This window comes from Canis lupus, chromosome 11 (assembly GCF_048164855.1).
Source record: "Canis lupus baileyi chromosome 11, mCanLup2.hap1, whole genome shotgun sequence".
Classification (NCBI taxonomy): domain Eukaryota; kingdom Metazoa; phylum Chordata; class Mammalia; order Carnivora; family Canidae; genus Canis; species Canis lupus.
This window is the reverse complement of record NC_132848.1, coordinates 34361098-34649455: the sequence shown is the minus strand read 5'-3', so window position 1 is coordinate 34649455 and position 288358 is coordinate 34361098. Positions and strand designations below refer to the sequence as shown.

General features: G+C 39.1%; 5 protein-coding genes, 3 long non-coding RNA genes and 1 pseudogene across 28 annotated transcripts in view; 5 read left to right on the top strand and 4 right to left on the bottom strand.

Moving 5' to 3' along the window:
• The window catches only part of RIC8B (RIC8 guanine nucleotide exchange factor B), a 99595-nt gene extending 41315 nt beyond the window's left edge, over positions 1–58280 (top strand). The window contains exons 4-13 of one of the 7 annotated variants that reach the window (XR_012039350.1): positions 8039–8133; positions 17793–18021; positions 18761–18856; positions 24879–25023; positions 34968–35112; positions 42802–42921; positions 44576–44724; positions 46024–46107; positions 49865–50003; positions 56888–58280. Coding sequence is in view for 3 of the 7 variants with exons in the window: in XM_072844232.1 (XP_072700333.1) it covers positions 8039–8133; positions 17793–18021; positions 18761–18856; positions 24879–25023; positions 34968–35112; positions 42802–42921; positions 56888–56999 (942 nt within the window). In the remaining 4 variants the exon portion in view is untranslated. Of the gene's footprint in view, positions 1–8038; positions 8134–17792; positions 18022–18760; positions 18857–24878; positions 25024–34967; positions 35113–42801; positions 42922–44575; positions 44725–46023; positions 46108–49864; positions 50004–50666; positions 50844–56887 lie in introns of all 7 variants that reach the window. The other 6 variants (XR_012039352.1, XR_012039349.1, XR_012039351.1 and 3 more) reach the window with 6 other exon arrangements.
• Positions 4495–13945, bottom strand: LOC140642969 (uncharacterized). Its single transcript, XR_012039353.1, has 2 exons — positions 13828–13945; positions 4495–4947 (listed from the first exon to the last, which is right to left on the bottom strand). It is a non-coding gene; the product is annotated as an uncharacterized lncRNA (long non-coding RNA).
• A 5970-nt stretch (positions 58281–64250) lies between the features above and the next one.
• LOC140600555 (U4 spliceosomal RNA) lies at positions 64251–64363 on the top strand (annotated as a pseudogene).
• A 1830-nt stretch (positions 64364–66193) lies between these two features.
• On the top strand, positions 66194–74125 carry LOC140642967 (uncharacterized). Of its 2 annotated transcripts, XR_012039347.1 has the most exons (4): positions 66194–66317; positions 66863–67395; positions 70561–71431; positions 73697–74125. It is a non-coding gene; the product is annotated as an uncharacterized lncRNA (long non-coding RNA). The 2 variants fall into 2 exon arrangements; XR_012039348.1 differs by lacking the exon at positions 70561–71431.
• Positions 74126–127007: 52882 nt separating this feature from the next.
• LOC140642195 (uncharacterized) lies at positions 127008–128744 on the bottom strand. Its single transcript, XM_072842671.1, has 5 exons — positions 128557–128744; positions 127819–128479; positions 127582–127720; positions 127370–127438; positions 127008–127149 (listed from the first exon to the last, which is right to left on the bottom strand). Exons 1-5 carry the CDS (start codon positions 128742–128744, stop codon positions 127091–127093), a joined length of 1116 nt encoding a protein of 371 aa, XP_072698772.1. The 3' UTR covers positions 127008–127090.
• TMEM263 (transmembrane protein 263) lies at positions 128704–148148 on the top strand. 10 transcript variants are annotated; one of them, XR_012039341.1, is made up of 7 exons: positions 128704–128926; positions 137462–137528; positions 140362–140860; positions 143481–143647; positions 146109–146155; positions 146488–146640; positions 148007–148148. XR_012039341.1 is itself a non-coding variant. In XM_072844229.1 (3 exons), the coding sequence occupies exons 2-3, from the start codon at positions 137468–137470 to the stop codon at positions 140646–140648; spliced, it is 348 nt and encodes a 115-aa protein (XP_072700330.1). In that variant the 5' UTR covers positions 128704–128926; positions 137462–137467; the 3' UTR covers positions 140649–143278. The 10 variants fall into 10 exon arrangements, 2 of the variants coding, with proteins under 2 accessions (XP_072700330.1, XP_072700331.1); XR_012039345.1 differs by lacking the exon at positions 146488–146640 and adding an exon at positions 146277–146432; XR_012039339.1 differs by having other exon boundaries at positions 146109–146159.
• Positions 146990–148371, bottom strand: MTERF2 (mitochondrial transcription termination factor 2). The gene has a single exon (XM_072844228.1). The coding sequence runs from the start codon at positions 148369–148371 to the stop codon at positions 147214–147216; it is 1158 nt and encodes a 385-aa protein (XP_072700329.1). The 3' UTR covers positions 146990–147213.
• CRY1 (cryptochrome circadian regulator 1) lies at positions 148210–261602 on the bottom strand. 5 transcript variants are annotated; one of them, XM_072844224.1, is made up of 13 exons: positions 259274–261602; positions 194742–194850; positions 177040–177182; positions 171173–171357; positions 170707–170795; positions 170003–170143; positions 169610–169921; positions 167883–168034; positions 167444–167646; positions 167243–167338; positions 161156–161227; positions 160978–161081; positions 148210–148429 (listed from the first exon to the last, which is right to left on the bottom strand). In XM_072844224.1, the coding sequence occupies exons 1-12, from the start codon at positions 259429–259431 to the stop codon at positions 160978–160980; spliced, it is 1764 nt and encodes a 587-aa protein (XP_072700325.1). In that variant the 5' UTR covers positions 259432–261602; the 3' UTR covers positions 148210–148429. The 5 variants fall into 5 exon arrangements, with proteins under 5 accessions (XP_072700325.1, XP_072700326.1, XP_072700327.1 ...); XM_072844225.1 differs by lacking the exon at positions 148210–148429 and adding an exon at positions 153428–153550; XM_072844226.1 differs by lacking the exon at positions 148210–148429 and adding an exon at positions 153428–153527.
• Positions 258741–263331, top strand: LOC140642966 (uncharacterized). Its single transcript, XR_012039346.1, has 2 exons — positions 258741–261330; positions 262523–263331. It is a non-coding gene; the product is annotated as an uncharacterized lncRNA (long non-coding RNA).
• Positions 263332–288358: the final 25027 nt, after the last annotated feature.

The window sequence follows — 288358 nt, the reverse complement described above, 5'->3', positions numbered from 1 at the left end:
AAAAGAATTCTGCAACCAAAAATAACTTAACAGCTGATTTATTTTCCTCTTTGCCAAAGGTTGATAAATCCTTATGAAGAAATAATCTCCAGAAGTCATTTTATTATACTTAGGGAATACTTGAATATTCCTTCATAAGGATCTGTCAACTTTTAACAAATTCCCTATGTGTAGGCATTTAGATTGTTTGCAGTTGTTTGCTATTTTACAAAGTAGTACGGTGAATTTCCTTATTGTAATATTTTGTAGATAAATTCCTGAAATTGTTGAGCTAGAGTATTTTTTAAAACTAAGCGTTTTTGATATATATTGCCAAATTGCCCTTCAGAAGAAAAATGCTAGTTTATACCTTTGCAGACTCGGGGCATATCACCTTTATCTAACTGTTAACAGAGATAGAGATGTTTGGTTTTGGTTTTAATTGTTCTAGTAGGTATTATTTATCACTGTTCATTTATAATTCATCAAAAAGAGAAAATCAATGTCCATTTTAGGTTCATATCTCAGTGTTACATTCCTGCCTGCCTGCTGATATCATCAGCAGATTAATTTGGAGATTCCTTTCCATTCAGTAGGAAATGGAGCTGGCCTTATTTCCACATGGTGCCCTTCTGTCTCCCTCACTTTCTCCTTCCCTCCCTGTCTCATTTTCTCTCTTTCCTAAAGGTAGTAAAAAGTGTGAGATGGTCAAAAAGCTACTTTAGCAGGGCCTGAAGTCAATTCTAGAAAAGTTCACTGAAATGGTCTTGTCTTCCTCCTGCTTTAACAGTTTGCTAAATCTCTTTGTTGATGGAGGAAAGCACATCATTCTCGAAATCCCTTGCCTAGCACACATTCCCTTCTGCTTCCCAGGTTATCAGTGCAGTTTAATGAGAAAACACAAGGACCAACAGACATTTTAGAGTTAGACAACCAAGTGCGAACAGAGCAGTAAGTACAAGTTTCTGAGTAGTCAAAAGATGAATTTGAGTCAGATAAAAAAGTGAATATCCAATATGAGACATTAATTGGGAATGTCACAGTGTAACAGAAAAGGTTAGTTTCATAGTTTCATGATTACTTTAGAGATATTAAAGGAAATTGGGAAGAGGACATGGTATTAAACAAAATAAATCTTCAAGCTGTGCCATGTTTTTTTGCTGAATCATCTTTTTAATAAGCATTGAGTGCCCAATATGTGCCAAGTTCTACATTAGACATACAAGATACAAGATGAAGAAAACATCACTGCCCTCAAAAAACAGTCTAATAGGAAAATCAGACATGTGAACACAGATAGATATACACGTGTTTGTTACATTATTTATTATTCTTCTCTATATTTTCTATATGTTTAGAAATAAGAATCACCTCAGTAATGCATAGATTCTTTAAATACAATATGTTCTAGATCTTTAGGGGTATGTCTAACCTCACTGCATAGTCTTTCTGCTAAGCAACAGAACCCAGGACAGAATAGACAATCAATAAATATTTGTTGGGATCCCTGGGTGGCTCAGCGGGTTAGAGCCTACCTTTGGCCCAGGGCGTGATCCTGGAGTCCCGGGATCGAGTCCCACATCAGGCTCCCTGCATGGAGCCTGCTTAAAATAATAAATAAATAAATAAATAAATAAATAAATAAATAAATAAATAAATATTTGTTTAATGAGAAATAAAATGTTATATACAGAAATATATGGTAGAAAAAGTCCAGAGTTAGCAGAGAGGAAGGAAAAGTTTATGAAACCTTTTAAAATGCCAAAGCTGTTGGGGCATGTGGGTGGCTAAGTTGGTTAAGCATCTGCCTTCATCTTAGGTCATAATCTCAGGGTCCTGGGATCGAGCCCTGAGTTTGGCTCCCCCCTCAGTAGGGAGTCTGCTTCTCCCTCTCCCTCTGCCCCTCCCCTCTCTTCTCATTCACTTTATTTCTTTCTGTCTCTCAGATAAATAAAAATCTTAAAAAAAAATTCAAAGCTATTAAAAAATTCTCTAGAAGCCTAAACCTTTAATAACACTGTTTAGAGCAGCAGATTTCTAGCCATTTTAAAGTTATAGCACTCTACTTTATAACATTTATATCTCCCCTTGTAAATAATTCAAAAAAGCATTTATTACTCTCTGCCCAGAATCACGTTAGATGCAAAAGATGCAGAGCTAAAGTATATTATCTTTGCCTCAAAGGAGGCAGAGGTTTTTGAACATAAACAATTTGGTAGGACAAATAATCATGGTAAAGGTAAGCAAAAGGACCAGGGTGAAACATATGATGAAATGCTACCTGAGATATAGCTGTATTTCTAGGTAATTGTGCATAAATTTGTGTGTATGTATATTTCTGTGTCTGAGTGTCTTTCACTTTATATAGAATTGAAATTACATTTTCATAAGACAAGTTTCCTAAACCTTCTTGAAGAAATTAGAACTACCCTGGGGTAACAATACCCTATTAGGACTCATTGCTGTGCAGTATTCTCCCTTTCTCAGGCATTGACACTTTGAATGAAAAGATGTGAGGAAATTGATACCTTTACCAAACAAAAGTGTAATCTTCCACAGTTTGCACAGGAGAAAAAAAGCAACAGGACAATAGTAGATTTGTAATTAAGAAGTAAGGGCTAAATTGAACACCAATAAAAAATAAATTTATTATTAAAAAAAAAAAGAAGTAAGGGCTATATATAAAGATATCCCAAAGAATTTCCTTTTTTTTTTTTTTAAAGATTTTATTTATTCATGAGAGACAGAGAGAGAGAGAGGCAGAGACACAGGCAGAGGGAGAAACAAGCTCCATGCAGGGAGCCTGACGTGGGACTCGATCCTGGGTCCCCAGGATCAGGCCCTGGGCTGAAGTCGGCCCTAAACCGCTGTGCCACTGGGGCTGCCCGAGATCTCAAAGAATTTCCTGAGTTTTTAATCTCCGTTTTAATTGAATGTTATCTCATTTTGGATTTCCACTGTCACAGCAAGCCTGTTTGCTTTCTTTTTCTCCTCCCTTCATCTTTGATGACTTTTTTTCTTCTCAACCTTTGGAGATAATATAATTTCAGAGGAGTGAATATTGATATCTTAAAGATATCAAAGCTAAGATGAAACAAGTAAATTATAGTTATATAAACTGTATTTGTATAATGTTTTATAAAGAACAATTATATTTAATCTTTCCAGCATCCTTGTGCTACAAGAGCATTCACCCCATTTGACAAATGAGGATACGAAAGATCAGACAGAATGAATTACTTATGGAAGGTCATACAGCAGAATAGCCAATGCTAGGAAATAGTATTCAGGCCAGACTTCTTGAATGGGAGCACTCATTCAACAAATTTTGACTGAGACATAGACTAGTGGAATAGAGTCGAGTCTGGAAATAAACCTATACATATGTAGTCAACTGGATTATGCCACAGGTAGTGTGGGAATGCAGTTGGGGAAAAAATGGACTTTTTAATAAGTTGCACTGAATCAATTTTATGGCTGTATGGAAGAAAAATGAATTTGAATTCCTATCTTATACCATATGCAAAAAATTAATTTGAGATGGATGAGAACCTAAATATGAAAGGTAAAACAATAAAGCTTTTAAAAGGAAACAGATTATCTTCATGACTTTAAGTCATACATTTCTTAAGTAGGCAAAGATTTCTAAAACAGGACAGAATAAAAATCAAATCTTAAAGGAAAAGTTGACAGCTTGGTCTTCATTAAAATGAGCTCATCAAGAGAAGGAAGTAAAAAAGCAGACCACCAAATGGGAGAAGATTTTTTAAGACATCTATAAATAAATGACTCTATCCAGAATATTCTATCAAGAATATCCAGAAAAAGTTATAAAGTCAGCCAACCTAATAGAAGAATTGACAAAAGGCTTGAACAGGTAATTCACAAAAGAGGTATTCAAATGACCAGTAGTTGTATGAAACTTCATTAGTCATCAGGAAAATGCAAAATAAAATCAAGAGACCATTGCACACCCACAAGAATGACTAAATTTTAAAAGGCTGACAATACCAAGTGTTAACCACAACTGTAGAGCAAGTAGTGAGAGTATAAGTTGGTATAAACACTTTGAAATGCTTTTTGGGAACATATTCTAAAGCTTGGCATATGTATATGCCCTATGACACAGCAAATGAGATGTAAGAAAGTATACTCACAGCAGTTTTCATGAATATAGCCCCAAACTGGAAACATCACGAGTAGGATAGATAAGTAAATTGTAATATATTCATTATATTCAGCAGTGCTTTCTTCACCTAACTAGAATTTTTTTGCATTAGCTATCAGAATAAAACTTTCATATAGTACAATATTACACACAGTGTCAAACTGGAAAAGTCTTTAAGTGTTCATGCACACCTTTGGCACTTGTGGCACTGCAGGTCATTAGCAAATGGTGTGGACCAGCCCAGCGCTGGTCCATAGACTGCACCTCGAATAGCACTGCTCTCAAGTGATGAAAATGAAGAGACTGTGGGTACACATAACAACCTGAATGAATCTCACAACCAGACACAAAAGAGTCTGTATTTTATTATTTCATTCAAGTAAAGTTCAATGACAACAAAAATCACTAATCTGCAATGTTAGAAGTTAGGATTACCCTTGAGGAGCAGGAGACTATCATTCTAAGAGGCCATGAAGAGATTTCTGGAGTTCTTGATCTTGGCTTTGGATCATTTTTATGCTGGTTATATGGATATGCTCATTTTTGTAAAAATGTATCTAACTGCCCACTGATGACTGGGTCGCTTTTTGTTTTACTTATAATTTACATTAAAAATGCTCAAACACGGGGGCACCTGAGTGGCTCTGTCAGTTGAGCATTGGACTCTTGGCTTCTGTTGAGTCATGGTCTCAGGGCTGTGGGCTCCATGTGGACTCCACACTGGGTATGGAACCTTCTTGGGATTCTCTTTCTCTCTCGTTCTGTGTCTTTCTCTCTCTCGTTTCTCTCTCTCTCCCTCTCTAAAATAAAGAAATAAATAATTATTGAACACCTATTAAACACATGCACTCTAAACTTGTGAAGGTAATAGATCAGTACAGAAAACAATGTGGGGATCCCTGGGTGGTGCAGCGGTTTGGCACCTGCCTTTGGCCCAGGGCGCGATCCTGGAGACCCGGGATTGAATCCCACGTCAGGCTCCCGGTGCATGGACCTGCTTCTCCCTCTGCCTGTGTCTCTGCCTCTCTCTCTCTCTCTCTCTCTCTCTCTCTCTGTGACTATCATAAATAAATAAAAATTTTTAAAAAATTAAAAACAATGGGTATGCAAGTATATAAATGAATGTGTCATTACAAATTATGATTTTATGAAAGGAATGGTAGTAACAAGATACAGTGATAGAAAATAATGAAGGAAGAAACCTACTTAGATAAAGTGGTCAAGGAAGGGGCTTCTCTAATAAAATATTTTAGCTGGGACCTGAAAGATGAAAAGGAATTGGTGATTGCCAGTAGTGGAGGAAACAATCCAGGGATTTTAGCAGTTGTTTTGGGTAGAAAAATAAAGAGAATTTAGTGGATTTATGGTAAAGAGGGCATCACAGACATAGGTATAACTTGGGAATTGGTGTTGTAAAAGTTGGGACAGAAGGAAGTAGGATTTTTGGTTTACAGCTGCAAGTAAAGAGCAAAATGGATAGTTTTGCTTGTCAATATCAGCATGAGAAGAGAACAATTGTGATATCTAGAATAAAGGAAAACCTAGGTTTTTGTTTTGTTTTGTTTTGAGAGAGAGCGTGTGCATGCGAGTGAGTACGTGGAGATGGGAAGGGGCAGAGAGATGGCGAGAGAGAATACCAAGCAGACTCCCTGCTCAGTGCAGAGCCCAACATAGGGCTCTGTCTCACGACCCTGAGGTTGTAACCTGAGGTAAAATCAAGAGTCGGCACTTAACTGAGCCACCCAGATGCCTCAGAAAAATCTAGTTTAAAAGGAAGTGCATTACCACTTAATTTTCAAAACCAAGGAAAATATATTCTAAGAGTTAAGAAATTGAAGGAGTGCCTAGGTAACACAGTCAGTTGGGCATCGGACTCTTGGTTTCAACTGTGGTCGCGATCTCAGGGTCATGGATTGGGCCCCACCTGGGGCTCTGGCTGGGTGCAGAGTCTGCTTAGGTTTCTCTCTCCCTCTCCCTCTCCTTCTCCCTGTCCCCCTCTCCACTGTTCACACTTGCTCACTCTCTAAAATGAATGGATGAATCTTTAAAAAAAAAAAAAAAGGGTTGGGGCCACCTGGGTGGCTCAGCAGTTGAGCATCTGCCTTTAGCTCAGGGCGTGATCCTGGGGTCCAGGATCGAGTCCTGTATCAGGCTCCTTGTGGGGAGCCTGCTTCTCCCTCTGCCTGTGTCTCTGCCTCTCTCTCTGTCTCTCATGAATAAATAAAATCTTTTTTTTAAAAAAAGAATTAAGAAGTGGAAGAATTTCATATGTGTTTCAGTGTGCTTCATGTAATTTGGGGAAAGTAAAAGTGTATTTGCATATTAGAGAATTTTGTTTCAGGCATTTAGAAATGGATGGCAAATGGGATGGTGTCCAGGTCAACCCTGCCAGTCTTTGTGTCTCTGGCATTCCACCGATTCCTTGTTCCCTTTTCTCTCTTCCTTCCACAACACTCGATTATTTCATGATCACTCATTTTAGCTCTATCTTCTGTTTCCTTCCTCCCTCATCCTTCCCCCTCACCTTCAAATGTTCCATTGCAAGTGCTAAGCACTTCCTTGTATAGCATCCTCTTTAATTCTTCTATAACCCTAACAGTCATGTATGTGTGGAGATGCGTGGGGAAACTGGCTCAGAGTAGCTATATGACTTGTCTAGGGTCACAACCTAGACTCTAGACTCCCAAGTGCGGTGCTTTTTCCATTATGCCACTGAGGCTTCTGTCTCTTCCAAATTGAACATATGACAGTTTTATGCTTGAAATACTGTCATCTGCATTATGAGTAATGAAATTAGGCTCTATTGTTTGTTAGATTTTATAAGACATATCTTCTCAGAGGGCTGAGTTATATATGTGAATATAAGAACATCTATGAATATATGTATATGAGTATATTTTACTTTATACAGACTTGAGATAAATTATATGCTAAACTTTTTAAGTTTTTTATAAAGATTTTTAAATTTTCAAATAGTTTTTGAAGTAATTCGTGACTTCCTGAAGTATAGCATGTGCAGGATCTCTATTATAATGATCATTCATTTTATCTGTCTTCTTAATTACTAAAAATCTGGAAGAAGAGAGATATGACCTTGATGCAGGTGATTAAGGAAATGTTAGTAGTGCAAGATCTTGCTAAAAAAGAGGAGGTAAACTAAGTGGTTATTCATAAGTTAGCTTATTTCCTACTGCTTGTGTTTGTCCCTCTGACTCTTTATGTGTCTTTAATACCAATGAGTAAACGTTGGGAAATAGGAGATTAAACTCACATCATTATTTTTTCATCACTTGCTGCTAATTCTGAAAGAATTAACAAGATTTGGGGGACCTAGGAGATTAAGAAGACTTATTAAAATGAAGTTGATAGATTATAGATTTTAATTTATTGATTTTGAAAATCCAGAAATGAGGCATTAAAGATATACAACCCACTATTAAGATATCTGATAGCACTACATCTATTTGAACTTTTATAACAATTAATAGACTGGAACAGTATACTATCAAAAGAATCTAGGCTTTCTGGAAATGGCAAAGATCCTCAGATGAATCAAATCTTAAGGTTAAACAATGGGAAATACCTAGATATTGATCATGCATCTCTTTGTCTGACATGCCATAAGGAATGCTAGCTAGATCACCACCTTCTGTTTTTAACCATTTCTGGAGGTGACTGTAGCTCTTCATATGAGACAGTAACTATTCACTAAGTACTGAGAACTTTTTCTACAATACCCTGACTTCTATTACGTATGCTAGAAGAATGACTGTTCAGGGGGACAGGTGGACCATATGATGACTCTCAGGGATGTAAGGGATGTAGTGATACCCCAAACTCCCTCATTAAGGCATTCAATCCCCAATTTTTCCTCTTTTTTATTTGCTGTAGAGTGATTCTCATCAGTTCCGTGTCATGGCAGCTGTCCTTCGCCATTGTTTACTAATCGTAGGTCCAACTGAAGACAAAACAGAAGAGCTGCACAGGTAGGTAACCTCTGTGTTGATACCTTAGTGAAGGACATCATCAATTCTTGTTTTTATGCATGTAATTTTAGTTGTCGTAAGCACAAGAAAGTGAAAATATTACAGCAAATCAGGTAACTGGTGAGAAATCATTACTGTGTCCTCATGAGAAATTTTCATTCTATCCCTTTTGACTTTATTGAGTCCCAACAAAAGAAGACAATTTGGCATTTGTTGCATTCAACAATAAAACCCAGAGCAACAATAATAATAGCACAATTCAGTAGTTATTGAATACTGTGTAGTGACATGATGCTGAGTGCTTTATATTAACTTATTTTAATCAGCACACCCACTTTATGAGGTAAGTACTGCTATTTTCCCCTTTTGACAGGTGATGAAATTGGGGCATAGAAAGATGAAGCAATTTCTCTGAGATCACATAGCCCTAGTAAGTGACAGGGCTTGGATTTGAATCCTGCTTTTCATTACTACACTCAAACTAATACTGTCACTGATTTCATTTTGAGTATTTACCGGGATGCCTTAGTATCTCAGCCGTTGAGCATCTGCCTTCCGCTCAGGGCAAGATCCCTGAGTCCCACATCTGGCTCTCTGTGGGGAGCCTGCTTTTCCCTCTGCCCATGTCTCCACCTCTCTCTGTGTGTCTCTCATGAACAAATAAAATCTTTTAAAAAAAAATACTGAAAAGTATACCTTAAGCAATATGTATTAATTAAATTTTTAAAACTTGCTATAAGAATTTGGTCAGTCTCAAGTATTTAAAAAGTAGTTCAGGTGTTGGTGACTTGCCTGTTGGAGCTGTTGATGAACTACTGTTGAAATATATCATTCTTTGAGAACTGAGTTCATGCATTTTTCTAGTTCTCTTTCTATTCTAGATCAGACTTGCAGGAACAACAGTTAAGACTGCATATGGTGCTCTAGTCTCTGAAAATACAAATGGTATTTTTTAAAGATTTTATTTATTTATTTATTTATTTATTTATTTATTTATTTATTTGAGAGAGAGAGAGAGCCATGAGCAGGGGGATGGGCAGAGGGAGAGGGAGAAGCAGACTCCCCACTGAGCAGGGAGCCCCACTTGTGGGCTCAATCCCAGGGTCCTAGAATCTTTTTTTTAAGATATTATTTATTCATGAGAAATACAGAGAGACAAAGACACAGGCAAAGGGAGAAGCAGGCTCCCCACTGGGGAGCCCAATACAGGACTCAGTCTGGAACCCTGGACCACGCCTTGAGCTGAAGGCAGACTCTCAACCACTGAGCCACCCAGGCATCCCCCAAGGTCCTAGAATCTTGATCTGAGCTGACAGCAAACACTGAACCAAGTGAACCATCCAGGCACCCTAAATACAAATGGTATTTTAAACACTGCAAATAAATTCAAATCTTCAATTAACTTTGGCATTAACTCTGCTTTACAAATAAAATTGGGTTCTTCTTAATAGTAGAAAGTGCCTTTTGAGCATTTATAATATTCTGTTTTCCAAAATATGGCTTATGTAAAACTTCATAGGAACACAACCAGAGTGTAAAATGAAACATAACCTTAATTGTTATTTTTCAATCAAATCCTTATTATTTTAGTTAGGATCAGCAATTTATTATTTGATACTGTACAGAGTTTGTTGGTAGGTTATCTTTACATACTCTGGTAGGCAAACATTCAAAACTTATTTTTTTCACATGTAAAAAGTATGACTTTTTTCTTCAGCTACAGATCAAAAGTTCCTTTGATTTTCTTGAGACTGTCCCTTTAAAAAATAATCAGATTAAGTGCAATAAATTATAGCCTCTAAAAAGACTTAAACATTTTGATTCACTGTAATTTTTTTCATAATCAAGAGACACTAGAAATACAGATACTAAAACTTTAAAGAAATGGATTCATAATAAGCCCAAGAGTAAATTGATGGCTTTTTTTTGTTTGTTATTTTGGAAACCAGATATCATAAGTTAAATGGCATTCATACAAGAATGTAATGAGAAAGTGTTTTGGGAATTGTTATACTAGCTACAAAAAACATTGCTAAGGATTTCTCTGATAAATTTAATATTTTTTTGTTTTGTTTTATTTTTTTAATTTAATATTTTAACACAGCACCCAGTATTTATCAAAAAGAGAATAAGAAGAGACATTTTAAAAATCAGATTTTTTAAAAAGTAATCAGATTTCTTTCTTTTCCTTCTGATAATATTTACTTTTTCTTAAATTTTAAAGATATTTTTCTTTAAATTTGCTTTTATCTTAAAAGTTGGTCTGATAAAATATCTATTAGCTACACTGTAAATAAGAAGGGATATCCGTAAAGCCACAAACAGGATATAGGCGTATTTCTCAAAGGCTTTCCTAGGAGATTGAGGTTGCTGCTGACTTGACAGTTTATCTGGAATGGCCCTGCATGTCCCTTTAATCAGAATTAAACTGATTAGTGCCATTTGAGAGTAGTGACACTAGGCTAAGCCATTTAAATACAGAGAAAACTGCATTAACCTCAAAGGGCTATATTAGGAAACTTACTAAAATTGTAACACCCATTAAATTCTGCATATTTATAGTGGCCTGAAAATCAGGTGTGTGTGTGTCTAAGGCAAAGTTAGAACAACAACAACAAAAAAATCAGAATATTTTCAAAGTAACATTTTGTTCCATTTTTTTAAAGTTATTTTCTAAGTTTTTTTTCTTCTTGACACTTTGATTTAGAGAAAATGTAATGAAATAGGTAAACCTGGATAGTGTATGATAATGCATTATCCTCAAATTCAAAGAGTTGTAGTAATGATTAAATGAGACATTAATAAAACACCCTGTCTCTGGCACTGAGGAAACACTCAACAACTGAGAGATCTGCCCCTGCTTCTGCCATCACACTACTGTCACCGCCACTTCTGTTATTCTTATTACAATAAGCACGCTGGCTTTTTGATCCAATACTGAGTTCCAGATCTCTTTTGAAAAGTTGTTTTTGATTTTGATATTTTGTGTAGGAACTTCTGTGTACATCCTATGATCATGTAGAGAAGTCTATTTTCCACTCATCTAAGTTTTTCTCAAGCTAGATATATTTTATGATACATGCATGACAGGAACATTCTAGGCTCCTCCAGGAGATGAGTGAGTAAAAACATGGCTTGGCAACAGCTTTTGTTGATGTGCTGTCTTTGTACGACAGTGTCCTTTTGTCCCCGCCCCCAGAGCAATCAAGAGGACAGGGACGTAGAGATAAAATGAGTTAGCTCACATAGACAGCTGACCTTAACCTTTATTTCCACTAATCAGTATCTTAGATAGTTTTTAAAATCTATTTATTTCATTTCCTTTTGTCTGTACTTAAAGTAACAAGTAAAGTGTTGGTTTGAGCCACCTTTTTTGATACATTAAAGGGCATCCTAAATCTGTTCATCTCTGCTGTCTTCCTGAAAGTATTTTCAGCCCTCTTGTCCATAATCAGTAAGCTTATGCATAAATAGCCACATGTGGATGTGGATGTGGTTGTGGTTTTGTTTTATTCTAGAGAGAAGGGGGAAGATGGGAATGGCCTAAATGCTGGAGAGGTGAGGGGAGAGATGGACCAGATCTGATTTAATTCCTTTTAGCCTCTCAGTCTAATTTCTTTCACTTAGCATATTGGCATCTACAAAACACTTTCTCTTTTTTTTTTTTTTTTCCTGCACTCAAAGAGCCAGTATGTCTTTAAAAAGTACTTACCTCCTTGCCTTTTTTATTCTTAGCTTAGACGAACTTTTTTTATCTCATATATTGAATGAGACAATTTAGTACTTAATAATACCTCATTACAGTCCTAAGAAATGTCTTTTTTTTCCAGCTTTATTGAGATACAACGGATGTATATTGTTTCAGTTTAAGGTGTACAATGGTGTTGATTTGACAGACTTACATATTGCAAAATGATTACTACCACAGCATTAGGTAGGCATAATGTCTTAAACATGGCCGACTTTTAATTAATGTTTGAAAACTGAGGGGAGAAGAGATGGGGAAATGGGTAAAATAGATGAAGGAGATTAAGAGTATGTATAAACTTTGTATCATAAAATAATTAAGTCATAGGAATGAAAAGTACAACATAGGGAATGAAGTCAATAATATTGTAATAATGTTTAGTGACAGTTGGTAACTGCTCTTAACATGGTGAAAACTTCAATAAAATTTTTTTTGCAGAAGTTTGAAAACTGGATGATTTCATTTGGCTTATATTTATTAACTGAGCACTTAACTATATATTAGGCACTATGCTGAGCTCAAGGACAACAAAGATGAATATAGTCCAATCTCTGTTCTCCAGGGCTCACCAGCTAAGGGACATAACAGACATGTGAATAAATAAGTGCAGTTATTTTGATGAGTGTTGTTTAAGACACAAACAAGCTTATACAGGCATACAGAAAACAAGAGAGTTTACTTTGTCTGGAGAGATTGAAGAAAGGGAGTCTTATTTTATTTTTTTGTTATCATTAAAGCTCCTAGCTCTTTAACCTGATTCTTACTGTGAGTAACAGTTATCTAGGTGAACAGATATTTTTTGAACTATCATTGAGCACCATACTAGGTCCTTGAAGGGCTCCACAGTACATACTCTACAGGAACATAATGTCTAAATGAGGAGACAAGACATAAATTTTATGAAAAGTTAGAAACCAATTCAAGACCATAGTAGAAGAGCTGTCAAAAGATAGTTTTTGAGTAGTTCCCCAGTGACTTAATTGTCCAAATAATAATTGCTAATAAAATTTAAAGGACAAGCTCACTGTGTTCTAACATGATGAGGAAAGTCTTTCTTACTCATATTGCACCTGTTCTCCATCCTCATCCAAACCTCTGGTCTCCTGATGATTCCTATTTCTCCTACCTATAAGCTCCCTATGGGTTTACATTCTTACCTCTCTATTCTAAAGCACTGGTTCATGATTTCAACCTATGTATACACCCTCATTTGTTCTGTCCTGCCAGTTTTGAAGCACCCAACCCCAGAGCTGTCAGACCATCTTCCTTCTCCACTTCTAAACACTGAGGCTGCTCTGGCTTGTAGGACATTTTACCTAACCCAACAGGTTGGTCCATCCTCTCCACTGCATGCATGCAGAGTTGTTTCTCAAAAAGCATATCTCTGCTTAGAATCCTCATGGCTTCCCTCTGTCTTTATGTTTAAGAGTAAATTTCTGTTGTCCTTTTGCACTTATTAATAATCTGCAGCCTCATTGGGGAAATCTGTTTCCCTGGCTTCTGTACCTTCTTCTTTGCCAGAATAACTCTGGTTTGAGGTCATCAGTAACCCATCTGGCCATAATCTACATCTCATCATGGCAATCCCCTTTGTAATACCCCTACCCCACTCCACACACACATACATGTACTTTTTTGGTCTCATTGTCTACTAAGGCCCCTCCATTAGAGGCCTTGTCCTTTGCTTTATACTGTATACTTAGCACCTAGCACAAGGCAGAGTAAGTATTTATTGAGAATGAAGTAAGGTTTAAGCTAGTCTTAAAGAATGAGAACATTCTAGGCAGGAGAACACATGGCTAAATACAGAAAACAGTATGTGTGTATGGCACATTTAGAGAACAATGATCAGGTTGCTGTGGGTTAAAAAGATATGCTTTGCTGAGAGCAGCATTCAGCAGTCTTTCCATCCATATCTTATCCAAAGTTTTCTTGAAACTTCTCACCTGCAGCTCCTCCAGTCTTCTCTTGCTGTTTACAGAAAAACTCCTCTAGCTGTTGACTGTCTGGTTCTTCTGCTGTTCTCTCTTGAGTTTGATATGCTTGGGCTTTAGAGCCATTGCTGCACCAGAATGACTATTATTGAGGTCACAAGTGACTTTCATGTTGCTAAACCCAGTGGACATTTCTCACCTGTAACATGATTTACTTGATCTGTCCACATCATTTGACAAGGTGATCACTCCATTTTTGTGTATATACATTTTTTCAGGATACCATACTATCTTGGTTTTCCTCCTACTTCATAGTTGTAATTTCTTCTTCAGTTCCTCAGCCTCTAGACATAGAGTGCCTCAGGTTCAGCCTTCATAGTCTTTCAGTCCATCTCATTCCCTCACTGATCTAATCCAGTCTTTTTTTTTTTTCTAATCCAGTCTTTTACCTTCAAACACCATCTACATGCTAATGACTCCTCAGTTTTGTCTCTAATCCAGATTTCCCTCCCTGAACTCCAGACTCTTATAGTTAACTTCCGGCTAACATCTCCAGTTAGAAATCTAATAGATGTCCCAAACTTAACATATTCAAAGTTAAGCTTTTAGTCTTCCCCTAAAAAGTTGCTTCTCCTGCAGCATTTCGCATTTCAGTTTATGGGAACTCTAGCTTTCCACTTGCTAAGGCTACAACCTTGGTCTCACACGTCACAACTACCTATCAAGAAATATCCTTCAAAATGTATCCAGATACAATCACTTCACTGTTACCATCATGATCAGTCACCTGAATTATTATAGTAACATCTTCATTCTTCTCACCTTTGATGTCTTACCATCAGTTCTCAATACAGTAGAGTGACCCTTTTAAAGTAAATTAGAGTATATCACCATCTAGAACCCTACAGTGGCTCCCATTTCATTGAGATTAAAATTAAATTATAATAGCCTGCAAAACCAATCTGCCCCCCCTATACCTATCTGATATCCTATCCTACTCCTTTTTCTGTATTTGTGGTTCAGCAAGATTAACTTCTTTACAGTTCTTCAGTCATACCACTACTTCTACCTTGGAGTCTTTGCTCTTCCTCTTCTATGTGAAATGTTCTTTCCCCACTTAGGCACATGGTTCACTCCCTTACTTCCTTTCAGACTTTGCTTAAAAGACACCATTTTAGTGAGGACTACCCTAACTACTCTATTCAAAATTATAACTCACATGTTCGGTCTTACCGTCCTGGGTTTCCTTGCCAGGCCATTTTACCACCTTCAATCGTGCTATTCAGTCATCTTATTTGTTTTTACTTTTCATTGACTGTTCTCTTCGTGCTGGAACATAAGTTCCATAAAGGCAGGGATTTGTCTCTTTTCTTCATAAAACAATGCCTGACACAAATAATTAATAAATAATTACTGAATTGAGCTAGATTAAATTTAGGAATTTAATCTTTTAGAGATCTTAAGGTTTAAGTAAACTCAAGCCATAAAAAAAAAAAAGATATGTGAGCCCCAAATATAAAGAAGATACATTTGAACCAGAAAGATTTGTTAATGGCTATAGGTCTACATGTACCATTATCATGTTCCTCGTTGTTATTTGATATTAAGTTATGTTAGGCCAATGATACAGGACTAGATTTTAGATTGCCTTCCCTCTCTCACAAATAAAAAGGCTTTAATCAGAGCATTAAGGAGTTCTAAATAGGCATTGCTTTTGAATCTGCATATCAGGAGGGGGCTGGGAGCATGAGTGGGAGGATGTCATGTCCCAGTGATTAATGATCTCTAGGAAGCTGAAAAGGGGAGAGTAATATACACAGTATTTCTACCCCCTGGAGTAGGAATGCAAACACCATTGTGCGGATCTGTGCATAGTCACTGACTTCCTGGTAGCTGGAGAATTTCATACACCCTTCTACCACAAATAAAACTGTCAGAGAAGTGACAGAGCTCAAAAAGCGGGCCTTCCTTACTTAAAAAGAATAGCTCAAACACAGTGAGCCAGAAAATTAATTTTGCGTTGTTTGGAAACCTGGTTGTTTAATAAGAAATGAGAAAATGGGAACTTTTCTTGAAAAGTCTATAAAACCTCCAAACATTTGTTGAATCAAACTCTACATTTTGTTTCTTAAATTTACCAGATTCTTGGAAACTGCTTATTTTAAATGAATTTAACGGGAAACATTCCTTTATAATGAAATGCATTATCTTAAACTTTTCAGTATGGTCTCTATGGTAGATTTAGAGAATCATACTATCAATGGACTCCAGTGCCTATTGCCCTATGTGTTGAAAAAAACCCTAACATTTCAAAATGGTTTATACAGTTTTAGAAAGTAATTCTATGGCAGGGTTCTTTCGTTTTGTTTTCATCCTCAGTGAATCTATATTTAATAACAGTTTCCAAATGCTTAAGTCAGAAGCAAAACATTTTTAACTCTAGATAAGGAACTACAGATATTTGCAAAAATTTTTGAAAGAAAGTTTGTGGGAAAAGTGTTGTATTTCAACCATTTGTGATTTTTTTTTTAAATAATCAAAATTAAGACCTTTGTTTAACAGTAGCGAGTAGTAATCACAGCAGCAGCAACAGATTTTTCATGGGGACCACCAAATAACTTGTATTTTAACCAGAAACTGTATATTCATAGGACTTGTTATTTTTTTCTTGGTTCATATTTTTTAGATACCCTTTACATTACTATTCATTGTTCTGCATTATCTAATTTTTAAACTTTGATCTCTTATGAATATTTTTTCCATAATGTAAAAAGAAGGAAGGAAATAATCTTGGGGAAATGAGAGCTACACTTCAAATTGAAAGAAAGAAAAAAATGTGTATTTTATTTCTGTTTTGTTGTTTACTTTATCTTTGAGAGTGTCACTATAATCTAAATTAAAAGGAATTACTATGTTCTAAATTAAGGCAGCATCGGATAGATTAAGCCCTGAGTTTGGTTTCCAAGTGGTTAGACTTTCTGATTGCATTTGCAAGAGTTTATTTTTAGTCAGGATGTGGTTATTTTTAGATCTGCTTCTCTGTCACTAGGAAATGTAATGCCTGTCTTTCCATTGTTGTTTATCAGGAAGTTCTGAGGCACAGGCTTAGAAGATCCAGTTAGCAGAGAATACTGCCTCCTTTTAGATGAAAGACTGTGAAATAATGCCTGAAGGAAAATCTGTTAATTGAGAACATGTCTAATTTTTAAATTATTAATGTCACTTTAATCTCTTATACACTAACAACAGAACAAGATTTTTATGTAATACCAAAAACACAAGGTTTGGGTTCCCCCTACTGGTGTGCATTCCAGGTGCGTGTATTCATTAATGCATAGTAGAAGGACCTACAGGATAGAAATTTGAAATGGCTATGCTGGCTTCTTTAAAGAGACCTGGTGATGAAAAAAAGATAAAAAGTACCATTACCCATTTTCTCCTAATGTCTTTTAAAAAATAGGATGATCTAAAAATTGTATTTTTTATGTCTAGAAAGAACAAAACTTAATCCTATAATATTTGGTTTTTAATGCTGTTGCCTCTGTGATAAGCTGCTTATATACAGCTTCTCAGATGCTTTATGTTATAATCTAAGGAATAATAAAATACCAGTGGCTCCACAAAAGGATTTAAAATCCCAAGGAAAAAATATAAAGCTAGCATTGTGTTGTAATAAAATTAAAGAGCTGTATTAAAGCTCACTAATTCCTATTTTAGCATTTCAGAATGTGACATGACATTATGTGATTGTGTCCATTTAACATCTGTTCTTTCTAATTTGTCATATGTGAACTTTAAACAGTTCTCTTTATTTTCTGTCTCTTAGTCAGTAAATGCCAGGTAATATTAAAGGCTTGTTTTGAAAAAGAAAAATTTTAATTGACTCCTGGAAGTCATTTCTGAACTTCTTATTATGTTTGCATTTTAAAGGACTATTCAGTAAAATTAAAATATTGTATTTTTAAATTGCTTTTCAGCAATGCAGTCAACCTTTTAAGCAATGTTCCGGTCTCTTGTTTGGATGTTCTCATTTGTCCATTAACCCACGAAGAAACGGCCCAAGAGGCAACGACACTAGATGAACTGCCCAGTGATAAAACGTCTGAGAAAGAAACTGTTTTGAAAAACAATACCATGGTATACAATGGTATGAATATGGAAGCCATTCATGTTTTACTCAGTTTTATGGAGAAGAGAATAGACAAGGTAAGGCTGATAAAATGGTGGCCTTGGAAAGATGTTTCTAATGTAAATGTGTGCCATATATGCAAACATCACAGGACATGATTTTTAAATTTCAGTTTTTTTTTAATAGCTGACATATTGCATAATTATACCCTGGAAATCATTTTATTACAATATATGATTAGTTACAAAAACCAGTGAATTTAATTGTTTAAAGCCAAGAATTTTGTTGATGCAATACCAAAATTGTGACTCGTGCCTGAAGGTGAAGGAAAAATTAATTACTTATCCATGTAGTTATTTTATAAGACATAGAAATAAAAATTATCCCCCAAAACACTTGATGATAAACACTTTCCATAATACCTAAAAGCTATCTTTTAAAAAAAATCATCAATATTTCATTTGGTGTGAGCTGCTTATTTTCTTTTGTATGTCATTTGCTTTGTCAGGTATATTAAAAGGCAGCAAGGTAATGTGGGTGGGCTTTCAAAACCTTTGCCTCATTTATGCCCATGGGCTGAGCCATTGAGGACCCCACAAAATGTAGAAAGATCCAGGGAGAATAAAAACAGACATTATAAACATGAACATAATTGATGGAATGGAAACATCGTTAGGAAGATAACTTCTTAAGTAGTTTGTAAAGCTTTGGTAACATAAAATGCCTCTCCCTCAAAAAGGAGTATTAATGTGCTCGGTTATATAGAGGAAAATAATGCTGTCAGAAACTAATATATATGTCTGGTTTTCTTTCTAGGGAAGTAGCTATAGAGAAGGTCTAACTCCAGTTCTCAGCTTACTAACAGAATGTTCCCGAGCCCATCGAAATATCAGAAAATTTCTCAAAGATCAGGTAAGTGCTTAATGCATATTATACCTCATAGTTAATCTTCTTATATGTCATTTTTAAAAATAAAATTAAAAAAAAAAAAAAATAAATAAAATTAATAAGTGGTATTCTTTCATGATGGTTTTATTTCATAAAATCAGAAACTCGGAAAATTTGTCTGAATCTTTGAAATCTTCCTAATCCAGAAAAAAGTGACCCTCTGTATTTCTCTGAGTCATTCAATCATTTATTCAGCAAACAGTTGAGATCTACTTTGTGCTGTGTTCTAAGCACTGAAAGACAGGTGAAGTCTTTACCTTGTGGAGTTTTCCTTACAGTGGGGAAACAAGAGTAAATGAATAAAGACATGTTATGATGGCAAGTAGTGATGTGCTCTAAAGAAAGACAGCAGGGGATGGGGAGGCTGAGGTGAATGGAGAGGGCCTCTCAGAGAAAGTGACATTGAGTAGAAACTTAGGTAAGTAAGAAAAAGATCTCTGAGAAAATCTGGAAGAGGAATGTGGAAAGAACAAGGTCAAAGTCCCTGAGATGACAGGATGCTTTGGTATGCTTATGGAAGAGCAAGGAGACTAGACCAAGTTAGTAAGAAGAAGAATGGTAGATGAAGTAAAAAAAAAAAAAAAAGGTAAGCAAAAACCAGATGGCCTAAGGTTGTATAGGACTTTTGATTCTCTTCTAAGTGAGATGGCATCGGACCATTTTGTGAGTTAAATTAAGGGGACCTCATTTATATTTTAAAATACTCTGGCTACTACATCTACTACATGTAGAAGAGACTAGGGCAATCTGAGTAGATGCAAGGAGGCCAGCTGAAAAGAGGTCTGATGGTGAAGGTTTGGAGTAGGATGTTAGTAGAGTTCACGGGAAGAATTCTTTCCACCACTGGTCTTCTGTCCATTTGCCCCTATCATATATCCTTTGTGTCTCCCCTTCTATCATGATGGGTGGATTGTCACAACTTTCTTCTTTGGCCAGCCTCTACACTTGTGTCCTGGATTCCTTTCCTTCTTATCTTCTCAGGAACTTTGCTCCTGAATTTATCTCCTTTCTTACATTAACCTTTATATATATATATATATATATATATATTTTCTAGGTCATTTCTGTCTTCACTCAAAAACATCTTTCATCTTAAAAACAAAAACACCTTCCCTCAATTCCACTTCTCCAGCTGCCTCCCCATGACTCTGCTCTTCATAGTGCACTCTTCCTCAGAAGAGTTTTCTGCACTCACTTTTTTCTATTCACCTTACTCATCTTTTTCTCCTGAACCCACTGTAATTAGGCTTTCATGCTTTCTACACCACTGCAAAGGTACTCATCAAAAGTCACCAACCCAACATTGCCTCATCTAATAGTTCTCAATCTTTTTTTTTAAATGTATTCCCCAGTGCATTTTAAGGTGACTGAGTATTCTGTCCTTCTTGAAATACTTTCTTCACTTGATTTCTAGGACACAATAGGGAACCTCTTTGCAATTTCTGAGTGCCCAGAGTCAATATCCATGCCAGTGATTTAAATATGCCTCTGGCTCCTGAATTTATATCTCTGGCCCTGACCTGTCCCCTCAGCATCAGACTGGTAACAGACTACCTACTCATCTCATCCCCTGGGATGTATAGTAGGTGTCTTAAGTTTAACATATCCTAACCTAAGCTCTTGATTTCCTGTTGCTTCATATTTCTTTCCTTCTGTCCACATTTTAGTACATGGTACCACCATTCACCCCACTGCCTTTTTTTGCCATATAGAGTTTCCCTTATTAAGTGAACCAGCTTCATTTTCCCCCTTTATGTGTATGATCAAGATTTAGTAAGCACCTTACTACATGATGAAGCACATTAGTAGATATTGCTGCTAAGGAGAGATTAGATAGTAGAGACTCTGTCTTTGAGGAATTTATAGTCCATTGGAAGAAAAAAGTAATACCACGAAAGCATGAATACTCATTTAAATCAAATAAAATAGTTAATTAATGAATTAAGGTCATTTCCAATTTGATTATTTTAAGATATTCTACTTAAAATAATAGGACTTGGTGAAGAATAATAAATGAAAAATATTTTAAGTTTTCTCTATTTTAGCTTTTTCACATAAGATTCAGTTTCAACTGAACTGTTTAGATTTTGCCATCTCTAAACAGGATAGCCAGAAAGCCTATTTGTTAAACAATATCTTTATATGAAAGCCTTGGGTCACCTATCATGTGGATACAAAGATTATGAAACCCACTTTTTGTTTTTGTTTTTGTTTTTTAAAGATTGATTGATTGATTTATTGATTCATGAGAAACACACACAGAGGGAGAGATAGGCAGAGACAGAGGGAGAAGCAGGCTCCATGCAAGGAGCCCGACATGGGACTCGATCCCGGGTCTCCAGGATCATACCCTGGGCTGCAGGCGGCGCTAAACCGCTGCGCCACTGGGGCTGCCCTGAAACCCACTTTTTGTCCTTAAAGAAGCACTACAGTATAAAGAGATGAGACCTGACAAGTAAAGATGATTAAAGACACAAGACACACACAAAAAAATCAGCTTTCCTTCTGAGAAAGATGCAGTCTAAACTATGATGATTAAGAAAGGCAGAATATAAAGTAACAGATGATTAGTTTTCATAATAGTATAAATGAAACAATGGCTAATTAATTATTATTATGCCCTGTAGTTAATATCTGATTAAATCCAACTCATGCATACCCAAAGGAAATTGGTATTTAGGCAGGTAGAAAGAGAACAGATGGTAGAAATTACTGACCAAGGTTGGTTTAGTCTGGAGAGACTTACAGAAGAGACAAGGATTCTGTGGATTGGACAGAATAAGGAAATGGACAAGATCTGTCAAGGAAAAGACAGATGGAGGGTGGTATTTGGGAAGAAATAGAATGAGTCCATATGAATACAATTTGTCTGGGAGTGATACATTACAATAAAAGCAACAAACTTCTGTTTTAAAAACTTGTTTTAAGAAACCCAAAACATAGCTAACAAAATTTGGGGGTGATAACCTTTGTTTATAGAGTCTTCACTCTAGAACAGTAGGCACATACTACATGAAATTACTCGTTAGACGTCTCATTCATTTCAATTCATTCAGTATATAGAGACCATATAAAACTCAGTATGGTTAGTGAATCAAATAATAAGGGTTTACTGTGCAATGACTTTGTGCCTATAGAGCACAGAAATTCTGGTGCTGTACACTATCAGAAATATTGAAATATGGCTTCTGTAAACACTTTGGGTAGATTATTCAATTTTCTGAGACTCAGTTACCATTTGTATTCACAGCCATATCTCCAGTGCCTCCAGTATTTCCTGATACATGGTAGGAACTCAATATAGAAAGAGAAGGGAAAGAAGAAAGTCAGTTGAATAGATTAAATAAAATGATATACACATGAAGGGTCTAGCAGAGTTCATTATTATTTGACTTTGTTTTTATCCTCATTTCCTCCTATAGTGTCCAGCTTATAGAAGGCGTTTTTAAAAAGATATCTGAAGGGTGCCTGGCTGGCTCAGTTGGTAGAGCATATGACTCTTGACTTCAGGGTTGTAAACTGACTCCCATGTTGGGTATAGAAGATAACTTAAAAATAAAATCTTTTTTAAAAAAGAAAAAATAAATGAAATCTTTTTAAGAAAGATATTCAAATTAATTCATTCTTCCATCAGCAAATATTTATTGAACATCTGTAATATGCCACGCACTGAGAGCAGTAAATAAAACAGAAAAAATTCCCTGCCCCTATGGCTTTGACTCTTGTGGAAAAAGGCCAATAGTAAAGAAATAAATACATACCATATCAGGTGGTGATGAGTGCTGTGAGGAAGATTAAGGTTGGGAGAGGGAGCACAAAAAAAAAAAAAATGCACAAGGTTAGTCATATAGAGTGATCAGGAAATGTCTTCCTATAAGCAACATTTGAACACAGATTCTGAAATAAGGGAAATGAGCCATGAAAGTTTCTAGAGAAAGGATTTCTGGGCAGAGGGAACAACAAATGCAAAGACCATGAGACGGGAAAGTCCATGGTGTATATAAGGAGTTCCATGGAGGTCTGTGCAGCTATAGCAGTGTAGGCCAGGAGTACAGTAGAAATGAAGTTAGAAAAATAGCAGGAAGATGGATTATGTTAAACCTATGTTGTGAGGACGTTGTTTTTCACTATGAGTAAAATGAGAACCCCTAGGAACTGGAAGACATTGAGAACAAGAATGATGTGATCTGACTTTCAGAGGATCCCTAGCTGCTTTGTGGAGGATAAATCACAGAAGGACCAGGGTGGAAGCAGAGGCCACTAGGAGGTTGTGATAATAACCAGTTCAGGTGAGACGTACCAGTAACTTGGTACGTCTAATATTAGAGGGTTTGGGGCAGCCTGGGTGGCTCAGCGTTTAGCGCCGCCTTTGGCCCAGGGCGTGATCCTGGAGACCCAAGATCGAGTCCCACATCAGGCTCCCTACAGGGAGCCTGCTTCTGCCTGTGTCTCTGCCTCTCTTTCTCTCTGTGTCTCTCATGAATAAATAAGTAACAAACAAATGAAGCAATTTTAAAAAATAAATAAAAGTTCCAGCAAAGCTGATTTTAAAAATAATAATAATAATAATAATAATAATAATATTAGAGGGTTTGCTAATATTAGAGGGGGTAGTAAGTTTGTCTGGATTATGGATATATTTCAGAGGTATAAACAATATAATTTGCTGGTAGATTGGATGTGGGATGTGAAAGAGAAGAAGCTATTTCTAAGGTGTTTGTACTAAGCAGTTGGAAAAATAGACTTACCATTTAATGAAGTGGATGGAAAACTAAGAAGAAACAGCTGTGGTGGAAGCATCAAGAGTTCTGTTTAGGACATGCTAAATTTGAGAGGCCTAAAACTCTAGAAGTCAGTAAAGAAATTAAGATAGAAATATAATTTAGGGAGCTCTCAGTATATGGAGACCATATAAAGCTATAAAACTGGATGAGATCACCAGTAGATTAAATGAAAATAGTGAAGAATGTTGCCCAAGAGCTCAACCCTTGAATGTTCCAATACTTAGAAAACAAGAAGAAAAAAGAGAATTGACAAAAGAGGCTAGGGTGGAGCAGCCAGTTGAGATAGGAGGAGACCCTGAAGAGGGAAGAGTCTGGGTGGATGAATAGGTGAGTGAGTGAGCAAACAGACAAACCAGGACATTTCCTAGGCCCTCTGCAAATCAATCAATAAAATAGGGATGGTGGTGATGTTACTACCTCCTTTGCAAAGTTATTGTGGAGATTGATTATAGAAAATATATCTATAGCCTCTATTATAGCATCTACCTAGAAAGCATTCAATAATTAATAGCCATTTTTATTATAAAATAAAACCCAAGTTCAGATTATTTATTTATTTATTTATTTATTTATTTATTTATTTATTTATTTATTTTAGTTAAATGCTGCAGGAATTACAGGAAGGGAAAAATCAGTAGGAATCAGAGTATTTATTCTCCCTGTGGAAGAAAGAGAAACTTGAACCTGACTTTTTTTTATTTATTTATGATAGTCACACAGAGAGAGAGAGAGAGAGGCAGAGACACAGGCAGAGGGAGAAGCAGGCCCCATGCACCGGGAGCCCGATGTGGGACTCGATCCCGGGTCTCCAGGATTGCGCCCTGGGCCAAAGGCAGGTGCTAAACCGCTGCGCCACCCAGGGATCCCTGAACCTGACTTTAAAATGGATTTTGATAGAGGCAGGCAAAGGCACCGCAGATGCTTAGATGATTAAAAACTCAGAAATGAATTAAAGTATTTCATGGTGGTACAGTGAAGAGATGTTTCTCTTCAAATGAAATTTCATTATAAGCATGAAATCATTTGAGGGGGTTTCTTTGTTTAGTTTTATTTGGAAGCAAACCTCTATTTTTTTTTTAAAGCTTTTTCCACTCTTAAAAAACTGAGCTCATAGACATCATAAGACTGACCAGTTGCATGGTACCATCCTTACTTACTCTAGTACCCACAACTGATGATGGTTTTTGCATTTCTGCCATTAGGTATTACCACCATTGAGGGATGTGACAAATCGACCTGAAGTTGGCTCAACTGTGAGAAATAAGCTGGTGCGCCTCATGACACATGTTGACCTTGGAGTCAAGCAAATTGCTGCTGAATTCCTTTTTGTCCTTTGCAAAGAGAGAGGTAGGTTAAACTCTCTTTGCTCTCTACTGTTTTATTTTTTCAGAGGGAATTTAAGAAATCTTTGTGTTAGTAGTGGCCACCTCATTCCACTCTTTTCAGAGCTTACTCCTATCTTCTATTAAAGGGCCTGAGGAGATATTAAAAATAATTTGAACACATTTTCTATGTGCTTCTGAATTCATTGAGATGTGTAAACATACTCAAATTAAACTTTGCCTTCTGTATCCTTAACCCACACTTCTTAATCTTGATGAGTCAGGACCTAGAGCCATTATGAAAAATCTGTTTAAGTAATTCAGGTGCTACTTTTTTTTTTTTTAAGATTTTATTTTTTTAAGTAATCTCTTCACTCAGTTTGGGGCTCAAAGTCACAATCCTGAGACCGAGAGTTGCAAGCTCTACTGATTGAACCAGCCAGGTCCCTCAAGGTGCTACTATTTTGATAACCAGATGAAGGCCTGGGTTAATTCTCCTTTTTAATTCCTCTTAGAATTAAAGCTATAGGAGTCTTGGTTTCTTCACTAAGCTATTTTATCAATAAATAATAATTCAGTGTGAGCTACGTAGCATACTATGGAAGTATAAAATAGAAGATGGAAAGTACAAAAAAATGCTTGATATACCCCTTACTCTTAAAGAAGATAGAGGTAGAGAGAAATTTTAAAATAACTATACTACAATGTAATAAACACCATTCTGTAAGTATATATAAAGTGATTGTCTTCTGAGGTAACAGCTAATAATTTTATTTTATTTTTTTAATAATAAATTTATTTTTTATTGGTGTTCAATTTGCTAACATACAGGATAACACCCGGTGCTCATCCCATCAAGTACCCCCTCAGTGCCTGCATCCAGTCATTCCCACCCCCCGCCCTCCTCCCCTTCCACCACCCCTAGTTCGTTTCCCAGAGTTAGGAGTCTTCCATGTTCTGTCTCCCTTTCTGATATTTCGTACCCATTTCTTCTCCCTTCCCCTCTATTCCCTTTCACTATTATTTATATTCCCCAAATGAATGAGACCATATAATGTTTGTCCTTCTCCGATTGACTTATTTCACTCAGCATAATACCCTCCAGTTCCATCCACATTGAAGCAAATGGTGGGTATTTGTCATTTCTAATGGCTGAGTAATATTCCATTGTATACATAAACCACATCTTCTTTATCCATTCCTCTTTTGATGGACACTGAGGCTCCTTCCCCAGTTTGGCTATTGTGGACATTGCTGCTAGAAACATTGGGGTGCAGATGTCCCGGCGTTTCAGATATTTCCTGAAATTATATGGATTATTTGCTCTTCAAAAGCAAGTTCCTCAAACAAAGAACTTTAAGATATCCAGATTTTTTTACCTATTTCTTTCTTTAGCTCCTGGTTTTATAAATGTGCTAGTATAAAATTCCCATCTAAGCTGATTTTATATTCCACTTTTATAAAGTATTTCAGTTTTGTAAGATATAATTTGAAGATAGAAAACTTAACTCACTTCTCTCAAAATCTTTAGTTCAATCCTTTTTTATTACCCAGCTTTATTGAGGTATAATTGACAAGTAAAGTTGTATATATTTAAAGTATATTATACAACATGATGATTTGGTACATATTTACATTGTGAAGTGATTTATTTTTTATTTTTTTATTGGAACATTGTGAAATGATTAACATGGGTTAATTAAAATATCTGCCACCTCACATAGTTACTTTTTGGGGTTTTGTGTGTGGTGAGAATGCTTAAGACTTAGTCTTTTATTAAAAAAAGACTCTTTTAGCAAATTTCAAGTGTACAATACAATAGTATTAACTGTAGTCACCATGCTGTATATTGGATCCTCAGAACTTATAATTGAAGGCTTATAGCCTTTTATCAGCATCTCATTTCCCCTATCCCCAACTACCATTCTACTCTCTGCTTCTAGGAGTTTGATTTTTTTTTTTTTTAATATTCTCCATATAAGTAAAATCATACAGTATTTGTCTTTCTCTGGCTTATTCACTTAGTATAATGTTCTCTAGATTCATACTTGTCACAAATAGGATTTCATTCTTTATCACAGCTGAAATAAATACACACACACATAATCTCCTTTATCCATTCATCTGACAATGGACACCACTTGTTTCCATATCTTAGCTGTTGTGAATAATGCTGCAGTGAACTTGGGAGTGTAGATATATCTCTTGGGGATAATAATTTCATTTGCTTCAGATATAAAAGTGAGTGATGGATCATGTGGTAGTTCGTTTTTTTGTTTGTTTTTTGTTTTTTGTTTTTAATTTTTTGAATAACCTCTGTACTGTTCTCCATAGTAGCTGCACTAATTTGCATTCCCACCAGTAGTGTGTAAGGGTTCCCTTTTTGCCACATCCTTGCCAATACTTATCATCTCTTATCTTTTTGGTAAAAGCCATCCTAACAAATATGAGATGATCTTTCATTGTAGTTTTGATTTGCATTTTCCTAATGATTAGTAATGTTGAGTATCTTTTCACAAAAATACCTGTTGGCCATTTGTATGTCTTTTTTGGAAAAATGTCTTTACAGGCTTTTTGCCCATTTTTTAATATAATTATTTGGGGTTTTTGCTTGTTGAGTTGTATCCATTGACTTCTTAAACTTTATTTCTGACTGACCCAGCCACCTTCAGTTCCTGTTAAGATGGTATATTAATAACACTATTTGATCAATATAATAATGATAATAAACATAACTATTATGTATGGGGGTATCATGTTCCAAACATTCTATGCCATAATCTCATCTAATTCTCATAAGAACCCTCCAGTGTCATAAATGAGTTAACCTGGCACTTGCAGTAATTTTTTCAAGGTCACACAGTTGCTGAGTGCTAAAGCAAATTTGAGTCCTCTTTCCATTCTGCCACATTTCCTCTTATAGTAATTATCTTCAACTTTCTCACATCTGCTCTTTTAAACAATTCAGTCCCTTCATGACTTTGAAAAAAGATTGATGTAGCATCTTGGAATTAAGTGACTGGTATAGTGCCTTGCATATGGTAGTCTGTAAATACTGGCTGAATTGAATCAGTTTTTCCAAAATCGGAAATGAGCTGTTTTTTAAAGTATAATTATGTATGTATACGTAAATCTAAATCACACATCTGTATCTCAATCAAAAGAGGTTTACCACAATATAACATTTTATGCATTGTTACCTCTGAGTAGTAGGATGACTGGTGACTTTTTTTTTAGTTCTGTGTATATTATAATTTTTCTGCACTGAGCATGCATTTCTTATTTACTTTTAAAAAATTTTTAAAGAGGAAGCTGAAGTTTTATTTCTTCTATAATTACATATCTAAATACATAAATTATAGATTTAAATATAATCACCTTACTAATGTGTTAGTGTGATAGCAGATATGGTATATGCATTTATAAATGAATTTGTTGTTTTTAATTTGAAAGGATTAACTTTGAAAAGCCAACCCATATTAGCAAAAGTGTATCATTTTCATTTGACTTTTAACAATTCCAGATATAACCATCAGCTTTTCCTTCCAATTTGATTTAATATGTAGTAGATATATTCTTCTGGAATAAAAATTTACCTGTTCAAAAAAAACCTTTTCAGCTAGAGCCAGGGAGTACAGAGGTATAAAGATAAACAAAATCTCTGCTTTCATGTTACTTACTTTCTTACCAAGGGTTACAAACTCACATGTCTGCAAATGCCAGGCTGGTAATAAACATGAACTGGACGTAAGATGATAAATGAAAACTGACAATTCATTGCTGGGAAGGCGGTGGGTTGGAATAGGGGAACAAGGGGATGGTGCAGGATTGGAGAGAGGACACTGCTGCTACTTAGCTCCATCTCATTGTTACCATGAAGGAACATATGGCTAACGTTACCACATCTTCCAGATTTTTCAAGAGAAACCAGGACTCTGGATTTTTACATAAAATCTCCCAGTTTTTAAGTGCTGTCAACTAATTCTAATTTAAAAGCATCTAGCCAAAAAAAAAGTTTGTAGTCTGCATTCAACTTGTAAGTCATCAGATTTTGGAGTTTGGGTTGGGAATGGAGGCATACTATATTAAAGTGAGATAAATTTCAAATAATTCATCAGTGTTTAACATTCTTCTTAAGGACATTCAAAGCTAAGTTTGAAGGTGAACGTACAACAATTAAGGCTTAAAAGTCACACCACTAAGTGGAAACAGCAAGCAGCAGTCAAATTGGGTTAGGAACACAGAGACTAAATTAAGAATGAAAATTGAAATGGGAGAGACACAAAGGGCAGGCTTGCCACAGAAAGAGTCATCCCAGTGTCTTAAATACCCATCGGTACCAGGCTAAAACTGTGTCCCCAGTGGACAGTGGCCCATAGGTTAACTTGTGCTCCTTCCTACCAACTTCTGTTAAGCCAAATCTAAACTTGTATTACCTGCTCTGCAAATTGTGTACTTTATCCAGGGGACTAAAGAGAGGCCTTATATCATATATTAAAAGAAAATAATTTATAATACAACCCTCCCCCTGTTAACACATTCATTAATTCCCAGTGTGTGCTAGGCACTGTGGTAGGGGCTGCATTACACAGAGAAATAAGGCTGGGACACCCTCAGCACATAGTGCCACAACTACAAGCTTACTTTGATCTCCTTTATTTCAGTCTCTGAGGAAGAAATCTGTTTAGCTTGAAGCTGAATCTCCCTTTCCTGCTGATCTTTTTGTCTTGGAAAGTAGTTACCCTCTATTCCTTTTTTAATTGTCTCTAGGTGTTGTACTCAACCTATACACATCTCCATGTCACTGTCCTTCACATCTTAGCATCTTGAAAGACTAATCTGTTTTTCCTCTTAGTATCCTTACTATCCACTCAGGCTTCAACTTTCTGCAAGGTAGGCTTCCCATTGCCATTCCCTACCTCCCAGATTCCATTGGAAGTGTTCTCAACAAACTCATAAGATAACTTAAGTTCAAAAGCAGTGGATATTTTTTAGCCTTTATCTTATTATTGACCACTCTCTGCTTCTGTGCTCCCATACACTCCTAGATTTCCTCTGACCTTTCTTTTCAGTCTTGACAATTGTCTTGGCCTGCACTTAATTGCCAGTGTTCCCTAGAGTTCTCTTCTGATCCATGTTCTCACTTAACATTGCTTCCTGAATGATCTCATCCTCTCCCTTGACATTCAGCCTGTTTGCTGGGGATTCCCAATCTGTATGTCTCTTAAACTATTGAAATTGTCATATCCCTCTGTTTCTGGTCAAGTTTTCTTCAATCTGTGTTCCACATGGCTAACAGAATGATTCTTCTAAAATATAATCTTGTCATTACTACCTTGTAAAACTTTCTAATTTAAAAGCATCTAGATAAATACATACATACATACATACATACATACATACATCTAGCTGACACCGAGTAAAATCCAAATTTTATTAGATGCCTCCATGGCCTAACATATATTCTAAATTCAGTTTGCTCTTATCTTATACTTTCTGCTTAGTCGTGCTAAATTTTTTATTCTTTCCTGATTATACTGTACTGTTTCTTGGCATTATCATCATGACTTGGCAGATACCGTTCCTTTGCATGGAATGTCTTTGCTAGTATAGTGAGCTTTATTTATCCTAGAAGATCAGTTTAAGTATCATCTCTGTGAAGACTTGTCTGATCATGGAGGCAGAGTTAATCATTCTCTCTTCTTTTACCATTTTTACTTTCTTCTGTTTTTAGTACTTTTGATATTTGCTATGTTCTCTTAATTTGTTGAACTTACATTCTAGACATTGAGTTTCTTTAGGTCAGAGATCATGTTTTCTTCATCTCTGGATCCCCAGTTTTAACATAGTACCTTACAGATAGTTATAAGAGTAAACATTTCTGCTGTCTGAATGCAGTGTATTGAATATGGTCCTGTGGATCTCTCCATATAAAGAAATAATTTCAGTACACTAAGAGAGAGGCATGTGCCAGGTATTGTGACAGCCTGAAAGAGGGAATGATAGGATAGTGTGGAGACAGAGAAAATCTTTGCAGAGAAATGGGAAACAGCCTTGGTATGTTTATGAAAGAGACTAGTTCAAGATGTGAGGAATGCACGATGTGCAGGAATAATAGGAGACAAGTTTGGAAAAGAAGGCAGGGGCCAGAAAATGAAGAACGCTTAGCCTTTATGGCTGATCTTAGAGGTTTTATCCAGGAAAGTGATAACACCATATTTCTGCTTTACAAATATCTATGAGGCAATTGTATGGAACAAGAATAGAGGGATATGAGGTTGGAAATAGGGAAAATAGTTAGAGGAAGCTACTAGTGTAAAATTTCTAGAAGTTGCAGCATTTGGAAGGAAAAGGATTATAAAACCTTCTCTACATAACAGAGAAGGGGAGAATGGTCTCTGGGTAGAATCTGGCTCTGCCATTCTTCCTCCTCAGAAAGAGCAGGACTTTTTGATTTCATGATAGAGTGTGATAAAGCCCACATTTGTATAAGCAATGATGTCATTACCACCAGTGCAGGTCTAACTGCAGGGTGCTACTGTCAGTTTTCCTCTGTTTATAGTGCCTTCTAACATCTTGATAAAATAATGGTGAAATATTTTTTACAACTTTCTGACTGAATGCTGATTTGTCTCATTTCTGCTGCAGTTTTACCTGATGATGTCATTGATTACTAGGACAAAAAAAATATTTTTATATTGTTCCTTTTTATTTTAAGGGCCACACAGAAAATCTTTCCTTGCCCTTAGCAGCTCACTTTTTCCTTTTACTACCTTCCCAGTACTGAATAGGCTATTATACAATGTATTTGAAAATAGCTCGAAACATTCCACCAAATAATGTCAATCAGAACTTCACAAAGAAAATATTTCTCACTATGAAGATTTTATAGTCCATTTGTCTCCCTTCCCCAACCCTCATTTTTAAAGTATTTTATCCTAGTAACAAAAGTTCATTTGATTTTAAAACTATTGACTATAGCCTTATCTGTTTTGAAGGCAAGGTGTGTCTTAAGTACCCTTTGTAACCCAAACTGTCAGAGTTGACGCATTTGTTGCCATGAATGAACAGTAAGCAGCATTTTCATAAAAGTGCTAGGTGTTTTTTACTACCAACTAGCTTCCAGGAGGATTTTCTGCTTAAGAAAGCAGATTAATGTTCTGTTTACTTCTTTTTAACCTATTTTGGCCTTTCATAAATTCTGCATTCTTAAACTGTTTTAATGTTTAGTCATTGTAGGTGGTTATCTATATTTTATGTCTTTTCTATTGTTATTTTTTTAAGTATATTCATATCTCAACTTAGACTTTTACAATTTTAGTGATTTTTTTTTCCTGGAACTACTAAACCTCTTTGTTAAAAAATAAGCCTTGTCAAAAACGCTTCCAGTGAGAGTATTAGGGCCATGTGGGTTCAGATTTATGATCCTTCACCTCATTGACCTTGAGTCTGACCGTGTCATTAAAGTCATGTCTGACCTCCATGAATATTAAGAATATCTGTATGCACTGAATATTCACTTCCCTAATAATCTATTAAGAATTAATTAACTTATCTAAACCATCCCAGTCTCGCAGAGGCACTGATAGCAAGAGGGAACATGTTCAGATTTATTCAGAGGGCTTTCAAATTAAAACACCACAATAAATTCTAATATGATTCTATTTAGAACTTATTGAGAATTATTATCAAAGAGACAACAATTACCAATAGGTTTTAAGACAAAAAATGGTTGAAAGAGAATAGTGTAAACTTTAATCTACTTATATTTTTTTCTACTTATATTATTAATCCATGGTTCCTTTTGCACAGATGTCACCAGTTTAATAAATCCTATGATGTTGTAGGACTTTCTTTTATTTGTCCCCAAAGTACCTATTTTCAGTGTGAAGGAAGGCATCCTCTAGTTAAAACATTTAAAAATTTAATGAGCCCATCCTGTACTATTCATCCTATCCATCCATGTCTTTAATGATTTCATACTCTGATCACATATAGTCCTTTCCTTACCTACATACTTCCTATCCACTGCCCCTTTCAGATCCCAAAGTCATTTTAATTCCTCTTCTCTGAATCTTCTCCAGCTTTATTTTGTCTTTTTTGAGGTAAGTAATCTGAATTACAATAGTATTTCAGATGTAGGTTTTACTAAAGCTTTGTATGTGAAAAAGATAGTGTTGGGTTTGTTTCCTATAGTTGTCTTTAGTATTACACTTTATTGAAAACCTTAAATAAAATTTTTATCTTTAATTTGAATTTTTCTTAAAAGATATATTTATTTCAGAGAGAGAGAGAGAGAGAGAAAGAGCAGGGGGTGGAGGGACACAGAGAGATTATGCTGGAGCCAACTCCCTCACTAAGCTCGGAGCTGAGCCTGACATGGGGCTTGCTCCCAGGACCTGAGATCATGACCTGAGCTGAAACCAAGAGCCAGCCACTTAACTGACTGAGCCACCCACGTGCCCCTAGAGTGAATATTTTAGTGTTCATTTTAAAATTATATGTGAATGGGGATCCCTGGGTGGCTCGGCGGTTTAGCGCCTGCCTTTGGCCCAGGGTGTGGTCCTGGAGTCCCGGGATTCAGTCCCGGCGTGAAGCCTGCTTCTCCCTCTGCCTGTGTCTCTGCCTCTCTCTCTCTTTCTCTATGTCTATCATGAGTAAATAAATAAAATCTTTTAAAAAATAAAATAAAATTATACGTGAAGTAAAGAAAGTACTATTAAGGGACACCTGGGTGGCTCAGTGGTTGAGCGTCTGCCTTCTATTCAGGTCATGATACCAGGGTCCTAGGATCGAGGCCTGCATTGGGCTCCCCACAGGGAGCCTCTTCTCCCTCTGCCTATGTCTGCCTCTTTCTGTGTCTCTCTCATGAATAAATAAATAAAAATCTTTTTTTTTTTTTTAAAAAAAAAAGGCCTGCTAAATAAAGCTGCTAATGATTGTTTAGTATCTTTGTTAAAGGTTCTTATAAATTACCAAAAAAAAAAAAAAAAAATCCTTGAACTGTGGTTCAAGGTTCCCTGCAAAAGTTTTATGTGTCTGTTTATCTTAGAGTTAAAGTTATCACCTTGCACTGATGACAAGGTAATACTGACCTGCACCCAGTGGTTCATTGAGCCGTTGCTGCTGTGGTTCACTAAGAGAAGCCTAACATGCTCATTGTACCTGATATTACCAGGGGAAAAGAAAGAGTATTGACTTTGTGCCAGATACTTTTCTAAGCACTTTGCATGTATTAACCTGTGAAGTAGATTATTATTCCAGTTCTCCAGATTAGAAAAAGTAGGGTACACGGATATAGGATAACTTCCCACTAAGTCAACCAGCTAGTAAATGGTAGAGCCATTTTTAAAATCCAGCCAGTGCTCGCTTCAGCAGCACATATACTAAAATCCAGCCAGTCTAGCCCCTGGGCCTGTCTTCTCAGGGCATATCATGTCCTTATGTATTGTCACTGACTTTTTGAAAAAATAGTAACTTAGCTATCCTTTTTGCAAACATCCTTAAGTTTTGTGATTTCTTTTACTCTTTACCCACCATTCCCTATAAAGAGTACGCGAAAGATTTTAGATAATGACTGTGTTGGTAAAATTCTAATCTGGCTTTCATTAATTCTAGTTTCTAGTCATCGTTTTCTAAAACTGGATAAATAATAAGATTTGTGACCAGAAATTTAAAACACCACCCTTACCGATGACCCTGTGGTCACAGAGGCTCCACTTTTGCCACAAAGTATATTCTAAACAGCTCCACTTGAATTTCTGATACCTTAAAAAAGGCTTTTGGCATTCAGAGCATGTCAGAGAATTTGTAGGTAGTCAGTATAACCACTACCACACTTTGAAAATCTCTCAATTTTAAGGTTTAGTGCTGAGATACGTATCTCCAGCTTCCCTGTGCTGGTGAATAGTCGGTAATGACAGTGAGCACTGACGGATTCCTGTCTAAAAACCTCTTCTGTTTTTGCAGTGGATAGCCTGCTGAAATACACTGGCTATGGGAATGCTGCAGGACTGTTGGCGGCCAGGGGCCTTTTGGCTGGAGGAAGAGGAGATAATTGGTACTCAGAGGACGAGGACACAGACACTGAAGAATACAAAAATGCAAAACCAAAGTATAGTATCAAGTTTCTTTTCACCTAACTATGTCTGTGCCTTTGATTTGGTTAGTTGCCTTTCACTTCCGTCGTCTCTCATTTTCCAAGTGTTTCTTTTCTTTTGTGGATTTGGAAGCTTTCCATTTAATAGTGTTTTTAGATGTGATTTAATAGCTAGTGGCTTACAGAGTGACTTCAAGTAATTGAGGAAGGATTATATTGTAAGAAATGTTCTGCTGCATGCTCATTACCCTCTCCTAAGTATTTGGAGATATGGTATTTTTAGACACCTACCGTCATATACTTAAAAGGTATTATTGCCTAGTTTTTGCTTTCTTTTCCATAAGGTTGAGTAAGGTATAATCAAAACGAAGTATATAAGTTGATTATTTGATGCTTCAGTCTTTCTCAGAAATCTAAACATAGGTTCAGTTCCATGAATTCTGATCTTCCTTCTTGCACAAAAGCCATTATGAGTCAATAAAATGGTACATTACTAGCAAAAGGAAAGGATAGCGCTGCAGCAAATTTTAATAAAAAATTTGGGTAATTGTCTTTTAATAGATGTATTATTGCACTGAGTAGACAAACCAGAGAATCTGTCAAGTCTTCCCTGAATCAGTGCTTAGAAATCAAAGACACTAATTCTTCTTTTATCCCAGAACAGACCACCTCTACTTCCTTCTGTTTCTTCCCCATCCTGTTCATCCCTTTCTTAACCCACATCCCAGGTAAATTTCTTAATTCCACTTATTAGAAGTTATTTGAGCTCAATTTTCTGGTTTCTATTATTGAATATTAAAAGGGTATGCCCTTCCTTTTTGGCATTATCAATGATGTTGACGTTCTAGGTTTTCTACTGACAGTTTCTAGAATGTAATGAGGATCATGTGGTAGTTGATAAAGGATAGAAAATCATTATCTGCAAAGTTAGGTGCTTTTTTTAAGGGATAGATTGTGCCCTGTTAACATGAAAGTACTATGTTATCAGAAGGTAAAAGTAAAGATCATTCCCTCATTAGACAAGACTTATATGACGTGTATTCCTTGGCAAATCAGGCCTGGGTAGGTAGCATTATTAGTATCTCCAGTGCTTTCAGCCTCAGGAGGATCTTATAGAGTGTGACCTAGAAAAAAAGACTTTTGGGGAAGCTAGCAGTGACTCTAAGCAGTACATTCTTAAGACTGCCACCATTTAGATGTTATAAATCAGGCATCTCCATTGTGTAATTGAAGCTTAGATAGAGGAATCATACTTTAATCTTTCCCTAATTATAGAAGTCATCATTCTAAATTAGTCCTGCTAGCTCTTGATTTTTCTATTCCATAAACTGTGCTTTCATATTTAATCTCTCTCCATTTTAATATTTATCTCTCTCCATTTGAGACATTAAAGTTTACTACTTGAGGTACACTTTCATATTTTTAAATGAAAGTAGAAATTATGTTAGGCATTCATTGTGTCCCAAATTATGTGGACAAGTCAACTAAGATTAAAAAAAACTTTTAAATGCTCACAGATGGTTGATGTCATTATATCACAGAGTATATTGCTGATTTTGTTTGGTAGATGACTTCTGTAATGGTGATGATCACATGTCTCACAAGCACCAGAATGCTTGGAGAAAATACAAGAACTCTGGGTCTCTCCTAATAGAATGGGAAATAGAGATGTGTTAGATTATGAAAATGATTTTAGATTTCAGGGGAACACCTCTTCTTTAAATCAAGGACCATCATGATGTTTGGTATTGTTATTGTCTTGGCTAGGAAGATTCTATACTTAGGCCTTATTACCTCCCTAGTTGGAATCTTCTTCAACTTTTGGACCTGGCCGATACTATTCATAGGAATGGTGCGTTAGTGTGATCAGAATAGTCACCATTGTGAAATCTTGTGTTTCTTTCTTTTTTTTTTATTTAAATCTTGTGTTTCTTAAACATTGCTTGTTTACAAATATAAATAGGTGTTTCTCACCTAGCATTACATCTTTCCCCTTCAGATAGATTTGCATCTGCTTTTTTCTTATATCTTCCCTCTTGTAGGTAAAACACTGTGGTGCGAATTTTGTTCATTTAAAATATTTATTCATGGGGCACCTGGCTGGTTAAGTTGGTAGAGCATGTGACTCTTGATTTCAGGGTTGTGAGTTCAAGCCCCATGTTGGGCGTGGAGCCTACCTAAAAACAAATAAAATACTTATTCAAATGATCCTTGTGAAACAAAGTACTGTGCAAGTAAGAGAACCCTCTATACTCTGGAAAGTGATCTACTGTGCTCAAAGAACCTAAAAATTATGAAAACTTATTACCAATCTAGTCAAGCTTATAAAGTCAGCCTCTAAAAAGATTGCTCTCTCCCCTACACTCTGATTACCCTTCACCAATCAGTATTCCCAAGAACACAGTGTGCTTTCCTTATGATGCATTTATTCACAACAGTTGCTAGTATTGGCAGAAGCAGAGAAATTACCCTTTATCCAATTGGCCCTTAGTCCTGTTGTCAAAAATATAAGTGGATTCTGATTGTTGCACCAAGGTAACCTATAATCCTTTAATGGAATCTGAAACCAAGAATTGTGTGGAGCTTACACTCAGGCTATGGAACATCATTAATTTCACAACAATCTTTTTTTGTGTCAAAGTAAGTGTATTTAATGGACTGGAAATGGCTTTCTGCAATTAGCAGAAATATACTCATAGAATCAAGTTACATGCCACACAGGTTTTTGGTATATGTCTAGCCATGTTTGTTATAAGTTTTCAGATAAACTTTGGTCCTGTATCGAAGAGAAAAATTTCTAAATTCTTAATTTTATACCTGTTTCTTTTATGTCTCGGAACATAGAGACCCCTTGACTCTACAGGTGGCATAAGAAACTGACTAATGTGGTTTGTACATCATTCCAAACGTCAATTCAAAGATGTGTTCCTAATGACATTTGGCTCATTTTAGACCAGTGGCGTTCAAGCTGGATATATAGGAGCCTGGGGGTCGTTAAAGGGCTGCTAAATGGAGGGCAGAAGGAAGGGCTGGCCAAAGTGGGTAGAACTCTAAGATACTTCCTTATACTCTTCGTACCCTACACTACTTCAAAATCACATCCAGAAGCTTAAAATCATTGTACTAAGCAACTGAGGGGTGTTTCCTTCTTGACTATATTTCTCTCAGAAGTAGCTGTGGTAGCAGCTGTATAATTTTTCCAGCATGAAACGAGAGACTTTTTTTCTTTGTCAAGATTTGTTTTGTTGCTTTAAGTCCCATTGTAATTGTCACCATATATTGAGGCTATACAAAAAAAAAAAAACAAACAAAAAAACAAACTTTATTTTTACTATTTACTGAAGGATATAGTAAATTTCCACTCTGTTCTTTTTATTATTTTGTTGGGGGGGGCAAGTATTCTGGGGAGTTTTTCCTGGAAAGACATGTCTAGCCTTATTTGCATATAATTTCTCCTTCCTACCCAATCTCCCCCTCCTTTCCTGCTCTGGGCTTGCAAATGCCTTTTCCTGAAAACCCTGATCCCTTTTCTAGAGGTTGCAAATTCTCTGTGGATAGGCTCGATTTAGCCCAAAGTTAGGTTCTGCTTGCCTCCTTGATGTTGCATTCACTGGTTATTTAATTTTGTGTTTTTATTTTCTGTTTCACATAGTGCTTCTTAATTCCTTGCCAACATTTAGAATTCAGATATTTCAGATGGAAATTTGGATTTCTGACTTCTTTTGAATAAGTTCTGATAACAACATTAAGCCTGCATTTTCACACAGCAACTGGCTGATGGAGTTGCATGGTGGTGGTCCCCATCATACCAGGCATTAGCTCCTCTGGTTTAACGGCAGATCCTTTTCATTCATCTTACCTGCTTAGCCCCTGTAAGGATTTGTCCTTAAAGCCCCTTTTTTAACCAGAATACTTTGAGTAAAATTTAATCCCCCACTTTTTAGAGATTAAAGATAACTTTCATATAGCTCAGAGAAATTTTAGTGGCTTTTTTGTTAAATGACCTAGTACTATTGATGTTAGCCAGATGTAGCAACAAATCAAAAGCAAAAGTCTTGAAATATATTTCAGCTTTTACATATATATTCATATGCTCTTACCTTTTTATGTCTTAATCCCTTTATCACCAGGCCCATAACTGGTCAGTTCATATAATGACTTTATGTGATACAAAATGCTCGATAATATACTACAAGGGAGTTTAAATAATTCTTGTCACCTAATTGAAAGACATATATAATCATAGAATTGGAGTACTGGGGGAAGCCTGAGTGGCTCAATGGTTGAGCATTCGCCTTCAGCTCAGGTCCAAAATCCTGGGATCAAGGCCACATCAGGCTCCCTGCTCAACAGAGTCCTTCTTCTCCCTCTGCCTGCCACTCCCCCTGCTTGTACTCTCTATCAAATAAAAGTATATAAAATCTTAAAAAAAAAAAAAAAAAAAAAAAAAAAAAAACAAAGAATCGGAGTACTGGAAAGATGGGGGAGGGGAACAGACAAGGTAGAACAAAATCATACCATAAAATTACCCAATACATATCTACCACAGTTAGTGTACTTATAGCATCTTAAGACTCAGAGTCTTTTTTTTTTTAAGGTTATTTATTTATTTATTTATTTATGAGAGAGAGAGAGAGAGAGAGAGGCAGAGACACAGGCAGAGGGAGAAGCAGGCTCCATGCCAGGAGCCTGATGCGGGACCGGATCCCGGGACTCCAGGATCATGCCCTGGGCCAAAGGCAGGCGCCAAACTGCTGAGCCACTCAGGGATCCCCAAGACTCAGAGTCTTAGAACAAGATAAAAACTAACCCCAGAATTTCAGTGTTAAGATCCTGAAACCTAGAATGTTAAGTCTTAAACTATACTATTTGAGGTTATAAAGGTGGCAAGTGATTTTTTAAATGAAAATAATCTATTTTATGAAATCTCACTTTGTTGTTACAGTGACTATTTGTTTTCTCTTCCTCTCTGGGTAGGGAAACCACAGGAGTCTGTTTTGAAGTGGGGAGCAAGAGGGCGGACAGTGTCCATGTCTGCCTCCTGACCCCAAGTACATTGGCATTTTTCCCATAAGAGAGGGGCACAGTTTGATGCCTCAACTTGTGTTTTATGTGATATAGTGTACATTCTTCTGGGGACTGGAGGTACTGCATGAGTAAAGGATGGTAAATTCTCACTCTGTAAGAATGAATTTCTGGCCACTGCTTTTATGCTTAGTGAGCAAAGGATTTTGTGACTTTAGTAGCTAATTTCAGAGCAAGCCATCAAATCATTTTAGCAGCAGGAGACTTGAGGTCAGCTTGTGGAAAATGGACATCATTTCTATTAAGCCTTTAAAGAACCAAGAAGAGAATCCAATGTGCCCTGATTTAGGAATTCATGTCCTGACTTTATATTGTGGATACTACAGTGCTTACTAGTATATCCTCCTAGCACATTTTTCCCCTGAAAATGATGGATCTGATTTCTTAAGTCACCCCTCCATTGAACTTGAGAATAAAAGCCTTCTCTCAAGAGGCAAATCAAACATGTTTTACATAGTTAATATATCTGTCTTCCCTTGTACTTTCTTCTAAGACCTGATTTCCCTTGTCTGCTTGGGAAGTAGTATGTGCCTATAATAAGTACCTTCACTAATTTATTTATAAGACTCGTTGTTTTTCTAATTTAGAAGGTGGCAGAAAGGAAACCAGTGAAAACATTCTGTTGTTACAACCTAAGCAAATAATAAATGGGTGGAATTACATTTTCATTGTGGCATCTGGATACATCTTAAAAACACTGTAGTTCTCTGAAACCTTGTCTGGGGCCCGTTTGTCCTTGACTTTTAGGGACTATGATGACCCCATTTAGTACTTTTTCCCATTTATTATGAGATCAGAAAAAAAAAAAGAATAGTAGCAAACAATGAGTCTCTGAAGTGGGCACCCTAACCCTGTGGTTCTTAACCTCATTGTGTATCAATCACCAGGAAAATAAAACTCATAGATTTAGTTGGTCTCAGGTGAGCCCTAAGCCTTTTCTTTAAAGTTTATCAAGTGATTATAATGTGCAGCCAAAACTAAGACTCACTGACAGGCTACAGTTTTCAGACTATCTCCCAGGGATCCTAAAAGTGCCTCAGGGGCAACCTTAAGGGGAAGCAAGTAAGTATAGACAAACAGAAGGGGCTTTAGGCCTCCACTCTGCTTGACCACCCCAACCCTCTTCTACCTGAGCAGTTCCACTTTGTCTATTTTATATATGGGCTTTCTGTGTTGATATCATTTGTTTAAAAAAAGGCGGGGAGGTGGGTGGTCGATCCACTGCTTTGAAGGAAAAAAAAAACTTTTTTAATAATGGCTGTAGACATAGGTCTTACAAGACCATTAAAAAAAAATGTTTTAGGTCTGGTTTGTGAGGATACTGAGCTCAGAGTCCTTCCCAAGAATCTGAATATCATGTACCCTCCAAGGAATGTCTAAGAAGAGTAGGAAATCTTTTAGTAATAGATAATACCTAGTGACCTAACCCTTTTATTACTCAGATGAGAAATCCCTGGTCAGTAAAGAAACTTAACCTGCTCAAGTCAAAGTCTAAAGCAGGGCTTGCAAGGTAGTCTCCAGAGGATCCGATTGATCACAGGGTCTTTGATTTGGCCCATAGGATTCTATCTCCTGCCATATTAGACTAGCACTGCCCTCAAATTTATCCCAGTCCCCAGCATTCCACACTATTTACAGTTGACCAGTTCATTCATTTGCTTATCCTGCAGACCTGCCCACTGAAAGCATTTGGGTTAGTAGACCCTAGAAAGCACTTTATTAGCAATTTGCTGTTTGATTTTAATGATCAAATGAAATATCCCTGCAAACTGTCCATACATGGCTGAAACAAAAATGCCGTAACCTCGTCTGCTTTTCCAGAAAGATGTTTACATTATAGATGTTTAGCAGCCACTGAAGAATTTTCTTTCATCTCCTTTCTAAAAAAAAAAAAAAAAGCACGGCTTTCATCTAAGAGGATAGCTTGTTTGGTATTAGAACTTCATACAAAGTTTATGGAACATATTCATTTTAAGTACTTTATTAAATTATTTCCAGAAAGCCAGATGGTATACCTGTCTCTTGGTAGGCTAGATTTCATTCCTTTTTTTTTTTAATCTAGGTCAGATCAAATCTAATTAAAATTGTTCTTCTGCTTTATCTTTTATTATTTGAACACTCACTGCCTTCTGTGGTCTCACTAATGGACTAATTTCCTGAGATGATAAATTGGCATGCTTTCATTTTCAGATTTCAGCCTCTCTGCCATCATTTTTCCAGTTTTTTTGACACATTTATTTTATGCTGTATCACAATATGGATTTCTCCTACTCTGAAATCATTTGTCCCCTTAAATTAATAAACTATGCATCCAAGGATATTTATCCTAACGGCACCAACCAAATTTCATATTTTTAAAAAGCAGCCATCCCTTAAAAAAAAGTTGGCAAGTTAGCTATTTTTTTAAAGAAAGCTAAACTATCACCCATTTCCCAAAGCAAATTAGTAGAAAAAGTAAACTTTTAAAAATTGCTATAGCAGTTCTATACTACAAAATTGCTATTATTGCCAATTTTTGGCTATTATACTCTTTCTTATTATAACTTACAACTTGGACCAGAAAGTATAGAAAGAGCATAATTTTAAAACATACAGCATAACTTTTTTTTCTTTTTGTAGCATTAATCTTATCACTGGTCATTTAGAGGAACCAATGCCAAACCCCATAGATGAAATGACAGAAGAACAAAAAGAATATGAAGCCATGAAACTTGTCAACATGCTTGATAAACTTTCCAGGTATTGTATTCCCATCCATTTTCTGCTTGGTTTCTAAAAATGTTCTATTTCTTTGTCTCTCTTACTGAGAGTTATCATGGAACAGCAACTCTGGAAATCCATGTTAATTGGAACAGGGTGGCCCGGGCAGCAGTAGTTCAGATCTCTCTTGGCTACCATGGTTTTTCTACATGTGCCGCTTCTGGATGTGCATTCTTAAACATTTAAACTCTCAAAGCTAGGATAATAACAACTAGATCACTGTGATATTTAACCAACTAACCTCCCTGTCTTCAAAAAGATGCTGTGAGTTAGGTTCAGTGATTTTGCTGCTTCTTGTATTTTTTGTTTTAGTCTGTTTTGGTTTTTGTTCCAAATCATTATGCTTTTTTTCCCCCTCATTTTTGATGTGCAAGTTGGCAATTCTGTCTTTTTGGGTTGCTGCTGAAACCAAGAATTCTAAAATGTCATGTACCCAACAGGAAAAAGTGAAAAGGAATAGCTCAAATTAAGGGTTTTCTGAAAGCAAGTGCTTGTATTAATTAGGGGTTCTAAAGACAATCTCCCCTTCCTTTCTTGCTTCACACTGCCTTCCCTTCCCAAAATAGCCAGTTTTGAAAATACCTAAGTCAAATATATGCTAATCAGCAACTCATCATCTTAGAAGAGTTACTAGAAAATATTAATTCCTTTCACACTTACCTAAATTGCTCTGTTTTCTAGTCATACATTGAGTCACTGTCTCTTTTAAGCCATCTTGAGTGAGTGCTTCTGTGTGTTGGTGGCAGCTGCCACTAAAGGTGTATTTCTTCTGATCATCTCCTTTTTCACAGTAACTATGTAAAGGCTAGTATCCTTCAGTCATGAGAAGTAGCAGCTGGAATCCAAGGAAAGCCAGAAAGCCAAACATTATAGGGAAAGGTATAACAAAGAAACAAGTAGAGGCTAAAAGCACAGCAGGAGGCTGACTCACATGGGGAGTGTGACAAGTATGTGGACACTGCAGAGTCTAAGCTTGTTTCAAATGATGCTGGTCGTGTGGTACAAGTTATATAGAAATAAACAGCTTCTTCATCTACAAAGCTCATATGACTAGAATTTAGTGACTTCCAGATAGTCCTTTGAAATTTTTATCTTTTTCCAAAAAGGTTAGAATATGCTCATAGTCTTCAAATGACCTTTGTTTGCAGACAACATTCTCCATACCTTTATATAGAACTGACATGTTCCTTTACTGAAGGAATTCTGGTCAAATACGTATAGGGTAAACTTACAAGAAGCAGACAATAAGCTCTGAATGAATATAGAAACATAAGTATTGTGCTTGGCTACTTCTGAAAGGACCTGATGTAGCGAGTGAAACAGTAGAAGCTGGAGAGGGAAGTGTTAAAAGGACCTATGTGGAGCATATCAGTGTGTCAGGATAGTAAACAAGTTTCATAATTTTCACTCCAATAATACAAGTTCTTAAAAGAGAACCCAGATGCTGTTCAACTACCAATACCCTAGATGAGTAAACTCCAAATTAGGAAAGTGGGAGATGGGGAAAAAACTGCCTAAAATAATACAGTATAATTAAGGTACTTGACTTACTAAAAGAGATAAGACCCTTTCACAAGGCATCCTTGTACAAGGGACAGAATATGGTGCTAGGTCCTTCTCCTTTTAATCCCAGGGGAATCCACATATTCTAGAAGCTGCCAACAAATAAATACAAAAATGTCAAGTCTGAAATATCCAAGCTTCCACTTGATTTAAACTATGCCTCAAAGAAGATGCCTACTCACCCAGAAACACCCAGCAGATGCCCAACTCAATCTAAAGGTGATACTGATTTTTGCATGTATAAAACAGAGCAAATATGTCTTGTGTTGGCTTTGATGGTACCAATTTTGCCATTAAAATTGAAGCTAAAGGCAACTTTAAAAACAGTCCTAAATCACAGACTTTTTGCATGACGTGTGATGGGTTTTTTATATTGTCTGCCTTTGTTTGTGTGCTTTCTAACATTTGCTCTCACTAATAATGACAAAACTGTATGGAGATCAGCAGTGGGCATTCCAAAGCAGGAATGCAAAGAATGAACCCATTCTTTATGCATCTTATGTGTTTGTCTTAAGTTTCTTCTCTCTCTTCACTGTTGATTTTTGGTTTTTGGTTTTTTGAGGTAGAAGAGACGGCATAGATCCAAAGTAAACTAAGTTCAGTACAATTCAGGGAACATTTATTAAGCAGCTACTCTGTGCAAGGCACTGTGCTAGGAAGATGAGGGAGATTCAGAGAACGTGACAGGCTCTGCCTTTGGAATGCACATTCTAGTGAGAATAATGGCTATAATCTGTTCTAAAATACAAGGTAGATGGAAATAATGACAAAATAAGGTCTATGTTGAACTGTAAATACCCAGGAAAAGGAGCAGTTCATTCTGTCTGGATGAATCAAGGACGATTTCACAGGGAAGATAGCATTTGTGCTGATTCTTGAAGTTAAAAGGTATTTAATAGATAAGTGGAGAAATGACCATTCATTCCAGGTAGAGGGAAATCTATTCTTATCAATAATAGAAACCTTTGGTATTCACAGACTGCATCTTTCTTTCACAAAGCTCAGGTTGTTTTATTATTATTTGATTAATATAATCTGTTATCAGATTTATAACTGGGGGAAGCAAGAACCCAAAGAATTGCCCAGAATATTTCCAAGCTACTGATGTGATAATCCATTTCCTTTTAACAGTTACAAAACACTTCCACATACATTCTCTTTCTAGCTTCGTGACAAAGTGAGGCTAGGAACTTCATTTTCCAGAACTCAAGGCCTTTGCTCTGTCCACTGTGCTACTGTGTCTGTCTGTTAGAGTCAGTGTTTGCCAGAACACTTCTTAATCATCCTCTTCAGCATCGTGCTACTGGTTCCCTCAACTGTCACTCTGAGGATGTTCTTCATCCCACCAAGTCTTTATTGTGCTAAGAGTGTACTGTAGCTTTGTCTGATTAACTTTCCTTCTCAAAAATGAAATCATTTTCTCCTGGGCCTGAATTGAAAGGCATGTGAGTAAAGGCTAGGTTGGAGGTGACGTGGCCAATGAATGGACACTAGACACTTCCTTTTTTCCATCCATAGGAGAGCAGATGTGAAGGACCTGCACCAGGATGGTGGTTAGCAACAGTGGCCCGTGCCAAAGCACTTACCAAAGTGATGACTAAGGTTGGTCATGCCAAGTACTGTTACTGAGCCTGGTGTAGGGTATAGATGTCATCCACTACCAAAACTATAAAACCACCAATGCAAAAATTAAAGTTAATTTCCGCTTTGCCCCCATGCTGGACATAGTAACTGCCACAAGGAGCTCACGCCCTCAGCAGCTTTATCATAGCTATATTTCCAAGGACAGTGGAGAGATTCATGCTCAAACATTTTCTTCCCACTGCTTACCAACTGATGTAGTAGTATTCCTCGTGATTTTGTCTGTGTATATAAGGATTGTATTTGCAACAGATGTAGGTAAGGGGATTGGCAGTGGACCTGGAGATCTTAAGAGTTTGAAAATAATCTGAACCCTGTAAATCCCATCATGTCTAGCTAGTACAGTGCCTTGTACCCTGTGGTTCCCCTAGTGTATGATGATGAAATAATGAGCACAGCTGATCCCCAAATCTGTAGGCCGGTTTTTTGCTCTATCAAATAGCCTATGTGGTTTAAGACTTTATACCTTTGTCAGTTCCATTTCTTAGCCAGATATGATAAAATTCAGGGCTGGAAAGGAATTCCATAAAGGTACTTCGGCCCATGACTGACTAATTTAAATATTGGGGTATATAATTTATTTAAAATGATCATTGTAATGTATATCAAACATAAAGACCTGAGGCATGAGATTAAAAATGTCAAATGAAGCTTTCTTTGTGAAAGCAGAGGTAAAAAAGGGTAAAAATTCCTTCTCTGAATTGGAAAAAAAATAAGCCCCTGCAACCTAAGTGGGAGATCAGAATGGGGACTGTGTGGTTAAGCAAGTCCAGTGCAGCTAATACAATTGCATTCACCTTAGCTACAGCACACAGCTCATGTATAATAACACAGCCTCCTCCAGAAGAAGGGAGAGAGGATTGATTGGCTTAAGCTTAAACTAACCAAAGGAAATAATATTTCAAGTTTAAGCTTTGTTTTGACTTTTCTAATCCCCTTTAGTTCCTTAATTGGAACCAGGCACTGATTAATCACCACCACCACCCCACACCATCCCACCCCACCCCGGTCACATTTAACAAGGTACATTGCCATTTTGCTTATATATTCTATCAAAATCTAAATTTTACATTTAAATCATTGTTTCCCATTTCTTCCTTATCTATTCCTTATTTTATATGTATATAAATAATGTGTGTAGTATTTGGGACATGGCTTTCTTAGTAAATGCAGATTCCAAGTATGGGACTAGTTCCCTTTAATCCAGAGATTATTTTTAGACTTATTAAAGTTGGGATTATTTTTAGACTTATTAAAGCTGGCTGACTGAAAAGTAATATGTAATTTTTCCCCTATGAATAAGTTACTGTGCTTAATCAACAACTGTTGATTACACCCACCTTTATGATAAGTTAGTCAAGGACATGTTTTTCAGGTATGTTTCTGAAACATCCAATTTTTGAAGCATCATGAGATCTATTGTGGGTACAAAAGTATAAAGATTTTAAATGTGAAGGGGCAATTAATTTGAGAAACTTGATATTGTGTGTATTTAGGTCATCAAGGGCCCTTCCACTGGCTAGACATCTCTAAGTAGGATGTCCTGCTACCTTTGTATTGTCTGTTGGTAGTCATTGTCCTTTAAACCTCTGTGGTACGAATGACTACTTTGAGCTCTTAGCTTAAGCACTAGCTGAAATGGCTTCTATTAGAGAAACATCAAATAAGAATAATGTCCCCTGGCTGTTTGTGCTCTTAGATACCCTCCTTCAACTTTTACATCTTTCTAATTGGGGAGAGCATGTAGGAACTTCTATATCTACTGTTTTACTCAACAGTGTCACTGGGCAGGCTGACCCCCTTATTGATAATTATTTTGCTAATTTGAACAACAGGATAGAAACATTCTGTAGAGAAATTGCCAAGAAATAGATGACTTCCACTTCAGGATAAAACTGAATTTGATTCTTAGCACTGTCTCTAACCTCTTTCTCCATATTTTTTTTAACCATGCTGTTTAATGTGAGGTAGGTAACAAACTTTTAGAAGCTTTGCATGTGATCTTCTAACAGAAATGAGGATACAAGACTAATATTTCTACAGTGCTTTAAAGTTGAAAAAGTGCTTCCATATATATGATCTCCAATGATCAGTAAAACAACCATCTGAATTAGATAGGGCAAGGAGTATTTCACTGAGAAATAAGTGGGACCAATCATTAAGTGACTGACCCAAGATTGGGCATCTGGTTAATGACATAGCCAAGATTCAGTTCTTAGTCTTAAGACCCCAGATCTTACATTATTTTGAAAAATGACCAACAGCTCTCAAAAATGTGTCAGTCTGACTTTAAATAAGATGGTCTAAATTTTAAGTAAATGCAAAGCACAAAGATAGATAGTCAGCATATTTACCTGAGAAGAGAATTAAGATCTGGAAGACACGTATTCCTGCTTTTTCATTCCATAGTAGAGGTCTTCTCAAAGATCAGGTGAGATGTTAAAATAAATAGTTTATATCAAACATACACACACACATACCTTTATATGAAGGAAACCAGTGAAATTGCTATGACTCTGTGTTAATATAAGTTCTTTTAATTACTTTAAAAAGACAATAATTATAAGTATTCTAACAAATTCTTAAATTTAATGCAATCACATTAAGAAAATCTAACTTTAAAAAGGCTTCCCAATGGGACTGTTTAGTCAGCTCCCAATTACCTTTACAAAGTAGAAAGTAGACCAAAGTAGTGGACAATATGCTATATCCGTTTGTCATGGAAATGATATTTTTATGCTACATATTTACCTTCCTAATTGTACCCAGTCCCAAAACACAATGGTAAGGTCTGAGGGAAGATCTCAGAATTGCTTTGGAAGAGGCAGGTTAGAGACTTTAAATTTGCTATGGTAAAGCCACCATACCTCTCCAGATATACTGGGTTAGTGGCTTAGTTAAAGATCAGTGTACCCAGTCAGCACTAGGAGGCCATTAGATGCAAAATCATGAAGGATAAAGGGTTAGGGTCCAAGCCCAAAGGACATTCTTGCCCAGTATGTAACTGAACATGTTAAGCAATGGCCAAGGTTATACTTTTCTATGAGAAAAAGGGGTTATAAACACTTATAAGCAAATCAACAAGTTATTAGGCAGTCCACAGTACTTCAGTGTATTATGGACTGTTCCAGCGATGCTGAAATCTTGAAATAAGATGCACTTTCAGACTTGGAATTAGAGCAAAGATTACAGAGCTGCTTTCTCTGGGCTAGCACCGGCTCCATTCTAGCAGGCATTTTTGGAAAAGCTCTGTGTTCATTAAAAATGTTTTATTTACTTACCAGCTTCTCATCCTATCTTTCAAATGTGAAAAGGAATTAAATATGAAATGGCTAATTTAAAATGTCAGGGTTCTTTTTTTCCAAGCCAACCTTACATTAAGAGCAGGAATCCCTGTGCCACAGAAATGGTTCCCAATTATCCCGTCTTGGGTTTTGTTATACATTGTACAGAAGTCAACAAAACAAGTATGTAACAGAACCTGCCTAAATAGCAGCCACCCTCATTAGAAACAGAGAATTAATCAGGGGGCGATTGAAGGAAGCAGTGCCTCACAGGTTTCCCCCTTTCTTCTTTTCTAATCATAGAACAAAATATATTACATAAAAGGAACGGAACTATTATGCAGTACTCAATTAGAGGGAGGTGAATAGGTCTCTAACATGCTGTTTTATCAAAAGAGCAGACTGGTGTTTGCATGACTGTTGTTTCATTACAGACCCTGTCATTAATTCCATGTGTCAATACTGCCCTGTAGTACACAGAGCAGACAAGAAAGAAGAGCCCTTGAAAACAAGGGAATGATTTTTGAGTCGTTATCAAGCTAAGTGGCAAGCGGGAAGCTGAAACTCGTATAGGTAAATTCGAAGGGACTCTTGGGAGATCTGCAAGTGGGAAACAAGAATGCATTTTACCAACTGCTTAATTATGTCCTGTTTTTCAACAAGTACTCTTGAATTGAATGCTTTGTTTGTATTGCACAAAAACATGTGCTGTGGGCAAGAGTATTCTCTTGCTTCCAGGTCAAGTAAAGTGTTTTATACACGCATACATCTGGCCTATTCTGTAATGTGCGATTGGGTATGTTAGTATCTGAGCCCCAATATTGCACTGTCATTTCTGCCCCAATATTGCACTTACATAGGAACCAGAAGCCCTAAGAAATGGAACCTTATCTAAGGTTCTGAGAAATTATAAGCCCAGGCATCCCAGAGGACCATCCTTATAGGAAAATGGTGGCTCAGGAAAATGTTAAAATATATCTGGGGGCAAAAAAAAAAAAAAAAAAAAAGACCATAAAAATTTAAATATGGTATAAATCCCATAATCTCCCACCCCCTAAATCTTTAAGAAAGTATTTTTTGGTTTCCATTAGTAGTCCCAAGGGTTAGGCTGGGGCAAAATAGGGTTTCCTTTCTTGGACGTGCTTTATCTATGTCCTCGTGCCTGGCCAAGCCCTTATAGATTATGGTTCCTTATCGTTTAGTAAGATCAAATTTCTAAATGATGTTTCGTTCCAGTTGAACATTCTTGGAGGCTTATCTCTTCCCTGGCCAGATGCCTGATCAGATGAGAAGCCCGCCATGATACTGTCACAGTGCCTAGAATGGGCTCTTTATCCAGTAGACATCACTGTACTTTTTGATGATAACGAGGGCAGTCTTAACTTGTGTTAAGGCCTGTGTATAGCATTGAAGGTAAGTATGAAGGAGTTGTTGCTATGTGAATATCTTAATCCTGATGCACATTTCAATATACAGTATATCCGTTTAACTATGATGTACATATTACCTGACACCTAGCCATCCTTTTTAGATATGACCTTCATATTTAGGGCAATAACTCTTCATGAAATGGCCTATTTTTTGAGGGCCATGATTGAATTTAGATCCTTTCTTGTAACACTTGCCATTGCTTTGATTTACTTTCGTAACCATTCTAATCATCTGCCAGTAGTTTTGCAGAAAGGATTTCTGGTCTTGGTGTCAGTCAGTTATAGGTAGGATGCTGTGTTTGACTCTTAGGCTTTGAATATATATCTTGATTAGAAACAAAGGCTCAGCATTATTGAATTTTAGTGTCTTAAAAACCTTTCAGCTCTATAAAGGATGAAAATTATTTAGTAGCTAATATTTAGACTCATAGAATAGAATCTTGGGGATCATCTTGTCCAACCCCTTCATTTTATAGATGGGTAGACTCAAGCCCAGAGAAGAAAATGACTTGCCCAAGGACACCCAGCCAGTTAGAGGACGATCTGAGTCTAGAATCTAGACCTCCCAATGTCTGGATGTAAGAAGCTGAGTCTACACAGTTAGTGGTTGAGAATTCCAGGCTGTGTGGTACAAAGGGGGCCTGATTTCTGCTGCATTGTCAGAATGTCTAATGACATTGACTCATCAGGAAAATAATAATTAAAAATAATAAGAGGATTCTTGACAAATGGTTCTCTACCATTCTCCATTTATGTCACGACCCCTATAATATAGCCTCTTAACAAACATTTACTGAGCACCTACTATGTGCCCCCAGCCTATACTAGATACTGCAGATCATAGCCAGATAAGACATGGACTCTGCCCTCAAGTTGCTCACGGTCTACCAGAGAACAAGAAATCCCTGGAAAGCATTATTCAGAATTTCCTATAGAAGGCTAATACCTTTCCTAACTCTGTAGATCTTGATGATGAAAGTGAATCTTCCACTCAAAGATGTGGCTTTTCTCTTGATCATGGTTTATTTATTAAGAGTCCCATAAAACACTATACCTTCCCTTTTTGTGAAAGTACAAGATAATATCAACGGCAAATCAATTTAGGTCATAAACACTTACTGAGAACCTGTTGTTGGCAAGGCGCCTGTGCTAGACACATAGAGATATGAAAATTAAATACGTAAAGCATAGAACAGTTTCTTTTTAATGTCAGGGCAATACTGTTTCATGTCTTTCAAACTTTGTAATGAGAATTATTTTTAATAAATATTCTTAGATAGGGGACCCTTGAAATAGAAGACCAAAATACTTCTATAACTATAATCTAGACTTGTCAGCCTAGGATTTCAAAGTCTCCATTCAGATCCTGTTTTGTACCCCATATCTGTTTTGAGCTTTCTTTTTCCTTTATCTCAGCCAAACCAGCCTGCTTGCCAGTCTCTGCACACAACTAACCCTTGCTTCTGTGCCTTTGCTTGACTAATTCTTCTGTTCCTAGGATGCCTTTATCCCCATGAATCCATGTCCATCCCTGCCATTACAGTCTGGCCCTGAGTTGTCTCCTGCGAGGAGCCTGTGATCAGCATCCCCACCTCCTCCTGTGTCCCTCCCACATGTACATAGCCCAGATGATGGTGCAATAACATTTCTGTGGTATTCATTACTGCTTCCCATTCTCCATCCACATCTTGCTGATCTAGATATAATATCTTATTAAATAAAACAGTCTAGTATAACCAGGTCATTCATCAGACCTTTTAGGAGTGAGTCTCTATATCAAAGATTTCATTTGGGTATTTGTGGGCTGTTGTATGATAGAGAGCAAGATCAGAAACATTGAGATGGGAATGTGACAAGCCTGGAGTCCAGCAGAAAACACAGTCATAAAGCTGTGAGAGATCCTCTCTCTTTCCACTCCCAAACAGGACAAATTTCCTTTAAACATATTTTTTTTTTAATTTTTTTTATTTATTTATGATAGTCACACAGAGAGAAAGAGAGAGAGGCAGAGACACAGGCAGAGGGAGAAGCAGGCTCCATGCAGGGAGCCCGACGTGGGATTCGATCCCGGGTCTCCAGGATCGCGCCCCGGGCCAAAGGCAGGCGCCAAACCGCTGCGCCACCCAGGGATCCCTCCTTTAAACATATTTTGATTACAATAAGAGTATATTATTGATGAACTGTCAAGTTAGGGAAAGCAGGGCTCTGCCTGTTAATCATCTCAAGCTTGTTGATCTGCTGTTCTGTAATTCTTTTAATATTGTTTAATGTGTGTGTGTTTTATCTTCTGAACTGACTAAAAGCTTCTTGAGGACAGGGACCATGTCTTTTATTTGCTTCTGCATTTTCATCCCCCCACTTACTCCCAGAGTGCCCTATCAAGCTTGGGGAGGCCTCCCATAAGCACATAAAGACAGGAAATGCAACTTGTGGTTCCAGCTTCATTCCAGCCATTACACTACAGTTTATGTGTATAGTGGCCTTTTGCCTTCATGACAACTCGATGAGGTAGGTATTTCTATCCCAATTCTACAGATAAGGAAATTGAAATTCAGAGAGTTTAAGGTCTTACTGTTAGTGACTGTGGACTCAGGGTTAGAACCTAGGTCTGTCTGACTCCAAAACCTGTATGTGCTTTTCACTGTACCACAATAATAACTAATATTTAGGACCTTTGCAGTTCATAGAACTCTTTGATCTACATCATTGTTGTTATTGCTACCACCACTGGTTCTGTCATAGTTACTCCTTACATCATCACTAGGAAGTAGGTAGAGCTAGTATTAGCATTATCCCCATTTCACAGATAGGGAAACTGAGACTCAGACTTGCCCAAGATCACACAACTGGTAAGTGGAAGAGCCAAGGCTCCAAAAAGACTTCCTAACTCCAGATATTTTTGTTTTTTACACTGTATCACATTGATACCTTAATTAATTTGTATAAATGCATGATTTATGGCCAGTTACCACTGGCATCTCTCCAACTGAGGTGTCCTTAATAAGGCCAGGCATTCCATGGAGCCCTCAGAGGAGCTTTCATGTTAGTGGAAGGGTGATAAAAAGGACCTAAAAAATAAATGCTTGAGAAGCATACTTCACAAGTGAGAATTAAAATATGGGGCCCATTATCTCATAGACCAGTTCCTATAATCAGGCCATGAAATTAATGTTAATTATTTCCATCATGAAATTGGAATAGGGATGAAACTGATGGACTTGATTTGAAAATATTACTCCTAGATTTGAAGAAGGTGCTAACTGCTCTGTTACAGCCAGTAGCTTGCCCAGCATCATCCTGTTGTCACAGAAGTAGAGTCATGTTGATAGTGGGGGCAGATGGAGTGGGCAGGGGCCTATCTACCCAGCGTCTTATCACCAATCTCAGTAGAATTCCTCTAGTCCCATCCAGGGTCCTGCTTCTACCTATCCCGATCCTTGATTCCCTAGCCCATCTGACTACCCTCATCCACTGGGTTCCTTTAGACCTTTCAACTTTCTTACCCTCAGTGTTTTAGTCCCAGCCAATTATCCCTTTTTCCTTTTATGTCATTAGTAAGTAGTATCCAGTGTCACAAAATCCTTTAACATGAGCAGATAGAACTAGGGAACTAGGTTGTAAAACTATAGATATGTGGACTATATCAGTGCTAGAGGGAAGTTTTCATGGAACCAGGTTGTCTAGCTGGTTTTCTGCAAAGGCCTCAAGCTCTTCATGTCCTAAAAGGTGTCAGCATCTCCCCTCCAAAATCTGCTTCATCTGCTGTGTTCTTGCTCCAGTGAATTCTATCACCATCCTCTTAGTCATCTGAGCTGGAAGCCATAGGGACAGTCTATTCCCTACTCTATCCTTTACCAGCCCTCTCCCCTTCCAGCAGGCCACAGCCCACATACACTGTACAGTAACATCCTAATGACTGGTCTCTCTGCCGTCAGGATCCCCCTGGTCCAGTGCGCCTTCCACATTGCTGCCAGAGACACTGCCCTATGCAACAGATGGGATGTCCCTTACAGGGCAAAACCTAAGCTCCTTACCATAATATTTTAGACACTTACCCACTCAACCTCAGACTACCTTTGAGCCTTTCCTCCTGCTACTCCTTCATTGACCCTCACCACTCTCCAAACACTGGGCCCTTCCGAGCTTCATGGAAGCAAAGAGATAGAAAAGAAATGGACACAATCCAAAGAGGGATACAAAACACACAAGTAGATGGGACCATACAGAGCCCTTTACACAGTCTCCTATGCCTTCTTTGCCTGGCATTAGATAACTTACTTGTGATGCCATGCCTACCTTCCCCAGGCAGTACAGTCTGCGCTTCGTCTTAGGAGCTACCATGCTGTCAGATACTGTGACAGCATTTACCCCATTATGTACAGAGTTATTTTTCATATGTGTTTCACCTGCTCCTTAAGGACTGTTGTACCCACTCTTCCTTTCCCTGCCTGGCCTATGGCCTATGACCTAGCTCCTGGCCTGTAGGTGTTGAACAGACGTTAAACAACTGAACTTAGTGCGCTCCTGCAGTGCCATTAGGGCAGTTAATCCAGATGTGGTATACTGCAAAGAGCACAAGCCCAAGGTTCAGAAGACCTGTGTCCCAGGTCGAGCTTGGCACTAGGTGTGTGACCTTGGGTAAGTCACTTAGTCTCATTTAATAAACAAGGGGGTTGGACTAAATGATCTCTGAGGCCCCTTCAATTATAAGTTCTATGATTCTGACCCCATTTCTTGGACTAGGAACATCTCCTTTATAACTCAGGAGCCTCGGCATAGCCTTGCAGCCCCCCCATTACTCGGATCATCTTCTGGCGCTAGCCAGAGCTGCTTGATTAGGCTCCTATTGTCTGATCCAGGGAACACTGAGCTGTTCTTACCTCTCCCCAGGAGTTTCACTGTGCCTCTAACACCTCACAGTGCTGTGTGGCTGGCCCTCCCCAGGAGGGAGCCCTTCTTTGTGCTGTCCTCAAGGACAACAGCAAGGAGGCAGAGGGAAAGCAGCTTTTATTGTTCCCCTTCACTCCAGATCCTGCCAACATTGCAGCTGCTGCCATGTGGGTTCTTGGTTATAGACATGTTTTCAGGGGGTGATGCCCATTTCCTTGAGAAATAAATTTTATTTCTCATGTGCCTCTTTGAGGCTACTCTTAAAGTGCACTGCTGACATTTTTGGGGTGGGAGAAGGGCTAGAGTTAGTAACTCAACAGGTACATTTGCCATAATCTCCATGTAATAAATAAGAGCCTATGAAAAGATTAAATAAATCTTTCCTAATGCTTTTTGATTGACTTAATCAATAATTAATCATCTTTAGATGAGGCTGTAACTTGTGGAGTAGATATAATTGGATTAGCTGAAAAGAGGCAGTTGGGGAGCTTTGAAGAGATTAAAATGGCTGTCAATCCCATAATTAAACTGCCACAAACAAAAGCAATGGTGTTTTAAAAAAAAAAAAAAAAAAAAAAGAGGAAAGAGAGAGAGAAGGAAATAAAAGGGAGGGAGAAAGTTGGGGAAGGCCAGTTGACTTGGATTGAATCAAGAAGTACTTATGTCTCACTAGAGATTGGAGAGGCAAAATCAAATGTGACAGATTTATTCCGTTGAACAAAATCCATACGTATCAAATCATCCACTTGATTGTCTGCCTGGCCCACCGGGACCCGTGAAATTTTGGCAGCTTCAACTTCACTAAAACAATGATTCCACAAAAGGAAAAAAAGTTAATTATTAAAAACAGAAGAGACCTGCTCCTTGTCCTGAGCCCGTTTAGACCTTGACTTTTCATACTTTTAATTGGCTTAGTAGGTTTGGCCTGTGTGAATGAAGTCTTTTATCTCCCTCTTTTTCTTTCCATGCCCCTTTCATCTTTCCTGTTACAAACACACAGAGAGCTTGAGGAAAAATACTTTGGTTTTTAAAGACTCTTCTTTTTAAAAGGATGTGGATTGGGGTGGAGGGAAGGGGTGTGTGTGTGATGCTGGTGAATACTTTTTTTTTTCTCTCTCTTTTCTCTCGTTTTTCCAGAGAGGAGTTGCTTAAACCAATGGGACTGAAGCCCGACGGGACAATCACGCCTTTGGAGGAGGCCCTCAGCCAGTACTCTGTCATCGAAGAGACCAGCTCGGACACAGACTGAGAACGTCACTTGCCCAGCACTCAGTACTGCTTTTATTAGCATCTTTTCTCTGTAGCTCCAGGGGAGTCTTTTCTCTAAAACATTTATGCCCTTGCTTTGGCTAGAAACACATTAACTGGTTTACTCATTGAGAATCCAGCATATTTAAGAGGTGATCCTGTGTTTTTGCGATACCGAGGCATTCATCCAGAGCTGCAGGTAGATGGAGTGGCAGGGGCTAACCACAGGAAAGAGGAATTCCGTTTCATCAGGATGGAACTGCAGGACTTCATCCTGTAAAGCAGCCCCAGTTGAATCTGGCCGTTCTGTTTGCCAAGGTTCTTAGAAGATTGAGTCGTGGCCTTCCTCTCGCTTGTGAAAGCTGCCCCTTCTGAATCTCTCCAGCAGACGGAGGCGCGTCGGCAGCAGAGCAAGCTGCTAAGGGCTGAGGCAAGTGACCTATTAGATCAGAACCGACTACATGGAAGCCAAGCAGCTGCTCCATAAACCTGGCCCCACTCTTCATTTCAATTTTGTACAAATATGTGGAAATGCACACACAACATGCACACACACAGCCCCAGACTTACAAACAGATTACATTCTAAAAGTTTGTAAGTCCCTTATCGAGAACTTCAGAATACATTTCTCCCTATAAAGGGTTATAAATGATGGTTTAGTTCTGAGGCAGCTACAGATGCCTATTTATTCCCTTATGTACCTTAACACTAGTAGCATAGAACTGAACCCCCATCTGTATCATTGCATGGGAGCATGCATTCTGAGGTCTAACTCGGGGTGCCAGGAACACACATCCTCCAACCCAGCAGAGGGGATGGGGCCTCCCGGCACACTGGGAGTTCTCTCGTGGCCTCCACCAGGGATGGAGGAAGTCAGCAGCACCCATTTGTACATATAGGTCATTCATATGTCACAGGTTTTAAACTGGGGACTGTGTGTGCGCTTGTGTGTGTGTTCTACTTTCTACCGTATGTGATCAGTTTAATGGTAACTTTATTTATTTAAAAAAAAAAAGAAACACAGATAGTTACTGTTAAACTGATTAAGGCTGTTTATTTTTACTTTTAGAATTGGTCATATGAAGAAGTAGAATATGAATCCTGCAATAGACAGTGGGCCTAGCTAATCAGTGGCTAAAGCTGAAAGGGGTTGGTTTCCTTTTATATATGTATGTATGTATACATATACATACATATATACATATATACACATAGATAATGTGCTTAACCACTGCCTTTTAAAACTTTAAATTAAATAAAACATTGGGGTTGATTCAATTTAGCCATCTGTGTGTGTTTCTTTATAGATACATGGGGTAAACAATATTTCAGAGTTTATGCTTTTCTAAAGTGCTTTCACATCCATTACCTCCCTTACCACAGTAGCCCTTTTAAGGATAGGTAACATACACAGAGTATTAGTGGAAAATGTCATTTATTCAGAGATCCCTTCTCTGACAAAACAACTGTTCAAAGATGGACTTTTTAAAGGCCTTTGAGCTGCCAAAAGAGATCACCAGAGTCTCTTGCTCATAGGAGAGATCCTCAAGAATCTCTCTTTTCACCTCTTTACTAAAATTTGCATATGTTTCTAGCAGGTTATCTGGCTTTCAAGCCCATTAAAAAAAAAAAATGGCAGAGGAGACGGCTGCTTGATAGAAGGCAGGTCTACCAAGAGCCACTGAAGGCCAGCTGAAAACCAGATAGGAAGGTAGGGAGGAGGAGGAGATCTACACCAGGCATCGCAAATCTGGGACGGCCTGGTTCCCAGAGGACACTGGTTGGCCCAGAAGGATCTGTACCTACAATATGGCCCATTGACAAATTCTCAAAGAGAGAACCCAGAATTTATTTTTAAAAACCTAAGTAAATCCAAAATACTCCAGAATAAAAGGCTAGAAAGAATACAATACACTCCCTTTAGGATCTTCATCCAGATAGTTGGAAAAGTGGTAGGTTGCCCATTTTTAACAGTAAATAAAATGAAATTTGGCAATTCATAAATTTAGATTATGTGAAAAAAAGTTTAGACAAAGTATTTTTGTTACTTCATTCTACAAATGCATTTTAAAGTATTTTTATAATTTCTACAGTCCAATAGCTTTCTCATAAGTGTCAGCTTCCCTAAATGAAGATCTGTTTACTGGAATAGCATCTTGCCAGCTTATGCAGGCTAAGTGTTTGAACAGTCCTGGTTAAGTAGCTGTGTTCTTGTGCTTTCAAGAGTTTCACTTTGAGTTTCCCCTGCACTGGGTACTAAGCACTAAGCTTTGTTTTTGAAGAGAGCATTTGCAGGGGGAGTGGAAGGACCTCATTTTGCCCCTGGAAAGAGAACGAACATCTGCTAAGTGCTTTCTACCTGCTGGGCTTTTCAGGTCTCTAATGACATGTAACCTCATCTCATCTCTTGTTAGAGACCTTCTCTGGCAGGCCTCAGTTTCCCAGTGTCCTAGCAAACAGGAGTCCAAGTCTGGCACCTCCCTCCCTCCCCTCACCACCCTGACCACCTGGGTCCTCACCGTGCCTCCTAGGACCCTGGAGTGCTGGAGGGCAGGCATTCTCAGGCCATTTTAAGCAATAACCATTTCAGAAGAACCAGTTTAAGGAATTTTGTAAGCAGGGAGGTAACCTGGAATTGATCTGTGAGTGGAAGAGTTGCTCAGGGCTGGATTTCAAACAAGGACCTGGAATTCTTTAGGTGAGAGACCAGGACTGCAGACTTCCCCCAGACAGATGCTTGCCGAGGTGGCCCACAGTAGGGATGAGGAGAGTACAGTGGCCATCCGTGCTCTTTGGTCCCTCACGTCCACAGCCCTGCTGCTCCGGGGCATGTGAGCATGTACTAAAATAAGCTACTAGAGCTGCTGCTGTAGAGTAACAACTGCCAGATGCTTGGGGCCCCTTTCCCATACCCAGTGGTCCTGGGAGGGGGGAGACAGGTGTTTACTTCCCTCCTTTATAAACAGTGACACTGCCCGAGGCGGTACAAGTACAGTGTATCCCCTTACCACATCAGTCTCACTGCCTCCCAGTACTAGGTGTAAGGTGTCACCTGTATGGACTTCTCCCCACCACCACCTCTCCCATTATGAAAGTAATATATGTTCATTATGAAAAGTTTGGAAAATGCAGAAAATTAAAGTTAATTCACCCAAATCCCACCACCAAGATAATCACTGTTAATGTTTTAGTGTATTTCTGTCCTGTATATTTTCTATGCATATATAATTTATTTTATTACAAGACTGGGATCATACTGTATTTACAGATTTGTATCCTGCTTTCTTTAACATATTGTGAGCATTTTCCCATGTCAATAAATATTCTTCAAAAAGCAATGGCTATATGATATTCCATTATATGAATTGTGGTAGACACTGCTAACTGCCTACCCAATATTATTCCTTCTTGCTAACACACAAGATATCATGGCCCTCACCCCCCAAAAAGGTGCATGGTGCCTTCCTGGGAGATAGCATGAGCCCTGTCAACAGAAAATAGGAAGGACTCCAAGTGAGGCAGATTTGCTCAGCCCTACAGCACCCGTTTATAGAAGCCTCAGCAGCACAAATCATGACATGCTTAGATTAAGTGCCCAGATAATTCTAGGGTTTTTGTCATGGAGAGGCATTTGGCAGTTGCAAGGGACCCAGAGGACTTTTAGAGGTCTGCATATGAAAGAAAAAATGTCAAGGTTTACTGCTATAGAATCCAGTTAGGGACCTGTGTTTCTTGGCGATGCACTTCACAGCGATCCCAGAGGAAACGGGCACACAAGTTTCAGGAGACACAAGCTGTCCGTTCAAGAGAAGATGAAACCTGTCAGAACTACTGGGTGTGTGTCAGCACGATGTGGAGTAGGAACAGATGAATGGTGTTCCAGGAACAAATATGGGTGAGGGAGGGAGAGGTTTTTATCAGCTGTCCTTAGAAGGCTGGGGAAAATGAGCTTCCCAGGGAAGACAGGCAGCATTGTGCCAAGCCCAGCCCCAAGTCTTCCAAGAGGGGTTGGGTGGGGAGAGGCCGAAGCCTCAGCGTCCTCAATCAAGCACTGCATGTAGTCCGTCAGCCCTCCTGTGCATCTAGAATAATGCTAGTTATGTAGCATCCTCAGGGGCAAAAAAGAGTCACTGTGGCCATTTTGTGAGTTTTGTGGTTCATGTGAGCCACAGTTGAGAAAGGCTGTCCTGAAAAAAAGATTGAGATTCTTATCCATGGCTTCTGGAGTCAGATTTAAGTTTTCTTCTAATGCAACACAGTGAAGGTCCTGAGCCCAAGGCTCCAGCTGTATCCCTGGTCTCACAGAACTTTACCTTTTCTGCATGGACCATAATTTCAGCTGTGCACATTTATGGAGCAACTGTGTGCCGGATACTGTGCTAACCACTTTACATACACTTTCTAATGTCCTCTTCATGACACTCTTAGGGAGAACTATTCCAATGATCTCCATATTCAGGTGAGAGAACTAAGGTATACAGAGAGCAAGTACTGTGTATAAGCAACACAGCCACTGAGTAGCAAAATCTGACCTCAAGCCTGTGTGACATACATGTAAATCTTAGACCATGTGTTGCTTTTGCAATCAGAAAGAGGAAATAAAGTCTCACTTATTTGGGAGAAAAAAAATGTCAAGAGACTAAAATGGGAAAAAAAACAATCAGGAAAATAATTTTCACATATTTTTCTTGTTCCATTTCCATGGCTTTATAATAAAATACTTTGAATCCTACTCAGGAACTAGTCTTCAAGACTACTCATAAACAGACCAATCCACATCAATCTGTTCAGTAGACATTGATTGGGCCTCTAGCATGTACCAGGCCCTGTCTAAGGTGCTTGGAGAGATACAAACGTTCCTTTCCCCATGGTGTCCACCGTGTGATGTCCATCACCAACGCCTGCATCAAAGCGCTTACAGAAGACCAGGAACAGGTGCAGCTACCACTGAGCAGGAGGCTCCTGGGGATTGCTTAAAATCTCGTAGGTCATCTCTGAGTGGGGCATGAGCTTGCCATGTATAGGGAAAGCCAAAAGAACTGGTTCAAACAAAAGCTCATAAGCAAAAGGCACAGGACATGTTTGCAGGACGCGAACAGGTAAGTAGGACTGAAACAAAGGTATCCCAGCTGTTATGACGGGACACAGGAGTGGCAACCTGCTGGCAAGGGAAGGACACGATATGAAAAACCTGCCCTACCAAGTACATATCGGAGGGGAACAGACAGTAGAAGAGACCAGACAGACCGTCTGTTGCATCGGGGCCTGGGAGGGCAATCAGAGCCTGGACAGGTGCCGTGGCAGTAGGTGTAGAAGAGCAGGATGGAGTTAAGAGGTCCTTAGAAGCTGGAATAAATTTAATGTGGTCTTGGAGAAAGGCAAGAAGGAGCTCATTTCAGCTCCAATGGGAAGGGTTTTGGGGAGAAGGTAATCTAAAGCAGTGGTTGCCAACCTGCGAACGAAGCGTCTTTGGGTCTGGCAACAGGCAGGTGAAGCTCGGAGTTATTTCAAGGAATCTAAAAATGTGTATGGTCCCCAAGCATCATTTATACACTGAATAACCAGTGGCTTAGTCATGCAGGCACTCCTATTTTACAAATACTGTATATATACATGTTGATGCAATGAATAAAGTTCATTCATAAGCATTACTGAATTCATTATATCTTTTTGCCCATCTAGCTATTAGCTAGATTTTTCTCAGTCAAGATACTGCTAATAAAACAGCTATCCTGTGGAACGGAGACCCACAACGTTTAGGCTTTTTAAAAAAATTATCATAACTGAAAAGACTTAGAACTCTTAGAAACAAGTAACAAATTCCAACTAGACTCTTCATTCTGGAAAACAAACTGAGGGTCGCTGGAGGGGAGGTAGGCCGGGGATGAAGTAGCTGGGTGACGGGCATGAAGGAGGGTGCGTGATGGGATGAGCACTGGGTGTTAAACTATCTATTGGCAAATTGAATTAAAAAAAAAAAAAAAAAAAAAACTCAGGCAGCCCTGGTAGCTCAGCGGTTTAGCGCCGCCTTCAGCCCAGGGCCAGATCCTGGAGACGCGGGATGGGATCAAGTCCCATGTTGGGCTCCCTGCATGGAGCCTGCTTCTCCCTCTGCCTGTGTCTCTGCCTCTCTCTCTCTCCCTCTGTGTGTGTCTGTCATGAATAAATAAATAAAATCTTTTAAAAATAAAAAAATAAAAAGAAAACTCAAACTAGTTTAGTAGTGGAAGAACATGAGTATCTTTCTGTTAAAGGAAACAGGACATGAACAACCAAGCTGTGGAGAGGATGGAGATGTAATAGGGTCTCAATTACAATCGAAGTCCAAGTCTTGTTATAGTGCAGGAGGAGATAAAGGAATTGATGAAATCCTTTTTTCACAGTAAGTGACTTTTAAGCCTATTATTTTGTCTTCAAAGTGAAAAAAACCTCAACACGAATTTCCTTCTTTGCTGCTGTAACAATTCTAATTCCCTCCTCCTCTACCCTCTGCCTCAAGACAGATAAACTCGCTGGGAATAAAGACAAATTCAGGAAAATAAAACACATACGGATAGATTTTAAAAACCACTACCTCATTTTACCTAAAACACAGACCCTTGAAACTAAAACTTGACAATGGTTTAAGGTCTGACTTCTAGGCGGCTAAAAGAAAAGAGTTACTCCTGTGGTGTTAAAATGAAACCATTCTCACACCAAAACCACAGTAAAGCAATGGAAATTAATGAATTAAATTTCATACTAAAAGTTTACATGAGCCATATGAGGTTACCAACTGTTTAACAGTCAACAAAAAAGAGAGAAACCATATAAGCTAAATAATATAGTCAAAAGGTACATTTTTAAGTATGTGTGTCTAAGAAGTTCAAAGTGATTCTAACTGCAGACACTTCTAGTTAAACAGAACACTTTGCACACCTGCATTTACCTTGACCATCTTCTGGAAACCCATCAAAATGGAAGTAAATGGATGTTTTTAAAGAAGGCTTAAGCCTAATAGGACAGTGAGAATTAAGAGGACAAGCAGGAAAGAGCCATCAACAAAACTTTAGAAACTGGAAATTAGATGAAGCAGGAATAACTGACATAGAAAGAAAATACCAGATACCTAAAAATGAAAGCCTGCAAGAGGGAATCCAACAGCGAGAGGACACATGCTAGAACCGGCTGATAGCAGCCCACAAGAGCTGACGGTCAAATTTTTAGGAAAATTCCAAGCTGGTTAAAAAGAACCATTATTAAAAATTAGGTAAGCTTTGCGCAGTGGCAATATCATAGCCAATGAGGTTTATCTGAGGTACGATTATTGCTAATTGAAAAATTAGGTAAACCTCAATTAACTTATATTTAATAAAGCTAATAGCTGTTCAAAAGTCTTCACCTCCCTATTATGTAACTAGGTCTTATTATCTATGCTCTTGAAGTCAGTCACGTCTATTGCGTCCGGAAGGTGGAACACCAGGGGCCTCCTGCTCATTTCTTCCCAAGTCCTGTTCAGAGACGTCATGATGACAGCTTAAGCTCGGCTCCGGTGGGAGGACTTCCACCCCGGGAATGAGCCAACACTGCAAATCAGGGCTTTTCTCCCTGGCGAGCCAATTAAACAGTTACCAGCACATCCTTGTGATAAACCCTGCAGAACCCCAGAGGGCTCAGGAGTCAGAGGTGCAGGGTCCTTCTGAGCATAAGGGTGTGGGTGGGGTGACTGGCGGTCACCTGGTCTCCCCAGCCTGCTCTGCCTCCACAACCAGGAGATTGCTGGTCTACTCCCGGGATGAGTTCATCCAAAGGTCTCAGGTGCAGAAGACAGGGCTACTTTGCTGCATCCAAGAGAATCAGATAAAATACCTTCTCCCAGTCAATTCCAAGAACACTGGCAGCCAGGACTCCGTGGTTGAGGCAACTAACCCAAACGAAGGATCTAGACAGGCTGAAGGTTAGGGATCTGCCAATGAAGAGGCCAGATGCTGGCCCTTCCCCACCCAGTGAAGCCACCGCTCCTTTCTCCCTTCCTTCATCGAGCTTGCATTTAACACTAACGTGCCAGGCCTCAGGTACAGCAGGCGCATAGTGAGCAAAACAAAGACCCTGCTCACATGGCGCTGGGACTGCACAGCACAGCGGTGGACGTGACAGCGTGCCCTGCGAGACGCCTGTCAGGGGACCCACAGGCACTGAAGCCGAGGTGGGCTGGGGAGAAGCTTTACTGAGGGCACCAGGGAGGCCTCCATGGCCAAGTGTTATTTGAGCAGAGACATGAAAGAGGTGAAGGAGCAAAGGGAACCCCCGGGGCGGATTCTCTCCGGGCCACGGGAAGTGGGAAACGCAAGTGCAAAGCGGGGAAACAACAGACCCGGAGAGCCCGGGGGTGGTGGAGTCCAGCGGGTAGGAAGGAGACGGGACAGAGTGGCCACCAGGCTGGAACCGGCGGCCCCACACCATACACAAGCAGCTCCCAGAGAGCTTGCAGTTTGGGGGAGGGGGGTCACTGACTCGCTCTGAAATAGGAAGAGACACTCCGGGGTCAATAGATATTTGAGGAAACCCACACATGAAAACCACAATCCAAAACGAACAGAGAAGCAAAGAGCCAAAGAAATGGCCTACAAAACTGCGCTGAATTACAGACTTCAACTCCTTTATGAGAATAGAGAGGAAGCAAGGACCTAAAAGAAATCCATCCAGAGCAGAATACAATGCAGGAAAACCACCTGATGGCGGGAAGCTTGGTCACCAGACGCTTTGTTTTTAAGTATATGTGGGTAACTCAAAAGCCGAGGACACACGGTATCGGACCCAGGGTATAAATATGACAAATCCTGCAGGAGCCCGAGGAGGAAGCCCTGGCCTTTGGGCTTCCCGCACTTCCCGGGCCTGTTTACACGTGCTTTTCCCTGGTTTTTCAATACATGGTTGTTGTTGTTTTTTTTTTTTTTTTAAGTTCTCACCAGTCTTCACTGTACTAGGGGATCTCAGGAAGGGGATTTCCAAAGCTTGTGGGAAAGCCCAGCCCTCCCCCTGCGACGCCTTCACCCGCAGCCCTGCCACACCCTGGCCGGCCCCACAGTCTGTGCTCTGCAGGCGACGGCCACCAGCAGGTGAAGGGCTCCGACCGCAGGCTGCCCCGCCCCCACTTCGTCACAATGCTGGGTTGTCACCCGTGCGACCTCCCGGACCCTCCGATGACCCTGTCCCCTTGGGTGCTAGGAAGACCCTAGAGCAGCTCACAGGACCGAGATCTGTTTTACTTACTAGATCACCGGCCTGCTGGGAGAGGACACAAGTCACCACCAGCCAGGGGGAGGCGATGCGGGGCAAGGTGTGGGGCCCCGAGCTTCCACGCTCCCCCAGCCTCCGTGTGGTCACCAACCCCATCCTGGTGGGGTTTATGGAGGCTTCAGGCCACAGGCAGGATTCCATCGGTGGCCGTGGGTGACCAAGTCAACCTGAGGCCCCTCCCTGGAGGTCAGGGAGGTGGTGGGTCTGAAAGCTCCAACCCTCTAATCACCAGGACGGAGCCTCCTCTGTCCACCAGTCACCCCCTTAACATAACAAGAGACACCCCCAACTCTCATCCCTTAGGAAATTCCAAGGGTTTTAGGAGCTCTGTGAGCCAGGAACTGGGACAAAGGCCAAATACATATTTATCATAGATTATAATATCACAGCTGCCATTGTCCTCCGCATCCTTATCATCAGGCAAAGTGGTAACAGCAGGAACCACCGTGTGAGAAACACGGGGAAGGTCAGACCCCGCACAGCCTTCAGGCTCTTCAGCGGGCCCTCCTCCCGGGAGCCCCCCCTCCCCAGCGGTCCCCGCCCTCACCCCTACCTCCCCTCAGAATCCCCCTATGATCTCCACAGACACGTTCTCCAGGGTGAAATGCAAGGCAGGAAGGCCCCAAGGCCCCCGGAACGAAGGCAGAAGTACACATTACAGCTTCACCTCAACATACCAGCAGGTCGGGATTCGCACACCTTTTCGCCGATGAGAAAAATGAGGCTCGGAAAGATGAGGCAACGTGGCCAGTGTCACAAAGCTGCAATTGGCACAGCAGGGATTTCGTGTGTATGTGTGTGAGCCCCAGGTCATGTTTTACATTACTACACCACAACTGCGGCACAGGTGACCCCTAAACCTGCGCGGAACACTGGCTCTCTTCCCCGTGTCTGGGAGGCAGGAAGGAAGCAAAGAAGAGAGGGAAGGGAAGCCATCCTTTACCAGGCCCCGCTTGTCCCCTCAAAATGCTCAGGAATAATTAGACTAAGTGTAGTAAGTACTCACTTGATGATACTAAGGGCTTTGTATGATCACGTCAACGAACCAAACGAGAGTTTGCACACCCCGTTGCAGCAAGCCAACGAGAACAGACACCCAGCTTTTGCAGTGAAGAAAGGTAGGCTATTCACTGGTGGGCGCCGCCCAGGAGAACACGGGGTGCTAATGCTCAAGTCCCCAACGCCCTGAGGGCTTGCAAAGGAGGGCTTTTAAGGGCAAACTTTGGGGCAGGGGTCTCCTGAGAGGGTGTTCGTCCTTGACTGGAGGCCAGGCGCTCTGATGCCACTTGGTCTGGTCCCCCAGAGGCCTTTTCCATCTCAAGATGCTTGGAATCTGAAAAATATCTTCACTTGCAAGCTAGTGGGGTTGCATCCTACTGGGTCCTCCGTTGGTCCAGAATTCGGGGGGGGGGGCACATGACCTCTAGTGTTCATTCATCTGAGCTGACTTCAGTCATTCTCCCTGCGGTCCTCGGGGCACCCATCGCATAGCCGCTGTTATTTTTCCTAATTTACAGACAGGAAACGGGGATCAGACGGTTAGTCCCTCAGCGGGTTGGCTTCGGGCGGCGCGGACCGGGGCCACGCGCCCCGCGGGGCGGCCTCTCCCTACGCCGCATCTCACCCGGGGGCGCTTCCTGAGCTCCCCGGTTTCCGAAGGTCTTGGACCGGGCGCCACGTGGGGTGTCGGCGACGCGTGCCCGCGGAGACTGGCGAGGCGCCCCCCGCGCCCCCCGCGCCCCCTCGGCCCCGGCACCCCCAGCTCCCGCCCGCCGTCCCCGCAGGGCCGCGCCTCCGGGGCTGCACCCGCGCCCGCCGCCCTGCACGCCCCCCCCCCGCCCCGCCGCAGCCCTGCGCGCGCACCTCCGCGAGGCTCCCCGGCCTCCGCCCCCCCTTCCTAGTACCTCCCCAAACAGGAGCAAAACGTGGAGGGGCGCTCCCGGCCCGTGGGCCGCCACCCCCGGCCCGGCAAACACTTCCACGCTCCCCGCCCGGGAGAGGAGGGGGGGCGGGGGGCACACACACCCCGCCCCGCCCCGGTTTTCTTGGGGTCAAGTCACATAATCTAAGAGGGAGAAAACCCCCGCAGATCTGTGTGACGGCTTTGGGGCTTTGAACCTCTCCATCCTCTAGGGCTGATTATGGCCAAGCGACACTTATTTAAAAAGCATTTAGAATAAAATGATGCACTTTCTTTGTGCCATCGGCTCGCCTGACTTAAAGCACAAACGTCTGAAACTTGTCCCCTTTTTGCTGCAGGTCAGCCCGTCCCGTGGCGGCACCGAAGGGCGGGGCGCCGGGGCGCAGCTGGGGACTCTCTAGGGCCCGTTTGCGGGGAGGGGCGGGAGGCCCGAAGCGGATCGTCTGTGTCAACAATCCTCGCTGGGAAAGAGAGAGCTCTTGGAGGCCTCCGCGACGTGAAGTCCAGGATAAATGATGTTCCTGTTTGGAAAGGAAACAAAATGGAGGTGAAATTCAATAAAGGGCGGCTGAAGAGAGAGGCTCCCAAGGCCTTCTCAGCACAGCGCCCAGAGAAATGAGCAAGAGCGGCCCGAGGCGACGGTGCTGTGCGACCCAACAAAGGCCCCGGGCGCCACCGGCCACCGCCCTGCACAGGGCCAGGGGAGCTGGGCTCCAGGGAGGGGAGGGGGCGGGGTGGGGGTGGGGAGGTGGAGGGCTTGGGGGGAGGGGTGGGGGTGGGAGGGAGAGGTGGAGGCGTTGGGGGGAGGCTAGTTGAGAGAAATGCCCCAGGAAACAATGACCCAGCTCTACTCCAGGACCCTCTTAGGCCTTGCCTTTGGGGAAGAGGCAAAACCCATGAGGCGCCCCCTCGGGGAGGGGAGAGGCTGAGTCACTGAGGCCTCCCTCCAGTGCACCGGGGTCCGGAGGCCTGCCGGCTCCCCCCCTCTGGCGCCCCAGCTAGCTTCAGCCAGGGGCAGGTCTACCCGGAGTGGCAGCCCTGGCCTGTGCAGCCCCTGACTGCCTAGGACAGCTTTCCCTTCAAGAAGCTCCTTCCAACCCACACCCTGGGAGGCAAGCTGGGATTCCCAGTTCCTGATTTATCGACAAAAAAGAAAAAGAAAAGAAGAAAGAAAAGAAAGAAAGAAAGAGAAAGAAAGGAAGAAAGAAAGAAAGAAAGAAAGAAAGAAAGAAGAAAGAAAAAGAAAGGAAGAAAGAAAGAAAAAAGAAAAGAAAGGGAAAGGGGAGAAGAGAAGAGAAGAGAAGAGAAGAGAAGAGAAGAGAAGAGAAGAGAAGAGAAGAGAGAAAGAAAGAGAGAAAAGAGAAGAGAAGAAGAAAAGAAAGAAAAGAAAAGAAAAGAAAAGAAAGAAAAGAAAAAAAAAGAAAAGAAAAGAAAAGGAGGGGAGGGGAGGGGAGAACCAAAAAAACAGAAACTAAGGTTCATGGGGGTGAAGGCCTGGCGGAGGGTGGCGCTCCAGCAAGTGGAAGGGGCTTCAGCTCTGGGCCTCCGCAGCCCAGCCGGTCCTGTGTCCCTTCCTCTGCCCCCATCCCTCCGGAGCCACTTGCCTCAGTGGCTGCAGACACTTTCCCTGGACGGAATTCCTATGGACGGCCTCCCAGAAGAAGTAGCAGGGTTCTCAGCCCCAGCTCTGCACAGATGTCGGTGGGCACTAACCTGAAAATAAGTTGTATTGATTCAACGTACAGAAACTTTTACCTAATCTGACTTGAATAAGAAGGGATCAACCTTAAAAATAAATTAACCAGTTATTTTACTAACAAAACAAGTTTATTTGAGAATAGCGGAGGAATTGCTTTTGGGACAAGCAAGCTACAGTGACCCGCAGGCTATTCTGAAGAGAGGGAGAGAAGGTCAGCTTTTATTAGGTAGGAGGAAACCTGGTTGGGAGGAGACGTTGAATAAAAGTTTGTGGGAGAAGAGTCGCAGGTTGTGATTTCTCACTGGCTGCCAGCTGGTGGGTGATGTACTGTTCCTGTGCAGGGAGGCATCTTCCTTCTTTTTCTTAAAAGCACAAGATGGGGGCGCCTGGGGGTTCGGTCTCTTAAGCGTCTGCCTTCAGCTCAGGTAGTGATCTCAGGGTCCTAGGATGGAGCCCCTGAATTGGGTTCCCTCCTCAGCAGGGAGTCAGCTTCTCCCTCTTCTGCTCCTGCTCCTCTTGCTTGTGCTCTCCTTCTCACAAATGAATGAATGAATGAATGAATGAATGAATGAATGAAATCTTAAAAAAAAAAAGCAGAAGATGAAATCCCTATGTGAAAAATGTCCTCCCTTGTCAAAACAATTCTCATCTTCTTTCTTCCAGCTGGTGATGCAGGCTCTGCGGGGAGTATCTGCCTGCAAGCGCCCCCTTCAGAGCTCCGGTTCCATTTTAAATGAGGTTTCCTTTATTTTCACAAAGGGAATATTTTCTTGCACCCAAACTGAGGCCCAAAGCATGTGATTCAACAGCTCCATGATGTTAAAAAGCACATTGCTTCACCTCAAAGTTAGCAAGATGACAGAAGTCGCAGACGTCACACCCAGACCCGACAGTATCTAAGATCATCTATCCCTGTGCCTCCCTCTTAAGGGTAAGGGGACTTCCCAAATCCTCCTAATCAACCTGAAGATTCTTTGAATGGAATTGGATCACCTGTGCATCCCTGAACTGACATTATTAAGGGGAGAATAATTACCCTTCATTAATAAAGCCTACACATGTAACCAGGGCTGAGATCAGCTTCCCCTGAAGTCCAGGGTAAGAAGCGGAGACATGAGGGGGAAAAAATCAGATTCTTTTGGAAAGAAGGGGATAAAAGTGAATTCTGAGTAGGCAACCAGGAGTGACCACGAAACAAATGCATCCACTAAAGAGGTGTAAGAAATACATGGACTTTGGCTATAAAGCCACAAGAATGACTAAAATGAAAAAAGATGAACTGTGCCAAATTGTGACCAAGTGAGTTGGCAAAGGAGTAAAGCCACCAGAGCTCTCATACGCAGCTGATTCGAGCTAAAGAGCTAATCCACTCCAGGATCTACGGAAGCTGAATATACATGCTCTGTGTTATCTACCAATGCTACTCCTAGGAATGTACCCATATGTTCACCCTAAGACGTGTGCTAGAATGTTCACGTATTCATAAGCGCCTGAAACTGGGAAGGCACCCAAATGCCCATCCACACTAGATCAGGTAAGTAATTGTGGTATATTCACACAGCAATCAGAACAGACAATCTACACCACACGCAACAATATGCATGAATCTCACAACATAATGTGGAACAAGAGAAGCCAGGGAAGGTAGCACATCATAAAAATGGGAAGTCCAAGAGGCTTGATTCAGTAGTTGTACTATGATAAGAGAATATCTTGTGTTATATTCCCTTTATATAAAGTACAAACCCAGACAACTAATCTATCCGTGTAGACATGAAGCAGTGAGGCTAGAAATTACTCTCGCAGGGTTAGTGAATGGAAGGGAGCATGAAAAGGGCTGGAGGAGCAGTTGTACAATGATGAGATGTGCGCCTGCCTGTGTGTACATTGTATTCTCATGATTTCAAGATAAAGACTCTAGGGCAGCCCGGGTGGCTCAGCGGTTTGGCACTGCCTTCAGCCCAGGTGTGATCCTGGAGGCCTAGGATTGAGTCCCATGTCGGGCTCCTTGCATGGAGCCTGCTTCTCCCTCTGCCTGTGTCTCTACCTCTCTTTCTCTCTCTCTGTGTGTGTCTCTCATGAATAAATAAATAAAATCTTAAAAAAAAGATAAAGACTCTAGAGTCATACAAGCTTGGAACTGAATCCTTGATGCATCAGTTATTCGCAGTGTGACTTTGGGCAAGTGCCTTCACGTCTTGAACCTCATTTTTTCACCTAGTATATGGAGATAATTATGATACTCATGCCATGGGGCTTGAGAACATGAAATGAGGCTGTGCATATAAAATGCATAGCACTGGGGTGCCTGGGGGGCTCAGTTGGTTGGGCACCTGAGTCTTGATCCTAGCTCAGATCTTGATCTCAGGGTCATGAGTTCAAGCCCTGTGTTGGGGCCCAGCATGGAGCCTACTTTAAAAAATAAAATGCATAGCACAATACCAGGCACATAGTAATCAATAGATAGTATCTATTATTATTATCATCATCATTAATAACAACAAAGACGGGGCCTCCTCAGGCACAGCATTGACTCTGAAGGGCCTCAGCGGTAAAGTGAACAGTTTTAGGGCCATTTAGTGATAGGAATTCATTGCAATGAACCGGAGCAGGCAGAAAGGAAACATCAAGCTCCACAAAGTAACCCAGACCGGTGCTTTTCAAATGTTACTAGACATACAAATGCCCTAGGAACCCAGCTAAAATGCAGATTCTGATTCAGCGGGACTGGGTGAACTGATAGTGTGCATGTCTAACAAAGTCCCAGGTGAAGCCAATCAATGATACTGGTCCACAGACCAACTTTGAGTAGCAAAGCTCTAGGTCTTGGAGAATGCAAGAGTTGGAGGAATGTGAGAGACATGGCGGTGGCGGGGTTGGGGGAGGGGGGCTGTGCATGGGAGGTAGTTTTCCCACATGGGGCGGGGACAGATCTAGAGTTATAATGTGGTGCTTCTATAATAAATCCTGTCTCAAAAAATAAATAAATAAATAAATCCTGTCTCGTGTGACGTACCCAGTGCTTCTGCTCCCCCATTCAACTCTAACTGCCATATCTGCCATGAGGAAGTGTCTTCTTTTTTGTTTTGTTTTGTTTTCTTTTTAAATTGAATATATGAGACAGGCAAATTGTCTGAGAAAAGAAGGCAATTAGAAACTTCAGGAAATGAACAGCCATGCACAAAAGGAAATGTAATCACAAAAAAAAAAAAAAAAGGAAATGTAATCACAGGCAATGACTTGACTCAGATGAGGAATAGTTATTGATCCTAAATTTTTAGAATCAACACATAGACAAAGTAGAGAAGATGTGTCATTACCCAACAGAATTTAGATGTATCAATCTTGACAATATAAAAATAAAAGTTTGAAACGTGGAAGTGAGGAGAAAAGAGCTGAAGGGAAGGCGGGATCACTTAAAAACTCATTTTAAGAAGTGATGAGTCAAAACATCCTGCTTCGATTCTATTATGGTTTAGAGTTTACTAGAAAGAGGACAGACATTTGCCTTGTTCCCTATTTATCCCCAGTCTCCGGAATAGTGTTTGGCACAGAGAAAGTGCTCAACGAGTACTTGTTAAACGAAAGGGGAGCTGGGCGGGGGGTGGGGGTGACTGGGTGGTGGGCACTGAGGTGGGCACTTGACAGGATGGGCACTGGGTGTTATTCTGTATGTTGACAAATTGAACACCAATAAAAAATAAATTTATTAAAAAAAAAAAAGAAAGAAAGGCGAGCAGAGTGTCAAAGCCTAAAGGTACCTTGGAGACCACCTCAGTCCACTCCCTTTATTTTACAGATGATGAAACCAAGGTGAAGAGAGCTACAGGAAGTTGCCCAGATCCCACTGCTATTTTGTGGACAAACCAGGGATTAAATTTAGATTCTCTAACTCCCAAGTGCTGTGCCCTCTCCCTCAGGCTGCCACCCTTAGCATGAGCCTTCTTCTCAAAGAATCACACTGAGGTTTGGCGGAAGTCCCTTCCAGTCTCAAGAGTGCACCCGAGAGCTGACACACCGGCTACCCTGGGCCGCCTGAACTACACCATGGAGCCAAGACCAGGGATGGGAACATCGGTGGGCTGACCCGAGTGTCGCTGACCTACCCACCAAAGATAATCACAGCTAAGAATTTAGTGTCTTCCTCGTCTTTTTTTTTAAAACACATATTTTACTACTGTGATATTACATAGAATTTTATCTACTTTTTTCACTTATTATTAATAACATGAGCCTCTTCTCTGTGATATATTCTGAAACACTTGGTTTTTTAGTTATTTGCATCGTATTGCTTCACATGGTCGTACTGCCCTTAAGCATTCCTCCATTGCTGGCTGATTAGGTTGCTTACTATTTAAGTTTTTATTATTTGGGCCTTATAGTCATGGCATCTGTAAGAAAATCTTTGTATCTCTTATTACTTACTTAGTATGGATTCCTAGAAGTGGAATTACTTACTGGAAATGAGGAATAAGCATTCTTAAGGCTTTTGTTACATCCAGCCAAACTGCTTTCCAGTAAGTAACCCTATATTTTCTAAGGGACAGTTTGGTGCATCACATTTCTATGTGACTACATTTGAGGCTCTGACAATTTATTTCATCAAAAAATACCAGTCCTTTGATCCCATGGCCATTTCCCTACTGTGTCTTTCTCTTGTGTCTATACATGGTATCATTCGGGTCATACATGCATTGGATTGACATTGAATAAAAACTCCATAGTGTCTGTACTATGCACTAGATAGTCTAGGTACTAGTGTCTAATATATGGATATACGTATATTCTTTAATCCAACTAACAACTTTAAGAAACAGTATTGTTCTTTTCCTCACTTTATAGCTGAGGAAACTAAATACTTAGAAAAGCTGAGGATATTATCTAAGGTCCTACTACCGTAAGTGATAGAACTGGACTTCGAACCCAGGTCCATCGGACTTTTCACCATTAGCCAACAGTTACCGACCACATGTGTGGCTACCAGGGGGGCCCTGGGGCACTGACCGCTCAGAGTGTCTCTGTCCCCATCTCCCAATATCTGTTTAGTCTGATCTCTCATTATTCCCAGTGTGGATCCCACTCCATCCAATCCACCTCCTAAACCATTTATCAAGCAAATGCATTTTGAGCACTTACTGTATGCCAGGTCCTGGGCATAGAGTGGTAAACAAGAGACATGGTGCTGTCTCCATGGAGCTGACAGTCTAGCTGTCGGGAGGAGACAGACTGTATTTGCAAGTGAACAACTGTATCATCACAGATTGGAAGAGCACCAGGGAGAGAAGAATCGGACGGAGGGGTGGGAGGTAGATGTAGAAAGGCTGGTATGGGACAGCCTGTCACATGCAGAAGTAAGACTGAAGCTATGAATTTCAGTCCCTACCCTCTTGGACCAAGGCTTATTTTCTTCAAGAAAATTAGAGAGCTATAAGATCCCTTTTGATTTTCAGATGTTTTAAATTCTGAGACATCTCTGCCTAATCCCTTAGAGCTACACCAACTTTGCCGTTTTTCAGTACTTTGGTTCCAGCTCTATATTTAATTCTGCTCTCTGGACCAATGGTCTGTACACGGTTTTGATTGCATGTGCCACCAGTAACAACCTGAGCTGTACCTTTATGTTTTCTCATTTATGTATCAAATTAGGCACATAAACCCCAGTATTAATGCACACTAGAACCCTCACCATTCGACATAGTCGTCACTGACTACATGTGGCTATTTACACTTAGGGTACTTTAAATTTTTAAAAAATTAAAAATTCAGTTCCTTGGTCGTACACACTTCAAGTGCTGATATAACACATCTCCATCATCACGCAGAGTTCTATTGGACAGTGCTGTTCTCAACTTTTTACCAAAATAGAAATGTTTAAAGGGTAAGATAAAAAATTAAAATAGAAATTCCAATATTTTCTTCCCACACCTCCTGAGATCATCTAGCACATCCCTGGGAGGCACGCAAACCACCCTCTTCCTGAGAGATCACTGCTCTAGATGCCTGATGTATAGAGTGGATTAAAAAACAAAAGCAAAAAACAAAACCCCAAAACTGCCTTCTTAACAAGAATGCCTTATACCCAAGTAAGTGTTCCAATCCTAATATTTCTGTCCCGTCCTCACCTCCCACACATCCAGCCACATTGATCTAATTAGCATTCCTTGAATGCCTGAGGTGCTCCTTCATATCTGCCCAGGCCACCTTGGAATGATGAATCCCCACTTCTCTGCTTGGTGAACTCAGGCCTTCAAAATCCATCTGGAGGGGCCCCTGGGTGGCTCAGTGGTCAAAAGTCTGCCTTGGCTCAGGGCATGATCCCAGGGATCCAGGGGCAGGTCCCACATCCGGCTTCCAATGCGGGGAGCCTGCTTCTCCCTCTGTCTGTGTCTCTGTCTCTCATGAATAAATAACATCTTTTAAAAAAATCCATCTTGAAGTCACCTCCTCTGTGAAGCTTTCCAAGACTTTCCTTTCATTGTGCTTATTCACTTGATGCTTGTGTATATAGGGGTTACAATGAGCCAGAAATGAATGTATGTCAAGAGGTCAGAACCGTGCAGAGCACACTGAAAACACTGCCCCAGCGTTAGCTGTGATGATGGTGATGATGATGGTGGTAGAGATGCAGCTGCTGCTGGATGACAGAGATGGAACCACAATCCACCACTCAAGAAACCTAGAGTTTCTCTCTTATGTATAAATAAATAAATAAAATCTTTAAAAAAAAAAAAAAAGAAGAAGAAGAAGAAGCCTAAAGTTTCTGAGAGAGGCCCACAGGAAATTAGGAGTGGGTCTAACAAGTACTTTGTACTAATGCACAGGGCGCTGTGGGGTCGCCTTCAGCATTCCAACCCCTGGGAGAGGTGAAACAATACCTCCGAGGATGAAGTCTGAGTCTGTTCAGGCTGCTAGAACAGGGGATCCGTGGGTGGCTCAGCGGTTTAGCACCTGCCTTCAGCCCAGGTGTGATCCTGGAGACCCAGGATCAAGTCCCACATCAGGCTCCCTGCATGGAGCCTGCTTCTCCCTCTGCCTGTGTCTCTGCCCCCCCCCCCCTCTCTCTCTGTGTCTTTCATGAATGAATAATTAAATGAAATCTTAAAAAAAAAAAAAAAAAAAAGAACAAAACACCACAGACTGGATGGCTTATGAACAACAGAAATTTATTTCTCCCAGGTGTGGAGGCAGAAAGTCCAGAATCAGGTGGCGGCACCGGTAGGTGACCGCCCTCTTCCAGGCTGCACACTTACTTCCTGTACCCTCACCTGGCGGGAGGGACAAGGGCGCTAATCTCGTTGGTGACCGTTCTACCCTCAGGACGCAATCACCTCCCAAAGGCCCACCTCCTAAGTCCTCCAGGACCACCACGTTGGGCATTAGGATTTCAACTTCTGGATCTGGAGGTGGCTGCGTGGGGGGTGGGGACTCGCACTCAGACCACAGCATTGGGGGCCCAGAATGGAGCTCTATAAATAAATACACGTTCTGAGAAGCGGCCGGGACTCCCAGCCTTTCTGGACTACTCTTCGTAAGCTCCCGAGGGCAGTTTACACAGGGCTTTACAGTCAAGCCTCACTGCTGACCCTGGAGCCCACGGCCCAGCTCGCCCACCCAGCTTGTCGGCGGCCACGCAGGCAGAACTCGGGTCGAGATGCGAGAAGCTTCCGGAAGGAAGTCTACCCAGGTCCCGGGGAGACCCACAGTCCCCTGTTTTCTCCTTTCACAACTCTTCTCCCAACTTGTAATTACATGATTATATGCTTGTGAGTGTGTGTTTACCGTCTGTCTCCTGGGCGGTCAGCGTCCTGCTCACGCCGGTGTTCGCGGGCCCCGGGTCACGGGAGCCTCAGCGAGCCCCGCCCCCGCCCAGGCCACGCCCCCTCAGGCTCCGCCCAGGCCCGGCCCGCCCCGCCCCGCCCAGGCCACGCCCCCTCAGGCTCCGCCCAGGCCCGCCCCCGCCCAGGCCCCGCCCCCCGCTCGCTCCCGGGGAGGCTGCCCGGTCCCGCCCGCCCTCGCGGTCCCCGTCCCGTCCCCGTCGCGTCCCTGACCGGCCCCCTCTGCCACCTGCTGGCCGCGGAGGCCCAGGCCTGGCGCTTGCGCTCTGGGAAGAGCGGGAGGTCGGGGAGGGCCGGCCTGGGATCTCGGTTTACCCCTGCAAACCTCTGACCCCAGGCGGCTCCCCGGGGCTCACCCCCCTTCAGAGCAGACAGAGAAACCCACTCCCGGGCAAAATGAGGCAACGGCCACCCTGGAAGCAGCTCCCAAGCGAAAGGGCCCATCAGAGTCCGATGACCACAGAGCTCGGCTTCCTTAGCTGCTAGAGTGGCTGCTTTCCAGAAATCCGCCTAGTCTGGCGGGCCGGGGCTGTGAGGGCGCCTGGGCGTGCGGGTGTGGGCAGGTGGGCTCACAGCTGCATGGGCGCGGGTAGGACACTGCGGCTGGTGAACAGTCCCGCTCCGACAGGCCCCCTTCAACCGGCCCATCTTCCACCAGCTGGACACAGATTTCAAAGATGTGCATTCTAACCGTTGCAGTGACTCTGCTGCCTTCAGAGTGAAATCCGAATCTTAAACGTGAGCTTATAAGCACCTTTATTCAGTGTTGTTTCAAATCAACTTATGGTTACCTTGTAGTATTTTCTAAAAATAATTAAACAATTAAGAAACTTTAAAAAGCAACTCCCGGGACGCCTGGGTGGCTCAGCGGTTGAGCGTCTGCCTTCAGCCCAGGGCGTGATCCTGGAGACCCGGGATCGAGTCCCACATCGGGTTCCCTGCATGGAGCCTGCTTCTCCCTCTGCCTGTGTCTCTGCCTCTCTCTCTTTCTCTGTGTCTCTCATGAATAAATAAATAAAATATTTTTTAAAAAAGCAACTTCCATATATGTGACAAAATTGCATAGAGTTAAACACACACAAATGTCTGTAAAAGTGTGAACTCTATAAACTCAATGGATCCTATCAATATCAATTTCTTGATTGTGATATTATAGTTAGACAAGATGTCTTGTTTCTTATAACTACATGTGAATCTACAATTGCTTCAAAATAAAGTTTTTTTTTTTAAAGCAACTGATTGGATATGTAACAGGAAATGGTTTGTAATACACTATTTTTCAAGAGTATTTTTATGTATGACTTGTGTCCCTTGAAAGGTGCTCAAAGACAAGAATCAGGTCTAATTAATTTTTGCAATGATAATAGTAGATAGTAATTAGACCAGGACTTTGTACATGGTACAAATAAATGTCAGTGAATTCCCAGGCCACGCTATAGCACCTAACTTAATAAAGACAGCGTTGGGCTCTAGGGAAGCAAGGGTCCTGACCTTCAGGGACCTGGCAAGAGGACACAGAGGAGTAAATCCACAAATATTGCACCATGTGACTAATGCAGTGGGAGAGGGGAAAATGGGTTCACTGAGACCATTCAGAGAGGGCTTCTTGGAGGAGGTGGAGATGTAGCTGATACCAGAGAGAGAAGTGAGCTTGCCTTGAGTTCAATGAAGATTAAGTTTCTGAGCCCCTTTAAGGCTCTGGGAAAACCCCAGCAAAGGGCCACAGATCTTGAATCTATAAAAATTAAAGATTATGACTTAAAATCACTGTTTCTTTTTACTCCATCTTTTATCACACTTCCCTTCATCAGGTGGCATTGTCCTGGCTGAGGGCATTCTGGGGGTCTTGCTAAGAGTAGGCTGAGCTGGGCATGTTCTGTTCTAACCACAATATGAAAGATGCTTTGAGAACTTAAGAAAAAATGAGAAATTTCCAGACTCCTGAAGGGGATGCATCTTTAAATATATTTACGACGTATTTCCTCTAGAGGAAATTCATGTAAAATATGGCAAATGAAACAAAAAGAAATAAAGATGAGCAATGAAATAAAAGGAAATATTCTGACACTGAAAATAACAAAATCAATTTCAGATAAGATTTGATATACCTTTGCTTATTGAGAAGAAGAGACACATATCAAGTAGAAATAAAAATTAGGATTTTGGATTACAGATCTAGTTAATGAAGAAGAGTGAATCATGGAAATATATCGGGAATAGATTTGAATTTCTTACAGATGTGTCAAGAAATACTCTCAACTATGAAGAGAATATGATACAGACTACCACGAGACCATTAAAGACATTTTGGCTTCAGACAACTGGGTGGCTCAGCAGTCTGCTTTTGGCCAACTCAGTCCAGGGACTGAGTCCCACATCAGGCTCCCTGCAAGGAGCATGCTTCTCCCTCTGCCTGTGTATGTGTCTCTCTCTCTGTCTCATGAATAAATAAAATCTTTTTAAAAAAAAGACATTTTGGCAGCATCATTTCAATAAGTAATTGATATACTCATTGGCATCATCAATTCAATGAGTATCTAATAGCAGTCACTGTGCCAGAAAACTTTAAATGCCTTGAAATCTTATAGTTCCTTCATGACAGGAATTTTATATTTCTCCAAATTTGACAACAGTTCTAAAACACTTGTAAGACATTGCTGGTATATAAGTTTTGTTGTGGGATTGAAATAAATACTTCCAAACTATCCATATTAAAAATTTTGATCAGCCACACTACAGGAGAGGCTAGATTATTTTTCTGTCTAATTTGTCTACAGAAAATATAACAAAAATCATTTTCAATATGAAGAGGTGATCAAGAATATGCAGCTAATGTAGGACAATAATTATAATAGAGGATATCAAATAACTAATAAAAAACATGTATTTTTCTGAATTTTTTGATATTTGCAAACTATTAACATTTTGTATTTGTTGTGATTCTTTTCATCATTCTGACCAAATTTTACTTTCATGTCTAACTTTGTATTCATAACTTTGCGTCCTTTGCTTAGAATGAGCGACAAGAACTGTCTAATCATGAGCCCTCACAAACTTGGATCTGTATCTATGCAGCTGAGGGACATGCCTTGGCCTCTGCTGACCCTTTTACCCAGCACTCACTTGCCCCCAATCACATGAACAAACCCAGAGTCCTCTGAGCACCAGCACTGCACATATGTCACCTCAAGGAATATTCACACAAACCCTAGGTACTATCTGTATTCCTACCCCAAGGGACTAATGACAGAGCAGGGATTTGAACTCAAGTAATCAGGTTCCAACATCCACGGTCCTAACCATGACACTTGACTGCCTCTCAACACTGGTCACATCTATACCATATATCAAGAGCTTATGACTAACGGTGCTAGAGACATATAGACATTACTATTGAATCCTCATAACAATCCAAGGAGATAGGCCTATTACTGTCCCTAACTTATAGAAGGGGAAACTAAGGCCTGTCCAAAATAGCACATCACCTCGGCAGAGGGCCTGGGGAAGCCTCAGTGAATTATTTACTCTCCCCAGGAAATTCTGTCTGTCTTGCATGCAAACTTTTGCAGGTGCCTTTTCCTTTACCTGAGCCAGAATCCTCTCTCTCACCCCCACCTGGCTCATTGCTGCTGTCTCATAAAGCTCAGTTCAAGCACGAGCTCCTCTAAGAAAGCATCCTGTCGGTCTCTTCTTACTCTTCTAGGCTAAGGTAGGTGTCATTTTCCACATAGCATCTTGTGCTCACCTCCATCTGAGCAGCCCCAGGCAGGCTGCAGTGTAAGAGCAGGCTTCACCTTTGCCACATGATCACAAGTATCACAAGAGACTTGGAACAGATGTTGAGATAAACCTCGATGTTTTAAGGCACTGAGATTGTAGAGGATGTTTGTTTCTGCAGCATATCCTAGTTTGGTCCAACTGATACACCCCTAAAACTTTTTGAATGGAAGTAGGGAGAGAGACTCAATTTTTCTCTGACGAAAAAGACAGAAGCCACGCAGATTGCTAACAGCCATGGGTCCAGTCCACTGGAGAAAGCTGATCTGAGAAAATGAGAGAGAGGCAGGGATGGGCAAAGTGTGTTGATAAGCAGAAGTCCGTGGTTCTACGTGGCTCTGAGGTCTAACGGGGCCTCTCCCCTCCGCCCCCCGTTACTGTGAACCTATAAAATCCTGGGCTGCCTCTCCAAGAAAACTACATAGCATAGTCAAACTACCATCTACTGAGTTCCAGAAAAGCAGCAGATGTGGGGAGAATAAAACTGGAACAGATCTCAGAGAGCCAGCCCTGTGACAGAGAGGTGATCTGCCTGTAACCACTGCAGAAAAACCATCACAAGAACTCAAATGAGAAGCAACCAATGTCCTAGGCCTCGGGGACTACCACAACTCTGGTGCTCTCTGACAAGCTCACATTGAGAGACCAACTAGTAAAAACTCCACTTCTGAATTCTGAGTCTGAGTCTGAGTCTAATGATGAGGCTCTCAGGAGAGTGAGTGTGAATCAACCAGAGAGCCATATTTAATTAGAAGGAGTGGGGGAATGTGCCCTGGAAAAGTGGGCTGTGTGTGTTGGGAAAACAGCCTTCCAGCCCTCAGTGAGATAGAACCAAGGGGAAAAGAAGCTGCAAAGCCATATGTAAATGAGCCCTGGGGCGAGGTTGGGGAGGGTGCCCATGGGAATGGCCTGAGTGTTCCTGGGGTATGGGAGCTCTAACACTGGTCACCGATCACCGTGGGCTTCTGGATCGGTGATCCAATGAGTCCTTGTTTGACTCATTATGAAACTGAAATGAGTGTAGAGGGAGACCTGGGGAATGATTGGGAAGACCCCAGCTCAAAGATCAATCTCCTCCAACCCCAGGCCTTCTGGACTCTTCATAATTTCTCCCACTTGTAGCTGTAGCTGACACTTTTCTGGGTACCTGCCCAGCCCTCCCACCACTTGCTTCCCTGTGAGCTGCTCCCACCCACCCAGAGCCTTTTCCATTACCCTGTGCCTGCCAGCCCTGGCCCAACCTGGTGGCACAGGCCTAGGTAAAGTGCAGTCACAGTATGGTACAGACAGCAAAGATCCTGTGGCTCTAGAATGCCACAGGGAGTCACCCCAAAGCCCTGGACTTTCCAGGACCTTGCTCGAGGCCTGGGGCACTTCTATCCATTTGTTTGTTTAAGCCAGTTGAGAGGGTTCTAGCAGTGGTTCTTAACCTTTTGTGGGTCACAGATCACTCTAGGAACCCAAAGATGTTAGAACCACCCCTAGAAAAAAGTCACATGTACACACAATTTGACAAACAGCATCAGGGGAGTTGCAGACTCCCGAAATGGATGGGGGCCCCAGGTTAAGAAACCCTAGACTAGAGGCCAGGAAATTTAGGCCAAGAAGGCTAGACAGAGGGTCCCAAGCCCATGGCTGAATGCTAGAGTGGTGGAAGAATCAGGTAGATTCAGACTCAAATTCTAGTCCCGGTAATAGTCACGTATAAGAACGTGTGTGTCCTGGGGGTGTGAGGGGGCGGCAGGGCAGGGACAGGGGCCTAGCAGCATGCAGTCATAAAACCCAAAGGTACAGCTGCATGAAGTGTCCTTAAATGCATGCCTGTGAAACTCCAAGTCAGAAGATGAGAACATTGCCAGCACTTCAGACACTCCCCTACCTTTTTCCAGTTGTAAATCATCCCCCTTCCACCCCTCACCCAAGGGTAATCACTGACCTTGACCGTAATTTTCTCCATGTTCTTCTCTATTATTTTACTATCCCAGTGTGCATCCCTAAACAGAGTGACTTCCTGTTTGCTTATTTTTGAACTTCATATAAATGGAAGTTTAGGAATTCTTTTGGTTCTGACCTCTTTCCTTTAATGCTGTGACATTTATCCTCACTGTTCCATGTACCTGCGGGGTATAGAAGTCCATTCCATGACTACGACAATTTATCCCTTCCATTGTTAATGGACATTTGAATTCTTTCCAGATTATTACAAATAATGCTTTTAAGAATGCTCTTGTACAAGATCTCCTGATAGTTTTGGGCTTACTTCTTAGGTCACACACCTGAGTGAACATGCTGAACCATAGCATGTGAAGGTTTCCTAGCATGTGAGGACATATGGCAAATGGTTTTCCAAAGTGGATGCATTACACATACTCCTTACAGTGGTATCTGCAAGTTCTTGTTGTTCCTATCCTCTCTTCTGTTTTCCAGAGCTTCCAGTTAGGGTCATTGAGGTATCTGGACTTCATTTCAGATGATGCAGAAAGCGGGCAGCTGCTTGGGCCAAACCCTTGTGCTCCTGGTGACTCTTTTAGTGCCACAGGACGTGAGCTCTGTAACTCTGCTTTCCTAACAAGCATCAGAACCTTCCTGAAGACTGAGCATGAAGGGAGCTGTCTGGAGAGCTCAGGCTCTCATGGAGGGAGTGAGGGAAGGGGAAGATAGGATTGGCGGACTCAGGAAACTGGACCAGCATTTAGGACATCGGTATCCTCTCTCTGAAAGTCCATTAATTAGTTCTGTTCTCGAACTACCCATTAGACTCTCTGTGCACCCATTTCTTCCTCGGGAGGAAAAACCCACTAACACTTGCTCAGATAAGGACACTTCTGGACATCACAAAGTGATAGAGAAGAAGGTCATCAGAAAAGATTGCAGTGTTCATTGCTTCTTGATTTTGCTGATTAGAGTACCATACAAAACCACCTCTTCCCCTTGTTTCCTATATATAAAAATTGTGTGATGGATGTTTTACTTCATAGTTCTTCTGAAAGCCTCTCCAGGGCCTTTGGGGTTTCAAGCATGGGAAGAAAGCCAGTTGATGAAGAGGAGATAATATAGACTCCCACCCCGGGCAAGAGTTAATATTCAAAGAAAAGTAGTTGTCATCACCACTCGCAATGAACTGTTGGAACTCCCTAGTTTCAATCTCCAGGTCACCTCTGCAGTGTCACACATTGAGGGCTTCGATGTGATATAAACCCCAGGGGTTCTCTAGCAGATGCCACCTCCATCTTGTTAAGTGAAGGTGAGGAAGCAAAGTACATTTGATACCAAGCCAGGCACCGGGCCTCTTTGACACATTTGAAACGAGCTCGACTATCCTTATTTTCCAACGGGGGAAATGGAGCCTCAGAGCAACAGAGTTTTCCCAAGATAACTTAGCCAGGAAGTAGACTGCAGATTCTGATGGCAAACCCGAGTCTGCTCTGGCTCCAGGAGCCATGCACCTTCCCCGCCAGCTTGGTGTTGGAACCACACTTCTTGATTCTGTTTTACCAGACCAGGCGTCTCTACAAAGGAAATTTCACAAAGTCCTCAGTCAATCGTGAATTGGAAGATCTTCCCATGAAAACTCTATGCATCTATCAAACGCAGGGTAGGAGAGGGGCTAACACAGTTTCTAGTTCTGGTCCTTTCTGAGACTTGACTACATTTTTTGCCCTTGGAAACTGTGGGATGCCCCCCATATCCTTCCCTTACACTGACTTTTTTTTTTTTTTTTTTTTTTTTTCACTAAGCTGGGAGAATAGGTTTTTGTTTCTGGTAGTCATGTGCACCCTGATTAGGATAGAAATAAAACCATCTGGTCCTTTTACCTCTCCCTTTTCAAAACCTTTTCAGGAAGCCTCAACAATATTTATGAAGTCTCAGACACCAAAAATGTCTCCAGAGCTGGTCAAGGTGAGGAGCACAAACAAGTTCTTCTACTTTGTTTCCCTTTAGTATCAAGCTCTCTGTGTGCTCACCACACTTCTTCCCAGCTGCTCCCTAGGTTTACAGGAGGCATAGCTTAGTGGGAGAAGGTTGGGTTTGGTATTAGAGCAGAGTTTGAATCATGGCTCTACAGATTTGAACAAGCAGCTTCACTTCCCCAAACCTCAGCCATGAAATGGAAATATCTCCATCTATGATTGTTTGTCAGGGCGTTGTAATGGATACTGCAGGCTATGCAGCTTAAGCAACAGAAATGTATTTTCTCATGCCTCTGGAGGCTAGAGGTCCAAGGGCAAGGTGTCAGGAGAGTTGGTTCCTTCTGAGACCTCTCTTCTCCTCTTGTAAATGGCTGTCTTCTCCATGTGTCTTCACGCGGTTACCCCTCTGTCTGTGTGGTCTATGTCCTAATCTTGTCTCTTTAGGACACCAGTTGTATTAGATTAGGGCCCACTCTAATGACTTCATTTTAACTTAATTACCTCTTGAAAGGCCCTATTTCCAAATACAGACACATCCTGAGATATGGGGGGTTAGGGCTTAAAAAATTGGGGGACACACAATTCAGCCCATAACACCATTGCAGGCTATTGTTTAAGGGTCTTAGAAGATGAACCAGCACAGAGAAGGTATCAAGGGTGAAGGCTTCAAGGCCTAGCCCAGCCTTGTGTACCCGCCCTGGGAGCTCAGCAACCACCTGGTAGAGCAGCTCAAACCGGAGGCCAGGGTGGAGAGGTTCCGGGTCTCGGCAGCTGCAGAGCTGCACCAGTCAGTGCTGCATGCAGAATGCCTGCAAGGGTGCCCTGCTGGTGAGAAGTGCAGCCAGAAGCAACACGCTCCAGGAGCCTAGATCTTGGGCTTTGCTTTGGGGACTGTGAAGAAGTCCACCAAGGAATACTTTGAAGCACAAAGTGATGAATGCCTCCATGACTCAAGAAAACACTTTTCTCTAGCCAAATAACTTTAAGATATTTCAGATCTTTCTTGTGCCCTGGTATTACAGCCAAAATTCTGCAGAAATTGGGTGAGTCAATTCAAATAGGGAAATTGGGCAGAGGAGTAAACTTTTAAAGAATAATGGCCTGGTTCTTTTGGTGAAGTGCTTTATACTTGACAAACAAAGTCTTATCACCAAACATATCAAAATACATTTCTTTCGTAAGTCAACTAGTGGTGTTTCTATACCTGGAATATTATATATGTTTTATTTACTGCATGTTTACATTTTAGGAAGGAAAACATTTAAAAAAATTTTTAATTGAATATTTGCAATTTGTGGCCCTAAGATATACTGCAACAAAATTTGTTCTTTTCTCATGGTTTTATAATTTATAAATGCAGACGAGTATAAAATTAGGGGAAGAATAGGCTTTAGTAATCAAATTATATCTTGGTTTTTCTAAATGAGATGATTTATTTTTAAACACTAACTATGGGAGCTGTTTCTTAGCAGACTTGTTTGGAAAGATTAATGCTGTATTGTGTATTAGATTGCCCCATCCAGTATATTAATCCAGATTTGATCTTTGTCTTAAGTTCCTTTCCTTTATATTTGTGGTTGTCCTTTTTAAAAACAATACAGTACTTCATGCCTTTAAAAACTGCTTAAAATATGACCTAGAGAACATTGCAGGTGGTTAAAAACAAAGTAATGTGAAAATATTACAACCTAAAAGAACTCTCCACATCACAAATGTTTGATGATGTGCCTTTGATTTCATCTGGGACACTTTTTAAAAAGATACTTTACATTTGTAATAGTTTTTGAAGAGTTTGGAAATAAAATTCCTGCTTAATTCATTTTTAAAAAGTGGTAAATATGACTTTAACTCGAACCTCAAAGTCTCAGGGATGATCCTTATTACAGTATTCACTCCTGTTGTTCCCAGAAACCATTGGATTATCCTGGACATTCTGATATCTTGGCATCCAGTCTCCAGAACTGAGCCCTCACATCCCAGAATCTTGTGTGACATTTGTGGTCCTTGCATTTGAGAGAGATGTGGGCTCCAGGAGGGGTGGACAGGGGCAGCGGCAGCTTGCTGGTCCCTAACAGAAGGACGTTATTCCTTTGAGGCCTGAGAATCCTGCTCTACGGTGACGGTATTGTCCCTGCTGCCCCACAGAGCCGCGATTCAGCTCTGCCAAGCTCCCGGGGAGCTCTGGATCCAACCCGAGTGGTCATCGGCCTCCAGTGCCAGCCGTGTGAAAAGAGGCCACTCTACATTGGATACAAAGCGTCAGCCGGGCTCATTCACGGTGCCTGGAACATGCTAAGCTCCGGACGTAGGGCTGGAGAGTGGCACTTCAGCACAAATGCGCTTTCCTGCCTCCCCACCCACAAGGCTTTCACAGGCCGGGAGGAACACGCAGTGGCTTGTCTCTTCCACCCCTCGCCTCCCCAGATGTCAAGAGATGTGGTTCTGGGGAACAGCTTGAGAAAAGCCCTATTCTCGTTCTTCCTCACCTGCCAAGAAGCCCTGGCCTGCAGGTGCCTGGTGGCACCGAGGAGCTGCCAGGAAGTGTCAGGCCATTCACAAGGGCTGAGAAGTGGCTTCCCTTCTGCCAAGTCCCAACCTTGGCAGCTCTGTCCACAGGGTCTATTCTCACCAGCAGCACCTGTCCTAATTGCCCCACGCCACAAACTCCAGCTCCGGCCTGCTTGCTTTCCACAAACGCAGGTGACCTCGTGACCAAGGCCTCCCTCAGAGCCGTGGCTCCTCCCCCAACAACATCCTGCTTGTTTGAATCACTGAGTCTCAAGAGGGTCTCAAGTCCTGGAATGAAATGAGAGATGAAATCAGGAGACTGATAATATTGCCCTGAGTGCTTTTGACAGATGGAGACATTCAGGTGGAGGCAGGAGAGGGACCCTGGAGAGTATCATCAGGTCCAAGGGTTCTCAACCCTGGCTGCAGTTAGAATCGCCTGGAGGAGCTTTAAGAAACAAGATCCTGACTTAGATGGTCTGGAGTGGGGGTAGGGGTAGAGCCCTGAGAATACTAAAAATCCCTCATCTGGCTTAACCCACTTGTTTTACAGACAATACAGACAAGAAAAACTGAGGTTTTGACAGAAGGGATTTTTGAGACTGTTGTCTAATCCACTTGTTTTACAAATGGGGAAACGACCAGAAAGCTTAAGTAGAATCATCCAAGGCTCCATAGCTAGTAAGTGGTATTTTAGTATTTTGGCAGTCTAACTTTTAATGGTCTCAAAATGCTTCTACTTTTCTATCATGTCTAGTTTTACTATCATAAACTCTACTTTAAACTCATGTTCATTCCCTATAGCTCCTGAAATAAAGTCTGCTTTCCACAGCATGGCATTCAGGGCCCCTTCACAACTTGGCCCTGCTTACCTCTCTAAAGGTATCACCTTCGTACCCAAGCAAGAGGGGCCTCTGCCCTGCTTCCTTCACTCTGGAGAGCCCCACTCCAGCCTTTTTCTGGCTGTGTCACACAAAATGGAACACAGTCTGTGTGGTCAAGGAGACATGATCACCCAAGTACTCTGGACCTCAGATAGCCCAAGTTCATCGACAGGACCTGTGTAGGTCTCTGCGTAAGTTAAGTACTGCTGGGTCTGAGGGATGGCCCCACAGCAGCTGCTCATTGGGACTTGGACATGCAGGGTGAGTGTCCACACATGTACATTCAAGCCTCCTCCAGATACAGGCTGGAGTCCAGAGTGAGAAGAGCAGAGGGGGACGTTTTTAGGCCAAGAGCTGGCTCCTTTGGACTCTGAGGAATCCAAGAATTCGAATTTCAAATGTTGCCTTATAGACTGTCACAAAGGTACATTTGTTGAGGTAGGAGGATAGAACATGTTACATGGTTTGATTTGTAAATTTTAAACATTTGGACATTGTATGTAGGCCTCCATGTGTACCCTCGGCCTGATGCTCTATGTGCTAGGGAGGGCGGCTGATTCCTGAGGATGGTCAGCCTCGCTGCTGGAAGGTAAGTGGCCCAGCCCTTCAGTAGGTATGAGATCTGCCCTGGCAGTTCCTGGATCTGGATTGTAGGGTCCTCTTGGCCCTGGCTGATGAGTAATTCCTCCCTTTCTTCCTGCAGTGTAGTTTTTATAAAGTCCTGCCTTTAAATTCCTAGGCTGTGACCTTTTATCCACAATAGAATTTCTAGGGAGCATATAAATACTAGGAACAGGACTGCTCGGTCAGAGGATATTTCAGAAATTAAATTGCCTAAGGAATTCCAGATTGTTCTTAGAATGGCTGAATCTGCCTACCATCACCCCAGCTGGCTGTATATGAGGCTTCCACTGGTCCTGTGCCTCTGACAGCACTTGACATTATTCAGCTTTCTAAGTTTTGCCAGGTGGTTGGCAGAAAAGTTATACCTCACTGTTGCTCTAATCTGCAAACTTAAAAAATTGCTGTCTTGGTCTGTTCGGGCTGCGGTAACAGAATTCCATAGACTGGGTGGTTTATACACAATACAAATTTCTCAGTTCTGCAGTCTGGAAGTCTGAGATCATGGTGCCAGCCTGGTGGGGTTCTGTGTGGCAAATGGCCATTTTCTCACTGTGTCTTCCTTCACATGGCAGAGACACCAGAAAGCTCTCTGGGGCCCGTTTTATAAGGGCACTAATTCTATTCATGAAGGCTCTACCTTCATGATTAAAATACCTCCCAAAGGTCTCACCTCTCCTAAAATCATCACACTGGAAGTTAGGATTTCAATGTAGGAATTTTGAAGGGACATATTTCAACCTATAGCAATTACTAATGAATTTGAGTAGCTCATCATATGCTTGTTAGCTTCAATCAGCTGCAAATACTCCCACTGACTTTTCAGTCAGTCACCTTTCTCTAGGGTTCTCTGCAAAAGTAGCTTGAGAGGCCAGGAACCAGTCTACTGACATCTAGATTCACTGAGACACTAATTAATGGAGATGCCCATGATGCTGTAGCGTTTGCCATTCCTGTTCATTCTCAACTTTCAGGAACTTCATCATCTCCCTTCTTGCCCTCCTAGCTCCCTGGTCTCCAGATGCACTGGCCAGGAACATGCAAAGCCATTCCCACCTCAGACACTTTGGCTCCCCTATTCCCTCTGCCTGGACATTTTCAAGGCTTGTTGACCTCCTTCCCACAAGCTTCTATCCAAATGTCAAATCACTGTTGACAGCTTCTCTGTCCTTTGTATCTAAAAAAGTAGCTCTTTGAATTCTTTCTCTCCTTAAGTTTTTTTTTTTTTTAACTTTTTAAAAGTTTAAGTGATCTCTACACCCAACGTGGGATTTGAACTTACAACCCTGAGAACAAGAGTCGCATGTTCTTCCGAATGACCCCGCCAGGTGCCCCCTCCCTTCAGTTTTCTTCTTAGTATCCTCCACCACCTGGCATTCCCATTGCCTATTAGTCTATACTTATGGGTCTCTTTATTTAGTGTCTGTTTCCGAGGTGCCCCAATAGCAAAGGCCATGTCACTGCCATATCCCAAGTGCCTGGAAGGGGGCCTGGCACACAGTAGGCAGTCAGTGATCACTTGGTGAATTGAAAAAATTTCTTATTAGTTGCATATAACCCATATCTAATGGGTTAATGTAGGAAGAGCCATTATAGAATGACAAAACTCACAAACAGGAATAAACTATGAACTGAATAGATTTCCCTGTAGAAATTCAGTTAGCTCCCGGGGTCTCTGGTGCCTTTCCCAGACTGACCGAATCAGTGTATTTCCAGATCTGGCTTTGAGTAAAAAAAAAAACTTTTCTCCTAAATGTGAAAATGTTTCCTAGAGATCATGTGGCACAAATTACTTTGGTTGTCTTATGCTGCTTCTACGGACCCTACTCTGAATGTTAATTTCTTATTTACCAGAAATATATCTTTCCATAAAAAGCGATGGGCTTTTAGGCTTAAAATTTTAGTCCAACACAATTGACAGATCAGAAAAACACTTTGCCACAGTCGCAGAAACCCTTTCCCAAAAACTTAGCTCCACTTGCTTTCTCTGAAAGTTGGGGGGGAGGGGGAAGTGGTTAGGAAACACGGGCTATAATTCAGTCCCAGCCATGTCTTTCTTAAAAAAAAAAAAAAGAGTCAGTTGGAGTGCCAGTTGTATGGGGCTGTCCATTGTTTAAAAAAAAAAAAAGTTTTAACCCCAGGGTGGAAAAACTAACATTGTCACTAGGATATGAAGAAACCATGGTGAAGAACTAGCGACAGGGAGGCCCCGCAGAATGGCCGGTGGCATCTGCTCCTAGGGCCTTTATCAGCAGTCTTGTATGTTCTATTCAAGGCTCTCAGAACGATTGTTGGCATGATGTAGACAAATTGACGCAAATTAGTTTAGCACGGGCTATGCAAAGTTTAAGCTTGTTGAGCAACACACGTGGGCCACATAGCAACAGCTCCCAATCCCATGCAAAAGGTGTTGATGCAAAGTACTAACTACCCAGACTCTCCACTTCTGGATTGGAGAATTTGCAAATCACCAGTAGAGACTGGGAGAGAGCTTCAAAGCGGGGGAGGGCAGGAAGTTGGTAACAGAGGCTGGAGCTCCCACAGGGACCCTGAAGTCCAGGAATGACTGAAAACAGCTCCTGAAAGAGCAGCTTGCAGTGTCTAACACCCACTGCCTGTTAGAGCATGGCCACGAATCCTCAGAGGATTGGCCCCCAAGATTAAGGGGATTCCACCACTTTGCTCTTTACCTTTGTTTCAAATATCTCAAGACAATACTTTCTGGGCTGGTGTTGCACAGACCACCTAGAGGGGTCTTCTAATTGTATTTACAGTAATTTAATTACAGCAGGGAGAGCTTCAGAAGACAGGGTTTATAGAGATCTATGCGTGTCACTGGCAGAGTTTTAATCTGTTAAACTAACAGAGGAATGGTAAAAATAGAGCCACTCCAGAGTTTGGAAACCACTTCATGGACTTCCACCTCTGCTGCCTTTATTTATTTATTTATTTATTTATTTATTTATTTATTTATTTATTTATTTAAGGTTGGGAGGATGAAGGAAACATTTTCCTGAGGTCCACAGCTCTCCCACTTTTGTTCATATTATTTTATATTCCATACACATCTTATATCCATCTGAACACACACAAGCACACACACGCAAATTAGATATTATAAATGCACAATAGACGTATGGTGGGTGCATGTATGTGTATGTGTACACGTGTTTAATTAAATATATCTCTGGATGGTTGTCCAAGAACTTGGTAATAGTGGTGTTTCTGGAGTGAACATCTAGGAGAGTAAGGGGTTGGCGTGAGAGACAGACTAACTTTTAACCTATTCCTATGTATTATGGCTTTTTTTCCCCCAAAACATTTTTATAGCAAATAATTTAAAATAGTTCTTCAATGAATTCACAAGGAAACTTTTCCTGCAAATACTAAATCACAGAAGTCAGCAATCTGTATACAATTTTGATTATTTGGCGAACTACCTACCTAGCCTTGTAGATATCTTTCTCTTTGGAGGCCTCAGCTCTCCCAAGTAGCTATACAATGGGAGAGAATGGACCAGCTATTCCTGAAGGCCTCTTCCTTTCTGTGAGATTTATTAACCAGAATCTAAAAACAGCGTGTGCTACTACTGCCATCTAGCAGTCCAGCTGGGACCATGTGGGTTCAGATTTTCTTTGGCGGTTTAAAAAGAGGTCTGTGGGCTATTATGCAAAACACAAAGACTTCATTGGCTATGCAGACATCTTGCAGCCCCTAAGTGCTTTCTGGAGCATGAGAAAGTATAAAATACATAAACAAATCCTTAGACATTTAAAAAGTAATTGCCCATCAAAAAACTATTAGAACTAACATATGAATTCAGTAAAATTGCAAGATAAAAAATCAATACACAAAAGTCTGTTGTTTCTATACACTAATAACAAACTATCAGAAAAAGAAATTAGAAAATAATCCCATTTACAATTGAATAAAAGAGAATAAAATAACTAGGAATATATTTAACCAAGGAGGTGAAAGACCTGTACACTGAGAGCTATAAGACACTGGTGAGGGATCCCTGGGTGGCGCAGCGGTTTAGCGCCTGCCTTTGGCCCAGGGCGCGATCCTGGAGACCCGGGATCGAATCCCGCATCGGGCTCCTGGTGCATGGAGCCTGCTTCTCCCTCTGCCTATGTCTCTGCCTCTCTCTCTCTCTCTCTCTCTCTCTCTCTGTGACTATCATAAATAAATAAAAATTAAAAAAAAAAGACACTGGTGAACGAAATTGAAAAAGATGCAAATAAATGGAAATATATTCCATGCTCATTAATTAGAAGAATATTGTTAAAATGTTCATACCACCCAAAGCAATCTACAAATTCAATGCAATCCTTATCAAAATTCCAATGGTGTTTTTCACAGAAATAGAACAATCCTAAAATTTGTACAGAACCACAAAGGACCCGAATAGCCAAAGCAATCTGGAAAAAAAAGAACAAAACTGGAGGCATCACATGCTCCAATTTAAAATACATTACAAAGCTATAGCAATTAAAACAGTAAGGTACTGTCATAAATACAGCCACATAGATAAATGGAACAGAATAGAAAGCTCAGAAATAAGCCCACACATGTATAGTCCATTAATTTACTGTAAAAGAGCCAAGAATATACAATGGGGAAAGGATAGTATCTTGAATAAGTGGTGTTGGGAAAAATTAGACAGCCACACGTAAAAGAATGAAACTGGATCACTATCTCACACCGTACATAAAAATTAACTTGAATTAGATTAAAGAACATATGACCTGAAACCATAAAATCACTAGAAGAAATATAAGCAGTAAGCTCCTCAACCTAGGTCTTGCTGATAATTCTTAAAATTTGATTCCAAAAACAAAAATAAGCAAAAGGGACTACATAAAACTAGAAAGCTGCCGCACAGCCAAGGAGACTATTCAGCAGAATGAAAAGGCTACCTATTAAATGGGGGGAAATAATTGCAAATCATATACTGAGAAGGGGCTAATAGCCAAAATAAATCAAGAATTCATACAACTCAATAGCAAAAAAACTCAATCTGATTTAAAAATGGGCAGAATATCTGAATAGACATTTATATAAAGAAGACATACAGGTGTCCAAAAGGTACCTGAAAAGATGCTCAACATCACTTATTATCAGGGAAATGCAAATCAAAACAACAATGAGATATCACCTTATACCTCTTAGTATGGCTGTTATCAAGAAAACAAGAAGTAGCAAGTATTGGTAAGGATGTGGAGAGAAGGGAACCCTCGTGCACTGATGGTGGGAATATAAATTGGTGAAACCACTGTAGAAAACAGTATAGAGGCTCCTCAAAAAATTAAAAATAGAGCTACCAGGTGATTCAGCAATTCTACTTCTGGGTATTTATCCAAAGAAAATGGAGACAGTAATTTATGTCCATGGTAGCATTATGTCCAATAACCGAGATGTATGTCACAACAAACTAACTATCCATAGATGGATGAATGGACAAGGGAATTGTAATATGTCTACAGCAGAATATTACTCAGCCACAAAAAGGAATGAAATCTTGCCATTTGTGGTAACATGGATAGACCTGGAGGGCATTATGCTAAGTGAAATAAGTCAGGTAGAGAAAGAACAAATACCATATGATTTCTCTTATATGTGGAATCTAAAAAACAAAACAAAACACCAAGCTCATAAATACAAATTGGTGGTTACCAGAGATGGGGGGTAAGAGATGGGAGAAATGAGTGAAACTTTTTTTTTTAAGTCTAAACAGAATACAAATTAAAAAATAATAATTCTGAGCCTGTAATATTTGACCAACAATAAAACCCTCATTGCAGTTCAGTGGTCTCAAGGGCTTTTGGGGATGTTCCCAAGCTGCTCCGTGTAACTGTTGGGTACTATGTGTGTAGACCACTGTGCAGATGTGGCGGGGAAAAGCAGGAATTGGTTCTTTGCATTTTAGACACTGTAGCCCTGTTCTTTGCATTTTAGACACTGTAGCCCTGTTAGGATGAAATATATTCCTATTAGGAAATATATTTCTGATCTCTAGCAGCTGGCATAGCACTGGCACATACCAGGAACTTTGTAAATTCTTGCTTTCAATGAATGAACAAAGCAATGAATGAATGGCTTGGATTTGAATTTGTGTTCCCTGCGTTAAAAGGGTATTTTCTTCTCTGAACTTCTATCTCCTTGTCTGTAAAATAGAAAAAATAACCCTTAGCCCTGATTGTGAGGATCTATTGATATAACAAAGGGTGATGTTTTTGTCAACTGGAAAATATAAAAAAAAGAGGGGAAAGGAAATCTCTACATTTTAAGGCTCACCAACCATTTACTTTGCATAAATAAGAAATATATTCCTTTCTCCCCAAAGTTATATTTCCATTTGAGAACTAGAAAATATTTTCTGCTATATTTTCTAAGTTTACTTGATTAGCTAAAAGGAATATTGTGGAAATAACCCAAATTCAATGTGAAGTACAGACTGTTCTTCCCATTTCTTCTCCCAACCCCTCACTCTTTCCTGGCAAATGAATAGGTTGTTCTCTTTGCTTTTACTTTATTTGCAGGTTTCCTTATTTATCAATTGAAGGAGATAAATTAACTGAATTCTATAGCCTCTTCCTTTTAAAATAGATTATAACAGGGACAGTTGTCCAGCAAGGACACCATAGCAGGCCCAATGTTGTGGAAAGACTGTGACATGCTGCCACCTGTTGGTGATACATTGGATTATTTTTAATTTTTTTTGTCCACGTTGAAGTTTAGCATTTAAACATTATTAGCTACAACCTGAATTTACACACATATTTACAGTAGAAACTCACTACAGTGCCAAGGGAAAGAGTGCCCTCCAGTTAATAGTTAACACTTAAGAAGCATCCAGTACCAAATGCTACATGTATTTTCCCACTTAACTCCTCATCCCCATCTAATGCAGAGATTCTTGGATTATCTCCACTTTACAGATGAGGAAAAAGATGTAGATAATAACCTGCCCCAATTCACAAGGGTGGTAAATATCAGAGGCAGAACTCAAGGCCAGTCCTTTCTGACAAGGCCTCAGGCCAGACATTAATGTATACCCCCAGGAGGTATATTTTATATTATGATTTCCTTGCTTCTGATTAGAAAAGTAACATCTTTGTGGAAATTTTATAAATTGCAAAGAAAATAACTTGAAATCCTATGACTAAAATGAGATCAATGTTAACATTTTGTGTATATCTACGCAGTATTTTTAAGTTTATTTATTTTAAAATAATCTCCACACCCAACATGGAGCTCGAACTCATGACCCCGAGAGCAAGAGTCACATGCTCTTCTGACTGAGCCAGCCAGGCACCCCTCTATCCAGTATTTGTAATGCTTATATTGTGTATATATTTGTACTTTAATATATCATTTTTGTTAAAAGATCTCCTTTTCCTTTTAAAAATCCATTCACTTATCCAATTGAATTTAGCAAATGCTTACTTTGTGTCAGGTGGAGGTACAATGGATAAGATGAAAAAACAAAAATATGACCACCACCCTTGTGAAGCTAATAGTCTCAAAGAAGTGGGCAGATAATCACAATAAAATAAATACTTCAGAGTATTCCATTCTGAAAGCTGTCCCAGGAGAATAGGTGACAAGGGAAGCTAGACTACACTGCGAGAGCACAAAAAGCTTTTCTGAGGAGGTGTTTAGAAAAATATAGACATGGGCACCTGGGTGGCTCAGTCGGTTAAACATCTGCTTTCGTCTCAGGTCATAATCCCGGGGTCCTGGGATGGAGCCCCACATCAGGCTCCCTGCTCAGTGGAGAGTCTGCTTCTTCCTCTCCCTCTGCCTGCCACTCCCTCCGCTTGTGCTCTCTCTCTGTCAAATATATAAATAAAAATCCTTAAAAAAAAAAGATATGGACAGTTCACATACTTTTTGACCACCTTCATCCCCCTGCCCTTGCCCCCCACCACACACACACTGCCACAACCAACTTCCCAAGCAATTCTTGGCTTCACAGAGGGAAAACCTGGCCTCTCCATTCTCTTCCCACTGCTCAGGTAAGCACAGGGACAGACAGGTAAGCCCTTCTCTAAGCAGACGAAAGAGTGGGAATAAGGTATAATTCTCTTCCTCCAGGTACTCCGATATTTACAAGTGATTTTGGGGGGACCTTCCCTCTCTTGGCTTCAGGGAAAGAAACGCTTCTCCCACCAACTCCTCACTTCCACCTCCACCACTGATGGGATCTAGGTATCTAGGGCCCATGGTTGGTGCCTCTCTTGGGGGAGAGCTAGAGTCTACAGTCTGCAGCTGAGATCCTCATGTCCATTCCTGGGTGACAGGAAAAGGCTCCCTTCACAGTTACCCCACTGGCTCCCAATCCTAATTGCACATTAAAATCCCCTGAGCTGTGGTCCTTGGCCTCGGAGATTGAAGATTGATTTAAGTGTTTGTTCTGGGGGCAGTGCCTGGGGACTTTTTCTTTCTGTTTTGTTTTTTTTTGTTTTGTTTTGTTTTGTTTTGTTTTTTGTTTTTTGTTTTTTAAGCTATCAATGTGCAAAGTAAGCAGACAACTGTGTAATTTTTTGGTATTTCTGGAACATTTAAAATTGCTCTCTACTTCCTTCTCCCACATTCTTAAAACGTTGGTTCCTTGGTTCCTTGGTTTCTGATGTGGTATGGTTCTAATTGACACTTCCTTGACCACTCCACATTTTCGTACTTTGATGGCTCCTTTCTCCTCTTGGCCCCCAAATGTAGGTGTTCCTGTGTTTTTTTTCCTTCACCTCTATTTTTACATTTGTTTATTTGGCATCACATAAACTTCCAGAGCTTCAGCTATCTTTTTCTAGTTCTAGTTTCTTTCCCTAAACTTACTTACATTTTATTTTCATCCTCAACATTGATACCTGGACATCTGATAAGACCTACAGAATCATTACTTCTGGGATGCCTGGGTGGCTCTACGGTGAAGCGTCTACCTTTGGCTCAGGTCATGATCCTGAGGTCCTGGGATTGAGTCCCCCATTGAGCTGCCTGCAGGGAGCCTGCTTTCCCTCTGCCTGTGTCTCTGCCTTTCTCTCTGTGTGGCTCAAGAATTAAAAGAAAAAAAAAGAATCATTACTTCTATTAAATGTCTTTGCCACATTTTAGTTTCCCAATACTGATATAACAAACAACCATAAATTTTTGCCTAAAACAGTATTAATTTGTTATCTTACAGGGGTCAGTGGCCTCACTGAGTCAAAATTAAGATATGTCAGCAGGGCAGCCACATTCCTTGCAGAGGCTTTAGGAGAGGATTCGTTTTCTTTCCTTGTCTAGTTCCTAGAGCCTGTTAACACTCCTTGGCTTTTGGCTCCCTTCCATCGAAAGCTAGCAACGGCCTGTGGAATCTTCTGCTTCCCTCTTCCCCATTTAAGGATCCATGTGATTACATTGGTCTCACCCACGTAATCCAGGATAACCCCTTTAATTTAAGGTCAGCTGATTAGTATGTCAATTTCATCTGCAACTTTAACTCCCCCGGTCATGTAACAGAATATTCCGTTTCTGAGGTTTGGGATGTGGACGTATTTGGAGGCCTTGTTTTGCCTACCATAGTTGTCTCTTCACTACTTCCCAGCATTATTGCTTTCATTCAATTTTTGGTGGGGAGGGGGAGCAGAAGGAGACAGAATCTTAAGCAGGCTCCACTCTGGGCTCCATCTCATAATCCTGAGACCATGACCTGAACCAAAATCAAGAGTCAGACGTTTAACCCGACTGAACCACACAGACACTCCCATTGCTTTTATTCTAATGCAATCCTTCAACTTTTCTCATCTAAATTATGGATGTTAGCTTCCTAACTGGTCTCTCTTAGTTTCTCCTCACTTAATATATCCAATAGGGGGCTATGCAATCAGTCTTCAAAGACAGCCCAAATAATACTATTATCTTGTTCAGAAACGCTCAGCATATCCCTAAAGAGTTGCTTCAGTAATATTTTGTAAAACAATTAACACTCACTAATAACTTCCCTTTGTTTTCTTCAATTCCAATTTCTTCCCTTCCTTCCCAGGGATAGCCTCACCAAAAATTTTGTGTGACCTTTTGAGTGCATGAATTTATGTATTTCCCACACAAATACATAAATATTTTGGATATGTTTAAGATTTTTTTTACATAAATGATATCCCACTGTTTGTATTTTTCTGCAAGTTGCTTTCTTCACCTTGCTTTTGAGGTCTCCCTTGTTCATATGTATAGATCTAGTTAATTATTTCAACTGCTATGTAGACTCAATGGGATGAATATGCTACATTTTAGTTTTTGAATTCTTTGGAGTATATAATTCAGGTGCATGGTTCAGAATTCAAAATTATAGCAAATGGTACACACTGAGATCTTGTTCCGCCTTTGCTCCTGACTACCCATTTACACCCCATTACTTGTAAGTTTCTTGTGTATCATTCTAGCATTTCATTATGAAAATACAAGTATATGTTCTTATTTTCAACTTCTTTGTTTTACAAAAAGTCCGACATTATACTTACCTTTCTGCATTTTGCTTTTCACTTAACAGTATATTCTGGAATCACTATGAAGCTATGGGTCTTTAGCAGTATGGGAAGCAAAGGAATCCAAGCTCCTTCAGATAGAAGCCTCTGGAGCAGCAAGACCTTAACAGGAATGGTTGTGTACCCATCTTAAGAGCCTCAGCAGTGGTCCATATGGCCAATCTTGTCATGGTGAAATATGAACTATTTTCTAATGTAGCAAGGACCTTTTACATTTCTCTAGACTGTTGAATTTGAGAAACATTGTGCACAAGCAAGGAAAAAGACACAGAATAGCAAATAAAGGTCACATGTAGAAATGAACCATGTCTACACCTACTACTAGATGAAAGTAGTTCTGACAGCAGGCCTTCAAAGATCACCCCCCCAACACAAAAATAACATCTAGAATATTATTTATGTCAAAAATCAGAACCCCTACAAGAAAGATGTAGGAATCTTTCTTTACATGAATCAACCAATTTAGCCAACAAAGAATCCATGACATGTTTGAGAACTGGAGAAGAATATCTATGGTGTTATGATGAATAATCAGGAAAGATTTAATTCTGAATCAATGAATTGGTGACATCTAGTTTTGCCTCTTAGATAAAATGACTGCACACAATTTACTATATTCATGCTTCTGTGAATATCATCTAACAGCATGTGCTGTTAATAACAAAACAAAAAGAGGCCCAGCTATATGGATAATACAAAAACTCCTCCAGTGGACACATCAGCTTGTTAGAGCTTTATGATTTCCGGCTAGTTGCTTTTCTTGTTCTTTAATTCAACTGTAATTCAGTAGTCTTCGAACTTTTTTTCTTCTTTCTTTATGTTAACCTGTATCCACAAATTTGATACAGTATGCTCAAGAACTCTAAAGAAAGTTTAAATTCTATATAACTAATTATTAAAAAAAAAAAAGATTTTATTTATTCACAAGCAACACAGAGAGAGTCCCAGAGACACAGGCAGAGGGAGAAGCAGGCTCCCTGAGGGGAGCCCCATGCGGGACTTGATCCCAGGACGCCAGGATCACACCCTGAGCCGAGGCAGACACTTAAAGGCTGAGCCACCCAGGTGTCCTCTCATAGGATGTTTAATATTTGATAGGATTAGTTTCTTCTTATTGTTTTATTTTTTAGAGTTTTACTGGCAACTATTGCTTCTTTTTTGTGTGTTAACTTCAGATTCAACTTGCCTAGATTTTTAAAAATGGTTACTAATTTTTTTGGAATCGGGTTAAATGAATATATGAACAGTTATAACATTTTTGCTGTCCAAATTGTCCTATCTTTACCAGTGAAAATCATTTTAATTTGCCTTCAAGTGTTTTTTTAATTAAATAAAAATGGTTATAAAAGGGGATCCCTGGGTGGCTCAGCGGTTTAGTGCCTGCCTTTGGCCTAGGGCACGATCCTGGAGTCCCGGGATCGAGTCCCGCATCGGGCTCCCGGGATGGAGCCTGCTTCTCCCTCCTCCTGTGTCTTGCCTCTCTCTCTCTCTGTCTACCATAAATAAATAAATAAATAATCTTTAAAAAAATGGTTATAAAATTTTTTTAAATCCCCTTATGTACACATCCTCCAGGTTTAACTATTATCAATTGAAGGCCAGTCTTGTATCATCTATGATCCTCCTCACTCCCCCACGCACAGATCACTTTGAGGCAAATCCCAGACATTATATATATATTAGATAATTCATAAAATATGACAGTAGGTACTAAATTATAAGGACTCTTTTCCCCCAGCTTTTGAGATATAATTATTATATAACATTGTATAAGTTTAAAGGTGTACAATGTGATTATTTGATACACATATATATGAGAAATTATTAAGAACTCCTTTTTAGTTTTTATTTATTTTAAAGATTTTATTTATTTATTTGAAAGAGAGCGCATGAGCCGGGGTGGGGGGGTGGGGGAGGGTGCAGAGGGAGAGGGAGAAGCAGACTCACCGCTGAGCAGGGAGTGTGTTGGAGGGCTCAATCCTAGGACCCCAGGATCATGACCTGAGCTGAAGACAGATGCTTAACCAGTTGAGCCACCCAGGTGCCACAAGAGCTCTTTTTTCAAAAAGGTAGACATAATGTCACTATCACAACTAAAAATCAACAATAATTCCTTAGTGTTACTAAATATTCAGTCACTGTCTTACCTTTTTTTTTTTTAAATAGTGGTTAGTTTAAAATGGGACCCAAAGTCCATAACTTCATTTGATTGATACATCTTTTAAGTCTCCTAATCTAGAGGTCCTCCCTTGGTTTCTTTTTATCCCCTTGCAATTTATTTGTTGATGAAATGGATAATTTTTCCCACAGAACTACTTAGTCTGAATTTGTTGATTGCATCCATGTGCTGCTATTTAACATCTTTCTCTGTCCTTGTTCTTGAAAATCTCTGGGAAAACCTAGAGGTTGGATCAGAGTCCCAACTTGATTATATGAGAAAAAAATCCTTCATAGGTGGAGGTGTATAGGCATTTAATGCTTGCTTGTCTTTTTTTATAATGTTAGTAGCTAGTGATGACAATCATTAGTAGACTCATTATTTTGTTAATGGCTTGCAGAATGGTGATATTCTAATTTTATTAATTCTTCTTTTACTTAGCCAGGATACTTTCATAACAGAAGCTTTCTTCCACCATTTGGTTTGTCCTGAGTTACAGTTCATATAATAAAGGGCTTATTTCCCTTTATTAATTTTCAGAAAGATTAATGGGCTCTCTAGCAACCTTCAACAATGACTATGAGGGTTTTTTTTTTAGTTTGAATAACATAATAAACTCATGGATTCAATGATATTTGATGTTACCATTTTTATCGGTTTAAACAGTTACCTCTGTTTACCTCTGCAGTTACCATTTTTATCGGTTTAAACAGTCCCACCTTTAATCAGTGAAAAACTCATCAGTCTGGTGCTTGAGTTCCTTCTGATAAGGCTCTAGCAGTCTTTAGTAAATGTCTGATCTTATTCCTCTCTTAAATAACACATACTGAAGTGCACACTTTTCTCTACCTTGCTTTTTCATTTGATGGTATATTCTAGAAATCTCTCCACTGAAGTGTATAGGGATTGTCCTCATTCCTTTGCACAGATGCCTGTGATTCTAACGTGTGGATGTACCAAAGTTTATTCAACCAGTCTTCTATTGGTGGTTATTTGGATTGTTTCCAGCCTTTTTCTTTTTTTTCTTTTTTTTTATTTTTTTATTTATGATAGTCACACACAGAGAGAGAGAGAAAGGCAGAGACACAGGCAGAGGGAGAAGCAGGCTCCATGCACCGGGAGCCCGACGTGGGATTCGATCCCGGGTCTCCAGGATCGCGCCCTGGGCCAAAGGCAGGCACCAAACCGCTGAGCCACCCACGGATCCCTGTTTCCAGCCTTTTTCTATTGCAAATAGTGCTGCAGTGTACAAACTTGTACATACATCTTTTCATGTTTTTGCCAGTGAATTCTTGGGATAAATTCCTAGAAGTTGGATTTCTGGGTCAAAGAGCATTTGCATAGGTAATTTTGCTAGATATTGCTAAATTCTCCTCCATGATGCTTGTGCTATCTTTGCATTCCTAGTGGCAATATATGAAAGTGCCTATTAAACAGACTCCAAAAAAAAAACAAAAAACAGACTCCAGCAATATAATCTAATTGTCAAACTCTTGCATTTTTGCCAGTCTGAGAGGTGGACAATGGGATTTTATTTTGAGCCAGGTTGAGATATTTTCAAATGCCTTTGTATTTCTTTCCTGTGAAGAATCTACTCAATATCTCTTGTTCATTTTTCTATATGATTCTTGGTCTTTATCTTTTCTAGAAATTATATATTAAGGACATTAACCCTTTGTGATATCAGTTGCAAACATTTACCTGAGAATGTGACTATCTGCAGATATAGGTCCTGTAAAGTGGTTATTAAGGTAAAATGAGGTCGTATTGATGGGCCCTAATTCATTATGACTAATTTCCTTGTAAGGAGATTAGAACATAGACACTGGGGAAGACCATGTGAAGACAGAGAGAAGATGGTAATCTATAAACTAAGGAACAAGACCTCAGAAGAAACCAGCCTTGCTGACAGGTTGATCTCTTACCCCTAGACTGCATAATTGTGAGGAATTAAGTTTCTGTTGTTTAAACCACTAAGTTGAACTCTGTTATGGCAATTCTAGCAAACACAAATACACAAGAGTTTTCTAAAACCTTGCCAGATTTATCAGTCTTTTCTTTAGGGTGTCAAAGTCTTTTTTTTTTTTTTTTTTTTTTAAGATTTATTTATTCATGAGAGACACAGAGAAAGAGGCAGAGACATAGGCAGAGAGAAGCAGGTTCCATGCAGGGAGCCCGATGTGGGACACGTCCTGGGACTCCAGGATCATGCCCTGGGCAGGCACTCAACCACGGTGCCACCCAGGCCTCCCAGTGTGTCTAAGTCTTGAGGCAGTTAGTAAATGTCTTGCATTCCCAATAGAGAAATTCACCCTCGCCTTTTTTTTCTAATATTTGATCATTTCATTTGCCCATAAGTGTTTGATTTTAGAAGTTTTAGGTTTAAAGGAAAGTTGCAAAGATAGCAGAAAGCAGTCTTGTATAACCCTCACACAGTTTACCCTGCTGCTACCATCGTATATTACCATAGCATATTTGTCAAAACCAAGGAACCAATGTTGACACAGTGCTATTAAACTTCACACTCTGTTTGGATTTCATTAGATTTCTTCTGATGTTTATTCTTCTGTTTCAGGATCTCATCCAGGACAGCACATTAAACTTGTTGTGCCTCTTTAGGTACCTCCAGACTATGACATTTTCTCAGCTTTTCCTTGTTTTTCCAAGCCTTGACCTTGATCCCAGAAGTACTGTTCACCTATTGGGAGGAATATCCCTCCATTGGGGTTTGTCTGGTGTTTTTCTCATTGTAGACTGGGGTGTTGGGGCTACTGGAAGACCACATAAGTGGAGTGTCATTCTCATCACATCATATTAAGGGTACAAGATATCAACATGACTTATCATTGATGATGTTAACCTTGATCATCTGGTTGACATAGAGTTTGCTAGGTTGCTCCACTATAAAGTTACATTTTTTCCTCTCCTTTTGATACCTTACTTTTTAGAAACCAAGCACCCCCTCAAGTGTGATGAGGAGTTAAGCTCTTGTTAAGAAAAATGTCTGATGAATTCTTTTTAAAAGATTTTATTCATTTGGGAAAGAGAGCACATGTGCATACAGGAGGGAGAGAAAGAAGCAGACTCCCTGCTGGGCAGGGAGCTGACATGAGGCTCAGTCTCCCACTGCAGGGCGGGGGGGGGGGGGGGGGGGGGGGGGGGGGGGGGGGGGAAGGGGGGCTGTCCCTGCTCAGTGAGGAGTCTGCTTCTTTCTCTTTCTCTCTGTCTCTCTCTGTCTCTGTCTCTCTCTCTCTCTCTCTCTCTCTCTCTATCGGTTCCCACTCCTGCCCCTCCTGCTTGCACTTGCTTTCTCTCTATGTCAAATAAATAAATCTTAAAAAAAAAAGGAATTTGCAACTTCATTGGCAATTCAATTCAACCATTTTTCTATAATCACTATTTCCCTAAATAAACACTTTTGAAAACAATCACATTGCCATAATTTAAATAAATGATTAAAAAATAATAAATAAATAGATAAATGGTTGCTCTAAGTATAGAAAAGTAAATGTGGTCCTCTTGAGGTTATGTTTTGTAGTATTTATCAGTAGCTGAAATTGTCAGTAACTGCTGTCAGGTATTGAGCTCTTTAGCCAGTGTTTATTTTTATTCTTGAGCTTTGATCAGTAAATTTTTTTTGACTTAGTAAACTCTTTTTTGAATTCTACCTGATTTGTATTGTTTTTAGCCAAATGGGTCACACAGCTCTGAAACCTACTATTTATAGAAACTATATTTAAAAAAATCCTGGTACAGCCACTCTGGAAAACTGTGTGGAGGTTCCTCAAAGAGTTAAAAATAGAGCTACCCTACGACCCAGCAATTGCACTGCTAGGGATTTACCCCAAAGATACAGATGCAGTGAAATGGCAGGACACCTGCATCCCAATGTTTATAGCAACAATGTCCACAATAGCCAAACTGGGGAAGGAGCCTCGGTGTCCATCAAAAGAGGAATGGATAAAGAAGATGTGGTCTATGTATACAATGGGATATTACTCAGCCATTAGAAACGATGAACACCCACCATTTGCTTCAATGTGGATGGAACTGGAGGGTATTATGCTGAGTGAAGTAAGTCAATCAGAGAAGGACAAACATTATATGGTCTCATTCATTTGGGGAATATAAAAAATAGTGAAAGGGCATAGAGGGGAAAGGAGAGAAAATGAGTGAAAATATCAGTGAGGGAGACAGAACATGAGAGACTCCTAACTCTGGGAAATGAACAAGGGGTAGTGGAAGGGGAGGTGGGTGGGGGTTGGGGTGACTGGGTGATGAGCACTGAGGGGGGCAATTGACGGGATGAGCACTGGGTGATACGCTATATGTTGGCAAATGGAACTCCAATTAAAAAAAATTAAAAAAAAAATCCAGGCCAGGGACCCCTGAGTGGCTCAGCGGTTTAGCACCACCTTCAGCCCAGGGCATGATCCTGGAGACCTGGATTGAGTCCCACGTCGGGCTCCCTGCATGGAGCCTGCTTCTCCCTCTGTCTGTGTCTCTGCCTCTCTTTCTCTGCGTCTGTCATGAATAAATAAAATCTTAAAAAATAATAATAATAAATAAATAAGTCCAGGCCAATACATATGTAAGTCATGGTTGTCCCACATTGTGATAAGTTGTCAACTCTGCCTTGAGATGCAATATTGTTGCATTAAGTTTACTTACTGGCAACAAATCACTATGTGCTCTTCAGTGACAGGCAATGACAGCGTCTTTATCCTGGAAAACAGTGAGATGAAAACATTTCATTACTTGTACACTTACATAGTTTCAGTGATAAAGACTTCTGAAAAAATCAATTTTTTGCAAGTGAAACTTGACTTCTTTTTTTGATTTTTTTTGAAACTTGACTTCTACAATCTGATTTTTTCTTAAAATTGTGATTTTAATTAACTTTTTAATGAGAAACTTAATGTATGCAATTCTTTATGCATTTTAAGTTAAAATGCCTAAAATACAAATTGAGACACATCCATTTGTTTGCATTATAAACAGTAAGCAATCTGTTTGAGATGTTAGGTTTTATCACCCGCTGCTGTATTTGTAAACAAAGACAAATGTTGCTCTAAGATATAATTGTAATTGGCTATGGATGTGATACTTGATTCCTTAAAGATAAGCTTGTTTGCTCTTGCGTATTATACTTAAAAACTTTTTAAAAATGTATTTCCATAACTTTAAAAAAGGTAAGTTCCCCCTTTCTGGTTTTTTTTTTTTTCTTTCTCTTCCCCTTCTCCCTATTCTTTCTCTTTTCCTTCCCCATGTGACAATTCAGTCCAAGACCACTAGATGCCAGGGGGGCTTTCACAGCAGGGTAGGGACACAGGGCTGGGGGAAGATGTTGATGTGGGGTAGGAGCTGTATGGGATTTTACAGCCCCTGTGGAGTTAAGAAGATGTTCGTGGAGGAGAGTGGCCATTCCTGTGGTACAGAAGCCCAAGTGGAAGAGGAAAGTGCCAACATGGAAGATGGGCCCATGCTGGTGATGAGAGATTGATTACATAGAATGGGATTAATCAAATAAGTAAATACATTAAAGATAATGGGAACCAGGTGTCTCATTGTCAGAGAAAGGACAAATAAATATGGAAAGGGAGAAGGCAAAAAGTGAACCTTGAAGCATTAATTTCAAATCAGAGGTATTGGTGTAAACTTATGGTAGTCAATATGTAGGCATATAGAAATATAGATTTTATTAATATATCACTAAATGTGTCTTTGTACAACCTAACAGCAATGAGCCTACCCAGTGCCAGATCTTGGTTTCCACATACCACAGATAAAGTTGGAACATTTTGTTAGATGTTAGATGTTTCTGTTTCTAACAGAAAGTTAGAAACTGCTCAAGTTATAGGGACATGTCAAAAGGGCATGGAAGACAACCTAAAAGGGGTTCCCACTAGCCAAAACTAGGCCAATTTGAGCATCAAAATAATGATAAGCTATTGAATAAAATAGAAATCTATGAGTCCATAGTGATTTAGGTAAACAAATTAATTGAATGTTTGATGAGGAATGGGGATATTTACAAAGTGTCACGATACATCTGCACAAAATATTAATTACAAAGGAAGAGTAATGTTATAGTAGATACCCCTTAAACAAGTGATCAAAATGAACATCTTGAGTAATGAGACAGATTGAAATCATGAGCCAAATGATTGCTTGAAACGAGAACACAGTATCACTTCTATCATACGCTCGCTGTTCTGGTTACCTCTTGTGGCTTAACAAAGCACCCCAAGCCAGTGGTAGGCAACAAAACCATGTTACATGATCACAGATTCTACAGGGCAGGATTTGCATGAGGTGTAGCACAGATGAATTTTCTGTGTTCTGTGATGCTTCTGGTCTCAGTTGGGGAAAAGACTATAACTTTTGGTGGAGGGGGAGCACTGAAACAGCTGGGGGCTGGAATCATCTGGAGCTTTCTTTACTCAGTTTGGCACCTGGACTGGGATGGTTTGAAACCTGGGCTCAGCTGGGGCTGTCAACCAGAGTATCTCCATGTGGCTCTCCATGTGGTTTGGCTTCGCACAGCCTGGTACCTGGGTTCTTAAAGGAAGCATCCTGAGAGAGATTCTAGGAAGTGAGTATTGCAAGAGACCTATGCAGAAGCTGCAAGACTTCTTTTAACCTAGACTTGGAAGTCACCAACATCACTTCCACTTCATTCTCTTGGTTACAAGAGAGTCCCTAAGGCCATCCAGATTCAAAGGGGGAAAAATTAGACCCCACTTCTGCATGGAAGAGTGGCAAGGTCACACTGCAGAAGATCATGGGAGATGGGAAGTCAATACAATAATTTTGGCTACCCTTTCTTTCATTGTGTGTTTTGTAGTATTGCCTCATTGTCCTCTGCTGTTGAATGTTTCTGTGAGAAGTTGTATACTTCTGAGGAGAAGCTAATCTTTCTTCCTTTAAAAGTGATTTGATGTTTTTACCTGGTTGCCTAAATAATTCCTTATTTCTGCCTCTGGAATATTTACGTACCATAATATTTGCTCATTTTAAGTGTACAATATAATAATTTTTGGTAAATTTACATAATTCTGCAACCATTACCACAATCCAGAATTAGAACCTTTTCATCACCCCAGAAAGATCCCTTGTGCCCATTTGCAATAGATCCCTACAACTCCCAACCCCAACAACCACAGATCTGTTTTCTATCTTCATAAGATTTGCTATTTCTCTTATTTCAACATAGTGCTAGAAATCCTAACCAGATGAATTAGGAAACAAACAAACAAAAGTAGTAAAAGGCATTCAAATCAGAAAGGAAGAACTAAAACTATTTCTATTTGCAGATAACATATTATATATAGAAAACCCTAAAGGCTCCACCAAAAAACTGTTAGAACTAATAAATATGGTAAAGTTGCAAGATACAAAATCAGTAAGAAAAATCAGTTGCATTTTTATACATGAATAATAAACTATCACAAAGAGAAATTAAGAAAACAATCCCATTTACAATTGAATCACAGTGATTAAAATCCCTGGGAATAGGGGTACCTGGCTGGCTCAGTGAAGAGAGTATATGACTCTTAAACTTGGGGTCCTGAGCTCAAGCCCCACATTGGATGGAGAGATAACTGAGAAAATTTTTAAATTTTTAAAAATAAGTAAAATGGGGCAACCTGGGTGACTCAGTGATTTGGCTCAGGGCATGATCCTGGGATCCTGGGATCGAGTTCCACAGGGAGCCTGCTTCTCCCTCTGCCTATGTCTCTGCCTCTCTCTGTGTCTCATGAATAAATAAATAAATAAAATCTTAATAAAATAAAATAACTAGGAATAAATTTAACCAAGGAGGTGAAAGACCTATACACTGAATACTATAAGACAGTGGTGAAAGAAATTGAGAAATATGCAAATAGGTGGAAAGCTATTCCATGCTCATGAACTGGAAGAATTAATATTGGTTTTTTTGGGAGGAATTAATATTGTTAAAATGTCTAAACCACCCAAAGCAATCTACAGATTCAGTGCAATCCTTATCAAAATTCTAATGGTATTTTTCACAGAAATAGAACAAACAATTATAAAATTTGTATGGAACTACAGAAGACCCTACATAGGGTGATCTTGAGAAAAAGAACAAAGCTGGAAGCATCACATTTCCCAATTTCAAATTATGTTACAAAGCAAGAGTAATCAAAATAATATGGTATTAGCATAAAAACAGACACATAGATCAGTGGAACAGAATAAAGCCTAGAAATAAATCCATGCATATATGGTCAATTTACAACCAAGGAGCCAAAAATATATAATAAAGAAAGGACAGTATCTTTAATACACAAGGCTGGGAAAACCAGACAGCCACATGCAAGAGAATAAACCTGGATTGCTATCTTACACCATACACAAAAATTAACTCAAAATGGATCAAAGACTCAAACATAAGACCTGGAGCCTAGAAGAAATCATAGGCAGCAACCTCCTAGACATTGTTCTTGGCAATGACTTATGGATTTGACACCAAAAGCACAGACAACGAAAGCAAAAATAAGCAAGTGGGACTACATAAAACTGAAAAGCTTCTGTACAGCAAAGGAAACTGTCAACAAAATGAAAAGGCAACTTACAAATTGGGAGCAAATGTCTATAAATCATATGTTTGATAAGGAGTTAATATTTAAAAATATAAAGAATTCATACAACACAATTGAAAACGATCTTTTTTAATTTTTTAAAAAGATTATTTAATAGAGAGAGAGAGAAAATGAGAGAAAGAGAGCAGGAGCAGGGGGAGGGGCAGAGGGAGAGGGAAAAGCAGGCTGCCCACTGAGCAGGGAGCCACACAGGACCAAGGAGCCTGGGATCACAACCTGAACTGAAAGCAGAGACTTAGCCGAATGAGCCACCCAGGCACCCTTATTTTTTATTTTTTTTAAAGACACATTTATTTAGAGTCATGATCAGACTATTACATTTAGTCATCAATAGCAAGGATGCCAAAAAACAAAACAAAACAAAACAAAACATTAAAACCCTTTGGTGGAATGCTTTACACTTTCCACACAACAGAAACTAAAATAACCTGTTATACAATTTATCACAAATACTGTCCTTGGTTTTTGGTCCATGCACACGAGTATTATCTAAATCATGTCATCTTTGTGGCCGGTAGGTCCTGCCACCACTGTGCTTGGCTGAGTTCTCCAATCTGTTGTAACCTGAGCTTCCCTATCACTACCCTGGCTTTCCTCTCCTGCTAAGCTTTGTTTCCTGGCAGGAATTAATACCTTCTGCCACTGCCTTAGCTGCTACTGCTGCTGGAACCATCAGAGCCACCTCGGTTTCGTGGTTTGGCAAAGTATCGGCCTCCAACATGACAGGAGCTAGGAGCCTCTGCCTCCGAAATGTCCTCCTCTCATGGCTCCAAAATTTGAAGGTTGATTGTTGTCATTGCCAGAACCATTCTATTCTGACATTTCCATCGTTACCAAATCCATTATAGCCATTCCCACTGCTGCTATTTCAGCCACCACCTTGACTGCCATCAAAGTCTCATCACCCACGGAAGTTTCCTCCATGACCAAAGGTGTCATTTCCACCAAAACCACCTCCACAACCACCCCCAAAGTTTCCGGAACAACTTTGACTTCTTTGGCCGGATGAAGCTCTCGCCGCCTCTTGCTTAGAGGTCGCTCTTCTTACCTCACAGTTGTGGCCATTCACACAGTGTGGTATTTTTGAATGACAGTCTTGTCTGCAGAGTCACGGTCATCAAATGCTATAGAAGCAAAGCCTGTCTTCTTGCCACTGCCTTGGTTAGTCATGATCTCAATCACTTTAATTTCCCCATACTATTCAAAATAATCCCTTAGATGATGTTCTTCAATGTCTTCTTTCATGCCACCAACAAAAACTAGTATTTTTAGAGATTTTATTTATTTATTTATTTATTTATTTATTTATTTATTTATTTATTTATTCATGAGAGGCACAAACAGAGAGAGGCAGAAACATAGGCAGAGGGAGAAGCAGGATCCTTGTGGGGAGCCCAAAGTGGGACTCAATCCCAGGACCCTAGGATCATGACCTGAGCCAAAGGCAGACGCTCAACCACTGAACCACCCAGGTGCCCCTAAAACCCGTTTTCATACTGAAGTGGGCACCAGGTCTTTGAGAATCTTCTCTTTAAACAGCCCTCTTTAGTTCCACAACTCTTCCATCCACCTGGTTTGGCCTTGCATTCATAGCGTCATCCACTTCCTCCACAGTGGCATACATGATAAACCCAAAACCTCTGCAGTGCTTGGTGTTTGGATCTCTCATCACTACACAGTCTGGAAGCATTCCCCTTTGCTCAAAATGGCTCTGCAGATTATCATCTGTTGTTTCAGAGCTCAGCCCTCAATGAAGAGCTTCCACAGCTGTTCAGGGTCTTTGGGAGACCTTGACTTAGATGTGACAACCATGGGACGGGAGACTTTAACAATGCTCATTTGGTGGTGTCCACACGCAGCCATAATCTGGTTTTTTAAATGGGCAGAAAATCTGAAGAGACATTTTTATTTTTAAAAGGCATTTAGGGGGCAGCCTCAGTTTAGCGCCGCCTGCAGCCCGAGGTGGATCGAGTCCCACGTCGGGTTCCCTGCATGGAGCCTGCCTCTCCCTCTGCCTGTGTCTCTGCCTCTGTGTGTGTGTGTCTCATGAATAAATAAATACAAATCTTTTTAAAAAAATAAAAGGCATACAGATGGCCAACAGGTACCTGAAAAGATGCTCAATATCACTAATCATCAGGGAGATGCAAATCAAAACCACAATGAGATAATCACCTCACATCTGTTAGAACAGCTATTATCAAAAAGACAAGAACTAACAAGTATTGGCAATGATGTGGGAGAAAATGAACCCCTGAGCACTGTTAGTAGGGATATAAATTGGTGCAGCCATTATGGAAAACAGTACAGAGGTTATTCAAAAAATTGATAGAACCATCATGTGACTCTGCAACCCCACTATGTATATTTATCCAAAGAAAACAAAATAACTATCTCAAAAAGATATCTGCACCACTGTATTCAGTATAGCTTTATTTACAATAGCCAAGACATGGAAACAACCTAAGTGTCCATCAATGGATTAAAAAAATATTGTATACATACACAATGGAATACCATTCACCCATAAAAAGGGAAACTCTGTCATTTGGAACAATGTGGACAGAACTTGAGGGCATTACAATAAGCGAAATAAGTCACAAAGAAAAAGACAAATACCACATTATCTCACTTAAATGTGAAGTCTAAAGAAACAAACAAACATTTAAAGGAAAGCAACTCATAGATACAGAGAACAGATTAATGGTTGCCAGAGGTGGGGGGTATGGGGGCAGACAAAATAGGTGAAGGTGGTCAAAAGGCACAAACTTCCAGTTATAAGTAAGCCCTGGGGTGTAATGTACAGCACGGTGACCATGGTTAACAATACTGTATCACATACTGGAAAGTTGCTAAGAGAGCAGATCTTAAAAGGTCTCACAAGAAAAAAATGTAACTGTAAACTTACTGTAGGAATCACTTCACAATATACATATATATTGAAACATTATGTTGTACACCTAAAACTAATACAACAGTACATGTCAATTATATCTCAATTCTATTGCTTTTTATTTTTTAAAGATTTTATTTATTTGACAGAGAGAGAATGAGAGAGAGAGAGAGAGAGAGAGAGAACAAGCTGCGGGAGTGACAGAGGGAGAGAGAGATGCTGGGCATAATCCCAGGACCCTAAGATCATGGCCTGAGCTAAAGACAGACTCTTAACTGATGAGCCACCCAGGCACCCTTATGTCTCAATTTAAAAAAGGATTTGCCAGGGTGCCTGGCTGGATCAGTCGAGTGTGTGACTCTTGATTTTGGGGTTGTTTGAGCCCAATGTTGGGTATATAGATTACTTAAAAATAAAATCTTTGAAAAAATAAAAAAATTAAAAGGGAATTGCCTTTTCTGGAAATGTCACAAAAATGAGATCATGTAAAATGTAGTCTTTTGCATCTGTATTCTTTCACAAGTGGGAAGCATTACTGAGGAATGTTGAAACGTGTAACTAATCATGTGTACTAGCTGCACTGGCAGAGGCAACCATAGGGGGTACTGATAAAAATTATGAGGAACAGAATGTGAAAGTAAGCCTGATAAATTATGAAAATCAGAGTAAGCCTGATAAAAAATTACAAAATAGATGATGTCAGAGTAAGCTCAGTGTACCTAGTAATACAAATTGAAAAGCTGCTTCTATCAAAAGTAGGATGATGTATCACAACAATAGCTTTAGCTCCAGATAAATAAAACTAAAAATCCACTGTAGCTTTGTAGCCACTTGTAACTTGCATGCATTCTGGGTTTCTTTCTTTTTTTTTTTTTTTGGGGGGGGGGGTTCTTTTTTTTAACTGGAGTTCAATTTGCCAACATATAGCATAACACCCAGTGCTCATCCTGCCAAGTGCCCCCCTCAGTGCCCATCAACCAGTCACCCCACCCCACCCCATCCCAGCTCCCTTTCCACAACCCCTTGTTCATTTCCCAGAGTTAGGTGTCTCTCATGTTTTGCCACCCTCACTGATATTTTCACTCATTTTCTCTCCTTTCCCTTTACTCCCTTTCATTAATTTTTATATTGCCCAAATGAATGAGACCATATAATGTTTGTCCTTTGTCCTTCTCTGCTGTTTTTTTTTTTTTTGCTTAATAATAAAATTATCTAATTGTATACTTATGAACTGGCATGTTCCTTTGGGTCTCAATTTCTCATTTCTCTTACATCCATAGCGTGTTTATGTATGTTGTCACATCTATCAGTGGTTTGTTCCTTTTTACTACAGTCTATTCTCATTATTCCTGGTAGTTATGTTCTATAAAATCACTTCAAACACTGAATTTACTGAATATTGAATTACTGGTCCTAAGGGAAATGCATGGTTAAGTGCCTGCAACATGTCATTTTCATATATATATATATATATATATATATATATATATATATTCAACATATATGTTATATATATATTCATCAACATATATATTTATATATAAAACTTTGTTTTGTGTGTGTTTCTGTTTAAAGACATCATATTTACTATATATTGTTGATTTATTAACATTGAACTCATGGCAAACAGCACTATAACTCATGCCTGAATGAAGCTTCTCTAGCACGTGTATTTTTTCCACAAGGGACATCACAACCTTCTTGTGCTGAGGAATGCTAGATGGCACTTCAGCCCCAAGCTTGGATGATATTTTAAACAAAATCACCAACAAAAAGCACAAACAATGTGAAAAACATGGCACTAAATGGATTGCAAAAGGACAGTTCTGTACAGGAAGAGAGCTGAAACAAGAAGGCAGAGAGTGCTGCCTTGAGTGACCTCAGCTGGAAACACATTTATTGGGTGACTCAAATCTGCTGCTGCACATGTGTATATCCAAGAATGGCCAGGAAATTCCTATTGATTCTGAGGTTACAAATAAGTTTTAGCAAGTAGGCAAATTTGCAAATGTGGAATCCCTGAACAATGAGAACTGACTACTATATTTTATCTATTCACCAGTTGGTGAGCATTTTGATTATTTCTACATTTAGGCTCTTGTAAATAATACTGCTATGAACATTTGCAAAAAAGTCTTTGTAAAAATATTTTCCTTTTTTTTTCTCTCTAGGAGTGGAATTGCTAGGTCATGTGTGTTTACCTTTTTAAGAAACTATCAAACTGTTTTCCAAAGTGGTTGTACCATTTTATACCCTCACCAGCAATGTCTGAGAGTTCTAGTTTCTATATGGCTATAGTAAAATCACCATAGGTTGTAGCCTATCTTTTGATTATAGCCATTTTCGTGGGTATGAAGTGGTATTTCATTGTGGTTTTGATTTACACTTCCCTAATGACTAATGATATTGTGCATCTTCTCAGGTACTTATTAGTCATTCATATATCTTTTATAGGTAAAAATGCTTATTATTTTGCTTGGTGGTTTTTTATTTTTTAATATTTTATTTATTTATTATTGAGAAACACAGAGAGGAGAGAGAGAGGCAGAGACACAGGCAGAAGGAGAAGCAGGCTCCATGCAGGGAGCCCAATGTGGGACTCAATCCCGCGTCTCCAGGATCACGCCATGGGCCAAAGGCAGTGCTAAACCGCTGAGCCATCTGGGCTGCCTTGGTTTTTTCATTGGATTGTCTTTTTATTGTTAAGGTCTTTCTATATTCTGGGTACAGGTCCTTTATAAAATGTATGATTTGCAAATATTTTCTCTGTGGTTTGTCTTTTTATTTCAATGGTGTTTCATGAAGTACAAAAGTTTTAAATTTTGATTAAGTCTAGTTTATCAATTTTATCTTTTCTGGAAGTGATTTTGGTGTTGTACTTTGTCTAACCCAAGATCATGAGGATTTTATGCTATGTTTTCTTCTAGAAGTTACATTCTTTATCTTTTAATATCCAATGATTTTAGTAGAATATTGTGTGGGCCATTGTTGAGGAATTTTTTGTAAATTGTCAGGTATCAGTTAAAATGTAGATTTTAATTGGTTTCAGAAAAAAATATATTTTAAAATTTTGTCTTGCTTGTGCTTGTGATAACTTAGTCTTTTTTGGTAATGGTTTTGTTTTCTCTTGTTTCTCCTTTGATACCTACCACTTAATGCTTCACCCCCTCCTATTATCTAGCTAGTACCTCCTATTATCTGGCCATTTCTTTTGTGAGCTCTTTTACCTCTACCATGTGTTTTTCCCTTTCTAGAATCAACAGTTTCTGAGAGATCACATTGGGATAATTGGTAATTATTTTCTTTTGCTTTGGGTGAACATTTTTCTGTTAAGTTTCTTTGTCCTGCAAGGAAATTTTGTTGCCCTTTGTCATCATTTTTTTTTACAGTATTGTAACAATATTTTTCTAAAGTTATAGTTGATTTAAAGATTTATTAGTTATATATTTCTAAGGAAGTTAGATGAGGGTAACTTCTAGGTTTTGCATTACAAAATAGATTTGTCACAAACACACAAAAAAACCTCCCTAATAAAGTGACATTAGAGCGGATCTGAAGGAAGTGAGGTAGAAGCCAGAATCCCAAGCATTCTAGGGGAGAGAATAGCAAATATGAAGTCCATGAGGAAGGAGAATATTTGACAGGTTTGGGCAAAGCTGGCTGGAGTAGAGTGTTTAAGGGGTAAGAACAGAAGATGAAGTCAAGGTCAGGATGGGGGAAAGAGTACAGTTCCCACAAGGCCTTTGTAGGAAGTGAAAGAATTTTGGCTTTTACTCTGAATAAGATAGAAAGCCACTGGGAAATTCTGAGCGAAAAGCTGACATAATATGATTGACATTGTAAAAGGATCACTCTGAATACTCTGTTGAGAGCTGACTTTATAGGTGGAAGTGTGAGAATAGGGAGACTGGTTAGAAGACTATGCAATAATTCAGGCAAGAAATGATGGAAATCTGGACCACAGTGGTAGCAATGGAAAAGGGAAATGATTGGATTCAGGATATGTTTTGAAGGTATAGATAACAATTTCCCCAAAGACTGAATGTGAGCTATGAACAAGTTGCTCAAGATGACTCCAAAGCGTTTGAGCTGAGCAACTAGAAGGATGCAGTTGTCCTCAACTAAGTTGGGAATTTAGGTTCTGCTATATTGATCAACAATTCAATCAAAGACATCCATGTGTCTTAGCTCCTCTGAAGCTCTGATAGCCCCAGTGGATCCAATTTACTCCCAAGCCTCAACAGCTTGAAGGCAGAAGATGTTGTGCCTTCAATTCTATCACAATACAAACAGCTAATATATACTGAGAACTTACTCTGTGAGTAAGCAGTTTAATACGTTGTTACTTGATCATCATCACAATTTTAGGAGATGAGGACTATCAGTCTACATTTTAAAGATCAGGAAAAGAAGCCCAGACAAGTAACCTGACCAATGCAGCAGAGTCACGATTAAAACCCAAGTCTGGTTGCAGCACCTGGACTTTGATTTTCTATATCATATTGCCTAGTCACATCACCTCGAAACTTAGATTTATCTATTCAAGGCTCTAGGAATCTTGAGGGAAGTGTGGGGGGGGCATTATTAAGGCAACCCACTAGAGACCAACTGAGTTGAGGAGGTTGGAGGTCACGTCTTTCATAAGCGGAGAGGCACCAACAGATATATCTTGCTCAAATTTTGTCACCCCTATAATCTATCTTCCTAAAAAGCAATGGGCTGTGGGACTAGTGGTCTATTTTGGGACTATTAACTAGCACAGAGGCTCTGAAAAGCTAATTAATCTCTTGGCAAATAAATGATTAGACCCCATGTAAGGATGTGCCCTCAAAGCAATGCAGGAAAGTAGGTCAAGGAGTCAGTGATAACAAATTTTAGCTTGACAGTTTTAGATCTAGGGAGAGATTAATGTTGGCTCCTTCACACTTTGGTGAAGGATTTGTGGTTATTTCTCTCAAATTCTATGTTGCATATACATGACAGATTTCAAAAGTTGTTCTAAAACAGGGTCTCTTCTCCTGGAACTCATTTGCCTTCACATATTGTTTGATATTAGTATTTCATGGTATGAGAAATCCATCTTCCCTGGTTAACAGAGGACTTGACTTAAGATGCTAGAAATCCTCAGTTTTTCCTTCACCTGTAAAGGAAAGACCGTACCCTTTAAATTCATATAGTATTGCCTAAATCATAGATGGGAAATTGTTCCCAAACTGAGAGGCTTTCTTACTGTGGTTCACACAAATCCCAGAAAAATCATGCTGTGTTCTGGGGTCACATGGAAAATGTTAACTCAGTAAGTTTCCCACCTCAGGGTGAACATACATGTTCTTTCAAGGTGACTACTGCAGCTCTACTGTGTATATTTATTTATTTATTTATTTATTTATTTATTTATTTATTTTTAAATAAATTTATTTTTTATTGGTGTTCAATTTGCCAACATACAGAATAACACCCAGTGCTCATCCCGTCAAGTGCCTCCCTCAGTGCCCGTCACCCATTCACCCCCACCCCCCCGCCCTCCTCCCCTTCCACCACCCCTAGTTCGTTTTCCAGAGTTAGGAGTCTTTATGTTCTGTCTCCCTTTCTGATATTTCCCACACATTTCTTCTCCCTTCCCTTCTATTCCCTTTCACTATTACTTATATTCCCCAAATGAATGAGAACATATAATGTTTGTCCTCCAATTGACTTACTTCACTCAGCATAATACCCTCCAGTTCCATCCACGTTGAAGCAAATGGTGGGTATTTGTTGTTTCTAATGGCTGAGTAATATTCCATTTTATACATAAACCACATCTTCTTTATCCATTCATCCTTCGATGGACATGTGTATATTTTTTAAAGCTCCACTTTGCCCATTCTCACCAATTGCTACTAAACTCTTTATCCTTGAAAAACTTCCTATCAGGTAAACTCTGCTACCACTTTGGGTGCTTTGTCCCAAGATGAAGTTTTTATTACTAGTTCCCTTCATGGGTCTAACATCTATACTGGATGTGGGTGAAAAATAGTAATTATTCCACTCTGCCTATTTATAAGTATCCAGCCCCAGTCCTTAAAAGTAGGCACTTAATACTTATTAAAAGATGCCTTCCTTCCCCCTCTCTATCCTAGAAGCTCTCTGCAGGCCACATCCATATCTATTGTTTCTGTATTCATTCAGTCCTCATTGCCTGACCACTCATTTTGACATTTGTATTCTTCTTCAATGCTTTATAAATGGTTAATGTCCACATGTCTTGCCTTAAGAGTGAACTATCTAGGGGTAAGGTTTATGTCACCGATCTTCTAGTGCTAGATATATGGATGATATGTAAGAAATGCCCGATGCTTTGGTTAGATTCTCCAGGCTACAAGAAACAAAGGCTACAGCAGTTCCCTCAAATAATGAGAGAAACTATTCAAAGAGAAACCAAAAAAACCAAAACCAAACCAAACCAAAACAAACAAACAAACAAAAACAAAGAGAAACCAAAGCCAAACAGCCCATAGGAAGAGTAGGCCTGTAGCAGAGTCAGACTATAGGATACTTAGCATTCTATCATTCTAGGAGGCAGAGCCAGGAGTAGGAACCAGATTCAAACTGGGGTACATAGGCTGTTTTCCCTAGGCAGATAGACTTGAGTTCAAATAATTATAGTGGGAAAGCTGGTGTAAAGCAAATCTGGTAAGGGATATGGAAAGATAATAGTGGCTTCCTCAATCAGAGTCCACCAGTTCATGGTTAAAGACCTTCGTGAGGTCTGGTTACACTTACTGTTCTTGCCTTCCATGAGATGTCTACACAATCATCTTCCCAATTCCACCTCCTTTTTTTTTTACTCTAGCTCAAGTGGGTTTTTCTTTCTCACAAGAAAATGATCCCTTTCTGGAAACCAATTTCCTATAATAAAATGGTTCCTCACTAAGATCCCAATATAGCAGTAGTCTATGAAAGCACCTACATTATTTCAACTTTACCACAAATTTTATTAAAATTGTTTTCTGGGGTGCCTGGGTGGCTTAGTCAGTCAAGCATCCAACTCATGGTTTTGGCTCAGGTCATGATCTCAGAGTCTTGAGATCCAGCCCCGCATTGGCCTCTGTGTTCAGTGTAGAGTCTGCTTCAGACTTTTTTCCTCTCCCATCCCCTCTGCCCCACTTGTTTTCAAGCTCTCTCTAAAATAAATACATAAAATCTTTTTTAAAAACTGTTTTCTTTTCAATAATCGAATTCCCTCCTTTTGGGAAATATTGGGAAGAGAGAACATTACCTTCAATGTACACATTGTAGCCTGTGCTGTCTCTTCTGACCATGGAGGGGTTAGGGAAGAGACTAAAAATTGCAGACTACATTGGACTTGAGAAAATTCTAAGTCATAGGGAGAGATGAGCCAGACAAACCTTCAATGGCTAAAAGAAGAAGATCAAATTGCCAATTGACAGAAGAAATAAGAATCTTTAAACAATCTTTAAAAATCTTAAAATTAAATCTTAAAAATCTTTAAAATCTCTGTCCTAGGTCTAGATTAGGAGACTTGGAGAGAATTGCAGAACTGGAAAAAAAAATTGACAAATGCCAAAGAGGAATTTACATTCAGGGCTAGAAATGGGCGTAAGTCAGATGGAGATTTTTCTTTAAAATTCATGATTGCTGAGCAGAAGGAAGAGATACTAGGGAAATCTGCTGATATGTACTCCCTAACTAGGAATACACAAAGATGATTTTCTGAAAGATATGAAAGTACAAGTGGTTGACCCCAAAGACATACCAGATATGAAATGCTTAACTCCAAAATTTTTCTCCTTCAGGAAAAAAATGTCTTGAATCCCTGTCTGGAAAGTTCAGGAAAACAAAGACAATTGTAGCTACTGATATTTGAAGAGTTGGTAGATAAACCAATTTGGTGCATTGAGACACTTTAAGTAAAGAGCTCTATGGCAGTCTGATGAAGTTTCATGCTCACCCAGGGAACTATGAGTGAGACTGAATTCTGCAAGTGAAACTAGAAGGTTTCCAGGTACCGTGCAGTGCAGTCTTCTCTAACTGCTACTTAGAAGGGGTCTGTAGCACTTAAAGCAGAATGGAAACTCTGGCCACCACTGCCATAAAGAAATGGGAAACGAAAAAGTCCATCAAAAGGAGGCCTTCTGAGTACTAGTGGGTGACATCCAGGATGGGCCATTACCATGGACTGTGAAATTAATCTCAAATTAATCCATCTGTATCTCTGCTAGATCTCTATATCACATGATAGAGGTTATAAAAGTATTGGACCATTTTAAATCACTCTTAAATTAGATATTTACCCAAGAGAAATGACAGCATGTTTACACAAAAACCTGGACACATATTTTATAATGGCCCCAAACTGGAAATAATCTAAGTGCCGTTTAACTAATGAATAAGCAAATATTCTCATCTTCATTCCTTTTCCCTAGGTCCAAAGGAGAGCAGCCACTTATGCTCCTATAGGGTAGCACTTCATGGCATGCCCACTTCATAAGCATCCCATCAGTAACACAACCTGAGTTTGAAGATGCTCAATTTCTATGTTTTTAACCTACTTTTGCCTACTTGACCACTATTGGCTACTGGTAGGCTCTCAAATGTCTTTACCTCTACAGTACAGCATTAGTACTCATCTGTACAATAAACATGTTCCCACAAAGCTGTAAATAGAGTTTTTGAAATCCAAATATATTTTCCCAAAGTTCTTAATTTCAGACATGTTTTATCTTAATTTGTGACTGATAATCAGTTGGCAGTGACTTTCAACTCCAATTTTAAGTTACTCCACTATAAACCAAGTAGTTCGTTTGTACCAAAACATTTCTTTTTTAAAATATTTATTTATTTGAGAGAGAGTGTGTATGAGAGTGTGCTTGCGCTTAAGCGTAGGGGATGGGCATAGGGAGAGGGAGAGGAAGATAAGCAGACTCTCCACTGAGTGGGAGCCCAACACGGGCTCAATCCCAGGATCTTGAGATCATGACCTGAACTGAACTAAAAGTCAGATGCTTAACTGGCTGAGCTGCCCAGGCACCCTGGTACAAAAACATTTCAATGTACTATGAACTTACTCTACAAGAAAGAAAAAAAAGGACAAATTTTTTTATAATATGGATTATGCACTAAAAATTTATCTTTTTAAAATTTAGAATTTAATTATCAGGAGGGCTACTGTTGTTGTCTTTGTATATTCATGGTGCCCTGTGGCCCTACCTCATCTCAATTTTTTTTCCATTTCAACATTTTTCTCAATCAGGTTTATTGAGATGTAATTGACATGCAATAAAACTGCTCCTGAAATTGCTTCAAAATTTTGAGCTTTGAAAGATGCAATGTGTAACCCACATCACACTCAAGCTATAGAACTGTTACATCACCCCAAAAAGTCCCTTAGTCAACACTTCTAACTCCCATGCAACCACTAATCTGTTTTCTTCTTTTCCTATAGTTTTGGCTTTTACAGAATGTCACATACCTGGAAACATCAGTATTCAGATTTTTGAATTTGCTTCTTTCACTTAGAAGAATACATTTGAGATTTATGTTGTTATATCAATAGTTTGTTCCTTTTACTGATAACTAGATTCCATTGTATATATGTACCACTATTTGCTTATCTATTCACCAGTTAAAAGGAACTTAGATTGTTTCCAGTATTGGGCTATTATAAAATGGGTGTCCAGGTTTTTGTGTAAACACGTTTTCATTTCTCTTGGGTAAATATCTTGGAATGGTATTGCTGGGTCACATGGTACAGTTACACTTAGCTTTCTAAGAGACTGCCAAACTGTTTACTCAAGTGTCTCTCTACTATTCTGCAGTTCCACCCACAATGTCTGGGAGTTCTAGTTGCTCAAACATCCTCAACAGCAATTGGAATTATTTTTATTTTGGCCAAGGGGTGGTATTTCATTGTGATTTTGATTTGCATTCCCCTAATGATTAATGATGACATCATTTCTTTTGCCACCGATATATCTCCTGTGGTGCTCATTCAACTACCCCCAATGTTTTTTGGCTTTGTTTAAGATTTTATTTATGAGAGAGAGAGAGAGAGAATGAATGAATGAGTTAGGGAGGCAGAGGGAGAGGGACAATCAGACTCCCTGCTGTGGGAAGCTCGACACAGGGCTCAATCCAGGGACCCTGAGATCATGACCTGAGCTGAAGTCAGACACTTAACTTAGCCACTCAGGCACCGTAACTACCTCAATCTTAATTTGAGGCACCCTAACTACCTTTATCTTGTGATTGATAATCAGTTGGCAGTGACTTTCAACTCCAGTTTGAAGTTACTCCACTATAAACCAAGTAGTTCCTCATTTGTACAAAAACATTTCTTTTTTTTTTAAGATTTATCTTAATTTGTGATTGGTAATCAGTTGGCAGTTAAAAACTGGTTTGCTTGTCTTTTTTATTGAGTTGTGGTTCTTCATGTATTCTGAATACAGGCATTTATCAGATACATATTTTGCAAATATTTTCTCAGTCTGTTACTTGTTTTTTCATTTTCTAAACACTGTCAAAGAGAAGTTTTTATAAATTAATTTTTTAATGGATCATGCTTTGAGTGTTGTAAGAAATGTTTTGCCTAACCCAGAATCACAAAGACTTTCTCCTATGTTTTCTTCTAAAAGTTTTATAATTTTAGATTTATGATCCATTTTGAGTTATTTTGTATGTGGGGCAAGGTATGGGTTGACAGGTTGTTCTCTTTTTTTCTTGCAAAATAATGTTCAATTATTCCAACATTTTTTTTTTCTTTTCACTATCTTTTGGAGACTCCATCTATCAGACACTCTATATATGATCTACAAAAAGGACAACATTCTCTAGCTTTGGTGTGACAATCCTATGGCTAGAGATAAGGGGACGGTTCCCACTTTCTTTGGCACAAAATGCATAAGTAGTGTGCTTTCTGCTCCACAGATATGCATTGTATTGGACAGTCTAGAAAGAATTGTCAATGCTTTCTAGCCAGACATCACCAGGAACACCAGTGGTTGAACAAGGTGACCTTATAACTCATTTCAACAAGGGGAAGGACAAACCACGGGCAACAGTGAGGCATCTCAGTAAAAGGATGTTGGAAAGGACTTACATTAAGATATGAATTTGTGTTAGGTGATTTGAGGAATTTTGCTTTAAAGTGGATGCTGTTAGGGAGCAGGGGTAAGTCTATGATTGGGTATCTTAATAAATCTTATGTAAAAAGAGAGACTAGCCTGAGGCTTAAGGTGTAATTGGTAAAGAAGTAACAGTCACATTATTTTATATTTTCAGTTTGTGTATTCCATTTGGGGGCGTGGATAGGCTTATGTTTCTGTCTACATTCAGACATGGTTATGGAGTAGTCTTATTTTTGTCCTGATCCATCATGATCATGTGGTGGCCTTTTCTTATGCTGATGTTTTCTGAAACTGTTTATGTTCCACAGGAGACATTAAGGCCTCACTACGCCAGGCCAGCTCCTAGGAACACCAAGCCCTGGCTGACAGCACCAAGTCAGCCTCTTGATGTCAGAAAAAAAAGTGTTTGACTCCAGGATCTGCTCTTTACTGACTGTAAGCTCTTGGATAAATTATCTAACTTCTCTACGTGTTTCCTCATATGAATATTGCCTCACTGGATTATTGGGAGGAATGAGGTATGTGCCAAAAAATTGTGTAAATAAACCTTAGTTATATCACAGAAAAAGTTAAGGAAAACCAAGAATAGTCCAGGTAATTGTGCCAGGAAGTCAAAAAAGAGTAAGAAAGTGAGAATAGAAAAGCAAAATAATTTACATTATGTGATAATCTATATAAAGCTGGGGATCCCTGGGTGGCGCGGTGGTTTGGCGCCTGCCTTTGGCCCAGGGCGCAATCCTGGAGACCCGGGATCGAATCCCACGTCGGGCTCCCGGTGCATGGGGCCTGCTTCTCCCTCTGCCTGTGTCTCTGCCTCTCTCTCTCTCTCTGTGACTATCATAAATAAATAAAAATTAAAAAAAAAATCTATATAAAGCTGTTAACTGTCCAGCTCATTTCAAAATGCCAAGATGATGCACTACATTCATAAAGATATGATGGAACATTGGAAAATATGTGGACCTTATACCAAATGATTTGTCATTTAAATGAGTTCACATAGAAACACTAAGTGGTCAACAGTTCAACAATGAAAACTATTATTGTGCCTATGCTAGGAGGTAGACTCGTGGGATGGATAGACTTGGATTGGGATCTCTTTCAACTTCAATGCCTATAAATAACTTATTTCTTGCTTTCATGTTTCTGGTGTACAGCTTGCTTCCTTCTGGCACCTACTTTTTGGATGCCCCATCCTGTTAAGCATGTGATATCACATCTAATTTCTAATTTTTCAATAATGCAGAAAGCTCTCTGTGTGTAACCAACTAGAGGAAAACTTGGTGGTTTAAGAGACTGGATAATTAATATAGGTGCATTAAGAATTTGTTGTATTAAAAGACCGTTATTGCCTGAAGGCTCCGTGGACTCACCATTTTAAGACATTATACAGTCTTTCAAAATAACATCTAGAAATAGTTTCATTTTAATAATCTGAGAATGAGATTTCATGGAACAGGAATCAAGACCTGAGTGGATTCAGTCTATAAAATGAAGAGGGCCTGACTTCCTTGAGGCTCCTTCTGCTGCACCAATGTACATCAAATCAAGACAGCATCCTTCTGTAGAAACCATTCCATCATGATTATAATATTTATTTTCATTTTAGATCTAGGGGTGGGTGGGCACTGAGTGGTGATATTCATTTTTATAGGTTTGAATACTGTGGTAATAAAAAATGATAGCGTCAAACTTTTAAGAAATACTGGCAGTTTTATAAAGGTCTGGTGAACTCACAAACTTCCAAAGAGCTCCCCTACATTTTGGTTGGTTTATGTGATGGTTTTTAACCACTGCTGTGGATTATGACTGTAATAACTAAAAATGTACAATCTCCCAGGAGTGGCCTCAATTTTATTAATCATTTATACTTCAATAATGATTAAATTCTCCTGTGGAGAGAAAAAAGTGCAAGGGAAGAACAGTGCAATTTTGTACTTTGTCATTCTGCTTAGTGTTCACCCTAGAAGTCATGTATTGGGGCACCCGGGTGGCTCAGTTAAGCATCTGTCTTCAGCTCAGGTCATGATCTCAGGGTCCTGGGATGGAGTCTTCCATCAGGCTCTCTGCTCAGCAGGGAGCCTTCTTCTCCCTCTCCCTACCACTCCTCCTTCTTGTGTCCTCTATGTCAAATAAAATCTTTTTTAAAGATTCATGTATTAAGGACAGAGGCTTCTGTGATAAGATAGAGTACGTACCCAACTCTTCACATGTGATAAACACACAATCTGTAGAGCCTGCTAATCATCCAAATCATGTTATATTTTATTTATTTATTTATTTTTAGAGGGGCGGGGGAAGGACATAGAGGGAGAGAAAGAATTCTAAGCAGGCTTCAGAACCAGTGCAGAACCAGAGGTGGGCTCCATCATGAGATCATGACCTGATCAAAAACAAAGAGTCCCACATTTAAGCCACTGAGCCACCCGGGCACCCCCATCCGAATTATATTTTAAAGTGACAATATTATTTAATTTCTCCTTTAAGATCTGGAAAACTAAAATATCTTGATAGTTTCAAATCCATAGTTTAAGTGGATCTGATTTGCTGCTTTGATAAATCAATGGCTAGGCTGAAACCATAAACTATATTTAGTCCACTACATTTATGACGTGGATCAAAGTTAGCTTCTTCAGGGATGCTCTCCCCGGTTAGCGTGTCCTTGTCTGCGCCTGGTCAACAGTTAAGATTCGGTTGCATAAAAAAAAAAAAAAAAAAAAGATTCGGTTGCATCACCCGGATTATTTTTCATTGGGGCGGGGGTGGGGGTGGGGTGGGGAGGAGGGACATCTTTTTGAGTTTCCTGACTGGTTACTTCGCATGTTTTGTCTTGCTGCCTGGACCGTGAAGGAAGATCTCACACTTGTATAGGAATTCACCTTTTTGGAAAGCCCTTTCACACCCACCATCTCTTGATTCAAAGACAAACCTGTGATGGGCTTACAGTCCTCCTCCTGTTAAGGTGCGAAAGGAGAGGCAGAGAAAGGTCAGCGGGTCGCGTTTACCTAGTCGAGCATCAGCCTCTCGCCCCTCATCGCCTCCATCCCCACACCTGCACAGGGCTCAGGTGCACGCAGCATCCTCCCCGCACGGCTCGCTTGTCCACACCGTCCGGAACCGCGGGCAGAGCCTCCGCCACGGCGGGCAGCGGGTCAGCAGGAGCCGAGGGAGGGGCGCCGCGCCAGGTGTCTCGCTCCCGCCTCTCCTGAGTCCTACTACCAAGCCCACTCTCCCGGGCCCATTTCGAGTGCCTGGCGAGCCCCGAGCCCCGAGCCCCGAGCCCTGCGGGGCGCCGGGCGACCACCAACACAGCGGTTCTCCCGCCGGGGCCGGGGCCGGGGCAGGGCAGCTGTACAGTAACGACCACAGGCGTAAGCGGGCGGCGTCGCCGCGAAGGCCCAGCCCGCCTCTCCCCCGAGGGGCAGCAGGGGAGGGGAGAAGGTTCTGAAGCCCCCGGGCCACGGAAGGGCCCCACAGACTGGCGACCGTCCACCCCCCCGCAGGGCAAAGGTTCTGAGTTCCGACCGACCGTTACTCGCGGCGGAACCAGAGCTTCGCGAATCCGCGGGGCCGAGGCTGGAGGCCTGAGGGCCGCGGCCGGCGCGTTCCCGCGGCTCGGCGCCCCCCGGCCGAGCGGATTGGACGGCGCCGGGAAGGGGCGGGCGGCCCAGGCCCAGGCGCGCGCGCAGGCGGGCCCGGGGCGCCCGCGGAGGCTCCCGGAGGGCGGGGGGCGGGGGGCGGGGCGCGGGGCGCGGGAGCCGGGAGCCGGTCGCGGGGGCGCCGCGCGTGCGCACGCTCAGAGGCGGCCGGCGGGGGGCCGCTGGGGGGGCGGGGCGGCCCGAGACGCGGGTGGGCGTGTGCCGGGTGGGCGCGGGAGGGGCCTGGGGCGCGCGTGCGCGTCGGAGCCGAGGCGCGGGAGGAGGCGGGAGCGGAGGAGGCGGCGGAGGGGGCGGGTCGCGTCCGGCGCCACGTCCGCATCCAGAGGCCGCTAGAGCCGCCGTCGCCCGCGGAGTCTTCGGGTTCCAGAGCTTGAGGAGGCGCCTCCGGAGCCCGCGGCTGCCCGGGGCCGTGCCCGTCGCCCAGGCGCCCGCAGCCCCGCTCGGTGCGGCCCGCTCCCCCCGCCCAGCCCCGGCTCCAGGCGCCGACCCTCGACCCCGGAGGTGAGCGAGTGGGGCCGGGAGGGCGGGGGGCGCCGTGGCGGCTTCCTGTCCTCCTCCCGGCGCCTTCTTCCGTTAGCTCTCCTGCGCCTCACCGCCCCGGGCCTGGCTTCCCCGAGCGCAGCCTTTCGGGGGGACCGAGCGGGAAAGGGGGAGGGGCGGGACGACGCTGGGGGCGGACTGAGGTTCGTGGCGGCGTTGTTATTCCTGACGTGTCCCGGACTCCCCAGCCCTGCTTTGTGACCGGGGCTCCCCTTGGAAGCCGCGCGTCCGCGTCTCAGCTCTCGGCGTCAGGCTGGGGGGTGGGGGAGGGCGTCAGCGGCTTGGAGCCGAGCGGGATGCGGCCGGGGGCCGTGTGCTGGGCTTCCCCGCCGCGCTGACTCCCGACCTGTTGATGAAGCGCTCCTTGGGGCTCAGGCACGCAGCTTTGGGCCCCAGTGCTCTTCCAGGTAGAAAGGCGCGACTCTGACGCCCAGCCTCAAGCGGAGAGTGTGGAAGGGAGAGGCGCTGGCGGCGCCCGGGGGCCTGGGGACCGCGGCTGGAGCACCCGTCGGTGCCATCATTGCCTCCCGAGTCTGAGTAGAAACCGTCCTGCTGTGCACACGCAGCCTCGGGACTGGTCCCCAAGCTCCCACTTCCAATCAGATGCCCGCCTAAACACATCGCCTTTTCCGCGTGAGAAGACAGGAATTCTGGAACCCGATGGGAGTGGGGGTGTGCTGGGTGTACAACGTGGAGCAGAGGGAGGAGGTGCTGAGCTTAGCCCTAGTCACGGCTTCTCCAGGGTCATTTTCTGCCTCCCCTGCCACGTCACTCCCTCTGCCAAAGAAAAAAAGAAAAAGACTTGCTTGTGACTAAAGAGATCGGTGCGGGGAGAAGGAGCCGCTGGGAAAGGTTTAGAAACCCCTAAAGAGGAGCGTTCTTATTTGTTACACCTTTGTGAACACTTGTGCTAGTTCCAAGTGAAAATACATTATTTGCTATATGTGATTGTTTAACCTTTAGAACATTCACTGGTGTGGGTGCCCTTAAGGGTTCCCAGGAATATTGATACCACATCAACAGGTCTGTGTTTGCCTATGTGGCCATGCCTGCTTTTTTAAAAGAAATAGGGAGATAATCTTTAATAAACCTATATGCACTCTGTTTTGACTTTTTTTCCACTTTCTTCAGTCTGTTATGGCAGATGTACCAGAAACCAAGTTCAGTAAAAATATGTCCATATAGAAAGAAGAATATCATTAGAAAAGTTTCAGGATAGATGGAAAAGTTCCTCTGTGTGTGTGTGTGTGTGTGTTTTGTTAACTTTAGGAAAATCTTTACCCGTCTTTGTCTAAGTCATTGAGTACTTGCTGTTTTTTGCTACTTCCTGAAGGTATCTCACTGGATTACATATAAACCTTCAGAGTAGGGCCTTCACATGCTTGTTCTGGTTGTAACCTCAGTGCCTAACACAGTGTGTGACGTAAGAAGGACACAAATATCTGTGGAACTAATGAGGTATAATTTAGTGAAGATAATTGGTGTACTGGTTATCTGATTTGTTCTGCTTAATGTTTCATTTAAAGGCAACACTTAAAAATTGCCATTTTGATACTTTTAGTTGTTACTATCACTAAGGTGATCACTTAAAAGTTTACTGATGGATTACTTTTTCTTCCCTGCCAGATTCAATGCATTTCTTGTAGCCTGTGTGCTGTTGATTTAATGGGCGGGGGCCATGTTTAAAAGCAGCCTGTTCAGGAGAGTTGGTTAACTAGAGGAGCCTAAACACAGTAAGCTGGTGTTTTAATATACACTGCTTATTGGTGTATGTGTATTAAAGCTCTGTATAAACATATTTTTGAAACTCCTTGTAGTTACTTGGCAAAGAAGCTAAAATGGGAATGAGGATGTGGCAAAGTTCCTATATATAGAAGGTGTAGAAGAATTAAGCTAATTCATTTATAGTCTTTTTCCTACAGAAAATTGGCATTTACTATTTAATAACAGGTTTTTGAAGTGGCTTTGAAGGTAAGCTGTTGTGTACTGTATTTTGTAGTTAGGCTTCATATAGTATGTTAGTGCTGTTTAACTTCCTTAGGTACACAAAGGAGTGTTTAGCCACAGGGAAATTTGTGTACTATTTTCAGACTCTGTCCTCACCATTAATGAAAACTTTATGTATCAGATGTTATAGATTTCCACAAACAACATTGATTCATCTGTTTTCCTTTAAAAAAGGGACGGGGGGTTCCTAAGAGGCATTTGTTTACTTATTTCTATTATTGGAAGAAATTACCCTCTAGGGAATAGTGTTGTTATTAACCCTAGCTCAATATATTTACCAGCTGCTGTAATGCTATTGTACTGGACAAGAATTGCTTCTCCTTGGCCCAGAATGCCTAGATAACTACTGACAAGTTGTAGTCTACAGCAAAGAAGTCTTTCACATTTCACAATTTCTTAAAAAAATACACCGATAGCCAGTTTTAGTTGGTACTCTAAATTTGTTCACATGTTAGGAACAAGTGGTAAAACTGATTTATATCCAAGGATATGCACTTATTTGTCCTGATCTAAAGGCTGTTTTCTGTTTTTATTGCCTTCCTTAGGAAGGTACTTTTTTAAATAGAAACTTGTGTATATTATGAGTTCCTAGAGAGCATATCATTTTTTGGTTTTTGGATGAAATAAATTGATAAGTGCCAGGAAGTGTGTCCGCTTTGGGTAAACTGGTTTAGAGGAGTCCTGTGTGTGCTGAATCACACTGAAGTCTCAGTGCCTAACAGGGTGTCTGGCACATAGTAGGGACCCAAGTATATGTTGAACTAATGACTCACTGAGTTTTGGTTTGAATAGAGTTCAATAATTTTGTTTAATCTAAATGGTCATTTTGACATTTTGTCAATTGTTACTTGTCTCCATGTGTATACTTCTAAATTTTACATGCAGATTATTTACCTTTCCTAGTTTTAAGAGATTAGGAGTGTGTTTGTGTTTATAATTCTCAATTTAAAAGAAACAAGACTCATGTAATGATGGTGATAAAAAGAATAGTTCTCCTTAGTGATAAGGTGGGTCTGTAAAGAGGTAATATCACTAAAAGTTTGGGACATACATGTGTGTAGGGGTTGGGAATGATTTAGGTGAGTAAATAGTACAGGTGGCACTGCAGATAGTTAAGGATTTTAGCAAAAATACTTTTATAAGGTATTTTATGGCTTATGACCAAATTAGGAATTTAGAAAACAACAATATTCCAAATACTTGCAGCTTTTACACAATTTTTATTACCCTAAGAGTTCTAGAGGAATTTTAATACTACATGCTTGCGTTAACACCAGTGATGTACAAGAAACTCAAACATTAAAAAATATGTATACAAAACAAAAATCAATCTCTATGGACTCTTAGGACTTTCAAAGCCCTCTAATAGCCAGTTCCTCTGTTCTCAGTAGCCAGGCTTCTAACCTGGCAGGACTCCAGATTTTCAGATTTTCTATCTACATTTTAAATTCTTCTACCAAAAATAAATAAATAAATAAATAAATAAATAAATAAATAAATAAATAAATAAATCCATTCATTCATTCATTCATTCATTCATTCTTCTACCAAACATATATCTAACAGGAGCAGAGTAAATTCATGGGGGATGGGGGGTTGTCGTGGGTTGGGGAGAGAGCTGGTAAATCTGAGAGTATATCCTGAAGAAGTTCCAAGCAGGAATGAAATTTCTTGAGAGTCTAGTTATCCTAAAAATTCCCAAGCACTTTTCAATTATCTTTTTAATTAGTGTATATTTAAACACAAAAAGTATTTTAAATTACTGTGTAGTAAAATACATGCATCATATCTCTCTTGTGGTTCTTGAAGCCCCTGGCATACTGCTCTTAAAAGCACAATTCTAGCTTAAAGTATTCTCTTTCTTTTTAATGAAAAATTTGGGCCATATATTGGTATGTATTTTTTCTTGTGATGCCTAGAATTAATGTGGATAAGATAATTTTATCCCATTTATTCTGCAAATACTGTGTGTCAAGCTTACAAAAACATATACTAACAAAATGGTAAGGATATAAGAAATTGAAATTGCAAACCAACCCTGGACAACAGCGATAAGAGTGGAAGTCCTGAGGTGTGGAGTTGGGGGAAAATAGGACAACTACGCAGGCTACAGGAACCTACCCAGTTAAGTTGGGATTTTAGTTGTAAGTTTCCTGGAAGCCAAAGGAAAAAGGGAATTATCATCTTTCTTTGTATCTTTTAAATAGAAAAGTACGTAGGTCTCAAAGAGAAGAAAATGTTCTAAATATGTTGAGGAAACAAAAGTTTTTCTGAATTCCGCTAAAGAAATTTCTTATGTGGAGTTCTGTATCAGAGCTATCGAGTGATGTAGTAGGTAACTTCTTTACAGTGCAGTAGTCAGTGTACTAGTAGCCTGCATAAGACTCTTTCTTTGTCATGGTTTCCTTACCAAGGACAAAACCAAGAATTAAACTTGCTGATGTCATTTTCTTCAAATCAGCATTTTGTGATTTAAGTATGTTGTTTGTTAGATGATCAATTTGATTTAAGGATAAAAATCTAAAATAGTATAAAAACTAGGTAGATGAGCTGTGTAATCTTTGAAAATATCCTTTTTGAATATCACTGATTTCTAAGAATTAAAAATATGCAGTTTTCTTGAAGTACAAAAGCAATACATGTTTATGGTAAAAAATTAAAATACAGATTTTAAATATACATATGTATATCTATATATTAAAGGGGAGGATGGTATTTCTTTTTCTCTCTCTCGTCTCTATACAAATATTTCTACTCCCTTAGTGGCAGTATTTATCAACATTTTGGTATGCTTCCTTTCAGTCTTTTTATGTGCATTTAAAAAATTGGATTATATGCTATATATATGCCTTTTATATTCTCTAAATGTAACATTATCATTTCCCCATAGTATTTGGTCTCCATAAATTATATTAATGTCTGCATTGTATGTGTCTCTGGGAAGCTTATAAATTCATCTCTTGCCTTCCAGGAGGCTGTACTCATTTGTACACTTTCAGATGTATTTTATATTTTATTTGTTTTTGCTGGCTTCCCTTTCACTTACCTCTTAAATATGAGCAGTCTAATTAAGGTTATCGGTCTACTTCTCTATTACCATTCTTTTCCTTGATCGTATCATCAATCCCCAACATGTGTAGCTATCACTTCAAACCACTCTCAGGGCCTCAACTCTAACTCAAACTTCATGCTAAGTTTCAGACCCCTTAAGTCCAGTTGCCTGCTAATAAACATATCCGGTAGATGTCCTGAAGGCATTTCAAATCCAGCTGTTCAAAAACAAATCCTTCATCATACCTATAGTCAACAGTAATGTAGTATACACTTATATTTTAGAGGGCAGATCTCAGTTAAGTATTCTTAACACAATAAAATAAAAATTTTAAAAAGTCCGTCATCTTCTCTCAGAAGTAGTTTCTTGTCTCCTATACCTTGTCTTTATCTTTTTTGTCTACTTCATTGCTCAGACTAGAAATTTTACATCCTATATTTTCCTTTTCTCTCATATTAATACCCAAGCTCTTTTCCACTTCATACAAAAAATCCAAGTATTGTCTACCAAGCATCAGGCATTGAAAAAGGCTCTGGGGATGGAGCAGTGAATAAAACCAAGCCTCGTTCTCCTGGAGTTTACATTCAAATAGTGGAAGACATAAAGTATATATATTTTATATACATATATGTATACATATATGTATACATATATATGTATGTGTGTATTTATATGCATATATGTATGTATATATACATATATGTATATAAAATATATCTATATTTGATGCATATGATCAAGTGACAGAGCAATAAAGAAAATAGAGCAAGGTTAGGTGAAAATGATAGGGAGAGGAGTGGAGGGGGGTGCTAATCTATTGTCAGGTGGTCTGGGAAGATCTCTATTAAAGGAAAAATTTGCATAGAGACTTGAAGGACGTAAGGAAGCAAGCCATGCACATGTCTTGGGGAAGAGCCTCTCAGGAGAGGATGAGCAGGGAAACCCGTGTTTCTGGACTGCTACGAGTGAGAGGCAGAATGGTAGGAGACGCTATCAGAGTGTTAGATGTCAGGCCTCAACTCTAGATTTTATTCTGAGCAAAACAGGAAGCAGTTGTAGGGGTTTAAGCAGAGTATGGCAGGGCTAAACTGAAGAACAAAGGTAGAAGCTCAGAGGCCAGATAAGAGACTTTGTCGCAGCCCAAGCAAGAGCTACTATAGTTTAACTGAAAGTGGTAGCAGTAGAGGTGATGAGAAATGGTTGTATTCTGGATTGATTTAGGCAGCAGAATTTACTGATGATTAGATGGGAATGTAAAAATCAGAAAGTCGAGGGTTGACTCCTAGGTTTTTTGTTTTTTTTTTTAATTTTTATTTATTTATGATAGTCACAGAGAGCGAGAGAGAGAGAGAGAGGCAGAGACACAGGCAGAGGGAGAAGCAGGCTCCATGCACCGGGAGCCCGACATGGGATTCGATCCCGGGTCTCCAGGATCACGCCCTGGGCCAAAGGCAGGCGCCAAACCGCTGCGCCACCCAGGGATCCCGACTCCTAGGTTTTTGTTCAAACATTTATTTATACTGAAAAAACTGGCAGTTTAAACTTACTCCCATCTCACCAAACTTCTAAAGTAGCCACTTACGGTGTTTAATCTCTGTCCTTCATCTGTTCCTTTTAAAAATTTTATATTTATTTATTTGAAACCAAGAGAAAGCAAGCATGAGCAGGGGGATGGACAGAGGGAGAGGGAGAAAGAGAATCTCAAGCAGATGCAGTGAGTGTAGAGCCCCACCCCAAGACCATGACCTGAGCTGAAATCAAGTCAGCCACTTAACCAACTGAGCCACCCAGGTGCCCCACCTTCATCTGTTCTTGCTTCAGATAACTTCTTAAAGCACAGATCTGACGATGTTATCTTGCCGTGGCTCCTCATTGCCTACTCATAGGAGGATAAAGTTAATTCATATTATATAAATGAACTTGCGTATGTTTTTTTATAAAGCAGCTTTAATCTTTTAAAACGGTAGCCTTTTTCTTTTTTAAATTACAAGGTATATGTGGGAAAATTAAGAATTTTTTAAAAAGGGATTCTGGGGCAGCCCAGGTGGCTCAGTGGTTTGGCGCCTGCCTTCGGCCCAGGGTGTGATCCTGGAGACCTGGGATCGAGTCCCACATCGGGCTTCCTGCATGGAGCCTGCTTCTCCCTCTGCCTGTGTCTCTGCCACTCTTTCTCTCTGTGTCTCTTAAAAATTAATAATAATAAAAAAATAAAAAGGGATTCTGTATTAGGAAATGGAGTCTTTTAGTTGGGATTTGTGGAATATATACAGAAAGGCAGTTTTGAAATACATGCAATTACTGTCACACCTGTTGTTTAAATAAGCTTTATGCCTACTGTGTGCCTTGAACTCATGACGCTGAGATCAAGAGTCACAGACTGAGCCAGCCAGGCACCCTCCCCATTGCATCATACCTGTTTTTATACTCCAGTTCACTTGTGTCAGATGTATATGTGTATGTAATTTCCTCGTATTTCTGTACACAGCGTGGTAGCATCTGTTAACTGGTTGATCAGCCAGGTGATCTGGCTTGCACCTATATGATATACAGATCCTGGAAACAAGCTAAATAGTCTCTCCTCTTGGAATTAACAGCTCAGTGGGGAAGAAGGTGACTCCACAGTAGTTTTTCATCAGGAAGGGACACACATACTCTGCCAGAATTTCTGCATGTTTTGTTTTAAATTCTTTAAATAGTATTCTAATACTTGTAGTACTGGAATACTAGTATTCCAGTCCCGACTTGCTTTAATATTTTCTTGGTCAAATGACTATAAAAGCAAATATTTAAAGATAGTAAAGGAAATTGGCAAAAGAAAGTTTAACTGTTTTCGTCATTCCAGTGTAGCTTATTTTATTTCTTAGGTTCATTTCCTTTTCATAGTGAGATAATCGCATATATATTTTTTCATAGATCTTGAGTTCTTTTGCTACCTGTGTTTTTAAGAGCTCTAAAAACAATAAAAAAGTAATCAAAATCCATCTCTTAATGATTCAGATAGGTAATGCCACCTTTATAGAAGGATATCATGATTTTTAGAAAATTTTCAGGTAGAACATATTTTTTAGTATAGTATAGGTTTTCCTTAAGTCTGTTGTGAAATTACCGTTAACCAATACGGTTAATGGTTTCCTGTAGGAGGAAACACGATTTTTGTCTAATCCCCACCTTCCAACTTTGAATTAGTAAGCAACAGTAAAAATATAATACTATACTTGTTACTGTTTGGTTGGTGTTTGAGATAAGATTTGTATTGTACACTAGTGTAATTAAAAGTATTTCCTAAACACCACAAAGTAAGAGAGGAGTAAGATGAAGTTTTGCTACAAGTGTTTTAAAATGTTTATCTGAATAAAATGGATTGTCTTAATTTAGTATGTGATAGGAGGTCATCTCAGATTATTGAGGTTACAATGAAATGTGTATATGTTTTTTAGGAGATCATGAATCAGGCAGATAAAAATCAAGAACTCCCATCATACCTTAGTGATGAACCACCAGAAGGTAAGTATGCACCTGACACACTAAGAATGGAAACAAACATCCTACTGAATTAAAATTCCGATTGTTTTTGTTAAATTTAAAGTAACAATCTGTTTACCTTGTCAGTGAATATGTTCCAAAAATAGTTGAAGATCAGCATTTTTAGCTTTTAAGAAAGCACAGATATTGGTGAATGGGGACACCATGCAGCTGTTTTATTATGTAAGATCTTTTCTTTTGCTACTCTTATTAAGACCATTTCATAAGTTAGAGTATCCTTTCATTTGTTAAGAATAGGTGTAGGGTGCAGAGGAAGGATGGACTATATTTAATTTTAATGTCATGCATTACAAAAACTCAATTCAAGAGGCACTTGAGATTTGGAGATTTGTTATTAAGCTGTTATTTATAATTGGTAGCTCTTCTTTCTATATTAATACATGGTCTTAGGGTCTGATTAAATTCTCTTTTTGTTTGAAAATTGTGACATCATGAATCATTTTCTTACCTAAACTTCAAAAATCCTTGGAAACACTAACTGCAAATGTGAATGTCTTGACTATACACAGAAAAGGACTATAGGCATTTTCTACTTATGATTTTGCTGTAGAATATTATTATTATTTATTATTATTATTTATTTATTCATGAGAGACACACACAGAGACAGAGACACAGGCAGAGGGAGAAGCAGGCTCCATGCAGGGAGTCTGATGTGGGACTTGATCCTGGTTCTCCAGGATCACGCCCCGGGCTCAAGGTGGCGCTAAACCGCTAAGCCACTGGGGCTGCCCTAGAATATTATTAAACTAAACCAAATAGTGATTTTGTTTGACAGCTGTATGTTCGTACAGGACAGTCATAATAGGTAAGATAGAGAATCAAGGTAAAGAATAAAGGATGAGAGATCCCTGGGTGGCGCAGTGGTTTAGCGCCTGCCTTTGGCCCAGGGCGCGATCCTGGAGACCTGGGATCGAATCCCACGTTGGGCTCCCGGTGCATGGAGCCTGCTTCTCCCTCTGCCTGTGTCTCTGCCTCTCTCTCTCTCTCTCTCTCTCATGAATAAATAAATAAAATATTTAAGAAAATATTATCCGTTTCCCAGTGTTATCTTCCCTGATAATCATATTCTGCTAGGAGTTAGTAACTTTGATGGTCCTAGTTGGGCCTGTATACCCAAGAATTTGCTTTTCTTTGTGTCAGTGTACCTTTTCAGTGAATAAAGCCTGATCTGTTTCGTGACCAAGTGTTTTTCCGTGAAGTTTAGAAAAATATAGACATCATAGCTTACGTGTTGTTGGTATCTAAATCATTAGATTACAAAGGAGGAAAGACCTGTGTTTATTTGAGACTGACACAAGAAGATTTTTATGAAATCTTCCTGTTATTTTATTCCTGAGTTTGAGGTTCCATGCCAGTTTGGATGGCTCTATTCAAAACAAAGTGAAACAAACCAGATAACAATCTGATGACTTAAATAAATATGAATTTTCATATTGATACTACCCTTTCTGGAGTAAAGGAGTTTTTACAGACTAGATGTTTAAATCATATGCTCTCTCCTGTAAGAATTACTGAGGCAGTGAAAGTATTAAGCATAGCTGTAGTTTCTCAACATTACAAAAATGATTTTAGGTAAGTAACATTTTAAGAGATGAATAATTTTCCTATTTTTATGTATCATTAGCTCTTTAAATACATTATTAAAATGTAAATTATTATTAAAATAATACCCATATGTATTTAAATTAGTGGTTCTCAAGCTTTTTGGTTGCAAGATGCTTTTAAAAATTGAGGACCCCAAAAAGCTATCTTTGTTGATATTTGGCATATAAATAATAATGGAAATTAAATATTTTATTCATTAAAGACTCCAGTGGACTCATTACATAGTAACACGATTAACATAGATTTTGAAAAACACCTATCCAAATAAAAACAAAACAAAAAATGTGAAGAGGGTGGGTGACCTTGTTTTTTAAATTTTTACAAATCTCTTTAGTGTTAGGGCTAATAGAAGATGGCTAGTTTCTCAGCTGCTTCTATGTTTGGTCTCTTGAGTACTGCACATCATTTAGATTCTGGAAAATTCTGTAGACTTGTGAATGAATGTGAAAATAAAAGTGAAAGGATAGATGACATGTTATATTATTATGAAAATAATTTCTATCCTGCAGAGCCCCTGAAATGGTCTTGTTGGATCCCCAGCAGTTCCAGACAAAACTTTGAGAACCACTGCTTTAAATGGAGAAGGTTGTTTGACTAATGACTGAATTCTGTCAAGGAAATGAAGGCTAAATATATTTATCTTCTTATTTTTTCATGCTCCTTTTAGGATATAAAGATTTTTATTAATAACAACAAAACTGTAAATCAAGGAAACATTTAAATTTAGGTTTTAAAATATTTTATGATAGTCCCCAAAGCATTTTTTCTCAGATACCAAGACAGCATTGGACCAGGATATTTTTTTTTTCTTTTTTTAAATTTTTATTTATTTATGATAGAGAGAGAGAGAGAGGGAGAGGCAGAGACACAGGCAGAGGGAGAAGCAGGCTCTATGCACCGGGACCCCGATGTGGGATTCGATCCCAGGTCTCTAGGATCACGCCCTGGGCTAAAGGCAGGCGCCAAACCGCTGCGCCACCCAGGGATCTGGACCAGGATATTTTAAAAACATGCATGATTATAGCCTTGAGGGAAGAGCTCCTTAGTGTCTTGATCAGATTTGTATTTATGTGGTTCACCTTATCAAAACAACCTCCAGATTGTTAGGAAGTCTTAGGATACTTAATGATTTGTACTGCTCTTATAAAGACTTAATATTTGACTGTCTTCGTATTTCTCTCACTAGGTTCAATGAAAGATCACCCACAGCAGCAACCAGGCATGTTGTCCCGTGTGACTGGCGGTATCTTCAGTGTTACAAAGGGAGCCGTTGGTGCCACCATTGGTGGTGTGGCTTGGATTGGTGGGAAGAGTCTGGAGGTGACCAAGACAGCTGTTACAACTGTGCCTTCCATGGGAATAGGGCTGGTGAAAGGGGGCGTGTCTGCTGTGGCTGGAGGTGTTACAGCTGTTGGGTCTGCTGTTGTAAACAAAGTGCCCTTAACAGGAAAGAAGAAAGACAAATCTGACTAAAATATGGAGATACACTTGCTCTCCACAGCATTATGATGCCAGTGGCATTGAATTGCTAAATTATGGACTACAACCAAGTCACCTGTTTGGACGTTTATCTTCTAAACTGCTGTGTTGAAAGTATTGATGACTGGCTTTTGTCTAAAAAGAAGAGACCAATACTAGCACAGTGTATGAAGGTTTCTCATACTTAAATTCCAGCTTTTTATCTGGTAAAATGTTACACTTACTCAGTTGTAACTGAAGATATGGTATATTTGAATATTTACTAGAAGTCTTTCAGTTTAAACTAAAAAATGTGAAAGTTGAATTTAGTTGATGATCTTTACAGTTCCATATGTATAATGTGCCAGGTAACTCATTTGCCCCTTAAGAAGGGAACCTTGAACTACATAAACTGTACCTTTGATGTGCCTAATAGTTTCAGATGTCTTAGTTTTTTTTATAACCATAGTTGATTAGGCCAAGAGGCATTCTTTTCTTATTTAAGCTGGTAAAAGTAGCAGGAATTAGAGAAATTTAAAAGAAGAGTAAATGGTTTTATGATACTGAGTGTTAACCATCTTTTGTTAGATATGCATTACATTAATTTAATCATTGATGCCTTATAAAAGAAAACATCTTTTCTAATACCCTAAACATGTGCAGTTCTTAGAACTATATATGGATTATTTTTTAAATTGTTTGTGAAATTAGTTTTCCCTCTTAAGAATCTCAGGAGTAGTGGGGTAAAGGCATTTCTTGCGCTCAGTGATAAGGTAGTAAGTTAGTGCTTGTTAACGTTTTGTTAACCATCAGTGTAGTTACCAAACTGTATGCTTCAACCTGGTTTCATGCTCCATCTTAGTACACCTCACAGTGCCTAAGGAACATTTCTTTGCTGGTCATAAGCTGTTTTGGAAGTTTCATATTAAGGAGTAACAATTTTAAGTTCTTAATCACCTAAAGCATCTAAGATATAAAAAGAATTCTTCACACCAATTTTATCTCTAGGATGGCTTAAAATCCCCTTCTTAAAAACACAGTAAAAGCAGCCACAGATATTTGGGAACTGACTTTTAAATTGAATGAAATGGGCTCCATAGATTAGTTTTGAATGTAAAATATATATAAGTGCTTTCAGTGGTTTGCAGGCTTTTAAAATGTTATCTTATGATCCTTTGAGAAGTCGTAGACTTTGTACCATTTCCAAGTCAACTTCAGGCAGGGAATTGAAATTTTTGATTATGGATGATAAGTGTCATGTTTTGTTAAGATGTCTCATCATGTCTCATTCATTCTCAAAGAATATGACAGCTGGAATTCATCTTTTTATTTCATATTCTGTTTCATAAAAATTTTAAAAGTAGCACATACATTTGGCATTCCTCTTAACTAAGGGTTATAATCAAAGCCTGAAAAATCTTAGTTTTCCTTATACTGAAGTCTGGAAATTTGCCTCCATTTTGCAGAATTGTGTATGTGTGTGTGTGAGAGAGTGTGAGGGAGGGGAGGAAAGGAGGTGATGCTCTGGAGTAAATCAGAATACATCCTTGAGAACTTAAAACAGATCACTCCAACATGCAAGGCTTAAATGTTTGTTTCTAAACCACTAAGAGTTTTACATTAATAATGTAGAACAACAAATGGATAAGAACATAACTTTTAAAAGCTTTCATAAACACCAGTAGGGATCTTAAGCAAACCTACAAAGGTTCTTGAGCCCATCATTATATACAAAAAGTTGTTGAGTTTATCAGAAATTAAGTGGTTTATTTCATGTACTATGATTTAAGGTCTATTTGGTATATCTGGTCAAATGTTATAATCAGCAAAAGGGATTTTTAAAACAAACTCCAAAGTTAATAGATGAATACTAAACAGTGATCTAAAATAATGGTATTGGAGAACTTGTTTCCTGCTATTTGAAAGAAATTATTGCTTCATTGCTAGTTTATATTTCTAATTTATCTTCTACAGTCATAGGCTCTGCTGTGCTTTGTACCTGAATTTCTAAATATAGACCTTAGTTTACTGTGTGCTTGCATATTTATTTTCAACCTTGCTTGTCTTTAAAATTGCTTGAGGAAAAATGGTTGTAATTTCTGCCACAGAAAAGCCACCTGGTACGTTTTATCTTATCAAGTTTGCTTTAAACTCTGAACTATAACTTTATTCAGGGGAGGCTTTTGCAAGAATGGCAGAGAAGTGTACAAACGGACAGTCAGTTATAGAGGTTCTTGTAGCAATGAACTTGCCATTCAATATGTATAGCCGTACACTTGGGTCTTTTCCAGCTTATTTCTGTAGACTGGCAGTTTGACCTGTGAAACAGTCCTGGTTCACTTCAAGAAACTAAGGTTGATACATACACCTGGAGGCATCTGTAATTCAGTGTATCTTTTGAGTGGGTATTTGGCACAATGCCAATGAACTTGTGTGACCCACTTGAATGACTGATCTAATAATGTTGACATTATGAATCCTGTACTTAGTGAAATGTCAGATGAAGATGACTGGTGATTGAATAAAATTTTTTTTGTATTAAAGGAATGGGAAAAGAATACACAAGTCTGTTAATAAAGCACTATGATCTGCAAAAGATGAAATGTTTCATTAAGATCTAAGGAAATAAAGGAAATTTGAAAAACGGTAGTCTTAAAATTTTTAGTTACATAGCAGTTCAGTAAGTACTGTAGTCAGTTTTTAATTTTGGATACTAATGCACAAACATGAGTAAACATCTTCAAGTATGTATTTTGATACCAACACAATGAAATACAAATAGATTTTAGACAACTCTGATGAAGATTAAAAGTGCAGGTTTTTAGGTTTTTACCCCAACTTTCTCAGTTTCTGCAGGGTGGGGCCCAGGACTGCGGCTTAACAGCCTCCACAGGTGATTATTGTCTACAGTTTGGGATCTGATGAAGTAGGAGGCACCTTACTCTGTCCTAAGCAACTGTGGCACCAACTCGCACCTCTCACTGGACAGAAGTGACGCAAAAGATGGGAACCAGGTTGGAGGAAGGTAGAAAATTGGTAATACCCTGGGTATCTACTTACCTGCCAGGTGCTGTCCATATATTATCTGATTTAATCAGAACCAGAGAAGTATCTCTTTTTACAAATACGAAACAGGCTTTCAGTGTTAGTTTCCTATTACCACTTTTAAATTCGTGTAAGTCACAACCTCTCCAGCTTATTACCAGAAACAGAAATGGGGCTACTCAGTAACTAGTCCTTTATTCTTCGGTTGGCATTCAGTGCTGACTATATATGCTGGATTTACCAGGCTAACTTGAGTTCCCGGGAAATCTTACAGGTAATCCTATTTATTTTGGCAGCTAATTACATTCTGTCAGAGAAATGAATTTAGTATAATTATAAACTGTTTAAAGGAAATAATTGTTATTAGAGCCTTTTTCCATGGAGGAAGTAAAATTTGACTCTAGTGTTTTATGTAAGGCTGTTTCTTTGCTATGTTGTTGACTTTGAATATTTAAAATTTTATCTAGGAAGAAAGACCTGAATAAAAATGCAATTATGGAAAAAGGCAGAAAGGTTCAAGGACTAAAAACTATGGAATAGGATTTGGTCTAAGGGAAAATAAAGTCTGGATACTGCATGTTTGGCCATGAATGTGTATTTTCTAAAAAATTAATCTTGTTAAGTCAGAGTAAGCTACAAATATGTATCTATAACTGAAACTGCTTCTGGTTTTCCATACCTTCACCTGAGCACCTCAATTTTGCTGATGTATACTAAGCTTTTTTCAAATTAATGGCCACTCAACTCTGCCGAACTTTCTCATAGGCCCTCATGTATGTTCGTTTTCTTACTCAGAACCACCACCCGGTACCTTCCTTCCCAACCCTCCTGCAGTAACCGCCGCCCCCCCCCCCCCTTCTACTGCCCTGTGTAAAAAGAGGCAACCTAGCAGTAACTGTCCTCTCATGCCACTTACTCCATCAACCTGCCTGCATCCGTTCCCGTGTTCTGTGGACCAGTGCTCTGACCCAACATCCGTTCACTTTCACTCCCTGCAGGATATTAATCCGGCAGTTTTTCCATCTCTTCCATCGCTCTCCTGAGTCATACCTATCAGCATAGAAGCACTTTCTGGTGTTTGCTTTCTTTTAAGAAAAATTATGCCTAATCTTAAAACCTTCATTTTCTGGCTTCCCTTTGCAGTTCTTGAAAAGCTTTATATAGTCCCTGCCTCTTACCCATCTCCTGTCCTTGCAGTCCGCTCCAGTTGTCTTCTTAACATTCTCATTGCACCACAATCACTCCTAATAGGGCCAACCAATGATTTTCTTTTTTTTTTTTTTTTTTTTAAGATTTATTTATTCATGAGAGGCGCAGAGAAGCAGGCTCCTTGCAGGAAGCCCGAGGTGGGACTCGATCCCAGAACCCTGGGGTCACGCCCTGAGCCGAAGGCAGATGCTAAACCGCTGAGCCACCCAGGCACCGCCCTCCCCCTCCCCCCCAGTGATTTCCTTGTTGCCAAATCTATTGGTCACTTATCTGTATCTTAGTTGACCACTCTGTGGCATTCAATATTATTGACCATGCCCTCTTTTCTTGGCAGACCTCTTCTTTTGATCAACTCTTCCCTGGCATGGCCAGCCACTACTACAAATCTATAATCTATTTCTGGGCAACCCCATTTAGAATTGCAGCTTTAAATATCATAGATACACAGATGATCCCTGAATCTCTCTCTCTCGCCCTGACTTCTCACAGTTCCAGACTTGGCCATTTGCCTGTTTGACATGTCTGCTCAGTTATCTAGCAGGCATCTCAAAATAGAACTAAGGTAACCATTTAAATGTATAATGTATTCCAAACTAGGAGACTGACAGTGGAAGATAAAGTGCACCACTGATAATTATGTCAGGACAGCAACCAAAAGAAATTTTCCAAGGGTTTCCCATCACACTTAGAATGAGATGCTATTCCTCAGATGGACAGGTGACACTCTTAACCTGTGCCACTCTCCCTGACACTCCTTCCTGACCCAACTACTACTGGCTACCATTCTTTTTCTTGAACAAACATTCCTGTTTAACTTTGGGTAGGTAAGTAAGTGACCCTTTTTGTGCCTGTGTCTCCTCATCTGTAGAACAGTAAATGGTGGCATTCAACCCTTAGGGTTCTGAAGCACAATATGCCAGGCACTTAATAGTTGCTGCACAGGAGTATCTTTCACTACCCTAAGGAACCTAACAGATGTGGATAGTGAGGATTACTTGCATTTGCTTAATGAATAAAGGTCTTTCATTATTTAAGACCATGCACACATAGGACACAGATACTGGAGTGTTAAGGTCAACTGTATATTTGTTACAAAGTTCAAACTGCACAGCTGGAAGTGAGCCAGTCTTTATCTGGGTAATGTTTATCTTGGAACAAGATTTAGAAATAGAAACTTGGAACGCTACTAAAATCGGTACCATCACACTCTTTCCCTTTCAGAGCCAGACCTGGATTTTCAGTTTTCTAAAAAGCTGCTTACTTCAAATGTATGTAAGTTAGATCATTTCATATTTAAGGAATTTTGCATAAAAATCCCTAAGTTTGTAGCTGATACTCCTTTGGCATGTCATGTAAGGGTGTGGCTTTTTTTTTTTTTTTTTTTTAAAGATTCATTTACTTGAGAGAAAGCAAGCAAGAGAGGAGGAAGGGGCAGAGGGAGGGAATATCCAAGCAGACTCCCACTGAGCACGGAGCCATGAGATCAGGAGCCGACCTGAATCCAAGAGTTGAGGTCAACCTCCTGAGCCGCCCAGGCACCCCAGGGTATAACTTTTCTTAATTAATGCCAACTCTTAAGCAATCCTTTTTCTATTCACAGGTTTGAACAGAAGTCAGATCACAATAAATCTGGGCTCTATCACTTGGCAGGCCTCTCTAAGCTTGTTTCCTCATCTATAAAATGGGGAAAGTAATCAGTGCACATAAAGGAGTTCTATGAGAGGAGATGGTCAGTTTTAAACAAACCACACAAGTAAGCTCTGTTCTTTTTTGGATGAGAAATATTTGGTTCTCAAAGGTACTCCTTTATCACAACCAAGAGATAAAATCAGCTTTCTCGAAAAAAAATATTAGAAGTTTGCTAATTTCACTTAACACTAAGACACACAGGATTCAGACCACAGTAGAGTGATGTTTCAGAGCTGGTGGTGAGGAAGACAGACTGGATCTATGTCCCAGACGAAATGTGCTACACAAATAAAAATGTATCCATACCTGCATTAAGGGAGTGCACCTGGCAATTCTTAGAAAGGATTCTCTGATAAAGTTATCATTCTGATGTGCCACTTACTAGTACAGGAGTTTTTAAAAATAGCTCAAAATCAAAATTACCAACTTTATTTACCAAATTTATTTAAAATAAATGCAGTTTATAGTTTAAAATATAGCAAAGGAGTCAGATTGTCTGCTTTGGAATTAACTTAGACACAACTCAAAAGGTTAGTAGTTTCTTAAAAGTAGTAGTGCCTATAAACTGCCTGAATCACTTAAGTCTTTGCTACTCAGCTTCACTCTGCGATACTATAAAGCAGCAGCAGTCCCCAAGTTACTCTTCAACATTTAATGGTGCCACAGGGTTAAATAACGGCCTTCCTTTTTTGGCCTGAATTTTGCCAAAGTTAGCCTCAAACTCTTTTTTTGTTCCATTTAAATTTGCTAGATGTCCATCTTTTATTCTGTAGCCTAGGGAATTTAGTTTCCTTATCCTGTACTGCACTATCTGTGGTGTTAATTCAAGAACCATGGGAGTCTCTTTTATCTGAGCTATGGAAATCCCTTCTTTCAGTAATCCCTGAATTCTCTCTTCCAAAACTGGAACAGAGTAATATAAAATGGCAGGACATTTCAAAACTAATTGCTTCAGGTCATGATCTGTACATTTAAAAGCATTTTTAGAGAAGGAAATGCTATTCTGTATATTTCCTGGGCAAAGCTGAAAAAGAAATCCTTTGAGTTTGGATAAAAGCTGGAGAATTTCAAAGTTTGTGAAACCTTGCTCCTGGAGAAATTCTAGTGTTTTCTTTATAGCTGCAGAAGAATTTAGCAATATAAATGGATTCTGGCTTAATAATTTCAGTAACCAAACTTTCATGTTGGCCTCAGAGCCACCCAAATTTAGGTAACTCTCTTGGAGAATACTTATCATTTGCCTATTTTTCTCAATAGGGTTATGAAAAATATTAGATGCAGTTGTCAAAAATCTGCCAATGACCACATTTTTGAGTCCCAACTCTTGAAAGAACTGAATGTTCAGCTTCTGGGTTTCCTGGTCTTTAATAGTAAAGAAAGATTCTGGAAACTGTTCTATTAACTTAACTAACTCTTGCTCATTTTTGCAGACCAACTGCCAGACTTCTCTCTGAGTGTTAACAGTGGTTGGACTGCAGACAATTGCTTCTGGGCAACGTTCCAAAATACTGGCAACAGTAGCTTCATCGGCACCTAGTTGTTGTAAAACATCTGCAACTTCTTCAACATAGGTTTCATCTTCAAAAAGGACCCATTCTTTTAATCTGCGAATTTTCCTGATGTCAACTGAAAATTTATAGAGTTTTTCCACTGTTCTTTTATTTTCTTTGTTTGACTGATGATCAGTTGTATAGGTGAAGGACGCTAAAGAGGGTCTGTATTTTGAAGCCGACAGCATCTTTCTGAAGGAACACAGCCTGCACAGCTGGGATCTTATCAGCAATTTCCATAGCATGCTTGCACTCCATTGGTGGCTTCCCACTATCCTGGGACTCAGAATGTACTCATCATACCTGTAACAAAGAACACAGGTTTTAATATAAGGGGTCTGACTTTCAATGCAACCACATATTTGGGCTCTAAGCAATAAGCACAGAAATAACAGATTTAACTTAGAAAAACTGAATTTTGCCAAAGTTAGCCTCAAACTTTCTGTGAAATATTATATATATCCTCTTAAGTAATTTATAAAGTAACTAATACACCTCTTCACAACTTAAGACATTTGTTACAAACACATTGTCTATGTTGAGCTTTGCCACAACCTTGTGAATAATTTCCATTTTATAGCTCAGTAGCAAGTCCATAGAGTTCAAGGATTCAAAGACCTCAAATGTTATTCTGACACAAATCCCCTTTCCTACAACTGTTGTTTTTCTTTAGGAGACATATTTTACTTTTCACACACACATACACACACACACACACACAGGGTTTTCTTTTTTCCTAACATTTAGCTAGAGCAAATACTTATTGGGGAGTCATCTCTAATTTTATATTTTAGAGTAAGTATTTCTGCTGAATGATTAATACCCAATTTATTTAAAATTAACATTTTAATAATAGTAATAATAATGATAAAAGTATAAACTTTAAATATATAAAGTATAAACTTATTTTATGAGAATTATGTGAAAATCCTTTATAAATCCAAAATTAAAGTCCTAGCCAGATAAAGTGAGGAATGCTACGTAACTGCCTCAGAGGAGCAACGGGCAATCAAATTAAGTGGAATAGGGACCGTACTTCTTTACAGCAGTCTAACCAGCTGTCCCCACTTGACAGCCTTAGGTCCCTAGAGATGGCTATACTGTGCTTAATGCATTATGGACTTTGGCACGATTTCCTTATCAGCGTAATGTAAACATGTCTAGTTTGCTGTCTTAACTTTTTTTTTTAAGATTTTATTTATTTGAGAGAGAGCATGTACAAGGCAGGGAGGGGAGGAATGGCAGAGAAAGAGGAAGAAGCAGACACTCCGCTAAGCAGGGACACCTTCCCACCAAACGCAGGCTCCATCCCAGGACCCTGAGATCATGACCTGAGCTGAAGGCAGACTCTTAACCGACTGAGCCACCCACGGTGCATCTTAACTTTCAGTACCTTAGAGGGTTAAGTGTCACATCCCTGCCACGAAAGCATGAACTACTTACTTAGCTAGTTAATAACCTTCCTTTCCTATTTCTAGGTTTGAAGGAAAGTTGAAAAAAGCCATAATCCAACCCCTACCCTTAATAATGCCATTGCCATACATGCCAAGGACTTTTCACTTTCAAGCCTGTCCTAACTAAGGCAAATAAATCACTATTCTCTAAGGAAAAATAACAAGCAACAATGTTCTCAGTTTGGTTTACCAATTGTGATAATAGCTCATTGTGAGTGCCATGGTGTCCCAAATAATTATAAGCATAGTTTGTTTTACTTCTCATGGTTCAACCAGAGTATTTTTCATATAATTCCTATTACCAGTTTCCTTTAGATGACTCCAAACAACCAAAATGTAAATATTAAGCTATTTAAAAGTTTCTAAGAGAAAAAAAAATTTCTAAGAGGATCATGGATTTTAACAGGAAGCAGGAGATATACTACATAGTAAGGATGGGTACAAGCAGATCTAATCTGGAGTCCCACCCAGTCTTGGGCCTCACATCTGTACCACATGCTGGAAGAAGCACTGGCTCTGTGGCCACAATGTCCGAGCTCAGTCCTGGTTCTAATTTATGGGGTCATCTTGTTGGGACAGTTACTTAGCCTCAGATTAAGTAAGTAAACAAGTAGTGATTAGAACAGTGCCTCACAGTAAATGTTCAATAAGTACAACTACTAATAGTACCAACTATAAAAGGGAAACAAAGTACATAAACCTTTACAGTATACAGAGATACTGTGAGTCCAGTGCTTTTGCACAGAGCCTGGTACACAGTAAGCACTCAATAAATAGTAGCCATTGCTAGCAAACACCTGGAGCTAAAATTCTTATAGTAATAGGACTTTAAATTGTATTTTAGACAGAAGTGCATTATCTACAAAGAATAAGTGAAAATTGTGAAAACTAATTTTTAAGATTTTATTTATTCATGAGAGACACACACAGAGAGAGAGGCAGAGACACAGGCAGAGGGAGAAGCAGGCTCCACGCAGGGAGCCCGACGTGGGACTCGATCCCGGGTCTCCAGGATCATGCCCTGGGCTGAAGGTGGCAGTAAACCGCTGAGCCACCCGGGCTGCCCATGAAAACTATTTTAAATGCTTTAGTTGTCCCAAGTAATTGCTTATAAAAGCAAGATGTTCTCACCAAAGGGAATTTGCCAAAAGACTAAGGTGTGGGAAAGTCCTTCACAACTGTTCATAATTGACACACATCTGTTTTTTTCTGATTCTTGTCCCCTTTGTTATGATTTTTAAATACATAAAGCAAAGCTACCTTGTATATGAGAATTAGGGTCTAAGCTCATCCTACAATTTGAACTTGTGAAGACTCAGAATTTTTCTCAAAAATATCTTAAGCAGAAACCATACTAAATACAGACATGTCTTCTTGTAAGTCCAGTATAGCAAGGGGTTCCTCCTGCACTAGAAAATTCTGGTGTTTGGCCAAGCACCAGATGAAATATTTGGTTTAGTGAGAGGGTTGTACTATACAAAATGACAGATTAAACATTAGCACCATGCTGACCACACCAAGACGTTCCTGCCCAATGAGTCTGAGGGTAAAGCAGGCCGTCTCACATTTCCTGCTTACTTCAGGGTGAACTATTATGCGCTCAGTGAGTTGTCTCACAATTAAAGCCATCTTGCTCCTTCTCACTCTCTCTCTCTGATGAGCAAACAGTTGACTGCAAAAGTGAAGAACACAAATGTTGTGACTCCTCTATAATTAACACACATTATATATACAAATTATTTCTTCTTTTATTTTATCCACTCTAAGTAACCTTGGCATCAAAAACACTCCATAAACATTTAAAATGAGTACATGATATATGGGATAGATATATTGTAATTCTGTAATTCATCCCCTAACACTGAGTATTTGAGCTATTTGTAATACCTGTTATATGGTGACTGTTATCTGTCCACATTTCATCGTTTTTTCTTTTAGGATGAATTCCTAGGAGTAGAATTACTGAAGAGGAGATGTGGGAACATTTGAAAAGCTAGGTTGTTAACTTACTATCCAGAAAAATAACTCAGTTGACCAAGCAGTATGACTGATTCTTCAGTTTTTTTTAAAAATTTTTTTAAAGATTTTATTTATTTATTCAGGAGAGACACAGAGAGAGAGAGGCAGAGACATGGGCAGAGGGAGAAGCAGGCTCCATGCAGGGAGCCCGATGTGGGACTCGATCCCTAAACTGTAGGATCACACCCTGAGCCGAAGGCTCAACAGCTAAGCCACCTAGGTGTCCCCTGATTCATCATTTTTAATTTTAATGTCTGAAAAATGAACACAATACTAATTTAACTTCATTTTCTTCTATTAATGAGGCTGAGCTTAATGCATTATTTTGCCCATCTTTAATTCCTTTTGTGAATGAACTATTCCTGCCTTTTTAAACTGCAATGTTTTTGCTTTTTATTTTTTTTGAGCCTATTCTGTTTGTTTTTGCTTTTTAAAAAAAACTTATACAAACTCTTCATATATTAAAAAAAAAAACACAATCGTCTCTCTAAGTCACTTTCAGTTTTTTATGGTATATTCCAGAATTACCAAAGTGCTTACATTTTTTATTGTGGTAAGGTATAAACTTTACCACTGTAACCATTTTAAGTATAAAATCCAGTGGTAGTAAGTAAATTCATAATGTTGTACAACCTCTACCACTATTTCCAGAACTTTTTCATTACCCCAAACACAAACTCCTTTCACATTAAACAATTACTCCCCAATCCTTCCTCCTCTCAGCCCCTGGTAATTTCTTTTCTACTTTCTGTCTCTAGGAATTTGCCTATTCCTGGTACTTCACATAAATGGTATCAAACAGTATTTGTCCTGTTGCATTTGGTTTATGTCTTGCAATTGGCATAACATCTTCAAGGTTCATACACAGTAGAGCATGTGTCAGAACAGAGTGGTTAATTTTTAGTGGTCAAGGGTCACGGAGGTTTTCCTTTCCTGGATGATTTCTACTGCTTATATGTATGTGATCAGATAAAAATTCACCCATATGTCCTTCTATATTTTTGATTTTAAAAAGTGAGCTCCTTTAATTCACTTGACATTTCTGGTGTGAGCTGAAAGTCTAAACAGATTATCAAAAGGTTAGTTTGTCTCTAAGCACTGTTTTTGAACAATCTTTCCTTTCTTCATCTGTGAGACCTCCTTAACCCTATAGCCTGGGATTCTACCTGCCTCTGCCCTCCGCCCCCAGCTATCCTACAAGTCCCTGAATGAGCCCCGAGGCTAATTTCTTTGCTGCGCACTAGGCTACCTCTGCCACACCTTGTAAAACCACCTCTGGGTCAACGCACTCTTGCACATCCCCAACCAACGATGTCAAATCTCCTCAGCTCGGACCTCCAGCTTCCTCCGCCCTTTCCTACAGCTATACCTTTCAGTATGCCGGGTAATCCCTGCCGCTGTGCTGATCCCAACCTCCCTGCCCTGAAATCTCCAGAGCCCTTCTTTCTCAGACTCACTCCTTCAGCTCAATGGCTCTTCTCACTCCACTTCCACTAAACACCTTCCACTCCAGCTAAAACCCTATTTTCTCTTACCCTCAGTTAATTCTTGCAGATCTTTCTTTCCACTTCCTCTCCTCCTATTATATAGATCGCAGTAAAAACCTTCCATGAGATTAGAGCCGATGAGTCCTGTTCGTTCCTCTTTTGACCTCTGCAGCTTTCAGCAGGGTTGACTACTTTCTCCATGAAATTCTCTCACCTGATTTCCAGGACTTCCCCCTCTCTCAGCTTTCCTCCCCCTCCTTGCTACACTCTGACTTCCCTTTATCTCTCTCCTCTGCAGGCTCATCTTCAAGGCTTGATTCTAGACCTTCTCTTCTTCTTACCTTCCAGTTTCTCCTCAGAGATCCTGTCCTCATCCAGGGCTTCAGTTAATCACTTGGGCTTCTCTCCAACTTCTTCTCAAAATGTGATCTTGTCACCTCCCTGCAATAAACTTTTCAATGGCACTTTAGGATAAAGACAAACAAAATAAAAATGTCTTTACACCATGGTCTAAATGGCCTTTCTGTCTCGGTTCTGTTACCATCCAAATCTGTGCTCGCCCGCCTCATCCCCAACCCCACAGCCACCCAGTTCTTTCCAGTCCCTGGTACTGTACCGGTTCCTACCACCGGGGCTTTGAAGGCTTTGCCCATGCCCAAAGTGCCCCTGCCTAACTCCTAGGTCTGAGTGTCACTTTCTCAGGGAAACTTCCATCATAAATGGATGAAGCCTCCAGTCCCCATTATAGGCTTTGATGGCACCACAGACCTCTCCTTGTGCCACTGTCATAGCTGCAGCTGTTCATGTGTTTTTCTCTCACCCTCCATGAGGGCCATGTTCCAATGAATTGCTTCCCTACCCTTCACTTCATTGGCATTGCTGACTCTAGGGGGCATTCCTGGACAGGAGGACCTCATGTGTGCTCTCACACAGCACCCTCTTGACCCTACTGTAGTAGTGAAACTCCTGTAAAGTTCTTAATCCATTCAACCAGTGGTTTTCCTTTTTTTTTAAGCTCATGCTGTGTTGTCAGTCATTACATTACATTTGTCAGGTCTTCTGCCAAAATGTTTCTTCATATCTTTGGATCACAGACCCATTAGAGAACCTGGTAAGAGCCAGACTCTTCCCAAAAAGGGGCGGGGGGAAGACCTATACTCACATCTTGCAAAAGATTTTACCAGGATTCATGGGCACCCTGCAGCCCAGCTATAAACAACCTGCACTAGATTGCAAGCACTGGGAGGGCAGGGTCTGAGTGCTGTTTGTCTCTCTCTTGTTCCCAGCAAAGAACTTGGCCCACAGAGGAACAAAATCAGTTATTTGACAGCTGAGACTGAATGCACAAACCCACTCCATGAGGCAATCTAATATGGTATGTAAAACTGTGGTCTGCCAGAGCTTAATTCCTGGTCATTGGTTGTGTTGGGACTTGGGAAAAAGTCACATCACCTCTCTGTGCCTCAGTGTCAGAAAATGGGGACACTATATCCTGAGTGACTGTGAAGACTAAGTTAATACCATAAACCACTTACAGAGCATTTGGAAACGTTATTAAACCACCACAGCCCATTTTAAAGATGAGGAAACAGAGTATAGTAACCTTCCCAAGGCTGCTCAGCTAATAAAGGGCAGACCTTGGATTCAAACCCAACAACTTGGCTCCAGAGTACAGCTCTTAGCCTGTGCCCTACACAGTAATGCTCTTAGCAAATGTTAACTCATAACATGGTCTATCCCCAGGTACTTCATGTTTCTTAAGCATTCTTGAGGAGTTAAGTTCAATTCTGGAATGTGTGCAATTTTCATACTTAATACAGTTCGCTCCACAACATCAGTAATAATTAAGTTCTACTCTTATAACCTGTGTGATCTGCTGACAGTTCCAAATTAACCCCAATATTTGTTAGGAAGTAAAAATGAGAACCGAAGGAAGAGAATCTCCGGGAATGAGCGAAAGCCACACATCCATCGTGTGGGGCCTGCGCTTTTCCAGAGGAGCTTCTGACTTGCGGCGCCTGGGCATCCACCGCCAAGCAGCCCGAGCGCGCTGAGCGGCTGGCGGGGGGCGGGGGGGGTGAGGGGGGGGGTCCGGTTCCGCGGTGCGCGGCCCCCGACCCACGCCTGTCAGCCGGGGCGTGGCTAAGGCTCAACCCCGGGGGCGGAGAAAGGTGTGCGACTCACCTGTCCACTCCATGCAAGACGCAGTGAGTCCCGGGTCCCTCCGTCCTTCCTCCCTCCCCCCGCAGAGATTTCCCGTAGCCTGCAGTCTTCCCGAGGCCTGGGAACAGGGGGCAGGGGCCCGAGACTAGGGTCCCGAGAACGCCGCGAACTCCCCTCAGCACCGCCGTCCCGGCCACCTGCCCCTCTACCCGCAGCCAATCGGAGCCCGAGGGCGTAACCGCAGTCCCAACACAGCCAATCAAGGTGCGGGACACGGGCTACGTGACCCTCACGCAAGGCGTGCCTACGCGGCGGGGGCGGGGCTGCGCGGCGGGGGCGGGGCTGCGCGGCGGGGGCGGGGCTGCGCGGCGGGGGCCGGCCGGCGTGGGAATCCGCCTTCTTGGGAACGCAGCCAGGTGCCAGCAGTTATTGCGCCTGGCATTTTCACACCCTTTTCCTGCCAGCAATTAGAAACCCGGGAGTGCGGTACCTTGGGGAATGTCACCAGCCCATAAGAAGAAACGTAAAAGTAACTCAGAAACCGCTGTACCTCTAAGTTATAGCCATTCAGAGTTCCAAAAATAATTTGATAGGTAAAGAACTAATTTACAAAAGAAATGTAGATCAAAAAACAAACCAAAAAAACCTCTTTGGAACATATCTAGTCTTCCTGCTACCTCTCCCACCTGCCCCCAGTAGTGAGCGACTGTGTCTAACTCGTCTTTAAAAGCCTCCCTCAAAAAAAAAAAAAAAAAAAAGAAAAGAAAAAGAGAAAAAAAGCCTGCCACTTTGACCTAAATACTTGCCTTTTCTGATGAACTGCCCAGTGGCTTACATTCTAATTATTACCTGTGATGCTAACCTCATAAACTAATCTCTCCTTAAAGCCAGTCTCAATGTCTATCCCATTTATTTTCACATTTATCTATCAATCAACAAATCTTTATGGTATGCCTATTAAGTTCCAAGCATGTGAAACAGCTATGAGAAGACAAGACAAGAGGGAATAAAGTACATTCCCTGTCCTGATGAAGTTTACACGTAGAACAGTGGAGGACAAAGACATTCACAACCCATAACATTAATCCCAACAAGGTCAATTTCATTTCCAAAGACAGGGTGCCCCCACCCTGCCTAGTTGTCCTATAATCCTGTGTAGAGTTGGAGTGAGAAAACTGTGATTTTTCCTAGACTGGAGATCTCTCCCTTCATGTTTCACAGCACACCGTGCACAACTCTAACGTGGCCTGAACATACACCACTATAATTCTTCCAGACTGCCCTCTCATTTTGTGAACTCCTTGTGGATAATTATGAATTTATTTTCCTATGAACAGTATGTGACACATTATAGGAACCCAGTAATTGCTAACTGGAGTCTAGCCTTAATATAGTTTGTGCTCAGTAGGCTTTTTGAGAGGGACTGACATTTGTATTTTAATTACACAAAGTAGCAGCAAGAATTCTAGCTCCTTATCTCAAGATCAATTTTGATCTCCAGGACATTCTAGAATTAAATGAGTAGCTAATGTATGTGAGATCAGGGGGTGGTCTAGTAATCCTTCTCCTTCTGAGTTATCCTTATATAAAAATCCTATTAATTCATGGCTTTATTGAACATTTTTCTCCTGCAATACAAGGATCTGGGGTCTAGATAAACCAAAATGTTTCACTGCATTTAGTGTTTTTTTTTTTTAATTTTGTATTTATTTATGATAGTCACACACACACAGAGAGAGAGAGAGAGAGAGAGGCAGAGACAGAAGCAGAGGGAGAAGCAGGCTCCATGCACCGGGAGCCCGACATGGGACTCGATCCCGGGTCTCCAGGATCGCGCCCTGGGCCAAAGGCAGGCGCTAAACCGCTGCGTCACCCAGGGATCCCTTTCACTGCATTTAGTAAAAGGGAATTAGAGTAGGATACAGAGAAGAGAAGGAAATTAAGGAGTGTAAACTCAAGCACCTTAGAAGTACATGCTGCAATCACTGATCAGGAAGACGGGAGCAAACATGCACACTAGGCGCTGGCAGTTTAGCTTGTACCAGGGCTCCACATAATTGTGTTAAGAAATGGCAATACATATGACCCTGTGCATTGTGATCAAACTGAAATTGACCAAGTCAGCAATGTCAACTGTATTAAATAAATGCTACCTAAAATTTTTTCCATTCCAAGGATTCAGTGAATTTCTAGGACGCATGCAATCAGGGGAAAAAAAGCCCACTTGAATGGAGAAATGGAGGAAAGAAGCCAATATTATGGATATTACCTATAAGAATATTATAAACATGTTTGAAATTGTGGGCAGATCCTGAAGTGTCTAGTACTTAAGAGGTGCATTAAAAATATACTATTATTAGTCTTTTATATCCCAGGTTTATGAATTTATTTCAACTGAATGTAAAAACATAAAAACTTTGCAAAGGTTCTTTCAAAAGTTCATTTTCCTCAACTCAATTTTTCCAAGTTGCCAGAACAGAACAGGTTTTGTTAACAAGATTTCAAGATATATTTCCTGAATGAATACAAGTTCTTAAATCCCTCAACCACTAGCAGGGTTTTCAGAACACTAACCCTTCTTGCTTAGGGGAAAACACTATTCAAACACTTGCTCTACTGGAATACACTGATACCTGTCTTTCCCTTTCAGTGATTCTTTTTAGTTACAATTTAAACAAACTGAAAAAGCTTTCCAAAACCCTCCTAAAAAACAAAATCCCCTTCCATTTAAAAGTAAAATATAAGTGTCAATGCTGAAACAATGTTCTTTTACTTAAATATTTATTCATATTAAAACTGAATCTTTTAGGGGGGTACCCGGGTGGCTCAGTCTGTTAAGCATCTGACTCTTGATCTCTGCTCAGGTCTTGATCTCAGGCTTATGAGTTCAAGCCCAGTGTTGTGGAGCCTACTTAAAAAGAACAAAACAAAACAAAACAAAAAACAAAACAAAAAACGACACCGAATCTTTTATTCCCTTGGATGATGGCAAATCCCAGGTCTATGAATTTCTCAATGCTGTACAGTACAATCAAGTCCAAAGAGTAGTTTGTTAAATACAAGCCATCATGAAAAACCATTAAAATATCACTCTTTATTAACAGTGGTGAAAGAAAGGCATATTTTTTTCTTTTCTCAGTAATGAAACTTATTAATCAGTATTATCAATCAGTATTAATTCATTACTCAGGATGCTTTTTAAAATGCATATCATATAAAAATATAGATTACTGTTTTTGGATTTTATTTATTTTTTGTTTTTTTTGTTTTTGGATTTTAGACTCAAATTATTCTTAAGTTATCTTCAAGTACAATTATCACACTGAACATCTATCACAACTAAAGACTGGGAAAATAAAAAGCCACAATTCCAAAAGGCAAAAACTAGCCTACAATAGACAGGAATGAGATAATAATAGTAATGAAAATAACAACGGCCAACCACAGCTGCAGCTTACAGTAAGGCAGACTATATACACACTGCACAATCTAAGGAGCTATACAACACAGAGCAGGCCTGCAGCTAATGCCTATGGACCATCCTGCCACATGCCACATGCCAGGTGCTCTTATGAACATTTCATATGTAGGCACAGAAAGTTAATAAGTTAATAACTTGCCCAAGATCTCAAAGCGAGGGATGCCTGGGTGGCTCAGCAGTTGAGCGTCTGCCTTCAGCTCAGGTTGTCATCCCGGGGTCCGGGGGTGGAGTCCCACATTGGGCTCCCTGAGAGGAGCCTGCATCTCTGCCTCTCTATGTCTCTCATGAATAAATAAATAAAATCTTTTTTTTTAAAAAAGTGTCAAAGCTAATGAGTAGCAGAGCCAAGCCTTGGACTCCAGAGCCCACATTATTAACTGTTATGACTAACTCATGGTTACAAGCCCCATTACCTGAAATAACCTCTTTGATTTTAAATCTTTCTTCCAGATAGGTATTTTTTAAAGTATAAAGCATTTGGAAGATAGTAATCTTATTTGGAATAATTTTGAAAAATACTATACTACTAAATAAAAGGGAACTGTTCCTTCATCCAGAATGGTTACATGTGGTTTATAGACCCTCTAGTTTGTAATCACATCTCATGTAACAACGCTCTCCCACTTACCTAAAACAAAAACAAAAAAGAAGAAAAGAAAAAACAACCACCACCAAGTACACAAGATTCCATATATGCATATACTTTAATAACAAGGTCACTCAGCTGTAAATGAACAAAGGGAGACAGGGAGAACTTAACACATGATACTTCCACAGATTTGGGTCAAAACAGGCATACATGAAGCTTTAAAACATATATTGTCTGTGTTAACAGAGGCTCTAACTACCAATTTTGATTGCACACATTTTCTAAAACATTATTATCAAAGTGTAAAGTTAGATCAAACAATGATGTCAAGAAAATTTTGTCCTAAAATTTTAACAAAGTCTTTTAAGAAAATCTAAAAACCTCCTTATTTTCCCACATTGACTCTCAAAACTTTTTATATCAGAATATCAGTTTGTCACTGTAACTTTTACCATACATGAAAAATTATCAAAAATATATTGATGGGTCTATACTAATTGTGACTATTTATATTTACATTAAGCAAATTTTTTACCAAGTTCTTTATATACAAATTACCATTTGTCCTATGCGAAATTCATTAAAAAGTTTAAAACTACAGAAATGTCATTAGAAACAATGCATTTCAAAATGTAACTGCTTTCCATCAATGAAGAACATTTTAAATAATTTAACTAAAATAAGTACTGAACTCCCCACCAATTTCAGCTGCAACAGTATTCCTCCTGAATGTTTTCTGTGATTTAAGGGGGAAAAAAAAACTGGGTAAAGTTTGATTGCAAGGAATTAAATGATAAAAATTTGTTGAGTGTTTACTGATCTTATCTTCGAGAAATTTACAGTCTAATTAGAATTGATACTAAAAAAACAGCAATTTTTTTAAACTTACTTTTTATTACTGCTGTTCATATATATATTATTACTGAAGTATAACTAACATACAATATTATATTAAGTTTCAGGTGTACATCATATTGATTCAACAATTCCATACATAACTCAATGTTCACCATGATAAATATAGTTAGCAATAATTTTAAAAATGCAAACAGTTTAAGATAACTGAAGAAATAAGTCTTTAAAAACTGGCAAATATACTGCTATAGATGCTTTTCATATAAATTTAAATCATAAATAATATTCCACATGAATATAGCCATGGCTTTTTTATACCTCTAAGAAAAAGGACAGTATCTTAAAAAATTAAACTATTCTTGAACTGGAAAGAATTTAGATTTCAGCAGTATCACAATAGGAAAAAGAAACAAATATTTAAGAGACAAAGATTTGGGAAAAAGTTCATAAAAGAATTATATTAATACCACTAAAATAAAAAGTCACTAATTGTTTTAAATTTATGGTCACATAGTAAGGAAATGAAAAAGATATCTTTTTCTGAGAAATCACTTAAGCACAATATCAAAACTTTTCCAAATTTAAAGATCATCAATTAAGATGACCATAAAATCTAGTGCAACAATTTGAAAAGTAGAGATGCACTTCTCTTGTCTAAGAATTAAATGATTTTATAATAATCACTGAAAAATGTATGCCTCAGTCTCTCTAGTTTGAAAAAAATGATTAGCTCCATTTTGGAAATTGTCTTAATTTATGTTGATTACACACTAAAACAAGAAATCGAGCTCTAAAATATTTACCTAATTAGTGCTCTGTCGCTGGACTTTAGGACTGATAGTCTGTGTGTCCTCTTCCTCACTAGGACGTTTCCCACTGCTGAGACCAGTGCCCATGGAGCTTCTTCCTATATATTTAAAAAATGTATATTTAAGATAGGAAAGGTACAAAGAACAGTATGCTCAAATGCTTCATTCTTACCTTGCTTTAATAGGTGAGTTTGCTGACTGTCTCCATGAGCATAGTGTAAAATACCACTCCCTTGTGAGCAACCTGTTAGTATTTAAAACACAGTAAAATTACTTAAATTCCAAGTCATATGTATTAAGACTACAAATTCATTTTTAAATAATTGTATTAAGGGCATTTATGCTTTTTAGGACTAAACCTCAATCCTTCACAGGAACCAAAATCACACGCCCAAATTAGGAAAATTTAAACTTAGGATCATAGAAATGTTGACTTTTGGTTCAAAGGCAGTATCACTAAAAATCTTTGTCTAAAAAACATTTCTTTACTGAATGACAATTAGACACTTGACCATGGAAGCAAAATATAGGGCAACAGTGAGATATATATCCTTTCACTTCTTGTCCCTCGATTCCACATTCAGTGCCTGGCCAAAACATATGTCCTTGGAGATAAGTGAATAGGGTCTGCCAGATGAGAATTAAACAATTCAAAGCACACAAGGAGGAGGAAACACAATGTGGCAGTTACCTAGCCTAAGGAATTATATTAATCTTTCTAAAAAGAAATAATGTTATAGGAGAATGGGTTGACACAGATGGTAGGTGCTAGAGAAACATTTTTGTCAGTGTGTCTATATTATGGACAAATATGCACATTCTACCCACTAAGAAAAGTCACCTCATGGTTTGAACAAGGCAATCTACTTAATTTCATGCTCAAGTTCCTCTGGATAAAGGATTCAGCTTTTCAGGTACTCCAAATTGGGAAAGTGCATGCCCTGATCCGGGATGAGGTCTTTTACCACTGGAAAGGGATACCTCCATCATAAATAATTAGTATTCCCTGTTGATATTTTAAATCACGTGGTTTGTTTGTTTGTTTGTTTGTTTGTTTGTTTGTTTGTTTGAGGGGGAGGGGCAGAGGGAGAGAGAGAATCTTTTAAGCAGGCTCCATAACCAGGGTGGAGCAGATGTGGGGTTTGATCTAACTACCTTGAGATCATGACCTGAGCCAAATCAAGAGTCAGATGCTTAAGGTCACCTCTAATTAAACTAAAAACACTCAGTTCTTGGACTTGTAAGGTTGAAGGTCAGATTCTGGACTACAGCAAATTCACCACTGAATGGTGCTACTCCTAGTTTTATCATCAGACTTACCCTAATAGTGATACTTGCTGCCTTGCATTATTGTACAAGATTATTTAAAACTTCACATAACAGGGACACCTGGCTGGCTCAGCAGTTAAAGTGCCTGCCTTCAGCCCAGGGCGTGATCCTGGAGTCCCAGGATCGAGTCCCACGTCGGGCTCCCTGCATGGAGCCTGCTTCTCCCTCTGCCTGTGTCTCTGCCTCTCTCTCTCTTTGTTCTCTCATGAATAAATAAATAAAAATCTTTAAAAAAAATTAAAAACTTCACATAACAATGTGAATGTACTTAATTCCACTGAATTGTACATTTAAAATGGTTAAATGCTAAGTTTCATATTGCATATATTTTGCAATCACGGAAACTTCAACAGGGGTGCCTGGGTAGCTAAGTAGGTTGAGCACTGGACTCAGTTTCCGCTTGGGTCATGATCTCAGGATGGAGCCCTGAGTCAGGTTCCCCAATCAGCAGGGAGTCTGCTTGGGATTCTCTACCTCCTTCTCTCCCTCCCCCTGCTCTCTTTCTCTCTAAAATAAATAAATTTTTTAAAAAGATTTTATTTTTTTATTCATAAGACACACACACACACACACACACACACAGAGGCAGAAATGCAGGCAGAGGGAGAAGCAGGCTTCCTGCAGAGAGCCCGATGAGGGACTTGATCCCAGACCCTGGGATCACGACCTAAGCCAAAGGCAGAGGCTCAACCACTGAGCCACCAAAGCGTCCCATAAATAAATATTTTTTAAAAAAGAAAGGAAATCTCAACAAATACACCTTATACATTAGTCACACTTATACATTTGTCAAGTGCTCCTTTATGCTACAGATTATACCAGGTACTAGGGATACAAATATTACTAAGCTGGGGTGGAGGCTGCTATGGCATACAGTGGGGATACCAAGGAAAGAAAAGTCAATTTTACTGGAAGAATCACAGAGATAGGCTAAATCACGGACTAGTCACCTCATTTTCTCAACTTCATTAATTTTATTCCACTTCCAGTTCTAAGACAAATAAGAATAATCTCATAAACAAAAAATACTGAGTGAAAGCAGCCACATACAAAAAAAGAATACAAACAGCAGGACTCTATAAAGTTCAAAAACAGGCAAAAAAAATTATAGTATTAATCAGGAGTGATTAGTTTTGAAGATGAAAGGCAAATTAATAAGCTCAATAAATACATTCAGAATTTCCTTAAGATAGCATTTTATTCTTTACAGAGCTAAATAATAAGTACTCAGAATCTTCCTGTGTCTCTAAATTCATGAATATCTCAACTGCCTATTACTTTCCCATAAAAATACAATAAATTATATTTTCACAAGAATAACAGTATAAGAGACAATGAGTAAAGATCTTTGCTAGACCAACTGGCTTATGACTGGCTACTTAGAAAAATCAGAAATCCCCATATTCATTATGTCTTCAAAGACACTGCAGTAGTTAAATTTCAAATGCCAAGATTATATAAGATGGGAATTTTAGAATGAAAACAACTTTAAAAAACCCATATTTGTTGTTTTTAAAAAAATCCCACATTTTCTAAGGGCAAAAAGTTCATATGATCATACTCCTCTTATGTTACACTGTCCGTAGCACCAAGGGTTTTTCACTCATAAAATTCTAACTTAAAGATATTGTGGAGGGAAAACTGCACAGAAAAGATATTCAAAGGAAATATACCAAAATTTTTATAGTAACTGTCTTTACTGAATGGAATTGTGGGTGATTTTTTTCTTCTTTTCTATTTTTCTGAATTTCCGAAATTATATATAGTGAATAGTTTTTTTTAATTTTAATTTAATTTAATTTTTTTCTAAAGATTTTATTTATTTATTTATTTATTCTTGAGAGACCGAGAGAGAGAGAGAGAGAGACTGGCAGAGACACAGGCAGAGGAAGAAGCAGGCTCCATGCAGGGAGCCCGATGTGGGACTCGATCCCTGGACTCCAGGATCACACCCTGGACCGAAGGCAGGCACTAAACCGCTGAGCCACCCAGGGATTCCCGTGAATAGTTTTTTTTAAAAGCAGTTCTGAGGTACAATTTACATAACATAAAATTCCTGTTTTAAGTATACAATTCAATAATTTTTAGTAACTTTACAGAGTTCTGTAATCATCAGGACAATCCAATTTTAGAACATTTTCATCCCAATTTGCATTCATTCTCATTCCTACCCCTATATCTAAATTAACCATTAACTTCCTTGGTTTATTTTGAAGATACACCTTTTCTAGATAGTTCATATAAATGGAATTGTGCAGTATGTGGTCTTTTATGTCTGGATTCTTTAACTTAATATTTTTGAGGTTTATCCATGTTGTAGTATGTACCAACATTTTATTCCTTCTTATTAATGAATATTCCATTGTGTGGATGTGCCATATTTTGACTATTATAAATAAAACTATCATAAACATTCTTCTGATTCTTACGTCTTTGTGTAGACATATATTTTCATTTTTTTTGAATAGATACTTAGGAATGGAATTTCTGGATTGTATGTTAAATTAATGTTTAGCTTGTAAGAAACTGCCAACCTGTTTCCCAAAGTGGCTGTACGATTTTATAGCCCATCTCTCAACAACATATGAGGGTTCCAGTCTCTTCACGTCCTCCACAACACTTTTTACGGTCTATCATGTTTTAGGCACTGGAGTGAGTTCAGGGTAACCAATTCACTCCAGTTTATCTGGGATTTTTCAAGTGTTAGCACTGCAAGTCCCAGGTCTCAGGAAGCCCCTCAATCCCAGGTAATCAGTGATAGTTGGTTACCCTAAGTGGGTATGAAATATCATCTCTTAGGGGTTTTAATTTGCATTTCCCTAATGACTAATAATGCTAATTACTATTTTTATTTTTTTTAAAGATTTATTCATTTTATTCAGCGAGAGAGAGAGACTGAGAGGCAGACACAGGCAGAGGGAGAAGCAGGCTCCATGCAGGGAGCCCGACATGGGACTTGATCCCAGGTCCCCAGGATCACACCCCAGGCTGCAGGCGGCGCCAAACCGCTGCGCCACTGGGGCTGCCCCGCTAATTACTATTTTTAATAGAAAAAAATTTTAAATAAAAACTAAAACATATTACTATCATAGATTGCGTTTTATCATAAGAACAACAATACTTCAAGTCATCTGTGTACAAGTCATAAAGAACCTTGCCCTTTGAGATACTGTAAAATAAAAGCCTACAAACAGGGTAAGTAGAGGGCATAAAGAAATATGCTACAGAAGTATCTAAATGTCCTTTCAAATGGAACAGAAACCAGAAGGGAGAGAAATGTTTAATCGCATAGTCCAAACCCTCAGGATCTTTCCATAATCACTCTCATTTCCAGGTCCACAATGCTCTCTCCTTCAGCTGCCTACCCAAATGCTACCCAACCCACCATCTTGCAAGAAAACTTCTGTAGTTCCTTAAGTGCTCAATGATCTTTTTTTTCCCCTATTGTATGTGGAAGCAGCATCTTACAATTTATAACTTTTTTCGCCTCATAGCACCTAATACAAAGTGTGTTACAGCCAACTATTTACATGATTAGAGTACTTCAGGATTTATTAATCCTATTATATCATAAAATACATGTGTATTTGTAAAGCAAAATTATTTCAATTTAACTTCCTACCATAATTAGTTTTTATGGTTAATTCCAAATAATAAATACAGATTTGAGTGGAACAAGAGGCAGTCTGTACCATCACCACCCATTAGTTGGGCACCTGATGCCTGTTGCTTCCTACCCTTCTGTTACCTGCCTACTATTTATGTGCTTCACAGAACTTCTGTCCCTCAAATTCATGTATGGACAGAGGAAGCAAGCTGTGAAGTGAACAAGAGATCTGACAAAACTACTAAATTGATATCTTACTGAAGTTCAAATTGTAGGAGACTCTCAGAAGAACACTTCTGAAGTATACTGCCATCACTGACAACTACTAGACATTCCAGTAAAAAAATGCTTGATCTTATAAAAGTACATATGGCATTACATTTGCAGGGGAGGCCCAATAAGGACTTTAGGACTAGTCAGATCTGGATCTGAATTTTACTTACTGTGGAATCATAGTTAATTTACCTAACCTTTCTTGGCTTATTTCCAACACCACCTCCCAGGTTATTGTGACAATGTGGCAAAAATCCCCTTGTACTGTGCACAAAGTAGATAGTTAAAATGAATGTTTTGTTCCTTTCTCCTTAATCTAATTGTTAGAGAATAAATATATGCTCTCAAAAGGATGGAGTGTATTTCTGAATCAGAAAGGCTCAATTTTTAAAATAAGTTTTATTCTTAATATCAATTTTAAACGTGACCTTTTTGGAAAAAAAATAAGCATCCCTCAAATGCTGCCTTGTTTTTAATCAAATTAATTACCATGATGCTATTTTTGGTTAGAATCTTTGAAAACTGCCACAATGATTCAAATTACCAATAAATACTGGCTTCTTGACGTTATTAATACACACATTAAGAATATATGTGGCAACCAAATATTTATCATATAGAAAACCACTATCAATCAGACTGTAAGGAAAAACTCGTGTGCAAAAAGACTAAAGACTATGCGTGTGTATGATAAATCTTTTGGCCATATTCACAGGACCACTGACCTTAACTAATAACCTTATACCTGATATGCACCTAACAAACTAAAAAATAATGAGCCTTCAGAAAATATAAGTTTCATTTTACCCTTAAAATTGCCCTCTTCATTCAGTTTGCAAGATCTTTACCTTGAGCTAAATTCTACTACACATAATGTTTTCCATCTCCCAAATATCACTAATGGAATGAGGGAGGGCGTGTGTGTGTGTGTGTGTGTGTGTGTGTGTCTGTACACATGTATGCAGAAAAAACATTACAGTGAGACTCAATAAAAATATATTTGATTATTAATCTCTTTATGTTAAGTATAGAAATTTCCTTTTCACTTACTTCCACTGCTGCTACAACCTGGAATATTTTCTCCAGGAGAATACCCCATGAGGCCTCCATTCCCATTAGGATTAGAAGGCACTGATGCAAGAAGACCTAAAGGGAAAAAAAACTCCTATTAAAATATGATCAAGATCAAATTCAAGGATAGGTACATAAACACCTGCCAAAGAAACAAACCAAAGGTAATTACTGACATACCCAGTCCTCTATATCGTGAAAGCTGCTGGTAGATCTGCTTCATCCTCTCAATATTCAAACGGCTTGCCTCAGCATGATTCACCATTGGTTTAGGATAATTAACTCCTATCAAACATTTGGCTACCTTTTGGATACCTTCTGGTGCATTCCAGGGATCATAGATATATTTTGCAGGGAAACCTCTTAGGACAGGCAAATAACGCCTTTTGGGAGAAGGAAGAAAAACTATTAATAAAATAAACTACAAGCAAATTATAACAAACTTATTATTAGCTATGAATGACCAAAATCAAGTCAATACCATTTAATGATTTGTTTACCCATCTCCTCATCTCTGCTGCCCATGATGAGTGGAAAAAAACCTTAAGTGTTGCTTTAACATGAAACGTTCTTCCTGGATTAGTTATTCCAAACTGAGTAATAATCACCCTTGATTTACCTGATATAGTCTCCATTGGGATCTGTTCTCCTACCAAAACCAACAGGGCAATAGCAGTGAAAAAACTGTTGGAAAAAGGAACTACAAGACAGCCACATCCAACTTCCAGCATTTATGCTCCAATCTGCATCAAGCAATAATTCTTCAAATACCTTCAGAAGTAACAGTAACCAATTAGTTTGTACACATATAATTCTCAAAGCAAGCATTTTCCAGGACTCTGTAGATCAAAAGTCAAGGCAAAGAAAATCTAGCACAGAACTGTAAAATTGAACATTCCAATGTTAGCCTCCTTGTCAATGTTCTATTCTGTACTGAGTTATTTCAGGGAAAGAAAAATATCAGTAGTATAAGTGAATTTCTGAATAGAATTTATCTCTCTGGTCTTTGCAATGTTATTGGGAAGAGGATAAAATAATTACTCAAGCTACTGATTCAATTAAAAATGCAAGAAAAAAAGCAGTAAACACTTTCAAGAAAGCAAAGATGCTACCAAGTAAATAACTAACAAAAACTTAGAAGTTTGATATACTGGTCTACATACAGGGAGCACCCAAATATAAATGACCTTTAAAAATGCACTAGCGAAAAAAAAAAAAAATGCACTAGCAAAAAAGAAAAAAAAAAGGCACTAGCATTATAGAGTTTAAATTTGGAATTCCTTCAGCAAAAGGGAAACAGAATTAAAATGTCTTTTTATAAAGTCATTAAGTGTGTACTATATACATCTATCTACCTCATGTACAACTTTGTACTAAGAAATACAGGAGATGAAAAAAAAAAAAAGAGGATCAGAAATGGTCCTTGTGGGATGCCTGGGAGGCTCAGCGGTTGAGCATCTGCCTTTGGCTCAGGGCATGATCCCAGGTCCGGGGATCGAGTCCCACATCAGGCTCCCTGCAAGGAGCCTGCTTCTCTCTCGGCCTAGATTTCTGCCTGCCTCTCTCTCTCTCTCCTCTCTCTCTCTCTCTCTCTCGAATAAATAAATAAATCTTTAAAAAAAAAAAAAGGTCCCTGGATAGGGAAAATCTAATCCTATTATGTATGACCACAGGTTGATGTCACAAAATGCAGTATGCTTCACTTTACATAATAGATCACTAAAAAGTATAATGTTAAAGTGAGGCAAAATGTTACATAATTTTTATAATATAAATTCATTACTTCTAAGAATTCTTGGGCAAATCCATTTTTGTAACAGAAATGATCACTTATAAATATTTCATCTAATGAGTCCAGTGTGTTAAACCTTATAGTTCCCTTGATGGCCAGGCTGGTTCAGTCTCTGAAATGACTTTAGGTTCATCAAACCAGTTTTCTGGGGGTGCCTGGGTGGCTCAGTCAGTAAAATGTCTGCCTTCAGCTCATATCATGACCCTAGGGTCCTAGAATGGAGCCCACATCACGCTTCCTGCTCAGCAGGGAGCCTGCTTCTTTCTCTCCCTTTGCCACTCCCCCTGTTTATAGTTTCTTGCATTCCCTCTCAAATAAATAAATCAAATCTTAAAAAAAAAAAAAATAAAACCAGTTTTCACCATTTTTCCTGTCTGAATACACCATTCTGCTCTCCAAGAGTATGCCTGTGTTAGGGAATTAAAATCTTTACCTGCTGAAAAAATTAGACTATAAATGAATCTAAATAATAGACAACTTCCAGGAATTGTCTTAATAAGGTATAGAGTCCTTCAAAATAAGACTGTGCTAACATTAGTTAGAAGAATACTCACCTTCATTCCTTCTTCCCAACTAATCCACAGGTCACCTCGGGTCAGGAAGCAAGCTACTGCATGTCTGGCTAAATGGTGAATCCAACCCTCCTGACGAAGCTGTGTCATGATGGCATCAATCCATGGAAAGCCTGTCCGGCCTTCTGCCCATTTTGCTAAAGCCTCGGGATTTTTATCCCAAGGAATCTGAACACAGATGGGGTTTCCTTCCATTTTATCAAAGCGTGGATTATTTGTTGCTGCTGTATAGAAAAATTCACGCCATAACAGTTGCCCATAAAGGGAAAGGGGAGGGGAACTATTCTTCTTCACCTAAGGTTAAAAAGCAAAGTATTATTATCAGCAATTTTTAAAGAAGTATTTTGAAAAATAAGCTTCAGTTTTAGACAATACCTTTTTGTAGAGATCTGTGAGTTTGAAGTAAAATAGTCGACATGACAAACAACCAAATCGGAGATAAGGACTGAGTCCAGTAGGGCTAGCGAGCAGGGAATTTGCATTCATTCGAGGTCTTTCAAAGTTTGCCACCCAAGCCTGAAAATACACAGAGAAAATTATGCTAACTAACTGCCTTTTCCATTTTAAAAGAGTGTTTAAAACAGACATATTTTTTAAAGGTTACACAGTTCTTGGAGATAAAATTTTATTTTCCCAGTCACAAACATGTTTTAATAACAAAACACAACAGAATAAACGTGAGCATTCTTCTGTTTCAGCCATCCTCGTGTAGCACATACTCATATGAAATAAATTATATTCAAATTCCTAACACCAAGCTGAGAGGACTTTCAACCTGTCTCCTTGACATTGAGGTAAAGGTGAAATAGAAGAATAGCTTCAAAGTTATGGTCATCAGATACCAGCTTACACAGAAAGAATAGAAGAGGTAGTACTGGTAGTAGATAAAGAGGAAATTGTCAGCAGAGGAGGAAAAAATATTCAAACAAAGAGATGGTTGTTAATTTTCAAACAATTAGGTTTATGCTATTTTAACTATTTTAATTCTTCTGTTTAACAGTCTATATATTGCTTTTAAAAAAGAGTGAATTTTTTTTTAAATGCCAGTTTGGAAATATAAGCATGATCTATAATTATACTTTTCTTTCCAAATGCCTTTCCAAACGTGTAAGTGCTTCAGTTTCTCCGCCTGGCCATACTGCAGAGGGCAAACCATCTGTATCAAAACCTAAAAAAAAAAAAAAAGAAACAGAAAAAAGAAAAAATATTCTTCTAGAACTAAAATAATTTTTATTGAACCATAATAATTGGGAAAAACTACTTTGCAGAAAAATTATGACAGTAGCATAAAAATGAACTGAGGGCCCTGGATAGGTCCTCACATATAAGGATATAACATGGTCTCTATTCTTTTGGACAAACATCTTAAGGTGATAATAGATCATATTTATAAAACAAATAATGTACAAATTTATCACTTCTTTGCTTAAGAGTTTCTTTTAGACTTTTTTCTCCTTTCCCTTTTAAAGCAAAAACCTTATATGTTAAATTAGAAGTGAGATTTTCTGAGAGATTTATTAACTCTCAAACTTCATTTACACCTACCTAGTTCTTCCAGTGAAGGGACCCCATATTTCTCATCATGGTCATCAGACAGAGGAGTTGTGCACTTTTCTACTACTTCTGAAGTAATTGTCTCTACTGGTATCTCTAGTGGTTCCATTTTGCTGATGAGAGTCTGGAATCTTTTATATGTAAGAGGTGGTTGTCCACCATTGAGTTCGATGATCCTATTACAAAGTTAGTAAAATGCAAAAAAAACAAAAACAAAAACAAAAAACTTAGTAAAATGCAGTTAATATTAAAAAATGATAATATACTTTGTTGATAAGTTCTAAGAATGCTTAAGATCAGAAAACAAAATTAATTACTTAAGACTTCCAGGAGGATATAAACTTCTTATATGACCAGGAAACTTATTAAAATATCTAAAAATTATTCTCATTTTCTAGACATCTGTTGTGTGTCAAAAATATACAGCATGCGAATAACAAAACCTTAAGACAAAGGGTATTATTAAGCACCTATGAGTGATGGCTAAGTTAGCCTAAAGGCAATAACATAGAAGTTATATATATATATGAAAAGGTAAAAATATTACAACTCAGCTCAAAGAATCTCTTAATCATCAGTAAAAACTAAACCAGACCAATATTATACTGAAGGGCAATAAAGCAAGTATTACTAGGATTCTATAACTATAGAAATAATCAATTGCTACTTCCTGTTGTGCTCATCATGCCTTTGTTAAATTTGCCAGCATATATGTCTTATGAACATACTTTATATTTACTTCTGATCACTAAATGCCTCAATCAAGTCATACTAAAAAGAGGATTAGCTTTGCCAATCATAGTGTGCATTAGACACTACTCACAAATAACTAATTATTCTTTTTTACTATGGCCATTTTGCTTGGCATTTAGCCCTAACAAAGAATTACTGGTAAAATCCATGCCATCATTTTATGGTTCAGAAACTAAAGCCTACCAAAAGAGCTAAACGAATTAGTCAAGGTTGCATAATTAATAAATAGTAAATCAAGGTTTTCTTAATCCAAATATAGTACATTTCTTAAAAGTTTTAAATTCCAGTTAGTTAACATGCAGTGTAATATTAGTTTCAGGTGTACATTTAGTACAATTCAACACTTCCACACAACACGAGGTTGCTCATCATAAGTGTACTCCTTAATCCCCACCACTTATTTAACCCACTCCTCACCCACCTCCCCTCTGGTAACCATCAGTTTGTTCTCTATAGTTAAGAGTCTGTTTCTTGGATTGCCTCTCTTTTTTTTCCCCTATTCTTGTTTGTTTTGCTTCTTAAATTCTATTTTTCATTAATAGTGTATAGGAATGCAACAGCTCTTTATACATTGGTTTTGTATCTACATTTTTACTGAATTCCTTTATCAGTTCTAGTAGTTTTTTGGCAGAGTCTTCAGGGTTTTTATATACACAGTATCATGTCATCTGTAAATAGTGAGAGTTTTACTTTTTCCTTAACAATCTGGATCCCTTTTATTTCTTTATATTGTCTAACTGCTGTGGCTAGGACTTCTAGTACTATGTTGCATAAAAGTGGTGGGAGTGGACATCTTTGTCTTATTCCTGACTTTAGGGAGAAAGCTCTTAGTTTTTCATGTAAGGCCTTTATTATGTTGAAATATGTTTCCTCTAGACTCACCTGCAGAAGATTCTTATCATGAATGGATGTTGCACGCACTTTGTCAAATGCTTTTTCTGCATCTACTGAAATGATCATATGGGTTTTTAAAAAAGATTTGAGAGAGAGAGAGCACGCACACATGCGCATGTGAGCACCCAAATAGGGGTAGGCACAGAGGGAGAGGGAGACGCAAGGAGACTAATGTGGGGCTCAATTCCAGGATCATGACCTGAGCTGAAAGCAGACGTTTAACTGACTGAGCCACCCAGGGACCCAATGATCATATGATTTTTATCCTCTTACTGATGTAACATATCAGGTTGATTATTTTGCAAATATTGAGTCATGTTCACATGTTAGGAATAAATCCCACTTGATCATGGTGTATAATTTTTTAATGTACTGTCGGAATCTGTTTGCTAGTATTCTGCTGAAAATTTTTGCCTCTACATTCATGAGAGATATTGGCCTATCGATCCTTTTTATGGTGTCTTTATCTGGTTTGGTATCAGGCTAACACTGGCCTCACAGAATGAATTTGGAAGTGTAATTAAGAAAACAGTCTCATTTATAATTGCGCCAAAATAAATAAATAAAATATCAGGGAATCTGGGTGGCTTGGTCAGTTAAGCAACTGCTTTCGGGTCAGGTCATCATGATCCCAGGCTCCCTGCTCAGTGGGAGTCTGTTTCTCCCTCTTCTCCCCACATCTACTTGTGCTCACTCTCTCTCTCTCTCAAATAAATAAACAAAATCATTTAAAAAAATTTAATATATCTAGGAATAAAGTTAACCAAAGAGGTGAAAGACTTGTACTCCAAAAACTATAAAATGCTAACAAATTCTAGACAACACAAAGAAAGAGAAAGATACTCCATGCTCCTAGGTTGAAAGAACAAATACTAATGAGGCACCTGGCTGGCTCAGTCAAAAGAGCATGCAATTAATTCTTGATGTTGGGGTCATGACTTTGAGCCCCATGTTGGATGTAGAGATTACATAAACTTTAACTTTTGTTTAAAAATTAACAAAATTGTTAAAATGTCTACACTACTCAAAGCAATATACAGAGACACCTGGGTGGCTCAGTGGTTGAACATCTGTCTTTGGCTCAGGGCATGGTCCCAGAGTCCTGGGATCAAGTCCTGCATTGCGCTCCCCTTGAGAAGCCTGCTTCTTCCTCTGCCTATGTCTCTGCCTTTCTCTTTGTGTCTCTCATAAATAAATAAATAAAATCTTAAAAATAAAGCAACATACACATTTAATGCAATCCCTATCAAAATATCAACAGCATTTTTCACAGAGCTAGAACAAACAATTCTAAAGCTGGTGTGGAACCACAGAAGACCTGTAATTGCCAAAGCAATTGTGAAAAAGAAAAAAACTGGAGGTATCACAATTCCAAATTTTAAGTTATATTACAAAGTGGTAGTAATTAAAACAGTGTGGTACTGGCATAAAAAGAGACACACAGATCAGTGGAATAGAATAGAAAACCAGAAATAAACCCACAATTATAAATGGTCAGTTAACCTTTGACAAAGGAAGAATGAATATACAATGGGGAAATGTCTCTTTAACAAATGGTGTTAAGAAAACCTGATAGCTACATGGAAAAGAATGAAACTGGACCACTTTCTTGCACCATACACAAAAATAAACTCAAAATGGATTAAAGAACTAAGTGTAAGATCTGAAACCGTAACAATTCTTGAAGAGAGCACAGGCAGTAATTTCTCTGACATCAGCTATAGCAACATTCTTCTAGATATGCCTCCTCAGGCAAGGGAAATAAAAGCAAAAATAAACTATGGGGCTTCAACAAAATAAAAAGGTTCTGCAAAGGAAACAATCAACAAAACTAAAAGGCAACCTACCGAATGGGAGAAGATATTTACAAATGACATAGCTGATAAAAGGCTGGTATACAAAATAAATAACGAACTTATAAAACTCAACACCCCAAACCCAAATCATCCAATTAAAAATGGGCAGGATAGAGACGCCTGGGTAGCTCAGCGGTTGAGCATCTGCCTTAAGCTCAGGGTGTAATCCCAGTCTGGAGATCAAGTCCTGCATCAGACTCCCTGAAAGGAGCCTGCTTCTCCCTCTGCTGTGTCTGTCTCTTTCTCTCTGTGTCTCTCATCAATAATAAATAAATAAAATCTTTTTTTTTAAAGAGCAGAATATATGATCAGACATTTTTCCAAAGAAGACATCCAGATGGCCAAGAGATACATGAAAAGATGTTCAGTATCACTCATCAGGGAATTGCAAATCAAAACTACAAAATCACCTCACACCTGTCAGAACAGCTAAATTTAAAAACACAAGAAACAAGTGTTGGTGAGGATATGGAGAAAAGAGAACCTTCTTACACTCTCGGTGGGAATGCAAACTGATGCAGTCACTATGGAAAATGATATAGAAGTTCCCCCAAAAGTTAGAAATATAATTACCCTAAGATCCAGTAATTGTACTACTGGGTATTTACCCCCAACATACAAAAATTAGTATTAAAAGGGATACATGCATTCCTACATTTATAGCAGCATTATTTACAACAGCCAAACTATGGAAGCAGTCCAAGTGTCCATCAATGGATAAAAAAGACACACACACACACACACACACACACACACACACACGCATAGGAATATTATTCAGCCATAAAAAAGAACAAAACCTTGCCATTTGCAACAACATGGGATAGAGCTAGAGAATATAATGCTATGTGAAATAAGATCCCTGCCTGAAATCAAGCCATAGTTTTTTCATACATTTGGAAGAGGAGAATAAAATTAACTAGTTTGTCATGTAACACAGAATTAGCTTTATTAACTAGATAAAATGATTAAATAACTAAAAGTAAAATAATTTAAAAGGTACATAAATTATGAGATTTCAAGTTCAGGACTTACAAGGACAACAGTATGCCAAAACTTACTAACTTAATGAATCTTGTGAACCTTCAAGACTCAAACCATGTAATACTTCCTAAATTCAAACTTGACTACAGAATCTTTTTTGGACAAAGCATCACCAAGAAACGGTATTTCAAGAAATATACTTTGAGAAATAAGATATTATACCACTGTTCAGAGGGCCACAGTGATACATAGTAATATCACATACAATTTGCAACTGGACTTAAAATCCAGATAGACAAGATAAACACAAATGAAATAAAAAGAAAACCTTCAGACAATCAGACTAAATATATCACAGCATTTTGTGTCATCTAAACTATGAAAGTAATATTGCTAAGAGCCCAAAAAGGTAAGACCACAGGCCAAGTTAGAATAATCAAGGAAACTTTTGTGATGCTCTTAATAGTTTGTTTTTTTTTATGTCTCTGCCTCTCTCTCTCTCTCTGTGACTATCATAAATAAATAAAAATTTAAAAAAAAAAAAAAAAAAAGAAAATGTCAATTTAAAAAAAAAAAAAAAAAAAAAAAAAAGATTTTACTTATTTCCCCATGAGAGACACACACAGAGAGGCAGAGACACAGGCAGAGGGAGAAGCAGGCTCCATGCAGGGAGCCTGATGTGGGACTCAATCCCGGGACCCCAGGATCACGCCCTGGGCCGAAGGTGGCGCTAAACCGCTGAGCCATCCGAGCTGCCCACTCTTAATAGTTTGAAATTGAAATTCTAAGTATTTTTATCTTCTGCACTCATTTGTCTGGATTCTGGCATCTGTCACTGAGTAAGTAAAAAATCAGAGAAGTTCAATAAAATGCTAAGGGTCTGACATATATTCATTGAATTCTCCCACAATTCTATTATGTATATGTTGTTACTTCCATTTTAAAAAACTTAAGTCCTGTGGGTTAAAATTTACTTGTCCATGTATTTTTTTAAAAAGGATCCTGAGGGCAGCTCCGGTGGCGCAGCGGTTTGGCGCTGCCTGCAGCCTGGGGTGTGATGCCAGAGGCCCGGGATCAAGTCCCACATGGGGCTCCCTGCATGGAGCCTGCTTCTCCCTCTCCCTCTGCCTGTGTCTCTGCCTCTCTCTCTGTGTCTATGAATAAATAAATAAAATCTTAAAAAAATAAAAATAAAAGGATCCTGAGATTAAGACATGAGCTGAGATCAAGAGTCAGATGCTTAATTGACTGAGCCATCCAGGTGCCCCTTGTCCATGTACGTAACACCACTGATCTGTACACTTAAAAATGGTTGAGATAACAAATATTATGTGCATCTTATCAAAATAAACAAAAAGAAAAAAAACTTACTTGTCCAGGTCATATAATGTATGTGAAATTCGTACAATTACTTCTACTCCAGCTTCAGTAGCCAGTTTCTTAATAGCTGCATCTCGTTCCTTTCCAAAGGGCTCAGAATCATACTCAATTGAAAGTTTAGTAATGTTCCATTCCTAAAATAAGGAAAAGGGACAAAATGTACACAAATTTTAATTATTATTTTTCCATTATAACAATACATTCTGGTAAAAATGTGAAAAGCTCCAATTCTACATATAAAATGATCATACATAAACTTTGAATATGCAGGAAAAAACACACAATTTATAAATTTAGAATTATGTAACTAAGAAATGAACACTCACTAGATTTTAGGCACTGCAGTAGGCAGTAGACAATCTGGTAGTATGCTTAAGATCAGCTTCCTACAATAATTGTGTTTGTATAGCACTTTACTTTTCAAATAAATTACACTTCTATTATCTCATTTGCTCCTCAAAATAAACCTCAGTTTAGCAGGTTGATAACTCTGGTTGATAACTCCATTTGGCAGATAAGGTTATTTTAAAAATTTAGGGACCTGCCCAAGTTCAAAAAGAACAGGAATACTTAGAGGGTATTTTTGTCTGCTGATTCGAAGAATTGGTCTTTCACAAACCTTTTTTTTTTAACTTTATTTTTAAAGATTTTATTTATTTATTCGAGAGAGAGAGAGAGATCAGCAGAGACACAGGCAAAGAGAGAAGCAGGCTCCGTGCAGGGAGCCTGACGTGGGACTCAATCCCGGAACTGCAGAATCACGCCCTGGGCCAAAGGCAGATGCTCAACCACTGAGCCACCCAGGCATCCCTTTCACAAACCTTTGATAGTTAATATGGTACTTTGCAGAGGTACTCTGTTTTACAATTTTTTATTTCCGATTACCAAAAAATGTTAACTGTGGAGATACAGAGATAGTAATAATGTCAGATATTTATTGAGTATCAGGTGCTATATTGATAAGCTCTGTACACATTACCTTATAGTGATTTTCAATGTGGAGGCTGTGACTTAAAGCAATTGTAATTTCCGAAGGGGGTAGTAACTTTTTAAATTTATTATTTTTAAAGATTTTATTTATTTATTCATGAGAATACACAGAGAGGAGAGAGAGAGAGGCAGAGACACAGGCAGAGGGAGAAGCAGGCTTCATGCAGGGAGTCTGACATGGGACTCGATCTCAGATTTCCAGGATCACGCCCTGGGCCAAAGGCGGCGCTAAAACGCTGAGCCACCCAGGCTGCCCATGTAGTAACTTTTTCAATTCTTAAATGTACTCTGATATATCTTACAAGAAAAAAAAAATCAACTGTTAAGTCTACTATTATTTAACTAACTATATGGTAACACACTAATTCTCCAAATCTGTACAAATTAGACAAGGACTGTTCCCAATGGTAGGTTAAAAAAAATGCTAGTATAAACACTGCAGTGTATATCCTTATCTTTATGAATGCATCTTAAACATTTTGGGGGCCTTAGTTCTATTTTTCCTAGAAACAGTTCCTTGAAAAACAATGAATAGATAAGTGCATTTAAAATTTTGACATTGTCGGGATCCCTGGGTGGCGCAGCGGTTTGGCGCCTGCCTTTGGCCCAGGGCGCGATCCTGGAGACCCGGGATCAAATCCCACGTCGGGCTCCCGGTGCATGGAGCCTGCTTCTCCCTCTGCCTGTGTCTCTGCCTCTCTCTCTCTCTCTGTGTGACTATCAAATAAAAATTAAAAAAAAAAAAAAATTTTTGACATTGTCAAATTTTCCACCAGATATATTGTACCAATTCTCATTCTCATCAGTAGAATACCAATGTGTTTGGTCCCCATATACTTGCCAGTAGAGTGTGTTGAAGGTTTTTTGAAACTACTAACAAGGGATCCCTGGGGGGCGCAGCGGTTTGGCGCCTGCCTTTGGCCCAGGGCGCGATCCTGGAGACCTGGGATCGAATCCCACATCGGGCTCCCGGTGCATGGAGCCTGCTTCTCCCTCTGCCTGTGTCTCTGCCTCTCTCTCTCTCTCTGTGACTATCATAAATAAATAAAAAAAATAAAATAAACTACTAACAAATACACATGGTATAGACAGAAAAATAATATCTCATTTTAAACATTTTCCTTCCTTGAACATTTTGAAGAATGCATACCAAGTCATGGATAGCTGTTACCTTTGGATAGCTGTTAGCTTTGAAATTTCAGAGTGCAAAAGGGAATTATTTTTATTTTACACACTGTTGCACTGTTCACATTTGTTAGAACAATCATGTATTGTTTTTGAAATTTAGAAACAAAATTAAAATAAGGGTGGGAAAGCATTATATTACTTTGTTTCTATACTGCTAGTATAGAATAGTAGTTTAAATCACAGGATCTAAAGTCAGACCTGAGTTCAAAGACTGGCTCAACTATTTGCACAAATGGCTAAATTCTTTATGCCTGCTTCTTCACCTATAAAATGAGTAGAACGTGAGTAATGTGCTTAGAGAGTACCTACCACATAATAAACACTATGTGTTTGCTGCAGTAAAATGAAAAAAAATCATACAGGGTTGCTGAAAGATTAAATAATACATGTAAATTATTAAGGACATAGTACACAGTAAGTCCTCAATGAATGGCAGCTATTATTACTAGCCATTTGTATACTTCTTCTTTGGTGAGCTGCAACTTATGTTTGCTTGGTTTTCTAGCACAGTGAATTTTTCTCTTGCGGACTTGTAAGAGCTCTCTAAATTTTTTTTTAATTTATTCATTTATTTATTTATGATAGTCACAGGGGCGGGGGGGCAGAGACACAGGCAGAGGGAGAAGCAGGCTCCATGCACGGGAAGCCGGACATGGGATTCGATCCCAGGTCTCCAGGATCACGCCCTGGGCCAAAGGCAGGCGCCAAACCGCGGCGCCACCCAGGGATCCCCGAGCGCTCTAAATTTTAATGAATTCAACCTTTCTCTGCCATATATGCTACAACTTTTTTCCTAAATAGTTTGTAATTTTATGATTTTTTTTATAAATTTTTTTTTTAGTTTTTAGATAAATGGTAGAGTTTAAAATAAGTCAATAACACTTTTGAAAAGGAAGGGAATCAAAATATAGACAACATTACTAGTAAAGATAAATTGGAGAAAACATAATAGGTTTACGGGCAGGTAAGCTTGCTAATATTTCACCCCAGAATTAAAGAGATTAACCCATCCAATGATAAGCAGCACCTTCCCTGCAGTATATACTACCCCCATAAAACTTATCACACAGGAGAAAAGAAGAGGATGTGTGCTCTCAGCCACTGAGAAGAAAAGGTACAATCTGAGCTATACTCATCTAGCTCCTTTTACTAAACTGATCAATGAAATCTTTTACTTCTTCCTTGGGGATAAATTAGTGAACATCTCTCCATAAGAAAAACGAAAAGCAAAAAAAAAAAAAAAAAAAAGCCCACGCGCGCACAAAAAAAAAAGAAAAAGAAAAAAGAAAAACGAAAAGCTAGGGAAGAGAAGGTTCCCCAAACATTAAATGTATTAATTCATACATGAATATTATAGTTCTTATTACAGGGGGATACAATGCTAGGTCCCTCCCTCTTGGAGCTTACAGGAAGACTGGCAACACAAAGGTAAATTTAAGAAGTAAATACATAATAACTATTAGAAAAAAACATAATGCTATGGTAGAGAATATGGGGATGAGGGTAAGTTAGTAAACTAATTATCTACTCTTTCTTCTCCAATTCCACTTGCAAGGCTTTCAGTTGGTAGTGAAAGTTTATATCCTTGATTGCTCCCTATCTTAGGTGGAAAGCACTCGGTATTTTACCATTAAGAATGACGTTAGCTATGTTTTTAGTCGACCATCATTATCAGAGCACCTGGGTGGCTCCGTTGGTTAAATGTCTGCTGTCAGCTCAGATCATGATCCCAGGCTCCTGGGATCAAGCTGCACATCAGGGAGCCTGTTTCTTCTTCTCCCTCTGTCTCTCTCCACCTACTCGTGTTCTCATTCATTATGCTCTCTCAAATAGGTAAACTTTTTTTTTAAAAGACAGCCTTTATCAAATTAATATTTACCAAGTTTATATTCCTAGTTTGCTTATTCCTAGTTTTAAGCAAACCATAAATGGATGCTGAATGCTTTTTCTTCATCTATTGTGATAACTGTAATAGCTTTTCCTTTTTTCTTTTAATAGGAAGAATTACTTTAATTGATTTTTATAATGTTAAACCAACTTTGTATTCCTGGGAAAAATTGAGGTAGTATTATTTTAAAATATTGCTAATTTCAATTTATTAATATATTGTTAAGGATATGAGCCTGTTTCTGGGGGACACTGGCTATCCTTACTTTTTTTTCTTAAGATTTCTTCCTCGGGTTTTGATATTAGAGTATGGTGTTAAAGTTATGCTGGTCTCATAAAATAAGTGTTTTGGGGAATTGTTCCCTACATTTTCCTATGTTTTCTGAAAGGTGTTGTAAAACTGGTATGATTTCTTTCTCAAATACGTGATAGAATTCACATCTAAAGCAATCTTGGGCCTGGAGTTTTATTTATAAGGAAGGTTTTCAATTACAAACTCAATTTTTTTTTAAGAGATTTTATTTGAGGGACGCCTGGGTGGCTCGGTGGTTAAGCACCTGCCTTTGGCTCAGGGCGTGATCCTGGTGTCCTGGGATTGAGTCCCACATCAGGCTCCCTGTGTGGAGCCTGCTTCTCCCTCTGCCTAATAAATAAATAAAATTTTTAAAAATTTCTAAAAAAAAAAAAAGATTTTAGTTGAGAGAGAGAGAACGAGACAGAGTAAGCACACACATAGGCAGAGTGGCAGGCAGGGGGGAGAGGAAGAAGTAGGCTCCAGGCTGAGCAGGGAGCCCAATGTGGGGCTCGATCCCAGGACACTAGGATCATGACCTGAGCCAAAGGCAGATGCTTAACCAATGGAGCCACCCAGGCGCCCCTATAAGTTCAATTTCTTTAAGAGATATAGGGCTATTTGTGCTTGCTTCAGCAGCACATATACTAAAATAGGGCTATTCATTTTTTTTCTGAAACTTTTACAACTCCTACTTTCAAGAAATTTTTCATCTTAGTCATATAATTTATTGGCATTATGTTTTAACATCTTTTAGTATCCTTTTGAAATTTAGAGAATCTCTATTGATATCCCCCTTTTTATTCCTGATAAAAGTAATTTTCTCCTTTTTCACCCTGATCAATATTGTTAGTAGTTTATCAATTTAATCTTTTCGAAGACCTAGCTTTTGGCTTTGCTGACTGAATCAATCAGGGTTCATTCAGTCAGGAAAAGAAACATCAGCAGTTTGAACACAGAAAATTTAATATAAAGGATTATTAGCAAGTAAAAGGTGGTCAACAATGACAAAGAGTAAAAGAGAATGAGTTAAGGGTACACTATCCAATATGGTATATAGTCACTAGCCATAGAAGTGGCTTCTGAGCAGTTGAAATGTAGGTAGCTGGAACAGAGATGTGCTGTAAGCATATAATATATGCTGGATTTCAAAGATTTCATATGAAAAAAAGTTAAAATAGCTTACAATTTGAATAATCATCTTATATTGAAAGGAAAATATTTTGATATCCTGGGTTAAATATATTTTTTAAGTAAAATATATTCTTAACCTTAACTTTGTCTGTTTCTTTTTACTTTTTTTAATGTGGCGATTAGAAAATTTACAATTGCTTATGTGGCTTCTGTTGTCTACGGTGTCCAAAATTAGCAATTGCAGAATGCAGCTACTAAGAAATTAAGAAAAGAACCCTCCACTGATATTCACACCTCAATGCCTGGGTTTTGCTGCCACAATAACACAAAACCTTCCCTGGAGAGAAAGAACTTGCCAAAGGGCTAGGCAGACCTGGTTCATAGGAATAGCACCTTGGGTGGCTGAAAAACTTCCTACAGGGTATAGGTGAGCTGGAGTTGGTCTGTGTAAGTGGCCTGGGGGCAGGGAAATTTGCCAGAGGATGTGGTTAGGCAGGGGCTTGTCCAAAAGGGAAGCTGAAATAAATACTACTGGGTCTCCCACATGCTCAACTGCTGGCTAATGTCCCAAGAAAAAAGCTACCAATAAGGAAAGCCACTTTTCTCCTATTATGACTTTGCAGAGAACTACCAACATCTGTTGACATAACCTAGCATCAAGCCAGCTGACAAAGGAGAAATATTAACAGCATCCAGCTTCACTATCACAAAGCAGGACCTAGAAGGATAGATTAGAACTGAGAGACAATAAACTGAGTATTGCAATTTATTTTCTTTTCTTTTTTTTTTTTTTTTTTTTTTTTTTTTTTTTAAACTTTTATTTATTTATGATAGTCACACAGGGAGAGAGAGAGAGAGGCAGAGACATAGGCAGAGGGAGAAGCAGGCTCCGTGCACCGGGAGCCTGACGTGGGATTCGATCCTGGGTCTCCAGGATCACGCCCTGGGCCAAAGGCAGGCGCCAAACCGCTGCGCCACCCAGGGATCCCGCAATTTATTTTCTTTATTGTTTGCCTGCTTTGTTTCATTGATTTCCATTCCTCTGTTTATTATTCCCTTTCTTCTACTTACTATACTTTAGGCTTGATTTATTCTTTTTTTCTATTTTTAAGGTGGACTTAGTTCTTTGATTTTTTTTCTAATAGAGTGCTAAAAGCTATTAATTGTCCTCAAAGCACTGCTGTAGCTGAATCCCATAAATGTTTGTTTTTTAATAGCAAGTTAAAGTTTAATATTTTAAAAACATTTCTTACTATTTATTTCATTCTATTAAAGTCAAATAATATATTCTATAAAAGATGCCAGTTTTTAAAAAATTATTGATATGTTTTGTGGCTGAACATATGGTCTTAGTATTTCATATGCACTAAAAAAAAAAGTGTAGTTTTGGGGCATAGTGTTCTGCAAATATTAGTACACCAACGTGGTTGATAGCATTATTCATATTATCCATATCTTCATTAATTTTTTTATATTCTATCAGTAACAGAGTTTACCAGTTTGAGAGTAACATATTTTATACTGTTAGTTGGTACATATATACACTTATAATGGTTATATCTTCTTGATGTAAGATTGCTCTTAATTTCTCATATATATATATTTTAAGATTTTTATTTATTTATTCATGAGAGATGCAGAGAGAGGCAGAGACATAGGTAGTCAGAGAAGCAGGCTCCTCGAGGGAGCCTGACGCATGACACAATCCCCATACCAGGGATCAAGCCCTGAGCCAAAGGCAGACGCTCAACAACTGAGCCACGCAGGCATCCCGATAATTTTGTCTTGAATTCGGCTTCCTTATGCTTACTGTTTACATCTTTTTCATTTCAAACTGTTAATTATTTTTTATCTGAGTAGAGTTAATACAAAATGCTACACTGGTTTCAGACCTACAACATACTGATTCAAATTCTCTATATGTTATACTATCCTTACCACAAATGTAGCTACCATCTGTGATTAAAAAACACTATTACTATTACAATATCATGGACTACATTCCCTATGCTGTGCCTTTTATTCCTGTGACTTATTCATTCTACAGCTAGAAACCTGCATCTGTTTTTCATATTCTTATTTATATTTTTTAAAGATGTATTGATTTGAGAGAGAGAGAGAAAGCATGAGTAGGAGGAAGGGCAAAGGGAGAGGATGAGAGAATCCTTAAGCAGATTCCCCGCTGAGTAAGGAGCCCAACACAGGGCTCCATCCCAGGACCCTGAGATCATGACCTGAGTCAAAATCAAGAGCTGGGAGCTTAACTGACTAAGCCCCCCAGGTGTCCCTCTTCATATTTTGAAAATGTCTCTTCTAATCAGTATACATTTGGGTTCTTGCTTATTCTTTATCCAGTCTGACAACTTGTGCCTTTTAAATGGTGAGCTTAAAGTAGACCATTTACACTGAATAAAATTGATATAGCTGAGCTTAAATTTATCCATCTGCTTTCATTTGAATGAGTCAAGTATTTTTAGTATTCCATTTTAAACTCTATTAACTTTTTTCAAATAGCTCTTTATGCTATTTTAGATCACTGTGCATTCTTATCACTGTCTACCTTCAAATCATATATTACTATTGAATAATATAAGAACTTATAGATACTTGTATTTCTTTTGCTTCCATCTTGTGTGGTCCTTTTATAAATTTTACTTTTGTATGTTATAAGCCTTTAATATCGGTATTATCTCCTAGAATTCACTGCTATTAGTTGGTTTTAACCTGTTAATAGTCTTTTAAAGAAAATAGGATAAATAACATAACTAAAAATAACAAAAAGGTTGGTCTTTTATATTTACCCACATATTTAGTGCTCTTTCATCTTTCTTGCAGATCCTGTCTTTCATCTAGAATAACTTCCTTTCACCTAGCAGAGCTTCCTTTAGTATTTTGTATAGTATAAATCTGTGGAAATGAATTGTTCTGTTTTTGTCTACCTGAAAATGCCTTCATCTTACTTTTTTAAATCAATCTTTCTTTCTATCATCTATCTATCTATCTATCTATCTATCTATCTATCTATCTAATCTAATCTATCCCTACAACACCAGATAGCTATCTATTTATGCCTACAGCACCAGGTAGGTAGGTAGGTAGCTAGCTAGCTAGCTATGCCTACAGCACCAGGTAGGTATTCCCAGGCAGACTCCTATCCAAGTACTAATTGCTTAGCTTCTAAGATCAGACAAGATCAGGCACATTCATAATGGTACGTAGACTACCTTCTTCCTTTTTTAAAAAATTAATTATTTATTCATTTTGGGGGAGGGCAGAGGGAAAGAAAATTTCAAGCAGACTCCCCCCTGAGCTCAGAGCATGACACAGGGCTTCTCAAAACCCTGACATCATGACCTGAGCCAGTATCAAGAGCTGGATGCTTAACTGACTGAGCCACCCAGGCACCACTACTTTTTTTCTTTTTTTTTTTTTTTTTTAATGATAGGCACGCAGTGAGAGAGAGAGAGAGAGAGAGAGAGAGAGAGGCAGAGACACAGGCAGAGGGAGAAGCAGGCTCCATGCACCGGGAGCCCGACGTGGGATTCGATCCCGGGTCTCCAGGATCGCGCCCTGGGCCAAAGGCAGGTGCCAAACCGCTGCGCCACCCAGGGATCCCTACTTTTTTTTTTTTTAATGAATATTTCCGCTAAGTTAACAAAATTGTTTGTAGTTCTTTTTTTCTAAAAGATTTATTTATTTTTAGAAAGAGTACTCAAGTGAAGGGAGGGGCAAAGGGAGAGAATTTTTCTTTTTCTTTTTTCTTTTTTTTTTATTTTTTTTGAGAATTTTTCAAGCAGACTACCCACTGAGTAAGGAGCTGATGCAGGGCTCAATCTCACAACCCACGAGATCATGACCTGAGATGAAACCAAGAGTTGGATGCTCAACCAAATGAGTCTCCCAGGCATCCCTTTTGTAGTTCTTTAAAGATGTCATTCAAGTACCATCTGGACTCAACTGTTTCCGATACAAACAAACAACACTAACATTCTTATTGTGGCTCCCTGAATATGTCTTTTCTCCTCTGGCTGCTTATAGAATTTTCTAATTTTGGTTTTCAGTTAATTGACTTTGATGTGGCAATATGTGGTTTTCTTTACATTTATGCTGTTTGGGGTTTTGTTGCGCATCTTGACTTGACACTGTCAAGTGTCAACTTTTATCAATTTTAGAAAATTCTTGGGGCACCTGGTTGACTCAGTCGGTTGAGCATCTGCCTTCAGTTCAGGTCATAATTCCAGGTCCTGGGATGGAGCCCTGCATCAGGCTCCCTGCTAAGCAGGGAGCCTGCTTCTCCCCTCCTCCTCACATGTGTGCTCTCTGTCTCAAATAAATAAATAAAATATTTGAAAAAAAATTTAGAAAATTCTTAATCATTGTATCTTCCAACATTTTTTTTCTGTCCCACTCTCTTTCCCCTCTTTTTTCCTAGGTCTATAATTATACATATGTTAGGCCATTTACTATTGTTCCACAAGTGTCAGATTCCACATGTGACCATGAAAAGCTTGGTAGATTTTGACTGGTTTCTTTTTACTCTCAACTATAGTGGATTCCCTTCTTTTTCTGCTGTGTCCCCATGGATAGAGACATGAGTCTCTTTTCTATGAAAGGTTCATCTCTTTAAGGAATTTAGTTTAGGTTTCTCTGTGGCCTCAACTCCCTAGTAGGTTAAAAAAAACCAACCCATGATTTTGTGGCATATTCACTTTCTTCTCATTGTTGAGATATTAGCCTTAGCAACATATTTATGAATGTCTCTTCTGACGAGGAAAACAAAAGCAAATTAAACTATTGGAAAAAAATAAAGATAAAAAATAAACTATTGGGAATACACCAAAATAAAAAGCTCTGCACAATGAAGGAAATGAACAAAACAAAAAAGACAATCTACTGAATGGAAGACAATATTTGCAAATGATATATCCAAAATATATAAAGAGCTTATAAAACTCAACATCAAAATCCCCCTCAAAAATCTGATTTAAAATGGCCAAATGACTCTCAGTTTGTTTCCTATAGCTAAGAGTCTCTTATGGCATTAAGGAGGGCACTTAATGTCCTGAGCACTGGGTATTATATGCAACTGATGAATCAATCATTAAACTCTCTCTCTGAAATGAATAATATACTATACATTAATTAATTAAATTTAAATTTACAAAATGGTTAAAGGATCTGAATAAACATTTTTCAAAGAAAATATACACATGGCCAACAGATACAAAAAAAAAAAAGGATGCTCAATATAACTCATCATCAGGGAAATGCAAATCAAAACCACAAATAAGATATCATCTCACACCATTCAGGATGGCTAGTATTAAGACAAGAAATAACAAGTGTTGGCAAGACTGTGGTGAAAAAGAAACCTTGATGCAATGTTGGTGGGAATATGGACTAGTGCGACCACTGCAGAAAACAGTATAGAGGTTCCTCATAAAATTAAAAATAGAAATACCGTATGATCCAGTAATTCCACTACTGGGTATCTACCCAAAGAAAATGAAAACACTAATTCAAAAGATATATGTACCTCTATGTTTGCTGCAGCATGATTTATAACAGTCAAGATACAGAAGCAACCTAAGTATCTGCTGATAGATGGATGAATAAAGATGATGTTGCATGTGTGTCTATACATACACACACACACACACACAAACACACTAGAATATCAGTCACAAAAAAGAATGAAATCTTGCCATTTACAACAATACAAATGGACCTAGAGTATATTATTCTAAGTGAAATAAGTAAGACAGGGAAAGGCAAATATATGATTTCACTTATTTATGGAATCTAAAAAACAAAGCAATTAACAAACAAACCAAACAGACTCTTAAATACAGAGGACAAAGTGGTGGTTGCCAGATGGAAGGTGGGTAGGAAAAGGAACAAAATAGATAAAGGAGATTAACAGATACAAACTTCCAGTTATAAAATAAATAAGTCATGGAGATCAAAAGGTACAGCATAGAGAATATCATCAATAATATATAACACTGTATGGTGACAGACGATGACCACACTTACACTAATATATAGCACTAATATATAGAATTGTTAAGCTGATATGCTCTATACCTGAAACTAATATAACATTGAATGTCAAGGGCAGCCCCAGTGGTGCAGCGGTTTGGCGCCACCTGCAGCCCGGGGTGTGATCCTGGAGACCCAGGATCGAGTCCCACGTCAGGCTTCCTGCATGGAGCCTGCTTCTCCCTCTGCCTGTGTCTCTGCCTCTCTCTCTGTCGAATTAAAAAAAAAAAAAAAAAAAATTGAATGTCAGTTATACTTCAATAATAAAGAAAAAAAAAGAAAACATAAGTGAAATCATATCACTCCTACTCAAAAATTTCTATGGCATCCCATTTCACTCAGAGTAACAGCCAAACTTTTAAACATGGTCTATAAACAGAGTCCTGTGATCTGGCTCCTTGCAACCTCTTTGACCCTTTCTGTGCTTTTCACTCACTGCTTCTAGTCATGCTAGCCTTCTTGTTGTTCCTAAACAAGTCATAGCACACTTCCATATGAAGGCCTTTGTAACTCCTGTCCCCTTTGCCTACAACATTCTTTCCCCATGTTACAGTAATCTTAGCAGCTCAAAATGATCCTCACAAGTCTGTCAATTAACTAGATGGTGTGGTTCTGTTGATCTCACCTGGGCTCACAAATGAGCTTGCAATCAGCTGACAGCTTGGCAGAGCCTAAAGGATCTAAAATAATCTCTCTTCTACATCTCAGACGTTCGTGCTGGCTGTTGATTGGCCCTCTATCTCTACACAGTCTCCCATAATTTGATATTTTAGCCAATACTCTCTGCATGATACAAAAAGCATTCTAAAAGGGCAAAGGCAGACTTCAATGTTGCTTGAGGCTTAGGATTTGGAACTCAGTGTCGTCCTTGGCAGTTGGTCAAAATAAGTTATATGGCCACCCCATATTTAAACTTGACCTTTTGATGGAACAAGGTGCAAAATGTTGTGGATTCACAATATCACACTCCAGATATTTACATGGCTCAGTCTCTTCACATGTTTGCCATATAGATCATCTTAGAAGTTAAGCTTCCCATGATTCCATATAAAGTAATTACCCTTCCCTCACCTCAGCACTTAATATCCCACACTTTATTTTAGCACCTATTACTGCCTGACATTGCATATTTACTAGTTTATTATCTGCCTCCTTCCCACTATCATATAAGCTCTGCCAAGGTAGGAATGACTTCTCTTTGGTTCACCAGAATATCCATACCCCCTTGAACTCTGTCTTGTACATAATAGGCACTCAATCACTATCTGCTGAATTAATCTCTTATTCAAATAAGCATGTGCAGTGGTTCAACATTTATAAAACAATCAACGTGACAGATCACATCAATAAAAGAAAAGACAAGAACCATATGATCCTCTCAATAGATGCAAAGAGAGCATTTGACAAAATACAGCATCCATTCCTGATTAAAACTCTTCAAAGCGTAGGGATAAAGAGAATTTTTCTCAGTATCATAAAAACCTTTATGAAAAGCCCATAGTGAATATCATTCTCAATGGGGAAACACTGAGAGCCTTTCCCCTAAGATCAGGAACATGACAGGGATGTCCATTCTCACCACTGCTATTCAACATAGTACTAGAAGTCCTAACCGCAGCCATCAGACAACAGAAAGAAAAAGCATTCAAATTGGCAAAGAAGTCAAACTCTCCCTCTTTGCAGATGACATGATACTGTAAATAGGAAACCCAAAAGACTCCACCCCAAAATTGCTAGAACTCATACAGCAATTCAGCAATGTGGCAGGATACAAAATCAATGCCCAGAAACCAGTGGGATTTCTATACACTAACCATGAGACTGAAGAAAGAGAAATTAAGGAATCAATCCCATTCACAATTGCACCCCAAACCATAAGGTACCTAGGAATAAACCTAACCCAAAGAGGTAAAGGATCTATACTCTAAAAACTACAGAACACTTCTGAAAGAAATTGAGGAAGACAAAGAAATGGAAAAACATCCCACACTCATGGATTGGAAGAATAAATATTGTGAAAATGTCTATGCTACCCAAGGCGATTTACACATTCAATGCAATTCCTATTAAACTACCACAGACTTTCTTCAGAGTTGGAACAAATAATCTTAAATTTGTATGGAATCAGAAAGACCCCAAATAGCCAGAGGAATGTTGAAAAAGAAAACCAAAGCTGGGGACATCACAATGCCTGACTTCTGGCTGTATTACAAAGCTGTGATCATCAGTATGGTACTGGCACAAAAACAGATAGATCAATTGAACAGAATAGAGAACCCAAAAATGGACTCTCAACTTTATGGTCAACTCATCTTTGACAACACAGGAAAGAATATCCACTGGGAAAAAGACTCTTCAATAAATGGTGTTGGGAAAATTGGACAGTCACATACAGAAGAATGAAACTGGACCATTCTCTTACACCATACACAAAGATAAACTCAAAATGGCTGAAAGATCTAAATGTGAGACAAAAATCCATCAAAATACTAAAGAACACAGGCAACACCCTTTTTGAACTTGGCCACAGCAACTTCTTGCAAGACCCATCTTATGATGGGAAATAAAAGCAAAAATGAACTACTGGTATTTCATCAAGATAAAAAGCTTCTGCACAGCACAGGAAACAATCAACAAAGCTAAAAGACAACCTACAGAATGGGAGAAGATATTCGCAAATGACATATCAGATAAAGGGCTAGTATCCAAGATCTATAAAGAACTTATCAAACTCAACACCCAAGAAACAAACAATCCAGTCTTGAAATGGGCAGAAGACATGAACAGACATTTCTCCAAAGAAGACCTACACATAGCCAATAAGAACATGAAAAAATGCTCCACATCACTTGCCATCAGGGAAATAAAAATCAAAACCACAATGAGATACCACCTCAAACCAGTGAGAATGGCTAAAATGAACAAGACAGGAAACAACAAATGTTGGAGAGGATGTGGATAAAGGGGAACCCTCTTGCACTGTTGGTGGGAATGTTAAGTTGGTACAGTCACTCTGGAAAACAGTGCGTAAGTTTCTCAAGAAGTTAAAAATAGAGCTACCCTACGACCCAGCAACTGCACTACTGGGTACTTACCCCAAAGATGGATGTAGTGAAATGATGGGACATTTGCACCCCAATGTTTATAGCAGCAATGTCGACAATAGCCAAACTGTGGAAGGAGCCAAGATGTCCTTTGACAGATGAATGGATAATGAAGATGTGGTGTGTGTGTGTGTGTGTATATATATATATAATGGAATATTACTCAGCCATCAGAAAGGACGAATATCTACCATTTGCTTCAATATGTAAGGAACTGGAGGGTATTATGCTGAGTGAGATGTCAATCGGAGAAAGAAAATCATCATATGGTTTCACTGATATGTGGAATATAAGAAATAGTGAAAGGGATTATAAAGGAAAGGAGGGAAAAACTGAGTGGCGAAAAAACAGAGGAAGACAAACCATGAGAAACTCCTAACTCTGGGAAACAAAGGGTTGCAAAAGGGGAGGAGAGTGGGGGGGGTGACTGGGTGATGGGCACTGAGAAGGGCACTTCATAGGATGAACCCTGGGTGTTATATGATGTTGGCAAATGGAATTTAAATTTTAAAAAATTAAAAAAAAAACAAATAAGCATGTGCTATAGAATAATAGAGCAAGAATCAAAAATAACTCAAAAAGCATAATATAAATTTTATGCATGTGAAATGTTAGTGGCTGTAGATGTACTTTGATTTATTCTGTGATTTTGAATAAAACTTTTGTTACAATTCAGTGAAATCATCCATAAAGACTTTAGTCCCTGTTTCTTGGATATAGTGAGAATGTTTTAATGTTTAAACTCTTCATTGAAGTTTCTGCCAGGGGTGCCCGGGTGGCTCAGTGGTTGAGCGTCTGCCTTTGACTCAGGATGTGATCCCAGGGGTTCTGGGATCGAGTCCTACACCGGGCTGCCCCCAGGGAGCCTGCTCTTCCCTCTGCCTGTCTCTCTCTCTCTCTCTCTCTCTCTCTGTCTCATGAATAAATAAAAATCTTTACAAAAAAAGTTTCTGCCAGGCCTAGAATGTACATGGTTTTGGCAGCTTACCTTTCTGGGACCAAATGTGGAAGATGTGGAAGATTTAATTGCATAATAATAATTTATGTAAATTTCATATGATTAATAGTGTATCCTACATTGGTATCTGCTAAGTTTATCATTTCTTCAGAACAGAAAAAAAAGTTTAAAAAAAAGCCCCATATAAGTTCAGAACTGGGAAAAATTCTAAGTTAGAAAACACACCAGAAAATACAACAGTTTATCAGACATATATATAAATACGTGTATATAAAAATGCTCTGACTCTATCCCTAAATCTACTCAATAAAAATAGAATAAGTGAATGCTCCAGAGAGGAGAAGATACATACTAAACATCACTACTGGAACGACTGTCATCTCAAACACCTAAAGCAGTTTCACCTCCCAAGTGGGAAACAGGATTAGTTATCTATTTCTTTTTAAAGACTTTATTTATTTATTCATGACAGACAGAGAGAGCAAGGCAGAGACATAGGCAAAGGGAGAACAGGCTCCACGCAAAGAGTCCAGTGTGGGACTCGATCCTGGGACCCCGGGATCATACCCTAAGCCAAAGGCAGACGCCCAACCGCTGAGCCACCCACGTGTCCCAGATTACTTACCTATTAGAAATTCTATTTTCTGTACTAAAATAATAAAACCAGAGACAATAATATAAATGAGTCAGCTGGTTACCAACAAAATAAGTATATTTTCCCTCAGAGAGGTGGTGGTGTGAGGGTACAGGGTGGGAAGGAGACCTGTTTTTTATTGTATATCCTTTCAGGCTCTTTTTAATTTATTTATTTATTTTTTTAAAAAAACACATGCATGTAGCATCTCTAAACAAAAAGTAAAAATAAAAACATCGAAGCAATAAAAAAAAGGAATTAATTCCCTCTACAGCTCTATACATAGTATATAATCTGGAATGAAGTTTTCCTAAGTCATATTTTATATGATATGTAGCCCAAGGATAAATCAGAATAAAACAGTAAGCACTCCATGTGTCTGTGTGTATTTTTATGTAACAGTATTTTATGGCCCAAGTGGAAATCACTGCTTTTCTGCCAAACCAATAAAGACCAGGACAGCATCTAAATGCAAAAGGTAGTCTGATCCAATAATATGTTAATTTAGGTAAAAGAAACCTTAAAACAAAAATCACAAAAGACTTGCTGACTTAATTTTTTTAAAACAAGTAAATAAAAGTTTTGTGATATTTTTGTTTTTATCTTTTTTATCTTAATTCCAATATAGTTAATATACACTGTTATATTAGTTTCAGGGGTGCAATACAGCGATTCAACAATTCTATACACCACTCAGTGCTCATCACAAGAGCACTCCTTAATCCCCATCACTTAATTTATTTCACCCATCCCTTACCCCCCACCATCCCCTCTTCTCTGGTAACCATCAGTTTGTTCCCTATAGTTAAGAGTCTGTTTTCTTGATTTTTTTTTCCTTTGCTTGCTTGTTTTGTTTCTTAAACTCCACATAGGAATGATGTCATATGGTATTTGTCTATGACTTATTTCGCTTAGCATTTGCTAAGCATGGCACATATGGTGTAAAATATGTGTGTCCTATCTTTGTTATTAGAAAGGGGGATGGTAACACACATAAATGCAGATTTATATATATTGATGGACCTACAGGTATTAGATAAATAGATACAGATACATGCACATATATAGTCTTATTTTTTTTAATTTATTTTTTATTGGTGTTCAATTTACTAACATACAGAATAACCCCCAGTGCCCGTCACCCATTCACTCCCACCCCCTATAGTCTTATTAATGCAAAAAAAATTTCTAATGCATACATAAGAAATCGGTAGTAGTTGTTGCTTCTGGGAAGGGAACTAGCACTTTAAGGCAGAAGGAAGATTTAACTTTTCATTGTAAATCACTTTTTTCACTGTCTGATTCTGCCATGTGAAACTTTTATTAAATAAAAAGAATTTCCCAAAACTTAAATTACCTCAAATACTTTATATATCAAATATGTGAAAAAACAAAAAACAAAAAACAAATATGTGTCTTCTCTGACAAAAGATTATTACTTTATGCAAAGATTTTTAAGATTACCTTAAAAAGCCTGGGAAACACATCTGCTGGCTGTCCACGAATCACAAACAGACGAGAGTTTAACTTTCGCAGATTGGCATCAAGGTCTTCAAGACATTGAAGCAAAAATCTACAGAGAAAAATATTAAAATTCTTAAACATGCATGTTTAGAAGATAAAGTATTACAAAAGCATATTATTCTAAAAATTGATATGCCAACCTCATAATTTTATTATCTCTTGTTATCTTATTTCTAACTGACCTATAAATTACTATTTTCAGAAATTATATTTATAATCTTTTAATTACAAGTTTCTCGGTGTTTTAATATAATCCCTAAATTAAATCACTAACTTCCATTTAAATAATAGTGAGTGAATGTTAGCAATATTAATTTGTAAACATAAAAATTATATAATTAAATGAAGTGATTTGTTTCATTGATGAAATGAACTCAGGTTCAAACAGAGAAGCCACTTTGAAAAATCTAGAACATTTTTTTCTACTGAAAAAAAAATGGAAACATCCTATTTAATCACTCCAAGCGAGTAATTTAAGAATTTGAGTATTAGGGGATATTGTAATCATCTAAGAGAGAGAAAACATAATGCCAATTTTCAAGTTTCTTATATAATTAAAAAAACTGATAATAAGTTGTTAAATTATGTGGCATTAACTCAGTTAATTCCAGGTTAATTAAAAAAGAAAAACTCCACGAGACAGATGGATCTTTCTCAATGAAATAAGTATCAACAAGATTTACACATGATAGATATGTTGGGAAATTCTGGGGCAGCACCAAAAGACTGCTTACTGTACATCTTTTATTGTGAAGAAATGGAGCAGTCTCTAAGGGCAAATCTGAAAAAGAGGTCACCCCTGGAAAATTCAACCTGTTTGCCTCATGTTAATTTCTCTAACATTTCATGTAGATTTTATTCCCCTCAGCTGGACATATCTTATTTCCTCTTTATTCTGCTTCTTTCATGTATCTGATCGCAAGGTTAAATATTTGTATGCCTTTTCCACAGGCCACATGGTCTCTGAGAATAGTGATTGTGTCTTACTTGTGAGTAGTAAATATGAATGAAAGGCATGTTTCAGAAATGTGTTGTTCAATACGGTAGCTACTAAGAACATATAGTCATTTAAATTTAATCAAAATTAACAGTTCAGTTTCTCAGTCACACTTGCCACACTTTAAGGCCTCTCAACAGCCACATGTGTGCCTAGTCGTACCATATTGGACAGCACAGGTGAAGAACATTTCCATCACTGCAGAAAGTTCTACCGGACACCATTATTCTAGGAAGTTGTTCAGTCTAAATCATCTGCCTATTCTGATCCCATCATTTCATCAAGAAAGTTTTGTTAATTTTTTACAGTTGTAGTTATTAGTAACATCAGTATACTTAGTCAAGTTTGATATTCTTTTCACTGAGGACTCCCATCATACCACTTTTAGGATGCCGCATAATTGTCTTTAAACAAATAGGAAATAAACTCTTCTATCTTCACATTTATGTTTTACCTCATACCTGCTCTGTCTGGAACCAGCCTGACTGTTCCTGACTGTTCCTGTTCCAAAACCTGACTGTTTGGAACCAGTCACTGCTCTAACACTGACCCCTACCCCAACCTACCCCCACAAATGCACAAATACTTTGGGGGAGAAGATTGTTATTGTTAAATCAATACAAAAGTACCTGATTTTTAGAAAATTATCCATAATTGAATAATTTATCATGTTTGGTGATGTTTATTAGAAAGCATCTAATTTTATGTATTTGCTTGATAAAAGTTTTTTTACACTGTAGCAGTCAGATAAAAAATTAAGAAGTTGAATGAACTAGCAAATTTACATTTTCTTAAACAGTACAAAACTAAAATGTCCTGGAAGGATAATCCAAGGCAGATATAATCCTCAAATCTCTTTTGTACCATTAGTTTCAGAATGGAAATGTTTCCATATGGTGAAACAGGTCAATGACAGATGGAAAAAAAATGGGAAAAGAAAAAAAAACCTGATTAATGCATAAAATAAACAAGTAAGCCTGGATTAATTAATAACTGGCCTTATTTTTCCCTTTCTTATTCACAGGCTAAATAAACACTCTTAATTCTTTTCAATAAACACCCTATGAACCAAAAACACTGTAGAGAATGCTATGGACTAAAGCAACATGCTACAATGGAAAATGCAACCAAAGAGTGAATTTTGTTTTGATACTGCATAAAACAAAGGAATAGATATATTTAAGTATGTTGTTTTTCTTCCATAGTATGATGTTTTTCTTCCACAGATGTTATCATCTACAGCATTGTAATTTCACATAAAAATTAAAGAAGTACACCCAAATACAGAGAAGTAAATACAAATATATGTACTTTAAAAAATATAGTACCTTTGCACTGTGACTTCTAAACCCAAATGCATCTATTATTTTCATAAGATAAAATTTGCACATATTTACTTATGCTATATGTGCATAAGAAAATTATTGGCAGGATACGGGATCCCTGGGTGGCGCAGCGGTTTGGCGCCTGCCTTTGGCCCAGGGCGCGATCCTGGAGACCCGGGATTGAATCCCACATCGGGCTCCCGGTGCATGGAGCCTGCTTCTCCCTCTGCCTGTGTCTCTGCCTCTCTCTCTCTCTCTCTCTCTCTCTCTCTCTCTGTGACTATCATAAATAATAAATAAAAGAAAAAAAAAAGAAAATTATTGGCAGGATACTTATAAATTATTAGTAACAGCTACCTTTGGGGAGTGGGAATTTGGGGTGGGAGTAAAGATGAGAGAAACATGCTTGCTTTTTTTTTTTCTTTTACTTCATAAAAGGTACAAAATTAATAAGGAACAGTCTTTCAGAGTAAAACAAACTGAGAAATACTGTATCTACTGCAAACATGGCTTAACACACAGTAAATATCTTTTCAAAGCAATAGACATACTTCTATGGCATCAATTTTGATGGTTTCATACCATTCCATTACATGGATGTCACATAATTTAACAGGTCTAGCAACAAATTACTGTCCTTCAATAAATCCTGAAAAGTGCAATTTTCCTTACCTATGTGACTGGGATAGTAATAGCACCTATATCACAGCATGTGTGAGAATTAAATTAACTAATATACTTGAAGCCCTCAGAGCAGTGGCTGATCCATAATAAGCACAATTATGTGTTATCTATTATTTTTGGTCCCCTTCTTCATACCACTTGTGTTCTAGCCCTTGTTATCTCTCGCTGGTATTATTTATTGCAATGCCTTAAAAACTCCTTCCTACCAACATCTCTTCCCTATTCTAATCCATTTTATGTACTACACCAAATCTTTCTTTTTTTTAATTTTTATTTATTTATGATAGTCACAGAGAGAGAGAGAGACAGAGAGAGGGAGAGACACAGGCAGAGGGAGAAGCAGGCTCCATGCACCGGGAGCCGGACGTGAGATTCGATCCCGGGTCTCCAGGATCGCGCCCTGGGCCAAAGGCAGGCGCTAAACCGCTGTGCCACCCAGGGATCCCTACACCAAATCTTTCTGAGGGAAAAGAACACATTATTTTGCTTGGCCACTATCTTAGGGTTCCAGGATCATTTCTTTTCTTTTCTTTTTTTTTTTTTTTTTAAGATTTTATTTATTTATTTATGAGAGATACAGAGACAGAGAGGCAGAGACACAGGCAGAGAGAGAAGCAGGCTCCATGCCGGGAGCCCGACGTGGGACTCCAGGATCACACCGTGGGCCAAAGGCAGGCGCTAACCGCTGAGCCACCCAGGGATACCCACCAGGATCATTTCTTACATTCCCCCTTCCTTCCCACCATACGAAACTACCTTCTTGCCACATATCCACTCTCCTGGAATTTGCTCCATGATCTTCCCTCAGCCTAGAATTTCCTTCTCTTCAATTTCGGTCTCTTCAAGTTCATATCCTATTAATCTTCAGACTTTGAGGTGAAAGTAATTTCCCCATCATCTAAACTACCACAGGACACAATGGCCTCATCCTAGAGAAATGTTCATATTCACTTTATATTATAGCTATCATATATAGACATCACCTTCTGATGTATTTCAAATACATCAGATGTATTTGAAATTAAGTATCTATGTATTCTTCCCTTTCTGATGTATTTCAAATTAGTATCTATGTCTCTTTCCTAACTGTGCAGTTTTCTTACCCTGTGTTTTGGTTTCTATATTTAGTAAACGAATGCCATGTGATCAATATAACCTATTGAAAAAATTAAAAATAGAATTAAAAAAAGCCCAAACCCATAGAGTTATCTTGTTTGTTGAAAAAACTAGAAACACTATAAAATCACCTGGTAGAATTACTAGCACTTGATAGTGCAGAAGTTATCATTATTCTCCTCTTGGAATAATTTATATTTCTAAAAAAAAGTAACATGTATTTCTATATGTAAATACCTGGGCATGACAACAGAAGATAATTAGCTGGATGCTTACATCTGTATGGAGAATTGTCTCAGATTCATAATTTCTCCTGAATGTGACTTTGAACAAAGGGTCATTGAAAATCTTTCCCAGTGACAAGGCAATGTGAACATGAATAGATATATAACAGGAGCAAGGGAAACAAAAGCAAAAATAAACTTTTGGGACTACATCAAAATAAAAAGCTTCTCCACAGAGAAGGAAACAATTAATAAAACTAAAAGACAACTTACTGAATGAAGATATTTAAAAATGACATATTCCAATAAAAGGTTAGTATGCAAAATATATAAGAACTTAACACCCAAAAAACAAATAATCAATTAAAAATGGGCAAAAGAAATGAATAGACATTTCTTCAAAGAAGACATCCAGATGGCCAACAGATACATGAAAAGATAAACATCATGCATCATCAGGGAACTGCAAATCAAAACCACAATGACAAACAACCTCACACCTATGAGTATGGCTAAAATCAAAAACTCAAGAAACAAGTGTTGGTGAGGATGGGAGAAAAAGGAACTTTTGTGCACTGGAGATGGGAATGCAAACCGGTGCAGTCATGCTATAGACAGTATAGAGGTTCCTCAAAAAGTTTAAAATAAAAAATTTAAAAATTTAAATAAAATAAAAAGTTTAAAAATAGAACTTTTTTATAATCCAGGATTGCACTACTGGATATTTACCCAAAAAATACAAAAACACTAATTCAAAGGGTTACACACACCCCTGTTTATTACAGCATTATTTAAAATAATCAAACAATGAAAGCAGCCCAAGTGTCCATCAAAAGATGGATAAAGAAGATATACATATATTTAGATATACCATGGAATATTACTCAACCATAAAAAGGAATGAAACCTTGGCATTTACAATAACATATAGCCAACTAGAAAGTATAATGCTAAGTGAAATAAGCCAGTCAGAGAAAAACAATAGGATTTCACTCATATGTGGAATTTAAGAAATAAAACAAATTAACAGGGATCCCTGGGTGGCACAGCGGTTTAGCGCCTGCCTTTGGCCCAGGGCACGATCCTGGAGACCCAGGATTGAATCCCACGTTGGGCTCCCGGTGCATGGAGCCTGCTTCTCCCTCTGCCTATGTCTCTGCCTCTCTCTCTCTCTCTCTGTGTGTGACTATCATAAATAAATAAAAATTTAAAAAAATAAAAATAAAACAAATTAACGAAGGAGGGGATAAGAAAGAGACAAATCAAAAAACAGACTCCTAACTACAGAGAATGAACAGATGGCTATCAGAGGGGAGGTGGGTGGGAGAATGGATGAAATAGGGAAGGGGACTGAAAGTACACTTATCTTGATGAGCATTGAGTAATATACGGAATTGCTGAATTGCTATATTTAGACCTGAAATGAATATAACACTGTATGTTAACAACACTAGGATTAAAATTACACACACACAGACAGACAGACAGACACACACACACACACACACACAAGACACAGTGCAATTAAGATCCTGAATCAACTTATCTAAGTATATAATCCTTCCTTGATAATAGCATAAAAATGAAACCTCTAATATCCGAGAGGTTCAAAGTATCAACTCATTGACATGTAAGATTTCTTTTCAGTGCTAAAGGGATAATAATGTCATTTGAAAGGGTGTTATATAAAAATCTAACCTTTCATCCTTTACCCTTAATCAGGAAGAGTCAGTTCTGCCAAAGTTCAGATTCAGTGTGTTCCAGAGAACACATCAATTTCAGCCTTTATATATTACATGTGCCTCAGAACAGGCCTCTAATATTCAATGGAATAATTCAATATAATACTTTGAAAATACATAAGGTACACTTTTAACAGGAACATATTTTCTGATCTTCTCTTAATATGGCATATTACGATACCCATTTGGAGGCTCAGTTAATAAAGCTATTAACCACATGCAACAGGTTAGTTTTTAAAGACCAAAGGGTAGTAAAACTCACTACAACTCTTTGCATAATTATATTAGCTATACAGAAGCACAGTTCTCCTGTTATTTACATTGCTAATTGCATCACTTCAAAATAAATAGAATGGGTGTTAAGTAAGAAAATAAACTCCTTAGCTTTAAAAATATTAAAGTTTTTTTTTAAACCTCCAGAGATCACTAACTTACTGCCATTAGAAAAAAAAAAAAAAAATCTACATGCCATGAGTTTCCTTATACCATTTCCAACAGATGATTTCAACATGAATCAACAGAAATAGTTTCTTAAAGTAGGTCATTGCTATAGCAACCAATGGGCGGTTTGGTATACTCCCCGTCACAATGACCTACTTTCTCGCCTGTGCTAGAATAGCTTTATATAACCAGAATTTCTAGTTCTGTCTATAAAATAGTCTAAAAAAGGCAATGATGGGATATAACATAATCCCACGGTTGTTGAAAACAAGGCATACAAATTAACATGTATCATACCAGAATAAAACCATCTGGTTCTTCACTTTAGTTTATAAAATATATCTTATCATATGCTCAAAGAAGAAAATTACACTTAGAGTATCTAAATCAAAATAATTCATTGCTGACTCTAAAAAGCTAATTTAAAAAATAATTAAAATCACATAGAAAATATTTTCCGTTCTCTGCATGAAACAATCCCATGGTCCTGGGATTGAGTCCCAGGGCCAGCTCCCTACTCAGTGGGGAGTCTGCTTCTCCCTCTTCCTCTGCCGTTCTTCCCACTTGTGTTCTCTCTCTCTCAAATAAACAAAATCCTTAAAAAAAATAAAATAAAAATTAAGGTTCTGGACATATTAATTATAATAAAGAAAACAAGCACACAATCTTAGTCATTAACCAAAGTCTATGGTGTTGTATTAGAAAACTTTATAAGTAGCAAACTTTCTCTCTATAAATTGAATAAAGTTTGGATATGATTTTTTTTGGCTTGTAACAAATTTTTGGTGCTTTCATTTAATAATCATTAAATAATCATTATTCAGATTGTTAGAATATTTGTGATATACATTTTCCCTAAAGAGAATAGTTTAATTTTCAATAGTAATTAAGTATATATTTTTAAATAAATTTTTTATTTTGCCAGGCTCTAATAGTCATAAATCACAGAATTTATAACATAATACAATGTTGCTTTTTACAACAAATATTTTGCAGTGTCCTCTTTTAAATTCTGAAATTTAAATAAAAATTTAAAAAAGAAATTTATAGATAATATAGCATATCTATATGCACAAATTTAAAGCATTAATTTAATACTTCACTGTAATATATGGGAAAAATTAAAGGAAGGTCACTTATATTTTAAAAATAACACATACTTCCAAATGTAAATATCTGAGTATAACAAAAGAAAACAATGAATTCGTTGAATGCCTAACCTACATCCAGAATCATTCTAAATTCAAGAGCTACAAAAACAGAGTGATACAGTTGTATTATTGGTGACTCAAACACTGTAAGTAGTACTGCCTTTGGTGACATGATTTTCTGTAATGTTGAGTAAGACTTAGTAAAATTCTAGACAAAACGTACAATCTTTCCTTAATTTACAAAGGAGATAAATACATTCTAGGAAAACAGTATACATTAAAATTTCATAAGGAGGCACTTGCATGGCTCAGTCTCTTAAGCACCAAAAAATCTGCTTCTCCCTCTCCCACTCCTGATCCCCCTGCTTGTGCTCTGTCAAATAAATAAAATCTTAAAAAAATACAATAAAAATTTCATAAGAAATACCTAGCACTTACATGTAAACATGGACTTAGGCTCTAGATTCAGAGAATTTCATAAGTTTTTCACTTACATGAAACATCTGGCAGAATATTTGAAAGTTATTGGGACTCAAGACAACAATTTATCTTGAGAGACTGTCCTGAACATTGCAAGAAGTCTTTCATTCTTGGCTTCTCCTCACTAATTCCACTAGTGCCCTCCAATTATTGTGATGAACAAAGATGCCCCACAAATTCCTAAAACACCTCTAAGGAGTGATATTATTCATTATTCACATAATTTCATTGATTTGAGAAATAGAAGATAAGTGATAGGTATATTCAATGCTCAAGAAGCTGAAAATCTAGAAACTTAAAAATATACATGATGTGTATGAATATAATAGAACCTGCCAGGTAGAATGCAACATATATTATAAGAGATATGTATGGATAACATTACTATTGCTTTAAAAAAAATCAAAAGGGAAAGGGTACCAGGGTGGCTCAGTGGGTTGAGCCTCTGCCTTCGGCTCAGGTTATGATCCCTGTGTCCTGGGATTGAGTCCTGAGTCAGGTTCCCAGCTCAGCAGAAAGTCTGCTTCTCCCTCTGGTCCTCACCCCTGTTCATGCACACGTGCATGTTCTCTCTCTCTCAAACAAATAAAATCTAAAAACAAAAACAAAAACAAAAACAAAAAAAAAAAAACAAGAGGGAGAAATCACTTTTTGATTTCTCTTTTTGAGATGGGGAAAAATTTAGGCAAAAATTTCAAAGATGTGCTGATCATAGAGAGAGGCCTTGCAATATTAGTATGATTTTAATAGCTGGAGATAGGGAGCGAGAATTACTGGCTACTGGACTGTAACCTCCTTAGACTGGGACTCGATCTTGTTATCCACTTTCCAGCGCCTAGACAATGTATAACATATAGCAGAAGTTCAAAAAAAATTTATCTAATGACTAACCAAATAAATTGATGAAGGCAAGAAAAAGAGATTTTTTTCCCCAAGCTTTTATTTAATTTCCAGTTAGTTCACATACAGCATAAATTAATATCAGTTTCAGGTATACAATATAGTGATTCAACACTTCCATGTAACACCCAGTGCTCATCACAAGTGCACTCCTTAATCCCCATCACCTATTTAACCCACCTCCTCTCTGGTAACCATCAATTTGTTCTCTATAGTTAAGAATCTGCTTCTTGGGACACCAGGGTGGCTCAGTGACTGAGCCTCTGCCTTTGGCTCAGGTCATGATCCTGGGGTCCTGCGATTGAGTCCCGCAATAGGCTCCCTGCAGGGAGCCTGCTTCTCCCTTAGCTTATGTCTCTGCCTCTCTCTCTGTGTCTCTCATGAATAAATAAATAAAATCTTTAAAACAAAAGAAAACTGGATACACATCGAATATATGTTTTTTTTTTAAAAAGGTTTCTCAGGTTGCCTCTCTTTTTACCCTTTGCTCATTTGCTTTATTTCTTAAATTGCACGAGTGAAGTCATATGTATTTGTCTTTCTCTGACTTACTCCACTTAGCATAAGACTCTCTAGCTCTATCCATGTTGTTGCAAATGGCAAGATTTTGTTCTTTTAATGGCTGAATAATATTTCATTGTGTATGTATATATGTGTGTGTGTATGTGTATGTATATACCACTTCTTTATCCATTCATCAGTCAATGGACACTTAAGCTGTTTTCATAATTTGGCTATTGTAGATAATGCTGCTACAAACATTTGGGTACATGTATCCCTTCAAATTAGTATTTTTGTATTCTTTGGATAAATATCTAGTAGTGCAATTAATCACAGGGTAGTTTTATTTTTAACTTTTTGAGGTAGTACTATTTTTCACAGTGGCTGCATCATTTGCATTTCCACCAAGAGTACAAGAGGGTTCACCTTTTCTCCATCCTCACCAATACTTGTTTTTTGTGTTTTTGATTTTAGCCATTCTGACAGGTATGAGGTGATATCTCATTGTAGTTTTGATTTGCAGTTTTCTGCACTTGATCTTAGCCAAAAGGCCGAGAAGCGATGATTTGCAGTTTTCTGATGAGGAGTGATGTTAAGCAACTTTTCATGTGTCTGTTGGCCATCCGGATGTCTTCTTTGTTAAAATGTCTGTTCATGTCTTGTACCCATTTTTTCATTGAATTACTTGGGGGGTTTTTGGTGCTGAGTTTTAGAAGTTCTTTATATATTTTGGATACCAACCCTTTATCAGAGGTTATTTGCAATTATCCTCTCCCCTTCCACAGGCTGATTTTTAGTTTTGTTGAATGTTTGCTTTGCAGAAGCTTTTTATTTTGATGAAGTCTCGACAGTTTAGTTTTGCTTCAATTTCCTTTGCCTCAGGGGTTACATCTAGAAAGAAGTTGCTACAGTCAATGTCAAAGAGGTTGTTACTGCATATGTTCTCCTCTATAATTTTTTTAAATATTTTATTTATTTATTCATGAGAGACAGAGACAGAGAGAGGCAGAGACACAGGCAGAGGGAGAAGCAGGCCCCATGACAGGAGCCGGATGTGGGACTTGATCCCAGGACTCCAGGATCATGCCCTGGGCCAAAGGCAGGCACTAAACCGCTGAGCCACCCAGGGATCCCCTCCTCTAGGATTGTTATGGTTTCAGATCTCGCAAAAAATGAATCAATTTTTTTATTTATTTTTGTATATTGTGTAAGAAAGTGGCTCAGTTTCATTCTTTTGAACACTGCTGTCCAGTTTTCCTAACACCATTCGTTGTAAAGACTGTCTCTTTCCCACTGGATATTCTTTCCTGCTGTCAAAGAGTAATTGACCATATATTGGTCTACCTGCATGTTCATTGCTGAGTATTCTGTTCCATTCTATGTATTTATTTTCTGTGCCAGTGTTATACTGTTTTGATAACTACAGCTTTGTAATATAACTTGAAATCCAGAATTATGATGCCTTTGGCTGTTCTTTTTCAAGGTTGCTTTGGCTATTTGGGGTCTTTTGTGTTTTCAAACAAATTTTAGGATTGTTTGTTCCAGCTCTGTGAAAAATGTTGCTGGCATTTTTGATAGAGATTGTATTAAATGTGTAGATTGCTTTGGGTATTATAGACATTTTAATAATATTTGTTCTTCCATTCCATAAGCAGGGAACGTCTTCCATTCTTTTGTGTCATCTTCAATTTCTTTCATCAGTGTTTTATAGTTTTCAGAGGACAGGTCTTTCACCTCTTTGGTTAGCTTTATTCCTAGGTATCTTATTGGTTTTGGTGCAATTGTAAATGGGATTGATTCCTTAATTAGTAGAAAGGAATTTTTAAGACTTGAGTCAATAGTCAATGGAAAGAACATTCTCTGAATGTAAATACTTTACATGTATTTCCAACAACTTTATAAGTTATCTCATTTAAAGAATGAATCTAAAACTCATCAAGGACATTTTCCAAAGTAACTCAACTAACCAATAAAGTAAAAAATTTAATTTGAATATGTCTGACCCCAAACCCATGCTCTTTGCACTATATAATGCTGCTTTCCTACAGGGTATATAATAATCTAAAATGTTTTACGGAAACTAGTCCAACAGCTTTAAGGACATAAAAAATTGCCAGAATATAGTTTTTGCCTTCAAGATGGGGGTGTCAATCAAGACAGAATATGTTTACACTGAAGTAACAAACCCCCAAAGAGCTCAGTGTTTTTTTTGTTGTTGTTGTTTTGTTTTTTTTATTTTTTTTTTTTTTGGTTTTTTGTTTTGTTTTTTTAAAGATTTTATTTATTTATTCATGAAAGACACAGAGAGAGAGAGAGGCACAGACACAGGCAGAGTGGAGAAGCAGGCTCCATTCCGTGCAGGAAGCCTGACGTGGGACTTGATCCCGGGTCTCTAGGACCACATCCTGGGCTGAAGGCGGTGCTAAACCACTGAGTCACCCGGGCTGCCCCGAGCTCAGTGTTTTAAAATAACTAAAGTTTATTTCTCACTCATGCTATATACATCTACTGCAGATAAGCAAAGGCATTTCCGCTCACATTTAATTGGTCAAAGCAGGTCACATGGCCAAGCCAGACTTCAAGAAAGGCTGAAAGTATAAAATAAACTTCCTGCAGAAAAAGACACCAAATAATGGTAAAGAGAATAACATCTACCATAATATGTAAACCAAACACTGATGTTTATGTACCACATGGTAAATTTCTTAATGGTGTATTATGGCAGCACAGAAGTAATCTAACTCTGTGTATGGGAGCAGGGAAAAGGGGACATGGGAGGGCATGAGGAAGAAAACATTTGAGCAGAGTTTGGAATCCATAAGTGTTGACCAAGAGGATAAAATAGGAAAGGATAATCAAAGCAGAAAAAAAGGTAACTTTAAATCAAGGATTTCTTAAGAATTGTATGTATGCTGGGGTGGGGAGGAGGCTGGGAGAATGATACAAGTATCATACTTCCTATGCTAAGATTTATATCCCGCCCCCCCAATCCAGTGTTAACACTTCAAAATATATTCAAAATCAATGTCAAAGAAACCTGCCAAATTCCATTGCTTACAGAACATTGAATTAAGATATCCCTACAGAAATAACTAATAACAAACTAACAGGTACAACAAAACAAAACTTTTAAACATAATTCACCGGACTGCCCCAAAAGTAAGGAGTCACAAGAGTGTAAGTAGGTTACTAAGGTCAGCTTTAGCCTAGAGAATTTCTATAGACCACCGAAAACCCTTAGCTTAATCCAAGTTGAGAAGGACCAGAGATAAAGCGCAAGGCCCATCCAAAGTGAGGAAGCCAATAAAAGACCCTCAATATAAACCTGGATTTCAAAAAGCTCTATTAATAGTTCAAGTATAAAATAAGGCATAAATCTTAAGTCACAGTATAGAGCAACAAGGGAACTTGCCTGTCTTTACAGACTGGGTTGAAAGAAAATAAAATTTCCCATTCCTGAATGGAAAGGGATAACACAGTAACTTTACAGTGGAGAAACCTGGCAAACAGCACCTTAACCACATAATCAGAATAAACATCACAACATGTTGATATCCCGTACATCCTGACATGATATGATGAGAAGCACATTTTACCACTATGGGTTTTTCACAAAACCCATATCCTAGTCTAATTATGAAAAAAAAAATCAAACCTAAATTGAGGGCCAGTCTACAAAAATACATAACCAGTACTCAAAACCATAAAGATCATAAAAAACAAGAAAAACTTGAGAAACTGTCATAGAAGAGATTAAGGAGACATATGACTGAATGCCATGTGATATTTTGGATGGGATCCTGGAATAGGAAAAAACCATTAGTGGAAATCTGAATAACGTCTGGAGGTTAGTTAGTGCTTCTAAGATACTGTTTAAGATATTAATATTAGGGAAGACTGGGTAGAGATTACACAGAAACTCTCTACACTATCTTTGTATGTTTTCTATAAATCTAAAATTATTTTTAAAAATTTATTTTAGGGGATCCCTGGGTTGCTCAGCAGTTTAGCGCCTGCCTTTGGCCCAGGGCGCGATCCTGGAGTCGTGGGATCGAGTCCCGCGTCGGGCTCCCGGCATGCAGCCTGCTTCTCCCTCTACCTGTGTCTCTACCTCTCTCTCTCTCTCTTTATGTCTATCATGAATAAATAAATAAAAATCTTAAAAAAATTTTTTTTAATTAAAAATTTATTTTAAAAAATACCTTGTGCCCAAAAGCATAATCTCAGTACCAATTCATGGAATTTAAGTGGTCCCAAACACCTCAAGCATAAAATTGCATTTAAAGTGGTCCCAGGTAGATTGTAATCTGGAATAATTTAAAATAAATTATAAATCCTCTCTGTATTCAAATCCATGCCTCAATTTCCATTTAAAAAATTCCACCAAAAATTAACCAATCACAAAATATCCAAGGAAACAGGAACTTAATCTGAGTTGCAGGCTGAGAGGCCTGAAGATGACTGAGAATTTTCTGGAACTGCTAAAAGGTACCAATTCAGGTTAAGAATGAGGGGGATACAGGGTAGGAGATGGGGAGTAGGACAGAGATGGTGGATGTAAGTAAAGATAGAAACAAAGAACAGACAGAAAAGGGCAGAGATACAGGGAGGGAGAGTCAAGAGGGAGACAATTTTTTTTTTTAAGATTTTTTTTTTAATTTTATTTATTTATTCATGAGAGAGGGGGCGGGGCAGAAACACAGGCAGAGGGAGAAGCAGGCTCCATGCAGGGAGCCCGATGCGGGACTTGATCCTGGGTTCCCGGGGTCACACCCTGGGCCCAAGGCGGGCGCTCAACCTCTGAGCCACCCAGGCATCCCAGGAGACAGACATTTACATCTAGACTCATCCAACTGAAACTACACAAAACCAAAAGCAAAGATACAGTACACAGAGCAGACAAAATACAGTTATACCCAATAAGCAAAGAATATGTATTCAAGTGTATGTAGAACATTTATGAAAACTGACCCTATACTTGGTCATAACACTGTACTTAACAAATTTAAAAGAACTGATACTCTTATATCTTGAAATTTTAAAAACATTTTTCTAAACAATTAACAGGACAAAGAACATAATAGATTTTGGAAAATAACTGCAACTGAACGATAATGAAGAAAATACATCTCAAACGTGAAGAATGCAAAACAAAAAAGATAGTATTAGAAGAAAATGTGCAGGCTTAAATGCTTTTTAGGAGACTTGAAACTGAATTAGAAAAACACAGAATAAATTCTAATAAAAAAGAAAGAGGGAAATGATAAAGAACAGTAATTAATGGAAACAGAATACAAATACATAATAAAACAAAGCCAAAAAGTATTATTTGAAAGCTAATTAAGAGGAAAGGGGGGGAGGAGACAAAATAAGCAATATTAAGAATAAAAAGGAGATATAATCTCAGATATAAATTTTTGTAAAAGACTTCTTTGTTTGAGACAGGGAGCTTGTGGGAAGAAAGGGACAGAGTCTTGAGCAGACTCCATGCTGAGTGCAGAGCCTGATGCAGGGCTCAATCTCACAACCCTGAGATCATAACCTGAGCCAAAAACCAAGAGTTGGTCACATAACGGACTGTGCCACCCTTGTTCCTCTCAGATAAAATTTTTTTATTAAGAATAAAAAATACTAAAAAAGAAAAGAATAAAAAATACTGCCAGAATTAAATAGAAAATAAGATAATATGAACAATTTTATGCCAGTAAGTTTGAAACCTTAGACGAAATTGATAAATTTCTCACTAAAACTGACTCAAGAAGAAATTTACAACTTATCAAAACTGACTTAAGCAAAAACAGAACATGAACAGTCCTATCACCATTAAAGAAACTGAATCTGTGGTTAAAATTCTTATAAGCAGGGATCCCTGGGTGGCTCAGCGGTTTGGCGCTTGCCCTTGGCCCAGGGCGCGATCCTGGAGACCCGGGATCGAATCCCACATTGGGCTTCCAGTGCATGGAGCCTGCTTCTCCCTCTGCCTGTGTCTCTGCCTCTCTCTCTCTCTGTGTGACTATCATAAATAAATAAATAAATAATTTTAAAAATAATAATAATAAAAATAAAATTCTTATAAGCAATACACAAAAGCCAATCAGCTTTAGAGATAAATTATACCAAACTTTCAAGGAATACATAACTCTAATGTAATGCTAATCTCATACAGAGGATAGACAAGAAAGGAACACTCTTCAACTCACTTTATGAAGTTAAATTTACCTTAACACCAAAATTAGACAGTACAAATGGAAAATTACAAACTAATCTCATTCACAAGGATATTAAACATATCATATTTGTTTGTTTGTTTTTTTAAGATTTTATTTAGTTATTCATGAGAGACACAGAGAGAGAGGCAGAGACACAGGCAGAGAGAGAAGCAGGCTCCTCCCAGGGAGCCCGACAAGGGACTCAATCCCCAGACTGGGATCATGCCCTGAGCCAAAGGCAGACACTCAACCGTTGAGCCACCCAGGCATCCCTAAACACATCATATTTGTAAGCCAAATCCAACAACATATAAAAAATATTATATATAATAATCAAGTTGGACTTATCTTCAGAACAATGATTAGTTTAAAATTGGTTAATGCAATTCACCTCATTCACAGAATAAAAAAAAAAAATCGTATTACTAATTGTACACACAGAAAGAGCAGCCACTAAATTCAATTTCCATTTAGTCTCAATAAGCTAGGTCTAGAAGGTACCTTCCTTAACGTGAAAGAGAGCATCCATAAAAAAGTACTTACAGAAAACATATTTAATGGTAAAATACTGAAACCACTAGATTGGGGGCACCTGGGTGGCTCAGTGGTTGAGCGTCTACCTTGTGCTCAGGTCATGATACCAGGGTCCTGGAATCAAGTCCCACATTGGGCTCCCCACAGGGACCCTGCTTCTCCCTCTGCCAGTGTCTCTGCCTCTCTCTCTCTGTTCTCTCATGAATAAATAAATAAAATCTTTAAAAAAAGAAAAGAAAGGGATCCCTGGGTGGCGCAGCAGTTTAGCGCCTGCCTTTGGCCCAGGGCACGATCCTGGAGACCCAGGATCGAGTCCCACGTCGGGCTCCCGGTGCATGGAGCCTGTTTCTCCCTCTGCCTCTCTCTCTCTCTCTCTCTGTGTGACTATCATGGAATAAATAAATAAAATCTTTAAAAAAAAAAAAAAAAAAGAAAGAAAAGAAAGACACCACTGGGTTTTAGATCAGAAAGAAGACAAGAATGCATGCTCTCACCACTTCTAATCAACCTGGCTAGCAGAACTAACTGAAAAGTAACAGAGCAAGAGATAAAAGGTATAAGAATAAGAAAGGAAGAAACAAAGGCTTGATTATTTACAGATGATATGAGCAATAATACTATCAATATAAAAAAAGAAATACACAGAAAAATTATTTGAATAGTAAGACTTAAAAAGGGTTAAAAAATCACTTAATTCCTAGAATCAATTTACACTAACACAGAAAAATTATTTGAATAGTAAGACTTAAAAAGGGTTAAAAAATCACTTAATTCCTAGAATCAATTTACACTAATACAATCTATGTAACTTATGCCTCTCTGACCTCAAATGTCACACAAAGCTATTTATAATTTAGAACTCTTATTATTCCTTCTCTAATTTTAGAAACCACAGCATTGTGACTTTACCAGGTTAGAACAAAATTAAGTGTAAGATGTACTTGTGGGCTTTAAAGGATTTACATACAACTAAATAAAATCTGTCCAACATGTGGCCAAAAGCATGCTGTCCCAGATCTACGTAGAATTCTTCTCTGTAGTTGAATAGTACTATTTGAGATTTCTCTCCTTCCAAAAAAGACTAGTTTTATGTCACTAGTTTTATCTCAATAGAGCTGGAAAAAATTAATTATATTTCACTTTTCACTTAATAAAATTTCAATTTCCATAGGTGAAAAGAAAAAGACTAATAATGCTGAAAAAATTTTTTCTAAATCTATGACCTAGCACCTATCACAGGTCTGTCCATGGTTTGGCCAATGGTCAAGATCTTACCCACATTGACATTACTGTGAAAAGTGACAGCCATTCTCATGCAATCTATCCATCCATCTATTCATCAAAACTTTATTGAGAGCCTACTAACATTGGTTCCTGGGATAAAGGAAAAACAAAATTAAGTGCCTGGTCTCATGAAGTTTTCATGATGATGATGATGATGATGATGATGGTAGCTGCAAACACTTAGGAAGTGTACTATCAGATGCTGCTCTAAGCACTTTACATGCACACACAACCCTTTGATATAGGTATTTCCCTCATTTATAAATGAGGAAACTGAAGCATAAAGAATAAGTAATTTTCCCAAAAACACATGAATAGAAAAGTAGCAAAATTAGTATTTAAAACTCATTCAGCCTGCCTGACTTCAGATTCTAAGCTCTTGAATTACTGCACTGTCCTTCAGTTGTGATCATTTCTATGGAAAAAAAATAAAAATACAGTAGAGGAATATTGGAGGAGTGTAATTTTATATACAGTGGTCACAGAAGGGTTTTTTAAATATTCTACAGCCTTGATTCAACATCTTCCTTTGAAAATCCCCTCAAATCTTCTCTTCCCACAGTCTTTCCCAATCTTAGTTACTGATGATTCCATCCTTCAAGTTACTCAGGCCAAAGTGCCACCTGATTGGAATAGGATATGCTTATATTAGGTAACAACCAACCCCCCAATCAGCAGCTTGATAAAACAAAAAATTTTATGATGCTCATGCTGAGCTTACTGCAACCCCAGGTAGCTACCCTCTTAGTGGTGACTTTACCAATCCAGTTCCTTTAATCTTGTGGCTCTATACTTTTAACACAAGGCCTCCTTCAAAGCAGGAACTGGAGAACAATATAGGGGCTTTACCCTGCTTCAGCCAAGTACATCTTTACACAATTCACTGGCTGGCCATAACTAGTTATGTGGCTTCACTAAACTGTACAGGGAGATAAGGAGGTAAATATCTCATACGCTCAGGTAAGAAATGGATAATGGTGAGCAATATCATACTGTCCTTGATTCTATTTTCTTTTGTAGCCCACATGTAAAACTGGCAAATCTCATCAGTTGTAGCTTCACAATACATCCAGAATGTTAACTACTTTTCACTAACTTTTACCTTACACTCTGTTTCAATCCTCCATCATTTCTGACCATCTATCTCACTGCTTCTATACTTGCCCCCATTGCCTGCCCGGTCTTCACCCAAACACCAAGTGGTCATGAACAAACCCTCCAACAGCAATGACTTCTCATCCATCAAAAAAGAAAAGTCCAAAAAAAATTTAAAAATAATAAAAAATTAAAAATAAATAAAATAAAATAGAAAGAAAAAAGAAAAGTCCTGGGCAGCCTGGGTGGCTCAGCGGTTTAATGCCACTTTCAGTCCAGGGCAGGATCCTGGAGACCTGGGATCAAGTCCCATGTCAGGCTCCCTGCATGGAGCCTGCTTCTCCCTCTGCCTGTGTCTCTCTGCCTCTCTTTCTTTCTCTCTCTCTCTCTCTCTCTGTCTCTCATGAATAAATAAATAAAATCTTAAAAAAAAAAAAAAAAAGAAAAGTCCTTAAAATGACCTTCTAGGCCCCCCACAGGACAAACCTGGGCAACAGTTATTTCTCTGATCTCATCTCCTACTACTTTCCTTTTCCTTTACTTTGTTCTAGACACACTCTTTGAGATCACTTGAATATAAGAATATGACAGAAATGCTCCTACGTTAGTGCTTTTCCATAAGCTATTCTTTCCATCTAGAATACACTCCCCTCATATATATACATGGTTCAATTTCTCACTTTCTTCAGCTCTTTGAGCTCAAATATCACCTCTGAAGTGCTACGCTCTCTGACCATCTTACTAAAATTGATTTCCGGGATCCCTGGGTGGCGCAGCGGTTTGGCGCCTGTCTTTGGCCCAGGGCGTGATCCTGGAGACCCGGGATCGAATCCCACGTCGGGCTCCCGGTGCATGGAGCCTGCTTCTCCCTCTGCCTGTGTCTCTGCGCCTCTCTCTCTCTCTCTGTGACTATCATAAATAAATAAAAATTAAAAAAAAATAAATAAAAAAATAAAATAAAATTGATTTCCCCTCACTTTTGCCCCTAGCAATCCAGATCCTCCTTCCTTACTATGTTTTTCTTTTTAACACATGCTCTTGCATACTAATATATATTATTCTTATATTTATTGCTTGTTTCTCATTTCCATCTAGATATAAATTCTACAAGAGTGGAGTTTTTGCCTTTTTGGTCACTGCATTCATTAAATATATTTTTATATAAAATAATGAAGATGCCATGCGTGCAGAGAGAAACACTTAAGAGAATAAATGACCTATACAGATAACTGAGAAAACAGAATATTCGCAGAGGGTAAAGGCCCAGATATATGAGGTCTTGTGTTTGAGGGACAAAAAATATGCTTAGAGGCCAATCAGTGAGGAGAAAGAAAAAAAAGAAAATGATAAATGGTGTTAAGGATGCACTAGGTGGGGATCCCTGGGTGGCGCAGCAGTTTAGTGCCTACCTTTGGCCCAGGGCACGATCCTGGAGACCCGAGATCGAATCCCACGTCAGGCTCCCGGTGCATGGAGCCTGCTTCTCCCTCTGCCTATGTCTCTGCCTCTCTCTCTCTCTGTGACTATCATAAATAAATAAAAATTAAAAAAAAAAGGATGCACTAGGTGTTGAATCACATAGAGACTTTGACTTTTATTCTGAGTAAGAACAGGAATCCTTTCAACAGTTTTGAGGAGAGGCAGGGACATGGTGTGAATTAACTTTTAAAATAATTGCTTGGACTTCTGGGTAGAAAGTGGGTATTAGAAACAGGGCAAAAATAGACCACTTAGAAGGCTACTACACTTCTGTAGAGGAGAGATGATGGTGGCACAGATAAGAGTGGTAATAATAGTGAAAATGATAAGAACTTAATCTGGATAGAAATTTAAGGGATAGCAAAGGATGTGGAACTACTAAGTCTAGAGTCCAAAGCAGAAGTATAGGCTGAAGATACAATATTGAAGTCATCAGCACACAGATGGTAGTCATAAAACTAGATAAAAGAAAAACAGATGGAAGAAAGGACCTTCACTTGGTATGAACAGATGAAATGACAGACAGAAGGACAGTAAGAAGGCTGGAGAGAAAAGGAAAAAGAAAAAGGATGGATGAAGTCTGGAAAGACAGAAGCAAGGGATAAACGTATATATTCCTAGAAGGAAGGATGGACAGAATGACTGATGGAAGGAAAGAACGTAGGAAGGACAAGACAAATGGGATAATGATATGATGACACATGGGAGAAAGAAGTAAGGACACATGATAGAAACAAGAGTATATGGAACAAAAAAGCAAAGAATGATGGGGCAGAGAAGCGAGAATGGACAGAGAGGGAGTGGGGGACAGGATGATAAGAGTCAGAAAAAGGAGAGCAGGGCAGCCCTGGTGGCACAGCGGTTTGGCGCCGCCTGCAGCCTGGGGTGTGATCCTGGAGGCCTGGGATCGAGTCCCGCGTCGGGCTCCCTGCATGGAGCCTGTTTCTCCCTCTCCCTCTGCAAGTGTCTCTGCCTCTCTCTCTCTCTCTGTCTATAAATAAATAAAATCTTTAAAAAAAAAAAAAAAAGAAAGAAAGAAAAGAAAAAGGAGAGCAGCCCAGGTGGCTCAGCGGTTTAGCATCACTGGGACGTGATCCTGGAGACCCAGGACTGAGTCCCACGTCCGGTCCCCCGCATGGAGCCTGCTTCTCCCTCTGCCTGTGTCTCTGCCTCTCTCTCTTTCTCTCTCTCTCTCTCTCTCTCTCTCTCTCTGTCTCTCATGAATAAATAAATAAAATCTTTGGGATGCTTGGGTGGCTGAGCGGTTTAGTGTCTGCCTTTGTCCCAGGGCATGATCCCGGAGTCCTGAGATCGAGTCCCACATCAGGCTCCCTGCATAGAGCCTGCTTCTCCCTCTGCCTGTATCTCTGCCTCTGTGTGTGTGTGTGTGTGTGTGTGTGTGTGTCATGAATAAATAAATAAAATTTTTTAAAAAAGAGTCAGAAAAAGGGGAAAGTAGGAAGGTGGTAGGAAGGAACAATCCAACTGAAATTTGAGAATCCTAAGTTTTCAGTAATAAAAAAAGAGCCAGTTTGGTTTAATTACTAATAAATGAGGTTATGAACTAGTCATGGACCTCAAACACATTCCATATATATTTGATTTCACAGTTGAAAGTAAGAAATGTCACATTCCTTATGCATGCTATATAACTATATTCAGAATTTGTTCTAGGCTTAGAGAAACGTATGAAGTAAAACTAAATGAATTCCAAATATATCATCATTTCTTATTTGGTAAAGAGATTAATTTAGATTCACATTAACTTTTACTCTTTTTAGAGATATTTGAGAGTTAATTATTAGCAATATAATAAAATGTAGAATCACATATTCTGAGTATAGTTTTTCATTTATACAACCAACATGTGGGTACCTACACAGGACACAAAAAATAAATCCAGATTTCTAGTCCTCAAGAGTCTCCAAGTTTAATGAAAATAAGACATGCAAATTTATTATTATAGTAATTAATACACTGTATTATTGAAGTCCCTATTATTTTGTTCTGTTTTTGAAGTCCCTGTTGTTAAAGGACATATCAAAGGAAGGTAATTAGACTGAGGAATCTTTGTAAAATTTTACAAAGAATATGACTGATGAGCACTTTGTGATAGCAGTTTAAGTTGGTTTTTACTTGAAGTAGTTTTTTTTTTTTCTTTTTTGAAGTAGTTTTTAACTTCTGAGGTTGACTTACACTAGCATAAGACTCTGTAATCTATGCCTCCCTAACCCCCAAGTCACATAAAGGTATCTGAAATCTAGGACTCTTACTATTTCATGTGTATTTTTAGAAAACAGTGCATCATGACACCATGAGAATAGGCCAAAAATCAGCTTTAAAATCTACTTCTAGGCTTTAGAGGATTAAAATGGAACTACATAAAATCTGTTCAACACATGTACAAAAAGCAAGTGACAGAGCTACATATACTATTGGTTTTCTGACATTCCTAACATAAAGTTCTCTCCTCCTAATAATGATAATTTTATTTCACATATAATTCTGGTTTTTCAGAGGTTTCCACAGTATAAGGACTGTGAAAAAAACAAAGTGCCAAAAAAGAAAAAAGACTATAAAAGATGAAATAAGCACCCAGATCTTGGTTTCTAAACAACCTTCTCCAATAAGAAGAACCAGAGTTCACTGCAATGGCTGTTTCCAAAGCTGAACAACCAACATCTCATGATGCCAGAAAGTAAGAAAATACTCCAGAGAAATAAAATGGGTGCATACTGAAAAAACAAGATGTGTGCCAAATTTTTTTTTTAAAGTGACAGTAATAGATTTATAACCCAAAGAATAAAATACAAATACTCAAGTGCATAATTCCACAAATAAATTATTAAATAAGTATATGGGAATTCTTCATTACATAAGAATTCCAACAACTCCTCATTACATGAGAATAGATGGAATGAAAAAATCATGACTGGAATAGCACATAATAATTGTTTCAGGCTAGATCCATTGCTGAATACTAAAATCAATGGCTGAAAGTATAAGGAGAAAGGATATTAGGATATTTACATAGGTTAAAATATCTCTCCCTATTTTTATTTTTTATTTTTTTTTAGGGAGAGAGATTTTGAAGCTACATAAATGGGAAAAACTAGAGACGGAGACAAACCATTAGAGACTCCTAACTCTAGGAAACAAAGGGTTGAGGAAGGAGAGGTGGGCTGGGGGATGGGGTAAGTGGCTGACGGGCACTGAGGAGGGCACTTGATGGGATGAGCACTGGGTATTATACTGTATGTTGGCAAACTGAATTTAAATTTTAAAAATGCAAAAAAAAATCTCTCCCCAAATATTAGTTATAAAGGAAAAAGTAATTTTACAGTGGAGAAACCTATCTTAGCCACATGATCAAGATTAGTATCACCAGAAATAAGACATACTGATACCATGTGTCTCCTGATATGAGAAGGTATAAACCTTCTGTGGTATTTTTCAAACATGTATAACCTCAATCTAATTGAAAAACATCAGAGAAATAAAAATTGAGGGACATTTTATAAAATGGCTTCTTATTACTGCAAAAATCTCAAGGTCATAAAGACAATGGAAAACTGGAAAATTGTCACCAGATAAAGGAAACTAAAGAGATGTAACTACTAAATGTAATATGGAATTCTGGGTTGTACTATGGGACAGAAAAAGACATTAGTGGAAAAACTGGTGAAATCCAAATAAAGTCTGTAGTTTAGTTAACAGTAATGTACCAATACTAATTTCTTAATTTTTGATAATTACACTATGGTTGTGTAAGGTGTTAAGAGATGCTGGGCGAAGGGCAGGTTAATAGTAACTCCATTAGTTTTGCAACTAACTCTAAAATTATTTCAAACTAAAAACAAAACAAAAAAAATAGATGAATGAGAACATCACATCCTGAAACAAATAGGTGTGGAAAGTTCTTTCCCATATCAATATTATTTCCACCTCTCTACCCTGGTAGTAACCACTTCAATAGTTCCATCCACGCATTTACTTATTTAACAAACAACACTTGAGTGCTAGGCATATATTACAGAGAAAAATACAAAGTAGAAAGTGCCAAGTATGGGGGTTTGGGATTGCTGTATTATGAGCTGATTTTAAAAGATTTCATTAATAAAAAAAAAAAAAAAAAAAAAAGATTTCATTAATAAAGTGATACTAGCAGAGTTCTGAAGTAAGCTAGTAAGCCATGTGGATATTTGGAGAAAGTAACAGCAAGTGCAAAGGCCCAGATATTCAATGGCATTCTGAAGAAGAGAGATGGACAATGTGGTTGCAGCACAGAAAGGGACAGAAGAGGACAAAACATGAATCCAGATAAGCTAATTATTTAGGGTCTCCTTGCCCATTGTAAGGCCTTTCTTTGGTTTGTATGCTTAGAGAAATGGAAAGTAACTTGAAAAGTTATGAGCAGAAGAGTGACATGAAAGTTTTGCAAGGTAATTTTGACCACTGTGTGAAGAAATGGGTAGAGTGGGGACAAAGGGGTCAATTAAGAAATTATAGCAGTTGGGGCGCCTGGGTGGCCCAGTCAGTTAAGCAACTGCCTCCAGCTCAGATCATGATCCCGGGGTCCTGGGATCGAGCCCTGCGTCAGGCTCCCTGTTCAGTGGGGAGCCTGCTTCTCTCTCCCTCTCCTTCTGCTTGTGCTGTCAAATAAATAAAATCTTAAAAAAAAAAAATTACAACAGTTATCCAAGTAAGAGATAACAATGGCTTAGGCCAGACTAATCAATGAAGATGATGAGAAGTGACTAAATTCTGGATATGTTTTTATGGTAAAATCCTACAATCATCTGACAGAGTAAATGTGAGTTATAAAACAAAGAGAGAAGCTAAGGTGATTCCAAAATCAGAACACAAGATAGGATGAAATTTCTCTATTTATTGAAATGGGAATACAGGATGAAGAGGATTTGGGGATTTTGCTGTTTTATTCTGATTATTTCAAGAGGTGGAAATAATGCATTCAGTTTTAACTTTTTGTGCATATTTATTATTTCCTTTATTTCACTTTGTTTATTTTCCCTGATTTTTTTCAACCTCTTGGACATGAACCCTTCCTTAGGCCACAGATTTTTCAATCTTTGTTCTTCCTCCCTATAGTAGTAAGGTACCTTACTACCTTACTACCTACCTTTTAGGGCCATAAATGTCATCTAAACACAACTGTAGCTGTATTCCACAAATTTTAATATGCCATTGTCACTGTCATATGCCATTAGCAAAATGTTTTCAAAATTCCAATGTAATTTCCTCTTTGGCCCATAAATTAAGCATATTGCTTAATTATCAGCATTTGGGGATTTTCTAAATTTTGTTATTAATTTCTAGCTTATTTTATTGTGGTCAAAATACACACTGTTATTTCAATGTTTTGAAATATAAGGCTTGATTTATACCTAAGATACAATTAATTTTGCTAAATTTTCAATGTGCACTTGAAAAGAATGTGCATCCTGTAGATGTTGGATGAAATGCTCTATGCGAATTAAATCAAGATTGTTAAGCATACTGTTGTAATATTTCTTTTTTGGGGTCCAATCTTTTATAACTCTTCTGATTTCTGATCTGCTTGTTCTATTAGTTACTTAGTTATTTAGTTAGAAAGAAATGTATTTATATTTCCCTCTGTGATTATGAATTTATTTTTCTATTTAGTTCTATCAGTTATGGCTTTTTGCATTTTGGGGCTACATTTCACACATAAAATTTAGACCTGCTATATCTTCCTGGAGGACTGACCATTTTAAATAACCATGAAATATCCCATGAAATATCCTTCTGTATCTCTAATAATGCTTCTTTGCTTTAAATTCTACTTTATCTGGTATCAGTAAGCCATACCAGCTTTCCTTCTATTAGTGTATGCACAGGCATACCTTTTTCCATGTGTTTTTAACTTCAGCCTATCTTAACCTCCATATTTAAGGTGTATTTCTTTTAAGCAGCATGTTTTAGGTTGAACCACATGAAATTACTTATACTGTTTTGACCTACAAAAAAGGAAATTTCATAGCTCAATCCTAGCTTCTTAAATTCAAACAATCCTTATTAATTAGAAAATGTGGTTCACTTATAATAGAATTACTGACATACATAGGTTTAAATTTACCTTCTTAATATTTGTTCTACTTGTTCTGTGACTTCTTTTAAATTATTTTTTTACTATGCCATTTCCTCCACTGTTATAACTTCTTTTAGATGTTACCTATAAATCAAAATATACAGCCTTAATATATTTTTTTTAAAGATTTTATTTATTTATTCATGAGAGACAGAGAGAGAGAGAGACAGAAACATAGGCAGAGGGAGAAGCAAGCTCCATGCAGGAAGCCTGATGTGGACTTGATTCTGGAACTCCGGGATCACACCCTGAGCTGATGGCAGATGCTCAACTGCTGAGCTACCCAGGCGTCCCTACATCCCTAATTTCTTTTTTTTTTTTTAATTTACAGTTTACTTTTTTTTAAGATTTTATTTATTTATTCATGATAGAGAGAGAGAGAGAGAGAGGCAGAGACACAGGCAGAGGGAGAAGCAGGCTCCATGCACCGGGAGCCCGACGTGGGATTCGATCCCGGGACTCCAGGATCGCTCCCTGGACCAAAGGCAGGCGCCAAACCGCTGCTCCACCCAGGGATCCCTACATCCCTAATTTCTTAAAGTCCAATATAAATTAGCATTTTTATTGATTCTCTAATAATGCAAAGACCTTAGAATATACTGACTCCATTTATCTCCATTTAACATATCTACATATACAAAAGATATTATTATTACTTTGAACAGCGGGTACTCATTCATTCAGTATCCACATACTAACAGTTTCTATTACTCTTCTGTAATTCTATCTAGAATCATTTTTCTTTTGCCTGACAAATCCCTTCTAGAATATTTTTAACATTTCATCTGCTTCCCCTGAATGATTTTCTCTCTTCTCCTGGAATTTCTTTCTTTTTTTTTTTTTTTTTAAGATTTTATTTATTTATTTGAGGGTAAGAGAGAGCAAGAGAGAGAGAGATCATGAACAGGGTGAGGGGCAGAGGAAGAAGCACACCCTCCACTGAGCCACAGTACAATGCAAAGCTCAATCCCAGGACTCTGGGACCATGACCTGAGCCGAAAGCAGACTTAACCAAGTGAACCATCCATATGCCCTTGCTTCTGGAAGTTCAATACAAACATGCTAGGCCTCTCTGCCTTGCCCCACTTGTCTCTCATACTCTTGTGTATTTTCTATCCTAATGTGTCTCTGCTTCAGAGTCTGGTTATTATCTTCTGATCTTACAGTTTACTAATTCTTTCCTCAGTTACATCTAATCTTCTGTTAAACTTATTCACTGAGTTATCATTTTCAACTATTGTGTTTTCTTCATTTCTAATATTTTTTTAGATCAATAAAGTTCTGTGAAAAAAACTTTATTTTTTTCATTTCTAATACTCTGATTATTTTTATAGTTATATTAATCATAACTACTTTAAAGTCCATGATTAATAACTCTAATATCTGGATTTCTTACAGGTTTCCTTCTAATTATTTTCTTCTTTAATTTCTTCATGGTTTCAGTCATTTTTTTTTTTTTATTGGAGTTCAATTTGCCCACATACAGCATAACACCCAGTGCTCATCCCGCCAAGTGCCCCTCTCAGTGCCCGTCACCCAGTCACCCCAAGCCCCGCCCACCTTCCCTTCCACTACCTTGTTCGTTTCTCAGAGTTAGGAGTCTCTCATGTTCTGTCACCCTCACTGATATTTCCCACTCACTTTCTCTCCTTTCCCCTTTATTCCCTTTCACTATTTTTTATATTCCCCAAATGAATGAGACCATATAATGTTTGTCCTCCGATTTTGACTTGCTTTACTCAGCATTATACCCTCCAGTTCCATCCATGTTGAAGCAAATGGTGGGTATTTGTCGTTTCTAATGACCGAGTAATATTCCATTGTATATATAGACCACATCTTCTTTAACCATTCATCTTTTGATGGACACTGTTTATTTTTGAGTGCATGTCAAGCATTATGTATTTTAAAAATGACAGAGGTGCCTGGGTGGTTCATTGCTTAAGCATCTGGCTTCAGTTCAGGTCATGATCTCAGGGTCCTGGGATCAAGCCTTGAGTCAGGCTCTGTGGTCAGCAGGAAGCCTGCTTTTCACTCTTCCTCTTCCTCTGCCCTTCTTCCTGCTTGTGCTCTCTCTCTCTCAAATAAATAAATAAAATATTTTTTAAAAAGATTTTTAAAAACTATAGATATTCTCTTTTATAGAATGACTTTCACTTGTGGCAATTCTAAAATAAAGTTGAATACCATTAATCAATCAATGATTGAGTTGATTTAATGCTGGACTTCAGTGCTTGAATGGGCTTTTTTTTTTTTTTTTTTTTTTTTCAAACGGTGAAAAATAGAATAATGCCCTGCAAAGCTGAGTATTTCCAGGGCGTTCAATCCTTGGTAGGCTCTGAATTCCAATTTTTCCCCTTCTGGCTCTGAGACTGCTAGAAATTCTGCTCAGCTTCTTAGTCACAATTTTAATTTTCAAAGATTTTTTTTTATTATTGATTTACTCATAGAGACACAGAGAGAGAGAGAGAGAGAGAGAGAGAGAGAGGCAGAGACACAGGCAGAGGGAGAAGCAGGCTCCATGCAGAGAGCTCGACGTGGGACTTGATACAGGGTCTCCAGGATCACGCCCTGGGCTGCAGGCGGCGCTAAACCACTGCGCCACCGGGGCTGCCCACAATTTTAATTTTCAGAATTGACTCCTGCATTAAGGAAAAAGCAGCATCAAATGCCAGTTTCAAATTGTCTTTGTTTTCCTTTTCTTCTAGATCTTTGCTCTACCAATTCTTTTTTTTTTTTTTAATTTTTTTAATTTATTTATGATAGTCACACAGAGAGAAAGAGAGAGAGGCAGAGACACAGGAGGAGGGAGAAGCAGGCTCCATGCACCGGGAGCCGGACGTGGGATTCGATCCCGGGTCTCCAGGATCGCGCCCTGGGCTAAAGGCAGGCGCCAAACCGCTGCACCACCCAGGGATCCCTCTACCAATTCTTAGTATCTTTGTAATTCTCCAATGACTTCTAAGAGGTTTTTTCAGGTTTTCTACATGTTTTTAGCAGTTGGTTGGCCTAAGACAACCTAATCAGCCATTTTCAGAAGCAGAAATGCTCAGGAGTTCAGTTTTACATATATTTAGTTTGAGGTGTCTATTAGATATCCAAGTGAACTTGTTAATTATTAAATGATGTATATAACGCTGATATTCAGGAAATATATCTTGATAGTTAGACATAAACTTGGGAGTCATTGTATTAATGGTATTAACAGCTATGAGACTAGATATATGGATGGAACAACAGATGGACAGGAGTATAAAGTAAGAGTTGTAGAAGGAAAGCCTCAAGGAGGCAAAGAGATAAGAAAATAGGAATGGACTCAAGAGGAAAAGAGAGGGAGACAAACGGGGAAAGAAAATATAAAGAAGAGTAATAGAAGAAGCTGGAAAAACTGGGAGGATATAGGGGACACTATGAGGACGGCGAGGCAGAAAGATGGCAAGGGGAAGGAGGTTGGGAAAAAGAATTGTAGGAAAGCAGATGGTACCTGTGTGCGCGCGCGCACGAGGGAGAGACAGTAAGGAAGAAAGGCTGGCAGAAAGAATAGGTCTTTGTAAGATCTCTGAAAGAATGACATGGATGAAACAACCAGTCTTTGAAAGGACAAACTGACATCAAGACTCCATCTGTTCTAAGTTTGGTTAATTAGGGAGTTAAGAGGCAAGAAGAATGAAGACAAGGAAAGGTGGATTGGAAGGGAAAGACAGGCACTTGGTTGAGGAGGACTAATGGGAGACCAATGTAAGGGCTCTAAAGAAAAGAAGAAAAATGTAAGAATTTTTAAAATCCCATTAAGATAGCTACTAATATGACATAGTTTTCAATGCAGGAGATGAGGGGAAAGAGAGAAAGAAACTTTCCTTAAATTCCAAAATGAAGGTCTGAACTGGTCATGGGCCACAAACTCTAATTGCATGTATTTACACATCTGAAAATAAATGCTCCCTGACCACACAGGTATTGCATAATTATACAATAAAAACACATTCTAAGTAAAGAAATAATAACAACAGAAATCCACTTAATTAACAGTGCAAGCTACAATATCTTATTTAGGTAAAAAGACACGTTTCAGTCTGTATTAACTTCTACTATGTTTCTGGTTCCCTGGTAGGATGGTCCAAACAAACCATTTTTTTTTTGCTTTCCTAGTCAATTACCAGTGACTAATAAAATACAGAAAAGTATATCAGAAGCACTTTCTTTCATTCATTCATTCATTCATTCACTCATTCATTCTTTAAATCAACATTTGGGCATTTTCTTGAGATATAATAATAAATACAGACTCATATTCCTTAAGGTCTAAATTTAATGAAAATAAAGTATAAAAATAAACTATTAGTTATTAAATTATATTATAAAACTTCATGGCACTAAGGAAACACAGAAAAAAATCTGTTAAGGGAGGACCACATAGTTTCACAAAGATGTTTAACATGTATGGATCTTTTACTATCACAGCATTGTGATAATAGTAGTGCTTTATAATAGCAGTGTAAGATGATCTTTAACAGCAGTATCATATATTTTCTGGAAGTGAATTACACTAGTACATGTATATGCAATTTATTCTACCCTCATTTTTAAAAAAATCACATGAAAGTATTTGTAATCTAGGCCTCATACTAATCTTTGTCTATTTTTAGAGAACACTGAATTTTGACTTCAAAAGGATCAACAAAATTATGCAGGAGAGCTAATTTGGGGCTTTAGGGAACTCACAGATAATTAAATAAAATCTATTAAACATTTGTAAAAGGCAAACTATCTTAGAGAGCCATATATAATGTTTTTTCCTGTAGTTAGCCTGAAACAAATTTCTTTTCTGAAAAACATTTAAAAATGCTGAAAGTTATACTCATTTTTCTGAAATTGCACACAATTATCTCAAGTTTGCCAGAGGTTTTTCCCAAAAGCAACCAAACAAGAATGCACTCTTTCAAAAAGAAAAAAGAAAAAAGAAATAAAAAAAGTTCACAGAAAGTCAACCACAGTATTCTAATTATAATTAGATTTGTGACTCCCAAAATAACAGTACCTACTCTCGCCACAATTGCAATCCCTTGAACAATGTCATGTGACCATTTTTTATTCAATAAATATTTTTTGAGAACAAATTATGCACTACAAACTACACTAGGTATTAGGGTCACAGTTGTATCATTTTTTTAAAAAAGACATTCCCACCATTTATTGTGTAGCTTATGTTTTATTGATGGAGGGATGCAGACAGAATAATAAAGGAATGAGTCAGATGGTACGAGCTGAATAATATAAGATTAAAGAGGAAATAGTGATTTTATAGAATAAAGGAATAGAGATTGCTATTTCACATAAGACTATCAGCAAATCCTTAGTAATAATGGAACACTTATGCAGAGAACTGAAGGAAAGTGAGAGACCAAGTCATGCTGAAGAAAAACATTCTTTGCAGAGGGAATATCATATGTGTAATTCAGATGAATATGCATAATATCTTTAAAAGATTACTCAAGAGCCTAGTATGACTACAGCATAGAGAGTGAAAGGTAGACTGCCAAAAAATTAGGTTAGCAAGTTATCAAGTTCCACTTCACACAATATACTATAAATTATTATATGGAGGGCAGCCCCAGTGGCGCAGCGGTGTGATCCTGGAGTCCCGGGATTGAGTCCCACGTCAGGCTTCCTGCATGGAGTCTGCTTCTCCCTCTGCCTGTGTCTCTGCCTGTGTCTCTACCTCTCTCTCGCTCTGAATAAATAAATAAATAAATAAATAAATAAATAAATAAATAAATAAATAAATCTTTTTAAAAAATTATGATATGGATACCACCTTTTACAATGAGATGTCATTAGAGGATTAATCTTACCTATGATTATGAAGGATAATAACAGGTGAAAGCAGAGAAAAGGAAGAACCAGGGAACTCTAAAAGGAAACTATTGCAAGATTCTATACAGTGGCTTTGGTAAGATAATTAATATATAGTTATGAGACATGGTCTGAGTTTGGATACATTTTGAAAGCAGAGCCAATATAATTTAATTAATACATTTACAGCTTAAAAAATAAAAGCAAGGAAACAAGCAAGAATCAAAAACAAAACAAGTTTAGGGAGTAAAAAATCGAGTAAAACTTTTTTTCAGATATGTGAAAAAGAATGAAAGAAAACCTCTCTTTATATAAACATAATTGAGGGATGCCTGGGTGGCTCAGCAGTTAAGTGTCTGCCTTCGGCTCAGGGTGTGATCCCAGAACCCTGGGATCAAGTCCCACATCATGCTCCTTGCAAGGAGCCTGCTTCTCCCTCTGCCTATGTCTCTGCCTCTCTGTGTATCTCCCATGAACAAATATATAAAATCTTTTTAAAAAAATTTTTATTTAAAAAATATTGAGATAAAAAAAAATATTGAGATAAAACATAATGTGATACAGTTAGAAAGAGAATTATGTAATGGAAAGCTGATATAAAGAAATTTTACAAAATAAAACAGAAAAGCAAAGAGCTGAAAAATATAAAGAAGACATTAAGAATGCAATGAAACATCTATCAAGTGTACAAATAGAGTTCCAAAGGAGAATGAGGTAGGAGCATTTATTTGAAAATTAACAGCTGAAGAATTTTCAGAACTGATTACAGATACTAACTCACAAGTTCAAGGAGCCTTATAAATGAAGAGGAATAAATGTAAAAAATACACTAAGATCCATCACTGAAAAACATATTAGAGAAAGAGAAGATTTATTTTTATTTTTTTAAAGATTTTACTTATTTATTTGTTAAAGATTTTATTTATTTATTCATGAGAGACACAGAGAAAGAGAGAGAGAGAGAAGCAGACTCCATGCAGGGAGCCTGATGTGAGACTCAATCCCAGGACTCCAGGATTATGCCCTGGGCCAAAGGCAGACGCTCTACCACTGAGCCACTCAGGCATCCCAAGATTTTATTTATTTATTCCTGAGACACAGTCCTAGACAGAGGGAGAAGCAGGCCCCTCAGGAGGGCTCGATCCCTAGACTGGGATCATGCCCTGAGTCAACCACTGAGCCACTAAGGCATCCCGAGAAAGCAAAGATTTAAAAGCCAATCCCCTCACCCTCACAAATTACCCTCAATAAAGTAACAGGAGGCACAGCAGCTGGCTCTACTATATCTCTAATATGCTGAAAAAAAAAAAAAAATAACTGTCAACCTACAATTCTAAACCCAGTGTAAATAAGGATAGAAAGATAGCACCTTTAGACAAACAAACCCTGAGTGTACCACTAGCAGTCCTTCACTACAGAGCATTCAAAAAGATATTATTAGTGATCAAAGAAAGTGATTCCAAGTGCAAGATTTGAAACGCTAGGAGAAATAACACAGAAAGTGGTAAATATGTAGTTAAATGAACACTGGCCTTATAAAACAGCAAAGAATAAGGTATTTTGGATTTTTTTAAAAGCAAAAAAGAAGGGGTGTCCAGGTAGCTCAGTCAGTTAAGTGTCTCACTCTTGATCTCAGCTCAGGTCTTGATCTCAGGGTCTAAGTTCAAGCCCCATGTTGGGGCTACTAAAAAGCTACTAAAAAGCCAGGAACCATTTTCCTTAAGATTTTTACCTTGACAAAAACTTATCTAATGAAAACCTAAGCAAAAAAGCATACTCAATGGAGAAAAATATTTAAATATTCCCATTACCAAATATCAAATTAATAAATAGAAAGTTGGGATCCCTGGGTGGCGCAGTGGTTTAGCGCCTGCCTTTGGCCCACGGTGCGATCCTGGAGACCCAGGATTGAATCCCACTTTAGGCTCCCGGTGCATGGAGCATGCTTCTCCCTCTGCCTATGTCTCTGCCTCTGTGTGTGTGTGTGTGTGTGTGTGTGTGTGTGTGACTATCATAAATAAATAAAAATCAAAAAATCAATCAATAATAAATAAATAAATAAATAAATAAATAAATAAATAGAAGGTATATGGATTGGAAGGGGAGAAAAAAATGCCATTATTCACAGACAATATAATGTATACATAGAAATTCAATACACTATAGGTAATTTAGACTAAGACACTGATGATACAAAATCATCTCTATATTCTCCTAACAAATTATTACTTTTTAAAGATACCATACTATAGCATTAAAAAACATGAAGGACCCAGGAAAAAAATGTAACAGAAGTTTAAAAAATTTTTATGAAAAAAATGTCTTTTGATAAAATTTTAATTATAACCAAAATAAATGAACATACAAGATGAATTAGGACCCTGTGGGGTAAAGATGTCAATTCCCCCTAATACATATATAGATTTATTACAATAAAATTCCTATAAAATTCCCAACTAGTAGGTTTTTGGGAACAAGGAAGAAGATGGTTAGAGAAGGGACAAGGACTACTTTCTGCTTTTTCTGAGGGGTTTTAATATTTTTTTTGGACATTTTAAACTATATTTGACTTTGATAGAAATAAACACGCAAAGAAAAATATAACAATTGATGAAGATGTGCAAGTACTACTTCTTTTTGCTCTTAAAAATATAATAAGCACACAATAAAATATACCAATCACAACTTACTCCACAGTGAATTATTATAAAGTGAACATTCTTAAGTAAAGACTCTAATATGAAACACCATGAGGCTGTCTGTACTCATTTATCTCTTGACAATTACATTATTATTTTAAATTACACAAAGAAACTGGAAGGATTTTGAATATAATAATCAAGTTTTATGTTAGGACACTATCAGCATAGACACGGATGGGGAGAAGTGGTTTAATCTCACTGGGCGATTTTCTCCATCTGATAAGTAGATTAAATCAGCGACTTTCAAACTTTTTAACAGCGATCCTTAATAAAAAATATGATCAAGAACAACTAATCATGTATGTGTTGGTATATGTAACAAAAATTTTGTAAAGTAACTGATCCTTAAAACATAGTGCCCCCTGATATATCCTATTCTGTATAACTATTTTTAATGTTGATTTTGAATGTAATTTCTTAGACACAGTGCTAAGTATTTTCCTTTACCTAATTTAATCCTCTATGAGATAGGTAGTATAATCTCCATATAAAATATAAATAAATAATCTCATAAAAGTTGAATACCCTACCCAGGTCACACAGATTGTTAACATAAATGAAGTCAGGACTTGAACCTAGAATTGCGTGAATATAAACCAGGATCTTTTAATTTTTTATCAGTGTTGATTAAATTATCTGCATCCATAGCTTTAATGACCACAAATTTCAGGTAAATTAATAGAAAATGTATTAAATGTTTAAAAACTCCCAACTATTAATAACAATAATAATAGTTTCCCACCACTAAGAGGAATGCTATTGTTTGCAATATTTTTATCAAGGTCTCTTTACCTTAGTGATGGGTAACTTAAGCAACAGAAACTAATTCAAAGAATCCCTCCAAAAAGCTGAGGACAGCAGAATGTTTCAATTTGAGAAACAATGACAAATGGATTACTAATCTATTTTTTAGTTACATTTGGACTTAGAAGGTATTCTTTCAAATTCTATTGCTATACAAAACATTCACGTTTTCTTTTTTTTTTTTAATTTTTATTTATTTATGATAGTCACAGAGAGAGAGAGAGAGAGAGAGAAGCAGAGACATAGGCAGAGGGAGAAGCAGGCTCCATGCACCGGGAGCCCGACGTGGGATTCGATCCCGGGTCTCCAGGATCGCGCCCTGGGTCAAAGGCAGGCGCCAAACCGCTGCGCCACCCAGGGATCCCTCACGTTTTCTTTTAATGTATCTACTACTATGTCATTAATTTCTTTCTCTAAACAAATGAACAAAATCAGCCAAGTGCTAGAAAAGAACCAAACTTTACTATCAAAGCCAACTGTACTACAGTTTAATTTCAGAAATCCTGTTACATATCCTCAACATTAAAATTGACCATTTGGACCCTATTCAAGAAACTGTAACATGTCATTAGACACACCACTTAAAAGTAAACCACTAGCCATCATGGAAATAACATTATATGGGCATCAGTTTTGTAAAGAGATGCACACAACTCCTGAGACTAAAACCCATATAATCATTCCAGGATTGCAGGAATTCTGCAGAAGAAGGAAGAATTATTATGGCTTGACACTTTGGTCCCTCTAGGTTAGGACAAAAGACCAAAGGAAAAACTCAGTGGTCCTAACTATATATAACTAGACAGAGCTGTTTACTTCTATCAACAAAGTCTTAGCAGAACTGAAAATAAAAGAAAAACTAATTAAGATCCTAAAAAGGTACATGAAAATCCCAGGGTGAAACTCCCTAATTCACTACTCCCATTTCCAGCAACTACCAATAATGGGGCCAAAACCCACAGGAATCCTTATCATTTTTTGCCTGAGAAGACACAAATGCCCCTGGTGAAATATAGGTGACTAACTTTTTTTAAAGATTCAAACAACCATGAGACTTTAATTTTCAAAATACAACTCCAGGGCCACATACTGAAGACGCTGCAAAATTAAAAATCTGAGAATATGCCCCCATTATAAAAGGGTAATTCTCAATCAACATGGAAAGAATTCTATTGCAAAACTTTAACACACGTTAACACAGTGCAGAACTCCGCTCTAAAACAAAAGCTATATAATCTCATGGAGCTATCCTTTAAGCAAAACACACACATATATAAATATACACCAATGCCCTCAAGTAAAGAGAAGTAAATTAAATGCAATGACTTATAGTATAGTTTCTAGGGAAAAAGTTTAAAAGTTCTCAGACAGGAGTTAAAGATAATACATACTATTTCAAAACAGAGGACTTCAAAAACAATTCCTGGGTTCTGCATGCCAAAACTATAAATCAGATATTTTTAAAAAATCAAAGACCTAAATAGATAGTGAAGTTTATTATGTTCACGGATTGGAAGACTCAACATTGTTAAGATGTCAATTATTTCAAACTGATCTAAATTTGATGCAATTTTAATCAAAATCCTACCAGGATTTTTTGTAAATATGGACCAACTGTAAAATTTACATGAAAAGACCAAAGAACAAGAATAGACAAAACAACTTTGAAAAACAACAAATTTGGAGGACTCATACTACCTGATTTCAAGAAAATATAGTGTTGGTGAAAGGACAGATATATAAATCAACAGAACAGAAAAGAGAGACCATAAATAAATTCACATATATATGAGTACACATACACACACTGACTTTTCACAAAGACACAAAAGCAATTCAATGGAGAAAGGATAGTCTTTTCAATAAATGGTGCTGAAACCCCTAAAAACTCATAGGTAGCAAAATGAGTCTCGACATATACCACAGACTTTATACAAAAGTTAACTAAAAACAAATCAAAAAAGGAGTACAAAAATACTAATTTTATGGGATACATGTACCCTGTTTATATTTATAGCAGCATTATCTACAATCACCAAATTATGGAAACAGCCCAAGTGAAGTTCCATCGATTGATAAGTGGATAAGAATATGTGGGGGGGTGTATATTAAATAGAATATTACCATAAAAAATATAGCCATAAAAGAAGAAGGAAATCTTACCATTTGCAATGACATGGATGGAGCTAGAGAGTATTATGCTAAGTGAAATAGGACAAAGACAAATACCATACGATTTCATACATATGTGCAATTTAAGAAACAAAACAAATGAACAAAGGGGATAAAAAGAGAGAGAAAAAGGTAAACCAAGAAACAGATTCTTAACTATAGAGAACTGATGGTTACCAGAGGAAAGAGGGGTAGAAGGATGGGTTAAATAGGTGATGGGGATTAAGGAGTGCCCTTATTGTAATGAGTACCAGTGCTGCATGGAAGTGTTGATTTGCTGTATTGTACAATTGAAACTAATATTACACTCTGGAACTAACTGCATTTAAGTTAAAACTTAAAAAAAATGTAATTAAAACGATGAAATGTCAATATATACTATATATATATATATATATATATATATATTTACTAGAATGAGGAAAAAACTTTATAACAACAAACCCTCACAAGGATGAGGAACAACTAAGACTCTAGTGTTGCCAATGGGACTGCAAAATGGTACAGCCACTTTGGAAAACAATTTGGTAGTTTTTTTTTTTTTTTTTTTTTTTTTTTTTTTAAGGATTTTATTTTATTTATTTATGATAGTCACAGAGAGAGAGAGAGAGAGGCAGAGACACAGGCAGAGGGAGAAGCAGGCTCCATGCACCGGGAGCCTGACGTGGGATTCGATCCCGCGTCTCCAGGATCGCGCCCTGGGCCAAAGGCAGGCGCCAAACCGCTGCGCCACCCAGGGATCCCCAATTTGGTAGTTTTTAATACAGTTAAAATGTTACCCTAAGACCCCACAATCTTACTCCTAGATATTTGCACAAGTAAAATGAAAAACCATGTTCACACAAAAACCTATATGTCAATGTTTATAGTAGGTGTGTTTAATCCTTCCAGCAAGACAAGTACTATTTATGAGGGAGACTCATCTGACCCTAGGATATAAGGTTTTATTGGGGGCTGGTCACACAGTTACCCTAGCTTAAGGAGTACCAAAATTCCATACTTTCTGAAGGAAAGAAGGTGTTCAGAATGAATGGTTTAGGAACATAAATCACTCTTATCAGTTAGAGAATGGTGGGAACTACTCTGGAAATCTAAGTTCCAGACTATAGCTACAAGCCAACCTTGCAAACAGGCCTAAGACCAGTGATCTCAAGCCTGCCTTGTTAACTCTTTTCTGCACTATGCAGAAAGCATAGTGCAGAAAAACAAAGTGCTTTGTTTTTCTTTTAACTTTATTTGAGAGAGAGAGAGAGAACATGTGCACTTATGAGTGGGGGTGGGGAGGGGGCAGAGAGTGAAGCACTGAAGCACACTCCTTGCTGAGTAAGGAGCAGGATGCGAGGCTCCATCCCAGGACCCTGGGATCATGAACTGAGCCAAAGGCAGACGCTTAACCAACTTAGCCACCCAGGCACCCCCAGCGTGCTTTGTTTTTGTTTTAAATGAAGACACCAGACATTAACTTTATTTAGATATTATACATTTCATTCTTTCTAACTAAAAACAAACTCTAACATAATAAGAAACAAAAAAGTAAATATATTATACAGATGATGCAGAAAAATATCATAAACAAGGTCATTTTTCCATGAATTCTTGCGGGAGTCTTAGTTTGGGATTTTTGTCTTATTGACAAGAGTGACAAGCACAGAAAATTTAACAGATTACAATTTTCCACCTGTTAAAGGTTTCAGAATCAGGGGATCCTTGGGTGGCTCAGCGGTTTAGAGCCTGCCTTTGGCCCAGGGCGCAATCCTGGAGTCCCAGGATCGAGTCCCACGTCAGGCTCCCGGCATGGAGCCTGCTTCTCTCTCCTCCTGTGTCTCTGCCTCTCTCTCTCTATTTCTATCATGAATAAATAAATAAATCTTAAAAAAAAAAAAAGGTTTCAGAATCACTAATACTACAGAAGTACAAGGCAGGCAACAAGCATAGTAAGGAAGTTGTAACAATTTAAAAATTAAATGGATCAATGGCAAAGAATGAGCAACTTCGGTTTTAACACACTGGAGAACAGAAAGGGAGTTGTTTTATGCTGCTGAAATCAAGATCTGAAGATCAACTTAGTTTATAATTAAGGACTCAGAATTTGGTGTCTGTATCTCCCACTTTTTACTTTAAGGAACAGAATTTCAAGTAGTTTTAAGACCCATAAATGTGTTATCTAAGAACCAATTTTCTAATTTTTACCTCAAAAACTAGATCATTCCAATGTATTTTATATCTAGATGATACTTAATGTCAGATGATGTCAAGCAATTGGAATTATTTTAAGTTTTATTACATGCAATATGGTACTGCAGTTTTGTAAGATAACTATATTTTTCTTTTTTTTCCTAAAGATTTTATTTATTTATTCATAGACACAGAGAGAGAAAGAGAGAGGCAGAGACACAGGGAGAGGGGGAAGCAGGCTCCATTCAGGGAGCCTGATGTGTGACTTGATCCTGGGTCTCCAGGACCACACCCCAGGCTGCAGGCAGCGCCAAACCACTGTGCCACCAGGGCTGCCCGATAACTATATTTTTCAGAAATGTATTTGGAAATACATAGGGGTTAGATAACAAAAAATCCGGAATTTGCTTTAAAATACATTGGAGATACCAGCAGAAATAGAGATGGATAAAGTAAGCATAAATTCTGAAATTCTGGGTGACAGATATAAAATTGTTATACGGGATCCCTGGGTGGCGCAGCGGTTTGGCGCCTGCCTTTGGCCCAGGGCGCGATCCCGGAGACCCGTGATCGAATCCCACATCAGGCTCCCGGTGCATGGAGCCTGCTTCTCCCTCTGCCTGTGTCTCTGCCTCTCTCTCTCTCTCTCTATCTCTCTCTCTGTGACTATCATAAATAAATAAAAATTTAAAAAAAATTAAAAAATAAATAAATAAATAAAATTGTTATACTACTGTAGCATATGTCTGAAATGTTTCATTAAAAAAATCTTTTTTTTTAAGATTTTATTTATTAACAAAGGACGGGGGGGGGGGGCAACGCGGCAGAGCACAGGCATTGGGACAAACAGGCTCCATGCAAGGAGCCTGATGCAGGACTCGATCCCAGGTCTCCAGGATCAGGACCTGGGTTGAAGGCGGTGCTAAACCGCTGAGCCACCAGGGCTGCCCTCATTTAAAAAATCTTTTTTTTCTTTTTTGTTTTTTTTTTAAAGATTTTATTTATTTATTCATGAGAGACACACAGAGAGAGAGAGAGAGACAGGTAGAGAGAGAAGCAGGCTCCATGCAGGGAGCCCAACATGGAACTCGATCCCGGGACCCCAGGATCACGCCCTGGACGGAAGGCAGGCGCTAAACTGCTGAGCCATCCAGGGATCCCCTCTCATTAAAAAATCTTAAAGAACAAGGGACACCTGGGCGGCACAGTGGGTTGAGCGTCTGCCTTTGGCTCAGGGCATGATCCCGGGGTCCAGGATCAAGTCCCACATCGGGCTCCCTGCTTGAAGCCTGCCTCTCCCTCTGCCTGTGTCTCTGCGCCTCTCTCTCTCTGCGTCTCTCATGAACAAGTAAACATTGCCAAAACCTGGAAACAATCTGAATATCCTTGAACTGGGAAATGGATAAACAAGTTGTAGTATATTCTTATAATGTAATATTATTCAGCAATGAAAAGAAATGAACTATTGCTATCTACAACAATATGGATGAATATCAACTGCATTCTGTTAAATAAAAGACACCACATTCAAAAGGCAATACACTTTTGACGTTCTGAAAAATACAAAATAGATCAGGTGTTGCCAAAAGACCAGGGGGCTAAGGATGGAATAGAATGTGAGTACAAAGGAATAGCATGAGGAAATTTTTTGGAAATGATGGAACCATTCTGTATCATGATTTTGGCAGTGGCTGTAATGTTCTGTGCATCAATCAAAACTCACAAGAGCTATACACCAAAAAGAATAAATTTTACTATGTGTTGAGTTTTTTAAAAAGTAAAATACAAAAAAAAAAAAAAAAAGTAAAATACAGTTCCCATGAATAAGATGAAAAGAAATAACATGGTAATATTAATATAAATAAAACAAAATAATTCCATAGGAGATAAAAACAACACAATATGGTATAGAAGAAATCAGAACACAAGATGGAAAAATCTGCCAAAAAGACCTGTAGCTTCAGATGAAGCTTAAAAGCACATCAAATCAATTAAATGCTTGAATACAAAAATGATAAAATAACAGAATGAGATAAAAAGATTGCAGAGCTGAGAAAAATAAAAACCAAAAGGCCCATTATAAAATAATTAAATTAGAAACTTTCAAAAAAGGGCAGAATCTACCCACCTCAGTATAACCAAATGTAATCCAATCAACCTCAGCATATCCAAATGCTTGTAGGAATCATAGACAATAAGTAGGTTACAATTGAAAGAAAAATAATGAAATAACTGAAACCATAAAAAAGATAGGGAAGTCAAAGCCAATTCAATTACTGAACTCCAAGCAGTGACCACAACAAATGGAATAGAAAAAAATATTCAAACATACATTAGAAGAAAATGTCCCTGAAATAGGGAACTGAATCTGCCAAATGTGAATGGATCATATTTTGCTACTGAAGATTAAAAATTCAAATCAGGTTAAAGATACTCAGCTACAAGGGTACCTGGGTGGTGGAGTCAGTTGAGCATCTGATTCTTGGTTTCAGCTCAAGTCATGATCTCAGAATCATGAGATCAAGTCCCACATCAGCTCAGAGTCTTCTTGAGATTCTTTCTCCCACTCCCTTTCTCTCTGGCCCTCCCACTCATGCATACTCTTTCTCTAAAGTAAACAAATAAATCTTTTTTTTTTTAATTTTTATTTATTTATGATAGTCACAGAGAGAGAGAGAGAGGCAGAGACACAGGCAGAGGGAGAAGCAGGCTCCATGCACCGGGAGCCCGATGTGGGATTCGATCCCGGGTCTCCAGGATCGCGCCCTGGGCCAAAGGCAGGCGCCAAACCGCTACGCCACCCAGGGATCCCCAGTAAACAAATAAATCTTTAAAAAAATTTTTAAAACTTTAGCTACATACTATTTATAAGAGGCATATAAAAAATAAAAACAAAGATATAGCCAACAAAGCAAAACACAGAGAAACCAGGAATGGCAAGTGACCCTGGTTTGCACTTTAGAAATTCATACCTACTGGGACACCTGGGTGACTCAGTGTTTGAGCCTCTGCCTGGCTCAGGGTGTGACCCCGTGGTCCTGAGATCAAGTCCCCGCATTTGGCGTCCCACAGGGAGCCTGCTCCTCCCTCTGCCTGTGTCTCTGCCTCTCTCTCTCTCTGTGTCTCTCATGAATAAATATATAAAATCTTAAAAATAAGTAAGAAAGGCATACCTACTTTATAATAATTTTTAAAATTACCCCCAGAGTTTTCTTCTGTAAGTTTTAGTTTTGTTTTTTCTATTTTGAAGCACTGAAACACCTGGAATTTATTGTAAGCTTTCCTGAAGCCTTTCTAGGAGAAAAGAAGTGGAATCTATACAGCGGGATTCCAGACTGCAGACTAATATGGGGAGGGAAAGTTGGAAAAGTTTAGGGAAAAAGAGGAGGAAGATGAGCAGAACTCTTTAAGAACTCTTGAAACTAAACGATGACTAAAATCATAGGTTTGTTGCCTCTTCTACTTCGAAAGCTTCAAACTACACTCTTTGTTGAGTCTTGAAAGAATGTTCTTAACTAAGGAAGTCTCAGGGGTCATGAACTGGTAACTTTTCTGCTTATCTTCATTACTTATTTGAAAACAAGAGTTTAGGCAGAGAATAACAAAGACCCAATCACTAATATCTCTGTATCTGAATTCAAGTTATTATTAGATGTTATTATCTCTTTGTTGCTACCGTAAATGGGATTTCTCTTCTTAAGACTCTAACTGGTTGTTTACCTATAGTGGGGGAACAGCAAACTAAGGCTCACGGGCCAATCCATCCACGGCTGCTTTGTAAATAAAATTTTATTAGAACTACTCTCTATAACTGCTTTCATGCTACAACAGGACAATTGGGTAACTGTGATAAAGACTGTATGGCCCTCTCTCTCTGTGATGACTATCATAAATAAATAAAATTTTTAAAAAATGTATATTTCCTGTGTTTAATGGTCTTAAAAAAAAAAGAAATGTTAAAAAAAATAAAATAAATTTTAAAAAATTAAGAAAAAAAAAAGACCATATGGCCCACAAAGTCTAAAATATTTATCATCTGGCCCTTTAGCCAAAATATTTTCAAGTCTCTGATACATATGAAAGTTATTTATAATTTTGGGATAAAATTCACATGATAACCATATTAAAGTGTATAATTCAGTGGCATTTAATTCAATTCATAATGTGTAATCATTACCTCTAGTTCCAAAACATGTCATCATCCCAACTGGAAACTGTCCATTAAGCAATAACTCTCTATTCCTAATTCCCCCTCCCCAAGCTACTACTAACTTGCTTTCTCCATGGATTCACCTACTCTGGATATTGCATATAAGTGGAATCATATATGTGATGTTTTGTGTCTGGCTTCTTTCACTTAGCATAATGCTTCAGACATTCCTCCATGTCGTAGTGAGACTCATTTCTTTTAATGGGTGAATGATATCCCATTGTATGGATATATTACATTTCATTTGTCTATTCATCAGTTGGCAGATATCTGGATTGTTATCATCTTTTGGTGATTGTGAACAGAGCTGCTACGAACAATCATGTACAAACTTTTGTTTCAATGACTGTTATTCATTTCTTCTGGAATTCTTAAAAGTATAATTGCTGGGGGATCCCTGGGTGGCCCAGTGGTTTAGCACCTGCCTTTGGCCCAGGGCGTGATCCTGGAGTCCTGGGATCAGGTACCGCGTCAGGCTCCCGGCATGGAGCCTGCTTCTCCCTCCTCCTGTGTCTGCCTCTCTCTCTCTCTCTCTCTCTATATATATATATATATCATAAATAAATAAGTCTTTAAAAAAAAAAGTGTAATTGCTGGGTCACATGGTAGTTGTAGTTACCAAACTTTTCCACAGTGGCTGTACCATTTTACACTCTAGCCAGCAATGTATGAGAGAGAGTTCAGACTTCTCCACATCTTCAACAATGCTTATTTTCCTTTAAAAATGTGTTTATTATAGCCATCCCAGCTAGTTGGTGCAAAATGGTATTACACTGTGGTTTTGCTTTACATTCCCTAAAGACTAGTAACGCTCAATATCTTTTCATGTGCCTGTTGATCATGTTTGTATCATTTAATATAGATTTATTTTTAAATTCCAACAAACAAAATTTTAGAAGACAGTAACATCAATAGAAAAATGGGCAGGGATGCCTAGGTGGCTCAGCGGTTGAGATCTGCCTTAGCCTCAGGGCCTGATCCCAGGATCCAGTATTGAGTCCCACATCGGGCTCCCTGTGAGAAGCCTGCTTCTCCCTCTGCCTGTGTCTGCCTCTCTCTCTGTGTCTCTCTCATGAATAAATAAATAAATGTTTAATAAAAGAAAAAAAGAAAAATGGGCAAGACTATTAAAAAGTAATTTACAGAAGAAAAAAAAAAGGGATCCCTGGATGGCTCAGCAGTTTAGCGCCTGCTTTGACCCAGGGCGATCCCAGACTCCCTCTGCCTGTGTCTCTGCCTCTCTCTCTGTCTCTCATGAATAAATAAATAAAATCTAAATAAATAAACCTTTTAAAAAAATATCCAAAGCTAATATAACAAGAAATGTTCAAAACTATTAGTAACCACAAAAGGATATATTAAACACAGAGATCACTTTACATTTATTAGATTGGTAAATTTTAGAAAGCTGGATATTTTTTAAATGTTGGGATATAAGAATATAAGAACACTCATTCATTGCTAGTGGGAATACAGACTGATTTGGCTATTTTGGACAAAGCAATTCAGCATTTCTTAGTCAAACCAAATATAGGCCTATCTTATAACCCAGCAATTCCATTCATATGTATAAAGGTTCCTTTTTTTTTTTTTTTTTTTTTTTTAAACGTTGACTTCACATAGAGAGAACTCTCTGTTACAGTAAGAGGAACTAGCCTTTATTGAGCACAGGTAGGGGGTAGGAGGCTGTAGTTTATTTTTTATTTTTTATTTTTATTTATTTTTTATTTATTTATGAGAGTCACAGAGAGAGAGAGAGAGAGGCAGAGACATAGGCAGAGGGAGAAGCAGGCTCCCTGTGGGGAGCCCGATGTGGGACTCGATCCCAGGACTCCAGGATCAGGCTCCGGGCCAAAGGCAGGCGCCAAACCGTTGAGCAACCCAGGGATCCCCGGGAAATTCAAATAGATAAATATAAACGAGAACTAAAGAAACTAAAGAAAGAAAATAACTAAGAGAGAGACTTTATACATACCAATGATGATGATGTGTCTTGAATAGAAGGTTAGTTTAACCTCCTGCTCTTAAGGTTAAGAAAAATTGTACCTACATCACTGAGTTCTTTTATTATTAATAACACTTTTTCAGTTAACTGGATATTTCATGTGTATAACTGTCATGTAAAAACAGCAATAATTTTACCTTTTCTTCCAATTTTATGCCTCTTAGACTGCATTAGGTCTAGCACAATGATAATAGCAAGCATCTGTATCTTGTTTTCAATTCTATAAAAATTCTTCCAAAATTCACCCATTAAACATGATACTAGCTTTTCAGCTGGTATTTTTATATAGCCATATCAAAAAGACTTTGGGCGCCTGGGTTGCTCAGTTGGTTAAGTGTCCGACTCTTGATCTCAGCTCATGCCTTGATCTCAGGATCATAAATTCAAGCCAACACCTAGCATGGAGCCCACTTTTTAAATAACTAATTAATTAATTTAATTAATTAATTAAATATAGCCTTCTATTTCTGTTTAGCACTAGTTTTTTTTATTAAGAATGGATGTTGGGGGCATCTGGGCGGCTCAGTTGATAAAGCATGCAACCTTTAATCTCAGAGTTGTTGAGTTCAAGCCCCATGTTGGGCATGAGCCTCCTTAGGAAAAAAAAAAAAAAAAAAAAAGGAGAATGCTGAACTTTACCGAAAGTCTTCTTGCCATCTATGAAGATGCTCTTGTGATTTTTCTCTGCTCTGTTAGTATAGCGGTTTGTATCAATGCATTTCCAATATTGAATTATCCCTGAATTTTCAATATGCACATAGAATATATATTTTTAAATATGACTTTGTATTCTATTTGATAACTACATATATTTTATTCCTAAATAATATTGGACTGCAGATTCCTCTTCTTTTATTATGCTTAGAACAGTGCTTTTCATAGCACCAAAGTTACATACTCCTTAAAGTTCTGTAGAGTCCAACTATGAAACCATCTAGGCCTAATGCTTTTTGTAAAAGTAACTCTGGCAATATTCTGTATTTCTTCTGTAAGAATTGTGCTTTCACAGCAATGTCCACAACAGCGAAACTGTGGAAGGAGTCTCGGTGTCCATCGAAAGACAAGGATAAAGAAGCTGTGGTCTATATATGCAATGGAATATTACTCAGGCATTAGAAACGACAAACACCCCATTTCTTCAACGTGGATGGAACTGGAGTATTATGCTGAGTGAACTAAGTCAATTGGAGAAGGACAAACATTATATGGTCTCATTCATTTGGGGAATATAAAACATAGTGAAAGGGAATAAAGGGGAAAGAGGAGAAAATGAGTGGGAAATATCAGAGAGGGTGACAGCACATGAGAGACACCTAACTCTGGGAAATGAACAAGGGGTAGTGGAAGGGGAGGTGGGTGGGGGGTTGGGGTGACTGGGTGACAGGCACTGAGGGGGGCACTTGACGGGATGAGCACTGGGTGATATTAGCAAATTGAACTCCAATAAAAAAAAATTTTTAAAAAGAACTGTGCTTTCAAAAGATCAGTAAAGCAGAAAAGCATCTGGCAATCTAACTAAAAAACAAAAAGGAGAAAAAAATACAAATACCTACTAGTAAATGTAAAAAGGGGACTAGAACAGCAATTCTGGTGATAATTAAAAGAAAAGAATGGGGCATAAACTTTAACAATCCATATGAAAATGTAAGACTAGATTAAATGGTAGACATCTTAGGAAAATATGAATTATTATTAAATTAAATTACCAAACTGACTGAAAAGAAAACTTGAGAAAATTAATAAACACCAACAGAATTGAAAAGTATAACAAGATAATCTAATTCAGGAGTTGTTTCACTGCAATAAACAGAAATCTACTCACACTAAGTCAAGCAAAAGAAAAAAGAGGTACTGGAAAAATACTGGAATATCTCACCGAACTGTGTTCACAGAGTACAGTCAAGCTAAGGATTCTACAACATTAGGAATCCCTTATTCCTGCTCCTTTTTGAAACTGAATGGTTTCATTTGTTCCTTTCTACACGTGTGCCCCCTTTTTTCCCCCCCTCTTTCTACAATCACTTTTCTATGCTAAGATTCCTGGCTTTTTATGGCTGTTCAGTGTCAAGGCCCAATACCAACCACCTAGAGTCTCTGTGTGCCTCTTCAAAACTTCCAAATTCCAAATGGTACAGCTTGGGTCAGGTATCAACTCTAGATCCAATAAACTGTCCACAAGAGAAAGATGAAAAATAGAGTACAGAGTCATAAGCTACTAAAATAAAAGCTAAATTCATCCTTTCAATAAGCATTTTGACATGGACAATTTAATGTGTGAACTGTGCAGGTTCCCAGAGATCAATACAAAAAGAATCATTCTGCTCCCCAAAGCCCCCAACCCGAAAGACTTTATGGGTGAATTCTAGCAAACCTTTATGGAACATAAAATCTCTGCTATTTATTCTGTTAGGGAGCATAGAAAGGATATAAAGTTACAATTTTATTTTACAAGGCTAACAAACAGGATCACATCAGCACAAACCTAACAAAATTAACTCCCAAAGCAATATCCAATGAATGCAATTACTTGCATCTTTTAAAAGAGATGCCAAAATTAACACATAAATATGCAATATATTTATATGCATTCATATTTTTTTTGCATTCATATTTTTAAACTACTACCAATAGTATACTTCTTAGGAGTGATATTGTAGAGATCCTTTCTTCATATTATATGAATTATTTATAATTATTATATTCTTCATCAGAAAAACATTTTTGAAAATTAAATAGCCTAGAATTAGACCACAAAACTTTAAAAACTTACTCTATAGTGAAGATAACAGTTCGGTAAGGATATTAGTAGTAGTCAAATGACCGACCACCATTTTGGAGGAAATCACCATCATATGTCAATATAAATTCTAGACAGAAGAAAGATTTTTATGTATAAAAAAACATAAGTGTATTATAAAACCATATAGATATTTATTTTATTATTTTACTTTGTTTTTGTTTTTTTTCTTAGAGAGAGAAAGAGAATGTGCACAAGCCAGGGAGAGAGAGAGGGGCAGTGGGAGAGGAAGAAAGAAAATCTTAAGCAGGCTCCACTCGGGGCTTGATCTCAAGACCCTGAGATCATAACCTGAGCTGAAACCAAGCACATTCTCCAGCATGTATACACTATACAATAATTTAATATTAAGTCATTAAATTTATAGCCTTTTAATTCCTGCTGGCCATTATCACTTGAAACAGCAAAAACTAAAGACACTACAAAAGTCTTTAAGATATTTAGTTTGTTGTTATTGTTGCTACTGAGAGGTAAAGATGGAATAAGATAAAAATGACAATGGGACACCTGGGTGGCTCAGTGGTTGAGAACATGCCTTTGGCCCAGGGCGTGATCCTGGAGTCCCAGGATGGAGTCCCAAATCAGGCTCCCTGCTTGGAGCCTGCTTCTCTCTCTGTATCTCTGCCTCTCTCTCTCTGTCTCTCATGAATAAATAAATAAAATCTTAAAAAAAAAAAAAAAAAGATAAATATGGCAAAAGCAGCTAGAGTCAATAGAATCCCATTTTTAAAATAGCATTTTTCCTTCTTTTATCTCTAGGAAACCCTAATACCCAATTAAAACAAATAAGCAATCCAAAACAAAAATATGTGAGAGTTTTATTAAAATGCCAAATCTTAAAATAAAATGTCAGATCTTAAAAACCTGTAGTTAACATCTTTAAGAATACTAATAATTATTTTTCCTATTACCATCAAAGAAATCATAAATCTCTCTAAATCCTCTGTAAAACAGAGCCCAACACTGACTGATGGCCAAGGCTAATTTCAGCTTGAGAAAAGCAAGCTATCACTTTCTAGTACATCTGATTCCTGTTTTAATCAGTTAAAGTTCTAGGCATATCAAGAGTCAAACCTGCTTATGTCAGTTGAACTTAACTATAATCGTGTAATTAAATTTTGTATGTACTGATTAAATGAATGTAGAAAGAAAGCAGTTTTTTTTGTCAACTCACCATGCTGTACACCTGAAATTAATATAACCCTTATGTTAACTATACTTCAATTTTCTTTTTTAAGATTTTTTTTATTTATTCACGAGAGACAGAGAGACAGAGAGAGAGGCAGAGGGAGAAGCCGGCTCCACGCAGGAAGCCCAATGTGGGACTCGATCCCAGGTCCCCAGGATCAGGCCCTGGGCTGAAGGCGGCGCTAAATTGCTGAGCCACTGGGGCTGCCCTATACTTCAATTTTTTTTAAAAAAGTTGTTTTATTGAAAACTAAATTGAATGCTTCAAAATGGCTTGATAATAGGTGAATCACTAAAAAAGTTTCTAATTTCTAATTTATAACAAATCATAAGAAAAAATGTACTAAAGAAATGTTGTACTCAAGTTTGCTTCACAGGGGTCTTTAAGGTTTTAAGCAACTTTAAAAAAAATAGGCCGTATCAGACTATGGGTGTAATTTATGAGAGCCAACATGAAACTCCATCAATAAAATCAGCAGAACAATATTCACTTATACACTCACCCCTCAAGTACATGTGGAACATCTATGTTAACTTTTTGGTCTTAGAACCTTTTATATTCTTTAAAATTACTGAATAATCTCAAAGAGCACTATCTTATAGGTAATATCTACCAATTATTTACATGAGAAATTAAAGCTGAGAAAACTAAAACCCAAGACTACACCACCACACATTCCATTAGCCATCGCTGCAATAATGTCACTACTTATCACGTAGCTTCTAGAAAACTTAGGGTATACACATGGGAGCCAACAGTTTCAAAAGTTAAATAATGTCAATATTATTATGAAGACAGTTTTGGCTTAACTAAAAGTGTCTCAGGAGCCCATAAGCATCTCTGCACCAACAACTAAGAACCACTATTATAGGGCTGAAAAGCCAATAATGAATAATGAGGAAGCAACAATGAATTAATCCCTCTTTTGTGTAATCTGCTAAAGGAGTAATTAAGTACATAATTTCAGGTAGTTACAGATGCCATGGAAAATAAAACAGGGCAAGGAGATATAAAGGGAAAAGTGGGAAGTATATAGAAGTAGAGACAACTACTTTACATAGGATGGTCAGAAAAAGTCCCTCCCTGCCAAGATCTGACATAATATTCCAGGTAGAGAAGCAGAAAATACAAATACCGTGGAAGCGATGGGAAGATGCTGACCACAGAAATGGCCTGATCTGATCAAGGTTTTTAAAATGTTCCTCTGACTTCCACGTGGAACAGACTGGGAAGGCAGGTATAAAAATGAAGTAGGGATCCCTGGGTGGCGCAGTGGTTTAGCGCCTGCCTTTGGCCCAGGGCGCCATCCTAGAGACCCGGGATCGAATCCCACGTCAGGCTCCTGGTGCATGGGAGCCTGCTTCGCCCTCTGCCTCTCTCTCTTTCTCTCTCTCTGTGTGACTATCATAAGTTAAAAAATAAAATAAAATAAAAATGAAGTAGAAGTTAGGAGGCTATTGCAATGTTCTGGAAAACAAAATATTGCTGACTTCGATGGTATGACAGCAATGAAAGGGTAAGATTTGAAAGGGTAAGAAAGTTATTTTTAAGGAAAAGCCATAATAATTGCCAGAGGACTAGACACGAGGTTCTGAAGGAAAAAAGAAATGAAAAAAAGATGGCTCCTGGGTATTTTCAGAGCACCAACGTAAATGTCATTTACTGAGAAACCACGGTAGGTGAGTAAGATGGAGGCAAAACCAAGTGGAAGACACTTATTTGGAATCCGAATAAAAACACTGGATATGGGGATGTGGAGCTCAAGACAGAGGTCAGGGCAGGAAACACATGATAGCAAATCATGAGGCATTCAAGTTTGTGACTAAATGAGACCACCTAAGGAATGAATATGGATAAAGAAGCGAGCAGAATTGAGATCTGGAATTTTGTCTTACACATCAAAAGCTGTCAAATTAACATATACTTATGTATGTTCTTTATGTTTGCCTTTTTCAGATAACTAATTGCTGGTTCCAATGGTATCAGATATTAGAGCTTTTTTGGTACTTTCTTTTTCTCATCAGGATATTGACTCAAGAATCTCTGGAACTCTGGAGATCCCTGGGTGGCTCAGCGGTTTGGCACCTGCCTTTGGCCCAGGGCGCTGTCCTGGAGTCCCGGGATCAAGTCCTGCGTCGGGCTCACGGCATGGAGCCTGTTTCTCCCTCCTCCTGTGTTGTCTCTGCCTCTCTCTCTCTATGTCGATCATAAATAAATAAATAAATCTTAAAAAAAAAAATCTCTGGAACTCCTCTTAAACCAGTATTTCACTCCCTCCTTCCTCTTACCCACTCCCCCTTCCCACACACACACTAATCACCTCTACTACTACTTTCTCCCTCTCCTTCTCCTAGGGTTGTCTCCTCTGTGCTCCCAAAATCTGCATATTTTTTAAGAGGTCCTATTTAACATTCTATATTCTAATCATTTGTCCTTTAATGGTGTGAAGGTTTCTCTATGAGCAGGAACATTGACTTTCATCATTGTACCCCCAGTGCCTTGCAAAACAGGCTCTTAATGAATGTTTCCTAAATGAATCAAATGAAGGGCAAGTGACCTACCCAAAATCAGTACCACTGCTACTCAGTAGGTAAATGGGGATTAGAATCTAAAGAGTCGGGTAGCCCGGGTGGCCCAGCGGTTTAGCGTCCATCTTCAGCCCAGGGTGTGACCCTGGAGACATGGGATCGAGTCCCCTGTGGACCTCCCTGCAAGGAGCCTCCTTCTCTCTGCCTGTGTCTCTGCGTCTCTCTCTGTGTCTCTCATGAATAAATAAATAAAATCTTTAAAAAAAAAAAAAAAGAATCTAAAGAGCCAGATAATTCTAAACTCACTTCAGTCTGTTATTCAAAGAACTCTACAGTGGGGCCTCACATTTTATTTTATATATCTTATTTCGTATTTATCACCCTGTCTTGACTAGAAGTCTGGTGATGTGCCCAGAATTCACTTTCCTCAGCCTGTCCAGAATCTGTGCAACCAACTTATGTCTTACCTTTCCCATAAAAACTCATCAATCCCTCAATCATGACTCTCCTAAAAATATTAAATGAATATGGCAGAGATTTTACTTAATTCATAGTGAATGAACCAATAAGATGTTAAAACTCGTTAAAATGAGAATCTGCCATACAGAGAGTTACACTGCTCATGCTACAAAATTCATATGAATGACATTAACAGAAATAATTTGCATTGCTATGGACAGGAAACATTTGTTATCAGTTTTCTAACTCTTAACTTTTTAAAATATTTTTATTTCAAGTGTAATTAAACACAGTGTTATATTAGCTTCAGGTGTACAATGTAATGATTCAACAATCCTGTAAATTTCTCAGTGCTCATCAAGGTAAGTGTACTTTTAATTCCCTTGACCTATTTCACCCACTTCCACACCCACCCCCTCTGGTAACCACCAGTTTGTTCTCTGTATTTGAGTGTCTTTTTTGTTGGACTCTTTTTTCTTTGTTCGTTTCTTAAATTCCACATGAGTGAAATCATATGGTATCATATCTGACTTATTTGACTTATTCTTTAGGTCCACCTAGGATGTTGCAAATGGCAAGATTTCATTCTTTTTTATGGCTGAGTAAAATTCCACTTTTTTTCCACATCTCCTTTATCCATTTATCTTATCAACAGACACATGAGTTGCTTCCATATCTTGGCTATGGTAAATAATGGTGCAACAAACACAGAGGTACATACATCTCTTTGAATCAGTGTTTTCATTTTCTTTGGATACATATCCAGTAGTGGAATTGCTGGATCATCTGGATTTCTATTTTTAATTTTTTGAAGAATCTCCATACTGTTTTCCACAGTGGCTGCACCAATTTGCATTCCCACCAATAGTACACAATGTTCTCTGTATTTGAGTCTCTTCTTTGTATTTGAGTCCCGTTTTTAATTATAGCCATTATGACAGGTGTGAGGTATCATGCTGTGGTTTTGATTTTCATTTTCATGACTAGTGATGTTGAGCATCTTTTCATGTGCCTGTTGGTTATCTGTATGGCCAACTATCTATTCAGGTCCTCTGACCATTTTTTAATCAAATTGTTTTGTTTTTTAGTGTTGAGTTATATAAGTTCTTCACAAATTTGGGTATTAACCCTTTATCAGATATATTACCTGCAAACATCTTCCATTCACTAGGCTGCCTTTTTGTTTTGTGTATGGTTTCCTTCACTGTGCAAAAATTTTTATTTTGGTGTAGTCCCAATAGTTTAGTTTTGGGTTTGTTTCTCTGGCCTGAAGAGACATCCAGAAAAATGTTTCTACAGCTGATGTCAAAGAAATTACTGTTTTCTTCCAGGAATTTTATGGTTTCAGGTCTCACAGTTAGGTCTTTAATCCATTTTGAGTTTCTTTTTGTGTATGATGTATGAAAGTAGTCCAGTTTCATTCTTTTTCATGTAGCTGTTCAGTTGTCCCAGCACCATAACTTTTTTTTTTCCAGAGTTAGAATTTAGTGATTTAACGGTTGCATATAATACTCGGCTCATTTTGTCAAGTGCTTTCCTTAATGCTCATCACCCAGTTACCCCCCCACCTATGTCCCCTCTAGCAACCCTGTTTCCTTTTTTTTTCTTTTTAAAGATTTATGTATTTATGCATGAGACAGAGAGAGATTGAGAGAGAGAGAGTGCGCGAGCCAGAGACATAGGCAGAGAGAAGCAGGCTCTTTGCAAGAACCCGATAGTTTCCTATAGTTAAGAGTCTCTTATGGTTTATCTCCCTCTCTGATTGTCTTATTTTTTTCCTTCCCCTCCCCCACGTTCATCTGTTTTTTGTTTTGTTTTGTTTTGTTTCTTAAATTCTTCCATGAGTGAAACCATAGATTTGTCTTTAACTTATTTCACTCAGCATAATACCCTCTACTTCCATCCACATCACTGCAAATGGCAAGATTTCATTCTTTTTGATGGCTAATATTCCATTGTGTAGTATATATGTGTGCGTACACACAGACACACACACACACACACCACATCTTCTTTATCCATTCATTTGTTGATGGACATCTGGGCTCTTTTCATAGTTTGGCTATTGCAGACATTAATGCTATGAACATTGGGGTGCATGTGTCCCCTTGAATCACTATGTTTGTATCCTTTGGATAAATACCTAGTAGTGCAATTGCTGGGTCATAGGGTAGCACTATTTTTTTAACTTTTTGAGGAACCTCCACACTGTTTTCCAGAGTAGCTGTATTTTGCATTCCTACCAGCAGTGTAAGAGAGTTCTCCTTTCTCCATAACCTCACCAATATCTGTTGTTTCCTTAGTTTGGCCATTTTGACTGGCCAGCACCATAATTTTTATCTACACTTTGTCTTTGATCTCTTTTTACAGAGCTATAAAGCAGTCTAGACAATCAAGGACAAAAGTACATATCCCTAAATTAGAATAATACAATTTCTGGAGGGTCCTCTATATTCTGGAGGGTCCACTGCCCAGCATTCAAGACACAAAGTTATTTCTTCCATCTGTTTCCAAGTCACTGATTATTTTTCCCACATAACTGTCAAAACTCATCCTAACCTGCCTTCTTCAGCACAATGAAGAAAAAGTCTTGCCACCTTTGATTTCCATGATGCAGTACTTGGTAGGCTTCTCTTTCTACCTCTTTGTTTTGTTTTTTTTAATTTTTATTTATTTGTGATAGTCACAGAGAGAGAGAGAATGAGGCAGAGACACAGGCAGAGGGAGAAGCAGGCTCCATGCACCGGGAGCCTGACGTGGGATTCGATCCCGGGTCTCCAGGATCGCGCCCTGGGCCAAAGGCAGGCGCCAAACCGCTGCACCACCCAGGGATCCCTCTTTCTACCTCTTTGATTATCCTCAGTTTCCTTCACCAGTTTCTATTCATCTTATAGAAACCCCCAAGATTTTGATGCATCTTATTCCAATATCATCAGTCATGTTTTACCTATTATGTAGGAATTATTATTCCCATATCCACAGTTCTAATGTCTATAATCTCCAAACGTGAACTTCTATTTTTTCCATTTCTCATGTTGATATCTTAGCAATACCTCAAATTCAGCGGTGACCTAAACCAAACTCATTCTTTTCCTCATCTAAATATGGTCTAATCCTGTGTTCTAACTTAATGGCTAATTGTCAAAGAGGCACAAAGCATGAGAATCTCCCATTCTACTGCCTCTCTGAAACTGCCTTTTTTAGACAGTGACCTAAAGTGTCCATCACACCTCTACAATCACTCTCTTGGAAGTTCTCCTTCCTTACAGACTTTTCTCTAATTGAAGCCTACATTATCTTTCAATGGACTACTGATAAAGCCTCCACAATGCTCTACTAGCTCTTTCCTCTATAATTTATTCAGCTGCCAAAGTTACATTTCTTCAAACGGGAGTCAACATTTTTCTGACTTAGTCCCACCTTCTGATCTGAGTTCTTACATAATAAGTATCTATCGTTTTAGGACATCCACCTACTTTCTACTCATTCTACTTCAGTTACTTCAGTCCAGTTGAGTTGATTCCACCCATGAGGCGCACAATTGCAGCTCACAGAAATGTTTACAATGACTGGTTCATAAATTGGTCATAGGAGAGCCACTGAAGTGCCACAGACTTTTGCTAAGACTTCTGGGGCAGAGGCATATGCTTTTACTTCCGTAACTACTATTGTTATTGATATATTTCACCACCAGAGGACAGCCAGAAAAGCCAAACCATATAAGTGAAGTTTGGAGATGCAAAGCGGGAAATCTGGTCCTGGAGACATCTTCTGAGGCCTAGCACCAATCCATGTCTGCAGCCACTTTCTCTTGGACTGTTCAGTTACATTTGCCAATAAGCTAGCTCTCTCTGCTTAAGCCTGTTTGACTCAGACAAAACCATCCAGAGTACTAACCCAAAAGAGTACTATATAATACCTCCTGTCCTTTCATGCACCATAGGATTCAGTTATACTAACAACTATACCAGTAGCAGAATACTGTGCATTCCCTCATATTATTTCCTTAGGCTGAAATTTTCTTCCCTCAGCCTGGATGGAATTCCTTCCATCTATCCTGTGATTATTCAGATTCATCTTATACTTCAAGGCTCAGCTCAAATGCCTCAATGAAGCAATCCTCTAAGGCTGGAAAATGAAGCAAAGGACTAGATTATACAAGGATTTTATACTATGTTATGGTTTTTGAACTTTAACCTAAAGGTAAAGAAATGTCACTGAAGGATTTTTAAGAGTAAAGGACATAAACAGATTTGCAATTTTAAAGGATCACTCTGGTAGCCCTACAGAGAATGAATTAGAGAAGGGGAAGGGGAACAATGATTCATAAACTACTCAAATAATCCAGGCAAAAAAGTTGACGGTATGTGCTAAAGTGACAATGGAGACAGAAGAATGCATTTCTATGATTATTTTATTTCTGAATAAATCCTTCTTTATATTGTAAATTCTCTGAGGGCAGAGAAATTATCTATTGACTTCCATTTACCCACAGAAATTAACAAAGTGACTGGCACACAGTAGGAACTCAAATATTTTCTGAATAAATTTAAATATAATTACCAATCTAATCTGTCAGTTGAACAACTGGGCAAATGGTAGTATTTTATATATGAAGATAAGATGCAGAGGAAAAGTCAGTTTGGTTTTGAGATAGAGATAATGGAGATGATCTCTGTGGTTTTTTATTTTTTTTAAAGAGGAGAAGGAGGGAGGTGAAGATGGGGAGGGAGAGACAGAATTTCAAGCAGGCTCCATGCCTAGCACGGAGCCTGACACAGGGCTCCATCTCACAATCCTGAGATCATGACCTAAGCCAAAATCAAGAGTCAAAATGCTTAACTGACTGAGCTACCCAGGTGCCCCAATGGTCTCTGTTTTGAACAAGTTGAGTTTAAGGTAATACAATACATTCAAATAGGCAGGAAATTCATATATAATGGATGCACATCTGGAGATCAGGAGATATGAGCTGAAGATGATTTGTGAATTCTGGGTAAACAGTAACTGTCATTCATTCATTCATTCATTCATTCATTCATTTATGAGAGACACACACACAGAGAGAGCCAAAGGCAGATGCTTTAAGCGCTGAGCCACCCAGGCATCCCGTAACTTACTTTTTGAAGAGAGATGAGACTGCCTAAGAATGTACAATGAAAAAAGAGTGGAGATCACAGACCTAAGAGGCATTTAAGGGCTGAACAGAAAAAGAGAAATCAAGGAAGAACACTAATAGCTTTGGCAGAAAAACAGGGCAGGGTCCTCTAACCAGTGCAAAGGGGGAGGTGGAAAATGTGGTCAGAAGTGCCCAACACAGTAAAAAGTCAAGGAATGAAACATTTTAAAATATCCTTTGGTTGAAAAATGTTTTGGTGGAGTAGATGAAGTGGAACCCAGACTAGGAGTGGATGGAAGGTTGAAAAGAAGATAAAGAAATGAAGTTAGCCAGTATTAGATATTTTGTTCATGAAGTTTGGCTATAAAGGAACTGAAAAACATAGTTGCAGGAAAGAAACATACTCAAGGGTAGGTTTTGTTCCTCTACTGGCTTTCTTGTTCTTACAGAACCCCCGACTTAAACATCTATATATGCTGACTGGAAGCAAACCAAAAGGAGGTTAAAGAAAGGATAAGAAAATAAATTATCAAAAATGAGAGTCATGGGGCACCTCTCATGGGTGTCTCAGTCAATTAAGCATCTGCCTTCAGCTCAGGTCATGATCTCAGGTTCCTGGGATGGAGCCCCACATCAGGCTCCCTGCTCAGCAGAGAGCCTCCTTCTCCCTCTCCAACTCACTCTGTTTATGTGCAAACATGCATGCTCTCTCTGTCAAATAAAATCTTAAAAAAAAACAAGAGTCACAATATGTGTATGTGTGTGGGACGCCTGGGTGTCTCAGCAGTTGAGCGCCTGCCTGCCTTCAGCCCAGGGCATAATCCTGGAGTCCCAGGACTGAGTCCCACATCAGGCTCCCTGCATGGAGTCTGCTTCTCCCACTGCCTATGTTTCTGCCTCTTACTTTCTGTGTCTCTCATGAATAAATAAATAAAATCTTTAAAAAATATATGTGTATGTGTGTATATCAAAGCATCATACTATACACCTTGAATATATACAATTTTTGTCAACTATACCTCAATAAAGTTGTAAAAAATATAAGCAGTTTAAAATGGGGTATAGCTGGAGACTAGTTTTGAATAGGGAAAGCAATGTCTCTTCTACCAAAATTAGACAGTAGAAGGAAAGAATGGGTAAGTATGTGGGTATATTTATAGATTTGGACTGAAAATTAAGAGATCTACGTGTGATAACGTCAATTGTATTTTAAACATGTTGAAGTTTAAATGTCAAAGATAATCCCTTCACTGAAAATTATTTCTCTGAATTTTAAGATACACATTAGCATCAAAGCTAAATGAAGCAACTGTCATACTCCTAAACCCTAGACTTAACAAAGAGAATTTTAAAAATATTTAGCAAATGCCTACTTTGTATGGGACACTATATTAGAAACTGTAGAGAATACAGAGAGAGCTCTCCCCCCTAAATATCCGTACAGCCTTTTACCTCCCTTTCTTTAGGTCTCTGTTCTCACATTCTGCTTTATTTCTCTCCATTACACTTACTACCACCTGACATATTATATTTGTTTTACTGCCTCTTTATCCTCCTGTACTAAAAGGACCTCAAGGGCAGGGACTTTTTCTTATTCACTATTCTATCTCCATTACCAAAATAGTGCCTACCATAAATATGAATGAAAAATAAATTTTTGGTTGATGAAATTGTACCTTCTCTTCAGGAAAAAGAATTGCAATCTGTTAAACGAAGGAAAAAAGAATATATGAGGACTGTATCAATATTTACAAATTAAAGAAGTATTTACTTATTTTTAATGATATTTGATGGTGATATGGGAAGCAATATCAAAAAATAGCCTAAAAGTTCACAAGACTGTAAAACATCCCAGACAACATGATAAAAAAGATTATTATGGAAAAGGTGGCATGTGGACTGGACCTGAAAGGAGTGGGTAGATTTTTTTTTTATGTGTACAATCCAGTATTTTCTTAGTATATTCAAAGAGTTGTGCAACTATCACCTTCTAGAACATTTTCATCACCTCACAAAGAAACCCTGTGCTCCTTAGCTACGACCTCTCGGCTCGCCCAACCTGCCTAGCCCTAAGAAGCCACTAATCTACTTTCTGTCTCTACATATCTGCACATATTCTAGACATTTCATATAAATATAATCAAATAATTTGTGGAATTTTGTGCCTGGCTTCTTCACTCAGCATAATGTTTTTAAGCTTCATCCACGTTGTAGCATGTATCAGTACTTCATTTCTTTTTATGACTGAATATTTGCATATAAGTTTTTGTGTAGTATAAGTCTAAAAAGAGATAAGGAAAGAATTGAAATTTTTTAAAGTAGGCTCTATACCCAAAGTGCAGTGTGAACTCACAACCCTGAAATCAAGAGTGGCATATTCTACAGGACGCCTGAGTGGCTCAGCAGTTGAGCATCTGCCTTCAGCTCAGGGCATGATCCCCGGAGTCCAGGGACTGAGTTCCACATCGGGCTCCCTGTGAGGACCCTGCTTCTCCCTCTGCCTATGTCTCTGCCTATGTCTCTGCTTCTCTCTATGTCTATCATGAATAAACAAACAAAATATTAAAAAAAAAAAAAAAAAAAAGGTGGCATACTCTACTGAGCCATAACTGAAAATATTTTAAATCATTTAATCCTAAATATGGGGCAGCCCCGGTGGCCCAGGGGTTTAGCGCTGCCTTCAGCCCAGGGTGTGATCCTGGGGACCCGGGATCGAGTCCCACGTTGGGCTCCCTGCATGGAGCCTGCTTCTCCCTCTGCCTGTGTCTCTGCCTCTCTCTCTGTCTGTCATGAATAATAAAATCTTAAAAAATAATAATAATAAAAATTAAAATTAAAAAAAAATCCTAAATATGTCAAATTCAAGATAACGTTTTCACTGATAAGGCAAAGTGAATTTTCATAAAGTTTAATTTATTCAAGTCAAAGGATTATCCTTTATTTTCCAATAATGTGCTTCAAACTTTCTTTTTAAATGTTAAAGCATCCTTTTTAAATGAAATGATGGCAATATTAAAAGGTAATTCTGGAGGGCACCTGGGTGGCTCAGTCGGTTGGGCAACCTACTCTTGATCTCAGCTCAGGTCTTCATCTTAAGGTTGTGGTGGGTTCAAGCCTTACACTGGGCTCCATGCTGGGCATGGAACCTACTTTAAAAAAAAAAGTTTTGTTTATTTACTTAGGCAAAATAAATTTTATTAAATCAAATCCAAAAATCTAGGAAATGCTGTTGACTGAAGGAAATGGCAGAAGGAAATATGATAGAAACCACCAGATAGCCTGAATGCCAAGTAAGGAGATTGCCCATTATACTATGGTAAATAAAGAAATGAATAAAATTGTTTAAGTATAAAATTACTGACTCCTGGATGTCACTTCATTCAATAAACAGTAACTGAGCTATAAGTATATGAAAAGCAATGAATTTGGTGCTATGAGAACAGACTAAATAAAATTCTGTCCCTACCTTTTTATAACTTAGTCTCTAGAAGAAAAAAAGTCTATTCATTATTTCCATCTTTACGCGTCTTTTAGAAAGACCAATAGTTAATAGTTAAAAATAATCTTTTAAAAAGGAAAATATGAGAGAGAAAAAAAGAAAAATATAGGACTATTCCTACTATGCTTACAAGTTATATTTCACTCATTTGACAGTGTGAGTGGCTGGGTGTACAAAGATAAGCAACATATAATCCCCATGCTACAGAAGCTTAAAGTCTAGATTTTATAAACTTATCAAATACTCTAGAAGAAATGGACTGCAAACATTTAATTAGATATTACTCACCTAGGGCTTTCAATTTAGTAGCAAATAACAAAAAAAGCACTTACTACTATCAGTCACATTTTAAGCATATTACATTTGTTAACTAATATAATCCTCTTTAACAATTTTATGAAAAGGGAATTATTATTCTATTTTTAAAGATACTGTTAATACACTAAAATATATTACATTTATCTTTCCTCAGAATTTGCATTAATGACATCAATTCTGCTAATGAATGCTTTTATATACAGTTATTATATCATTTCCATAAGCACAGAAACATACTGCAATTTCTCCAATCTTTAAAAAAAAAAAAAGTCCTCTCGAGTTCACATCCCAATCCAGGAACCATCATTTTTCTGATCCTCTTACAGCAAAACTCCCCTAAAAGAGCTGAATTGTCCCCCAAATTCTCTCTTCTCAGTCTCTCTTTGGCATTCCAGAAACTACCGAAACCACTCCAGTCAAGACTATAAATGGCTTCAAAATCCTAAATACGATTTTCAGTTTTTAGTCTTCATCTTACTTGACCTATCAGCAACACCTGACATAGGTAAAGCACGCTGTTGGAAACATTTTCTTTACTTGGCCTCTAAGACACCAAAACTCTTCTGGGTTTTCTTCTTATCTTACTAGATATTCCTTCTCAATTTCCTATGCTAATTCTTCCACAGCTCCACAATGTCTATACATTAGAGTACTGAAGACTCAGTCCTTGGACCTACTCTGTTTTCTATCTACATTCACTTCCTTATGTTCTCATACAGTCTCATGGCTCCACTAGAATTTAACTTTAACAGGGTAGGGATTTTTTAGCTATTTTTGTTAACGCTGAATGCCCTAAAACAATGCCTGGCATGTGGTAGGTGCATGATAATATTTGTTCAATGAATGGATGAACGAATAAATGGCTTTAAATGGTATCTACAAACTGATAACCTTCCAATTTATATGTCCTGCCTGGAACTCTGTCCTGAGCACCCAATATATCCAACTGCCAATCTGCCATATCTACCTGGATGTGTAATAAACATCTCAAACTTAATCAAGTCCTAAAGAGAACTCCAATCACCCTCCCACTGGCTTCTGCAAACAACTTCACTTAACCCTAGGTCCTCAAACCAACAATTTTGAAATAATTTCCTAATCCCTTCTCTTTCTTTAATACCACATATTCAATATGCTAACATTGCGGATTCTCACTTCCAAAATATGCCCAGCATTTGACTACTCACCACATCCACCACTATCACTATGGTTCAAGCGGCTATCATCTCTCACCTGGATGAATGCAACAGCCCCCTGTTTCTTGTCCACCTTCCTCCCCCGCAATTCACAACTATGATCAGAGAAATTTTTTCAAACTACTATATACTTGACTTTCTGAGACATGTACTGGAAAAGGACAAGCATTTTTGTCTGTTTCTTTCCCTGCTACCTCCCTGGTGTTTAAAGCAGTGCCTGGTAGACAGTAGTGATCAATAACCTATCTGTAGGGCAGCCCCGAGGGCTCAGGGGTTTAGCGCCGCCTTCAGCCCAGGGCGTAATCCTGGAGTCCTGGGATCGATTCCCAGGTTAGGCTCCCTGCATGGAGCCTGCTTCTCCCTCTGCCTATGTCTCTGCCTCTCTCTCTCACTCTCTCTTTCTGGGTCTCTCATGAATAAATAATAAAATCTTAAAAAAAAAAAAAAAAACCCTATCTGTAAAACAAACGCTTTCATTTCCACCAGGGGGCCTAAAAATCATCTAGCCTGGGATTTCAGGAAAAGATCATAAAGCTTGTCGGAAGATTTTTTTTTTCAGTGCTCTAATCCCTAGAAGGCTTTATACTTTGCCTAGAAAGAAAAACTGTGCTTTGTCTCGTCAACCACAAGGAGGAGTTGAGAGGAACAGCTGAGCAAAGAGAAACCAGATGTTTGCCTTGCTTTTCCTACGGCGACCTCGAGGTGGAAGAAAAGTGGATTTGGAAGTGCCTCTACTGAATGAAAGATTTTCCCCACACTATGAGTTACCTAGACACACACAAACGTAAACACCCAAAGCCGCGATCCTTCCGAAAGCCGCCAAGAAGCCAAGAACATCAATCCAGCGGCCACTGAGAACCGGGAGGGCGTTTCTTGTGCTCCACCGCTAAGAACTGCCCCACAAAACCAGGGGAAGAGTTTCCAGTGGCGCGGAGGCACGTAACTCACACACGAAGGCCGAGGTGATCCAGGCTGCCAGCACGCTCCGGCAGGGAACTACTAAGCCAATTCTACGTACTACCCGAGGCACCTCTAATCCGAAACGGCCTAAGGACGGCGGCCCCGGGTCTAAATTCTCAGGTCCGGCCGGCTGCGGGTCAAACCCTGACCCGTTAAACACCGAAAGCCCCAGGTCCCACGGCGTTTCCACTCACCGCCACCTGTTGATGCCCACATTGGAGGAGCCGGCGAACCAGGGGTCGAGGATGTAGACGCAGCGGATGGTGTCGGCGCCCTGGATGCACTCCTTCAGGGCGGGGTTGTCGTGAAGCCGGAGCCCCTTTCGGAACCAGTGCACGGCGTTCACCCCCATCCCGGGGGCGCGGCGGGTCCTCGCCCAGGTCCCCCCTCCCCAGATAGTCAAGGAAGGAAGGGCCGGCTCATCCCCGTCACCTCCGCTTCCACGGGGAACCGCCACACCCAAGCAGTGGGGACAGGGCGGCAGCGGGGGAAAGGGCCAACCGAGTCCGAGGAGGGGGCCGCAGAAGGAGCGGGCGCTGGAGGCGCAGCTGGAAGATGAATGGAGGTTGCCCAGTCAGCCGAGTGCGGGTGTGACGCCCTTTAGGAGCCGGCGCCCTCCGCCACCGCTCGCACGAGGCGCATCGCTCCGAGGCCTCGGGGCCCGGCAGTGAGCACGTTCCACGAGCCCGAGCCGCCCCGACGGCCCCGACCGGCGCCGGCAGCCCCAGGAGGTTCGTCACGGAAACCTCGCCCCACCGAGGCGGCCCCTGAGAAGAAAACGGCCCGCCTGAGGCCAGCCACCGAGAGGGAGGAGCGGAGATCCAGCCACCGTCGGCCACGCAGTCTCTCGGCCCGGGGAAGAGGAGCGAGCACCGAGGCGGTGGTCGAGGCCGCTGGACGGTTGCCGGCCGGTGACCGGTCCCGAGGCTGCCCGGGTGACTCCGCCGCCACCGCCGCGTCAGCGGCCTCGGCCCCGCCCCCGGCTCCTCATTGGAGGGCGCGCTCCCCACGTGACCCCCGGCACCTCACGTTTCTGAAGTGTGTTTACTACAGAGGCTCCGACTGAGGGATCGGCTCGCGATTCAGTCGCTTCTAGGCGGCGGCAGCTGCTTGATCTCAAAGCCGTCGACCCCTGCTCAGACTCTGAGCTCTTTTCCTCGGCCCCTTTGCTCCGCCGGCTGGTCGCCTAGAAGCGCGCGCGGTGACCACAGGCCCCATGTGAGGGACGGCTTAACCCCGCCCCTGGAGGCCGTGAGCGTCTCCTATTGGCTGAAGTTCTCTGAGACCCGGATGAGCACGGGGATGCGGGGAGCTCGCGGGCGCGCGCTCGGCTCCGATGGTGCGCGTGCGCTCTCGCTGCGTTCCAGAGGGAAGGAGGGCGCGGCCGGCGGAGGGAGCGCGCTCCGGGATTCCTCCTGTGGCGTTCCGGGAAGGCCTGCAACAGCCGGGGGTCCCCGGAGAGTCGGCGGAGGAGCCGGAAGGGGAATGAGCGCTGGACGCGTTGGAGGCAGAGAAGAAAGCTCCGTTAGACTTCAGGCCCAGCCTTGTGCAGCCTTCAGTGCAGCCTTGGCCGAAAAACCCGACTTCGGAGTGCGTGGAGCTGGCGCGCTCCTCCCCATTCTTCCGGCCCTCGCGGGGTGGGGATGGCTCCCTGGGGCCCCACCTCCATTCTTCTGGCCCTCGCGGGGTGGGGGTGGCTCCCTGGGGCCCCACCTCCATTCTTCTGGCCCTCGTGGGGGTGGGGGTGGCTCCCTGGGACGTGTTCTGGGGAATAGGGGGAATGGGCAGGGCGGGTGCCAGGCACCCGGAATCCCCTCATGCTGTATGTGTATCTTCAACCTGTCGGCCCTGATTTCTCACCCTTGGTGTGATTAACAAGCCTCTTCGTAAAGAGGCCTTCGTCCACCTTTCTAGCGACAGTGAGCCTCAGGCCAGGGCATTCCTTTGGCCGTGTGATGCCCTTGTATTCGTTAGGCGATGGCTGAATGAACCAGGCACTGTAGGTACCCGAGGGAAATAGACAAAAGCCTCAGCATTGGTGGATTTTACGATTATGTCTCTTAACCTTCCCACGTGCTATTTTTTTCCTTTATAAAATGCTCTTCTTTAGAATGTGCTACTCACCACAGCAACCTTTGAGCTATCTAGTGTATTTCTACACAGGCCTTTAGACTCAGATGAAGTGCTACCTAATTTGCAAAAATATTCCTGTCGTCCAGAGCAGATTTAGGACAGACACCCATCTCCCCAGGTGTGTCTCTGATACATCACCCCACATACTATTGTGAAAAGTAAATGAAGGGAACCTACTTTAATACCTAGCATGAAGTAGGTGTTCAATAATATTTATTATCATAATAATGTATCTCTGATTTCCTCTAAAGTGTGACTTCTCAAGGACAGGGTGGCTGTCCAGTTTGTTTTTTGCACCATCAATACACAGTAAAGAGCCTGACACATATGCACTGCAATGTTTATTGAATGAATGAGTGAATGAATGAATACTCTCTGCCACCAATGTGTCCAGCAAGGTTAAAAGGAGGAAAGATAGGGCAATTGTTGAGTTGTGTCCTAAAATTCATATAATCCCTAGTACCTGTGAAGGTGACCTTACTTGGAAATAAGGTCTTTGTGGATGATCAAGTTAAGATGATGTCATTAAGGTGGGCCCTCATGCAATATGACTAGCGTCTTTATAAATTTGGACACAGAGGCAGACCCACACACAAAGAGAATGGCTTGTGAAGATTGGAGTCATGGTGCCATAAGCCAAGAATTATTCAAAGCTAGAAGAATGACCTGGAACAGATCCCTCTCTAGCACCTTCAGAAGTGGCATGACCCTGGAAACACTTTGATTTCAGATTTCCAGCCTCCAGAAGGATGAGACAATAAATTCCTATTGTTCTAAGCCACTCATTTTGTGGTACTTTGTTATAGCAGCTCTAGCAAACTAATACAACAATACTGTAATTTTAATCATGTAGTGAGCCAATGTGTGAGCCAATGTCTGGATAGTCTTCCCTAACCTTGCTTCTACTGCCATAAAAAGGGCATAGCATCTTTTCTCTGGTTTCTGAAGAGCATTTAAAGCTATATATATGAAAACCCTTTGTTCTCTATAAAGTATTAAATATTTGTTATTCTTATCAATGGAGATGAGCCTTGGGTAATTACCACCCTGAAAGATCCATCATCTATGCATAGGATGTAGCACACAGAGTTGTGCCCTCACTTGGATTGCCTCGTTCTCCGGGGTATATTGTACTTTTTAAAATAATAGTGTTTTATGTTTCACTTTACGTAGTTTTAAAGTAAGTAGATGATGCCTAAAGACATAAGAATTGCTTTCAAGCATCCAAATGAAATTGTGGAATGGAGAGAGAGAATATTGATCTGTGTAGAGTTGACTTATGTTTACTAATTGTTCATTTTTTCTAACAGGCAGCTGTATGTGGGGGTGTGTGTGTAACTTTCATTTACACATAAAAATACTGACTTACTATAAAAGTGTCAGTACTGTCAGCAGTGCATTCCTCAAAGACTAAAGGGTTTTTAATGGCACACAGGTAAGGTTACTCTAATATATCTATTTGTGGGGATGCCTAGGTAGCTCAGCAGTTGAGCATCTGCCTTTGATTCAGAGCGTGATCCCGGAATTTGTGATCGAGTCCCACATCGGGCTCCTTGCATGGAGCCTGCTTCTAGGCTCCCTCTGCCTAGGTCTCTGCTCCTCTCTCTATCTTTCTGTGTCTCTCATGAATAAATAAGTATATAAAATCTTTAAAAAATATGTATCTATTTATGGAAGGAGTAACCATTTAATAATTGCTATGATTTATTGAGTACCTACTATGTGCCAAGCATGTTAGGTTATTATTAACCCTCATAATCTTCTGAGGCAGCTTATTATTATATATTAATAACTTATGGCTGCTTTGCTGATAAAGATACTAAAGCACAGAAATACATGTAAGTTAAACAAGATGAAAAACCAAAACCGGGCAGCTCTGGTGGCTCAGCAGTTCAGGGCCTCCTTCAGCCCAGGGCATGATCCTGGAGACCCGGGATCAAGTCCCACATCAGGCTCCCTGCATGGAGCCTGCTTCTTCCTCTGCCTGTGTCTCTGCCTCTCTCTCTCTGTGTCTCTCATGAATAAATAAATTAAAAAATCTTAAAAAAAAAAAAAAGAAAAAAGAAAAACCAAAACCATTTGAATCCGATCTCCTTACTTACATATACTGTCCCTCAATGCTACCACCATTCACCTTCGTTTTCAGAGTGAGTATTTATGATTAAAGGTATAAAGGAGGGATGAGGAGCATTGTCAGAAATTTATGAAAGGGATGCCTGGGTGGCTCAGCAGTTGAGTGTCTGCCTTCAGCTCAGGTTGTGATCCCAGAGTCCTGAGATTGAGTCCCATATCAGGCTCCCTGTAGGGAGCCTGCTTCTCCCTCTGCCTGTGTTTCTGCTTCTCTCTGTGTGTCTCTCATGAATAAATAAATAAAATATTTTAAAAAAATATGTGAAGTTCTGGTCGGCTCCAACATCATGGGGTAGAAAGAGTATGGGACTAACAAGAAGAGACTAGGTAATTAACTGGCCATTAATTAGTTGATGATCTTGAACAAGTCACCTAAGTTTTCTTAGCCTGATTAATTCATTTATAAAATGAGTGGATTGGACTAGATGATTTCAAAGTTTTCTCTACTATTTAAAAATGCTAGGACTCTACAAACACAAGTGTGTAAACCTCTGAATTGAAGGACTGTGTTCTCTCATGACCCCATCTTGCAGAGGCGATTTTTGAGATATGTGCCAACACACAAGTAAGAAGTAGAGCATGTGATCAGTGCATGCAGCTACAATCACCCCATCTTCAATGAAGTCTGAATCCCACCCTTAGAAAAAACCCTCACACTCTCCCAACTTAGGTCCTCTCCCTCAGGTGGCCTGGAGTAGTCACCATAGTTCCCTTACCCCCTCCTTTATCATTAGTTATAGTTAATTATAAATCCCCATTATAATGAATAATTCTTTTAATGAAACTTCCCTGTTGGATTTACTGTGTTATTTCTGTCTCCTCATTGGACACGGACTGATACAATCTGTTAACCAACTGAGTCCACACAGATGTACTTGCAAACAATTTTCTTGGTTGTTCTAATCCTTTTTGTTGACCAAATGCATTTAGAAAGTGTAAATAGTAAAAAAAAAAAAAAGTGTAAATAGTTACAAATGTGGTAATATGATATTGTGTAATATTACCCAACCTTTTTCCGCCACAGATCTTTTTTTTTTGTCTTGTGGTCATCCCCATTCAGGTCATTGGATGTGAGTCCTCTGTTGCCTCAGAGGGGCAGAAGTTGAGGACAAAGGTTTTTTGTTCTAAATTCAAGGACTTCAATCTAGATATAAATCAGGAAGAATTTGCTGCTTCTCTCCTCTCTCCCCAATACTATATAAAAGTTCTTCAAGATGAGATGGGGTATGCAAGGCAAATAAAACAGATATGCGTTGATCTTTTCTAAAACAAAAAGATAGTATTTCACCAATTCTTGCTTAGGATTAGCTCCAGATTCCTAGAGGACCTTAGGGCATTCTGAGAGTAGAAGACATTTATGCCAACTTCCCATCTGAAATCTGGTGCCTGACCCCCATGGAGTCCCCATACCACTCTACTATGGCCCAGAAAAAAAGCCTGTGAGGGATGCCACTGGGCAGACAGTGCCTGGCTAAGAGAACAGCTAGATTTTTCTACATGTCCCTTCTTCCTTAGAAAGAGAAAACCAACTAACTAAGGGATTTTGCCAAAGGGGACAGTATTGTGCAAAATGTCGGGAAAGGTTATAACCAATGACCACACAACCCTATGTGCATCTCAACAGACGCCATCCTGGAGAGACAGCAACACAGACATTTAGCAGATGGCAGTGTAGGCAAGTGAGGAATGACAGCCAAATCACCCCTTTTCCTCTAAAGATTTACTGTTCCTTAGACATCTGGGAACTTAGAAGCTAACCTGAAGAGTAGCTGAGAAACAGAGATATTTTTCACAGTGGACTGAGTTTAAACGTGGGATGACAAGAGAATTCTGAAGTGGCCAAGAAAATCCAGAATTCACTATCCCAGTTTTTGACCAGGGAGTAGGTTGAGATGTTAAGACCAAAACTTAGTTTAGCTATAGAAAATAGAGACAATTACTTTTGGACTCTGATTTGTGAACAAAAATATTGTACTTGTTACAAAATCCAACCAAATATTATAGAAGCTCTAGAGACCATATATCAGTGATCTGGCCCTGGGATCTGGCTGGCCTCCCTAACCTTCCCTCTCTTCATCTTACTCCCTCCTTGCTGTTCCTCAGGCTGTCTGAGAGTGCTCCCACCTCACGGATTTTGCACTCCCTGTTCCCTCTATCTTTTTTTTTTTTTTTAATTTTTTATTTACTTATGATAGTCACACAGAGAGAGAGAGAGAGAGAGAGAGAGAGGCAGAGACATAGGCAGAGGGAGAAGCAGGCTACATGCACCGGGAGCCCGACGTGGGATTCGATCCCGGGTCTCCAGGATCACGCCCCGGGCCAAAGGCAGGCACTAAACCGCTGCGCCACCCAGGGATCCCTCCCTGTTCCCTCTATCTAGAACATGCTTCTCCAAGATGTTCTCATAGCTCCTCCCTCCTTTCTCTCAGGTATACCTGCTCCAGGGCCATCTTCTTGGGGAGGTCTTTTCTGTTCACTGTATCTCTTCCTCATCATTGTATAATCCCTTTACCCAACTTTATTTTTCTTCATAGCACTCTCTCTCTCTCTTAGGTATGTGTATTTGTCTGTGGAAGCTGCCCTGACAAAACACCACAGACTGTGTGGCTGGAACAACAGAAGTTTATTTCTCATAGTTCTGGAGGCTGACTGGACATCTGAAATATCAAGATGGCAGGACACCTGGTTCAGCAGTTGAGCATCTGCCTTCAGCTCAGGGTGTGATCCCAGGACCCTGGAATCCAGTCCTACATGGGGCTTCCTGCATAGAGCCTGCTTCTCCCTCTGCCTATGTCTCTGCCTCTTTCTCTCTGTCTCTCATGAATAAATAAATAAAATCTTTAAAAAAATATATCAAGGGATCCCTGGGTGGCGCAGCGGTTTGGCGCCTGCCTTTGGCCCAGGGCGCGATCCTGGAGACCCGGGATCGAATCCCACATCGGGCTCCCGGTGCATGGAGCCTGCCTCTCCCTCTGCCTCTCTCTCTCTCTCTCTCTCTGTGACTATCATAAAAAAAAAAAATATATATATCAAGATGGCAGCATAGTCAGGTTTGGGTGAGGGCCCCCTTTCTGGCTAGCTGACCGTCTTCACACTGTACCCTTGAATGGCGCGTGCACACACACACACAAACACACACACACACAGCATACACGCGGAAGCCAGCACCACTGGAAACTCTTTGGTATTTCTTCTCATAAGGACACCAAACTTTATTGGATCAGGGTCCTACCCTTATGACCTCATATAACCTTAATCACTTCCATAAAGGCTCTATCTCCAAATCCAGTCACATTGGGAATTAGGGCCTCAACATTTGAATTTGAGGGGACACAATTCAGTCCATACAATATGTCTTTCCCTACCCTGTGGAGTAAGCTCCATGATGTGTGCTGAATGCTATGTCCACCCCCAAATTCATATATTAAAATCCTAATCCCTAAAGGGGATGGTATTAGTAGGTGAGTCCTTTACGAGGCACTTCGGTCCTGAAGGGTGGAACTCCAACCCCTGGGATTAATGCTCCGTGAAGGAGGCTCCAGAGAGATCCCTAGCCCTTTCCACCACGTGATGATATGGCCAGAAGTTGGCAGTCTGCAACCCTGAAGCAGGCCTTCACTAGCAACTGATCTTGTACAAACTGCTTCTAGAAGAACTGTGAGGGATAAATTTTTGTTGTTAAGTCGCCTAGACTGTGATATTCTATATAGCAGCCTAGATGGACAAGACAACCCACAATATTTATTAAGTGAATGGATAAAAATGCAAAATTCTGTAATTATCCAAAATCAATTGAGTCCTTAATGTGCCAGACACAGAGCTACTACATTAGGCACTGTGCTAAGTACTTTAGATCCATTTATTTCTCACAACAGCCCGATGAGATAGATATTACTCTTCTTGTTTTATAGATGAGAAAACCAGTGCTCAGAACAGTTACATCCTCACAACTTATCCTCAAAAGTGGAAGAGGCAGGAAACAAACGAAGACTTTCCCAGCTCCAATGGCTGTGAGTTGCCCGGCACTCTCCTGCCTTCACTGGACTGGCATGTAGGTCATAGAAGAGCAGAATAAGCCCCGTCAGAGTGTGGGGGAAGCTGAATCATTCTGGTGAAGATGAATCCAAGTAGATTTCTTGTACAATGTAGTATTTATGCTGGGGAAATAAACTACATTTTTTTTTAACTTAAAGGAATAAAGGAAAGGATTCCAAAGGAGTAGATGATTGTGCAATATGAGGCAATTGTTTATTTAAAATGTTTATGCAGTGGGGCATCTGGGTGACTTAGTCAATTAAATCTCTGACTCTTGATTTCGGCCTAGGTCATAATCTCAAGGTTGTAAGATCAAGACCTACATTGGGTTCCATGCTGGGGAGCCTGGTTAAGATTCCCTCTCTCTCTTCCTCTCCCTTTGACCCTGTCTAAGAAAAAGAAAGAGAAAAAAAACCCTAAACTGTTCATGTAGTGAACTAAGTATGTACAAGTTGAAACCCTAATGGGCAGTGACAGAAACTTGAGAGGTATTTGTTATAACTCCATCATCAATACAGCCTATTAATAAGAAAGAGAACCTTACACCAAGGCCAAAGAATGACCCTGAATCCGGCTGCATTACCCAGAGCTGTCAATGCACTTCTAAAGAGCTCATCTCCACAGTACTTCAGCATTCAGAGAGGAATAAACCCGCCACTCCTGGTGGTGGTGTATCTAGATGGTAGCATTTGGAGAGGGGTTGGGATAGAGAAATAGATTTAGGAGTTGCTTTTTAAGTTAACCAACACCAGAAAAGACTGCCAGGAACTCTCTAAAGAACATACTCACAAATGGCCAATATTATAAACTCAGCGCAGAAGGAAAAAGAACAAGTTAGAGGAGGCAAAGTGTGTGTGAATGCTGGTGTGGGAACAGGCGATTTACTTTCCCCGCTGCCAACCTCTCAGAGTTCCTGGAAAGCAAAGAAGTCTCCTAGTCTCCTAGTCATGCCACCTGGTGGCTAGTGCAAGAAGTACAAGTAGTTCCACAAGAAGCCATACAACATACTCCGAAAAATCTCCACTCTGCCCCGAGGGACTCTTAAAACATTAAGGTTTATGGAAAACATTTGGTTGACAAAGACCACTTAAAATGTATACAACTTAATAACTGTAACACAGGGATCCCTGGGTGGCGCAGCGGTTTAGCGCCTGCCTTTGGCCCAGCGCGCTATCCTGGAGACCCGGGATCGAATCCCACGTCGGGCTCCCGGTGCATGGAGCCTGCTTCTCCCTCTGCCTGTGTCTCTCTCTCTCTCTCTCTCTGACTACCATAAATAAATAAAAATTAAAAAAAAATCAATAACTGTAACACACACAAAAATAACCATCCTAATAAATTAACAGTACAGGGGACACCTGGAGGGCTCAGTGGTTGAGCATCTGCTTTCGGCTCAGGGCAAGATCCGGGGTCCTGGGATCAAGTCCCGCATGGGGTTCCCCGCAGGGAGCCTGCTTCTCCTTCTGCCTGTGTCTCTGTCTCTCATGAATAAATAAATAAAATCTTTTAAAAATAATAATTAATTAACAGTACAATTAAAAAGAGAAGTTTAATCCCTACTAAATAAATAATAGAGGACTTTACTTTTAAAAAATGAAGGTAGCTTCATGTAAAGGGTATAAGAACAGGTGGAGGCCATTGATTTATGGAGCCAAGAATTACATCAATAAAGATGGGATAGAATTCTGACTCTAAGAAAGAGGATGTGGCTAAATCAAGATGAGAGAATAATCCAGGACAAGTCATGGGTATTCTATCCAGTACTGTATCCCTCTGCAGCTTGCTCTCTTCAGTCATGTGCACCCACCATGACATCCAGCTGTTGGTATTTAGTGGAACTGATTTAGTGAAACAAAACATTAACCTATTGGGTAAAATTGTGTATGAATCAACACAACTTTAGCCCTTTTCTACATCATTTCCCTATTAACTAATAAGATACAGACTAATTTGCATATCAGAAATCCTTGTAGTAGAAGAGCTTGTAAATCACTTCCTTTCCTCAGCCCTCAAGGGGACCTTGACCTACTGAGCACTGTGTATCCAATCCCCACCAGTCCCCACCCCCACTCCCATACTCAAATTTCTTCCAGTCTTCAAAATGTAATCTCACCTCAAACAAGCTCTTTATAACTTATTTTGTGACGCTCAGTCTATAAAGCCAGGTGTAGAGAAAAAAATCATTTTCTAGAAATCAACTTAAGGGGCCCCTAGGGGACTCCATCAATTAAGTATCTGCCTTTGGCACAGGTCACGATCCTGGGGTCCTGGAATCTAGCCCTGGGTCCAGCTCCCTGCCAAGGTAGAGTCTGCTTCTCCCTCTTTCTTTGCCTCTCCCCCCACTCATTTTCTCTCTCTTAAATAAAGAAGTAAAATCTTTAAAAATGATAAATCAACTTAATTTTTCACATCATGCTCCACCAAGTTGTCAGGAAATCTATTCTAGTCATTGTTGGTGTTTTCCTCTCAATTCTTGGGAGCCATGTCAAGATTATGTGGCCTCATGCAATGGGGCCCACATTTTGGGAGCCCTCAGTCATTTGTCCATACTGACCTCTACCTCTACAGAGATGGCTAATGTTTTTCTCACATGATCCTTTCAGAGCTGGATGTTATCTGTTGAGTTTGTGTCTCACTTACAGGGTGAGAGTTTGCTTTTTGCTGCTGAGATCTGTCCTCATCCTAGCCAGGCAGCTACCACCCTAGGGGATCACTTTAACCACCGGCCCCCAGGTATGGGGAACCCCTGCCCCTTCTCCATTGATAGTGACATCTCTTTCTTCTTAATCCCTGGTAATCTCAACTCCTCTTCTCGCTTCTCTGAGATCCCTTGTTTTGCTTTACATCCTAATCTCCCTCTTATCAATTAGGAATCTTAGTTGTAAGCAATACAAAACACAGCTCAAACTGACTTAAATGAAAATATATTGGCTCAAATGACCGAAAATCTAGACATAAGGGTGGTTTCAGATTGGGATTGATTTGGTCAGTCAAAAAAACTGATTGGAATATATCCTTATTGTTACCAAGTCCTTGTCCCAGATACACTAAAGAATTGGAGACCTGAGGCCAGAATGGGGAAACAGTTTCTTGAGTAGGTAAGTATAGCACACTTTCAAGAGTGAAAGCAAGCCATTGCCAGAGCAAGAGTAGCAATGTCTCCAAGAAGCCCTAACTGCATCCTTTTAAGCCTGCTGTATGTACCTGTAAATTTGGCTTTGACTGACATTTTTGATTGATAGCTGGTGGTTATATAAAATTTTTACTTCTGCACATGCGCCTACCCAGGATGCATTCTGTTATAATTGTAAGCATCTATGTATTGTATATTTATGAGTGTCTAACAAGACTTTGTTGTGACCTTAAAGGTACTTATGGGCAAGTTGCATCCTTTGTGCCCATGCTCGGCTCTTGGAAGTCCCCCTGGTGGCTATTAGCCAGTCTGTGGTGAGGCCTTTCCTGTTCTGTTAACCCTTAGAGATGGCTCTGAAGGTATGGTTGTTAACTTTCCGGGATGGCTCTGAGGGTATGACCAGCATCTGCTTTATCTCTCCTTGCTCATGCCTAACTAACTGCCTAACATTCCCAACATTCCCCCCTCAAGTGATTGGACTCCAAATTACTGGGAGTTGGGACAGTGACCACTCTGGCTTCTTCAGGTTGTTAGGGGCATTGGGAAGATCCTGGGTGTCCATCACTTGCTGACTATGGAGGAGAGAATGTGGTGGTGGCCTGGTGGTGTCCATCCAAAAGACTTCCAAAGGGGAAAGAGTTGTAGGTATCTAAAGTTTGGTATCTTTGGTTGAGAACCAGTTGGGAATTGATGGCCTATAACCTGGAGACAAAGGATAACAATATATTGATTAGTTGTGGTCCAAAGAATAACATTAAGAGAGCCCATTGAACAAAGGGAATAAAGGGAGTAGGGGTGTAATTGTAAGTAGTTGTGGACTGATTACCCAGAAAGGCAGGTGTACCCCTAGTGGGGAAACGTTTTTTTAAGATTTTATTTATTTATTCATGAGAGACACACACAGAGAGGCAGAGACATAGGCAGAGGGAGAAGCAGTCTTGCAGGATCAAGCAGGACTTGATCCCCGGGCCTCTGGATCATCTCTGGAGCCAAAAGCAGACTCAACTGAGCCACCCAGGCATCCCTGGTATGGAAATTTTTAAGGTAGAGAAGGAAATAAAGGGTTTGTAGAAGAAATTATTTCATAGTAACCAAAAGAACAATTATTTGTACAAAGGAAAACATGGTTATGGCAAGCCCTATTCCTAATGGGATGACACAGAGAAATATGGAAGGGCAGCCCGGGTGGCTCAGTGGTTTAGCGCCACCTTCAACCCAGGGCATGATCCTGGAGACCCGGGATCGAGTCCCATGTCAGGCTCCCTGCATGGAGCCAGCTTCTCCCTCTGCCTGTGTCTCTCTGCCTCTCTCTCTCTCTGTCGCTCATGAATAAATAAATAAAATCTTTTAAAAAGTGAGAGAAATATGGAAGACTTATCTGTCATGAGGAATCTTTTTGAAGAGTAGCTTTAGGTCTTTAAGGAGTTCATCTGAGCAGGCATCCATGGTGTCAGCTGGGGGTTGATTCCAAGGTTTGATTATGGAGTGATGGATCCAGCTAGGGGTTCCTGGTAACATGATGGCTGTAAGGGAAGGCAAAAGAACCAGGAAAGACCCTTTCCAAGTAGGTACCAGTTGGGACTTTGGGGAGCCATCTTTCTACACTTTGATTAGAACTTGGTCACCAGTTCATATAGAGGAGGTGCCTCTTGTTTGGTAGCGGAAACTGTTAGGGCATATTCCTTTAAAGCCTGTTGAAATTTGGATAAAGAGATAGTACAAGTTTGTTTTCCTAGAGTCTCAAATCTACCAAGAGGTCTATTCTTAGGAAGGGTTGCCTTGAAAGAACTTAAACCCAGGGCCTCCTTGGAAGGCCACTATACCACTATGGAGAGAGGCATGTGGCAAGGCTTCTTTCCAGTTTAGTGATTTTTTTGTATGAATATTTTAATAATACCTTTTAGGTGCTGGTAGGCCCTTTCTACCTTCCCAGAGGACTGTGTCTTCTAAGCACAATGGAGGTGGTATTTGATACCCAGTGCTGTGCAGACAGATTGAATTATGGTGGCCACAAAACAGGGTCCACTGTCACTTTGAAGTGACTTTGGGAAGCCAAATCAGGGGATGAGTTCATGTAGAAGCTTGTTGACTACTTCAGTTGCCCTTTCAGTCCATGTGGGGTATGCCTCTCACCACCCTGTGAAAGCATCAATTAACATGAGGAGGTATTTGTATATTCTGCAGCATGACATCTGAGTAAAATCCACCTTCCAGTTGGATTGGCAGGATTGGTTGGATTAAATGAGGCTGAAAGATGCCCTGGGTTTTTTTTTTTTATATGTGCAGGTGGGGCAAGAGGAGGCTCTTTGTTGAACCACCTGGGAAAGTCCTTTACCTTGGAATGTTCTGAAAATGAGAGTTTGTGAAGCATCTCACCCTAAATGAGTGGAGTCATGGCTTTAACTAGTTTCCACTAAAGATTTTGAGGCATGATCAAGGTTCCATCTAACAAATACTATCTGATGTTGTCTAGGGAAAATCCCTTTTGTTTGCCCAGGCTTTGTCCTCTTCTGTATATTTTGGTTGTGCAGTGGCAGAGGGGCAGGTATGAGGGCCCCCTGCAGGGAAACTCTTATCTTGTCAGGCTGCAGTCTGGTTGCCCTTCTGAATCTCCTTTTTGATGACCCTTACAATGGATCACTGCCACTTCCTTGGGTTGGTGTACAGCCTCGAGCATAGGGGTTATGTGGGGTGTATATTTGATGGGTGTATTTTCAGAGGTGAGGTATCTTCTTTCTGCCCAAATGGCAGCATGGGCATGGAGGACTAAGAAGGCATATTTGGAGTTAGTGTAGATGGTAATCCTCTTATTTTTAGCCAGCTCTAGTACTCTAGTAAGGGCAATGAGTTCAACTATTTGAGTTGTTTGGGAGGACTTGTGCCTCAATGGTAGAATGAAGGGACACAATGGCACTCTTGCCCTCCTCCACAAAGGTACCACCATCAGTGAACCATCAGGGTCCTGTAAAGGTTAGTAGGTGAGGCTGGGCTTAGGCTTTATGGATCACTAGGTAAGGGGAACTCTTTATTTCTTTCCTAAATATCTTGGCCTGCAGGCGGTCTGCCTAACTGACTCTGTTTACCATTTATTTCCTTTTACCCCTCCCCTGTCAAGCATCCTCTTTTGCTCCCAGGAATTCCTTTCCCTCTAGTCACCTGTCCACAGAAGCATCAGCCTCAGTAGAATGTCTTGATGGTCTTCTCCCTTGATTCACTCTAGAAACAAAATTCTTACACGTGAATTTCTTTAGCTGGGCACAAGCAAGAGACATCTTCCCCAACTCCCCTTTGGTGCTGAACAATAAACTGAACCACGGATTTTGACCTCAGAATGTGGGCTCTCTAATCCAATACTGTTTTCTAAATAAGGAATCAAGAATCCATCCCCAGGGAAACTCCTCTGACCTGCATCTTAAAGAACTATAGTTTGACCCCACATCTCTTTCCAAAAGAAAGTTGGTGTTCTATTGCAACATGGCCTCACCACAATATCAACTCCCTGATGGGGAGGCTTGGCTCATTAATTAAACTCCAATACCATCCTTCAAGTGGACTTATGTTGCAAAAGAGTGGGTAAATGGGCAGAAATCCCTTATATTCAAGTGTTCTTTCTCCTAAGAGAGAGTAAGGATCTATGGGGAAACTGTAAGATTATTATTCTTGCCACCCTCCAATTAGAACAACTTCACCTATCTCCAGTGTCCCCTTAGGCTCCTGCCGAGGCACCTCCACATCGACCATCCAATCATGGTCCTCCACCATACCAGGGACCTTCCTTACCCCCACCATAAAAAATCTGTCTCCTCTTGGAGGCAGCAGGTGGCAAGTTTGGGACTCAGTTGGTACATAAGCCTTTCTCCCTAGTGGAACTAAAACAGATCAAAGCTGAACTAGGAAGCTTTTCAGATAACCCTGATGGATATATTGAGGGCTTTGAACGTATTACTCCTGTGTATGAAATGACTTGGAAAGACATTATGGTTATCCTGGGACAAATGCTTTCTGACATTGTGTTAGAAAGGGTTAGAAAGGAAGCAAAAGGGCAGCCCCGGTGGCTCAGCGGTTTAGCGCTGCCTTCAGCCCAGGGCATGATCCTGGAGATGCAGGATCGAGTCCCACGTCAGGTTCCCTGCATGGAACCTGCTTCTCCCTCTGCCTGTGTCTCTGCCTCTCTCTCTCTCTCTCTCTCTCTCTGTGTGTGTGTCTGTCTCTAATAAATAAATAAAATCCTAAAAAAAAAAGAAGCAAAAACATTTGCAAACGGTCTACATTTCTCCAATCCTAAATATCCTATTGGAGAGACCACAGACTGCAGACCTGTGGACACCGGCTGAGACTATAACAATGAAGCCCACCAATGGGGAAAAAAAGCAAAACAAAACACTTCATTATTTGTATTAAGGCAAGACTCAAGTGTGCCTGCCATAAAGTCATCAACTATTCAAAATAATGGCCATTAGTCAAAGCCCAGAAGAAAACCCAACTGCCTTCCTGTTAGACTAAAAGAGGCCTTTCACAAAAATATACCAGCCCTGACATAGCAGAGCTAAGTAATAATTCTAAAGGGCAAATTCCTATCCCAATCAGCCACCAGCAGTCTCCCAGATGATTGCCCAAGAATGAGGAGGCCCTCTCCAGTCGGCCCACCTTCCTGAATCCATATCACTGGACTGAAGCCAAGGGTGCAAATGGATGTGGCAGGTAGGCCAATGATGCTCCTACTTGATACTGGGGCCACCTATTCTGTCTTGACTTCCTTCTCTGGACCTTACTCCTCGAAAACCTGTACCTTCATGGGAGTGTCTAGCCTCCTGGCTAGCAAACATTTCACTGATCCCTTGTTCTATGTTTGGTAGGGACAAGCATTACCCATAGTTTTCTAATTATGCCTGAATGTCCCGGCCCATTATTAGTCAGGGCCCTCTTACGAAAAAGGAGAGCTGAAGTCATCTTTGAGCCTTATACTGAAAACTGTCTATGGAACCTGCTGGGGACTCTCTTAACATCACCTTTACCCATTCCAACACAAGTACTAAAAGACTGTGATTCCCTAGTCAACCCATACATCTGGGACCAGAGAATCCCTGGAAGGGCAATATCAACCACACCCATTGTAATTCAACTTAAGGACCCCATTACCAGTATCATAAAAAACAGTACACTCTCAAACCTGAGGCTAAACAGGGGCTACAGCTCATAATCACTAAGTTTTTAAAATGTGGGCTTCTGGGGCACCTGGGTGGCTCAGTGGTTGAACATCTGCCTTTGGCTCAGGTCATGATCCCGGGGTCCTGGGATCCAGTCTCATATCAGGCTCCCTGCAGGGAGCCTGCTTCTCCCTCTGCCTATGTCTCTGCCTCTCTCTCTCTCTCTGTCTCTCATGAATAAATAAATAAAACCTTTATAAATAAATAAATAAGCAAATAACATGGACTTCATATTCCCACAACTTCACCCTGCAACATTTCCATCCTAGCATTTAAAAAAATAAAGGACAATAATTATCACCTAGTCTAAAACTTATGAGCATTTAATGAGGTTGTTATATCCCTATACCCAACCATGACGATTCCTTGTCATCCTGGGCACCATTCCTCCAAACAGCCTCTGGTTTACAGTCCTGAACCTTAAAGATACTTTCTTCTGAATTTCATTGGCTCGACAATCCCAATGTCTGTTTGCATTGAATGGAAACCCTGTGTGGGTCCACTCAACAACTTACCTGGACTATTTCCACAGGGATTCAGGGATAGCCCCCATCTGTTTGGCCAAACCCTCTCTAAGGACTTACAAGACTTACAACTTGAGGGGGGAGCTATCCTCTAATATGTGGACCATTTGCTCATTTGCTCCCCCACTCAAGAGTTGGCCATCCAACATACTGTCCAAATGCTAAACTTTTTGGCCAAAAAAGGATACAAAGTCTCGAAATCCAAAGCTCAACTGATAGAGCAGCAAATGTCCTACCTGGGAGTTATCAAAACCCCTGGGAGACACAGTCCTTCCCCAGAATGGAACCAAGTCATAATTAACCTATCCATACCTACTTTCTGCCCCCACCCGCCTTCCTATCAAAACCTTCCATTTTGTACATGTCCACAGAGATCCCTTCTTCTTGTTAGAAGGGATGCTGCTCAATCCCTGAACTGCTTAATAAAGCAAATTAGAGGCACACTTGGGTGACTCAGTGGCTAAGCATCTGCCTTTGGATCAGGTCATGATCAGGTCCTGGGATCGAGTTCACATCAGGTTCCCCACAGGGAGCCTGCTTCTCCCTCTGCCTGTGTCTCTGCCTCTCTCTCTGTGTCTCTCATGAATAAATACATAAAATCTTAAAAAAAAAAAAAAAGCCAATTAGGTCTTCACATTTACCGGGTTCAATTTTTGTTCTTAAAGAACAGCAGTGGAATCTGCAACATCACTTGCAAGCCCAAAAGAAATTCTAGTATTTACTGATAAATGTAAGGTTAATGCTAACAAGATAAAGATACTTTATCAAAGATAAAGAAGACAGGACAGCCCTGGTGGCTCAGCGGTTTAGCACCTGCCTTCATCCCAGGGCATGACCCTGGAGACCTCGGATTGAGTCCCATGTCGGGCTCCTTGTGTGAAACCTGCTTCTCCCTTCACCTGTGCCTCTGCCTCTCTCTCTGTCTCCCCTCTGTGTATTCTCATGAATAAATAATAAAATCTTAAAAAAAAAAGGATAAACATGACATTTTGAAATTAGAAAAAATAATACTAGTAACAATAATAATATCATCTGTACTGATCAAGTGCTTTTCCTCATAGATCCATGTGTACTCCCACATACTCTGTTCTGAACTTTCCCAGGCCCCTTGCCCCTCTGGTTTCCAGATAGATTTGGCCAGTGGTAATGAAGGATAGTTAGAAGAAAGGCAAGCAGGGACAAGGGGCCCTCACCCTACGAGGAAAGCACTTTGAAAAGGATTTTACACCACCCTGGAAGGAGCCTCCACCCTTTCCCATGTGATAGGTATATGACAAAAACATGATTGGGTGACAGGTGCATGGAGGGTCAATCAGATTAAAACAGCCCTCCCGAGAAGCCCACAGAAACCCCTGGACTTAAAAACTCCTGTGGCAACACTCTCGGGTCCCCTCCCTCTTTGGGAGCTTTGTACTACTGCTCAATAAACTTTATTATCACTCAATAAACTTTGCTTTCCTGCCCACCACTCTGTTTAGTCTACCTCTTCATTCTTCAAAGGGATGTGACCAGGAACCCTGGGCACAAAGGAAGGAAAAGAAATCCTATAATAGGGGATCCCTGGGTAGCTCAGCAGTTTAGCACCTGCCTTCCGCCCAGGGTGTGATCTTGCAGACCCGGGATCGAGTCCCACCTGGGGCTCCCTGCATGGAGCCTGCTTCTCCCTCTGCCTGTCTCTGCCTCTCTTTCTCTCTCTTCATGAATGAATAAATAAAATCTTAAAAAAAAAAGAAATCCTGTAATAATAGGAGAGGAATCGTAAGAAGCTTGGATTTATCTCCACCCACCCCTCCCCAACCACCACTATTTCTTGTGACATCATTTCTGGCATTGGCTGGGACTCCAGGGTTCTACCAGCCAGACCACCCCTCTCTCAGGGGTGCGGATTTCTGTCTGGTTACCCCTATTCCTCTGACAGCCGGCCTTCTGGGTGCAAATAAGACTATTTTCTCCTTTTCTGCCTCCAGGCCAAGGGATGCTACCTACTTGCTGTTGTGAATGACCTCTGGGTTGTCTCATCAAAGTGGCTTTTTAGCTCTTCCAACACAGGGTCCCCTTGTGATTTTCCCTTTGTTTGAAACACTTAAAATGGTTACTATTTGTGGGATAAACTGTGATTGATTCAATCGCTAATATTTTTGTGTATTCTAGGAATACCTCTATTATGAAGTTACTATTACCATTTCCATTTTTCCAGGTAAGAGAAGGCTCAGAGAGATTAAGCTGCCCAAGATCATACATTCATATTTGGTGCTATTAATGTTTACAAGCAATGAAAAATACTATCCAATATTATTATTTTTTAATTTATGTTGAATAAAATTGAAAGTCATTGTTGGGGTCAGTAGGAGGCCTTCTTGGGTGCTGAAAATGTTAGATTATTGTAACCAAACCAATGTGAGTTTGCTCCTTGGTAAGTCAGAAACTGCACCAGATTGAGATGTCCCACAAAGAAAACGTTTATTTGCAACAAATAAAGAAATCACTGGGAATGGCTTCCAAAGCCCTGACTCTCTGAGAGAGGATGAATGGGGTCCTTTTGGTCAGGGTAATAGTGATATAGGGAAGACATTAGGGTTTGGAGACGATGGCCAAGAAAGAATTCTTGAGACATCTTTGGTGTGAAAAGGTGATTTTATTCAAGCATGGGGACAGGACCTGTGGGCAGATAAAACTGTACTGGGCTCATGAGGAACGGCTCATTATAGACATTCATGTTGGGAGGCGGTTAGGGAGAGCTTCAGCCTCCCAGGTATTTTGAAAACAGGGTTTCCTGGATCCTGGATCCTGAGGGGGCTAGCTATTGTTAGGAAAAGATCATTTGATCATTTATTACTATTTACTAAACTCAATCATGAGACCCTTTAGATATATATTGGTGGATCATATGCTTGGGGGATGTTTGCTAACATGTATCTTGGGGGGTAGAGATAAGGATTTTTCCAAAGGAATGTTTTAAAAATTTGTTTATGATAGTCACACACAGAGAGAGAGAGAGGCAGAGACACAGGCAGAGGGAGGAGCAGGCTCCATGCACTGGGAGCCCGACGTGGGATTCGATCCCGGGTCTCCAGGATCACGCCCTGGGCCAAAGGCAGGCGCTAAACCGCTGCACCACCCAGGGATCCCCTTTTCCAAAGGAATTTTTATATGTTAAAGTAAATTTACAGGATCCTGGGGGTGGGGCTAAGATTACCTTTTGCCCTTAATGAAGTAGTAACAGTAGTAACATGGAGGCAGCTGAGTCCCTAGAGGAAGGTTGCTCTGCCAGTTTCAAGAACTTATCAATGGGCTATGTTGTGCCCAAGATCGCGAACCCGAGAAACCACCAAGGAGCCGACACCAATGCAAACACACGAGGGTTTATTTACAAGCTGGAGCTTGGGTCCAAGTATACCTGACACAGCGGAGCAGGGACTTGGACCCCGAGGTGGGTTTCAGCTTAGTTTTATGGGCTGGTCTAGGGGACCTCCAGAAGGGGGGGAGGAATTTCTCAAGTTCTGTTTACATTCTGATATGGGGCTTTCAAAGGCATTGAGCTCTGTTCTCATTCTAATATGGGGCTTTCTAGAGCATTAAGCTGTAAGCTGTTTTTTTTTTTTTCTTTTTTTTTCTCCTGTAACTGAAGTAATGTAAATTTCAGCTCTTATTCACAGGGGCCTAGGATGGCTGTACTTGTGCTGAACTTAAAGTGGAATGGCCTTAATTTTCTCGGCTTCCACAGGCTATAGATAGGAAATTTAGTAAGGAAATCTAATAATTTTTCTTCTGCCTTTGTTTCCCATATCAGTTAGGATGGCCATTTGGGTAAAGAAGCCTTGTCATCATATGTAGATACAGACATAAGGTTGCACATGCAGCTTTAGGAAACATGCCTATACATACATACATTGTATGTTATGTAAATGAGGCTGAGGCTCCTCCTTGGGTGGAGACTTTAGCATTATGATAAAGTAAAGGTGATTGTAGGTCATTTCAGAAGTCACTCCAGGGTGGTCTGCACAGGTACAAGTGGCAGAGGCAGGGGGTGGGGTGGGTGGGGTGGGGATGTTAGGTCAAAAGGTCTGGTAGTCTGGGCCAGTGGGAGGTCTTGTCAGGGAAGTTTTCACCTATTGAGTGGTTTCTGGTTTCATTTGCCTGAGTAAAAAGGTAAAACTGAAAGAAGAGCTTTAAGGAAAAATGTAAGATGAAGGTTACTGAGTACAGCAGGTGGGCAGTAAATGTCAAGTCTTGGGGTCTAGCTGGTGACACTATTTGATCTGGGGCTGGTTACATGAAAGTGCTCACTTCGTGAACACTCCTCAGGCTGAACATTAATTTGGGCACTTTTCTGTGGGTTGTACCTCAATAAAAGGTTGATTCTCTATAGATAGGTCAATTCTTGAAATCCCCAGAAACCTTGAAATCCTCGTTAACTCTAAAATTCCCAAATGTTGAATTTCAAGATATATTATTTCTTTAGAATTTTAGAGATTGGAGTTCCAATTTCAATTCAAGTCCATGGTATAAATAGTTTTGGTGGCACAATTATGTGCCAGACATGTGCTAGGTGTTGGGAACTTAAGTGGACATAAGCCTAAGTCCCCACCCTGGTGGTGCCCTGGAGAAGACCACAATGAAAAGGAATCCCAAACCAGATGTGGGTCGTACCCAAGAGGAAGTTTATTAGAATATAGGAGCTTATAAAGAAAGGAGTTAAGCCAAAAGGAACTGAAACTGAGATCTGAGGCTAAAGGTGGGAGTGGGGGAGGGCAAGGAGATACGTGGAAGAGTAGCCAGAGAGTAAAGGTCCTACAGGAAGAGCAAGCAGGAGTGACTGGCTACAGAGCAGCAGTGCAGGCTGTGCCGCAGCCTGCAGGGGAGGGGAGGGGAGGGGAGGGGAGGGGAGGGGGAGGTAATGGTAGAAAGGAAGTCATAGAAAGATAAAGCAGACCATCAAAGGCCATATTTCAGAAATGAGTTTTCTGGCAAAAAAAAAATTGTTATCAGTGGCTATTAATGGATCTCAAGTCTGCCTGCAAAGAAGTACTAGGGCTACTTGGGCTAGCAGGAAATCAGAAGTACATCTTCCCATGTGGCATGAGACAAATCCCTACAAATTCACCCACCATCACCACTGCATTGGGAGGAGGAGCAGAGGTCATACTGATGTAGTTTTGAGTGTAGGTGAGGTCCAGAGGACAGCCAAGAATGAATTTTTGAGACATCTTTGCTGCAAAAAAGTGATTTTATGAAAGCATGGGACAGGACCTGTGGGCAGAAAGAGTAGCATTGGAATTGGGAGGAGCAATTGATTATATACCTTGGGGCTGGGATTGGTAAGGAAATAGGAAAGTGTCCAAAAGGACTTGACTTTCATATGCTAAAGAAGACCCTCAGGATGGTGGAGTCCTTGCTATGGCCTTGCTATTATCAAGCTAACTTTGTTTTTCCCTCTACCAAAGCACGAATATTTATTTTTAAAGATTTTATTTATTTGAGAGAGACACACACAGAACTTGAGCAAGGGAGAGGAGGCAGATGGAGAGAAGCAGACGCCCCTTGGAGCAGGGAGCCTGATGCGGAACTTGATTCTAGGACCCTGGGATTGGGACCTGAGCCAAAGGCAGATGCTTAGCCAACTGAGCCACCCAGGTGCCCCCAAAGCATTACTATTAGGATAGTTGGAAGTTTTTTGGAGGAATGTCAAGCACATATCCCAGGAGTGGGGGAGGGGGGCGGTTAGAGGGTGTCAACTTGTGCTTTGTCCTCAGCTAGTCTTCTGCTCCTCCCTTATTACTAGTAAGTTGAGGACAGGGTTTGGAAGCAGAGGGTGTGTGGAGTTACAGAGTAGAGACTCCATGCCTTGAGCCACAGTTACAATTATGCCTCTCCTCCCAAGGACACACTTCTTGATGTCCGGTCAGTTTTTGCCCCTCTCTCATTACACTCAGAAGGCCACTATCTTCCTGTCCCAGGCAGGCTCTCCTTCCCCTTTCCTGCTTCACAGAGAATACAGCCTCAAAGTGATCCTGGGCAGCATTCCTTCCTTGAAGCAAACACGTGCCATCGGTAAAGACTTAAAGACTGTGCAGATAGCAGACAAAGATAAAAATGTTAGAATAAGGCCCAATTCAATCAAATAGTGAAAAGATGAGTTGAATCCAATTAAGCACCATGGGGGATGGGATGGGTTGAGGATTCAAATAAAGGCCAAGAATTAGATAATGGTGTAGCTCAAACCCAGAAGGCCGGTTTAGCAACATCAACCATTTCCACTGGAAAGTTTTGGGCTTAAAGTCCCCTATTGGAATAAGTGACTAATTTTTTAAAAGGCGAGTGCATCTATTTTTGGTGCTGGAAAATAACCCTGGAATTCAGATCTTGCCTTGGGCCAAAAGTCTCTGGCAAGAAATCAGTGTAACTTGCTTGGGATGGGAACATCAACTCATTTTGAGATGGTATAACTGTTACCTTAGTCTAGTGAGTGTATGTATTTTAGCCTTTGGAAGATTTGAATTAAGTAAAGAAAAGTCAAGAGACCAAATCTACACTGTTGTATTAAATTTAGGAACAACAATCTGTGTATATTTGGTATTCACAGTATTTATAATGTTTGAAATAATTGGGTATATGAGAATATCTCAGAGATTAGCCTTCTGATTCCAACTTGAAATGTATAATGGAGAAATTTACTTTAGATTTGTAATTTATTGCTGAAAGGGGTAAGAAGATTTTATGGTTTGCAAGCAGTATGGTATTGGAATATTTAAGAGATTTGTTATATTTATAAATTTAGTCTGTAAGTACTTGAAAGTGTTTTGCTTGTCTGAGTAGGTAATTAATGCTCTTAAAAAGAAAATTGAATATGTTAAATTTATTAATGCAGTTTAAAACATTTAAGGGAAATTTAATTAAACTAAGCTTGTAAAAAAAAAAAAACTAAGCTTGTAAACATAACTGGTTGAAGGGAATTTAGTTTGTTTAACTTTAGTATATTAATCAAAGCCCCCTTATTAAAATATACTGGACTTAGAATAATAAAATTTGTACATTGAATTTAAAGGCTTCATGGAAATTGGATTTAAAATTTTATCGCCTAAAAAAATTGAATATAGGTTTAAAGATAATCTTTTCTGTACATATCACCAACCTTCCACCTCACCTCCTCCGTGGGCACCAAGCTAAAAGAACAGTTTAAATTTCTTCCCTAAGAACTTTTACTCTTTGCAAGATTGGGGAAAAGGGAAAAAGAGGGTAAAAATTCCTGGATGGATGAAATCCCAAGAGTTCAGGAGAAGAAAATGAGGATGGAGAGGGAAGGAGAGCTTTAGAGACCAAGAGCCCAATTTAGCTGCATCAGCTATTCCTACAGAGCGATTTATGCATAAGAAACACATACTTATTGTAGCTTTCTATGCTGAAGGCTCTCTTAAATAAACGTGACAGTATTATTTTCTACAATTTTCAGTTCAAATGCAATTTATTTTAACTACAATATGAATGAAATAGGCTTGGGAAACTGTTGACAAAATTGTTTTGATTAAAATGAAATTCTGTAACATTTTAGATCTTCTAAAACAGAAAACATTTTGTAAGTTTGAAGTCAAATGTTGACTTTCACAAACGAGAGAAAAAAAATGCAAGAATATCCAAGGAGAGTACTGTGAACTAGCAGCAAATGACTTACCCTGAAGATAATGGTGTGTATTTTTGTATATGGCCCACCTTGTGGTCTATGATAGGAGCAGGTGAGCATATGCTAATGTTGCTGCTCTCATTATAGCTTTTGTAGGACTATATCTAATTTTGTTTTTGTTTTTTTGAGAGAGAGAGAGTAAGTGAGTGGATGTGGGAGGGGCAGAGGAAGACTGAAAGAGAGAATCTTAAGCAGGCTCCATGCCCAGCCTAGAGCCTGATGCAGGGCTCAATCTCAGGACTCTGACATCATGACCTGAGCCAAAATCAAGAGTTGGATGCTAAACTGACTTAGCTCCCCAGGCGCCCCACTATATTTAATTTTAAGGATTATTAACAAGTGTGACAAGGTGACGCTGTGAAGTGTTAGCTAGCGTTCTCTCTCCTCGACCCCTCCAAAAAATCCTTTGAATTTCTTCCTATTTACCACATGGGTTAGCCTCTCAAGCAGACAGGACCACTTGAGTTGCCTCAAAGGGAAGGAGGCTTAGCAGGACCAGTGGAGCACAGCCCTCGAATTCTTGGTTTTTAGGTAAAAACAAAACAAACAAGCAGATAAAACCCAAACAAACTAAAAGCCTAAGCAGGGTAAAAAGATGTGGATAATTTCTGCTAAGCCACTTATGACACCTGCCCCTTCTCTAACCATGCAAAGATCCCACTGACAGGAGGGGCAGGAAGGGATCTCTGAGAGTAGTTAAAAATAAAGGGCAGACTATGAACATCTAGATTTATTAGGGGAATTCACAGGGAGAAGCCTCCTACAACTGCTCTAACATGGTAGTAGCCACCAGCACCTGCCACTCTCAAACCCTGGAAATGTGCCTAATCCAAATTAGGATGTGTGTCACATCAGATTTTACTTAGTATAAAAAAGATAATGTAAAATATCTCACTGATAACTTTTATATTGATTGCACACTAAAGTGATAATATTTTAGATATATTAGATCAAATAAAACATTACTAGAATTCATTTCACTTTCAGGTGATCAAGGTCAACACCAGTGGTTGTCATATTGGTAATGTACACTTGATATGATATGATGAAAATAGCACTTTACCTCTGTGATCTTCCTCACAAATACCATAACCTCAATATAACATGGAAAAAAAACCATCAGACAAACTCCAGTAGAAGGATATCTTATAATATCTCTGACAAACAATCCTCAAAACTCTCAAGGTCATTGGAACAAGAAAATCTGAAAAACTATCACAGCCAAGAGGAGTCCAAGAAAACATGACAAAGTAATGTAATGTTATGTCTTGGATTACATTCTGGAAGAAGGACATTAAATAAAAACTAAGGAAATCTGAATAAATTTTGGATTTTACTGATAATAATGTATCAATATTGGTTCCTTATTTGTAACAAATACACCCTAGTAACGTTAATAATAGGGGAAACTGGGTATGTCCATGGGGGCATATTGGGGACTCTCTGTACTATTTGCTCATTTTTTTCCCCTATAAATCGAAAACTGTTCTAAAAATTGTGTCTTGGGACACCTGGGTGGCTCAGTAGTTGAGCATCTGCCTTTGGCTCAGGGCGTGATCCCGGAGTTCCAGGATCGAGTCCTGCATTGGGCTCCCTGCAGGGAGACTGCTTCTCCCTCTGCCTGTGTCTCTGTCTCCCATGAATAAATAAATAAAATCTCTAAAAAAATAAATAAAATAAAAATTGTGTCTTGAAGAAGAAGAAGAGTCAGGGGACAGATAACATATAGAAGCAGGATTGGGTTGAGATTGGACCAGGCCACATGAGAAGGCTTCTGGGGGTAGCCAGCAAAACCCTATTTATTACCCTGCATAGTAATTATACAGGTGCTTACCTTTTAATAATCATTCAGCCATATATTTGTTCTGTGAGGTTTTCAGTATCTATGGTCCTATTTTTCTTACAATATAAAAGTTAAAAACAAATAAACCGAAAATTAACGTGTTCCTTCTTATCTCCTTTTTTATTTTTTTAAAGATTTCATTTATTTATTCATGATAGACATAGAGAGAGAGAGACAGAGACATAGGCAGAGGGAGAAGCAGGCTCCATGCAAGGAGCCCGACATGGGACTCGATCCCGGGACTCCAGGGTTGTGCCCTAGTCCAAAGGCAGGTGCTAAACCGCTGAGCCACCCAGGGATCCCTATCTCTCTCTTTTTTTTTAATGCAGCTACTAGAAAAATGTAAATTACATACATCATTTGCACTATTTTTGATTGGATCATTTTGCCCTATAAGCTTTTAATATCAGAATATTGTTACATTTTGCCTTTGCATGAAACTTTCATTGAAGATGCTTGTCAGGCTCCCAAAGGGCAGAGGGAGGGGCCTTCCCTAAAATTATGGTGACAGATGACAAGACTTTTTATGTATACTTGCTAATGAATGTTCGTATGTGTTGCTTTCACTGTATGATACCATCTGGTAGTGAGGTTGTGTTCAGAGACACCTTAGTCCCTGATCCCGTGGGACACTCCTGATCCATACCTGACAGTTACAGGACAGACAAATTAATGTAGGTCAGTTTGCAAGAAAGAATAGGCAAAATTTCCAAAAGTGTACACAAAAGACTTAGAAATGAGCAGAGAAGAGAGCAGGTTTACAGGAAATTTCTCAGTTGCAGTGAGGGGTCACTACAGAGAGCAGCGTGGGTGATGCCACCTGGGGGTACCTCCCTCTGTGGAGGCCTGCAAAGATGAATATCCATGTCCCAAGTTCAGCTGAGATTTGCCCTTTGAACCAACGTCACGGAGGGCTCAAGACAGCTGCAAATCAGGCATTTCCCTGCCTTGCTTCTAAGCTGCCCAGGACCCAAATCAGTCCTGGGAAAGAGGGAATGAAAAAAAAAAAAAAAAGAAAAGAAAAGAAAAGAGGGGGAAAATTCAAAATCAACTTAGTTTAAACCCAGGGTAGTTTAGGACATCCTGCACGGATTGGGAAAAATGAAAACTTCCAGACTGTTTTCTGCCCCCAGGTAGACTGGGAGCTCAGCTAGAAACAGTGTGGCTAGTGAGCAATGTGCTTGATATTTGTTTGCTTTTAAAAAATCTGAGTTTTGGGATCCCTGGGTGGCGCGGCGGTTTGGCGCCTGCCTTTGGCCCAGGGCGCGATCCTGGAGACCCGGGATCGAATCCCACGTCGGGCTCCCGGTGCATGGAGCCTGCTTCTCCCTCTGCCTGTGTCTCTGCCTCTCTCTCTCTCTCTGTGTGACTATCATAAATAAATAAAAAAAAAAATTTAAAAAAAAAATAAAAAATCTGAGTTTTGTGGCTTAAGAAATCTATAGTCAATACATAAGCAGATGAGCCATAGTTTCCTAGCTTGTCTGAAAGATACAAAACGGGTGTGCACCAAGTACACATTCCGTCCAAATACTCAAGAGTATTATAATGAGGTCCCAAAAGTGAACATTACCACCACAGAATTAATTTCTGGCTCATGAAAATGTGGTAGATTATTGGAAAAATGGCCTCGCTTATACCCCTCTTATATTCATGGCCCCCCGTTTGATGGTGAGGATACAATTTTCTGAGGCAGTCCCACACACAAAAAAGCTCTATGCACCATCTGAAGACAGTGGGTTCTATTTTCTGAGGCAGACATAAAATTATTGTCATCACTTTCATTTTTTTTAATTTATTTATTTATGATAGTCACAGAGAGAGAAAGAGAGAGAGGCAGAGACATAGGCAGAGGGAGAAGCAGGCTCCATGCACCGGGAGCCCGATGTGGGATTCGATCCCGGGTCTCCAGGATCGCGCCCTGGGCCAAAGGCAGGCGCCAAACCGCTGCGCCACCCAGGGATCCCATCACTTTCATTTTTTTATTCCTAATATTTCTGCATGTACTTGCTGCCTCACACCATCCCTTGACCAAAAAAAAAAAAAAAATTATTCTTAAATCTTGGGTCTAGAAATGTGGTGATGGACCAATTTAAATGGCTTCCAAGGTAACACAGTTCTCTGCATTTCCATCTGCAGCTCTGCTTTTGTGGTCTGCACACCAATTTTAGCATCTTCCCTGGCAAAGAATGATAGGAGCATTCTTTGCAGATAAGAAATACTTGCTCTCTTAAGGAATATTGCTTTGGTTACTTCTTCAGCAGGTTCTGGCATATGCACGACTTTCTCTGCAGGCAACATTTGGTGGTTAGTAAGCCCTGCTATATTGGTATTTTAATCTGCAAAGTACTGCATTAAAAGCTTTCTTTTGTTCAAGCAGCCTTTTAAGGATGTAATAGCTATTTCATCTTGTTTGAACATCTTGTATAAGTACATGACAAGGCAATTTCAAAATCCCTTGTCTGCCTTGTGGTTTGCCTTTGCTTGAGGGAAAATGATGAAAGTGGCCTGTTATCTTTCTGTTTACAGTACCTAATTCTCCTTCATTAGGCTGCACGCTAATTACTTGCAGAAAATGCAACTGAAGATTCATGGC

Coding starts and splice junctions, on each gene's coding strand:
- LOC140642195 (XM_072842671.1), bottom strand. CDS start 128,744: ATGCGGACGTGGCGCCGGACGCGACCCGCCCCCTCCGCCGCCTCCTCC. Junction 127,721..127,818: donor TGCACCTGAGCCCTGTGCAG/GTGTGGGGATGG, acceptor GCACCTTAACAG/GAGGAGGACTGTAAGCCCAT. Junction 127,150..127,369: donor CTTTGATCCACGTCATAAAT/GTAGTGGACTAA, acceptor GTTTTTGATCAG/GTCATGATCTCATGATGGAG.
- TMEM263 (XM_072844229.1), top strand. CDS start 137,468: ATGAATCAGGCAGATAAAAATCAAGAACTCCCATCATACCTTAGTGAT. Junction 137,529..140,361: donor TAGTGATGAACCACCAGAAG/GTAAGTATGCAC, acceptor TTCTCTCACTAG/GTTCAATGAAAGATCACCCA.
- MTERF2 (XM_072844228.1), bottom strand. CDS start 148,371: ATGCTATGGAAATTGCTGATAAGATCCCAGCTGTGCAGGCTGTGTTCC.
- CRY1 (XM_072844227.1), bottom strand. CDS start 259,431: ATGGGGGTGAACGCCGTGCACTGGTTCCGAAAGGGGCTCCGGCTTCAC. Junction 170,144..170,706: donor AAAGGCATTTGGAAAGAAAA/GTATAATTATAG, acceptor GTGTATTTTCAG/GCTTGGGTGGCAAACTTTGA. Junction 168,035..169,609: donor GTTGGGAAGAAGGAATGAAG/GTGAGTATTCTT, acceptor TTACTTCTGAAG/GTATTTGAAGAATTATTGCT.